Below are 285788 nucleotides of genomic sequence, written 5' to 3' on the forward strand. Positions count from 1 at the left end.
AGCTGAGAAATAGGTGACTCACCAGCTCCCAGGTTGTCTCCTCCCTCCCCCTTATGCTGACAAGACTATACCTAAGCCAGCTCAGACAGAGGGACGGACCTAGGTCACAAAGTGTCCCCACCCAAGAGGCCAGAGAAGAATGGCCTGTCTCAGGCCAAGTCAGGACTTTTACCCATGTCCAGCAGACTACTCATATATTATTTATGTCCCTCTACCTGCAGAAAGGACTAAACAGAATTGTCCTCAAATTTAGAGCTATAATAAATAATAAAGCTCTTATTATAACCCAGGTAAAAGGATAAGAGCAGATAAGAAAAGAGAGAGAGAGAGAGAAAGAAGAGAGAGAGAGAGAGAGAGAGAGAGAGAGAGAGAGAGAGAGAGAGAGTGTGTTTGTGTAGCAATTTTGTTCCAGACACCTGGGCTGGGGCAGATTCCCTAGGATCCCTGAATCATAGGTTGCTAGTATCAGAGGACTTTCAGAGATAAACACACTTCACCTGTGTTTTTATAGCACTGAAATGGGTGAAGTGATTTTGTGGAAGTCACAAAGCTAGTGAGCTGGAAAATTGGGACAGGTTTCTGATGTCCTGGTCTTTTAAAATCCCCTTCCCTTTCTAGGAGGTGGCGAGGGGAGGGGGTGCGGGGGGGGGGACAGCTTTTGAATTTTCCAGGGGATGCAATAGCAGGACAACACTTAAGGCCATGAATAAATGTATGTGGATGTGTATGAGAAGTGTTGGGGGGGCGGTTCTGGGGCTACAATTAGGATTATTAGCATCCCCAGACATTTGAATTAGGGAATGGAGGGTGTAGATATTGGGAGGTACAAGTTGATACTGGGGTCCTACCATTTCCCCATATTCAAAATGTTAATGGTTTAGTCAGCAACCTTTTAGCTTTTATCGACTTTTGATAGAAAAAGAAGGAGGAGAAAAAAAGAAAGAAAGAGAGAGAGAGAAAAGGAATGGGGCCAGGACTGTGGTTCAGTGGTAGAGCATTTGCTTAGCATGTGTGAGGCACTGGGTTTGATCCCCAGCACCATATAAAAATAAAAACAAATAAATAAAGACATTGTGTCCATCTAAAACTAAAAAAAAAAAAAAGAAAGAAAAAAAAAGGAATGAATGAAGGAAGGAAATTCAGTCAGGGATCCTGAGACTTTACCCAAGAGATCTGCAGATTTAAATTAATGGATTTCTGTACTACCAGCTCTTTGAGAAATAGAGTTGTCTCTCTTTTTTTTTTTTTAAATATTCATCACCCTCCTGATCCCAACACTCCCCTTCCCAAAACTCATGAATGTCTGACTCCCTGTGTGAAGGTGTTTCAATTACCTTTGTATAGGCTGAGATGAAAGACTGCCTTGGGGATCAGAGAAAGGATTCTGGGTCTGGTGTCACTCGGTGTGGCTGCAATAAAGAGACTAAATTAGCATCAGACTACTCTTCACTTGCTCTCTAGGTGACCTTTCTAAGGCTACCCGGGAGATCTTGTTTCAGTCTACAAGCTCCTTCTAGGGCAAGGACAGTGGGTGGCCCAGAACAGGATCTGCAAATAGGTAATTATAATGTGCTTTTGATAATAATGAAGATAATATTAGGTATTTTGGGGATATATAAAATATTCAAATGGAGAGCTGTTCTTGAAGATCCTACCAGCTAGCTTCTCTGCACTTGGAGTTATTTTAGCAGAGGGGAGTAAAGTTGCTCAAAGCCTGCCTTCAGGCTGAGTGTAGAAGAAGCTCTTTCGTGAAAGGGAGAACAGAAAGAACATTCCTGCCTGCTGTATTCACACTTGAATTTGTCTGCCTCTCTCATCTGTATATTTTATTTATTTATTTATTCAAGGCTGACGATAGAGCCCAGCCCTCATGCAAGCTACAGAAGAGCTATGCCACTGAACACACCCCCCAACATAATTTTTAATTTTTTAAAATAAATTACTGTCCCGACTTTTTAATATTCATACAAAGATGTATAGAGTTTTAAAATTTGAACATGCTGTATTATGTGTTCTGCAACTTGCTTCTAACAATAAATCATGGATGTCTGCATCAAGATACCTCGATTTTGGTACTGTCGTGAGGCGATCGATGCTTTGTCCTTGTACCTGAGTGATGCTTGGAGCACCAGCTTTTCGCCGCCCTTTCTTCCTCCCCAGCCTTTGTGATTGCCTGGCAGCGTGGGGTGCCCTGCCCAGAGAGGTCCAGGCTGGTGGGCGGGGTCCGGGGCCGCTCGGGACATGCAGATGAGGTGGGCGGGGCCCCATATATATCCGCGGGAAGCGTTGGTAGGGCGAGCCCAACCCCGTCAGACAGTGAGAGCAGACAGCGGAACCTGTTTCCCCGAGCGCAGCGGGTCCTGTGGTCCGGACTGGCCCCTCTGCTGCCCCGGGAGCGGGCCATGCCGCCGCGGGAGCTGAGCGATGCCGAGCCGCCCCCGCTACGGCCCCCGACCCCTCCTCCACGGCGGCGCAGTGCGCCCCCCGAGCTGGGCATCAAGTGCGTGCTGGTGGGCGACGGTGCGGTAGGGAAGAGCAGCCTCATCGTCAGCTACACCTGCAATGGGTACCCAACACGCTACCGGCCCACAGCGCTGGACACCTTCTCCGGTACGTTGAATGGCCCCCGCGGCCGCGTGGCTGAGGTGGGGTTGTGCAGTTGGGGATCTGGGGCCGGCGTCGTTGGGGGAGGGCACCTGAGACCCCGGATAGGGAGCGGAAGCAGGCCCCGAGGTGGCGCTGGTGAGGCCCGGTGGGTCCCAGGACGCTCTGCTAACTCAGGCTTTCCCCGCCCCTGCAGTGCAAGTCTTGGTGGATGGAGCCCCTGTGCGCATTGAGCTCTGGGACACAGCCGGACAGGTGAGAAGCCGGGCGCAGCCTCTGTTGGTTTGGGCTGGGGGCGAGGGGAGTGATGACCTGGAGGCTAGGTTCAACCCCTGATAGGGCAGGAATGGGGAAGGCCTTGAGTCTCCAGACCCAAGTGGAAAGTGGATTCCTGTTCCATGTGGCAAGGAACAGCCCTTCTAACCACCTGGCCTTCCAACCCCAGGAGGACTTTGACCGGCTTCGTTCCCTCTGTTACCCGGATACTGATGTCTTTCTGGCATGCTTCAGCGTGGTGCAGCCCAGCTCCTTCCAAAACATCACGGAGAAATGGCTGCCCGAGATCCGCACTCACAACCCCCAGGCACCCATTCTGCTGGTGGGCACCCAGGCCGACCTGAGGGACGATGTCAATGTACTGATTCAGCTGGACCAAGGGGGCCGGGAAGGCCCAGTACCCCAACCCCAAGCCCAGGGTCTGGCTGAGAAGATCCGGGCCTGCTGCTATCTCGAGTGTTCGGCCTTGACACAGAAGAACTTAAAGGAGGTGTTTGACTCAGCCATTCTCAGTGCTATTGAGCACAAAGCCCGGCTGGAGAAGAAATTGAATGCCAAAGGTGTTCGCACCCTCTCCCGCTGCCGCTGGAAGAAGTTCTTCTGCTTTGTGTGAGCAACTATGGCAGTGTGTAGCAAGTGAGTGGTAGGCAGGAGGCCAGAGACTTCTGGAACCTGGGACAATGGGCCTTTGAATGGGCTACTGGCAGGGCCTGGCCACCCTAAGGGACTCAGTTCCCCATTGAACACTGGGGACATGGGCCTCTAATTGATCACTCTGGTAAGCCCAGGGTAAGCCTAGGGCCTGGAAGAGAAGGAAAGCTTTGAATTGGATTTCTTTGGTCAAGGCTCATAGAGAAAACCCAGCACTTTGATTTTCATGGGATGGTCCTAACAGTGTCAGCCATCTCTTAGCAACATGGGATCCAATTGCCAGTTTCTTATTATGGGCCTACAGGACAGCCCAGCCCAATTAGGACCCCTTGTGGTGATCCTCACCCACTCCTTGCACAAAGGTGAGGAAGAGCCTGGGCAGTAGCTAGGCATCTTGGAGGGCTGGAAGGTGGCTAGCCTTGATTTGGAGAGAAGTTTGGGATGGAGTGGTTAGACAGAGGCCAGCGGGATTGAGAAGAGGGAACGAAAGTGAGGCTTGGACCTGTTTGACTAGAGGCAGAAGGGCTGGGCTGGGAAGGAGGAAGAGAAGGAGAATAGGGGACGGGCAGCTATGGAGCAGGCTGACACCTGGGCTACCCTCAACCCCCAAGGCCAGAGAAGGCGGGGCTGGTCCCTGGGAAGAACTGGGTCTCAAGGCTCCCTAGGTACTGCCCAAACTGGCTGGGCCAGCATTCAGGCAGGAAGTGAGAATCAAGGGCCTAGCAAAGGGAGGGAAAGAAGTTGTAAATTAGAGTCTGAAAGAGGAAAGGGGTTGGGGTCCCTTTTGCCAAGGTCACAGCCTAGAAGGTAGAGCAGTGCAGTTTGCAAATAAAACCTTATGTTTCTGAAGCTGCTGTCTCTGTCATTTCCTGGAACAGTCTGCTGCCCTTTCCAGGTATCTGTAATTTGATTTGGATACCAAAGGACTGAAGCTAGGTTGAAGGGTGGGGGCAGGACCAGATGGGACAGTGTGATGGGAACAGGATTGGGGGGGCCAGGTGTGGGGCTCCCCACTTGGGGCTTGGCCTAGCTGGTTCCCAGGAGAGCTAGCGTGGGAAGCAGCCTGGAAACGGGTTTCCCCAGGTGTCAGCGCCAGACCTGCTTTCCCATGACCTCACCAGGTGGGTGGGGCCCCTCCCCTCTCTCCCTCCTTTCTAGAGCATAGTGCTCAGTGCTGGGGCTTTGGGGTAATCTCAAGCCCTCTAACCTTTCTGTTCTGATTCTTCTAACAGTTTACAAGCCCCAGAGACTCCTCCATTCACATTCTGAGCCCAAAGAGAACCCCCTTATGTGCCTTAAATCTCAATCACTGGCCAAAGTTCTTGGACTTGAGCTGGTTGAACCAATCTTCACTTGGCACATAAGGACCTAGTGAAAGTCAGGGTGCTGGTTGTGAACAATTTAAATAGAGGTTTGTCTCAGAAATCCTGAGTGCATGAGGGTTCATTGGGAGAGATCCAGAGGGTATTTCCTATAATTGGAACTGGGAGAAACTAAAAGGCAACCTGAGGAGAATAAACCAAAACCTTATGTTATCTTAGGAAGACTGAGACCCAGAGAAAAAAACGGTAACTTCTCAAGTGAGTGGTTATAAGAGCACCTGACAAACTCTAGAGTTGGGCATATTGGTAAAGAGGTATTTCTAAGGCACACCTGGGACACCTGCTAGGCAACTACTCAACCATTCACACCCATCCCAGTCCGCTGGGCCCAGCTCCCTCTTCAAGAAGTATAGGGGTGTGTGTTTGTGTGTGTGTGTGTGTGTCCCTCATAGCTGAGGGACAGAAGTCCTAGCCAAGTGAAACCTCAGATAATCCCCAAGTTTAATTTTAGCCAAGACTGTCTGCCTCCTATCCCCCAGAGCATCAGCCACCTCTCCTCCTTTTGTCCTCTTGTCTCCTCATAGTGGAGCTGGTGAGCTACACTATGATAGATTCTCAGGATCTCAAATCCTGGCACACTCCCCTTGAGGGCAGAGACCCAGGTCAAGTTCAGGCTCTGATATCTACCATTACAATAGACAAATCATTTCTCTTTGTTGTACCTCATTACCTTATTTGTAAAATGAAGGACACAGGACTGACTGAAATAAGAAATTTTCCAAACTGTTGTGAGGTATATACAAGGCATAGTGGTGCTCACATATAACCCTGGTGACTTGGAAGACCAGCCTCAACAACTTAGCAAGATCCTGTCTCAAAATATAAAATAAAAAGGGGCTGGGGATGTAACTCAGTGGTAGAAAGCCCCTGGTTCAATTCTCAGTATCCCCTCCACGCCATACATACACAAACTGTTCAGAGGGGCCTTGGAGTTGCATGGGGGGAGGGGAAGGAGAGAAAGCCCAATCAGGTGATATCTGCATCCTCCCAGGGAATAGGGAACAATTTCTTTCCTAATTCTGTCATGGTACCAGCACATCCAATTCATCCACACTGAGTACCTCTTCTCCTGCCAGGTGACTATGCCTGGTCAGGACCTCTATCAGCCTCACCTCTATATTCCTGCCATGGTGGCTCCCGACTCCCATCCACCCCGAGCTGCTGCCTTCTTCTGGCACAACACAACTTACTGGTTCTCATTGTTTACAGTGAACTCCAGTTCCTGATTTCCATATTCAAGACCTCATATCTGACAGCAACCTGTACCAAATAGACTTGTCCCAGTGATCCCCCATTATCTCCTGACTTTGAGTCCAAGTCTTGACTTTTGCTAGATTAACAAAAGGGCCCCTACCACCTCCCAAATCTCCTATTTGTTTAAAAAGTGCCCCTACCACTTTCCAAATCTCCTGTTTGTTCATTTTCCCCCTCTCCCCCCTCTCCTCCCTTCCTCTTTTTTGTTCATTTATTGGTAGTGGGGATTGAACCCAGAGAAATTCTACCTCTGAACTACATCCCAAGCCATTTTTATTTTTTATTTTGAAACAGGGTTTCACTAAGTTGTCCAGGCTGACATCAATCTTGTGATCCTCCTGCCTCAGACTCCTAGGCTGTGATGACAGGCATGTGACACTGTGCTGGTCCTATTTCTCCTCTTACTACATTCTAATACTGCTCTTTTCCAGAAAGGACTCTTACTAGTGTCTGCTCGGCTCCCTTGGCAACTGAGGGTACTTTAAGTTTTATCACTGTCTCAAGCTGCATCTCTCCAGATGTATGCGCATATATAGAGAAAACCCCATTCATGCTCCTTACTTTCCCACAGGATCCCTGGCTCAGGCAGTGTTTGCTGTTAGCTCTTAAGTGCTTAAGAATAAAAAACCAGTCAGAATCTTGGAGGAGACTGAGAGGATCAAGTTCAGCTCTAGGTTTGTTTCACCAAGGCCTAAGAGCAATGACTTGCAGAAAAGGACTCCAAAACTTGGGTCCCAAACCTGTGCAGCATGAGAAGGATTTACCTCTGATTCCAAACCCACTGGCTCTCTCTCTCTCTCTGGTTCTGTTTCTCTATATTATATGGTGTCTTTCTTCTTTTATGGGATAGATTAGTTTCTTTAAATTAATTTAGAGTAACCAGTGCACCCTATCAATGTAAATTGTTTTTAATATCTGTGTAACTTTAGCTGATTTTTAAAATAACATTTATTTTTCCATGATAAATGCCCAGAAAAAAGTAGAAAATTCAAAAAAATAGAAGATTTTTTAAAAATCATAAATTCAATGTCAGCATGAGCAATTTAGGGAGACCCTGTCTCCAAAAAAAAAAAAAAAAAGAAAGAAAAGAAAAGAAAAGGCTGGGGATGTGGCTTGGCAATAGAGTACCCCTAGAGTACCCCTAGAGTACCCCTAGGTTCAATCCCTAGTACTACAAAATCAGTTAATCAGTCTTTTTTTTTTTAAACAGGGATTGAACCCAGTGACACTTAACCACTGAGCCACTTTCCCAGCCCCCTTTTTAAAATATTTTATTTAGATACAGAGTCTCTCTGAGTTACTTACTGCCTTGATAAGTTGCTGAGGCTGGGTTTGAACTTTCGATCCTCCTGCCTCAGCTTTCCGAGCCACTGGAATTACAGGCATACACCACCACATCTAGCTCAATTATGATTATCTCCCAAAGACAATAGTAATATTTTGGTGTACTTCTTTCAAACTTCTATTTATATGTCTTTAAACATTTTTGTGATCGTGCTGTATATTTAATTTTATATTTCTATTTTTTCATTTAGGATTTTTTTTTTTTTTTTGGTACTGGCCACTGACCAGCATCCCCAGCCCTTTTTATTTTTTATTTTGAGACAGAGTCTTGCTAAGTTGCTTAGGGCCTCACTAAATTGCAGAGGCTGGCTTTGAATTTACAATCCTTGTGCCTCAGCTTCCCGAGCCACTGGGATTACAGGTGTGAACCAACACATCCAGACATTTAGGATATTTTTAAGGGGACAAAAATTTATTTGTATTATGTCTCACTGCAGTCATATTCTTTGAATCTCAGTTTCTGCTTAAGAAAGAAGTTATAGCTTTAAGACATTGGGTTTTGGGCTGGGGATGTGGCTCAAGTGGTAGCGCGCTCGTCTGGTATGCGTGCGGCCCAGGTTCGATCCTCAGCACCACATACCAACAAAGATGTTGTGTCCGCCGATTACTAAAAAAATATTAAAAATTCTCTCTCCCTCTATTACTCTCTCTTTAAAAAAAAAAAGACATTGGATTCTTTTCCCCCAGTATTGGGGATTGAACCCAGGAATGCTCTACCACTGAGCTATATCTCCAGCCCTTCGAATTTTTTTATTCTGAGACAGGGTCTTGCTAAGTTGCTAAGGCTGGCCTTAAGTGTGGAATCCTCCTGCCTCAGTCTTCCAAGTTGCTGGATTGTAGGCATTTAGGATTTTAACAGTGTTTTTTCATGTTATCAACTCTAACTATGAGGCTATAACTATGCATATTTGCTTATTGTTTCATCCTAATCTTAAATTTTAAATTTCCATGAACTTTTTTTTCCTATTATAAATGTTCTGTCTTTGGGTTGATGACTGGGTCCCAGTATAATCCCCAGTGGATCTTACAAGGAACTTGGGTTTCTCTCTCTCTCTCTCTCTCTCTCTCTCTCTCTCTCTCTGTGTGTGTGTGTGTGTGTGTGACTGTGGGGGGTGTCTTTTTCTGTTGAAGCATGATTAGCAGATTGTGGGTGTTCAATAAATACTAAATGATGACAAAGTGTGTATATATATTTGTGTTCATGCACCTTTCTTTGTGTCCCTGATTTTGCTTTTGTGTATTTAGAGTGTTGTCTTTGTGCAAAACTCTGAATAATTCCATACATGTGTATATCTATGTAAATGCAGGTGGTTTATCTTTATGCAAAATATACATATGTCTGTGTGTTCATATCAGGCCTGGCTTTAGGACCTGTGCGAGCCCTTTGTTAAAGGGCTGGGGATGTAGCTCAGTGATTGAGTGCTTGCCTAGTTCAATTCCCAGTACTGCAAAAATAAGGTGTGTATTATACACAACTGTATTTGTGAATCTTGGAGTGCACATTGGTCTCTATGCCTGTATGTGACCATCTAAGGTGGGCCTGCTTTCTTGGGGCTGTATGTCTATGTGGCTGCGTATGCTTATGCTCAGTTCCATGTAGGTCTGTTTGGAGGGGGGTTTCTACATTCATTTTTGTGCTAACTGTGCATACTGGGCCAGGACTGGGGTGACCCTGAGTGCATGCACCCCTGAATGAGCTGTGTCCTTGCTTTCCTCACGGGAGCCAAGTGGTGCCCAGGGCTGAGGTGACGCACCCTCCCTGAGCTTCCCATTCTCTTGGGAACCAGCTTGAGAGTGAGTGAGACCGAGAGCAGACTGCGTCAGAAGCACCAGCCCCTTTTGCAACCAGCCCTGGCCCCAGGCGGTAACCACAGCTCTGAGCTCGCACAGGTCAAACCTGCCCACTGTGCCTCTGCTGCCAGGAAACCCCCAGTCCTAGCATGGCTGTGCTGGCAGGGCCCTCTTTGGCGTTGGGCCAGATCCCAGTGAGTGGATCCCAGCTGAGGGGCTGCATGAGTCACACTGTGGTAACAGTGGGGATTGACTTCCTGGGTTTGGGCATTGCTGTTTTCTGCCCCTGTATGCAGCAATGCATAGGCAGTCGTGTCCTTCATTATTGCCTTCTATACTTACAGCTGAACTAAAAGATAGGCCAAATGGCTTTTATTAGCTCTGGTTTTCAAATGAAGGATAGGGCAACAGACCAAGTTGAAGCCTTGGTCCTGAATTCCCTGACCCTGGGTCCAGGCCTCTTCTCAGGGTTCCATTCAGGGGCTGGAGGGTGTTGCTCCCAGAAATGGATCTTTTAGAGTTGGGGAGCTAGATTTCTGGCACAGACCAAGTTGTCATGGGCATGTGGATGTCAGCATTGAGCAAGCCCCTGTGCTGGTGGAACATTCTCAGGACTTTCTTCTCTAACTGGGGCTAAAGGATGGGTCTGTAGCTGGATGACCATGGAATTCATTGTCAGATTGCGTGGGAGCTCTGGTGATAACCTGGGTCCCTCTGTAATCGCCCTTCACTCGTGAGTGCTTCCTTCCTCAGACCTGTATTCTCTGTTGTCATATGCTGCTCCTGCCTGTCTTTCTCTCCAGTCCCCTGCACTAGCCAGCTGACGGCCTCTGTAGGTCTCCTGCCAAGGATTGTGAGATTGCTCTCTTTGAAACAAGGAACTCTTGATTCCTGAGACTGTGTCCATTTCCACCACTGACCCTGGCCAATGGGCCATGTGCTCTGCTGACCCCCTTTCCCATGGGGACTGGGAAAGCCTCCCATTCTGGCCCCATCCCGACTTGCTGGGTGACTTTGGGCAAATTATTGCCTTCCTTCTTGTTTGAGTTTCTCCCAGTCGTGAAGTGGGGCTAATACTCTGCCCCTCCCTGGCTCCCAGGGGACCTGCAGGGATAAGCAAGATAATAACCAGGAACCGATTTGGAGGAAGCTATTGAGTGCCAAGTGAGAGGTATCAGTGCTGGTCTGTGTTTACCTGGGTGTGGACCTTTAGTTCCCAGCCTCCTTGGGCTTGGGACCAGCCCTGACAGCTTCTTGGCTCGTGGCTTCTTTGTCCCACTTCCAGAAAAAGGACAGAAAATCAAAGCCAAACACCCAGTTGTCTGGAGAGGATGAGAACATTAGAGTTTGGGGCGCTGGAATGCTGGCTTCCTGACCTGGCCACATCCCCAATCTCTGGCTGTGTGATCTTGGGCCAGTCACTGCCCGCCTCTGCGCCTCAACTCCTCAGCTCTGACAGCCTCCCCAGTTTTGGACTGAGGGCTCCTTAGAGCCTGGAACTGGAGGCCAGCATCGCTGTTTTGGGATAGAAAGGATCTTGTCATTTAGTCTAGTTTCTTTATATTTTAATCGATTACCATCAACCATTTTTTGGGGCCACAGACTGACCAAGAGTAACCTGGTTAACCCAAGGTCATAAAATGGTTGCAAAAGGCATCATGCAGAAGAGAGCCAGTGGGTCAGAGAAGACCCCTTGGGAAGAGAATCCCCAGTGAGTTATGGGCCAACAGTGTAACCTGTTTACTCCCCCAGAGCTTGGTTCTCCCTCTGCCTTAGGCTTCTCCCACCTTCAACCTAATGCCCAGCCCAGGCCTCTCCTCAACCTCTCCAGGGCAAAGGCTCCTCTAACCTTCCCCACCACACCCAAGACAGCCCCCTCCTGACTCCACTCCCTGTTCCTGCTCCGTTTGGCCTCTCCGCCAACACTGCTCTGTCAACCATCCGTAAGAGTCAGCAACCGTCTTATCCCAGCGAGGCAGGGTTTGAAGCCTCTTTTTTCTAGCCTTTGACCTTTTTCCTTCTGAGTCTCCTGCTGCCCTCTAGCCACTCCTCCTCTGTGACCTCTTCTGTTCTCTTCCCTTGCCTGTCCATCTGTGCACATTTCTCTCTTGCCATCTCTTGTTCACTTCTCTGTTTCACCCTACACCACCTCCTCCCAAGCCCTGGGCTCCACCACCTGCACCAAGTGCAGACCCCTCACCTGTAGTGTGTGAGGGGCCTCAGGGGACGCACCTGCTGCCAGAAGACTCAGAGATACCCATATGGTCCGCATGTGCTTAAACTCCTGGCCCTATTTTATGTTCCTCCTTGTTTTTTTTTTAAATATTTTTCCTATTTTATACCCACATTATCTCATAATTTATAGACCCTGTTAAGCTGTCTTAAGTTCCTCTCCTGTAAGTCAAGCATAAGCAAACAACTAAGTAATGACAGTAAAATCAATGAAACCAGTCTCCATCTGATATCTGGTTCTCCTGAAACTGCCCCTCCTCTACTTGTTCCTGATATATATATATTCTTTTCTTTTCTCTGTTTTTTAGTTGTCAATGGACTTTACTTATTTATATGCGGTGCTGAGAATCCAACCCAGTGCCTCACACATGCTAGGCAAGCTCTCTAACACTGAGCCACAACCCCAGCCCTTGTCCCTGTTTTTGTTGCTGGCATTGCCTCACAGCCAATGAGGACTAGGACTCTGCAGAGCCCAGAGTCACCAAATCTTGCAGTGGCTTCCTTCTCCAGGTTTCCATCTTCTTTTCCAACCCTCCTGTCTCTATACCAGTAAAGAGTTCCTGATTTAATGATTTCTTTCTCCCTTATATATTTATTCTATATGTATATATGTATTGTACATATTTATTTATTTCAGTTGTAGTTGGACACAATAACTTCATTTTATTTATTTATTTTTACGTGGTGCTTGGGATTGAACCCAGGGCCCCACATGTGCTAGGCAAGTGCTCTCAGTGGAGCCCCAGCCCCAGCCCCAGTATTTGTTTTTCTAAACATATTACCCCCCTCCCCTTTAAACTAGAATACAAGGGACCTCTTTATTTCCTTTTCATTCTGATCTCTGGTTCTGGGCACTGTTGATACAACCCCCAGGAGCTGCTGCAGGTGGGAAGGAGAGGCAAGCTCTGGTGAGAGGGATTAGGACCCCCCTGGGCTGAAGCTAGGCTTCCAGGTGAGGCCATTGACCACAATCCCCTCTCTCTTAAAAGTGTCTTCCTAGGCTTTATCCTTTTTGTGGTAGGGTGGGGGACAGAAGTAGTCTTGAGCAATAGGGCAAACCACTCCTCATTCAAGGCTGTTTGTTTAAGTGGGCAGGGATGGGTTTGGGAGGAAAAAAAGCAGTTTTTGTCATTATTTACTTGAACTGTTAGGATATATAAGTTTTGGAGACAAATCCTCAATACAGGGAAGGCAGGGTGGGTTTTAAAGAATAAGATGATGGAGATTCATTCCAAAGTTAAATGCCTAGAGCGCCCAGGTGAGCACTGAACCTGAGAGTAGCAGGCAGGGTGAGAACTGTGAATAGTTTAGTACCTACCTGGCTGAAGAGAACCCCGAACTCATTGCCTGGATTGCTGCAGGAATGTGGGCCCTGGATTGCCAGGTCCTCAAAAATTTTTTTTCAATATTTATTTTTTAGTTATAGGTGGACACAATATATATATAGTATTTGGACACAATATCTTCATTTTATTTATTTATTTTTATGTGATGCTGAGGATCGAACCCAGTGCCCCACACTTGCCAGGCGAGTGCTCTAACGCTGAGCCACAACTTCAGCCCAGGATACAATATCTTTATTTTATTTTTATATCGTGCTGAGGATCGAACACAGTGCCTCATGCAAGCTAAGCAAGCGCTCTACCTCTGAGCCAGAACCCCTGCCCTCAAAGTTTTTTCAACAAGCTAGAAATATAGATTTTTTTCCCTCTGGTATTAGAAATTGAACACAGGAGGCTGGGGTTGTGGCTCAGAGGTAGAGCGCTCGCCTAGCATGCGCAAAGCCCTGGGATCGATCGATCCTCAGCACCACATAAAAATCATTAAATAAAATAAAGGTATTATGTTCAACTACAACTAAAAAATAAAATATTTTAAAAAAAATGTAACACAGGGCCTCACACATGCTAGACAATTACTGAGCTACATCCCAGACCTTTTAATTTTATTCTGAGACAGGTTTTTGCTAAATTGTATAGGCTGGCCTTAAACTTGTGATCCTCTTGCCTCAGCCCCCTGAGTACCTAGGATTATAGGCAAGTAACACTGTACCTGGCTCTAAATGTTTAAAATTTTATGTTTATTTATTTATTATCAGGAATTGAAGTCAGGGGTGCTTAACCACTGAGCCGCATCCCCAGCCCTATTTTGTATTTTATTTAGAGACAGGGTCTCACTGAGTTGCTTAACTCCTGGCCTTTGCTGAGGCTGGCTTTGAACTCTCAGTCCTCTTGCCTCAGCCTCCCGAGCCACTGGGATTACAGGAGTGTACCACCACGCCCAGCTCCTGATTATTTTTTGAGACAAGGTCTTGCTAAGTCTTTAGGACCTTGATAAATTGCTGATGCTGGTTTTGAATTTGCGATCCTCCTGCCTCAGTCTGCTGAGCCACTGAGATTACAGGTGTGCGCCACCATGTCCAGCCTCTAAATTCTAAATTTATTAAACAATGAAGTCTCCTGACTCTTTAAATTAAACCACTGTGTTGTCAGAGCATGGCAGGCACCCAGTGTACAAAGGCTTTGACTTGCCTGTACTGTGTAGTTTCTGTGTCCCTCATTCAAGTTATCTTGGTTAATTGATTTAGTCTTGCCTCCTCCCTCTGTCACTCTCCTGTGTCCTGTGGTGTAAACTCTGGTAATGTGGCTCGCTATCTACTTGTTTTTTCCTTTTTCCATCCTTTGTTGTTGTTGTTGTTGTTGTTGGAGATTGTCACAACACCTTTATTTTATTTATTTATTTATTTATCTTTGCAGTGCTGAGGATCAAACCCAAGGCCTCACTCTCTAGTTTTTTTTTTTTTTAAGAGAGAGAGAGAGAGAGAATTTTCATATTTATTTTTTAGTGGCGGACACAACATCTTTGTTTGTATGTGGTGCTGAGGATTGAACCTGGACTGCATGCATGCCACGCGAGTGCGCTACCACTTGAGCCACATCCCCAGCCCCCACTCTCTAGTTCTTAAAGTCTGGCTTTAATACTCAAGTGCCTGCTCAATACCTAAGAGCCCATCAGTGTGGCCTCTACCCACTAACCTCCTCACTTTCCTTCTGATGGCTTTGGGACACACTGGGAAGCTTGCCACTTCCAAACAAAACAAGACCCATAGCGCTGGGAATGTGGCTCAATAGTAGAAGTCTTGCCTAGGGTGCATGAGGCCCTGGATTCAATTTTCCTGTTACCACACGCAAACACCCCAAAATACCTGTGACTTTTTTTTTTCAGTACTGGGAATTTGAACCCAGAGTCTTATGCATGCTAAGCAAGCACTCTGCCACTGAGATGTATCTCCCACTGTCCATTTATTTGATTGCTATGGTTTTGCTGTGCTTAGATTACCAAACTCACACCCATATGCACCTTATTATCTCATTTTTTTTCAAGTTATTTTTATTGTAGTAAAATATAATAACATAAAATTTACTATCTTAACTATTTTAAGTGTCTAGTTAGGTAGCATTAAGTATATCACCACCATCCATCTCCAGAGAACTTTTTATATTGCAACAGTGAAATCTATCCATGAAACAATCACTTCCCATGCCTCCCCCTGCCCCTGAAACCACCATTCTACTTTCTGTCTCTATGATTTCAACTTGTCTAAGTCAAAATATGTCTAAATATGAGTGGAACCATACAGTATTTATCTTTTTGTGGCTAGTTTATTTCATTTATCATAATATTCTCAAGGTTCATCTGTGTTGTAGCATATATCAGAACTCCCTTCCTTTTTTTAGGCTAAATAATATTCCATTGTATATATTATATGTATTCTATTTTGCTTGTCCGTTCATGACTATAGACACTTGTGTTGCTTCCATATTTTAACTATTGTGAGTAATGCTGTTATGAACATGTGTGTATAAATCTCTTCAAGACCTTTGCTCATCTATTTAATACTCCCTCCATGAAGCCATTTCTCAACCTTCTTAATCTCCATGGCTTTACTAGCCTCTGTTTCTTTTCAACATCTATTTATTGGACACTTAGTATCCACCAGCAGGGTCTGAATTGGGAATACTGAGGTAAAGAAGACCCAGTCCAGGTTTTGAGGAGTCTCACCCAAATGAAAGCAGACACAGTAACATGGCTCATCTATTTTTTTTTTTTTTTTTTTTTGGTACTGGGGATTGAACTCAAGGGCACTTAACTATCGAGCCACATCCCCAGCCCAATTTTGTATTTTATTAGAGACAGGGTCTCACTGAGTTGCCCAGCACCTCACCATTGCTGAGGCTGGCTTTGAACTCATGATCCTACTGTCTCAGTCTCCCCAGTCACTGGACTTACAGGCGTGTGCCACTGTGCCCAGCCTACATGGTTCATCTGTATGCAGCTTGAGCAGGTGGAGAGGACAGCAACGGACTTTCACTGGAGAATCAGGGAAAGGTTTCTGAGCTGGGTCATATATAGAGTAGGAACTTCCCAGGGGCAAAGGGGCATTTGAGATAGAAGGAACTGCTTGTGCAAAAACATGAGCAATGTCATTTGAGTGGGGATGAAGCAGAGGAAGTGATAAGGAGTGGTTTGGGAACCAAATTATCACAGCCTTTGCATCTGTGCTGCCTGCATTCCAGAGTGTAAGCTCCAGGGGAGCAAGACTGTGGCTTGGCCTCCATTGCTTCACACCTGCCACCTGCCTGAGACTGACCTTCCCTTAAACTCTTGTAGGAAGAAATCACACTGGCCAGTAATGCCAAGAGCGCCCCCTAGTGACCTCTGCAAAGCTCCCACCTCCTCCAGCCAGAGCTGACAGATCCAGGCAACCATTATCCCAGCAGCTGTTACTAGGGATAGCACTTTGTGTAGCATCATTCCACTTGATCTCTACCCCTCCCTGAGAGTATGTTCACTTCAGGCCAACAAACACTTATTAAGTTCTTACTCTGGTTTGATCATTGGGTATTCTAGACATTGTTTGAGTCATTAATCACCCTGCTTATAGAGAACCAACAATAATAGGGGCCCAGAGGAGAGATTGAGTCTGGACAGCGGCCTGGAAAAGTATGGGGTTAGGAGAGGAAATACAGCACCCATGAAAATGAACAAAGAGAATGAGCCCCACCCCTGCCATCTACTCAACATTCACTGAATAACTACCATTAACTGAGGTCACAGAGGGTACATGAGGTGCTGGAGATCCAGAGATGACTAAGATGCCATCTGTGACTCCAGGAGCTTACAACCAGCAGGAAGACAGATAGGTAAACAAAAGAAGAGGTGCCCTGTGCTGAGGGTCCTGTTGGCAGATCCAGGAGTGTGGAGCAAAGAGTACCAGCCAGCAGGACCAGTGTGGCAGTGGGAAGTTTTGATCTTAGGCTGGGATGATAAAGGGAAGGTGGTACCTGTGGTCTCACTGAATAGAACAGGTACAATCAAGAGGCATTACCATCGAAAGGTGGCTCATCTGGTGTGCAGGAAGGTTCTGCTTCCTGGTTTGGCTGCTTCTTTAGAGATGTGCACAGTGGTGGAAATTCAGAGTCGAACACCCAGGACTTCACATATGTAGATTCATGTCATGGCACTTCAGTTGCTTACCAATAGCCCCCAACCTCTCCTGGAAGACTATACTCTAGGGAATATTTTTTTGGGTTTGGATCCAGTCCTCCCACACCAACTCCAGGACCTCAGAATTAACCTTCACTGTCAGTTTCCTTGCCTGTAAAATGGGGTAATAGCACCTTCACCACAAGGTTGTGCTGAATTTCATATGAAATGTAAAGCACTTCAGTAGCGCTTCCCGCCTGCTTCTCTCAACAATGTCAAATTTCTAATGATTGTCAGTGCCTGGCATATAGGAGCTCAATGTGATTTATTAAATAAATAAGTTAATTGAAAGTGTGACTTTTTTTCCCTCCCCTACCAGGAGATAGTTTGAGCAAACAGAGAAGTGGATTGGCATGGGGTAACTCAATTAATGGCTCCTGGGCAGCACAGAACTTGGGAAGGGCTGCATTTGCTTCTGTGGATGGACAGGGAGGCAGACCTAAGTCTAATCAGGTGGATGGAAGGATCAGGGTTGAAGCCTGTGCAACCCCTCTCCAAATCCCCCAGTACACAGGGGGTTAAGACTCGCCCCAGCTACCGAGCAGGCCCAGTGAGAAGCTCCAGCAGAAATCATACTACGCAGCAGGGCCTTGGCCTCCAGGTGCCCCCTACTCGCATGGCCCTCCCCCCTCCCCTCTGGTGGTCAAATTTGGCACTTCTCTCCACCCTGGGGCCAGAGCAGTTTCGGGAGAGGTGGGAAAACCTGCTAAACAGGATGGCCAAAGTCTGAACCAGTTGAACTGGGCGGTCACATCTACCCCTAGCAATCTTATCCCTCTCTTGCCCGCAGAACAGAGGCAGAAACTGTGCAAAACAAATGATTTTATTTAAAAATTTTATTTTTTGAGGTGCTGGGGATTGAATCCAGGGTCTCATGCATGCTAGGCAAGCACTCCACCACTGAGCTACACCCCAGCCTCACAAACCATTTTATCACACTGTGAGTGAATTGGATTTGTGGGAAATTGAGGAGGGGTTGGTGGTGTGATGTCAGAGAGCCCTGGGATTAGGGACTGGGGATTCAGGGGCTGGTCAAGGGCAGAGCTCAACCTCAAGGGAAAAGGAAGAAAGAAGGCAAAGGAAGACATACCTTCCATTTGTCTTCACCCCTACCCCTAGGGCATTAAATAAACAAAAAGCTTTTTTAAAATTTCCCCTCCCCAACACTGGGGATAGAATCCAGGGCTTTGTGCATGCTAAGCATTTAGCACACACTCTAGCACTGATCTATGCCTCCAGCCCCCAAAAGCAATACTTTACAACACTAACTACATAGAGAAGTCCTTCCTTCCAGCTCTGGACCGTGTAGTGGAAGGGCAGCTGTGGAAGACACTGGGGCCTCCAGCTTCTGACACCATCCCAGGCACCATGGGGTGGGGGCAGGCAGCTTCAACCAGGACCTAAAACTCCAACTTCCTCTGAACCCCTAGGCAGGGCAGGTCCTTCTATGCACAATACTCCTGGTTCAAGGATTTTTTGCTTCTCTCAGACCCTTGTGTTTTCTCAGAAACAACTAGCCTGAGCCCAGAGGCTTCCAAGACAGCTAAAGCCCTGGCTTCTGAGGCAGAATGTGCCTGGAAAACAGGCAGGAGTCTGGTCCTAAAGTTTTCCCCAGTCCAGGCCTCTGTCTTGGTAAGCAGGAAGCAGGGCTTGGTGAGAGATGGCAAGAGCCCCAGGCTCAGAGGGGTCGGGTGGTATGATTATAGACCAGGTGTTCTGTGTCTTCAGTGGTGGAGACAGTGGAGCTAGCAGGGGTGGGTGGTGGGTGATTCAGGTGGTGATGTCTGCGCAAGTCCTGTCTCTGGTTCTTGAAGCACCAATAACCCAGGATGGCTATCACCATGATGATGCAGGTGACCAGGAGTACAGCAACAGCCACTTCCACAGAGCCTGGGGAAGAAGGAGCAGAAAAGGGGGCTCCCAAGCCTTGCCTGGCTATGACACTTACCCCATTCTACCTAGGGAGTCAAGTCAAATAGATGCCAGGTATGGAAGCACATGGGTACCCAACTCACACCTCCAGCATATAAGCTGAAGGCAGCATCTGGCAGCTCAGATGGGTTCCAATGGGTCTTAGGTTTTGGCTCTAAGTTACTCTACTTACAGATAGCTTGGGAAAAAGACCTGGGACTCTGATTACAGACATCTCCGAATTTCCACACTCCGAATTTCCCTCCCTTGCCCATGATGGGCCTCACTATTTGATCGCAGTAGTCTGTCTCTATAGGTAACCTTAGGATCCTTTTCAACATGGTTTAAGAGTCCACAACCAATCATGTGGAGTTGATCCCTTGAGTTGATATCTATGCATCCACCTTGGCATCAGGACAGACCAGGGCTTACCTACACTGGAGATGGAGCTTTCCCGTCGCAGACCAAACACATCTTTCTCTGCAACATGATGGGGGAGAGAGACCAGTTAGTATTAAGGGCCCTGAGACTCAGCTGCTCCCAGTGCCCCAGCCCCTCTTTGCCATTCTCTCCCATGGCTTGATGGAGGGGTGACCCACTTAGGCCTTGGGACAGAGCTAAGTCTCTTCTTCTTCATCCCACCCAATACATCCCCACCAGCCCCCTCACTGGAGATGCCGTGACAGGACTCGAGACACTGCTGCTCTTCCTCAAAGTTGTTCTTGTTGCCATAACAACCACCATAAGTGAAGCGGGCACAGCGTTCACTGAAAGGGTTGTAGTACCAGCGTGGGATGCTCTCCTGGCAGAGTCCTGTGTCTGGCAGGTCCACACAGTGCCCTGGGGGGTGGGGAGCAGGCAAAGCAGTGAGCACACAGAGAACCCTGCCACCACCCTGCAGGCCCCACGTGGCTTCTGTCCACCACCTCCTGCTTGCCCCATGGGGAGAGCAACTGTGGTTCAGTGAGGATCTGGGAGCCCCAGAAACATCTGGATCTTCTGCAGTTTTGCCAGAGACAAGGAAGGCAAAGCCTGAAAATAAGCTTTGGCATAATGGGAAACTACATGGACTTACACAGTTATTTTTCAATTTCCTGTCACTGTAGTTTGCATTTTTAACAAAGAAAATGGCTCTCAAAGAGGATGGTTCTCAGGGCTGCGGTTGTGGCTCAGAGGTAGAACGTTTGCCTAGCATGCGTGCAGTGCTGGGTTCGATCCTCAGCACCACATATAAATAAAGAAATAAAATAAAGGTATTGTGTCCAACTACAACTGACCCAGTATGTTCATATTGTGCACAACTACAACCAAAAAATATATATATTTTTTAAAAAGATGGTTCTCAGAGTCTGAGCCTTGGCAAGCAATGATGTCCAGCTAACATTCACTAACATTGTTTATTATATTTATCATAATTTTCAACTTGTAGCAAATTATAGTTGCTTTCCATTTACGTGAAATTCCTTTTTAATACACTGAGTTAAAAAAAAAAAGAAACTGATTAAGTGATCTGCATTGGGCATGGCTAACATTACAAAGCTGTTCAGATAATGGGTGATCATTGAGGTGTGGGAAGCATAGTCACAGAAGGGGACCCAGGAGTCAGCCAGAGAACAGGCTGCTCCCCAGGAGAAACCCTCTGCCCTCCAGGGCTTTGGGCCTTAGTCTGGCACATACAATAGGTTCCTCAGGCACTGCCAGGTGGAATGAGGATGGCAGTGCCAGTGTTTGACCTGACCCAGAGGTTCTGGGGAGGATCTCACCTTTGTCACTGAGGAAATGGATACTCTGGAGCTCATCAAAGCCACTGGTGTCTGCAGAGATGAAAAGTCAGGGGCTCAACAAGGGTCTCCCAGGGACACAGGGCAGAGCTGCTGGGACCTCCCTGCCTGCTGCCCACCCCTTTTCCATTCCCCAGGCCTCACATTTTTCACAGGTGGCCTCATCAGAGCCGTCAGGGCAGTCTGGGGTGTCATCACACTCCAGGAAGCTGTCGATGCAGCAGCCATTACTGCAGCGAAATTGGGTGGAGTGGCAGCTGCCAGAACATACTGGGTCAGGGAAGAACGGGGTAGAGGTGAGGTCAGGCTCAGGCAAACAACAGGTGCCAAGGGTCCATGGTCTGCCTGGCCTTCTCCAACATGATATCCTGATGTGTGCCTATTCTCTCTCCACCAACCCGACTCCTCATACATGTAACCTGGGCAGATTCTGACAGGAAGATGTTGGGTTGGAAGGGGTGGGGTGTTCTATGGTCCTTCCATATTATAAGAGGAGGACTGTGTTGGGCAAAGTTGGATTGGTCACGGGTATGGAGGAAGACCTGGCAGGGTGAGGGAGACAGGGAAAGGTTAACAACACCTACCTGGATGGTGCCTTTCCATTGAGGGGCCTGGGGGAAAATGGAGAAGTCAGAGAGGCATGGTCAGGTCCCAGCAGATATGAGATGATTGCAGGTGGGGAACAGGAAACTCCCACAGCCCACTCCCTGACTGGTGAAGAAAGACCACCCACCCTGGGTGAAAAGTCAGTTAAGCCCCAAAGCTGCCTCTCAAAGGCCCACCTTGCACATCCCGGCAGGCTAGCATACACTCTTCTTCCCGAAGGTAGTTGTTCTTGTTGCCTAAGCAACCTCCATAAGTGAATCTCTTGCAGATTTGTTCTGTGGGGTCATAGTACCAGCGGGGGAAGGAACCCCGGCAGCGGCCCACCTTGTTAGATGCAAGGCAATAATCTAGAGGGAGGAGAGCTTGTGAGGGGGAGGCTAAGGGACCCATTAGCAGAGGGCAGAAGGCTCCAGGTGCCACCTGCCCGCCCTTCCCTCACCTTCCGTCTGCTTGGCAGATAGCACAGTGACTGTGACGTTGGCCTTATTCTCTGGTTGTTCTGAGCCAGTCACTGTCAACTGGAACAGGTAGGTGCCTTCCTTGAGTCCCCACAGCTCCACCTGGTCCGGATTGTTCCTCTATACATAGGACTGGTCATCAGGCTTGGACACCCCTTAATACCCTTGGGCTGCCCCAGGAACTCCCAGCCACATACCCACTTCCTAGGGACTTGGTGCTAAATTCGTCCTCACCTTCTCTCCACCTCACACCACCAGGAACCACTGGTTAGCCTGTTACCCTAGGAAGGGGCCCCTAGGAGGCTGATGGGGGAGGAGGTCAGGAAGTCGTCCAGTATCTCACCTCTATCCTGACGTCTGTGCCACCCTGCAGTAGATGCCAATCTATGTTGTCCACATCCTTTAGCACCAGGGGTTCCTGGGGCTGCACCTTCAAGTCTATGCCCACCCAGGCCCTTGGGATCCGGGACCCTGGGGGAAGGTGAAGTAAGATCAACTCTCACTGAATGGACCAGGTATCTCCTGGGGAGGAAGTAGGGCGGTGGCACTATGGGCCATATCTGGATCAACTTGGAACTTAGCAGCTTGTGTGGGACATGGTAAAAGCTAACAAAACCAGTGTCTTGTTCTCTATTCAGGGACATTCTTTATGTGGTAAAACCCACTTTCTGTTTCTTACTGAACAGCCTGTGCTGTCTAACCTCATTTGGGAAGTGTGTATGTACTTGGAGGAATGAGCTTGTTCCTTATAATAAGCAGGTGCTTGTGCTAATTGCTTTAAAGTAACACTTTAAGGTTAAAGTAACACTTTCTTTTAAAGTCAAAAAAGGAAATGTGTAATTAAAATTTATCATGTTTACTCTGCCAGTCTAGACCATGCAAAAGCCTGTCTGGACAGAGGTCTAAAGCAGAGTTCCTGGGAAATAAGGTAGCAGGCCCTGGAACCCCAGGGTGAGTGGCTATGGGAATGAGGTGTCTGTGTCAGCTCTGACAGATTCTACAAGTGGTCCCAGATTCTTAATGACAGTCTGTGCCTATGGCTTCCTCTATCCAGGATCAAAATCCAGGGGACAGAGAAAAGAACAAAGCATGAGTCCCACTCATTAAATGGTGGCTCCCAAAAGATATGTCCACTGCAAACCCCTGAAACCTACAAATGTGACCTTATTTGGGAAAAGGACATTTGCAGAAGCATGTATGTTACAGATTTCCAGATGAGGTCATCCTGGATTAGTTGGCTAGGCCCCAAACCTAATGACAAGTGTCTTTTTTAAAGCATATATCTTTATTTTATTTATTTATTTTTATGTGGTGCTGAGGATCGAACCCAGGGTCTCACACGTGCTAGGCAAGCTCTCTACTGCTGAGCCACAAGCCCAGCCTCTTCCCTCCACAAGTGTCCTTTAAGAAACAGAAGAGAAGACAAAATGAAAGAAGAGGCCATGTCAAGACAAGCAGAGACTGGAGTGAGGCAGTCACAAGCCAAAAGACACACGGAGCCACCACAAGCTGGAAGAGGTGAGGAAGGATTCTCTGCTGAAGTCTTCAGAGACAGTGTGTCTCTGATGACATCTTGATTTTAGACTTTTGACCTCTATAACTGTGAGAGAATAAATTTGTTTTTTTTTAAATCATTTTATTGTTGTTGTTGTATATTTTTTATGTGGTGATGGGGATTGAACCCAGAACCTCATGCATTCATGCATGCTAGGTAAGGGCTTTACCACTAAGCTACATCCACACTCCTAAATTTCTGGGGTTTTTTTTTTAATATTTATTTTTTAGTTGTAGTTGGACACAATATCTTTATTTATTTTTATGTGGTGCTGAGGATTGAACCCAGGGCCTTGCACATGCTAGGCAAGCGCTTTACTGCTGAGCCACAACTCCAGCCCCAAATTTCTGTTGTTTTAAGCCAAACAGTTTATAGTGATTTGTTACAACAGCCCTAGGAAATGAACAAAGTGTCTGGCAGGAATTATAGTCCAGATGGGCAGATAAAATCCAACAACATGAAGCAGTATATGTACAAGACAAGGCAGAGGACACTGTGAGAAGGGAGATAGGCCAGAGGAAGGAAGGCATTCTGGAGAAGGGAAGAAGAATTTTTAAATCTTTTTTTGTTGCTGATGACAATAGAAAACAAGAGTGAGGAGCTAGGAATTTGCAAGGCTGGTTCAATGGGCAATAAGGAAATCAGCCAGGCTGGCACAAACCTCAAAGAGCTGCAGAATGCCAGGCAAGAGTGTTTGTTCACAACAGAAGTAATATTCAAATATTAAACAACTGGTGATACAGGAAGGGGACAGATGTTGGCTGTGAGCAGTGGGGCAAAGTCCTGGAGGCTTTTGCATTACCAGACGCTGACCTCTGAGACTCCCGATGGAGGCCCAGGAGTCCTAAGGGAGGGGCTAGGACTCAGCAGAGAGCTCCTGCTCTGGGCAGTACTTGTTCACACATATGTTTGGAAAGGTTCTGTGCAGCAAGGAGGGTGACAGGTGGACCAGGGCAGTGGTCAGGGCAAGTTCAACAGGAAGGGTCTGAATCACAAAGCAGTCAAGAAAATGGAAAGAAGGATGTAAGAAACTGGTGGGCAGACACTTCAGGCTTCTCACGAAAGGCTCTGAGAACTCAGGAGGAAGAGCCAGGGCACACATGGAAGGGAAACTAGATGTAGAGGGAACCTGTGTGTTCACTCACAGAGAAGCTGAACTTGAGGCAAGAAAGATTCACCAGAAACAGCAGGCAGTGGCAGATATGTGGGGGCTTTCCAGAGGCCAGGGCTGAAGACAGAAAGGAGGTGTATTTACCAACAAAGCTGATGCCTTGCTGGGTACATTGAGAATGTGACTGCCATCACACTGAGTACCTATCTGCATTACCTATATCAGGGGTCAGCACACTGTGGCCTGTGGGCCAAATTCATCCCACCATCTTTTATATTGTGAAATGGATAAAGAAAAAAAGTATATAACATTAAAATTTGTGGGGCTACTGAGATGTAGCTTAGTAGCAGACTGCTTGCTGAGGATGCATGAAACCCTGGGTTAGATTCCTAGCACTGGGGAAAAAAAAGTGTGCCTGTAAATTGGAGCACAACTTTGCCCCTGTCCTTACATATTGTCTAAGGCTGCTTCCACATGACAACAGCAGAGTGGTTACAACAGAGACCTTATTTCACACAAAGCTTAAAATATTTACTATTTAGACCTTTAAAGAAGAAAAGTTTGTTTACTATCATAAAATGTTCTTTCATTTACCTAGAATAATCTCATTATTCCAAATAAAATGAATTCAATATTGGAAAAAAAATGGAGGAGCTGGGGTTGTGGCTCAGTGGTAGAGCACTTGTCTGGCATGTGTGAGGCACTGGGTTCAATTCTCAGCACCACATATAAATAAATGAACAAAGTAAAGGCCCATTTTTTAAAAAATAAAGGAATCTCTTTTTTATTTATTTTTATTTTTTTTTTAAAGAGAGAGTGAGAGAGGAGAGAGAGAGAGAGAAAGAGAGAGAGAGACAGAGACAGAGAGAGAATTTTTAATATTTATTTTTTAGTTCTCGGCGGACACAACATCTTTTGTTGGTATGTGGTGCTGAGGATCAAACCCGGGCCGCACGCATGCCAGGCGAGTGCACTACCGCTTGAGCTACATCCCCAGCCCAGGAATCTCATTTTTTTTAAAAAAAAGAAAAAAAAAAAGGAAGAACTTGTTGACTCCAACCTGAGAGGTTAATAACTGGCCCAAGGTCATGGCTCAGTTTGTTTGTTTTTTTAAGTGAAACCAGGGGTCTTGTGTATGCTAGGCAAGTACTCTATCAATGAGCCACATCCCCAGCACTTCTGGCTCAGTTTTTAAATGGCAAAGCTGGGATTTGAACTAACTCCAGAGCTCATGTCTTCTCTAAAATGTCACGCTATAGGTCATCATCTGCTTAGAGGTGTGATTTTTGTTGTTTTAAAATCCTGAGTTTTTGTTTTGTAGTCTAAATAATACATGTATATTAAATAAAAAATGGAGGTGAAAATTAATTAGCCTCTTTTCCTTAACATCCCAAATTCCTTACACCAAAGGCATCTACCAGTTTGTGTGTAATGAATATAGTATTTTAATTCACAGCTTTCTTTCCTTCTTTCCTAAACCATGCTGCCTTGGGGTTTATTATTATTCCAACAGCATCACAGGATTCAATTAGAGGATGTGTTGACAGACACTGAAATTGTTTCTAATTCTTCATTATTATAAACAATACTACAATGAATAACTGTCTGTCAAGCTGTTGTATACATGTGTAAATCGAGCAGCAAAATGAATTCCTACAAGTACAATTGTGTCAATGATGACAAGCATCTACAGTTCTGATACTGCCCTCCATGGAGGCTCTAAAGAGAGTCACTTCAGGTATAAGAGTGAGTGTGGGGGCTGGGGTAGTGGCTTAGTGGTAGAGTGCTTGCCTAGCATGCATGAGGCACTGGGTTCAATCCTCGGCACCACATAAAAACAAACTAATGTATCCACCTAAAACTAAAGATACATAAATAAATAAATATTAAAAAAAAAAAAAGAGTGAGTGTGTACATGAGCTGGGGTTGTGGCTCAGAGAGCGTTTGCCTAGCATGTGTGAGGCCCTGGGTTTGATTCTCAGCACCGCATATAAATAAATAAAATAAAGGTCCATTGATAACTAAAAAAATATTGAAAGAAAAGAAAATTTAACAACAACAACAAAAAAGAGTGAGTGAGTGCAAAGGAAGAAGAAAAGGTAAAGTCAGGTGTGGTGGAACACACCTGTAATTCCAGGAGGATCACAAGTTTGTGGCCCACCTTAGCAACTTAGCAATAAACTTTTTTTTTTTTTTTTGGAGTGGGGATCTAGCTCACTGGTAAAGTGCCCTTGGGGCCCAATCCCCAGTTTAAAAAATAAAAAAAAGTTTAGGAGATGAGGGCAGCTGGTAGAAGGCCAAGTCACAGGATTCTTCCTTAATGAGGCAGAGAAAGCAGAGCCAATGGGGAAGCTCACAGAATTGGTCACAGAGAAGAGACCCAGGACACATGGAGACAGCAGAGGGATGGAAGGGAAGAGGTTTCACAGGGAAACATGTCAAACATATGGATACCTACAAAACTGAGAAAACATACTGGATTTAAGGAATTTAGAAAAAAGAGAGTAGAAAACTGTCTGGAAGTAACCCTGGCTCAGTGGTGATCAGGAAAAGAGCCTGAGAGATGAAATAAGAGGGCAGTGAACTGGAGGAGCCACCGCCTTGCATTTTGTAGAAAATGAAAGAAAATAGACTACTTAGAAGCCTACCTAGCAGACAAGAGATTATAGGCCTCAAGTCCAGCCCCCTAGGTCAAAGTGGCAAGGAGAGAGATGCCAGACCTTGACTAGAATAGAATAGACCTTGAATAGAATTCCTACCCACAACTTGCTAAGCCCCAGGTCCCAGGACCAAGGGCCGATGCCCTGCCCTACCACTCCCTTGTTCCCATCCCCAAGAGACCAAAGGCTAGACTGGCAATAAAACTAGCCCTCCCCCAGCTGCCAAGCCCCAGGACATCTCCAGGGAAACACAGACTCCACCTCCTAAATCACTCTGCCATAAGAAAGATGGGGGAGGGCAGGAGCAGGGGAGAGGAGGGACAAACTCCCTGGCCTCCAGCTGTAGGAATCTGGACTGGACTGGCCTGGCCACAGGCAGGGAAGAGAAAACAAATCAACCCTTTTCAACAGGATTTCTCTACCAAGTATAAGAATCAAAGATTTAGGACTGGGGATATGACTCAGTGGTAGAGTACTTGCCTGGCGTGTGTGAGAGTCTTGGGTTCAATTCCCAGTACCGGAAAAGAAAAAAAAAAGTTCAGAAGCCCTGACTACCCAGTCTATTTTGGCTGCTTCTGTCTGCTCTAGCCTCCAATTTACCAGCCAGACTTAGCCAACAGTGGAGCCCTTGACATACACAGCTTCCCCCACTTTCCAAGGCAGAACCCTGAAAATAGTCTACAATGTCCTGGGGCTCACTTGTAGTCCAAGTCCTACCAAACTTTTTACATGCCCCAGGAAATCCTCACTCTAGCCTACCTTGTGCCAAGTAGGCCAGTCCTTGGGGGTTTCCAGATGAGAAAGGCTGAGCCCAAGACCAGGTGACCCTTATCCAGTTCACCTTCCTGACCAGACTTCAGAGTATCTGACTCTGACCCTCGATGGGCCTCCTATAGGGCCTATGTCAGAGCAGGAAGAGCACTGACAGTCAATTAGAGTCACTGCCACCTACACTATCTATTGCTTCCTTGTGGAACAGGCTCCAGTTCTGGCCCAGTGGGACCTCAGAGTTCAGCTTAGACCATAGATATTGACCCCCATTTCACAGAATTCCCATCTCACTTCTCCTCAGAGACACAAAAGAGCTACTGGGAGACATGGAAGAGATACTAGCCCTAGAAAAGGCTGGAGAGGAAAGTCCCTTGTCTACTTTCCACACTGAGCTCACCTCTGACTCAGCCCCAGCCAGTCCTGGCCACCGGACTCCCCTGTCTTTGCTTTTGTTATCTGTTGGCTATCTTGGGTCATAATGCTAGGTTTCTACTGGAATGGTGGTCTCATGTGAAAAAAGAGCCCAGGACTTTTGGAGGTCTCCCTGCGTGAGTCCTAAGTTTACAATTTATGGACATTATGGTGGGGTGGGGGCTCAGTTTTCTAATCTAAAAAGCAGTTGACTAACAACAGCATCCTTTTCAGAATGAGGCCTGCAGGATGAACGGCACAGAATTCAGTAATGGTTATCTGTTTATGACCCACTTTTGTCCTGGAGCCCTACCTGGCCAGAGAGCAGGTGAAGAAAATGAGGAGGAAAGGTTCTTGACCAGTCTTGATCTCACTCCCTACTGCTCAGTTGGAGGAAGAAGGAGGAGTTTTGACCCCCATTTTGCCCCTATCCGTGGAAGTAAACAAGGTGAGCAGACAGCTCTGCTACCATTTCCTAAGCAAGGAGAGCCCTGCTTGGTTCACATGGGTGAGTGCACGCACACACACACACACACACACACACACACACACATACACCTGCATGAACAGGTGACATCCTTCCCCTACCAGATATACATACCATTGGGCTGACTCACCCAGCAACCTTCCTCATCCCCCACCCCAGAGCCTCTGGGCTATTGTGCCCCCAACACCACCTCTCTTGGAGTCAATCCCAGACAGGGCTTCTTCCTTAGTCTCTTGGGGTCTGCCTTTCCCCTCCAGATCAACAAAAGGCCAATCTGTTCTCAGGTGTACAGAGATGTCAATCAGCTCAACATCCAGCCAGTGGAGGAGACTAGCCAGGCTCACTTGCCAAGGACTCAAGGTGCCTAGGACAGTGGTTGGCCAGGGTACCTTTCTAGTCACCCGGCTGCATCCAGACACCTAATAATCTGACTCAGCCTATGAGGGTCAGAGGTTGTGAAGCCTGGAGAGTTGTCTCTTCTCTCCCATACACACAGCCCAAGGCCAGGCTTCCCTTGGGTGCCAGATCATCACCTCTGAACATTCTGAATTCAAGAGCCAGAGCCTGGGCTCTGGAATGTCCCCCATCCCCACTCATACCATCTTTCTTTTGTTCACTGGTTATAGTTCCTCCTGGAGGAGTCGGGTGGAATTGGATTTTCCTCCCTAACTTCTTTCTGATGCTTGGTTCCCTCGGGACCATAGTTAGTTCCCTTTTGAGCCTCTCCAGATCCATCCATGCCCGCCATCTCCGCCTCCTCCTTTTTACCTCCAAAGCCCTGGGTCCGAAGCTCGTGGTACGAGTGGTAAACCTCTCTTGTGAGGTAGTTGATGAAGCCCTCTCTGCGCGCGAACTTGCACACAAAGTTGTGCTCGTAGAGGCAATTCATGAGGAAGCAGGCGGTGATGGCGTCCTCGCCGCCGTCGGGCTGCAGTTCCACCAGCGCCAGGTTGCAATTCTGGGTGGTGCAACAGGAGCGCACGCAATCCCAGCCCCGGCGCACGGTGGGGGAACCCAGAAAGGTGGCCCCGTTGCTGACCGAGGCTTCCGTGTCCAGCACGAAGGCTTGAACCCCCGGAGTGAAGAGGTTCAGGCAGGCAGTTCCCGCCGGCAGCTCAGGGGGTGCGGGAGGCAGCCCGGCCTCAGTGATCTGGAGACCCAGCACGCACAGAAGCAACACCTCAAGGACCACAGGGATGCCAGCCTGGGCAAGGCGAGCGCCGGCCATCGTCCTCCCAGGGGCCGTCGCCCTCTTCCCCGGGGTTGGGGGGGGGGAGTCACCTTCACAGTGCGAGCCTCTGGGTTCTGAGGGTACTTGTGACCTGAGAGAAGGGAAGGGACAGAGGAGGCACGCCTGATCAGCCTGGGTGGGAGACTTCGAGGGAGGCGGGCAGGCAGGCAGGAAGTCGGGGTGCGGGGACACGGAACACCCCGCAGTGAAGAGGGGCACGCGGGCCCGACCTCCCACACACACTCTAGTGACCGGGTCGCCCGAAGGACGGACACACAAACTGCTAAGAAGCTCACGTACCCGGACGCACGTACAGGTGCCAAACAAACGGCCAAACATGCTCCGAGCCCGCTCCGCCTCCGCCTCCGCCTCCGCCTCGCGCTCCAGGGCCCCGGTTACCTGGGCAGGTGAGTGGGGTGGGGCCTGGCCTGCCGAGGATCCGGGCCCAGTTTCCTGCGCGGCTCAGACCGCGGCTTCTGCCGGGGTGCCGAGTGCTCTCGGGATCTGCCACCGCCACCCCCTAGTTTCTGGTGAAACTGAGTCAGCGCGGCCGGGGCGGAGCGGACATTAACTCCTGCGTCGCCGGCCCCGCCCACGCCGGTGCACCCCCACCCGCCCGTCCCAGCCGAACTTCCGGCCCCGCCAGCTCCGCCAGCTCCGCGGCCCTGGGACCTCAGCCTCCCCCGGAGCTGCCAGGTTTTCAGAGCTCTTGGAGAGGGGAGCCGCGTCCCCACGAGGTAGCTCTAGGCGACCCCCACAGGGTCCAGCCTCCGGAGGGGCCCAGCGCCCCAGAACTGCATCCCGAACTCCGAAGGCCAACGCAGGTTCGGGACGCTGCGGCAAAGTCGCAAAAGTCGGGCGCTCTGGGACGGCTGCCTCTTGTCTCCCTTTCAGGTCAGAGCCAGCATCACCAGCCCCAGATTGTGAAGCAATTGGGTAGGGACTGGAGAAGAAGTGGGGAAAAGGATGATGCAAACGAATCTTGCGTAGCCAACCCCCTAGGTCATCATTTCCATCTCCTGACAGGAAGAGAACCCAGAAGCTGGGTGGCTGCACCTGTGATAACGGGGATCCGGGGTTTCTGCTCCAGTGTCATCACCCTTGCCAGTTCCTGGCAGTTATCCTTTCTGCCAGAATGAAAAACCAAGGCGATTCCCCTCGTCCAGACTTCTCCGTTTGACCACAGTGGTTCCCTTTAGTTTGAGACCTTTCCTCAACTTGTATTTTTCTTTATGGTCTCTCATCCCTCATCCATGGCTGCTCCCTTATCTGAAGCTCAGATTCCTCTACCCTCCCACAAAGGGGTTGTTCCAGGTCAGCAGCTGACCACTCTTTTCCAGTGAAGTGTCCATGGAAGCTCAAAGGACTCAGTTTACAAGTGTAGGTGATTTAATGTCCTTCACAAAACCGTGGCCTCCTGGAAGCCAAGTTCATTGCCCTTCCTAAGTGAAAAACTCTTAAAAGACCATTCTCTACACAACAGGATTAGTCATATTAATGCTTTCCCCCCAAAAAAAGAGATCACATCTATTCATGATATCTTTAGGAACCCCTGACCCAATGGGAACATTCTTCCCCATTTCTCATACAGAGCAGCTTTACCTAGTAGGACTTGTAGCCAAGGATCATTTTCCTTCATGAACAACAACATTTACCAACTGCCCACATTATGGGCATTGGGGTTGGGAGCTGGGGTATGTCTTCTCTTTGGATTTTCAGGGGTGTTCCATATCCCCTGGCATAGTGGTGGCCATGATGGTAAGTTAGGAAAGAAGCAAATGATTGTGGTGCAGGTACTGGGAAGAAAAGTTTTTGTCAAGATCTGATTCCAGAAGTTTATACGTCAAGGAGAGTATTAATATATAGTGATATTACATTACCAGAAGTTTGTCATTATATCCATTATACACAACATTACAAAAACCTGCATTTATCAAGCACTGGGAATGCTCTAACCCTATTCCTAAGTGCTTCCCACACATTACCCATTAAGATCAAATCAAACCAAGGAAGTCATTACACTTTTTATTCCCATTCTTATGGATGAGTAAATAGGCTCAGATAAGTGAACTAATTTGTCAGATTATCCAGCAGTTAAGTGGCAGAGAAAAGATAGGAGCCCAGGTAAGCCCACCTTACTCCCACACTTTAACATTGGGCTTATGATACTTGCAATTCTACCTTTATCTGAAAAATTTACCCTCACCTCATATTCAATTAGCCTGAAACAAAACATTTTCAAGTGGTAAGCAGCCACCATTTGTGATGTCTGTTGTTATGATTTGTCCCCTCTGAAATTCATGTTGAAATCTGCCATGGTGGCAGTGTTGGGAGATGGAGACTTTAAGAGATGATTAGGTCATTGAGAGGGATTAATGCCTTTCTTAGGGACTGTGTCAATTCTTGATGGACTGGATTAGTTACCATGAGAGCAGGTTGTCAAAAGTGTGAGGCTGTGCTGGGTGTGGTGGCACATGCCTATAATCCCAGTGGCTCTGGAGGCTGAAACAGGAGGATCATGAGTTCAAAGCCAGCCTCAGCAATGGTGAGGCACTAAGCAACTCAGTGACACCCCATCTCTAAATAAAATATAAAATAAAGCTGTGGATGTGGCTCAGTGGTTGAGTGTCTCTGAGTTGAATCCCCAGTAACAACAACATGAAAAAAAAAAAAACTGCCTCTCGTTTTGTGTCTACTGCACATGCCCACCTGCCTTTCTACTTTTCCTCCATTGTTATGATATTGCATAAGCCCCTCACTGGATCTGAGCTCCAGATCTTGGATTTTTAACCTCTGGAACCGTGAACTAAATAAACTCCTTTATAAATTACTTAGTCTCAGGTATTCTGTGAAGTAGCAGAAAATGGACACCTACTGTGTTCTTTCCAGGCACTTGACATGTATGATTCATGCTCTGGCAACACTTACTATTCTTACCATACACAGAAGTTCCATAATTATTGAGGTCCCATAGTGAAGAGCGGGAAATAAGATTACATGTGGTTGAGCAGTGGGCTTCATATTTAGATTTTGATGTTTATTTTACTTGGGGGGGGGGAGCGGATACTGGGGATCTAACCCAGAAGGGTTTTACCACTCATCTACATCCCCAGCCTTCATTTTAAGAAGGCTCTCACTAAATTGCTTAGGGCCTTGCTAAATTGCTGAGGCTGGCCTTGAGTTTGCTATCCTGCTGCCTCAGTTTCCCGAGCCACTGGGATTACAGACATCTACCACTATGCCAGGCTACAATATTGTGTTTAATTCTTTCACCTGCCTCTTACTCTCCTCCTAAGAGGTGGAGTCTATTTCCCTTCTCTTTGACTCACACTGCTTGCTTTGGCCAATAGGACATAGCAGAAATGGTGCCATGTGACTTCTAGACTTCTAGGCTATGGTTTCTAACTTTCCCTCTTAGAGTCAGTAGTGACATTCATAAATTTGAGTACTTTGCAGAAAAGAGAGTCATCTGAAGAGGAAATGGCCATGAGGATGAAGGACTGAAGGAAATGAGAGAAGCCTGACTGGTTCCCAGTGTCATCCTACCCCCAGCCAAGGAGCTGGGTGAAGCTGTCTTGCATCTTCTGCCCCAGTAAGTCCCCTCAGCAGAGACTAGCTGGTCCTGCCAAGCCTTGCCTAAGTTGCAGAATTATGAGCAAGTAAATAGCTGTTTCTGTTTTAACTTTTTGAATATCTGGGTGGTTTAATGCCAATAATAAGGGAAACAGAAGGATAACAATTACAAAATGATTTTTACTGTTAACTATCTAAATAAAAGTCCACTAATTATATTGCAGAAACAATGATTTTTAAAAATATTTATTTTTTAGTTGTACATGGACACAATAGCTTTATTTTATTTGTTTATTTTTATGTGATGTTGAGGATCGAACCCAGGACTTCGCATATGCTAGGTGAGCACTCTACCCCTGAGCCATAACCCCAGAAATAATGATTTTTGTTGAGGAATTTTGAGGGGGAAGTAATGCAATACTTTTGAAGATTAGGCCACTATCAGTTTTATTTAAAGGGGGATAGGATAGACCCTCTCAGATAATGCAGCAGCCCTTAAATGGATATTTTTGAAGAATTCTAATGTTGAAAGTGCCCACGATTTTCTATTGTAGGTACCCTCTAACTAGCTACCAGTGATCTATACCTCCAGGTATTCACACTCTTGTGTAATCTTTTCTCTTTCAGTGTGTCTGGATCTGGTCACTTGCTTCTAATGACTAGAATATAGCCAAAGTTATGGGATGTCACCTCCCTAGATTACAAGAGACTGTAATTCCTTCTTTCTCTCCCTCCCTTTCTCCTTCTCTGGTCTAATGTAATTGACATGCCTCATCCTAAATAGCATTCTAGAGAAGTCCACATGACAAGGAATCCATGTCTTTAGCCAATAGCATCTGGAACTCAAGACCTGCCAACACCCATGTAAGTGAGCTTAGAAGTAGGTCCTCCTTTAGTTGCATCTTAAAATGATTACAGGCCCGGCTGACACCTCGACTGCAGCCTTATGAGAATTCCTGAGCCAGAGGACCCAGCTGAGGTAGCTAATCCCAGAATCTTCACCTACCCAAAAAGTGATATAACAAATGCTTATTGTTTAAAGCTGATATATTTTAGGATGATTTGTTATACAGCAAGAGATAACTGCTGCACTTATTAACTGAAAATAGTATAGAATTTCAAACTATATACAGTTTACTTGACAACCAATATATCCATAAATACCAACCCCCCCACAGTTTTGCATATCCTTTGACATTGTAGTTCCACCTCTATAAATTTCTATTAAGGGAAATAAATCATGAATGTGAGCAAAGAAATTTTACAAGAATGTTCCAAACAGCACTGTTCATAATGGCAAATTAGTAGCAATCTATATGTCTAATAACAGTGATTGAGTGTCTAAATCATCAAGTTGTTCTACAAAAACATGTTGGAATCCATTAGTGAATCTTAAAAACAATAAAGTGGGGCCAGGGATATAGCTCAGTTAGTAGAGTGCTTGCCTCCTGTGCATAAGGCAATGGGTTCAATCCCCAGGTTCAATAAGACCTTGTTTCTAAATAAAATAGAAAAAAGGGCTGGAGATGTGCCCCTGAGTTCAATATAAGTAACTAAATAAAGTGGATTGTCACTAATTCACTTTTTATTTGAAAAAATAAAAATGAAATAGAATTTCTCAGAGGATGATGTACAATCAATCAATAAATACACGAAAAAATGTTCATCATCACTAGCAATTAGAGAAATGCAAATCAAAACCACTCTAAGATTTCATCTCACTCTAGTCAGAATGGCAGCTATTATGCATGCAAACAAAAAAAAAGTATAAAAATAAGTGTTGACGAGGATGTGGGGAAAAGGCACATTCATACATTGCTGGTGGGACTGCAAATTGGTGCAGCCAATATGGAAAGCAGTATGGAGATTTCTTGGAAAATTGGGAATGAAACCACCAATTGACCCAGCTGTCCCTCTCCTCAGTCTATAAACAAAGGACTTAAGAACAGCATACTTCAGGGACACAGCCACATCAATGTTTATAGCAGCACAATTCACAATAGCTAAACTGTGGAACCAACCTAAATGCCCTTCAATAGATGAATGGATTAAAAATGTGGCATATATACACAATGGAATATTACTCAGCAATAAAAGAGAATAAAATCATGGCATTTGCAGGTAAATGGATGGAATTAGAGAAGATAATGCTAAGTGAAGTTAGCCAATCCCCAAAAAACAAATGCTGAATGTTTTCTTTGATATAAGGAGGCTAATTCATAGTGGGATAGGGAATGGGAGCATGGAGGAATAAATGAACTCTAGACAGGGCAGAGGGGTGGAGGAGAAGGAAGGGGACATGAGGTAATTAATGATGGTGGAATGTGATGATCATTACTATCCAAAGTACATATATGAAGACATGAATTGGTGTGAATATATTATGTATACAACCAGAGATAGTTGTGCTCTATAAATTGTGCTCTATATATGTAATAAGAATTGTAATGCATTCTGCTGTCATATATAAATAAAAAAAATTTACATAAAAATAAGTTGGGGGGGGCACTGGACTTGTGGCTCCATGATAGAGCCCTTGCCTCAAATGTGTGAGGCACTGGGTTTGATTCTCAGCACCACACATAACTAAGTAAATAAAATAAAGGTCCATCAACAACTAGTAAAGATATTTTTAGGGCTGGGGATGTGGCTCAAGCGGTAGCGCGCTTGCCTGGCATGCGTGTGGCCCGGGTTCGATCCTCAGCACCACGTACAGAGATGTTGTGTCCACCGAAAAAAACTAAAATAAATAAATAAATTCTCTCTCTATCGCTCTCTCTCTCTCTCCCCCCCCCTTTAAAAAAAGAAAAAAGATATTTTTAAAAATAAATAAATAGGCTGGGCGCTGTGGCATATGTCTGTAATCCCAGTGGCTGGGAAGTCTGAGGCAGGAGGATTGCAAGTTCGAAGCCAGCCTCAGCAACATAGCAAGGTCCTAAGCAACTCAATAAGACCCTGCTCTAAATAAAATATAAAAAAGGGCTGGGGATGTGGCTCAGTGGTTGAGTGCCCCTGAGTTCAATTCCTGATACCCATCTTCTCCAAAAAATAAATAAAAATAAGGATCTCACTAAGTTGCCCAGGCTAGCCTTGAACTTGTGTTCTTCCTGACTCAGCTTCCTAAATTGCTGGGATTATGGGTGTGTACCACTACACCCAACTTCACCATCTCCCTTCTACTATTGGCCTTCACATATACTCTGTCTTCAGCCAGACCCATCTATGTTGACCTCTGTGCCTAGTTAGCTCCTACTAAACCTTCAGAACTCAGTTTGAATGTTTTCATTCATTAGGTCACAGACTCACAGGACTGGACATTCTTACAGTACTTTTTACCCACCCTTTCTTCAAATAGCTAAATAAAGTGGTAGTTTTACTCTCATTGGATTAATCAACTAATGTTTATTTTTACATCAGACCAAACTATAAGTTTTATAAAAGCAGGGTCCCTCTCTCTCGCTCTCTCTTTCTGTCTCTGAGAGACAGCTGTTTGTTACTTTGCCAGGCTAACCTTGAACTCCTGGGCTGAAGTGATCCTCTACCTCAGCCACCCAAGTAGCTGGGGCTGACTACAGTCATGGGCCACTGTGCCTGGCACTCAAGTTTTTCCAAACCTCTTTTAGGAATTGTCGTATGATAGTAGAAGTCAATACAGTGCATGCAGAAACTCAACATCCTAAAGGCAACCATTATAAAATCTGAAAAGAAGTATTTAAACACAAATTGGAATGTTGAACGTGAAGGGGACAAGGAAGTTAGTGTAAGTTAATTTCTCATCCTTCACATTGAAGAGACAAAAGATATGTCTAACTGACAAATGCAAAAAAAAAGATATTCCATAAAGGGAAAATAATGGTGATTGCAGAAGAACTAAAGCCACAAGCTGTTGGTGGAGATGCTGCTGGGGAGAGGAGAAAAACTCATTTTAATTTGTTTGTCCTTCTGAGCATTCACTTCTTTAAGAAAAGTTATAGTGGGGCTGGGGATGTGGCTCAAGCGGTAGCGCGCTTGCCTGGCATGCGTGCGGCCCGGGTTCGATCCTCAGCACCACATACCAACAAAGATGTTGTGTCCGCCGAGAACTAAAAAAAAAAAAAAAAAAAAAAAAAAGTTATAGTATTCTCCTGTAACCAAAGAAAGAAAGAAAGAAAGAAAGAAAGAAAGAAAGAAAGAAAAGAAAATTTAGAAAAGACTAAACAAAGGAACAAACATATCCTCCCTTTAGAATGCAAGCTTATCTAAAGTACTAGTCCTTGACACCTGGGTATTAGTTAAGTCTGCAGGTTTCCTCTGTGTCAGGAAGGAGCTGAATCAGCAGAGGGTCATGTGATGATAAACATGGCTTCCTAAGAAACTGCCTCTGGGGAACAGGCAGGGTAGACTAAGCTTGATAAATTTGCCTTCATAAGCACACAGGCCAGGCTGATAGCAGCTCACATTCAGACATACCCGGACATAAAGGGGCACTGAACATATTAGGTCCTTAGGTAGCCAACTCCCAATTCATCAACCACCTGAGACTTGCCCTTGTGGTGCCAAGCTCTGAGCAGGAAGCCCTGTCAGCCAGGGGCCCTGCTCTTGTTGGAACTGATTATAGCTGCCTGGGGGCCCAGAGTGGAGTTTGTACCAAGAAGGTGGGATGCAGAGGGCTCTCAGGTGGGTGACTCAGGTGTTCAAGAGCTCCCCAAAGGGCACCCCTTGTGTCCCCTCACTTCTCAGGATCCAAGTTCCCTTCTTTCCTCCTCCTGGGGAATGGCAGCCTCTGGATTCTGCCTGTCTATAGTTTATGATACTGTGGGCCTCAGCAGCTACAGAAAGTGAAACTGGGGCACAGCTCTGGAGTGCCACTTACTGGCAGTAAGGAGCCAGGAGACTGGCATTCCCAGCACCAAAGGCCTGTTGATCTTTGACCTTCACCACTCCCAGGGCCCTTGGCTCTCCTCTCTTCTGCCTTCCCGCTGGCCTCTCCCTCTATTCTGTCTCCTCATTTCCCTCTGTGCTCTTGGTCTGACTGGCAGTTTTTCTCAGCTCCTTGCCCAGGTCGGTCCTTCCATGCTGTCTTCAAGCCATGCTTCCTGTACATCTCCCAACCCAGACAAGGAGAACCCAAGTAAGAAGGTCCAGTGGACTTCTGAGAAAAGGAGGAGGACATCATCCTCAGACACAGACCCCTCTAGGATATCCAGGTCCAGGAGACCCAGCCGACTGACAGTGAAATACGACCGGGTGCAGCTCCAGCGCTGGTTGGATATGGAGCAATGGGTGGATGCTCAGGTTCAGGAGCTCTTCCAGGTGAGTAGCACTGGGGAGGACTGAGGAGATAGGGAACCTGGGCCCTGGCCAGGGGACTGAGAGAGCCTGCTCAGAGACCTGGAGAAGAGCTGGAGGGCTGATATGAGATGGTCCAATGGAGAGAGAAATTTTCCTGCAGATAGATGAGAAAAGGTCTTGGCTGTCCCTCTAACACTCATTGCGATCTGGTGTGATTTGGTGCGATCTGGTGTGATCTTCCTAATCTATAAAATGGGTCTTCAATACCTGTTATATTTCTTTGGAACTATTTTTTGAGGCTCAAATGACATATTCAGAGGGAAAATCCTTGGCTAGAATATTTTATTTTTTGTCCTAATTTATTCTTATCCTCAACACACATATGTTTAGTTCTACACTATCTAGATAACACTGTAACTATCAGCCACATGTAGCTGTTAATTTTAAATTAATTAAAATTAAATAAAGTAAAAAATTCAGGTCCCCATTCACACTAGCCACATTGTAAGTGCTAACTAGTTCCTTGTACCATACTGTCCGCACAGATGCAGAATATCTGCATCCTCTTTTTTTTTGGGGGGGGAGGGTTGGACTCAGGGACACTTGACCACTGAGCTACATTCCCAGCCCTATTTTGTATTTTATTTAGAGACAGGGTGTCACTGGGTTGCTTAGTGCCTTGATTTTGCTGAGGCTGGCTTTAAACTCTTAATCCTCCTGCCTCAGCCTCCCGAGCCATGCCCTGGCTATATCTATACCCTCCTAGAATAGACAGAACTGCATTAGAAAATGAGAGTAGCCAGGGGTGGGCGCCAATACCATGACCCCATCTCCCTTTGAACCTGACTCTGATTCCTCTCAATCCCACCCTGGGTAAAGGATGGGTCTAACCCCCAGCACTGGAAGTAGTCGGTCCTTTCTTTTTTCCTTCCTTTCTTTCCTTCCTTCCCTTTCTTCCTTCCCTTCCTCCCCTCCCCTTCCTTCCTTCCTTCCCTCAGGGATACTTAACCACTGAGCTAGTGAGAAAGGGTCTCACTAAGTTGTAAGGCTGGCCTTGAACTTGCAATCTTTCTGCCTCAGGCTCTTGAGTGGCTGGGATTGGAAGGTGTGTGCTACTGCACCTGGCTGTGTCACTTTCTTACTCAGAAATCTTAGCTCCAAATCTGAGTCCCAGAACAGTAACAGCTGCTGCTTCAACAGAATAATATTTGAGCACTTAACTATGTTCTGGGCACAATGGCCAAGCATGCGTTATTTCATTTAATCCTCCTCACAGCTCCATTAGGTTGGCACTCTTTTATAGCTGAGAGAATGGAGGCTTAGAGATGTTGAGTAACTTGTCCAAGGTCACAACACTGGAAAGGACCAGGAGTTGAAACCAGATCTCTGGTTGCAGAACTTGGACACACCTGAAATACTTAAATACACACACACACACACACACACACACACACCAATGTCCCAGCACCACTACAACTGAATTTAAATCTACTAAAGTGTTGTCTATACTCTGGGCAGTTTTCAAAAGCAACACAATTGCTTCTAATGTATGGCTGGGCTGAGAATCATGAGAGAACTGGAGAACCAGGAGTCCTGCTTGTCCATAGGATGTGATGCTTGTTTCTCCTCCTTGATTCAGGCCCTATCTTTTCTTTTGGGGGCAGTAGCCACCTGTGAGTTTTGAATGGGTAAGGGCTGTCAGTGATCCTACTGCTGGGGTGGGGAAGAGTGATGAATGGGGTTCAGTCAGTCTTGAAGCTCACAGGCTCAAGGATCAGTTTGGTCCAGGTGTTGACCATGAACCCTGAAGCATCCTGAGCCCACTCATGATGGGGATATGCCCTAGAACTATAAGCTGGAGAAGCAAATTTTTTTTGGCTTGTTGCTCTGACCTTGCAGGGCCCCTCCGTACCCTTCACTACTTTCAGAACTCTCCACTGGCTCAATTTCAATTTCAGGTTGTTTATTGTGCACTTGCAAGAAAAGTCTCATATTTCAGACACCTCAGGCAAATTCTGTCAGGCAGCAGAGAAAGACAGTAGCCAAAGAACCTTGCTTTGCAGGATGAAGGTGGAGGAGGAGGAATCTACCCAATTATGAGCCCATAACATTAGAAAACAGTACATGTGGGAGGACCACTCCCAGGCAATGACCGGAATAAAATGCTTGGCCTGTGGTTACCATGGCAATTGTCCAAAGGTGCCAGGTGGCAGTTCTTCTCCCAATCCTTGTTCTTTTCAGCAGGAAGCAACTAAGTGCCTGGGGAAGCCCCAGGTGGCTGGACATCTTGGCCAGAGGTTAAGGCAACACAGGCTCCAGATTCACCCTGCTCCAGTTCTGCTTTCATAGAGCCCCTTGCCACCTGCCAAGGTGTAGGGATGAGTCACTTGTTTATTTTAGTGCAACTCAACTTTCCTTTGTTGGAGGGCCCTACCTCTCCCTGGGTGTACAGCCTGGTGGGGTCTTCAGAGGAACCAAGTCTGGAGATACAAACAGAACCAGGACCCTGGAGCTCCTGTTGTCCAGAGCTAGAGTGTGGATTCGGCTTCTGGGCAGGGACTTAAACACACACACATTTTTCCTATTTTAAGGAGACCCTTGCTCAACAACATGCCCTCCTTCTTTTTTTTTTAAATTTTTAGTTGTAGATAGATGTAATACCTTTATTTTATTTATTTATTTTATGTGCTGAGGATCCAACCCAGTGCTTCACATGTGCTAGGCAAGCACTCTACACCCCAGTCCCATGCCTTCCTCTATTTATGATCCCCTGCTTCCTATCTCCACATAGCCAAATGTCTTAAAAAATTCATCTGCACTCACAGCCTTTGCTTACTATTTATTTTTTTGGGGGGTGGGGTGGGGTACTGGGCCCTCTACCACTGAGCTATACCCGCCAGCCCTTTTTGTTTTTTATTTTGAGGCAGGTTCTCACTAAGTTGCTGAGACTGTTTTTGAGCTTGCAATCCTTCTGCTTTAACCTCCCAGATCTCTGGGATTACTGGCTTGTGCCACTTTTTCTGACTTCTTTTATTTTTTTTCCCTTCCCATCACCATTCAATCCACTGAAATCTCCCATAACTTGTTAAGATCTCTTGTGGTTATCATTAATCACTGCTTTGGGGCTAAATCTAATGTACATATCAGTAGGGGACACTGGTGATCACCCCAGGGTTCTGAAATATTCTTTCCACTGAATGTGGTTGTACACAACAGTAATCCTAGCCATTAGCGGCTGAGGCAGGATGATTGCAAGTTCTAGGCCAAGTTCAGCAATTTTGTAAAGCCCTCAGCAACTTAAAAAAACCTTGTCTCAAAATAAAAAATAAAATAAAGAGCTGGGGATGTAGCTCAGTAGTTTCCTATAGATTTTATCATATATTTTTCTCCCTGGTGGCAGGTGTCATTTTGATAACAGTCATTTTGATGTGGTGACATTTTTCACTAACCTATTATATCTTCAACTTCAAAAAAAATATTGCAAATAATGTGTGAAGCAAACATTTATTAGCTCATTTAAGCCTGATTCAATTACTGTGCTCCATGGTGTAGAGATGAATGGTAGAGCATATGCTTAGCAAGCACAAGGCCATGGATTAAATCCCTACCAAAAAAAAAAAAAAATAGACTTGCAGGAAAGAACACCAAACTCTTATGATCCCTTATTATCAACACTAGACTGAAATGGCAATCATATTCAATATATGTATATATGTACATTATATATCAATATGTGTTTGTTGAATAAGCAATGTAATAATGGTTTGAGGGACAAGACTCCAGATTTTTTATAGAGGCAAAGTTTTAACCTTTATAGCTTATCTTTATTATTCTTTCTCTTCCCTTCTTTCCTCTCTGTTTCTTTTTCTGGGCAAGCACTATATCTCTGAGGTATGCTCCAGCCTCACTAATGATTATTGATGACACCAGACATTGTAAATTTTACACTGACGTAAGTGGATTCTTAAAAATCTTCCTTTAAGGGGCTGGGGATGTGGCTCAAGCGGTAGCGCGCTCGCCTGGTGTGCGTGCGGCCCGGGTTCGATCTCAGCACCACATACAAACAAAGATGTTGTGTCCGCCGAGAACTAAGAAAAAATAAATAAATATTAAAATTCTCTCTCTCTCTCACTCTCTCTTTAAAAAAAAATCTTCCTTTAAGGTGTGTGCAGGGCTCATGCCTGTAATCCCAGCCATTTAGGAGGCTGAAGCAGGAGGATCATTAGTTCAAGACCAGTTTAGGCAATTTATTGAGATACAGTCTCAAAATAAAAAAGAAAAGGGGCTGGGGATGTAGCTCAGTGGTAGAATGCCCCTGGGGTTTAATCCCTAGTATTAAAAAACAAACAAAACAAAATAAAAAACAGTTATTTGTGATTCGATTTGATTCATCAGAGGCTTGTTTTTAAGCTCTATTAGAGCTGGTCTAAAAGTAACCTTTAGGGCTGGGACTGTAGCTCAGTTGCAGAGCACTTGCCTAGCATGCGTGAGATACTGGATTCAATCCTCAGCACCCTATAAAAATAAACAAATAAAAATAAAGGCATTCTGTCCATCTACAACTACAAAAAAAAAAAAGAGTAACCTTTAGTCCAGGGAATAACTTAACCCCTCCCCCTAGTAAAGCATGATTCTTTTGAGGTCTCTACTGAATTCTTGCATGATCAAGAATAACTCTTCAGGGCTGGGGATGTGGCTCAAGCGGTAGCGCGCTCGCCTGGCATGCGTGCGGCCCGGGTTCGATCCTCAGCACCACATACAAACAAAGATGTTGTGTCTGCCGAAAACTAAAAAATAGATATTAAAAAAATTCTCTCTCTCTCCTCTGTCACTCTCTCTTTAAAAAAAAAAAAAAAGAATAACTCTTCAGGGACTGGGGTTGTGGCTCAGTGGTAGAGCTCTTGCCTCACATATGTGAGGCACTGTGTTCAATCCTCAGCACCACATAAAAAATAAATAGGATAAAGGTATTGTGTGCATCTACAACTAAAATAATAATTAAAAAAACTGTCCACCCTGGTGGTTGGAATTTGATTTGTCTTCCAGTCCTACCTGAAGTCTGTTCACCTTTGTGTTTTCGGTGCCTCATAGTATCTGGTTTTGTAAAATTTTACTCAGTGAATGTGCATCTTCTTGTTCAACACACTGTAGAGAACCCTCATGCAATTTCTGGAGGTCTCTTTCTGTGTAACTTATTCCTCTCCAGAACTTTGTCCAGCAACTTCTAGCCACTTCAACCTGCCTCTACTCTGATCTCTGTCACATCAATTTAGCAAGACCACTGGGCTCTCCTTGGGATCTTTCTCTCTGTTCCATGGTCTTTCCAGGAAGAAATATGGAACAATTACAGAATTTACTTCTTTTTTCCCTTTCTTTCTGGGATTATAGTCCCAAGCTATCTGTTGTCTGATGTCTGAAAATATTGTTAATATATTTGTCTAGTTTTCTAGTTATTTATGTTGAGAAAAAATCAGGTCCCTGCCATTCCATCCTGACTGTTAGCATAAACATCTGGTTAACTCTTAGCCTTTGGATCTCGGATCAGAGGTCACTTCCTGAACCCCAGGGTTGGCTGGGTTGTCTTCCCATGTGCTATCTCCTCAGGGTGCTTATCTTATGTATTTCTCTCATCTTATGTATTTCTCTCATCTTTATCCTTTAGGAGACAATAAGTTTTGTGTGTGTGTGTGTGTGTGTGTGTGTGCGTGTGTGTGTGTGTGTGTGTGTGTGTGTGTTGCTGGGGATTGAACCCAGGGCCTTGTGCATGCGAGGCCCTTTTTATATTTTATTTAGTGATAGGGTTTCTAAGTTGCTTAGCGCCTTGCTAAGTTGCTGAGGCTAGCTTTGAATTTGTGATCCTTCTGCTTCAGTCTCCTGAGCGGCTGGGATTACGTACATGCGTCACCATGCCCAGCATTATAAGCTTTTTAAGGACAGTATCATGTCTGTCTATTTTGCTAATATGACCCCAGCAATCATCATAATGCTTAGTACGTGTCATGCACTCAATAAATAGGCATAAAATGGATGAATGAATGAATGCTGAATAATATGAGCTAGAGAACAAAGAAGCAAAGGAGGAAAGTCTAGAACCCAGGTGAAAGGGCTAACTTAGGCACTATTTATTTTTAAAAAGGTATGGAAGGACCAGAAGAGTTAACAGTGGTTACCTGTTGGCAGTGGGAAGAGTGAGAAGGTAGGTGAGGTTCTTTTCCTTTTGCTGTCTTTTCTTTCTTTTATCTATCTTATTTATTTAATTAATTTATAAAATTGGCTTTATTGAATTATAATTGATAGCATAAAATGTGCCCTTTTGAAGTATACATTTAGATGAACCACCATAACAGATAAGGAACATCTCTACCTTCCAAAAAGTTCTCCAAATAGCACTTACCTTTAAGCAAATTAAATAACTAATTGCTTATCATACCTGGGTTCCCCATGCTCCCTGGGTACTGAGGATTGAACCCAGGGCCTCAAGCACACAACCTAGGCAAGTGTTCTTACCTTAAACTATATCCCTAGCCCTTCATGCCTGTTTTTACTATGATTCATTGACTGCCATTTATCTATAGGCTCTTTGAAAGCAGTATCTTTTTTTTTTTTTTTGGTACCAGGGAATGAACCCGGGAGTACTTAATCACTGAGTTACATCCTCAGCCCTTTTTATTTATTTTGAGACAGGGTGTTGCTAAGTTGCTAAGGCAGGCCTTGAATTTGAGATCCTCCTGCCTCAGCCTCCTGAATGGATGAGGTTATAGGTGTGTGCCACCAGGCCCAGTTTATCTTTGCTTTATGTTCACTGATGTGCCTAAGTTCACGATGCCAAGTAAACAGTAGCCATTGGACAGATACTTGAATAGTTAAATTCCAAAGGATTAAATAATCAAATGGAAAAGGTAAAATGTTCAAACCTCTAAAAAATGTAAAGGTGATTAGAAAGTATTTATCCAAGTCTGATAAATACTTGCTAAGAACTTTCGAAGCAGAAAGGAAGGGAGGAAGGAAGGGAGGAACCAATACTGGAAAATTCCATTAGATTCAATCATATAAACAAATCCAACTATTATCCTAACTGTCTCCACTGTTACTCATTAAACATAAAATATATTTATTTCCATCATATGTGAAGTACTAGGGTTAATCTAAATTCAATAACTTAAAAAAGAAAAACTATTTCAATTAGTAAGAAAAAATGACTGAGCATGGTCACACATATCTGTAATCCCTGCTACTTGGGAGGATGAAACAGGAGGTTCACAAGTTTGTGCCAGTCTCAGTAACTTAGTAAGGCCCTCAGCAACTTAATGAGACTCTATCTCAAAATTTAAAAAGGGCTGAGAATGTAACTCAGTGGTAAAGTGCCCTTGGGTTAAATCCCTAGGACAAAACAAACAAAATTTTTAAAATGTCTGAGGATATAGCTAAGGGATAAGGAACCCCCCAAAAAGAAAAAATAAAAAGAAGAAAAAAATAAGCAAGAAATAAAACAAAAGAACCCCATACAGACATGGATACGGTCGCTGTTCCTCTAGGGACCATTGGGGGTTCCCAAGACTCCTTCAGGGGTTCCATGATTATTCTCATAACAATACTATAAGATGTTGTTTGCCTTTTTCACTATGTTGAGATTTGCACTGATGATGCAAAAGTATTGCTGGCCCTTAGCGTGAATCAGAAAAATAATACTGGGCTGTGGGTGTAGCTCAGTAGTAGAGTGCATACTACTCATGTGGAAAGCACCATGTTCACTCCCCAGCAGCAACAACAAAAAGTATTATGAGTTTGTATAAGTAATCATGTTCTTTACCACCATGTCATTTTTCACTTAAGAAAGTCCTTGATGGCCAGGCATTGAGGTTCATGTCTGTAATCCCATTGACTGAGGAGGCTGAAGCAGGAGGATTGCAGGTTCAAGGCTAGCTTTGGCAACTTAGTGAGACTGTGTCTCAAAAAATAAAAAGGGCTGGGGATTTGGGGATGTGGCTCAGTGGTTAAGCACCCTTGGGTTCAATCACAATACAAAAAAAGGGAGGAGGAGAAGGAAGAGGGGGAGGGTGAAGGGGAGGGGGAGAGGGAGGGAGAGGGGGTAGGGGGAGGGGGAGGGGGAGGGGGAGGGGGAGGAGGAAAAAGAAAAGAAGAAAAAGTTCTTGATAAAATAGTAAAAAATTAATTTTATTAAATATTGACTCATGTCTTTTTTGTTTGTTTGTTTGTTTGGTACTGGGGATTGAACCCAGGGGTGCTTAACCACTGAATCACATCCCCAGCCCTTTTTTGTATTGTGTTTAGAAACAGGGTATTGCTAAGTTGCTGAGGCTGGCTTTGAACTCCTGATCCTCCTGCCTCAGCCTCCTGAGCTGCTGGGATTACAGGTGTGTGACACTGTACCTGGCTTGTTTTGCTTTTTGGGTTTTTAATTTTTTTTTTTTTAGATTTGATGGACCTTTATTTTTTTTTATTTACATGTGGTGCTGAGAATTGAACGCAGTGTCTCACACGTGCTAGGCAGGCGCTGTACCACTGAGCCACAACCCAGCCCCTTGTTTTGCTTTTATTAGTGCGTTATAGTCATACATAATAGTTGGCTTCATTTTGACATAATCATACATGCATGGAATTTAATTTACTCCATTTCAGTTCCTGGTTCCCCGCTTTCCACTCCTCCTCCTCCTTATTCTCCTTTTACTCTACTGCTCTACCATTTATTTATTTATTTATTGTACTTGGGATGGACCCAGAGGTACTTTTACCACTGAGCTACATCCCCAATTACATTTATGCATGTATGTATGTATGTATGTTATGTATTTGTACTGGGAATTGAACCCAAGGGTGCTTAACCACTGAGGAACACCCCAGCCCCCCTTTTTTGCATAGATCTGATTTGGTATGATCTTTTCTTTTTTTAAAAAAATTATTTATTGATTGATTTTACAGTATAATGCATTTTGACATAGTGCATACAAATGGAGCACAACTTCTCATTCCTCTGGCTGTACATGGTGCAGAGTCACTCCAATAGTGTAATCATACATGTATTTAGGGTAATAATGTCAGTGTCATTCTACTGTCCTTCCCATCCCCACAGTCCCACCCCTCCCCTCACTCCCTTCTATACAAACCAGAGTTCTTTCATTCTTCCCTATCCCCCTGCCCCACTATGGATCTGCTTATCAAAGAAAACATTCAGCTTTTGTTTTGGGGGGAATTGCCCAGGCTTTTTAAAATATTTTATTTAGAGACAGGGTCTTACTAAGTTGGTTAGGGCCTCACTAAGTTGTTGAGGCTGGCTTTGAACTTGCAGTACTCCTGCCATAGCCTCCCGAGCTGCTAGGTTTATTTTTTATTGGGGCAGGGTTTTTCTGAGTTGGTTAGAACCTCACTAAATTGCTGAGGCTGGCCTCAAACTTTCGAATCCTGCCTCAGCCTCCTGAGCCCCTGGGATTACAGGCATGCACCACCATACCTAGCTATTTATTTAATTTTAAATTGGTGCTTTATAGAATACATAAAAGTGGAATTCACTGTGGTATATTTACATATGCACATAGCATAATTTTGTCAAATTCATTCTTAATTTCCTCCCCTTTCCTATCCCTCCTCCTTCCCACTCATTTTTTTTTTTGTCAATGGACTTTATTTTGTTTATTTATATGTGGTACTAAGAATCAAACCCAGTGACTCACACATGCTAGGCAAACACTCTTCCACTGAGCCACAATCCCAGCCCTGTCTCCTCAATCTTGAGCTTATGTCTTCTTTGCTGAGTGCAGTGGCATATACCTGTAACCCCAGAAGCTCAGGAGGCTGAGGCAGAGAATGACAAGTTCAAAGCCAGCCTCAGCAACTTAGTGAGGTCCTAATCAATTTAGTGAGACCATGTATCAAAATTAAACAAGAACAACAACACAAACAACAACAACAACAAACCGGGGAGGCTGGGCATGTGGCTCAGTGGTTAAGTCCCCCTGGGCTCAATCTCCAGAACCAAAAAAAAAAAAAAAAAGACTCAATCCTTAGAACAGTTTTAGGTTAAAAGCAAAATTGAGTGAAAGGTACAGAGTTCATATATGCCCTGTCCCTACACATGAACAGCCTCTCTACTCTCAATGTCCAGCCTCAGAGATGGTACATTTGTTACAGTTGATGAACTTACACTGACCTCATTACCATCCAAAAATCATAATTTACTTTAGGGTTCACTCTTAGTATTGTACATTCTATGGATTTGGCCAAAAATGTATAATGACATATATTCACCAATATCATATCCTACTCAACAGTTTCACTGCTCTAAGAATCCTTTGTGTTCTGCCTCCTCCTTTCCTCCTCCAAACCCTGGCAACTATTGATCTACTGTCTCCATAGATCAGCCTGTTTCAAAATGTCATTCGTTATAGTTGAAATCATACTGTATATAACCTTTTAAAAACATTTATATTGGTGAATTATAATTATACATAATAGTGGAATTCATTATGTCATATTCATACATGTACATTTGGTCAATCTTATTCCCTAGTACCTTCTTCTTCAGAATATAGCCTTTTAAAATTGACTTCTTTAGGGCTGGGGAAGTAGCTCAGTGGTAAAGTGTAACTTGGCATGCACCAAGGCCCTGAGTTCAATCCCCAGCACTGCAAAAAAGGAAAAAGAAAAAAAATAATTATTTAACTTAGCAATATACATTTGAGGTTCTTCCATGTTTTTTCAGGGGTTGATGCTCATTTTGTTTTTATACTGAAAAATATTTCATTGGATGTTCCAAATCTTATGCATTTACCTACTGAAGACCATCATATTTGTGTCCAAATTTTGGCAAATATGAATAAAACTATAATAAACATCTCTTTGTAGGTTTTTGGTTTGTTGTTTTCTTGAGACACAGTCTTGCTGTTGTTATGTTGTCCAGGCTGCCCCAGAACCTGTGATCCCTTGCCTCAACCTTCACTTGCTACAGCATCCAGCTGTGTACAAGTTTTTTTTTTTTTTTTATTACAACCCCCACCTTCACCTGCATTGGGTATTGAGCCCAATGCCACTGAGCTGCATTCCCCAGCCATTTTTATTTTATTTTTACTTGTTAAATTTTTGGTCCTATGGATTGAACCCAGGGGTACTTTACCACTGAGCTATATTCCCCAGTCCTTCTAATTTTAAATTTCAAGATAGGGTCTTATTAAGTTGCTGAGGCTGGCTTTGAATTTGTGATCCTCCTGCCTCAGCCTTCCAAGTAACTGGATTACTGAGCCTGTGTGAATGTTTTTGTATGGATGTGTTTCCATCTCATTGGGTAAATACCAAGGATTGTGTGGCAAGAGTGCATTTAATTTTGTAAGAAACTGCCAAACTTGGGGCTGGGGTTATAGTTCAGTGGTAGAGTGTACGCCTAGCATATGTAAGGCATTAGGTTTTATCCTTAGCACCACATAAAATAAATAAATGAAATAAAGTTAAAAAAAAACTGCCAAACTGTCTTGTAGTGAGCCTATACCATTTTGTATTCCCATCAACAATGAGTAAGAGTTCTTGTTGCTGCACACCCTCACCAGCATTTGGTGTTGGTAAGGCTTTAGATATTTTGCCATTCTAATAGATGCATAGTGCTCTCATTATTTTAATTTGCAATTCCTTAATGACATATGAAGTTGAACATATCCATTCATGTGCTTATTTGTTGTCTGTATAGTTTCTTTGGTGACATATCCATTCAGCCATGTCCCGTCCCTGCCCGCCCCCCCATACTGGGGACTGAACTCAAGCACTTAACCACTGAGGCATATCCTGAGCCCTTTTTATTTTGAAACAGGGTGTCAATAAGTTGCTGAGGCTGGCCTCAAACTTGCAATCCTCCTGTCTCAGTCTTCCAAGTCACTGGGATTGCAGGTGTGTGGCATCTTTGGCCCATTTTTAAATTGCATTGTTTGTCTTCTTACTTTTGAGGTCTCCCCCCCCCCCCCGCCCAGTACTAGGGATTGAACTCAGGGGCACTGAGTTCTTTGTGCATTTGGGATAACAGTGTTTTATCAGATATTTCTTTTGCAAATCTTTTCTCTCAATCTGTAACTTGCTTTCTGGTTCTCTTAAGATTTTTAAATTTTTAACTTTGTATTAATTTTTTCAACAACTATAACTTTTGTATACATATATGTAAATATACATATATTTATATTTAGTTGTTGATGGACCTTTATTTTTTATTTATTTATATGCAGTGCTGAGAATCGAACCCAGTGCCTCACACATACTAGGCAAGCGTTCTACCACTGTGTTACCCCAGCTCTCAGCAACTATAACTATAAAAGAAATATTTTTATTGAGGTAGGTTTCACATAATTCACCCACTTAAAAGTGTGCAATTCAACAGTTTTCGGTATCTTAAAAGATTATTAACCATTACTACAGTCTAATTGTAGAACGTTATTTCTCCCCAAGAAAGACCATAAGCACAGTAGTCACACCCCATTCCCTTCCACTACCATTTCCAGCTCAAGGCAACCACTAATCTACCTCAGTCTCTGTAGATTTGCTTATTCTAGATATTTCATATACATTGAGTCATTGACAATATGTGGCCTTTGTAAGTGGCTTCTTTGACTAACAGGTTTTCAAGGTTAATCCATGTTTAGCATAAACTGTTCCTTCCTTCCTGTTTATTGCTGTGTAGTATTATCTGTCTATGCAAGATTTCATTTTTTTCATTTCATCAGTTGAGGGACACTTGGGTTGTTTTCATTTTTTGACTATTAATGAATAATGCTACTAATGAACATCCATGTGCAATTTTTTTTTTTTTGGTACCGGGAATTGAACTCAGCGGCACTTGACCATGGAGCCACATCCCCAGCCCTATTTTGTATCTAATTTAGAATCAGGGTCTCACTGAGTTGCTTAGCACCTCACCATTGCTGAGGCTGGCTTTGAATTTGCGATCCTCCTGTCTCAGCCTCCCAAGCCACTGGGATTACAAGCGTGCACCACTATGCCCGGCTCATGCCCAAGTTTTTGTGAGACCTGTTTTCATGTCTCTTGGGGGCAGACCTTGGAATGGAATTTCTTGGTCCAATTATAACTCTATATTTATCATTTTAAGGAACTGCCCAACTGTTTTCCGAATTAATTGTACCAAGTTACATTTCTACCAACAATGTATATAAACTTGGCATTAAGTATAGACAGTTTTTAAAGAACCCTAACACTGTTTCAAATAGAACATAGTAGGTATTAAGTAAATATTTGTTGAATGGAAAATGGGTATTCTGTGAGTAAGGTGAGGCTAAATGTAGGAAGTCAGAGATGAGGTTGGAGATGGGTGAGTTCCTGAAAGTAACTTTCTCTCCAGAACTAGCTGACCAGGCCCATCTGAGCACTGTTTTCTTCCCAAATAGGATCAACCAGTCCCTTCTGAGCCTGAGATTGACCTGGAGGCTCTCATGGAACTATCCACAGAGGAGCAGAAGACTCAGTTGGAGGTAGGATGAGACTGGGCCCAGAGGTTGGGGGCCAAAAGCTGGTTTGAGACCAAGGTGGACCCAGGAACCCTGAGTCTGCTTTCTTGGGCTGAGTGGGGAGAACGACTTCAGAGGGGAGAATTATTATTGGGAGATTGAGTGGGACTCACAGGAATGTACTTTGGCTCATGGATTCACTCTCTGCTCTCTTCTACTCAGGCCATTCTCCAAAACTGCCCCCGCCCCACAGAGGTATGGGATATTCTGCTGGTCTAGGGGCAAGAGGGGGATGGGGGTGCAGGGTGGTTGTGGGGAGGTCACTAATGAAGAGGAATGTTTGAAAGGAAAGCTTGGTCCTGCATCCTTCTTTCCTTCCCTGGCTAAGGGAAGCTAGGATCACAGTCAGGGAGAGACTGGGGAGGGCAGTGTGGTGCGTGGGTGTGATTTCATGCCTTAATCTTACTCTTCTTTCTCCTTCAGCCTTTTATCTCTGAGCTTCTCAGTCAACTCAAGAAACTCCGAAGACTCAGCCGGCCTCAGAAATAAACCTGGAGGGATTACCTTAGCAGCTTCAGTACCCTGGACCCTGGCTGAAAGGAATACAGTTCCTTGAGACACAGACAAGGAATATAAAGGACAGGGAGGGACATTGGTACACCCTAGGTTATGTGCAGTCGCAGCTAGGCTGTCTGGGAGCCACTCATTGCTGTTGTCCAGTGCTTTCCATGTCAGCCAAGTGGATAAAATCTTTAGCAGCCCCAGCTAAATGGAGTGTGGAGCATATTTGTGCAGAGGGACCAGGGGAAGGAAAGGGTGAAGTGATTCATTCAAAGACCAATATCCTAAGTCATTAGGCTGTACCTACATACCTGATCCATCCATCCATCCTCCAAATGGGTCTTAAAAACTCAAAGAAAGTCAACAGCTTTGCTTTGGTGAAATCACAATCTAATAAAGCTTGGAGGCCAAGCTGAGGGCAGATGGCTAAGACACATAGTGTCCTGGCATTACAAGGGAGCTCAAATGTCAAAGATTAATTTTGAATCTAGAGAGGAGGTAACAGGAAAACTTAGCTGGATCTGGGGGTATCAGAGAAAGCTCACCCCTCTTCTACTCACAGCTGATGGGGGAGGCTTCAGGTGAGGGTCTTTTCTTGAGTTGATTCTAGTTGGGGGCAGGAAGAGAAAAAGTAGAGGCTATGCAGAACATAAAGAACATAGGTTGAGAGGCCAGGGGCAACTCAGGAGAAGTCATTAGAAAACAGATACTGGGTCTGAATGGCAGGCAGGTTGGGACAGGAGCCCTGGGAGGTGGGGTCCTTTGTAAGTAAGGCAGGTATGTATGCATTGTTCCTCCATACACTGTTTGAGTACTGAGAGAGACTGAGAAATTCAATACAGAGGGGCCTGGAAGTTCAGCCTAGAGCAGGAAACACAGTTTGGTTGAATGAATTTTCATGCTTTCTTCATGAGGCCACCAGGATGGGTGGGACTGTTCCTGCTGGGAGAAGATTACAGGATAGCTCATTTTTTTTTTTTTTTTTCCTTCCACAGAACTGTTCTTATAGTCTGCTCTGCTCTTGCCATCTCTCACAGGGCCTGGGCTCAGGGTCAACTAGGTTCTAGAGATAAGAGATGCTGAGGGTAGGGTAGCTCAGTGGCAGAGCATGTACTTAGCATGGGCAAAGACTAGGTTCAATCCTCAGCATTGCTAGAAAGAGAGAGATATGGGTAGATGCTGAGCCCAGTGAATACATATACTTTATTAGATCTACTATGTGCCAGGTAGGGGAACGGGCCCTGAAGCCAGGCTACAGGACTCACCCTTAGATTCAGTTTGGTCTTTCTAGAACATCATGCCTCTTACTTCTAGTCCAGGCTTCTTGGAGGAGGGACCCTACTTTTTCCCTTTGGCTTTTCCACTCATTGTTTCAAATGGAATCTTTCCTCTTTCCAGGGGACACTGAGGCTCAGGAAGGGGTGTATCCATCATCAATAGACTTGATCTGCTGTCTCATTGATGTCCTCAGGGCATCACTGCCAGCCTGCAGGATGTCTATAGGACCACCTTTCCAGGAGGGTCAGGGTTTCCTCAGTACTGTCCGCCAGTATATGGGGGACGGTAGGCTGATGTCTGGTGTTCTTTAAGCTCAAAGGCATCATGGCCCTCCCTGTGGAGCAAAGGGATGCAGATTAGGGATTGTAGGCAACCCTTGAGCCCTTCCACAGAACATTCTACCTGTACCCACCGGAAGCACCGGGCACAGTAGAGGTCTCCATCACAGCCAGCACATCGCAGGGTGGCATCCTCATTGCAGATGCAGCACCAGGGAAGTTCTTCTTCCTTAGCCTCTGGCCTGGGAGCCATGACTTGGGCCTTCAGGGACCAGAGAGGAATACAGGAAGTAAGATACATGATAGAAGCAATCAGCCAGATAGGAAGGAAGGCTATGGGCTTTTCTCACCTTAGGCTCTGTTCTGCAGGATGGGGCCTGGGGTCGGGAAGCTGGCTCCACAGGGATGTTAAAGCCACTTGCCTCATCCAAGGCAGCTTCTTCAGTGAGCTGTGAACAGGTGAAAGGATACTACTCCCTGCTCCAGGCCCTTCTCCCAGTATTTCTGTGCTGTAGCCTTGGCTTCTCAACTCTTCTTCCTTTACTTCTTGCCTATGGCTGCTGATTCCCCATCTCAGGGGGCTAAGGGGCAAATCTGGGTCACAGGGACACAAGGACCCAAACTTGAACAGGAGCTGCAGAATGGCTACCCCAGAATGGAGGCCAGGTGAATGGGGCCAAGCATCAATGAGGCAGAAACAGGACAGGGGTGGCTGGATGGGTAAGCCAGGCCTACCTGCTGCATGACTCTCTGGATGGCTGTCTCCTCATCCTCCTCATCATCACTGTCTGGGAGGCGGAGGTCCTGAAGGGTCACTTGAATGAGGGAGAGATAGAAATGGGAGGAAGAGTGAGGGTGAGAGATTTCACCTAAACCACTGTCCTCTTCTGGAAATGGTTTATTTCCTAGGGTTTGTTCCAGAGCTGAGGAGCCTCATTAGCTACCCTGTTCAGAACTTGTCCCTCCTTGTCCCAACCCTACAAGGCTGGACCATTAATGAAGCAGCCTTAAGGAGCAGGGCAGGAAAAGAAACCTCAGCACCTGAAAGGACTGAAGGTCCCCCTACCTCCTGATGGCTGCCACTGATTCCTCATCTACTGCTTTGCCCCAGTTCATTCCTCATGGCTCTGGGCAAGGCTCAACAGATCTCTGGGCATAGGGACCTCTAGCACCTGACTTAGCCCTGGGAAGGAGAGCTTGGCCTGAGTGCAGGGGAAGGCTGTGATCAACAGACACTAGTGAGCAGCTGACTCCAGCCTTTACCTTTGTCAGGGTCCTGTCCCCGCAGCACAGCCAGTCGCTTGGCAAGGGCCAGGATCCGTTCCTGCCTTGTATTCTCCTCCCGTAGCTCAACTGCTGCCTCAGCCAGCAGTCTGGTCTTCTCCTTCTCCAAGGACCAGCTGGCCTGCCCCTGGGAATTAGTGTGCTGGCTTCCTGTGCCACCCTGGTTGAGGTCATTCTGGAGAGAGGCAGCTGGAAGAAGTAATGGAGTCAGGGAAGAAGAGGCATTCTAAGATTTCTCCCCCATAAGTCACTGAGCCCATTTCTCAACTTTTTTAAAACTATACATTATCAGCTTTGTGCTCAGCCCTAGCACATGTGACTTATATTACCAATAAGATTAGTATTTCCTCCAATTTTTCAAATGTTAAAAATTAGCAATCTTGGACATATTTTTTCAACCACATCCATCCCCACCCCACTGATATGTATGGGCTGGATGTCCCATGGTTTCAGAATCACTGCCCTAAAGGATTAGGATATGAGGAGGCTAAAGTTCAGCCAGTTTCTGCCATTCAGGGCTGGAATTAGACTTCCCTGGGAGCAGCACACAGAAGGCACGACTGAAGCTGAGATTTTATATATCACTGGGTAGGAAGAACTTTACCAGAGTGGGTGTGGCTCTGACATGATCACCTTTAGCCTAATTTCAGAGCAAGAGGTTTGAAACCAGACAGCTTTGGGTACAAGGCCCATCCCTGCCACTTAAGAGCTATGTGGCCTTGGTCAAGTTCCTTAAGCTCACCATGCCTGAGTTTCCTCATTTATATATGGGCAATAATAGTACATACCTCAAAATTATTGAGGTTGGTCCATGAAATTGTGTCTGTAAGCAAGGTTTCTCAGTCTTAGTTCTATTGACACACTGGACCAGATAATTCTTTGTTGTGGTAGAGAGGCTAACCTATGCATTGCAGGATGTGGCTTATGGCATCCTGGGCTTCTACCCACCAGATGCCAATAATATCCCCCAAGTTGTGATAACCAAAAAGTCTTTAGACATTTTCAAAAGTACCCTGGAGGGTAAAATCATCCATGGTTGAGAACTATTTCTCTGAAGCTTTCAGAAAACACTGTCCAAAAGAATTTTCTATGATGAAAGAAACAGTGTATATTATGTCCCTTATCTATCCCGTAAGGTAGTAGCCATGAGCTCATGTGGGTATTGAACACTTGAAATACGGCTGGTAACACTAAGCAAATGAACTTTAAATTATATTTAATTTTGAATAGCCTCTTCTTTCATATCATCATCATTATAGAGAACACTCACTACACTCAATGAACACTTATATTATGAGCCAGGTACGGTCCCAAGAACTATTGAATTATCTGATTTGCTCCTCCTGACTTCCCTGTAAGGTAGGTTTTTACCATACATACCTCCATTTTACATATGATGAGAGTGAGATTTAGGTCAAATAACTTGCCCAAGATCACACAATTAGTATGTGGTAGAAATGGGGATCACTGTCTGATTCTAAAGCCCATGCACTTAAACACTAGGCCTACACTAGCTCCCTTTGGAGTAAATACTCAATAAATGATAGTTCTTATGATGTTGGTCATTCTTTACTTTATATTCATCTCCAGAGAGTGGATAGCAGAGCCTCTCCCATTTGGGGGAAGAGATGGGGCATGTTCCTGGAGGAGCCAAGTAGAGGGGTTACCTGGACCTTCTTGTTCCCAGCTCTCATCAATAGCCACCTCAGCTGCCAGCTGTGTTAGCAGATCTTGTGTCTGCTGATCCTGTGTCCTGGTGTCTGCTGTCAGATGTTCCTGCCCAGAGGAGGGAACCTCAGTGGGGAGTGGGAGTAAGGTAAAAGCCACATAAAGCCTAGAAGTATCCTGGGTCAGGGGTGGATGCTGAGGAGTTCTCAAAGACCAGGCAAAGGTTTGTCTTAATCAAGTAGGTATGGCAGTCCCCAACAGGACTGTGTCCACTTTTTTCTGACCCACTCAATCTTGCTGCTTGTCCCTTGTTCCTTGGCCTGGCAGCAGGCCTGAGGCTCAGGAGGTAGGGGTGGGAGGCTTTACCAATTCCTGTAAAGTATATGATCATACATGTATCTGAGCTTCTTCTGGATCCTTTCCCTAGGAATCCCTTCCCTCCCAAGCCTTAGCACTCACCAGTCTATGGGTGTGAGAAGGCAGAACCCTGCCCTGAAGGGCAGCAAGCCGAGTCTCCATCTCCTGGACAGAAGGGATAGAACCCTGGGTTTCATCCTTCAGTGCAGCCAGCCGTGCCTCTATCTCTGCCTGTGAGGGTATTGACTCTGCAATTGGCATAGGGGGAGCCAGGTAAGGGCCAGAGGAACCTCAATCTCAGAATCTCTAGACTGTCCTTTTGGCTACCCTGTCTGCCTCCACTCACTTGGCTTGTTCTCCTGACGGAGTCGTGCTAGGCGCTCAGCAATGACTTGGTCTTGTTGGGTCAGTGCCTGGCTCCTGGAAGTGCTGGGTTTTTGCTTGGTTTCCAAGGCTGCCACACGTCTAGCACGATAAGAGATAGAGGTGCTTGAAGGCAGAAGTGAGGACTGAAGGCACCCATTCACTGATTCCCATTCAAATTATTTCTAGGCATCTAGGGAGTCCTGCAGTAGGAAATTTTCTATGGCTCTTGCTGCTGTCACCCTGCAGCCCAGACCTGCTTACCAAATAGAGGGTCTGGTTGAGAGGGCAAGTTCTGCCAAGTGCTCGTACTGGGGAGATGGTGATAAGCTACTTTCTGAGCTCAAGAGGGTGTCCAGGGCTGGGCATGGCGGCACTAGCCAGGTGTGGTGGTGCATGCCTGTTATCCCAGCAGCTTGGGAACTGAGACTGGAGGATTGAGAGTTCAAAGCCAGCCTAAGTGACTTAGTGAGGTAGTTAGCAACTCAGTGAGACCCTATTTCTAAATAAAATATAAAAAAGGGCCAAGGATGTGGCTCAGTGATTAAGCACCCCTGGGTTCTATCCTCAGTACCAAAAAAAAAAAAAAAAAAAAAATTAAAAAAAAAGTTTCAAGAGGGTATCCAGAAGCCTTCAAAGTGGGGATTCTCCTGACCCTGTACTTACTTGAACTAGAGACTAGGAGCAGAGTCCTACCTATGCTCCCTTGTCTTTTCCCTGTCCTCATTTTTTCCTTTAATACTTACTTTTTATAGTTCTGGGGCGGTGACCACTTGGAGACATTGGCAGGAGAACCTCTGTAGAGAAGAAATCTGGTATCAGAAGTCCTGCCATCCCAGTCAGTGTCCCCACCTCCACCCCAAACACTTCCTGGGCTGACCTCTGGCTATACAGCACAAGGTTGCAAGGGCTGTCCAGATGCTCACTGCTGTACTTGGTGGAGCCCTTATCCATACTAGCTTCTTACCTGGTCAGGACCTCGTGGCACTGCTTGCAGACTTTCTGTTGGGTGTTACCAGTCCGAGGTACTACTGCACTGAAGCTGAGGCAGCCGGAACAGAAGGCCCGGCCACAATTCTTACAGCCATACTACAAGAAATATGAAGCAGGAGGATCCACCTGTTATCTACCCCTATGGGCTCCTCCCTGGTACTCTGAGTATACAGAGAGAGGACAGAGAGATTGTGACCAGATATTAGGAGGAGGAAAAGGATTGAGGTCCCTAGGGCTTAGGGAGACTGGGACAGAGGGTAAAGCAATTCCTTGGTTTCCGGTCTCTTATCAAATCACATAAAGCTTCAAACAAAATTCCCATGCTTTCAACCACCTTCAACTGCATGCCATGGGGAGGGGTGTAGAAGGCAAACCCTGTGTTTCAGGTCACTGACTCTTTAACAAAGGAGAATCAGACAGTGCAGGGCTCATGCCTTCTCTGCTCTGGAATAGATAGAGGGAGGTTTAGCTCAGGATGGGATGATAACAATGCCCTCCATTTATTAAGTACTTACTGTGTGCCAGGCAGTAAGCTCAGTACTTAACAAAAGTTACATGATTTGCCCAAACCAAGGTCACCCCATGATAAAAAAGCAGAGCTCAAATTTGAACAGACTCTAAAATCCAGATTCTAAAAAACAGATTCTAAAATGTCCTGCCTCCCTGCATGCCATTAAATTATCACATCTGGTTCAGGCACAGAAAAGTAGTATTTTACCATGATAACCTGGTAGGTCTGTGTTGAGGACAAGAGGGCCTTTGACATGGTGGGCCCTGGGACGATAGGGGAGTGTGATCATCTAACTCAAGAAACAAGGGAACGGCAGGCTGCTGTATGGGGAAGGTTTCAAAGCAGAGAGAATAATGAGCAGGACAACTGTATTAAGCCGCGCGGGGGAGGAACCGAGTGGGAAGGCAACAGTTGGATGTTACACTTATGTTACAGAAAAGTGTAATTTCAAAAAATGACGTTAACAAGCTTTGGGGTGCTCTCACCTTCAGCACCTCACTGGAACCTCGCATCAACCCCGAAAGCGAGGGAGCGCTGGAAAGAACCCACAACACCGAATCTTTGGACCGTAAGTTTCATGCTTTTCCCTTCGCTTCGCGCCCTCCCTAACCCATTAGCCCTCTGGGAGAAGACTCGCCTCCTTCTTGAAGAGGGTGAACTTGACAGCACAGCCATAGCACCTACTCTCCATCGCGGCTCCAGGCGGTGCAGAAAACGGAGGATTGAAGTCAAGCCTTTCAGGACCAAGCCCCTAGGAAGCTCACCCACCCACGTCCTGCCCTACACGCCCACTTGCGCGATCCCGCCTCGGCCTTGGGTTGGGGGAATCCAGACTCACCGCCTGCGCCCGAGCGCGGCACAGGCGGGAGCGGGGGCTGCCGGGAGCCGTAGTTCATTTACGGCTGCGCGGTCCCTCAGAGTCAGTCAAGCCTGACCCGGAACACGACGATTCCCAGGGGGCTAAGCGGCACTAGGCCTGCTCGGAGCCCGCGGTCCCTGCACATGCTTGGGCTCTTGGGAATTGTAGTACGAGCACCGTCAAGGCTGGAACCATGGCGGTGACCAAGGAACTATTACATATGGACTTGTACGCGTTGCTGGGCATTGAGGAGAAGGCGGCAGACAAAGAGGTGAGAATGGTGGTGAGGAAGGCTGATTCTGAGCGACCTGGCAGCCTTTACTGTCCTGGTTCCTTGGCTGGGGCCGGCACCTTCTCTTCAGGTTCGACCGGGCCCTGGGCGGAGAAGGAAGGGAGGCCCGGCGGCCTCAGAATGTAGGCTCCCACACCTTCCTGAACAATTTGAGGGCCTCACAAGTAAGGGGAGTTCTGGGGGCTGTTTAGGAGAGCCCCTGTATGGGAGAGTCCTGGATGAATCTGTGAGCGAAGCCGACCTCCTCTCTGCGCCTGCGCAACCTCCGCCTTGGATTCGGCTTCCGTCTTGTGCTGTCTTTCATTTCAGCGTTACCATTCTTAGCAAGTGATAGTGGCCCCTAAGCAAGAGAATCGGAAGGGTAAGGCAAGTGGCCCAGAGTTCCACCTACCTAGGCGTACATCAACGTGAGGGGTCGCAGGGAACGGGTTCGGTGATGCTCACCTGTCTTCCCACCGACTCGGACGGTCGAGGCAGGAAGGAAGGTTCGAGGCCAGCCTCAGCTATTTAGTGAGACCCTGTCCCAGAATAAAAAAAATAAAAGAGGCTGAATATGTAGCTCAGTGGTAAAGCACCCTTGGGTTCAATCCCCAGTACATTAAAAAGAAGAAAAAAAAAAAAAAAACGATGGTGGATGGTGAGACACTGATCAGTCTGGACAATGGTTTCTGCTATTTCCCCTAGGATCACGGTGGTAGTTGTAATAATATAGATAGAAAAGGCTGATAATTCATGGGATGAATATTATGCCCACCAATGCCCCTGTACTTCTGAGCTGCTCTGCTGAAGGTCTGAGTGAGCTTTCTAGAAGAGGGAGCTTTGGGGCAGAAAAATCGGGGAGACCCAGAAGGTTTTGAGAAGAGATAATGTCAACTTATACAGAATTTCCCCTGCAGCTGAAATCAAAAGTGACCACAGGGACATCTATAAAACACCAAAAATATCTACTACATCTCTCTCATAAGTCTAATATTTCGGTATTAATAATGCCGGGCGTGGTGTCGCAGGCCTGTAATCCCAGCAGTTTGGAAGGCTGAGGCAGGAGAATCGCCAAGTTCAAAGCCAGCCTCAGCAACTGAGTGAGGCCCTGTCTTAAAATAAAAAAAAATGTGGGCTGGAATTGTGGCTCAGTGGTAGAGCGCTTGCCTAGCATGTGTGAGACACTGGGTTCAATTCTCAACACCCCATATAAACAAACAAAATAAAGTCCATTGACAATTTAAAAAGAATTTAATTTTTTTTAAAGGGTTGGGGATATGGCTCAGTGGTTAAGTGCCCCTGGGTTCAATCCCCAGTACCAATCAGTTAATCAATCAGTCAATAAAAAAGAATAAAGATAAACCATGAAAAGTAGGTGGCACACACTTAGAAAAGCCTTACCAATTATTTTCATAGCAGCCAGTTCTCCTTTCCAGTACATATTTCCCTTTGCACTTTGGATACATTGGCTAACTTCATGCTAATGGACATTTTTTGGTAGAAAGCAAGGGAGTCCTAGGCACTGGTGTTCCCTTCTCTTGGTTTAATACCCATCATGTTCTCTAGGGGAACTTGGGAGAACCAAAGGATATTTAAAATATATATATGAGGAAAGCTTCCTAAAGTTGGTTCTTTGACCATTCAGCCTAGGAGGTGTCCCTTCCACCCCTGCCCCAGTACTGGAGATTGAACCCAGGGACATTCTACCACTGAGCTATATTCCCAACCATTCTGTTTTATTACTTATAATTTAAATTTTATTTATGTTTTTGGTACTGTGGATTGAACCTGGGGATGATTTACCACTGAGTTACATCCCAGACCTTTTAATTTTTTTTTCTTTTAATTTTGAGACCAGATCTTGTGAAGTTGCTTAGGAACTTACTGAGTTGTTGAGGCTGGCCTCGAACTTGCAGTCCTTCTGCTTCAGTCTCCTGAGTTGGCTGGGATTATAGGTGTGTGGCACTGGGCCCAGTTTTTTTTTTTTTTAATATTTTCAGTTGTAGATGGATACAATACCTTTATTTATTTATTTATTTTTAATGTGGTGCTCAGGATTGAACCCAGTGCCTTATACATGCTAGGCAAGCACTCTATCACTTAGTCACAATGCCAGCCCTCTTGCCCAGCTTTTTTAAGAAAATTCCATATGTAAGTGAGATCATGCAGTATTTTCTTTTCAGTGTCTGGCTTACATCACTTAGCATAATATCCATGTCATCTTAAGTGACAGAATTTTCCTTCTAAGTTTGAATAATATTCCATTATGTGTACATATATATGTATATATTTAAAAAAAATTATTAGAGGGGCTGGGGTTGTGGCTCAGTGGTAGAGTGCTTGCCTAGCATGTGTGAGACACTGGGTTCGATTCCTAGCACCACATACAAATAAATAAAGGTCCATCAAAAACTAAAAAAAATATTTAAAAAAATTATTAGAGCTTTATAGTTATACATAGTAGTTGGGTTCATCCCAACCAACTTATATATGCATGGAATTTGATTTCAGTTCATGATCCCCTACTTTTCCTCCACTTTTCCCTCCCCTCCTTGTTTTCCTGCCTCTATTAGACTTCCTTTCACTTGTCTATTTATTTATATTTGATTGGTTATTTTTACTTATATAGAAAGGTGAAATTTTCTGTGGTATATTTATATATGCACATAATGTGTTTTTTTAAGAATTCATTCTGTTTTGCCTCCCCTTTCCCATCCTTCCACTCTGCCTCTTGATCTTCCCTTTATGATATTCTGCCCTTCTCTCTTAGCTTATTTCATTTAGTATATTATTCTCCATTTCCATTCATTTACTGGCAAATGCCATAATTTCATTTCTCTTTATGGCTGCATAGAACTCCCTTGGGGGTGTGTGTGTGTGTGTGTGTGTGTGTGTGTGTGTGTGTATAAACACAATTTCTTTATCCATTCATCTGTCAATGGACACTTTGGTTGGTTCTATGTCTTCACTGTTGTTAGTAATGCTGCAACGAACAAGCTAGGAACCTGAATCATGAGCCATTCTTTTTTTTTTTTTTTTTTTTTTTTGATACTGGGTATTGAACACAGGCATGCTTTACTGCCGATCCACATCCCAATCCTTTTTTTATTTTTAATTTGAGACAGGGTCTTGCTGTATTGCTGAGAGCCTTGCTAAATTGCTGAGGCTGGCCTCAAACTTACAATCTTCCTTTCTCAGCCTCCTGAGTCCCTGGGATTACAGGCATGTGCCACTGCCCTGGCTGTGAGTCATTCTTTCTTTCTTTCCTTTTTAAATAGTCTATTTGACTTTTTTTTTTTTTTTAATTCTAATCTATTGGGCCTGTCCAGTCTATTCTCACAGAAAATGAAATGATCTTGGTACTCCCTTAAATCCCTATTCTTCTTTTTTTTTTTTTTTTTTTTTTTTTTTTTTTTTTTTTTTGCAGTACTGGGGATCCAGTACAGGGCCTTGCACATGCAAATGCTTTTCCACTGAATTACATCTCTTGCTTCCCTATTGTACTTTTTTCTTTTCTAAATGGTGGGGAAGGGGAAAGACACACACACACACACACACACACAGAAAAGAGGAAAGCCGGGGTGGGGTGGGGTGGGGTCTGGAGGTCGATATGAAGTGAAGGGATTGGATGGCAGAGCCCCAGTTGTACTTTTAATAAAATAGAATTTCTTACCCTTTCATACATGTTTTTCCTTCTGCCAAGATTGTTCTTCCGCATGCTTACTATGTGTATCCTTCAGAACTCAACTTAAAGGACAATCTCAGAGAGGCTTTGCCTATTGCTAGCTTTCATAGCAGCTGGCTCGCCTCCTTTCCAGCATTTATATTACTTTGCATTCATGTATTGAGCTCTGTGATTATTTGCTTCATGCCTTACTCCCCTCTTTACTCCTACCTCTGTGGAGCAGATCTGATCCATTGATGTCTGATCCATTTGCCTGACCTGCACATTCCCTACCATTTTCCCCTTTGCTCATTGTGTTCCAGGAATATTAGTTCTGTTTTTGATGTTGTTGTTTTTGTTGTTTGTTTGTACTGTGATCCAATTCAGGGGCCTTCTTGGCTTCCTTACTTGGTGAATGGCACATAAAGAGGTCTCAATAAATATTTATTGAGTGAATGAAGGATCAACTACAGACATCAATGCATTTACTTGACTGGAGAATCAGGAGGCCTAGGATAGTCACTGTCTCTCTCAGGGAGGAGTAGGGCAACCTATGGTTTGGGGTCAAAAGTTCCATGTAATGGGAGTCACGCGAGGACTGATAGGGTACCTCTGATGCAACATGACCAGGTGGGCACAAGTTACTACCATACATAATAAGAGACCCTTGCCTGCAACATCATGGGAGGACATGAAGAAGGGATCCTTGGAGGGAACAAGCCAAAATCTACCAAATCGTAAACAACCTGAAGCCAATAGACTGTCCCTTAAAAATGTTGCACCCCAAGCAAAACATAAAAAGAACAAAAAGAAGGAAGAGTACTTAAATGAAGATGTGAATGGTTTCATGGAATACCTAAAACAGAACTCACAGATGGTTCACAATGGGGAGATGATAGCAATGGACAGCCAGGAAGTAAGGAAAGAAATTGCAGTTGCTTTAAAGAAAGACAGTCGACGGGAAGGAAGACGATTAAAAAGACAAGCAGCAAAGAAAAATGCAATGGTATGTTTCCACTGTAGAAAACCTGGCCATGGAGTTGCAGATTGCCCAGCTGCCCTTGAAAATCAAGATATGGGCACTGGAATATGTTATCGATGTGGGTCCACAGAGCATGAAATAACCAAGTGCAAAGCTAAAGTAGACCCAGCTCTTGGTGAATTTCCTTTTGCAAAATGTTTTGTTTGTGGGGAAATGGGGCATCTGTCCTGTTCATGTCCTGATAATCCCAAAGGACTCTATGCTGATGGTGGTGGTTGCAAACTTTGTGGTTCTGTGGAACACTTTAAGAAAGATTGCCCTGAAAGTCAGAATTCAGATCGAATGGTCACAGTTGGTCGCTGGGCAAAAGGGATGAGTGCAGACTATGAAGAAATTTTGGATATGCCAAAACCAAAGAAATCCAAAACAAAAATACCTAAAGTTGTCAATTTTTAATAACGTTCAGTACCGTTGTTAATTACTATCACATTGTTACTTTCCATACCAGGCGTGCTTTACAAGTTAGGCTTCCTTAACCCCAAGAACAGTTTACTTCATTCTGCCCATCAATGAGTACTTCTACCGCTGTTTGGAGAAAGTCACTGAAGAAAAGCACAAGATGATTAAATTGGATTCTCTGAAAGAACTTGTTTTTAAAGGAGAAAACTTAGACAAAACTAAGTTATATAGTTGATTTTATATGTATGTATGTGTATGTATAATATATACATATATATAAAACAAAAGCATACTGCTTTGCATTTGTGAATGAATTTTTGGTCATATTGTTTTCTTGGTGTAAAATATCAATTTATTAGTATACTAGAAATTTTTAAATTGCCATAAAGTCTGTATTTTTAAAATATTGAATAAAAATGCACTTGTTGTTCCCTGAAAAAAAAAAAAAGTTCCATGTAATGCCCATCCATTCAGAATGTGTGACAAAGAACATATCACTCTTAAAATTTTTACTCTCTGGCTCTTTATAGAACAATTTGCTCACTCTAGTTAAAGTTAGGGACAAGTTCAATTCTACCTTTCTGTATGCAGAGCTAGTCCTCTGCAGACCTTTCCCCCTCCTATCAATACAAACCTGGGAGGCCCAGAAAAGGGCTGAACACCACCATCCATATGAGTTTAGAGAATCAGTGATTCCCTACATCCCCCATCTAGCCCTGGACCAGGCAGGTGTTTTCTTGTAGGAAAGCCTTGAGTTAACGACCTTGGTTTGAGGTGGAGGTACTCCTGGGGAGAGAATCCAGTCTTCTGCTAGAACCTGAAGCATTGAACCCCAAGTTCTTATATATTCACAGGGCAAGGCACCAATGGCTGCCAAGTTGAAGACTAGATTGTAAATTAATGACATTGGCAAATCCTCTAGAAAGATTCTGAAGTAATCTCAGGAATTTTATGGGTTACTGTAGTGGGCTTCTAACCCTTTTCCAATTTCTGGTCTTGTCCCTTGATCCTCTATTCACAGAAGCCAAAGTGAGACTTAAAATGGTGATCAGATTTTGTCACCTATGGTCATAACTCCCCAATGGCTTCTCATCAGTCTTAGAATGAAATTTGAAGTCTTTCTCATGACATGAGGCCCTCTTTGCCTGATCTGCACATTCCCTACCATTCTTCCCTTTGCTCATTATGTTCCAAGCATATTAGTTCTGTTTTTTGTGTGTGTGTGTGTTGTTGTTGTTTGTTTGTACTGTGATCGAATTCAGGGGCCTTCTAGGCTGAGCTACATGCCTAGCCCTTTTAAATTTTTTTTTTTTTTTTTTAAGGCAGGGTCTTGTTAAATTGTTAAGGCTGCTCTTGAACTTGCAGTTCTCTTGCCTCAGCCTCTGGAGTTGCTGGGGTTACAGTGGTGTGCCACTGCACCCTGCTGTTATTATTTTTTTTTTTTTTTTAAATCTTGGCAAACATACAGGGTTGGGTTGTGGCTCCGTGGTAGTGCTTGCCTAACACATGTGAGGCACTGAGTTTGATCCTCAGTACCACATAAATAAATAAATAAATAAAATTATTTAAAAAAATTGTGGCAAACATGCATATGTAACATAAAATTTGTCATTTAAATCCTTTTTGAGTAGGATTTTCAATGGTTTAAGAACATTTACATTGTTTTGCAACTGTCAGCACCATCTATCTCCAGAACTTTTCTATCATTTCACCATCATTTCAAACTATACCTTTGTACCAAGTAAACATAACTCCCCATTCCCTCTTCCCCCCAGCCCCTGAAACCACTCTTCTACTTTCTATGAATTTGACTATTCCATGTACTGCTTATATGTGGAATCATATATTTGTCCTTTATTTTCTGGCTTATTTCACTTAATATAGTATTTTCAAGTTTCAATCGTGTTGTAATGTGTCAGAATTTTCTTTCTTTTTTTCTTTTTAGTTGTAGATGGGCATAATACCTTTATTTTGTTTGTTTATTTTATGTGGTGCTGAGGATCAAACCCAGTGCCTCACACATGCTAGGCAAGTGCTCTACTACTGAGCTATAACTGCGGCCTAGAATTTTCTTTCTAAGGCTGAATAATATGCCTTTTTTAAAAAAAATAATATGCCTTTTAAAAATATTTTTATTTTAATTTTTTGTTATTGAGGATTAAACTTAGGCACACTTTACACCTAGCTATATCCTCAGTCCTTTATACATACATACAAATACATGCTTTTATATATATATATATACACACACACACACACACACACACACATATGTGTATATATATATATTTTTTTTTTTTTTGAGACAGGGTTTTGCTAAATTGCTAAAGGTCTTGCTAAATTGCCTAGGGTAGCCTCAGACTTGCAATCTGCCTGACTCAGCCTTCTGAGTTCTTGGGATTACAGGCATGCATCACTGTATCTGGCTAATATTCCATTTTATACATATATTGCATTACCTGTTGATGGATGCTTGGGTTTTTTCACCCTTTGGCTATTGTGAATAATGCTAGTATGAATGCTAGTGTACAAATCTGAGTTCAGTGGCAGAGAGCTTGTATAACACATGAACACATGTGAATCCCTGGGTTAATCCCCAGCAGGTAAAAAAATGGAAAAAATTATTTTTATTTTTTAAATTGTTTATTTTTTTTGTACTGGTTACCCAGGGGTGCTTAACTATTGCCACATCCCCAGCCCTTTTTATATTTTATTTCGAGATAGGGTTTTGCTAAGTTGCTTAGGACCTTGCTATGTTGCTGAGCCTGGCTTTGAACTTGTAGTCCTCCTGCCTCAGCCTCCTGAGTTGCTGGGATTACAGGGTATGCTACTGTGCCCAGCAAGAATTATTTTTACAATATAATTGCTGGACCATATGGTAATTTTGTGCATACTCTTCTGTCTTGCACAGCAGTTATATCATTTCACCTTCCTACCAGCCATGCACAAGGGTTCCAGTTTCTCTCTGTCCTTGACAAAACTTATTTTCTGGTTTGGGGTATTAACCATCCTAATGGGTGTGAAGTGGACCTCCTCTATTTTTTTTGTTTTGTTTCTTTCCAAAATCACCTACAGGTCCTACTTGAAGACCTTTACATTTTCTGATTTTTCTGGTAGAAAATTCTGTCTCTGAGCATTTGAATATTTCACCTTAGTCAGATATCTGTCCAAATACCACCCCCTTTGGAGAGACTTTCCATGATCCATTATTTAAATTAACTTCATTATACAGTAGATGGGGTAGAGAGAGAAGATGGGAGGGGAGAGGAGGGGGGATAGTAGGGGATAGGAAAGGTAGCAGAATACAACAATTACTAATAGGGCATTATGTAAAATTGTGGATGTGTAACTGACGTGATTCTGCAATCTGCATTTGGGGTAAAATTGGGGGTTCATAACCCACTTCAATCTAATGTATGAAATATGATATGTCAAGAGCTTTGTAATGTTGTGAACAACCAATAAAAAAAAAATAAAAAAATAAATTAACTTCATTACACCCTATTTTGCTGTGTATTTCTAGATAGTAGATCTCACTATGCACATTATATTATATACCCATTTGCCTACTATTGTTCTTCCCTTTAGAATGTAAAAAATCTGAGTAGAAAGGAACTTCCTCCTTTTTTGTTTATTGCTGGGTCTCTAGCCCTTTGTACCCAAGTAAACATAACTTGTCCAGCCTGTGACAGATGCTCAACAAATCTTTGTTGAATGATTGGATTAATATTCATTATTATTTTCTTAGGCAGTAATATTTTATGACAAAGTGAAATTACTAGAACAAAAGTAAATATACTTACAAGTTTTTGATTCAGAATACAACCTTTCTTTTTTTTTATTGTTGGTTGTTCAAAACATTACATAGTTCTTGATATATCATATTTCACACTTTGATTCAAGTGGGTTATGAACTCCCATTTTTACCCCGTATACAGATTGCAGAATCACATCAGTTACACTTCCATTGATTTACATATTGCCATACTAGTGTCTGTTGTATTCTGCTGCCTTTCCTATACAAAATACAACCTTTCAAAAGGATTGTACGGCACACTTCTACCAGGTAGGTAGGTAAGAGGTTGCCATCTCTGCTTGCAGCCCTGGCTCTTGACAGCAGCTACACCCTGAACCTTCATGTCAAACTGAACAGTGTTCTCCCTGGTTCTTTTTTATTTCCTTTTCCTTTCTCCCTGTGTGCTTTAGAGGAGGGAAAAATATTTCCTCTCAAAAGAGGTTGCCATCTCTGCTTGCAGCCCTGGCTCTTGACAGCAGCTACACCCTGAACCTTCATGTCAAACTGAACAGTGTTCTCCCTGGTTCTTTTTTTATTTCCTTTTCCTTTCTCCCTGTGTGCTTTAGAGGAGGGGAAAATATTTCCTATCAAAAACATTCTTTTCGTGTGTGGTGCTGAGAATCAAACTAGGGCCTTGTGCATTCCAAGCATTTAGTCTTCCATTGAGCTACACCCCTAGCACATAATCATTTTTATCAAGGACCTTCTGGATGTCAGAGTTGTCACTTCTGTCTGTTTCCAGCTTCTATGTCTTTTGCTCCTCGGTCCTATCATTTTGAAATGTGGATGCTAACATTGGTAAGTCTCCTAGAAGTTCCTAATCAGAAGGTTATTTCTTAGAAACTTGGTGTAGAAAGTAACAGTTTTTATAACTATTCTTAAGTGAGACCAAGAACTGTTACTTGTCACATCTACAATGTTTTGAAAATGGATAGAAACCTCAGCAAGGCTGAGAATTGTACCTTTATAATCACCCTTGTACTCACTTTCAGTTATAGTTAAGAAAGTGAACTTTGGAGTCAGGCTGCCTCCATACTGACTGTAATTTACCTAGTTGGTGACCATGAGTAAATATTTAACTTCTCTGTGCCTTGTTTTCCCCACCTGCAAAATGAGAATGATTGCATTCTCTCCCTGAGTGCATTGTTGTGAAGCTCGGTTTTTGCATGATACCTGGCACAGCGTGTTTACTCTAGGGTAGCTCTTACTGTTTTCATTATCATTGTCAATGCAGGTTTGTTTCTTTATTGCATTATTAGGGATTGAACCATGGGTGCTTTAACACTGAGTTACATCTCCAGTCCTTTTTATTTTTTATTTTGAGAAGGGATCTCCGTAAATTGCTCAGGCTGGCCTTGAATTTGTAATCCTTCTGTTTTAGCCTCCCGAGTAGCTGGGATTACAGACCTGCACCAAGTTTGTCCTCGCAAATTTTTATTTATTTATTTATTTATTTTGTAGTGCTGGGGATCAAACCCAGGGCCTTGTGCATGCAAGGCAAGCACTCTACCAACTGAGCTATATCCCCAACCCCTTGTCTTTGCATTTTAAAATCAAATATAATCCCTCAACTTGTGTCCAAGGTTGCCCTCTACCCTTCTTACTCATTCCATTTCTGACAGTTCAGTGCTGATTCATTCACCTGACAACACAACAAAGTGATTCTTGATTGAGGCAGGGGTCAGGGTTTAAAGGAGGTGGAATAAAATCAAGGGCACTCGAGTTCACTATTTTGCTCCAGTCAACAAATTGATGGAGTCCATCACTATGGACAAGGTTCTTTTTTTCTGGTACTGGGGATTGAACCCAGGGAAGCTTTACCCTTGAGCTATATCCCAAGTCTTTTTTTATGTTTTATTTTGAGACAGGGTTTCTCTAAGTTGCTTAGGGCTTCACAAAGTTGCTAAAACTAGCCTCAAATCTGTGATCCTCTGGACTGGGGTTGTGGCTCAGCGGTAGAGTGCTTGCCTAGCATACATGAGGCACTGGATTCGATCCTTAGCACCATATAAAAATGAAATAAAGATATTGTGTCCACGTACAACTAAAAAATATATATATATTTTTTAAAATCTGTGATCCTCTTTCCCCAGCCTTCCAAGTAACTGTGAATACGAGTGTACACCAATGTGCCCAGCTAGACATGGTTCTTTGTTGGCATGGTGGGATTTGAATGCTGAATACAATGCCACTTCTGCCTTCTGGCAGCTCACACAGTGTAGTAAACAATGAACATGAGGTAGAATGAAAGAGATTCAGTAAAAGTGTACAAGAAAAATGCTATAGGAATAAAGAAGACACAATTCAGATAATTGGCAACATCAGGGAAGGCTTTCCTGAGGGGGGCATTTTTGTGTAAGACTTTGAAAGAGAAAAGAATATATCGTAGCAGATTTTGATGGGATTGTCATGACCATTTACTGTTTTCATTAGTCCAGAGAGGTTATAAAACATGTCTAAGACTATTTAGGGAGTAAGTGTCAGGCCTGGACTAGAGCCCAGGTTTTCCAGCCTACATGTTTCTTTGTGTGTGTGTGTGTGGGGGGATTGAACCCAGGGCCTTGTGCATGCAAGGCAAGCACTCTACCAATTGAGCTATATCTCCAGTCCCCATGTATCTTTCTCTTCTATCTTTAGCAGCTTTGCTCTTCATGTGAAGCCCTTTGAAGGGTAGGTAGCTCACTCAATCTTGGCAGGTGAACTCAGGTGCTTAAAAATGCATTTTGAAGGATTGGGGGATGTGATTCAGTAGTATAATGGCCCTGGGTTCAAAAAAAAAAGGGCAGTCATTCATTCACCTAGGGCCTGACCCACAGTGGGCCTGTTTGTCACCTGGCCTTCAGGTCTTCTTCATATCTCTCTGATGGTAAACTTATCCCTAGCTAAAGCTGTCTGGCTCTAGAATTTTGAAGTTAGTTGGCTGCCTGTTAAATCAAAAGAAATGATTCATTTGTGTTTGTAAGCTGTAAGCTACTCATTACCATTCAAGATAATACCTCACATTTATATGATACCAAAGTGCTTTCACATAAATTATCTTATTTGAAGTGATCTTCAAAACAAGCCTATAAGGTAGGGCAAGGACCATTAGCTCCAATTTATAGATGAGAAAACTAAGACTCAAAGAGTTTAATTGATTTGCCCAACTTAAGATGTCTAGTAAATGCAGAGCCCCTGCCCAAACCTGAATTTTCTACTCCATCTTCATAGTAGTTTCCATGACCCATACTTCAGGAGCAATTAGGGCAACAAGAGATGATCTGTCGGGCCCAGAGAGCCTCACGACTCCATCAGTGACACAGAGATAGGATTCTGTAAGTAAAGCTGCTGGCTTGTTTTAAATCCAGCAGGTGTAAACTGACCTGGAAAGCTTGAGGAAGTATGTTATAATTTGTATTAAAGCTGCAGGATATAGTTTCCATTTTAGCTAACTATGGCAGTATTCAAAATATTTTCTATTTGCATAGCTGCTTTCCTTAGTCTTGCTGTTCCCACACTGTTATTTAATTTTTTCTCTTTTTTTCCTTCTTTTTTTTATGGGGGAGGGGTACCAGGGATTGCACTCAGGGGCACTCAACCACTGAGTCATATTCCCAGCCCTATTTTGTATTTTATTTAGAAACAGGATCTCACTGAGTTGCTTAGTGCCTGGCCTTTGATAAAGCTGGCTTTGAATTCGTGATTCTCCTGCCTTAGCCTCCCGAGCTGCTGGGATTACAGGCATGCACCACTGCGCCTGGCTTTTCATTCTTTTGTTTAACCATTATTGGGGATTGAATTCAGGGGCACTTTATATCACATTTAAAAAATTTTTTTACCTTGAGATAGGGTCTCGATAAGTTGCTGAGGCTGACCTTGAACTTGTGACGCTCCTATCTCAGCTTCCCAAGTTTCTGGGATACCAGTTGTATGTCTCCACAACAAGCTCAACTCAATTCTTTTTCGTTTTCTTTTTAAAATGTTTTTAGTTGTAGATGGATGCAATACCTTTATTTTATTTATTTATTATGTGGTGCTGAGGATTGAATCCAGTGTTGGAAGGAAGGGAGGAAGGGAAGGAAAGAGAGAGAGAGAGAGAGAGAGACAGACAGACAAGAAATACCAGAGAAGAGGGAGTTCGGTTCCTGAGAGAGGGCAAAAACTGAGTACAGAGTTGCTCTGGGGCTAGAACCTAGGTCCTAGGTCTTAGGTCAGGCCATAGGTAAAATTGGGGCAGCCAGACTCAGGCCATGGAACATATCTGGGGGGTGGGAATCTACAACCTGAGTGAAGAAGGTAGGAAAGGGGTTGGGAGACTGAGCCTGAGATGGGTGTACTTAGAGAAAGGGTGGGAAGATAGAGGTGAGGCCTGAGAGAAGGGTGTCATCCGAGAAGGAGAAGGAGAGCTGTGGGCAGTGTTCCAGGCGGGTAGCTGGTTTGAGGAAGTGGGCTGAGAAGAAGGACGACAGGACAGGAGTTGAAGCCCAGGAGGGAGTACTGTAAGAGCTAGAAGGGAGGACGCATAGGGGCCAAGATTTGGGGAGAAGCAAGTCAGTGGATGCCTCTGGTTGTTCCATGTGGCATAGGTCCCTTTTCTGAGTTGGGATCATGAGCCGTGGTTAGCAGTTTGCGGGAGACATTGGTGTAAGGTCTAGCTTTCCCCAGAATCATCTCATTCCACCAATAGGCTTATTTTGAGGTCAGTGAGCTCAAGGGGCTGGTCTAGGGAGTGGCTGGCTCCCTCTCTGCTTGTGCTAAGCCCTAGGAGACCCCCCTCCTCCAATCTCCAGTGCCCAGGTATTTGGGAATTTCCTTGTGATGCTGTCTTAATTGGGCCACATGCTGTAAGGAGTGAAAGTTAGAAATCTTTCAGGCATTTTTCAGTGCCCAGAGTCCTGTGGTTTGCTTCCTGCCTGTGAGCTCAGGCAGTCAATCTCTGGTTTTCTTGCTCATAAGGGAATAAAGAGATGTTTGCTTCCCCGAGGCCTGGGGAGAATGACTGCCCAGACCATGATTACAGGCTGTTTCCTTTGCTGGCAGTGGGTCTGGTAATGGATATTTAGCTGATTCACCCCAGATGGTTTGTTCAATCAGTCCTTATTGTCACATATGTCTGCCTTCATAAAGTGTGTTCTTATCTGAGTCCATCCTACCAGCCTGGCTTTTTCGAACTGGGCCTAATTACTTATATACTTACTTACCTGGCTCCAAGTTGTATTATAAGAAAGGACAGCAGTCTTTTAAGAAATAATCTCTTATTTGTAGGGTACCTTTCTTTTAAGTTAATGATGGCACTATTATATTTATTGGACCCCTCAGCGCCTTGCTTTCTTGGGTGAGTCAGGAATTGCTTCCCTTCAAAAGAGGTAAAACTGGGGCAGGAGGATTGTTAGAATCCTAGCAGGGTGCCTGGGGCAAAACCCAGTGGAGGTGGCAGGCAACCAGCTTGCAGGATTCCCCCCAGTCCTCACCCCACTCTGGTTGCTGAAAGTGATAGAACCAGTTGTGGAGCTTCAGGGGAAGGGTTGGATGGGTGGCTGCTAATTTGTTACTCTTTTTTCTCCTCTGTGATATGGGCTGTTGGGGTATGTTGGGGGCGTGGATAATATTTAGTTACCCCTGTAGTTATCCTTGCAGTCTGCTTGAGTAAGTTCTTCCAGACTTGGTTTTTTGGAAGAGGTGTTTAGCAGGAAGAAGGGAAATTTGCAAAATAGTTGCAAGGTCTCTTAGGGTCAGGACAGCCACTTACTTCCTTCTACTCCTTAGTCGGCATGAAGTAGTTGGCATAATTGAGGTTTTCTAATTGTGTTTTGGTCAAGAACAAATGAATGCTTGCTCCTTTCATTCAACAGATATTTCATGTGTGCCTACTAAGTGCCAGGTGTTATTCAGTGTTCTCTTCTGGGCCCTGGGAGGAGCAAAACTCCTTGTCCCTTAAGCATATTCACTGTATTTGTAAGGGGAACCCTTGTTCCTTCTTACCTGAAAGCTCTAATTTGAGATATAGTTGTGGAGATATATATATATATATATATATATATATATATATATATATATATATGGTATATAGTTGTCTTTATTTTTCAGGCCACACCAGAAATGAAATAGCAGATTAGGAGCAACTTCGAGGGATGTGCTGGATCTGGCACAGTCTAAGAGAGACTGACTAGGGAAGTGATAAGAAAACAATAAAAGGAATAGAATTGGTTTTGGTACTGGGTGTTGAACTCAGGGGTACTCAACCACTGAGCCACATCCCTAGCCCTATTTTGTATTTTATTTAGAGACAGGGTCTCACTGTGTTGCTTAGTGCCTCACAGTTGCCGAGGCTGGCTTTGAACTCGTGATTCTCCTGTCTCAACTTCCCAAGCCGCTGGTATTACAGGCATGCACCACTGCACCTGGCAATTTTTTTTCTTTTTTAAATGTGGTGCTAAGGATTGAATCCAGTGCCTCACACATGCCAGGCAAACATTCTACCACTGAGTTCCAACCCCAGCCCAAAAGGAATAGAATTTAAGATCATTGTCTGGGCTGGGGTTGTAGTTCAGTATAGAGCACTTGCTTAGCACAGGTGAGGCACTGTGTTCCATCCTCAACACCTCATAAAAATAAATAAATAAAGGTATTGTGTCATTGTGCCCATCTACAACTAAAAAAAAAAAAAAAATCATTGCCACCTAGAGAAGCTTAGAAAAAGCCTCATAGTTTGCTCTCAGTAGCACTTGATTGTGTTGTGCCTTAAGTAATTTATGTTCTGGATGATGATCCTGAGGCATTGAAGACAAATTAAACTCAACTAGTGTCCTAGGATGGAAAAAGATAGGTGTAGACAGGCAGATTTTCTATTTAGAAATACATCAAGAGAAAGACCAAGCTTCTGTAAATACCAATTTGAATTCCTTCTGGGGACTTGTTCAGATCTTTGTCATTCTGGGGCTATGCCTTACAGACTGCCTTATCCTCTGAAAAACCTTCGTCTGCACCAAGGTGGTTGTGTGAGAAGTCAGTGAACTGTTACCCAGCTCCTCCTTTTTGTGAAGTCTCAGGAATGCAAGCAGAGAGACCAAGGAACTCGGGGGAAACCTTTCCTGTGGGTAAAGAGGGAAAGGTGCAAGTGTTTAATAAAATCCAGGAGCCTTTGGCAACTTGCTGTGGTTGCTTCAACCCACCTAAATCCCAGCAGCTGTAGGCACAGCTATATAGAGAAGCTTTCAGCCTGAGATTCGTAGGTTTCCACAATCCTATCTTTGTTCTACATTCTACAGTGGTATTTCTTGTTTTCTTCTCCTTCCAACTTTATCATACTTAAGAAAAATTCTGTTTTGTTGCCTCTTGAGCTACTCATGAGGTAGGGTTATTTCATAATAAACAATATTGAGTGGGGCTGGATTTGTGGCTTAGTGACAGAGCACTTGCCTAGCATGTGTGAGGCACTGGGTTTGATCCTCAGCACCACATAAAATAAATAAACAAAATAAAGGTATTGTGTGTTGCGTCACATGACTAAACCCGTCAGGGTCACTCCAAGTGAATTTGGGGAATAAATAAAGACACAGACACAGAATCTACCTTTTCTTTGGGTTTAGTGACCGCTTCTCAGCTGCAGCTCCCACAAGGGGGTCAAGGCAGGCAAGAAAAGAGAGAGGAATGTCAGCTGAACCCTTTTATTGGGGAGAAGCCATTCAAATGAGGCAAGGGGTCAGGTTTCAGGGGATTGAGTCTAGCTGCCTGATGTCTTGCTGTCATCAAGACATATAGGAAGGCTATGCCCATCTCGTGCTATGCGGGGATCATAGGTGTCGCCTCTCAAACAGAGGGGCCATGTGGGTTCAGTCCACCCTGTACGCTCAATGCTTATAGTTCACACACACAACACAGAGCCCATGGCTGGTTTGCCACATTTCCACACTCTCATTGCTCAAAGCTAAGAAGTGCTCAGTTCCTATGTGGCAGCTCCCAACAATTGTGTCCATATACAACTAAAAATATTAAAAATGAATAAATAAACAAACAAGTAATATTGAGATCAGAAGCTTTTTTCAAAGGCCCGCTTTAGAAAAGTTATGTTTACTTGATGAGAAGTTTTTAAGGCAGCAGTCACTCCAAGAGGGCTGGACTAAACTGGGAATCCATTTTATTATGATGCAAAGTACCAAACTCCAGACCAACTGGTTCAAAGTCAAAACTGACTTCCAGGCTCAAACCGAGGAATGGGTCCTACCTAGGGCAGACTTAGCCAAATACAGTAATAATTAATCAAGACAGATATACTTGACTAGTTTTCTTAGACCAGCTGCATTTAGTTCACTCTGGAAGATCTCAGGATACCTATCCTTGTACCTCTTTGAATGAGAATATTTCAGAGACCCTGGGGACCAACCAAGGATTGACTTTAAAGACTGCCCTGTAGCAGACTTGAAATCGGCTGCCCACCTAGAGATTGGGTTTACCGGCACCCACTGTGGACCAGGGTCCATTTCTAGACCCTGTCAGGTTGGCATCCTACCCAGCTGATGTTGTGACTTACCCTACTTCCAGGAGTCAGTGAGGGAGGCATTTGGGAACTATTGAGGACCTCATTTTTTTGTCAGGTGTTTGCATCGACTGTTTTCCTTTAATTCTTCCAACAGCCCTGGATGTGGGGCTTATTTTTCTCACTTTGGAGTTGAAGAATCTGAGGCTGAATGAGATTCAGTAATTTGCTCCCTATTAGTATGTGGAAAATTCTGAAATTAATGATGCATCCATTAGACTCTAGAAACCTCTCTTTTACTGAACCATGCTGTCTCCTAGCTTAGAATAGTAGAAAAATGCAAGAATTCTGATGTTTTTTTTTTCCTATATTACTTAAAAATTCATTGTAGACAGTAAATATCAACTGTTAATAACTGTGTCTTTCAGGGATTTTTGTTTGTTTGTTTGTATTTTCATCTGACAGAAATGAAAGTCCTGGCTTCTTATTTGGCCTTCTCTGATTCCACTCTGGTAGAAGTTTGGGGTGTTTTGTTACAACTTGGGGATAGTGGAAGTTTAGACAACCCTCTACCCCCCATTCAGCCTTTAATGTTATAAATGAAATGGGAGTCAATGTTCTATGGTGTTTGACTGAAAGAGTATGTTTTTTATTTAATGGAATGACTGTGTGGTTTTCCATTAAATGGATTTTTAGTATCATAATTAATTCATTATGTCAGTTTCCTCATTTACAAAATGAAGATAATAATAATTTCTACCTCAAAGGGATTTTAAGTGTTAAATTGGTTAATACTTATAAAGTACTTCAAACAGAATTTGCCATATGGTAAGCATTGCCATAAGTGTAAGCTACTATTTTTGTTTTGGAATTTAAATGATTTCTAACTTTCCTCTATTATGAATAATGTTATACATAAATAGCTGCATTTATAAATATTGTATGAATTTCTAGATATTTCTTTAGAACAGACTCTTAGATGAGGGCTTATTGGGTCAGCAGGTCTGAACTTTTGAAAACCTACTGATATGTTCTGCCAGTTGTATTTTAGAATCCACCATTAAATCATTTTTCATTTTATTAACCATTTATATTCTGTTGTGAACTAGTTGTCTCTTTGTGTTCTTTCTCCTTTTTCTTATAGTTTGTTGTTTTTTCTTAGGTCTCTACATGAGTTCATTTTAGAGTAAGGAAAGTGTTGTCTGTCAGAGTTCATGCAGAAAATTCCCTCAGTGTTTGTTTTCTCCTGCCTTTTAATTTGGTCTGTGATTTTCTTTTCTTTCTTTCTTTCTTTCTTTCTTTTTTTTTTTTTTTTTTTTTTTTTTTGGAGATGAGGTCTCGCTATGTATGTTGCCAAGGCTGGCCTTGAACTCCTGGGCTCAAGTGTTCCTTTTGCCTCATCCTTCAGAGTGCTGGGACTACAGGCTCATGCCATCATATCAAGCTTGTCTGTGATTTTTGACTTACAGAAACTTTTATGTGGTTTCCTTCCCTTGATTTTATTTATGTTTGTCTTTTTGAAAGTACATTAGTCCCATTTTTTATTTTTTTAGTTTTGTTTTTTATATTTTTGTTTTAATATATCTGGAAGTATTTTGGTATATGGTTTGAGATGAAGATCTAACTTTTTCACTTAATGTAATAAATTTGTTTGTATTTATCTGTTCTTTCCTACAAATTAGTAGGAAGTAAATTAGTTTACTTTGAACTAATTTTTTTTTTCAGATATTTATATAGGTACTGGGGATTGAACCCAGGAGTTTCCTGAGCAACATCCCCAGACCCCAGTTCTTTTTATTTTTTATTTTGAGGCAGGGCTTAGGGCCTTGCTTAATTGCTGAGGCTGGTCTTAAATTTGCAGTTCTCAGGCTGTGCCTGGTAATTTTTATTTTATTTTTATATCTTAAGTACCTCTTTTTGTGGTGCTGGGATTAGAACCCAGGGCCTTGTGCCTTTGAGGCAAGCACTCTCCCAACTGAGCTATATCCCCCAGCCCAAGTACCTCTCTTTTAGATGGAGTTTTCTCTGGGTTTCCCAGACTGGTGAAACTCCTGAGCTCAAGCTATCCTCCCACTTCAGGCTCTGGAGTAGGTGGGACTACAGATGCAAGTCACATGCTTGGTTTTCTATTACTGTTTTTTGTTAATTTTTTTTTTTTTTTTACCAAAACATCCTCTGATGAAAACCATTATTTTTATCTCCATGTTTTATTTTTTAAATTTATTTTTTAGTTTTAGGTGGACACAATGTCTTTATTTTATTTATTTAGTTTTAACATTTATTTTTTAGGTGTAGATGAACACAACACAATGCCTTTATTTATTTATTTATTTAGAGAGAGAGAGAGAGAGAGAGAGAATTTTTTTTAAAATATTTATTTTTTAGTTTTCAGCAGACACAGCATCTTTGTTTGTATGTGGTGCTGAGGATCGAACCCGAGTCCCGCCCATGCTAGACGAGTGCTTTACCACTGAGCCACAATCCCAGCCCCTTTATTTTATTTTTATGTGGTGCTGAGGATCAAACCCAGCACCTCACACATGCCAGGCGAGTGTGCTACCACTTGAGCCACATTCCCAGCCCCTTCATGTTTTATTACAGTTATGTCTGCTTTTTCCTGACCTTTTCTGTTCTTAGTACCTTTTCCTTATACAAAACTTTTCTCTGTCTCTTCTGAACTGGTCTGGGGCTTGAGAAATCCAGGTGTTTTTATATTCTGGGTTTTAAATGTTCTTTCTGGCTCTCTGCCTGGAGAACCCCCATCACATTTCTTTTTTGGGGGTAGAGGAGTGGAGGAGAGGTTGTACTGGGGATTGAACCGAGGAGTGCTAACCACTGAACCAATCTCCAGCCCTTTTAATTTTTTATTTTGAGACAGGGCCTCACTAGGTTGCTTAGGGCCTCACTAAGTTGCTGATGCTGGCCTCAAACTTGGGATCGTCCTGATTCTCCTGCCTCAGCCTCCCAAGTTGATGGGATTACTGATATGCACTACCACGCCTGGCTCCACTCATTTTTCAAGACCTAGTTAGATATTGCCTCTTCTGGGAAGCTTTCAAGGATAAATTAGCCATTCCCTTCTCTATTTCCATTATTGTGGACCACTTTTGCTGCATCTCACATACTGGCATCTTCTTTGCTAACCATTGTCTTCCTCTTTGTCATTCTGTTAACATTCCTGATTTTTCTTTGTATCCCCAACCTCACATCAGCCCCTGCATATCTATATGCTTCTTTAATGGGTAGGTCGGATAGATTCAGTACTACAGGGAGAAGCTCCCAGAATCATCTTTATCCCCTTACTCATACCTCCCTAGGAATGAATACCAGCTTGTCTTCACTTTAAGAATTTCATCTCTGTTCCTGCTAATGCCTGGCCAGTTTTGTTTTGTTTTGTTTTGTTTTTTGTTTTTCCCTAAAGAAGCTTCAACACAGAATGTTCAGCCCTTTACATCTTTCAAAGACGGTTTGGAGGGCTGGGGTTGTGGCTCAATGGTAGAGTGTTCGCCTAGCACATGTGAGGCCCTGGGTTCAAACCTTAGCACCACGTAAAAATAAAATTAATAAAATCTAGCTATTGTGCCCAACTACAACAACAACAACAAAATATTAAAAAAAAAAAAAAAAAAAAAAAGATGGTTTGGAGGTGGGTGTAGTGGTGCAAGCCTGTAATCCCAGGGGTTTGGGAGGCTGAGTCAGGGGAATCATGAGTTCAAAGCCAGCCTCAGCAATTTAGTGAGGCCCTAAGCAACTTAATGAGACCCTGTCCCAAGATATAAATTAATTAATTAATTAAATAAATAAATAAATAAAAGGGGGGGGGCTAAGGTTGTGGCCCAGCTTGCCTTCCATACCTGAGGCATTGGGTTCGATCCTCAGCACCACATAAAAATAAAGATATTGTGTCCACCTATAATTAAAAAATAAATATTTTTTTAAAAAAGGGGGTGCTGGGGATGTGGCTTAGTGACTAAATGCCCCTAGGTTCAATCCCTGGCACAAAAAAAAAAAAAAAAAAAAATTGATTTGAAAATTGAGGCATAGGCCATGTCTTGAGGGAATGGGGGTCCAGACAATTGTGTTTGGTTGTGTGGGAGGCTGGAGACAGGGTAGAGTTCACCTAGGTAGGGAGTGAGATAAGCTAGATATAACTGTACTGGCTGACTTAAGTAAAATCTCATGAGACTGTTATAGGCATTTGTCAAAGAAACACATTCTGGAAAGAGAATTGAGAAGGAAGTAAATTAATATGTAGATTAACTTTCCATTGTTACATAATTTTTTGTTTGAACAGTTTTGCTTCTCCATTTAAGTGAAAAACCAATTAATTATCTTATATAGTATCTCTAAAATGAACTTTAAAACACAGAACAATATTTAATATTATTCTTTTTTAAAAATTCTTTGAGATGTTGATGGATCTTTATTTTATTCGTTTATTTATATGTGATGCTGAGAATTGAATCCAGTGCCTCGAACATGATAGGCAAGCGCTCTACCACTGAGCCACAACCCCAGCCCTAATATTATTCTTTTAGAATGAAATTCATATAGCACTTTTTCAAAAACAATAGAAAAGAGAAACAAAGGAGTTATCTTTACCCAACTCACCCTATCCCTTTTTATCTTGCTTTCTTTCTGATCCTTCTCATGCTTCTCTTTCTCTTCTACTTTCCCTCCCAGATTTACAGAAAAAAAGCATATGAACTACTTTATAAGAACCCCATGATACAAAAGAAAAAAAATCTTCCACAAAATTCTCTTATATCCATAGGGCACGCCTGCTTATCCAGGTAATGGGGAAATATTCCCCGGGCAATTTTGCAGACTGAGGCCATAAGATATGGGGGAGACTGCTCCCAAGACTCATGGCCCCTTCTCCCTGTCTCTCCCTTCACTCATCTCATCTTAGAGTGAAGGCAAAGGGGGCCAGAGAAAGGTGGAGGTAAAGAGCCAACAACCCCATCCCTCTCTTATAAGTGTGTGTAGGTGCTTCCATGTGTTGGAGTGATCAAGGGGAAGGGTTAGAGCGGGGCGCTGTGGTCCATGCCTGGAATTCCAGCGACTCTGGAGGTCCAGGCTAGTTGATTTTTTTTTTTCCTCCTTTCTATGTTGGTGATGAAACTAGGATCACGAGTTCAAAGCCAGCCTCAGCAATAGCAAGGTGCTAAGCAACTCAGTAAGACCCTGTCTCTAAATAAAATAAAACATAGGGCTGGGGAGGTGGCTTAGTGGTCAAGTGCTCCTGAGTTCAATCCCTGGTACAAAAAAAAAAAAAAAGAGGAAGGGTTAGAAAGACACCCACCATCCAGTTAACCTAGGAACCTCAAAAAAAAAATGAATTATTTAATAAAAGTTTGGTTTAAAATAAAAAGGAGGGCTGGGTGTGGCTCAGTGGTGGAGTGCTTGCCTGGCATGTATGAGGCACTGGGTTCGACCCTCAGCACTGCATAAAAATAAATAAATTAAATAAAGGTATTGTGTCCATCTACAACTAAAAAATATTTAACAAAAAAGAAAAAAAGGAAATGAAGCTGAGGGAAGCACAGAGCCAAACGAGTGAAAGGGAGAAGAGACAAACGATAAAGATGACATTGCAAAAGTAAGACTATCCTGAAAGCTGTCCTTTTCCCTTCCCTTATTATTGTTTTGTTTGTTTGTTTTTGGTACCAAGGATTGAACCCAGGGGCACTCCATCACTGAGTCACATCCCCAGCCCGATTTTGTATTTTGTCTCAGCCTCACGAGCTGCTGGGATTTCAGGTGTGTGCCACCGTGCCCAGCTCATTGTTTTTTTTTTTTTTTTTGGGGGGGGGTGGGGTGGGGATGCGAGCGGTGGTATACTAGAGATTGAACTTAGGGGTTCTCAACCATGGAGCCACAGACCCAGCCCTATTTTATATTTTATTTAGAGACAGGGTCTCACTGAGTTGCTTAGTACCTCACTGTTGCTGAGGCTGGCTTTGAACTCACAATCCTCCAGCCTCAGTTTCCTGAGCCCGTGGGATTACAGGCATGCTTCCCCATGCCTGGCTTCATTGTTATTTTTTAATCGTGAAAACAGAGCTAATAGGTGAGCAGGTGGGCCAGGTGTGCATAGGTAGGTGATTGGAAAGGTGGGAGGCAGGGAGGGAGGCACATCTGCTTGCTTATGGCTCAAGGCCTGTCCAGGGAGTCATACCTGTCTCTGAGCTCAGTCAGGAGAGCCAAAAGAAAGGCTTGGGTTGTCCTGGCAAGTGAAGGTGTGGGACTGGCCATAGCCCAGCAGGTGGCAGCACACCTACAAAGGTCATGGACTTGGTGCCTGGCTCTGGAGGTGGGAGTTGAGTCAGGCACCTGCCCAGCAGGCTTTCCCTGAAGATGGGCAGATTATGGATGCCTGCTTCTGAAGGTCCTTATTTAGCACACTTGGGTGTAGAAATACTTATTGCCTTCGTCTGTGAAGCCTGGAAAGCCAGTCTGTTTAGCTTTTCCTCCAGGAGTTTGAGCAACAGTTTGTACAGAGCCAAAGTGAGGGGTGGAGGCAATAGGAAGCAGGGACAGAATCTGATTTTTTTTTACTATCCTTTCACTTACAATGACTAGGTAGGTCATGTGTGAAAGAGAATCTTGGGAGTTATGATTCCTTATTTTTATAATATGAGAAATAGTAGGATTTTTTTCTTTTCAATATAGAGAAATACCAATATGAAAACTAAAAGTGGACCATTTTAGATGGTTTTGGTGGCACATGCCTGTAATCCCAGTAGCTGGGGAGGAGGATTGTGAGTTCAAAACCAGCCTCAGCAAAAACGAGGCACTAAGCAACTCAGTGAGACCCTGTCTCTAAATAAAATACAAAACAGGGCTGGTGAAATGGCTCAGTGGTCAAATGCCCTGAGTTCAATCCCTGTTACGATTAAAAAAAAAAAAAAAAAAGGACCATAAATCACCCACTAAGGGTATTGAAAAATGATAAACCTGTTTAAGAAGGTTAAAAGACCTGTTTAAGGTTTGACAGTTTGAACCACAGAAGGGTATAAAATGATAAGTAAATATTTCCTACCCCTCCACCTTCATCCTAGCCAAAGGAGACCACCATTAAGTTCCTTATGATTGCCTTGAGAAAGAAATAAAACAGTACACATGCCCAGATATCTGTAACTTTGTGTCCCATTTGTTTTTAAATTTAAAATCCCAAAGTAATCACACTGTTCTGAACCTTACTTGTTTTACTCATATTATTCTAAAGATCTTTCTTAGCACACAGAGACGTCTGGCTATTGTAATGTTTCTGTGTGTATGCTAGGAATTGAACCCAGGGCCTTGTGAGCACTTAACCACTGAGCCACACACCTCTAGCCTATTTTATTTTGTTAAGACAGGGGCTTGTTAAGTTGCCCAGGTTGACCTCAAACTTGTGCTCCTTCTGCCTCAGCCTCCCCAGTAGCTGGGAGTGCAGGTGTGCCCCACCGTATCCAGCTTATTGTAGTGATTTAAATGGGTCTCCCTGTTGATGAAAATCTGGCTGGTTCCAGTGGGTGCCTAGTATAAACAGTGTCACAGTAAGCTTCTTGTGTATTTGTTTTGACATATCTCTACGAGTCCAAATTCCTAGGACTGGGTCAAAGGGAAAGTACATCTTAAAATTTGGCACAATTTTCCTCCAGAAAGGTTGCCCTAGCTTCCATGCCTACCAAAATTGTGTAGAGAATAGCTGTTTGCAGGTGGTTATATAGAGACCAGAATACTGTGCTTCTGCTCCTTAGGAGACCCTTTGACATAGCAGTGGTGAGATTCAGCACTAAGTGGGAAGTAGGCCTGGCTCCTCTGCTGGCAGCAGTGGCTGGCTCCCTCCATAGCCTTTGCCTCCTCAGTTGCAAATCTCCATGGTGGCTATGAAGAGGGAAGCAGCAGCCTTTCTTTTAGATGGGCATGGGGTTTCTTTTATTGTTTTATCAAGATTTCTCTCTGTCACTGTGAGAGGAGTGGATGACCACATCTTCTGACTCTTCTAGGTGAAGAAGGCATACAGGCAGAAGGCACTATCCTGTCACCCAGACAAAAATCCTGATAATCCCAGAGCAGGTGAGACTCCAGGGGCATGGGAAGGAAAAGACCCAGTTAGTCACTTGGGTGTTGTGCTAAGCTCTGCTTGGGAATGCTCTGAAGTGTAGATGCTCATGGCTTGATCTGGGCTTCACGTTAAGGCATCCAGTTAGTTGCTGATGCACTCACTCTTCCTTGCAGGTCTGCCATCTGCTGATGTCAGTTTTTCTGCCCTCCTGTGGCTAAGAAGTGTTTTTTTTGAGGGAGCATATCATTGCCAAGTCTAACTTTCTTTACTCTGTTTTCTGGGTCCTTATTTAGCTGAACTCTTCCACCAGCTCTCTCAGGCCTTGGAAGTACTGACTGATGCTGCAGCCAGGGTAAGTATCTGTATAGTTGCCATTGGTTAGAGACCGCTGCTGCTTTCAGCCTTGATCCTCTGCCCTTTGCCATGGGGCACAGTCTTTGTCTAAGCCCCAGAGAGCCAGTCTCCTACCTGTTGCCCTGATGACTCTGGGCTAGGAGGCAGGGGCTAGGGAGATTGCTGGGGCTCTGTCCTTTTTTTCTGGCTGACCTACTGCTCTGTGTTCCTTTCTCCTGTCAGGCTGCATATGACAAGGTCAGAAAAGCCAAGAAGCAGGCAGCAGAGAGGACCCAGAAACTCGATGAGAAAAGGAAGAAAGTGAAGCTTGGTAGGTGACTTTGCGGTGCTGGGTGGGCCTGGAACTTCCTTGACCATTTTCATTCACTTTCTTTACTTTTCTTCCTGGAGCTTCACTTCCAGCAATGCAAAGTCTCTTAGTCCAGGTTCTGGGCAAAATTGTTCTGAGAGGTTGGGTCCTAAAGACTCCCTTAGAAATAATAGCAATTACTAAATTTACTATTAAAGTTTAGAAACTTGCTGGAGCTGGGATTTAAACCCATACAGTTATGAGTAAAATCAGTGTTCTTATTTCTCATGGTAAGTTGGGTCTTTTTTTTATTTGTTCCAGTCTCATCTCTGCCCAGAGCTTTCACTCCTGAAATGCTCCCTCAGAAGAATTCTAAGCGGTCCAGGCTAGTTGATTTTTTTTCCCCTTTCTGGGTTGGTGATCAAACTCAGGGCCTCAGGTATGCTAGGCAAGTGCTCTACTGTCTCCCACTCCTGTGCTTGCCACGAGTCAGGGTCACTCCGCGTGAATTGCACTGGCAACAAAAAGACCACACAAACCAGAAATACCTTTTTCGGGGGTCAGGGACGGCTCTGAGACCTCATGTGACAGCTCCCATGCTAAAAGGCAAGGGGAGCAAGGAAGGCAAGAGGCAAGAGAGCGAGCGTACCCCAAAATCCTGTTTTTATTAGGGGAAAGACATTTGATAGAATATTCCACCCAAATAAGGCAACAAACAGGGGGCTGTAGTCCAGTCTCATTGGGTGATACCCAATCCCAGAGCTGCACTTCCTTACCTGCGAAGGTAAGGCCTGCTTGCTTCGCGCTGCATGGGATGCCAGTTCCACACCCCCATTACTCAAGGCTGAGGGGGGCGTGTCAGCTCCTGATCAGAGCCACCCCACACTCGACCACTGAACTAAATCTCTAGCCCTGAGCTTTGTTTTTTGAACAGCTTTTATTTTGAGGTACTCTTTACATATTGCAATATTGATTCAGTTCAACTATATGATTCAATGATTTTTATTAAATTTACCAGATTTTGCCACTATGACTAAAAATCAATTTTAGAACATTTTCATCAACCCAAGAAGATTGGTTCAGACATTTTGTTCACAGTCTTATTCCCTTCTTAGATTTTGCATATTCAGTGTTGTTTTTTTCCCCCTCTGATATTAGTATTGAATTGGGGAGGCACTCTACCACTGAACTATCTTCCATACCTTTTTTATTGTTTGTTTTGAGACAGGGTCTTGCTAAATTGCCCAGGCTAGCCTCTAACTTGTGATCCTCCTGCCTCAAAAGGCATATTCCACTGTTTCCAGCTCCGGGTGCATCCATTTCTCTACCAAAAAAAAAAAAAAAAGATGGAACGAGGCAAGGTGGCACATGCCTGTAATTCCAGCAACTTGAGAGGCTAAGACAGAAGAATCACAAGTTCAAAGCCAGCCTCAGCAATTTAGTGAGGCCCTAAGCAACTTAAAAAATGTCTCAAAAAATGAAAAGGACTGGCGATGTAGCTCAGTGGCAAATCACCCTTGGGTTCAATCCCCAGTGGGAAAAATTTATAAAAATGGGGGGAGTGTATAACTCAGTGGTTGAGTACTTGCCTAGTATATGATTTTGATTTCCCAGAACTGCAAAAATAAAATAAAAAGAGGTCCTATGTAAGTAAGTATGCAAAAAGGAAAGCACTGACTTCTAGACCTGAAAGAATGGTTTGTCATGGCATCTGGCCTGACACAGGACCACAAGCAAGTTTCTCTTGAGAGGCAGGAGGGCTCCAGGATCTGAGGTATCCTCCACCAATCTGCCCATCCCTGGAAGAGCCACTTTACCAGGTCTACAAGTAAGGCTTGGTAAAGGTGATTCAAGCGGGAGGTAAGGGAGACAATGAGAAATTGAATTCAGTGGTGGGAAATGAATCAAAGCCAAGGCAAAGTCCTGGCTATGGTGCCAAACCACAGAAATAGAGGCCAGAAACTTTATCCAAAGGCATCCCTGACTCAAGGTCCTGAGCTGCTGACATAAGTGCCCACCTGTACCCTTTTCACTGCCTGGAGAGGACCAGCTCAATTGATGTAAACTGTTTTAATTCTTCCAGACCGTTGTCACTTGATTGGATCCCATACCCCTTCTGTGCTATGACTTTCTTAGTGGAAAGTAACTTGGGAGCAAATGGGCATGGTAGGAGGGGGCAGGAATTACCGTGTGGTCTTATCAGCCCGAGCTAGGGTGATCTGAGTCAGTGCAGAAACTGCAGACCAGTGATTGGGTCATTCAACCCTTGTGCCTAGACCTGGAGGCTCGGGAGCGGCAGGCCCAGGCCCGGGGGAGTGAGGAGGAGGAAGAGAGCCAGAACACCAGGACGCTAGAGCAAGAGGTAAGCCTGTGGGCCATCTGCTGCAGGAGGAGTGGGGGGAGGAAGGATTTGGATGACTGTTGTGGTAGGGAGGCTTGCTCTTCCCACGTTCTTCTGTGGGAGATGGGTGATTTGTTCCACCCACAGGTTGCTGAGCCCTAGCGTACAGGTGGGACCTTTACAAGGTGAATCAACCTGAAATTGGATCTGCACAGAATTGTCCCCCCTCCGCCCCCTGCTCTGTAGATTGCACGCCTACGAGAAGAGGGTTCCCGACAGCTGGAGGAGCAACAAAAGCTGATCCAGGAGCAGATACGTCAGGACCGTGAGCAGAGGCTGAGAGGTGAGAATACCACCCTCTCCTGTCTCTCCTTAAGGGCAGCTCCCCCTTGCCCAGAGCAAATGGCTGTGGAGGCTTCCACTTCCTGGAACCCATGGCACCATATTCTAACATACCAGTTCTTGGGGAACTTTTTTTACTCCCCTTGGGATCTCCTGCCACATTAGTATTAGTCCCACACAGAGTAGCTCTCTTTTGGAGGAGATCACCAGGGAAGGGCCCTGGGGGACTTTGCTTCAGTGGAACTATGTGGTCTGTGTCTCTGCTTCCTGCCCCCAGCAGGTGCTCCTGACTCTTCATTTGGAAAGAGCTAACAGATGACCCTCGGGAGGTAGCCAAGTAGGCCACCCTGGGGATGGGGTTGGATGATATGCAATGTCCCCACCAGGCCCTCATTAGGTAGGGTAGGGCAGATACTGCCCTTGGTCAGAAGTAACCTTTTTTAGGTCCTCTGGCTTTTGGCTGCCTCCCCTCTGGAAGAACCTCATATTTTATCTTCCTCTTTTCCCAATATTTCTAGGAAAGGTAGAAAGTACTGAATGCAGAGGAACTCCCAAACTAAAGGTGAGCCTGGACGGGATCTGTAGGCTACCCCATAGCACCTAATCCTCACAAGAACAGATGGTTTTATGTGGTTTTAGTGGTCCGTCAGGGATATTTAGTCTCTAAGGTCACCACCACAACTGCCATATCCTTTCCATCCTTCAGCCTCCTGGAAAGCAGGACTGCCCTCAGAGCTTGCCATGGAAGGCAGCTCTCAGGCCTGATGATTGCAGGGTAGAGCATTCCCAGGCCCTCTAAAGAGAGTGACTTACAGGGTGGGAAGCATTGCTAAGGGTGAGCAGGCCACCCTGCCTCTGTTTTCACCAGGAAAACATGTTTTTGGTGGTGCTTAGAAATGAACAAGGCATCTGCTCAGACTGTCCAGCTCAGTTGTGAGTTTGGTTTTGTTCAGCCAAAGATCAATCTTTATTAATCTATCTTTTTAGCTAAAATGGAAGTGCAAGAAGGAGGATGAGTCCCAGGGTGGCTACTCCAAAGATGTCCTCCTGCATCTCTTGCAAAAGGTATACCCTGCTGATTTTCTCCCTTCCTGTCATTCAGCACATAGCTTATCCTGCACCCCAGGATTTTTTATGCCCCTGAACATCTTTGCTTTTTGTTATTCTTATTTCTTGTTTAGGCTGACCATGGGACAGCCTAAAGACTTTTCTCCAATCTATGATCTTCCTATCCCTTGGGTTGCTATGTGCCCACTCCAGCCAGGTCTCTCCTTTATTACCCATCTAGCCCTTACCTTGGAAGCATGGGCTTGGCTGAGTGTGCTGGGAGAGAGGGGGCATTTCTGGCATGAAAACCCTATCTTCATGACTGCCTTCAACTAGCTGAGGCAACTGTGCCATTATTCCAGCCTCTGTCCTTAGTCCTTTGCTCATCTCCTTTGTTGTCCTGCAGTCCTGGAAAAAAAACTTTATTTCTTTCTCATCTCTGATCTCACTTCTCTGGGCCTCTAGCAATAAGAAGTTATCCTCATGCTAACAATGCCCTAGTGGGCTCCAGGGCAGCCCAGGCTGGTCTCTGGCACGTGCTAGGCATGGCCAGCAGCCCAGTCATGCTTACTAGACACTCTTGTCTCCACAGTATGGTGAAGTTCTCAACCTGGTGCTTTCAAGTAAGAAAGCAGGCACTGCCATAGTGGAGTTTGCAACTGTCAAGGCTGCGGTGAGTCCTGCAGGGGACTTGGGGACCATTGGTGTCCCTATCATTCTAGGACAGGGACCCACTTTTATGGGCCCTCCAAGTTGGTAATCCATACTTCCAAGTGACCTCTAGGCCATCCCAGAGCCTAGACCCCCCAAGTCCTAGGGTGAATGCTCTGACTTTTAATTTCATGCCAGCTGGCTGCACACCCTCCACCCTTCACCCTTCCAGGATTTGAGCCCCAGAATTCCTTCCCACTCCTTCTCCTTACTCCCCCAAAGCAGAAGATTGATCCCCACCCTTTTCCCATGAGAAGGGTCAGAGTTTTAGCACACTATCATTTATGGTAGTTGAGGTTGCCATCATTGTTTGTGGGACTAGAATGCTGGTTCTTTCTGGAGAATAGAAAGAACAAGTTAAATGGCTATCTTGATGGATGAGACGAGGACTAGGTCTCTGTTTGGCAGGAGCTGGCTGTCCAGAATGAAGTGGGCCTGGTGGATAACCCTCTGAAGATTTCCTGGTTGGAGGGACAACCCCAGGGCATGGTGGACCCCACTCCTCCAGGACTATCAAAGGTAAAGAGCCAGGCCTCACCCAGCTGGGCCTGATCAGGGCTCAGGGACCTCTTCTTATTTGTGCTCTTCTCAGGACCTTTCCTTCCAAGTTCAGATTGGCAGAATTAAAGTGAGACTGGGAGGTTCAATCTCACTGGAGAGCTGTCACTCCCTGTTGACGCCTTTTCCTCTCTGTGGTGCTGGGGATCAAACCCAGGCCCTTCATATATGTACACTACACTCTACCACTGAGCAACACGCCCAGCCCAACACAGTATCCTTGGATCTTGCTTTCCTTCCACATCTGTCTTCTTCTGGGGCTCTAATCCTCACCCAGAGGGCACACAGGTTGCTTGGTTGTGGTTTGAAGCATTTGGAGTTTAGATGACCCAATGCTACAAGGAAGGGGCTAGTGGCTAGGATAGCTGTGTTCTTCCCCAGCTCGTCTGTTTTCTAAGCATCTTTGACTCCCTAGTCAGGGGCCAACTGTGAAGAAGCAGCGTCTCTCTAAAATAACAGTGGCCCTCTGCAGACCCTGGGGTGCCCCCACTGGTGGTAAAATGTACATCTTCCAACAGATGCTAGTCCAGTGCTGGCGGCTAGACCTCACGGCTCCACGAAGCCTTGTGTTTACCCCACCTCTGTGGCTCTCTTGTTTTCTAACCTAGTTGCAGTGCCTGGGTTTGTAGGCTTTCTAGGCACAACTGCCCCCACATGATGGGACAGATTGTTTTGGGGACAAGGTCTAGCAGCCTGGCTTTTACCTTTTTTGAAGTGATCTTGGTGCTTTTTTGGTGTGTCCATAGCTCCTCAATAGGTTAGCAGGAGTTCTGCTCACTTATTTTTCTCCATTTCTCTCTGAGGGACTAGAAATTTTATGGGTATGTCTTTCAGAATTGGACAGAGGAGGAACATGAAATGGTCTGAGCCTAACTCAAGACCCTGATTTAAAAGAGACCTCATTGGGGCTGAGGTTGTGGCTTAGTGGTATAGTGCTTGCCTAACATGTGTGAGGCCCTGGGTTCGAGTCTCAGCACTGCATATAAATAAATAAAGTAAAGGTCTATTGACAATTAAAAAATATTTAAAAAACAGAGATCTCATTGCCAGGCATAGTGGTACAGTCCTATAATTCCAGCGATTTGAGAGGCTGAAGTAGGAGGATCTCAAGTTGGAGGCCAGTCTCAGCAACTTAGTGAGGCCCGAAGCTACTTAGTGAGAGCCTGTCTCAAATTAAAAAATAAAAAGAGCCAGGGATGTGACTTCGTGGTATAGCACCTCTGGGTTCAATCTCCAATACGAGAGAGAGAGAGAGAGAGAGAGAGAGAGAGAGAGAGGGGGGGGGGGGGAAAGCGAGCACTCATTCCCTGCCTTTAAGTCTCAGCATTTCATAGTCCCAGGTAACTCCATAGATTGTATTAGAAAGAGCTTTATTCTTATCTCTGTTACAGAGGTGCCTTTCAGCTTGGCATCTCTGCACAAAAGGAAGAAAAAAAGGAGGCCCCAGATTTGGGTTATAGAGGCAGTATGTGTCCCAGTTTCTCTCTGCCTCTCTGCCACATTTGGAAAGACCTGCAGATCAGACCACATGGTCTGGGTGCTACTGGACTCAGGCCAGGACACAGGGCAGGGCAGTAGCTCAGCTGATGGCCTTGGCCTGGTTGGTAGCCCCATTGTCAGGTTTGGGCCAGCCAGAGCTCTCAGTCGTGGAGGATCTGGGAGTCCAGTGGTGTCCCTCCGTGGTTTAGTATCCCTCTTCTGGTCCAGCTTTCCTTTTCTAGAAAGGAGATCCGCCACTATTTTTGTAGCATTTCCCAAAGTTTCCCATCACTGATTGTCCTGAAAGTTCCCACAGCACCTCTTTGCAAGCTGCACCTGTGCCTTTGGCTGGCATCTCTTGGAGTACTTCTCTGGGCAGCAGGGATTGCTCTAGGCAGCTGTTTTGGCAGGCTGAATCTCTCATGTTCTTTTATCTGCTAATGATTTGTTTGGCCTTTTTCTCATATTTTGCTCAGTATCTGTACCTACCTTTCCTGCTCTGTAGCCCCTTCTTGCCATTGCAGCCCCTGGATGCATCTCCCTTCCCCGACTCATGCCACTGAGGGTTCTAGGCTACCATTCAGCAAGCAAGTCCAGTGAACCTTGGTCAAGTGATGTTAGGATTCATGCTTTGCTGTCCAGTATGGTAGTCACTAATCAAAGTGGTTGTTGAACATTTGAAATGTGATTAATGCAAATTGAATTTGCAATTTTATTTCAATTGATTTAATTTTAAATAGCTACATATAGTGAGTAGCGACCATATTGGACAAAGGCAAACCTGTCTCCCTTTTTCTCTCAGGTCTCCCCAATTTCCTTTTTAGTCTGGGTTGGATCATTTTTGACTAAACATGTCCTGTGACCTCTCTGTTGATGGTGGCTTCAGAGGAGGCTGGTTCAGGATACTGTCTGTTCTGCCCAGTCTGTGTCCTCCCATACCCTAACTCACCCCTTTGCCACCCTGTCACTTGTCTGTCCTCTGCCTGGTTCCTGTGGTTGCAGGGTGTGGCCTCTCTTTCCTGTCCTCACCAGCTTCCTCTAGGGCTCTTGCTAGAAAGTGACCCTCCAACAATCCCAGCTGGTCTTTGTCCCTCCACTCTGGGGGGACTTGAAGGTATGTTGAAAACCCAGAGGGCAGGCAGAGCCCCAGTTTCCTTTTCTTTAATTCACAACTGTACTGTCCTTCTCTGGGTTCCCAGGCTCTGCCTCCTCCAGTCACCCCAGCTCTGTCTACCCTCACCCCACTCAAAAGCTAGGCTCACTAGGAAATTGCTCCCTCAGCATCTGTAGGACTTCTTCAAGAAGTGAAATCCCCAAATCCACTTTGAAGGAGAAGAAGGGATCACAGAGGTCCAGAGCTGGTGTCTTCTGGAAGGTGGCAGTGTCTGAAAGGTCCTCCTCTGAGGACTGGTGGAAGGTGCTGGCCAGGGACAGCGCTGAGGGCAGGGTGGCCGAGTAGGCAGCAGTGTAGGTAGCTGGGGGCTCCAGGATGTTCGGACAGCTGGAGCTCTCTCGGTAGAGGCGTGGGGGCTTGGGTGGTGCCAGCAGAGTGGCCCGGGGCTGCTCATCCCCCCACAGGGGCAGACGCCGTCCATCTGGCCTCCCTTGAAGTTCCCGGATAACCTCTCTGTTGCTGTACTCCTCATGGTCACCACCCGCAGTGCTGGCCTGGCTAAGCACACTGCCCTGTCGCCGGAGTCGCCTCGGCCGTCCCAGAGTCAGCCGCTTGAAGAAGGAGGCATTGCGGAAGGAACCTTTTCTCCAGGTCTCCATGGGCTCTGGGGGACCAGTAGATAGTCTGGCACCTCAGAAGCCAGCAAACAGGTGTTCAAGAGCAGCTAGTGACCATTTAGTCCCTGCTGGAACAGCGAATGCCAAGAATCAGGGAGTCTGCCCTAGTGGGCTGGAAACAGGCCCTAGCTTTTTGGTCAGCATCTTGGATGGTGAGATGAGACCAGGAAGAGGGCACTTTTTGTCCAGGAAAGCAGAGAGCTGGGAGTTCCTGGTAGCAAGAGTTCCCACAGGGACAGGAGTGGCCTGGTTACTTGATAGGGCAATGGAAAAAAACCCAAAGGAAGAAACAGCACTTACGGAACCAGAGTGAGGGCAGCTCCGGTGGTGGTGGCAGAGATGAATCTTCTCAGCTGGGCGAGGGCAGCTGTGTGCTCCTTCCACAGGAGGCAGATGGGCCTCAACTCATCCTTTCATCGACTCCTGAGGGCTTTTGCGCCCTTCTCTAGGCCAGTGCAGCATTTGCCCTCTCACCAGCAGCTGCGGGACTCTGATTAGTGGCTTGGCTGTTTGTGCCAGTGTGTGGCAGTGGAGATGTGTTTTGTTTTCAGCTGACTCAGTCAGGTGGGAAGCCGGTTTCATGCTCTTAGGTAATTGTAGCATCCGCAGGCAGGGATTGGGGCAGCTGTGACCAACACCCCAGGGCAATGGGAAGCTTAAGATTCTTCTGGGGACTGGTCTGGGGGCAGCCCTGCATTATGTGTCACCATACTGCTTCCTTTCTCATCACAGTTCCATCACCCTGGCCCCAGCTTGCACACCTGGCTCCCCAGCCCCCAATGTGTCTGGGAGGAGCCAAGGGAGGTGGGTGTTAATTGAAAGGCAGGCCCGTGGAACAGCTGCTGGGGAAGGAAGAGAGACCTGTCGACCTGTTGCTGGTGTGGGTGACTCAGCCCTGGGGCCTGGTGACAGGCCCTCATTAGCAGAGCCTGCAGGAATGGGGGGAAGGAAGCAGAGGGTGTGTTAACAGGGAACAGCCCCATGCCTATAAAGGTCTCGGCTCCTCCCAGGGCTGGGCCTGGGGCATGCCAAGGGTGACTCTGGGTTTTCTTGGCAGAGCAACATTAACTTGGGGAGGGGAGCGTTGCCCTTCCCATGGCCTGACATCCTGTCTGGCCGCTTAGTTTCCTACTCCTCCCTCCTGGCAGCAGGAGATCAGTTGAGGGTCAGGGTGTGCTGCTCTCTCCTTCCTCTCCTGTCCTTCCCCTCTAGCCACTGGACCTTATTTGTGACCCCTCTTCTGTGGAGGGGGCTGGGTCAATTGCGACTGCTAGGAATTGTCAGCAGTGCCCCAGGGGTTTGGCTAGGTTGGAGACTCTCCTAGGGCAGTGGGAGGGGGACAGGGCAGAATATTTCTCTGACATGACACCCCTGACTCCACACCAGCTGACCAGGGCCAGGCAGCTTAACTCCAGCCACTCCCTCCTTATCCTCGGGTCACTGACCACCGTACTTTCCTCTTTGTCTATTCCATGTGAGTGCACCAGTGTGGAGAACCCCAGAACAGGGCTCTACAGCTTTCTGGCATGGATAGGACACCTCATTTGCAACCCTTTGTCTCTGTGTTAGTTTAGGTGGGCTTCACACTTGTCTAAGCAGCTAGTGGAGTCTGAATGGTCTCTCAGCTTTGGCTGCACTGAGGGAGGAAATGATCTAATTCTAATTCATATTGCAGACCTTATCAGGACCTGGGGCTGACAGCTCAGGGCTCTGCTATAGCACTGCCTCTCCACCCGCAGCCTCAACCCACTGAGGTGGTTGTTTATTATTCTTTTGGTTATTAAAATATAGCCCTCCTTAATCCCCTGTAGAGTGCTAGCAAAATCATAAAAGCGGGCCACAGGCCCTGCCCTTCAGCCCTGCTGTGTATTTTTAGGCAGCAAATGGTCTCCTTGTGCTCACTTCCATAGTGGGGTTGTTTGAGGCTGTGTGGAGGGCAGGGCTCCCTTCTCCTGTGTCCTCAGCAGGAGCCTACCATAGGGAAGCCAGGCAGCTGGCTGGTGGCAGCTTTGGTCTGTTCTCAGCATAGCCAGGTAGATCCCTGCACTTGGGGCAGCTTCCTTCATTGGAACCTGTGTGAGGCAGAAGCCATGGGGTAGAGGGAAGGAGTGGCAGATAAAGGCTGAGAGGAAATGGAGACAGGGCCTGGTGAGAGAATGGGGAAGTGATTCGCTGGAAAGAGTGCACAGAGCTGACTGCAGATGTGATGGAGCTGGTTAAAGAGAGGCTGGCAGGAGGTAATGGTCTAGATGGGCCAAAAGGGAGCCAGCTGAGAGCCAGTCTAGAGCACAAAGCCAGCAACATTCTGAAGGAACATGGATGAGTAGATATTCCAGAAGGATGTTCCAATGTCCTTCCCTTCTTGACCCTTAAAAGTGCAGCTCTGTCTAGGCCCCTTAAGTCTATAGTCTGTGGGGGCCGTGCCCTGCTGGCCCTGACCACTCCTTGTCTCCTCTGTTCCCCAGGGCTCAGTGCTGTCGGAGAGGGACTACGAGAGCCTTGTCATGATGCGCCTTCGCCAGGCAGCTGAGCGCCAACAGCTGATTGCCCAGATGCAGCAGGAGGAAGAGGGGCAGCCCACATAGCCCCCAGCTCCAAACTTCCCACCCCACAGCCCTTTCCATGTTACATGCACCAATAAACTACATTTTTTTTAAGTCTATCTCTACTCCATGCCTAGGTGTAGGGTACCGGGCTCTACCTCAGATGGCTGCACCCACGCTCAGGCTCCCTTTCTGGGCAGGGATAGATCTGCAGCGACAGTAACTGCATAAGCAAAGTACAGTAGCAACCACTCATCAAAGCCATTTATTGGCTTGGACTAGCTGCGCAGGACCTGTCTGTCCAGGTCCCAGGGCATCCTCCACTGGAATGACCAGCTACAGTGGACACCTGCCCCCAGAACCCAGCCTACTGCAAGGGTCAGGCCTGCAGCCAGAGGACAGCTGGGAGCACTGGGGCAAGGGGCCTGTCCCCCATTGACTGGAACAGGATTTCAGAGGCAGTTCAGTGCTCATGGGTGCGAAACTGGAGAAGGAAACAATTTGGGAAGAGAGGCAGTCAGTAGGACAGTATGGGGGCAGGGCCCATGGTAGACCCTCCAAAGGAGGAGTGCCCCTTCTGCAATCAGGAGAAGGTCACTCCTTGTGCAGGCACCACACCAGTGTCTGGCCCACCCCTGTCATGCTCAACACCCGGAAGCCCTTGCGTTCCAGCTTGTCCAGGACTATGCGAGGAGGGTCGTTGACGTAGTACTCGTAACTGCAAAGAGACCAGAGTGGCAGCATGAGGGAACATAGACAAAGCTCCTACACAAAGCTAGTATCTGCTGAGGGTCAGGCCTGACAAGGAGCTCTCTTCAAAGTGACATTTACTGGCACTTCCTGGCTGCCAGGCTATGTGCACATTCCCATCCCCTCTCCTATGAAGCACTTTACGTGTCTTAAATTTATTCCTCCTAACAACCTAATGAAGGTACTATTATTGTTCTTATTACATGAGAGAAAACCAAAAGGGGCTGACTAGTTTTCCCATTGTCATAGATAGGAGACCCAGTTAGTCTGGCAAAGCCACATGTCCCGAGTGCCCCACTGTTCAGGAAGAGTCACCTGCTCTTTTAGGCCTCACTCCTTGCCCAGCCTGTGGGTTGTTCCTGGTGGTCCTGCGGTCCTGGCTGTGCATGCTACTACCTGACATGGAGAATGCTTGGTTTCCCTTCTTTTAGGTTTAATTGGTGCTGAAAGGCCATGAAGCAGATAAGGGGCTTCAGCCCCATGCTGGGCATCTCCAGGCAAATGCCTCATGGCGAAAGGATGAGGGTGGCTTTCGCATTCCTATCCTGACTGAAGGGGCTGGGATCAGTTCTCTCTCCTTCTTTGAACTGGACTCACTTTGGCAACTTTTTTTAATATTCTTGAGTCTGTGTGGCCAGGGTCCTCCCCTACTCCTGGGTAGGAAGGGTGAGGAGCAGAAAAGTGGTCTAGATGTGGTCTAAAAGTGGTTTAGATATGGAGATAGTGTGAAGGATGCCCAAAAAGTGCCCTGACAGCAGCTAAGCTGAAAGGAGGACCCAGGCATTTCTAGGGCTGAGCTTTGTCACTCACCATTCAGGAACCTTTCTTTCCTGTCTTTGCTTGATGGGATCCAGCTTAGAGCTGAGAGGTCAGGGCGAGGAACAGTCCACTCATTGAGTCCTAGACCCAGAGAATAGACTGCCCTGGGCTTCCATTCAGGATGAACTACCTTATGAAGAAAGGCCAGAGGGAAAGCTTTCTGAGCAAGCCTCTGGGGAACTGTAAAGGAGCTGGGGGGAGAGCTGTGGGCAGGACCAACCCTACAGAGGACAGAGTCCCCCGATGCAGGTAAGAGGGCCCAAGCTGGGCATTGCCTTTGGACTTGGTGGCTGGGCAAAGGGAACAGGGCAGAACTAGGGGATTCCAGGGAGAAGGTACTAAGGGATGTCACTACTTACAAGTTGTTTCCCAGGACACTTCTCTTTGAGGCCCCCAGATGCTGCATCAGCTCTGGATCTGAGTGTTCATCGCCCACCATGGTGGGGCCCACCTCCTGCAAAGTAAGCCACAGTGGCTGCTTGGCTGGCTGCTTTGGCTTCTGGTAGAGGTGGGAGGTATCATTTTCTTCCTTCCCTGCCTGCTGCCCCTGAGCAAGCTTCAGGTAAAAGTGAATGAAGGTGGTAGTGAGGATCCTTGGAGGCTCACTATAAGCTGGGAAGGATGGAGCCCTTCCACACTCAGGCCAACAATGTGGGGCCTCCCTGACCCTTCTAAGTGGAACTGGGCATTGTGTGACTATTAATACCTTATGCCAGGCACCATCTCCCACATTTGTGTGTACTAGAATTACCTGGAGAATGAGAGAAATGAAAACACATGTCCACACAAAAATTTGTACACAGGCAGGTAAACTTCCTGAGTTAAAAAACAAATGTTTTTGAACAAATGTACACAAATATTCAGTGTTAATATCCAAAAAAGGTGGAAACATCCTAAATGTCAGTTAACCTTTGAATAAACAACATGTAGTACAGTCTAACAGTGGAATCTTTCTTGGCAATAAAAAGTAAGAACACACTGATGCCACAATATGGATGAAACTTGAAAACATGTAAGTGAAAGAAGGCAGACCCAGGAGACCACATGGAGTGACAGAAAATAGGTTAGTGCTTACTTAGTGCTGAGAGAGTTGGGAGGAAGGACTGGATACAGGGTTTCTTTGGGGAGAAGGGTGTTAGAAATGAATCAATAAAAATCAATAAAATTGATTATAGTGATGTTTGTGCAACATTGAATATGCTAAAAGAGGCACTGAATTGTACACTTTAAACTAGTTAATTCTTTTTTTTTTTAAGATAGAGTGAGAGGAGAGAGAGAGAGAGAGAGAGAGAGAGAGAGAGAATTTTTTAATATTTATTTTTTAGTTATCGGCGGACACAACATCTTTGTTTGTATGTGGTGCTGAGGATCGAACCCAGGCCGCACGCATGCCAGGCGAGCGCGCTACCGCTTGAGCCACATCCCCAGCCCCAAGTTAATTCTTTTGGTATGTGTATTTAATATCAATAAAGGTATATGTGGGTTTTTCAGATATTTTTTAGTTGTTGATGGATCTTTCTTTATTTGTATGTGGTGCTGAGAATCAAACCCAGTGCCTCGAGCATGCTAGGCAAGAGCGCTACCACTGAGCCACAACCCCCAACTCTTATGTGTTTTTTTAAAATATTTATTATATTTTTAGGTGTAGATTGACACAACACAAGCCTTTATTTTTATGTGGTGCTGAGGATCGAACCTGGGTCCCACCCATGCCAGGCAAGCGCTCTACTGCTGAGCCACAACCCCAGCCCCTATATGTGTGTTTTTGATAGTACTGACTCACATATTAGACAAGAGCTCTAGCATTGAGTTAAAGTTCCAGTCCCCCCAACCTTTTTTTGATGGGGAGAGCTGGGGATTGATTCCAGGTGTGCTCTATCACTGGACCACATTTCCCATACATTAAAAAAATTTTTTTTGTAGTTGTAGATTAGACAGAATGTCTTTATCTTATTTGTTTATTTTTATGTGGTGCCAAGGATCGAACCCAGTGCCTCACATGTGCCTGGCAAGTGCTCTACCACTGAGCCCCAGCACTCCCCAGTGCACATTTTTAATACATTTTATTTTATTTAAAAAATTTAGTTGTAGTTGGACACAATATCTTTATTTTTATTTATTTGTTTTTATATGGTGCTGAGGATCAAATCCGTGGTTCATGAGTGCGAGGCAAACACTCTACCACTGAGCCACAACCCCAGCTCAACATGTTTATTTTTTGAGACAGGGTCTTGCTATAAGTTGCTGAGGCTGGTCTTGAACTCTAAAAAAGACATATGAATAAGAATCATCTGGGCTGGGGATGTGGCTCAAGTGGTAGTGCACTCGCCTGGCATGCATGAGGCCCAGGGTTCAATCCTTAGCACCACATAAAAATAAAGATATTGTGTCCACCTAAAAATAATAATAATAAAGAATCATCTGGGCAGAACATTTCCCCAAACCCACAAAGAAAGACTGAGTTTCAGGTCTGGAAAGGGGACCCAGGAATTCACATTTTAACAACTATGTAGATGATTCAAGAACTGCTGCCCTGGTGCACAGCAAGACCTCTACTGTTAACGCGGTGAACCCACCCTCTCTTTCCTTCATCTCAAGGGAACTGGGTCCCTCTTCTTGATCACCTGAGCCTGGGGAGTGGGAAGGGGGAGAGGGGCATCCTGTCGCCCAGCTGCAGTCCCAGTCATACTACTCTGAAGCTAAAAGGGGGCTTCCAGGATAATCAGCACCTTCTTTTTCAAGCTTAGCAAACTGAACCAAGAGAAGGGGTTATGCCTTCTGGCTCCTGGACAGCCTTCTCCCCAACGCTACCCTAAGTGCACCTCTCCTTCCTTCTTCACAAGCAGGACGTTCTTCTTTCCCTTCAGGGCTTACTCTTCCTAAAAGGGCATAAGGGTGTAGCGTAGGGGCCAGGGACTTAGCATATGGGGTTTAGCGCTTTAGCACGTCCTTTTCTTTCCCAAACCTCCTTCCACGGATTATTCCATTTCGTTTCTGCAAAACGGCCCAGTATAGAGTGTTGGACGCAGCACGTGTGAGGCCAGGGCTACCTGGCACCTCCATGGACAGGGAGGACAAGCCCGCCCTGTCGCGGGGACACAGGCACCCGGGCTCCTCCGCGGCCTTGGCACTCTGAGCTGGTAGAGCTTCCCGCATCTTCCCGCAGAGCCCGCTTCCCCAGTTCCCTCTCCTGGCAATCGCGGGGGCGTGTCGGGCAGGTTATCAAGTTCAGCCCCCGACCGCGCTACTAGGATAGAGGCAGGAAGGGGCAGCCGCGGTCTCTACGGCCGCGAGCCGCCAGACGGTGGGTACTCACCATGCGGATCTGGGTGCTGATGAGCACATAAGGCATGATGCACGCCTCACGACCAGATCCCACTCGCAGCTCTGGACACGGCGCAGAAGCCAGGCTCTTCTTGCGTTGGGACTGCGACCCCGCTGCCCCGAATCCAGTTACTCCGGCTCTGGCCACTGGCGGCGCCAATCCTCTGGTGCCGGGCCAGGGCGGCTGGCCAATCAGGGGCGGGCAGCGGTGACGCGCCCGGCGCTCGGCGGTTCTCCCTGCCCTTGCAATCGGAGCCGGGGACTTCGATCCTGGGTCCCACCAGCTGCTTCCGCCGACCAGTCCGCCCGCGAGGAACCGGGAGCGTGGTGTGGAGCGCTCCCGCGGCTGGGAGGCGGTGGTGTCTGGGCGGACTCTACTGGCTACGGCGGCCGTGGCGTCGAGAGCGCGCGTTGACCCTGCGCCCTCTTCTTACTGCACCTCCTGGTACAGGTTCCAAAGTCCTGCGGGTCCCTGCCTCTTCCTGCGAAGCAAATGGCTCTCCAGCCCAGGCTCAAGCCCTCTCTGTCAGGGACTCTACAACAGCTTTAGTGGACCCCTTTCCCCTCTCCAAGACACGTTCTTCAGAGATTCCATAGACGCGCGGGATGCAGGGGCAGGAGGCTTGTGACTAGCCTAACGTCAAAGCTGAAATACCATTCGGGACACACTGCGCGGTTCTGCCTCCCGGACTATAATTCCCTACGAGTAATTCTGTACAGGAACTGTGGGCTTGGCTGGGTGCCAGTCTGGAGTGACTGGGTGGAATCTGGCTCTCTTTGGGGGAGCTTCACGCACTCCTGCAGAGACGAGGCGCTAGAGCAGGAGAACACAAGGCAACATCTGGGGCAAATGAACAACATCCCCTGCACCAGCTATTGGAGATCAAAGACTTCATAGCCAGGCATCCACGCCCTCATCTGGATGTATCAAAATCTGACAGCTCAACACTCTGCCTTGTTGTGACTGCTTCTCTAAAAAGTAAAGCAAGGACTAGGGATGTGGTTCAAGCGGTAGCGCGCTCGCCTGGCATGCGCGGAGCGCTGGGTTCGACCCTCAGCACCACATAAAAATAAAATAAAGATGTTTTGTCTGGGCTTGGGATGTGGCTCTAGTGGTAGCGCGCTCCCTGGCATGCATGAGGCACTAGGTTCAATCCTCAGCACCACATAAAAGAACATAAAGATATTGTGTCCACCTAAAACTTTTAAAAAATATATTAAAAAAAGATGTTGTGTCCACCGAAAACTAAAAAAAATAATTATTAAAAAATTCTCTCTCTTAAAAAAAAAAGTAAAGCAAAACAATAATACCCTGTAACTTTCCCTCCTGGGCCTTGGAAACATCTGCACTTCATTCAGGGGACATTTATAGGGCATGCTCTCTGTCTCTAGCATTTTGGTAGAAGCGAAGAGAGCTGTAAGGGAGGTAGGAAGTCTTAATCCTAAAGGGTCTTTGCTTAATTGATCTAATTTATTATTCTGCTAACAAGTGTGAGGCCCTGGGTTCAAAACTCGGGCTGAACCAAGAGAAATCTTGGTTTGCGATACTTTATTTTATTTAAATAAAAGCACGCAAAAAAGAAAAAAAAAAATGTAATGATAAAGCCTACTTAGGGCTGGAGATGTAGCTTGCCTCACATGCACAAGGCCCTGGATTTGATTTCCCATAAGGAAAGTAAAATAAAATTGCGGCAGTGGTGGTGGAGTCTGTAATCCCATTGACACCAGAGGCTGAGGCAGTAGGATCCCAATTTTAAGGCCAGCATCAGCAATTTAGCAAGGCCCTAAGCGACTTAGTAAGACCCTGTCTCAAATAAAAAAAAAAAAAAAAAAGAACTGGGATGTAGCTCAGTTGTAGAGTGCTCCTGGGTTCAATCCCCAATACCTACCCACCCCCACCCCACTCCTCACCCCTTCTAAAAAATTCTGTAGTTGCTTGCCACACTTTGGCTAGGGGCTGCACTGCCACCTTGGGCAATTCCGCCAAGGCCACCTTTGATGCCATCTCCAAGACATACAACTATTTGACCTCCCATCTCTCGGAAGAGACTGTGTTTACCAAGTCTCCCTATCAGGAATTCAACTCACCATCTTGAGAAAACTTATACCAGAGTTTGTTCAGAGGACCCAGACTCCAGCTGTGGCTACCACAGAGGGTTTTTATACAAAAATAAATAAAGTGAATGAAACACGTTTTTAAAAAAAATTCTGTAGTCCCTACCCCTGCCCTTTAACTCCTGGACTAACAATTTAGTTAGAGGGTATAGGCATATTCATCCATAAAGGATTTTTAAAAACTGACTGAAGATACTGAGCCTGATGACAGTGCACTCCTATAATCCCAGCTACTCAGGAAAATGAGTCAGTAGGACGGAAAGTTCAAGGCTAACCTTGACAATTTAGTGAGACTCTGTCTCAAACAATAAAAGGCCTTGTGGGGCCTAGGGTTGTAGCTCAGTGGTGAAGCACTTGCCTAATGTGAATGTGAGGCACAGGGTTCAATCCTCAGCACCACATAAAAATAAATAAGTAAAGGTATTGTGTCCCCCTACAACTAAAAGGAATATTAAAAAAAAAAAAAAGGCTCAGGGTGTGGCTCGGTGGTGGAGTGCTGGCCTTCTATGCACGAGGCCCTGAATTCCATCCCAGCACCTAAATAAATAAATAAATAAATAAATTGTGAATATCAAGTGTTGATGATATCTAACAACTAAACTATTTACCTTTGGGATTGCAAATTGGTGTGACTGATACAATCAAATGTGCATCTACTATGATGCAGCCAAACATCTCTTATATAAACCTCAGAAAGTCTCTCCTGCAGCCAGTACACTTACAAGAATATCCACAGCAACACTGTAATTAGCAAAAATCTGGAAACAGCTCTTATTATCTATCACAAGCAGACTATAGTAAAAGCTTTTAGTAGATTCATACAGCAGAGACCTTTTAAATATTTATTTTTTAGTTGTAGTTGGATGTGATACCTTTATTTTATTTACTTATTTTTGTGTGGTGCTGAGGACTGAACCCAGTGCCTCACACGTGCCAGGCAAGCGCTCTACCACTGAGCTCCAGCCTCAGCTCCTCATACAATAGAAACTTTATAGCAATGAAAATGCTGAGTGAAAAAGCAAGTCTTGGAAAAATATAAAATAATTCTAATTAAATAAAGCTCGAAAACATTTTGTTTGTTTTGTGGCACTGGGGATTAAATTAGGGGTGCTTTACATCCATATCCCCCTTTTTTTTTATTTTGAGACAGAGTTCCACTAAGTTGTCCAGGTTGGCCTTGAACTTGCGCTCCAATAAAAACTATCAATCAATTTAAACATGAAAGAACCTTATTTGGGGTCCTAGAAATTGCAATTTGGGAGATACAGGTTCACATATTTCTGATGTTCAAAGGAGACAGGAAGCTCTACTTTCCGTAGAGCTTATGATGACTAAAGACTTTTAAGTCATTACAAGGTAATTGCTTTAGTTAGCTTGTTTTACTGCAATGAAATACCAAATACAATCAACTTATAAAGAGAAAAGTTTTGTTTGGGCTCATGATTATAGAAGTTCTAGTCCAAGATTGGGTGGGTCCTTTGCACTGCATTTTTAGTGAAGGTAGCTCATCATGGTAGAAGTGCATGGTGGAGCAGATAGATGGCTTACATCAGGAACCTGGAAGCAAAGAGAAAAAGATTGGAGTTCCACAATCCCCTTCAAAGGTCCACCCCCAGTGACTTAAGGACCTCCCACTGGGCCCCATCTCCTGAAGGTCCCATTGGGAGTTGGCACTCTCAATAGTACTGACTTGGCAACTATGCCTTTAACACCTGGACCTTTGGGGGATATGCATCCAAACCACGGCAGTAATTAAAATTGTTTCAAGAGAAACTCTCACTGAAGTTGGAAAACAATGTAAATGCTACTTGACATGGACTACGTGACAATAGTAAGTAAAGAAATAAGGGATAAGCCAAATGGAAAAGTCCATAAAGCAACGAGTCCATCATGAATCTCTGGAAACACTGTAATTATCTGGTTGTGCCAGAGGCCTGCAAAGAGTGGGGGCGACCAAGGTTCACATTCCAGGCAGCAGCTGGAGGCCAAAGTTCTGTTCCCTAATGGCCTCCTGACTTCATTTTGAAAAGTTCTATCAATGTTGCTTCCATATGATGTTCCTTTAATTTTCATAAAACATACGTAATCAAGTTATAAACAAGAATAGGGGATTGCTAGGTGAGGTGGCACGTGCCTGGCTCAGGAGGCTGAGGCAGGATAGCAACTCAGACCCTATCTCAAAATAAAAAATAAAGGTCTGGGGTTGTGGTTCAGTGGTAGAGTGCTCACCTAATATGTGTGAGGCCCTGGGTTTGATGCTCAGCACCACATAAAGATAAACAAATAAAGGTATCATGTCTATCTACAACTAAAAAATATTTAAAAATAAATAAATAAAAAGGGCTGGGGATATGGTTCAGTGGTTAAGGACCCCTGGGTTCAATCCACACTACCAAAAAAAAAAAAAAAAAGGTAGGAGAGCATAAGTATAATATAATATTCAGGGAGTCATAACTTCTGCGAGAGAAGGGAAGAGATGGGATGCAGAGGACACACAGGGGCACACCAAAAAGCAGGTACAAGGACTTTTTTTTTTTGGCAGGGGGTAGGTGCTAGTGATTTGAAACTCAGTGGGGCTCTACCACTGAGCTATATCCCAGCCTTTTCAATCTTTTAAAATTTTGAGACAGGGTCTCACTACATTGCTCAGGTTGTCCTGGAACTTGTGATCCACCTGCCTTCCCCACTGCCACACATAAATAGCTGGATTTATAGGCATGTGCCACTGTTCCAGGCCAAAATAAGAATAGTTTTTTTTTTTTTTTTTTTTTTTATGTCCATAGCTGTAGAGATTAGAAACAAGGGATAAGGCCACCATCCCAAAGCACTGAACTGTTGGACTTGTTTGCTCTTTTGGCAGAGCCAGGTAATGAGGCAGATGTTCTGGGCAGAAGGCAGGACAAGAGTTTGGGAGTCACATCAGCTCACTTCTCTCAGTCTGGGATGTGGAGTGCCTGGGAAGACAGGAGGGCAGTCATCTCTCAGGCTTTATTGCATTTGTAAAACTGGTCTGCAGATGCGGCATAAGATAGAGAGCTCCATCCTGAAACACTCCCTGCACTGTGGACCGCCCTGACAGCCTCATGCCTGCCAGATAATATCTTTAATATCCAGGAGGAAATTAAAGATATCTTATCTTAGTTTATCTAACACATCCACCTCCCCAGTAAAGACAGGAGAAATTGTTCTTTTGTAATTGAGCTTTTTTCTCATCTGAGAAAGTATCACCAAAGCAACAGGTGCTTTCCTTTCTTTCTCCAGTCAGCTTTTATGGACGGCTTCTGCATTAGAACTGTGCAAGGCACAAGAAACGTTGAGGTGAATGACACTTGCCCTGGGAGAGTGAGCAGTCTATTGGGTTAGACAGATTAGAAAGCAAATAATCAGTGTTGTGAGGGTAACAGAGTCTCCAGAGCAAAGAAAAATGAAGAGATTAATTCTACCCTGGTGGGAGGTCTGGGAAAGTTTCCCAGAGGAAATGAGTTTTTGTGTCCTTAAAAATAAAGTTAATATCTTTCTTTTTATTATAGAAGCAATGCAGGCTTATTACACAAAAATGAGAAAAAAAAACTGAAAAGGGATATTACATAGTTAATGAAAAGATACTGAAATTAATCTTTAAAATTTAGTAGAAAGTATTGATGAAGTTTTATTCTTTAAACCTCATGGTATTATTCATTACAATGTTCATACACATTAAATATTTTGGTACTTATACATTAAATATTAAGTGTATTCCTTCTGTTTGTTTTGTGGGGCTGGATATTGTGTAATTCAGGACCTCAAGCATGCTAGGCAAGTGTCATACCAGTTATATCCTCAACCCCTATTTTTTTTTTTAATTTTATTTTGTGACAGGGTCTCACTAAGTTGCCCAGGCTGATCTTGGATTTGTGATCCTCCTGCCTCAGCCTCCCAAGTAGTTGGAATTTATAGGAGTTTGCCACCACACCCAGCTAAATATGTTATTGTACATGTAAAGTATTTCATCATTAAAAGATAAATATAGGGTTTAATCAAGGATCTTGGGAGGACTGGTCTAGATATTTGCAGTCACTATACCCTCCAAAATTTTTAATGCATATAAATTTTTAAAATATTGACACATAGTAATTGTACATATTTATGGGGTACAATGTGATGACAAACTAAACTTTGTTAAGAAATTATTTATTATTATTATTATTTTTTTTGTACAGGGGATTGAACTCAGAGGTGCTTAACCACTGACCTACATTCCCAGCCCTTTTCATTTTTATTTTAAACAAGGTCTAACTAAGTTGCTGAGAGTTTCACTAAATTGCTGAGGCTGGCTTTGAACTTGGGATCCTCCTGCCTCAGCCACTAGAGCAGCTGGGATTACAGGAGTGCTCCATCACCACTGGCAAGAAATTCTTGATAACAATAAAACTGAAATCACAGTCCATAAAATCCTTTTTAGTTTCTAAAATTACAAGAAGTTGCAAGAGTAAACATCACAAGAGTAAAATGAACTTATAAAAGAATCCAGGGATGAAAAACTTACCAATATAGAAAAAACAACAAAACTTGAAATGGCATGTGAACAAATTCATAGGTCAACTCAAATTTCAGCCTCACCCAGATGTTTAAAAACAATAATGTTTTGGGCTGGGTTTGTGGCTCAGTGGTAGAGTGCTCCCCTAGCATGGTGAGGCCCTGGGTTCGATCCTCAGCACCACATAAAAATAAATAAATTAACTAAAGATATTGTATCCAACTACAACTAAAAATAAATATTAAAAAAGTAATAAGCATTAAAAAACCCAATGTTTTAGAACAATAATCAGCTGGGTGCTGGGGAGACTGAGGCAGAAGGATAAATTCAAGGCCAGGCTCAGCAACTTAGAATTTGTCTCAAAAATAAAAAATAAAAAGGTCTGAGGATGTGGCTTTTTTTTTATTGGATGTTCACAACATTACAGAGCTCTTGACAAATCATATTTCATACATTAGAATCAAGTGGGTTATGAACTCCCATTTTTACCCCAAATACAGATTGCAGAATCACATCGGTTACACATCACATGTTTACATACTGCCATATTAGTGACTGTTGTATTCTGGACCTTTCCTATCCTCTACTATCCCCCCTTCTCTCCCCTCCCATCTTCTCTCTCTACCCCATCTACTGTAATTCATTTCCCTCCATGTTTGTTATCCCATTCCCCTCATAAACTCTTATATGTAATTTTGTATAACAATGAGGGTCTCCCTCCATTTCCATGTGATTTCCCTTTTTTTCTCCCTTTCCCTCCCGCCTCATGTCTCTGTTTAATGTTAATCTTTTCTTCCTGCTCTTCCTCCCTGTTCTGTTCTTAGTTGCTCTCATTATATCAAAGAAGACATTTGGTATTTGTTTTTTAGGGATTGGCTAGCTTCACCAAGCATAATCTGCTCTAGTGCCATCCATTTCCCTGCAAATTCCGTGATTTTGTCATTTTTTAGTGCTGCGTAATACTCCATGGTGTATAAATGCCACATTTTTTTTATCCATTCATCTATTGAAGGGCATCTGGGTTGATTCCACAGTCTAGCAATTGTGAATTGTGCTGCTATGAACATCGATGTGGCAGTATCCCTGTAGTGTGCTCTTTTAAGGTCTTCAGGAAATAGTCCGAGAAGGGCAATAGCTGGGTCAAATGGTGGTTCCATTCCCAGCTTTCCCAGGAATCTCCATACTGCTTTCCAAATTGGCCGCACCCGTTTGCAGTCCCACCAGCAGTGTACAAGAGTACCCTTTTCCCCACATCCTCGCCAGCACTCATTGTTGTTTGACTTCATCATGGCTGCCAATCTTACTGGGGTGAGGTGGTATCTTAGGGTGGTTTTGATTTGCATTTCCTTGACTGCTAGAGATGGTGAGCATTTTTTCATGTACTTGTTGATTGATTGTATGTCCTCCTCTGTGAAGTGTTTGTTCATGTCCTTGGCCCATTTGTTGATGGGGTTGTTTGTTTTCCTATTGTTTAATTTTTTGAGTTCTTTGTATACTCTGGATATTAGGGCTCTATCTGAAGTGTGAGGAGTAAAAATTTGTTCCCAGGATGTAGGCTCCCTATTTACCTCTCTTATTGTTTCTCTTGCTGAGAAAAAACTTTTCAGTTTAAGAAAGTCCCATTTGTTGATTCTTGTTATTAACTCTTGTGCTATGGGTGTCCTATTAAGGAATTTTGAGCCCGTCCCCACAATCTGTAGATCGGAGCCAACTTTTTCTTCTATCAGATGGAGAGTCTCTGATTTGATATCTAGCTCCTTTATCCACTTTGAGTTGACTTTTGTGCATGGCGAGAGGAGGGGATTCAGTTTCATTTTGTTGCATATGGATTTCCAGTTTTCCCAACACCATTTGTTGAAGATGCTATCCTTCCTCCATTGCATGTTTTTAGCTCCTTTATCAAATATAAGATAGTTGTAGCTTTGTGGATTAGTCTCTGTGTCCTCTATTCTGTACCATTGGTCCACCAGCCTGTTCTGGTACCAGTACCATGCTGTTTTTATTACTATTGCTCTGTAATATAGTTTGAAGTCTGGTATCGCTATACCACCTGATTCACACTTCCTGCTTAGAATTGTTTTTGCTATTCTGGGTCTTTTATTTTTCCATATGAATTTCATTATTGCTTTATCTATTTCTACAAGAAATGCCATTGGGATTTTGATTGGCATTGCATTAAACCTATAGAGAACTTTTGGTAGTATCGCCATTTTGATGATGTTAGTTCTGCCTATCCATGAACAAGGTATATTTTTCCATCTTCTAAGATCCTCTTCTATTTCTTTCTTTAGGGTTCTGTAGTTTTCATTGTATAGGTCTTTCACCTCTTTTGTTAGGTTGATTCCCAAGTATTTTATTTTTTTTGAGGATATTGTGAATGGAGTGTTTTTCCTCATTTCCGTTTCAGAAGTTTTGTCGCTGATATATAGAAATGCCTTTGATTTATGTGTGTTGATTTTATATGAGGATGTGGCTTTTAGGGTAAAGTGCCTCTGGGTTCAATCTCCAGTAACAAAAACCAAACAACAACAACAACCCATTAGATTCTATCATCAGATAAAAGATTCTATCCATTCTGGAAGTGGAAAAAGTTTATAATCCTGTCTCCGTTAATGTAAGAACGACTGTTTTTTGTTTGCTTGTTTTGGTATCAGGGATTGAACTCAGGGGCTCTCGACCATTGAGCCACATAAGCAGTCGTATTTTGTATTTTATTTTGAGACAGAGTCTCATTGAGTTGCTTAGCAACTCATCATTGCTGAGGCTGACTTTGAACTTGCGATCCTCCAGCCTCAGCCTCCAAGCAGCTGGGATTACAGGCGTGCGCTACCGCGTCAGGCAAGAACGACTTTTTAGCGTTGTATATGCAGCTATAATTTGAATTTTGTTTCTTTGTTTTGTCGGTGAGGGTGGAATGCTGGGGCTTTAACCCCAAGCTTTGTGCATGCTAAGCGCAACACCATTGAGCCAGTTCTATGATGTGAATTTAAGCATTAGCTGGCAGAAGCTGGCCCCAGGGACTGGGGGACTTCTCATGGATAACCAGCAGTCTACCTATTCTAACTTGATCTGCCAAAGGCGCTATTGTCTAGAATTTAGTACACGGTCTGAGTAGGAAGCCCATAAACTGTTAAGCCTAAAAGAAAGTAAGTCTGCGCTAAGACACCGTAAAGAAAAGCTGGGGAGTGGCGTTTTCTAGGTAGAGAGGTCGTCTTTTGCAGGTAGAAGCGAAGGTAGAAAGCGTGGCAAATACCGGGAGCAGCAGATAAACTGATGTGATTTGTGGGAAACGAAATCCTAGATGGCCAGACGGTGGGGTTCTGGAAAGAGACCTGGCCCTAAAATCTCCCAGTTTTCTCTGGGGTCTCGGCCCCTTTCCCCGCCCCTCTCCACTCTCTGACCCCGCCCCTCCCCGCTCTCTGACCCCGCCCCTCTGACCGCCACTGGACCTTCGGAGGCGGGTAGGGTCATCGCCGTGCGCCTGTCTGCGGTGAGCTGAGCTGACGGCGCAGTTTAATGACGTCACGATCATTGACAGCGTGAGGCCGCGGCGGCTGCTGCTGCCATGGTGGCTGGAGGCTGGGTAAGGGTCTGAGTTATTTCCTGCCGGGCGCAAGTGGCTTAGGGGACTTGAGGAGGCCAGGGTAACGAGTTTGTCTGCAGTGTGGTGGGCCGAGGTGGGGGTCAAAGACTCAGAAGCCAGACTCTGATCAGGGTCTGGGAGCGTGTTGGAAGGAAGGCTACGGCCAGGCTGGGAGAGGGGCGCGATAGCCAGGGCCAGGGAGTTGGCGGAACCTTAGGGTCGGGATTGTTGTGAGGGTAGTCAGCAGCCTAGAGTTAGGGATATCTGTCGGGTTCGGCTTTGCGGGTGCTGGACCAGGCTCACGAATCTCTTCTTCTCCGCCCGCTCGCTCCCGTGTTTTACGCGGGTTGCAGGTGCAGCATGTCTAGACTGGGGGCCTTGGGTGGCGCCCGCGCGGGGCTGGCACTGTTGCTTGGCTCCGCCGCCGGCCTTGGATTCCTGTGCATCCTTTACAGGCAGCGATGGAAACGGACCCAGCGCCATGGCGGGAGCCAGATCCTGCCCAACTCCGTGGACTGCGCTCAGACTTCAGAGCCTGGACGCCAGGGTAAGGAGCCAGAAACGGAGGTCAGCCTGTTGACTGATAGGCCTAGCTACGAGCTGCCTTTGGCAGAACTTGTGGGACAGGCAGCGGAGGAGGTTGCCTGAGGGTTTAGTTTTTTTGGGAAAACTTGTTGAAAACAAAAGGTATCTCCTTTTCTGTACTCTTTCCTCTATAATTCCAGGAAAGTATATTGTGAAAAGATCATTTAGTTTTCGCTTCTAGTTCTGGCTACAGTAATGCTGTATGTATTAAAGGCACTTTCTTAGTTTTGGGTGAGGTGTGTAATAAGAGTTCAAAACAAGGCAAAAGGAATAACTAATCTTGTAGAAATTAAAAGTCAGAGTTCATATAGTAAATTACATATTAGAACTTGAAGGGAACTTGGAGACTAATTCAAGCTTTTTAGTCTTCTTATGAAGAAATAAAGATTCAGAGAGATTGTGTAACTCCCCAGAGGTTGTCAGAGTATAAGTGGAAAGGTTGGGCCTAGTCACCTGGTCCAGAGTACTTTCCATCATACTATTGCAGCCTGGGCTGGGAGCATGCTCATGCAATTGAAACTGAATATGGCTGGAAGCCAGCAGCTGAAATTTGTAAAACTTTCACCTTCATTCCCTTGAGCAAAGGATATAGGGCTGGTTCAAACTACTCCCCCGATTTGTGTGATGGAGGATCATTTAGATCCTCTCACCTTGTGTTAATTGGAAAAGAATGTTTTCTCTGGCATACAAAATCAGATGGTTTAGAAAGCTGTTTTGGAGGAGTGTTTCAAGAGTTATACCTTATCTGGGTGCAGTGGTGCATAGTGTAATCCCAACAGCTTGGGAGGCTGAGGCAGGAGTTTTTTGATATCAAAGCCAGCCTCATCAATTTAGCAAGGCTTTGTCTCAAAATAAAACATAAAAAGGGCTGGGGGATGTGGCTGGTGGTTAAGCATCCCTGGGTTCAATCCCAAAAAACAAACAAACAAAAAGTTACTACCTTAGATTGCAATTGATTGTTAGCATTTCATAACATAGTGGTAATGTGACATGCTGGGTGCATTTGTCTTTCCTTTGGTTTTCTTAATTTGTTTGTAGTTTCTTAGTGTAGTCTGTCTTACTACTGAGGCTGAGAAAGTGACCACAATCTCAGAGGTATTTCTTGCTCTACATTCTTGAACCCTATGGGGTATGTATTATAGTTTGGTTTACATTGTTACTAGATTTCCTTGAAGAAGGGATTTCAGCTTTCCTATTCTGTGGGTTCTGCCTTCCTCATTTCTTTCCTGTTTAGCCCAATTGACTTAAGTGGCTCTTCAATGGCTAGCATTTCACTGTTGGAATTCACCCAGAGCTCAAGTCAGGGTTGGGTAGTTGGGGCTTGGTAATGGTGTTTTTCTGATGGAGTTTGTATGGGCTTTTTCCAGTGTAACTTTTCTTGGTAACTGACTTCCCCCTTTCTTTTTTTCCTCTCTGACAATACTAAACGAAGAGAAGTGTACTTTACTATTCTTTGTGAAATGAGAGATCAGAATTTGGGTGAGCCCAATGTTAATTTTGCTGTTAGTTGGTATTGATTGCCTGGTATTTGGCACTATAAGGTCAGTTAAAGACCTTTCTTTTACTCTAATAGGGCAGCTGTCGTGCCTCCTAGGTCTTGCATCCTTGTAAGCATTTCACATTATCTGCTGTGCACAGCTTTGCTGAAGGGCCCTGGTGTGGAAGGTTCCTGGAGTACAGGGCGTTTTTTTGTAGAGACTGGGAACTTAGTTTCTTTCTGAATAGTTACTTGGGACTTGTTATTAACACTTAGCTGTGATTGTAAGCTATCTGAGCCTCAAGATCGTCTCTGTATATTGAACTCCAATAAGAAGCAAGTGGTTCAAAATTCCAGGTGTGAGATCTTTTCCTCACCACATCCCATGTGTGTCTGTCTCCTGGTTACCCCCTTCCTTCAGCGATGCTGTTGCGAGCTGTCCCAGGTGAAGCTGGAGATGCTGCGGTGTTACCTAGCCTTCCACAGGAAGGGCAGGAGAAGGTGCTGGACCGCCTGGACTTTGTGCTGACCAGTCTTGTGGCACTACGCCGGGAGGTGGAGGAGTTGAGGAGCAGCCTTCAAGGGCTTGCTGGGGAGATTGTTGGGGAGGTCCGGTGAGTAATACAGCCTCCTCTCTTGCTTTGTTTCTCTTACCCTTCAATTTTTCCTTGCCCCTAAAAATTTTTCAGCTGTAGCATTCTGGCCGTTGCTGGCCATCTTTAAGAAGGAGCCAGTTCTATAGTTTCTAACCTAATTTAGTGGGGAAGCTGTGCATTGGGTTTTTTACCTTGCACAAGCTCGTTGCTTCTGGCTCCTCATGATCCATTGTAGCAGCTGACATTCTTCATTCTGTCCAACCTAGTCTGCCATGTAGGGTGCTGCCTTTCTTGCTCTTAGGGTGGAAACCCAGGATTTTCTCTGCTTTTGGCCATTTAGTGAGGAGGAGTGAGGGAAAAAAGGCTGTATCTAATGGTCCCTCTGAAATGGACCCTGCCTTGCAGATCCCACATGGAGGAGAATCAGAGAGCGGTTAGGCGACGGAGGTTCCCATTTGCCCGGGAGCGGAGTGACTCTACTGGTTCCAGCTCTGTCTACTTCACAGCCTCCTCTGGAGCTGCATTCACAGATGCTGAGAGTGAAGGAGGGTGAGTCTCTCCTGGAGGGAATTGTGGCTGCAACCAGGTGGTTTTGTAAAAGTATTATTTGTCAAAGTAAAATTCAAACCAAGCCACTCTAAATTTTTGGAACAAGGTAAGGGTGTGAATAAATGAAACCAAACAGTTGAAACAAATATCCCATCCAGTTTGTCATTCAGAAGAATGGAAATGTTAACAGTGGTTTTATTTGCATTTGTTATTTTTCTCTGAGTCAATTTATGTTTTACAGTTATATTTTTTATTAACTTGGGCATTTTTCTGTATTATCACAAGAATTTTATAACCGTTGTTTCCTGACTTTGTTCCTTTCCTTGAGTGGCTGAGCAAGTTAAGCAGAGGTCTCTAAGCACAAAGTTTGCACCCTCTCTCTCAGAGATTCCATGAGCCTTGCTCAAGCTCCTTTTCCTCTTCACAGTGGTGAGGTAACTCCTAATTTCTCAGGTCTGACCATAGGCTACACTGTGAAGTGGGATCGCCGCGGTTCATTTGCCCACTTCTAGCCAGGGAAGGCTGGAAGCACAGTGGTAGTTTTGCACAACTTACTCAAGTAACTTGTTTAGTTGTTTGGGATATTTTTTCCTGTCTTTTCCTTTTCTTTTGTGGTGCTGGGGATCAAACTCAGGGCCTCATGTGTGCTAGGTAAACCCCCCTCCACTGAGCTATGTGTGCACCCATTTGAGTTTCTAAGAAAATCATTCTTTTTCCATATCACTGCCATTGGTCACAATGCTGGATTTGATCACTGTTCATGTGCCTTTTGAAATAAGTGAAGTCTTTTAAAATTTTTTGGTGCTAGAGGTTGAATCCAGGCCTCATGAGTGCTACCCCCAGCTAAAACAATTGAAGTCTTAATGCATTAGCTATAGTCCTTCATTCATGATGACTGTTTCCTGGGTTGTCTGATCCCAATTTTCTGAATTCTCAAGGGTAGCAGAAGTGGTTGTTTTCTATTCAATTTACCTAATAGCTCTGGGCTGTGAAATGCTTCCAAAGGCTGTTAAGAGGAGAGAGCAAAAATGAAATGAATATTTGACACATCCAAATGGCAAAGAAAGAGAAGGATGAAGTAGTTGATAGGGGACACTGAGACCTAATGAACATTTCTGTACAACCCAAGGGAGAAGGTCACGTGTGGATGGGTAATTGATGTTTGGATTTTGTAAGAGGGAAGCATGGAAGGAGAAGTCACAACTTTGTCCAAAATCAGGAATCAGGATGTGGAACTCCAGGCCCTTCATGATTAAAAAAAAAAAAAAAAAAGTAATATATATATATATAAACTTCTGGGCTGAGTTAGAGCCAGAGTGGTTTACTAGGGTACATAACTTGTGGGTACTCACTGGAACTTCGAAGGTCACAAGGAGCAAGGCAGGGCTTTCAGCCACCAAAGGGATGGGTGGCTTTCTTAATTATAGTTCCAGCAGGTTGAGCCCCATGACCAGTCCTGTGGCACATGAAAGCCATTAATGGTGCAAGACTCTGGCTTAGCAAGCTGCTATCTGGGGCAGCGGCCATGGTGAATAATTCTTTTTTGTCATGGAAGGTGCCATATAGGTCAAGGGGGAATATTCTGAGAAGAGTCCACAAACTCTGACATGGCTTTTGGCATGTGGGCCTTGGGAAGGAAAGAACTTCTTTGAGGGGTGAAAGAATGAGATCTGATGGGCTACTGTGTTACAATGAAAGTGGTGTTCTTTCTTCCAAATATATAACAACTTTGAGCTTCCAGGAGACAGACTGATTGGCAGAGGCACAATCCCTGTGCAGTTTTGTGAGCTTGTTTCCATGGCATTGTACTACAGTTTGAGTTCCTTTCCTGGCAGAATACAACGTGCCTTAAAACATCAGCTCCTATAGCCAGGCTTTCCAGGTATTCCAGCCAAGCAGGTTGCCGGCAACCTCACCTTCACCTTCACTCCTCCTTGGGCATTTATAACATCATTTATTTGGGTCTTGTCTTCTCTCCCTCTCAGGGTCAGGGGTCCTGCCTAGTCATCTCTGAATGCCCAGGCTCAGCCCCTCTAGTGGGGTTTAGAAATTGAAGGAAACTTAATTGCCAGGAGGGTACATGTGTAACTCAGTACTCTATTTCTGACTAGTGGGCTCTCCTTAAGGAATAGAGGGTAGCTTGGTCTCCTGTCCACTGTGGAAACAACATGTCCAAAGGGCCTTTTCAAAGGTCCTGCTTGTGTCTAGCAACTCAAGCCTGAAGGTATATTAAAGAAAAGGACCACCCATAAGGGCTAGATTGGTAATGCAGCAGGTGTAAGGTGAGGGAATGGTGCAAATGTAGTGTCCCTGCATGTGATAAATCTCAGGCCCTGGAAACCTGTGGGCTGATTTCAGGCAGTGGGGCTTCAGCTTGGTAAGGCTGAACTCCTTGAAGTGGGGTAAGGCACAAAGTCCTCCCCATGCCAGCCTCCTCAGATCCTCCCTGCCTCACAGGACTGTGCCAGCTGTCACTCTTGTGGTGGAAAGCCCCTGCTGACCTTTGCTTCTCCTTGGCTGTGTGAGTTCTGCCTTTAGGCCTCAAGGGGATAGCAGTACTGCAGGCTCTTCCTTCTGGTTAGCTTTAGCAGGGTGAGAACAGTGTTCTCTCCCTGGGTGTGCTGGAGGATGAGACTCCTGTTTTGAATTAAAGTGTCTGAGGCAGTCCTTAGTCTAGCCCAGAATATGGTCTTCCCCTCTCTAGATATAAGCTCTCACTCCAAATAAACCACTTGCTCATTTGCCTTTGAATCTAGCTAGGCAGAGTAGACTCTGGTTTGATTTTCTCTTCCAAGTCAAGTTATTGTCCAAGCATTAGAGCTTAGCTGGGAGTTTCTCTTGGTTGCCCCTCTCTGGTCTTTCAGCACTACCCAGGTTAGTTGTGAAATTGGATATCATTTTTCCTTGTCCCTTTAATTTCTAAAGGTTTTACTGCAAATTGCTAGCAAAAGATACTTGGATAATCTCTTGAAAAGAAAGGGGAGGTTAGGGAGATTTAAAATTCAAGTTCTTATAGTGGATGTTTTTGGGGCCCTTCCCCACCCCCACCCCCAGATAGACTCCTCTATAAAGAGGAAATTTGCATGCTTAGACTAGCACATCAGGTCTGTTTGCTCACTTGGTACCTTCTGGAGCCTGCCTGTACTCTTGTAGTCTGACTTTCTAGATGAGGAAGACTACTTTTGTGTTCAACATTTAACCCGACTTTAGGCTATTTTGTATTTACTTTGTCTCCCTCATCTCTCCTCCTCTAGTTTTGTACCAACCATAGAGAAACTATCCTTACCTTTTACTCCAGGAAGTAGGAAGGTTTACCTGTAAAGGACACTAGGATCTTCCTGTGTTTCAGTATAGAATCTGTTTTCCCTTCACTCAGACTCAAGGGCTCTCTTGTATCTTCTTCTGGCCCCAGGAAGTCCTACCTTCTCCCTTGTCTAGTTCATGTTTGATTTAATTGGCAGTTAGGGAAAACAGCCTAATCAGCTGCTGATGGAGACAGATCCAAGAGAAACTTAGCTGCTTCTTCAGTGGATACATCAGGATTGGAGCTCCCTAGGGTGTAGTTTGCATTTTCTCTCCTTCTTTCAGATGCAAAGTGGCCTCTACCACTCAGCTACTTCCTCAAGTTCCCAAGGACTTTTTCTCTTATTACAGGTTTGGTTGTTGACTTGGGTCAGTGGTACAGGTTTAATTAACAAAGAATATGGGCCAGGTATGGTGGTCCATGCCTGTAATACCAGCTATTCAGAAGGCTACAATAGAAGGATGGCAAGTTCTAGGCCAGCCTGGGCAACTTAGCGAGACTACCATCTCAAAAAAAAAAAAAAAAAAAAAAAAGGGGGTGGGCGTGGGGAGGTGGCCTGGGTATGTAGCTCAGTGGTAGAGCACCACTGGGTTCAATCCCCAGTATAGGGTGGGAGGGGGAAAAACAAGGGTGTGTGACTGCCTGTTGCTTCAGAAGCTGGCACCCACCCATGTTGGTTCTGGAAGGTGCTTTTGACTGATAAAACAAAGATGATTAGCAAATCCTTAGACTGTGATCACTCACCTCAGATCAGGTGTGAGTGTGTAGGTATGTGCATGCTATGTATTTCCCACCTCCCCCCATCCAGTGCTGGGACCAAACCCAGGGCCTCACAAGGTATGGTAGGCAAGTGCTTACCACTGAGCCACACTCCAGTCTGCTGCTTATTTTATTTATTTTTTAATTTTTTTTTTAGTTGTACATGGAAACAATACCTTTGTTTTATTTATCTACCATTATGTGGTGCTGAGGTTTGAACCCAAGGCCTCGTATGTGCTAGGTGAGCGCTCTCTACTGCTGAGCACAACCCCAGCCTCTGCTGCTTATTTTAAAACACTATTTTATTTTATTTTTTTAAAAAGTCAGCCATTCCAGAGGCTGAGGCAGGAAGACTAAAAGTTTGAGGCCAGCCTTGGCATTTTAGCAAGACCCCACCTGGAAATAAAAAGGGCTATAGCTGTAGCTGAGTTGTAGAGAACTCCTGGGTTCAATCCCTAGTACTGCACGTATGCACAAACAAACATGAACACACGTGTGTATGTGTGTTTACTGAAGCACTTTAAAAGAAGAAAAATGACTTTTTGTTTCTAAGAGATTTACTGGCAAGCACTTTTTACATACTTTTCTGAGCTTTTTGTTTCTAAGAGATTTACTGGCAAGCACTTTTTACATACTTTTCTGAGCTTTTTTCCTTTTTGTTTTCTGGCAGATTTGGTGGTCTTCAAAAAGCATTCTGATATTGGCCCTGACCAGCACAGGGCCCCCACTTCAATACTCTAACCCTCCCTGATAATTTTCCTAGTCCACAGTTCCCATAGGAAGCTTTTTCTTGAAGACTAATTCTACCATTAAGGGATGGACATGATTCTTATTTGGTACACTGTACAACAATGCTAGAGCCTCTTTATGGCTGAAGGATTAGACCCTAGGGATTTGAATGGAATAATCAGCTGAGTTGACCCTGTTATTTATATTTCTCTGCCAGTTATACAACAGCCAATGCCGAGTCTGACTATGAGAGAGACTCTGACAAGGAGAGTGAGGATGAAGGGGAAGATGAAGTGAGCTGTGAAACTGTAAAGATGGGAAGAAAGGATTCTCTGGAACTGGAGGTGGAAGCAGCTTCAGGTCCAGCATCTGGTGTCTTAGAGGCTGAAGTCTCTCTGGGTCATGAGGATGTGCTGCCCCTCCTGCAGCAGGCTGACGAGCTACACCAGGGCAACGAGCAGAATAAGCGTGAGGGCTTCCAGCTGCTGCTCAACAACAAGCTCGTGGTGAGGCTCTAACTGCTTGTCTTCTCCCTCCCTTATCTCTTGACCCATAGGGAATGAAGAAAGGCCCATATGGTGACTGACCCTGCAAGATAACATGGGAAGGAACATGGGAATGAGATGGCTAGTTCTGCCTGTGCTCCCCAGGTTGCACATCATTTTCCAAGAAGGCCCAGCCGGGGTACTATCTGCCCCAGAGCTTTCTTCCTGCTGAGGAAGAGAAGTATAGTTCTCTGCCTCCTGTGGATTCAAAATAAGCTCTTTCTCTCTCTGTAGGGGGAAATGGGGAAAGGACTGGAATGGGTACCCCTCCTCTTATTTTCCTTGAGGTAGAACTCATTCTGTCTGCTCTAACTTGAGGTTTCTATCACAAGTAACAAGTGTGTAGAGCACTCAAGCGCTCTTTTCTTGGGCAACTTCACACTTTTTTTCGTGTCAGCAAGACTCCTCTTGCTGTGTCCCTCTGTATCTTCTTGGATTTGACCTTTCCCCTAGCAGTATAAGGCCAGGGTGCCCTTCCCTGTGATTATGCAAGGTATCAGCTAGAGATGCATCATCAGTTCCGAACCTGGGAGGTCTATGGAGTGGGAAGACTGCATGGCAGTTGGCCTCATGTTAGTGACTGTAACACACTATCTTTGAAAATTAAACTGAGGGGCTGGGGATGTGGCTCAAGCGGTAGCACGCTCACCTGGCATGCGTGCGGCCCGGGTTTGATCCTCAGCACCACATACAAACAAAGATGTTGTGTCCACCAAAAACTAAAAAATAAATATATATATTAAAAAAAAAAAAGAAAAGAAAATTAAACTGAGGATGTGGTGTCGCATTCCTGTTTGTTTTACAGTATGGAAGCCGACAGGACTTTCTTTGGCGCCTGGCCCGGGCCTACAGTGACATGTGTGAGCTCACTGAGGAGGTGAATGAGAAGAAGTCATATGCCCTAAATGGTAGGTGCTGAGAGGTTCCTAGTGGGAAAGTGACTGATTGTGGAGGTACAGGTGGTTCATCTACCTGGGACTCAGGGGAACCACCAGGATGTTGGCTATGAGTTGTGGCTTACTCACTAGGGGACAAACTTGGGTTTTGACATACAGCAGTTTACCTCTTTGCATGTCATAGTAATTGACACAGGAGCACATGATTTTTTTTTTTTTTTTTTTTAAAGAGAGAGTGAAAGAGGGGAGAGAGAGAGAGAGAGAGAGAGAGAGAGAGAGAGAGAGAATTTTTTAATATTTATTATTTTTTAGTTCTCGGCGGACACAACATCTTTGTTTGTATGTGGTGCTGAAGATCGAACCCGGGCCGCACGCATGCCAGGCGAGCGCGCTACCACTTGAGCCACATCCCCAGCCCAGGAGCACATGATTTTAAGGGTAGTTGTATCATGTTAGCATTAGTCTTTGTTCTTACTCCTCAAGCATAAGAGAAGCAAAGCCTTTACCTTTTTTTGTGATACTGGGGATTGAACCCAGGGATGCCTACCACTGAGCTACATCCCTAGCCCTTTTCAGTTTTTGAGACAGGGTCTTGCTAAGTCTTGAGCTTGTAGTCCTCCTGCCTCACCCCCCCCCCTTTTTAAATATTCTTTTAGTTGTTGATGGACCTTTATTTTATTTATTTACTTATTATGTGGTGCTAAGAATTGAACCCAGTACCCCACACACACTAGGCAAGTGCTCTACCACTGAGCTACAACCCCAGCCCCTGCTTCAGCCTCTTGAGTTGCTGGGATTATATATGTGTGCCACCATGCCTGGCAAAGCCTCCTTTCTTAACTGGAAAGGAGGTAGAACTCAAGGTTTCTGGTTGCTGTTTAGGAATCTAGTTTTAGTTATACTGTCTATGTGGCAGGTGTTCTGAGAATGTGAGTATATATGGTGAACACTTAAGAAGCAGTTTGGGAGTTTACTGCTAGTGTAGAAATCTGATATGCACTTAGCAAATCTGTTGTCTAAGTATTGTGGAGGATAGGGTACATCAGACCTGTGTCAGACTCAGGGCTTGTCTTTGTTTGTCATGAGGGTGGACTCTTTAAACAAGACTGATGTGAGCTAGGTATGATGGTGCATGCCAATAACCCCAGCTACTTGGGAGGCTGAGGCAGGAGGATCACAAATTTAAGGTCAGTTCAATCAATCAACTTAAGGAGACCCTGTCTCAAAACAGAGTGCTGAGGAGGGTAGGCATGGTGGCACATGCCTGTGATCCCAGCAACTTGGGAGGCTGAGGCAGGAGAGGACGACTGCAAGTTCAAAGCCAGCCTCAGAAACTTAGTGAAGTCCTAAGCAATTTAGCAAAGACCCTGTCTCTAAATAATATATTAAAAAACAGGCTGAGGATGTAGCTGCATGGTAGAGTGCTCCTGGGTTCAATCCCCAATACTGGGCAAAAAAAAAAAAAAAAAAAAGTGAGACTATCCCTAACCCTACCTTGCCACACACCCTATGTCAGGCACCTAAATGGGCTTCCAGGTATATGATCCAGTTCATTATCTAAGGTGACTGACTAATATGGATTTATCATTTTTCCCACTTAAGACAACCCTACAAATGTTACTGAATCTTTTTTCTTTTAATATTTATTTTTTTGTTGTAGTTTGACACAATACCTGTATTTTATTTATTTTTATGTGGTGCTGAGGATTGAACCCAGGGCCTTGCATGTGCTAGACAAGTATTCTCCCATTGAACCATAACCCCAGCCCAAATGTTACTGAACCTTTGAAAATGTGAATCTGACAATACTTCAAGGTCAGCATTCTAAATATTATTAGAATTCTATTGATGGAGAAACTTAGAGTTGATACAGACTCTCAAAGGTCCCTGGAAGTTAAGAGAAGGTGCTTTTACTGTTTGTTTTTTTTTTTTTTTTTTTTTCCTTCAAAAGCATCTGCTGCCCCTCCTAAATTTCATTTGAGGATTCTGATCAGCTTTTGGGCTGATTTTTTTGATGTCTTGGTATCAACAACTTTTTCTTTTCCTCTGATAATTTCTCACACAACCTATCCCCAAATGGGACTTTTTACTTGTTACTATGAAAAGTCTGAATTTTAGAAAGATTCTGGGAGTGGTGGTTCACATCCATCAGCTCAATCATCTTTAGCACCTGTCTCACCCTCCATACCTTTTCCAGAGCTGCTGCCTTCTCTATGAAGTCCTATGAGTTTTTCAACTCAAACTTTAATTTCTTTAGCTTTTTTTAAGCTAACAAATGATATCATGAAAAGGAGATTGGAAAACATTGCTTCTTTCCAATGCTGTATAGAATCAATTTATTGACTTCATCTTTCAAGTCATTTGTACTTCGAAAGTTATGATTTCCATCTAGATTTGGTAGACCTACTTACTGGTGCTGAGCATAAGAGGTCTTCAAAATCTAATAATCACATTTTTAAGTAAAACCAACATAGAATAAATAAGAAAATAACTTTTTTTTTAAGGTACTGAGGATTGAACCTAGGTACTTGTGGATGCTAGGCAAGCACTCTATCACTAAGCACATACCTAGCTCTACTGTTGGTATTCTTACATCATCATGAGCTTCAATAATGGTCTGCCATTTGTGGCCATGAAACATTCTGTCATGGGATCCGTGCCCTAGAAGTTAGGAAGTGTATGTCTGAATATTCTCAGAAATTAGTTTGAATTTTCTATGCAATCTTACCATTTTGCAGATCAACAAGGCTAACTTTAAACATACAACCCTTGAGGTTATTAGATGCAATTTTGTTTCGTTAATAACCATTTTTTGGGGGATGGATACTGGGAATTGAATACAGGGGTGCTCTACCATGGTGCTACATCCCTAGTCCTTTTTATTTACCTTGAGACAGGGCCTCACTAAGTTGCCAATGCTAGCCTTGAACATGCAATCCTCCTGAGTAGCCATTATTTCTTATATTGAACATAGCAGGTATTTTCATATCATACCTATTTTTCTTAGAAAATGGACCAACCACTTTCTTTTCCCATTTTGCTCCATTTTGTAAGATTCCTGTTCTTGTGAACTGCCATTGTGTTTCTTAGAAAGCCGAAGGGCAAACTGTTTCTTATTAGTGCTAACAGCCAGCATGAATCATGAAGACAGGGGGTGAGCAGTGGTCACAGTAGTATCCACAGCCAGCACTTGTTTAGTTTGGTTTTTGTGTTTAGCACTCCTGGACAAGTTTATTTCTACTGGAGGTTAGATGACTATGGAATGTCTTTGAAGGTCTTACTCTGGAATTGTAGTCTTTTAGAATTATCCTTATTGGGTCAAGCCCATTTTGTTCCATTGTCGCAGATGTGGAAGACCTATAAAAACTTAAAATATAGTATATAATGTATAGCTAAACTAAAATAAAATTGTAACAGTGTAATTTACAAACTCTAGATTATGACTTCCAGCTTTTACTTATTTATTTATTTTGGTACCAGGAATTGAACTAAGGGGCACTGGACCACTGAGCTACATCCACAGCATTTGTATTTTATTTAGAGACAGGGTCTCACTGAGTTGCTTACTGCCTTGCTTTTGCTAGCTTTGAACTTGTGATCCTTCTGCCTCAGCCTCCCCAGCTGCTGGGATCACAGGCATGCACCACTGCACTCAGCTTCCAACTTCTTTTAATGTACCTGTGTTGATGTAACTGAAATACTGGCAAAATTGAAAACTTGGGATTTACTGGGTCCCAAGTTATTCTATCTCTAGATGCTAAGAACATAAGAAGGAAGGCATTCTGTGGCTCTTCGGCTATGATTTGTCCATCCCACTATCCAGCTTGGTAAGAATTGGCTGTCACATATTCACTATTATTTTCCTAGTGACACAGTGCTTTAAAGGAGATAGAAACCCTAAAAGGTAATGTCCCTCACTGGTGGGGTCACATTGCCTTTATGTTTGGAAAAGGAGAGTTAAGAGACTTTTATAGCATCAGTTGCCTTAAAAATTACTAAAATAATTACTAAAATATGAGCAAACAGTACAGATTAGCCAACTGACAACCTCAATATATTACTTTTGTTCCATTTTTATCAAAGGAAAAATCCCTTTTTGCAATTTTTTTTTCTAGTGTATGGTTGTAATGATCCTCATCTGGAGGTCTATGGACTCCATCTTCTTTAATACTTTAAGGGACCCTCATTAGAAGCTTTCATGTGTTTGGACTTTGATGTCTTTGTTAGTCTGGTTCCTAGAAAACTTGGTAAAACTATGCAGAAGTTGCTTGACTCCTATAAGAATTGTGGCTTTGGGCTGAGGGTATAGCTCATTGGTGGAGTATTTCCCTAGCATAATAGAAAGTCTTGGGTTCAATCCCCAGCACTAGGGCAGGTGGTGGATCCTTTTGAGGATTTTATCAAATTTTATACATTTGCCACTGATGACAGATATGGGTCACCTCTCCAAGGTGAAGAGGAATCATCCATGAGAACCCATATACAGCTTTTTCACAAACTATTTCCATGTAAGTCCCAATTGTATAAGTATTAGTGAGAGCTAAAGTACTCATTTTTCCCACAGCGCTTCCTGGGGAAGTATACAAGGGAGCCCATGTCAATTCTAGATTTACCTTTATCTTTCAGGAAAGGAAGAAGCAAAGGCTGCTCTGGAGAAGGGGAATGAGAGTGCTGAATGTCACCAGTGGTAATAACACCCTGCAGGGTTCTGACAAGAGCCAGAACAGAGACCTTTCTTTTCTCTGTCCTGGCCAGAGGATCCAGGATGGGGAGCTCTACTCTGCATTTCAACATGCTAACCCTATCCCAGCCAGGGACCATAGATTTTCTTTGGGAGATGCTCTGGGGCTGAGGCAAGTTGGGAGAGCAAGCTTTTTTTCCTGCTGTGGCTAGAAGAAATGGGTATCTTTGTAAGAGTGACCCTAGCCATAAAAACTTGTGGGTTCTTGGCTCCTCAGGGAGACTGGAGCAATTTGCTGCTCCCTTGTCCTACATAAACTCTTCTTTCCTCTAGCTGTGATCCCTGGCTGGTGGTGGACCTTGGCTTCTTTGCATGAGAAAAACTAAGCAAAGCCAAAGAAGCTGAGAGGTCAATTATTAGCTTCCTGGGCTGGGGATGTCACTTAGTGGTAGAGTGCTTACCTAGCATGAGGCCCCAAGTTTGATCCCCAGCACCACAAAACAAAAAGCCCAAAACACATCAGCCCTTTTTGTGAGCAAAACTCTGCCAACTTATTAGTCAAACCTACCCATGTCCAAAGTCCTGATTTTAGCATCTGAGTTTTAGTGAAAATGTTTTTTCCCCCTCTCTCACTATCCCATTGCTTTCTAAGCCTCTGCCCTCAGATTGTGAGCTGAGAGGCTGTGCTTCTCTGTTGCTGAAACCTCCTCTGCAAGGGTTCTTGGAGGCCAGGTAACTCTCCAGGGTGTCATTGCTTTCCTGGTCTAGGATCCCAAGGATGAAAACTGGCTCTGAGGAACAGCTGTTTTGATTAACTATGGATATGAACCTCTGGAAGTGTCTGATACAGATAACCCCAGGTATTTAGTAAATAAAGCAACTAAGGCCTGGTTAGGCACTCAATGCATGTCAATTTTGCTTCTAGAAACAATGCTGGGGTGGATAACGTAGAACCCCCCCCCCCCCTAAGTACTAGGGATTGAACTGAGGGCTGCTCTACCACTGAGCTACAAGTCTAATCTTTGAGAAGGTGTAAAATTGTTGAGGTTGCCCTTCAGCTTTTGGTCTTCCTGCTTCAGCCTCCTGAGTAGCTGGGATAACTGGTGTGCACCATGTACCAGGCTTGGCCTTGTTTTTTTTTTTTTTTTTTAAATATTTACTTTTTAAGTGTAGTTGGAGACTCAATACCTTTATTTATTTATAATGTGGTGCTGAGTATGGAACCCAGGGCCTCGCATGTGTCAAGTGAGCGCTCTACTGGTGAGCCACAACCCTAGCCCCTTGGCCTTGTTTTTGTTGTCTTGATTTTTCTTACAGCGCTGGGCATCAAATCTAGGGTACTGAGCATGCTAGGCAAGTGCTATACTACTGAGGTATATCTCCAGCCCCCATAAAATGTTTATTTGGCAGACAGCAAAAGCTGCTGTCTTTTTGTTCCCTTGGAGGGGAGGATGTAAGGAGCTAAAACGGGTCTTTCTTGGCTTCTGTTGGTTCCCAAGTTAATGAGAGATTCCTATAGTATCCCATCCCAATTTGGCCATGCTGAGAGCATAGTTTCCCAAATTCTGATGATATATCTGTGTACTCCGAAGGCCAAGACCTACCTTTAGTGTTTGCTTAGGAGACAATTAACAAGCTACTTAAGTCATTTAGTTTTCTGCTGACTTATGTGTACTCCCACTTCTCTATTTTTTTGTTTGCAGTGCTGGGGATGGAACTTAGGGTCTTGCACATGCTAGGCAAGTGTTCTACTACACCCCTAGTCTTCTGGTTTTTCAAGTTTTTATGATTAGCTATGTTTGTACTATATGAGGAGATTTTAGAGATGTGTATCGAGACCTTGCCTAAATATGTATATTTACTTTTGGTACTGGGGATTGAACCCAGTGGTGCTCTACCATTGAGCTACATCCCTAACCCTTTTTAAAAAAAAAAATCTTTGTTATTTTTTATGTAGTGCTGAGGATCGAACCCAGTGCCTCACACATGCGAGGCAAGTGCTCTACCATGAACTACAGCCCCAACCCATCCCCAACCCTTTGAGACAGGGTCTTGCTAAGTTGCTGAGGCTGCACTTGAACTTGCAATCCTCCTGCCTCAGCTTAAGTTGCTAGGATTACATGCATGTGACACCACTTCCAGCTTCCCTAAATATTCCTAAATGTGAAGAGATTTAATGTGATGGGCCAAGCTTTTTAATGCCTATAACACACTGGAGAACTATAAGCCTACCACTGTGTATTAAATACTAACTGGAATTGCAGGTCTTGGAGAGGGAATTAATAAAATGAAAATCATACTTTTAGCTCTATTTGAACATGGAGGGATAGAGGATAACACAACTAGGCTATGGGTGGGGCACTGATAGTACCTAGTCCTTGTGTCCTTGAGCTTGCTGCTGCTTCCCCCCTTAGGTATGCAGTGCTTTGTGGTCAGTTGGCTGAGCATGAGGGCATCCAGAGGCGCATCCAGAATGGCTTTAGTTTCAAGGTGAGGATAAGCTTCTTCCCTTAGGCTGGTCTATTCTGGATTGCCTATTCATACCCAGCTCCCTTAGAAGGGCTTTCTTACAACCTCAGTGCCTTGCTGCTATTCTCTTTGATCTGATGTTTTATATTTGTATTTTCCCTTTAGGAGCATGTGGACAAAGCCATTGCTCTCCAGCCAGAAAACCCCATGGCTCACTTTCTTCTTGGCAGGTGGTGCTACCAGGTAAGCTATATGTCAGGGCTGACATAATGGCCCAATGGTCCTAAACGTGCTGACACTGATTTCTACCAGGGTTAGTCCTCAGCTTCATCATCTTGGTCTGGTGGGTTCCATTTCCTCAATGCTCATGTTATTGATGGCTGTTTGGTTTTAGATCAGATTATTCACTACTCTTAAAGGTTTTTCTTAAACCTTTTATTTACATCTTGATCTTTTGATGGCAGGTCTCTCACTTAGGCTGGCTAGAAAAAAAAACTGCTACAGCCTTATTTGAAAGCCCTCTCAGTGCAACTGTGCAGGATGCCCTACAAAGCTTCTTGAAGGTATGAGGGGAGATAGATAGGTAGCAGCCCCAGAGCCAGGGTAACCTTATTTTTCCTAAAGACATTACTGAGACCCTTAATGGGAAGGGTTTCTACAGGGGAAAGTTGCCTGCCTGTTGTATGGGAAAATGAGAATTACCTGGCTAGAACAACTGAATCAGTCTCTTGGTTGGGGCCTGGAAATGTCTACCGAATAAACTTTTGCCTCACTTGAATTTTAGAACTTCTTAATGAAATGCCTTCCCTCTCTAGGTTGAAGAACTACAGCCAGGATTTTCCAAAGCAGGAAGGGTGTATATTTCCAAGGTAAACTCACTCACTTCAACCTAGATGAAAAAACATTTATGTAGATGGTATTTCTAGTGCTGGTGAATCCAGGCACTCTACCACATTCCCAACCCTTCTGGGAACTTTTGAAAGCATAGATATTTTTGCTCTTCCTATCTCCTGGTGGTGTTTGTCAGGTTTTTATTGTTGTCTCTTCTCAGTGCTATAGAGAACTAGGAAAAAACACTGAAGCTAAAAGGTGGATGAAGCTGGCCTTGGAGTTGCCAGATGTTACTAATGAGGTAATACTTTTTAAAGAGTTTTTAAAATACTGAATTCTACCACTGTGTCATCATGTGACCTTTTCAATAAAGAAAATCTTCCCTTGAGGTCTTATTTCCCTGGGATGAGAGTTTATCCTCTACATGGAATCTCTTCTGTGTTCTGTGTACATCTTACCTAGGGGAGGTGAAAGATTTCATAGGCTCCAGGCTATCTGGGAAAGTAGGAGAAAAGACTACAGCTAAGAGCTCAGGAGGGAAGCAAAGGACCCCTCAGGTACTGGTGGTTTGAGAAAAGGTTGGCGCAGATTTTGAGTACTAGATTTGTTCTGTTTGTTTCTCTAGGATTCAGCTTTCCAGAAGGATCTGCAAGAACTGGAAGTAATTTTAGGAGAATAATCACATTTCAATGGCCTTTGTGACTTCAGGAATACTATCTAAGAGGGGGAAAAAAAATCAAGGCTTTCTAAGATCAGAAAACCAAGCAAGACTGGTTTAGGCAGTGTTCTGCCCCCTGGGTCTGACTATTACCCACTACCGTTCCCCAACTTCTTGCCTGCTATCCATCAGTTAATTTATTCTCATGTTTTACCTAATCTAAAATTAGGGAAGAACTTGCACCTTGGGTTTCTGTTGTTCTTCCCCTTAAGGAAATTCTTGAAAAATGAAGACTTAAACTGGCATTTGCCGTAGGGTTAAGTGTGGGTGGATCCCTGAAGGCTGCTAGAGCTGAAAATGAAGTAGCAGCACTGCCAGTGAGATAGATGAACTTTCAAAGAGCTAAAGGAACAAAGAGAACTTGTCACTCTAATGTTTTCACTGATTAATATTCATATTCATAATATTCATTAGCTATATCTATAATCCTAAGATCATACTCTGCTTACCAGGACAAAACAAGGGGCCAGAGCAGTTCAATTATTGCCCCTCTCATCACCTATCATGTGGGCTCTACCTATATTCCTGGGTTAAGGGGCTGGACCACTTGACTTCCAGAGTTCTGGCAGCTTTTAGAATGATAGCAATGGCATTAGGGTTTATTGTACAACAATGATCTGAAGCATTATCTGGAATATATTTTGGCACAAGCTTGAAATAAACCAAAGTTGATAACAATGATGACGATCTTCTGTTTTTTCCTCCTACACATGAAATTATATGCATAGAAAAACAGTGCACTAAATAAGATCTTTGATTAATGTTCTTTACAGTGGAAAAATTTAACTGCATGTAAAACATAGCCAGAGAGCCTGCTTTTTTTTTTTTTTTTAAAGAGAGAGAGAGGAGAGCGAGAGAGAGAGAGAGAGAGAATTTTTAATATTTATTTTTTAGTTCTTGGCGGACACAACATCTTTGTTGGTTTGTGGTGCTGAGGATCGAACCCGGGCCGCACGCATGCCAGGCGAGCACGCTACCGCTTGAGCCACATCCCCAGCCCCAGAGAGCTTGTTTTTATCCTGAACAAGATCGACTGCAACTAAATAAGTGTTCCCTGCCCCTCTTGTTTAGCACAAAGTCCAATTCCAAATAAAGAGTAAGACAATTGTCTAGGTCAGATTCATCGAAGTACCACATAGGGCTGAGGTGCCTTTATGAGAGCCAATATTTCACTGCAGAATCTGTCACTGTCTTTATAAAGACCAACCTAGGTTTATTTTGTGATGTAGAAAAAGAAGATCCGAGATACAGTCAATTCTGAGGATAAGACAACTTTGTTATCTAAAACCCAAAGTTTTTGGATGGTCAGTGAGAATATAGGTGTGTACTGCCATGCCCACTCCCTTAAAGTCAAACAAAACTGCATTAAATTGATCTAAATATTCCCATTTCCCTGCATAAAGCAGGGGACCAACATATGCGGAGGCAGAGATTTTCTGTGTCACATATCCCCAATACTAGCTGAGAGGCCTTTTAAACTTAGAACTGATTAAAACCCATTCCAAGTAGAAGTCTTGACAACAGAAGGATCTCAAACCTCTGAAACATAATAATCTGGGCAAGTGCCAGACCACTACGACCTGAGACTTATGGAATAAAAACAAGACATAGGAATGTCATGATAGTTCAGTCTTGTAATGTTTTCCATTAGATTGAAGGATACAAGGTCAATTACCTGAATGTAGGATTTCCTTTTCAGTTTTTAACACTTAATGCAATAGAAACTGACCAGCACTACTCAGTGCCAGAGTGGTATTATGGAAACCCTATCTTGAAATATTCATCTTGCTCTAGATAACTATCCTATAAACAGTAGTTCAGGGGCTGGGGTTGTAGCTCAGTGGTATAGTGCTTGCCTATTGTGGGTCACTGGGTTCGATCCTCAGCACCACATAAAGATAGACATAGTACCTTTACTTACATACAAACAAAAACAAAAAAACCAATCAGTATACTCTTCAGTGCACACTTGTAATCCTAGCAACTGAAAACACTGATACAGAAAGATCACAAATTTGAGGTCAGACTTGGTACTTTAGCAGACTCACTCAAAATAAAAAGGAATGGAGATATACTTCAGTGGTAGAGCATCCCTTGGATTAGTCCCTAGGACCACAAAAAAACTAAATAGTATATTCATCACAAAAAGTTATTTTATTAATAGCCTCATACTGTATCTGCTTACTTAGTCTTTGAAATGCTTAAGATTCCAGAATTCAGTTAGTCTTAGTGGTAAGTAAAAGACCAAGCAAATAGAAGAATAAGGACTGATAGCCCAGCAGGCCTCATCCAAGAGTCCTTAATCTAAATCAAATTTTTATGAGTTCAGGCATACAACCTTAAAACCTACATTCTAATTAACAGGGGAGTTTTGCTGATAGAGAAAAGATCCTGTGAAGAGAGACACTCCTTTGGCTACAGAGCTCAGACATTTTATTTTATCATTATTTGGAAGTGAAAGAAGAAATCTGATCTTCCCAACTACTTTTCTTGGAGACCTGTTAGCCCTGAGTCCATTCCAAGACACTATGTCAAAGGTATTTTATACCTCTATAAACACCAAAGAAATCACAAAGATTAACATGCTCCAGAAGGAATAAACATTTCAGATCAGTTTGTGAATACTGACCTGTCTCCTATTTACACAATTAGAAAGGCTGATATAATAGCTATTTTCCTGGATGTCGTCCTGGCACTCACAACAAGGAAGAAGCTTGTGAAGAACCCCAGGGAGCAGTCCTCTCCATTAGATTGCAGCACTTAAAAAAAGTTTACCACAGGGGAAAAAATCCAGTAATTCAGTCTTTGGCATCTCCCACACCATCCGCATTGATGGCAAACATAGCTTCAGCTTCAGGAAGACAAGGAGAGTCGTAGATTTTGCAGATTCTTGTTTCCCCTCTTCCTTTCCTCAGGTATAATCTGACCCAAAGATACAGACCAAAGCACCAAGTTATTATAATTACATCCTGACTTTATAATAGAGCTTTTAAAGATATATATGTATACGTGTGTGTATTTCCTACAAGGACATTAGGGATTTTAGTGCATTTCTAACCTGGAGAAATCCATTCTCTCTGACCCCTTTAGTGGAATGCTCATACTGAAAAAAACACTTCAAAATAATCAGGCAGAGGTTCAATACTCATTCTTCAATAACAGAGTTTTAAATTCCTTTATGAACCAAAAGCAAACACCAGTACCAATCAGAGTAAGACAATTAGATTTAGCAAGAGTTCCCAAGTGTTTAATTACACAATGTCAGCTTTAATATGGTTTATTTTATTTTATAAAATATTTATTTCTTTAGTTTTTAGGTGGACACAGTTATCTTTATTTGCTGAGAACCAAACCCAGTGCCTCACATACTCTAGGCGAGTGCACTACCAATTGAGCCACATCCCCAGCCCTTTAATATGGTTTAAATGGAAATGTTTTATTGTCATGTTTAGTTCACAGTTAATAGAACATATATTTAAGCAAGAAGTATTAATGCCATCACCTTACCTGGTGGTTGATGCATGGGCAATGATGTTTCCTCCAATAGGCTTTTTGGGATCCGCAGCAAACATGGCTGCTCCATCCACTTGAGCTACCACTTGGTTGGTGATTACCACCGCTACACCAAACTGATGAGGAAAGGATGTCAGTTTTGTAGCTAGGGACATTCCAAGAACCTTAATGCTGCCACCACTTCCCCCCACAAAGCAAAGAATGACTAAGGTTTCTCTTCATTTTTAAACTAATAACTTGATATTAGGCACTAATGTCCTCACCTCTCAGCAAGGTTCCTGTAAATTTTTGTAGCCCTGCAGCTTACCTCATCAGCAAGTCTTAGAAGCATCCGCAGAAACCTGGCCAAATGCATCTGCCTGGCTGAGAGCTCTCCTCGACCTGAGTAGTCTGTTCTGTAGAGAGCGGTGGCACTGTCTACAATAAGCAGTGCATACCTAAAGGCAACAAGAATTTTCTTTTTTTTTTTCTCTTGGTACGAGGGGTTGAACCCAGAGGCACTCTACTACTGAGTTACACTCCCAGTCTTTTCTATTTTTTTTTTTTTGAGACAAGGTTCTCAATAAGTTGCCAAGGCTAGCCTTAAATTTGAGATCCTCCTGCCTCACTCTCTTCAGTCACTAGCCCAACAAGAACAAGCATTTTCTGAAGACTTTCTAGTCTGTGTCAGTTTCTATTCCTTTATTCAATCTTCTAAAATCTCATATTTTAATTTTCACATAGGTGTTTAGATTATGTTTATTTTTTGTATGTGTATGGTGATAAGAATTAAATCTAGGGTCTCACACATGCTAGGCCAAGTGCTCTACCATTGAATTATACTCCCAGCCCTTGGCTTCATTTTTCATTAGTGACTCGATCACAAAACAAGAGTGTCAAAATAGGCCAGGAGTGACTATGTACACCCGTTATCCCAGCTATTCCAGAGGCTGAGGCAAGAGAATTGCAAAGTTCAAGGCCAGCCTGGGCAACTGAGTGAAACCATGTCTCAAAAAAGGGCTGAGGTATACAACTCAGTGCTTTAAGTGTGTGCCTAGCAGACATGAAGCTCTGGTTCAATCTCCAGTAAAGCCCATGTGCATATACACATGTCATAAGCATAATAACAGAAACTAAAATTCTCCATTTCAAATTCGGGTTACTATGAACAAGATACAAAAAGCTCTGGGAACATATTTGGTATCTTCTAAGCACATACCTAGACTCTACCATCATGGCTGATGCTTGATAAAGGAGCTGAGTCTGGTGGTCTGTGTTGAATCCTCGAGCATATGCTACATTATCCAGGACATCACTGCCAGAGAGACCATATCTAGAAAAGAAAACATTTCAGGCACAGAACTTAGTTGGGTGAGAAATTCGTTTCTAAGATTTAAATTACCAGGATGGGTAGGTAAGAAGTGGTACTGACAGTGCTTTCAAGATCCAAGAATATAAATACCTTTTTTTTCCTTTTTTGGTGGTGCTGAGTATCAAACCCAGGTCCTTGTGTATGCTTGATAAGTGCTCTCCCACTGAGCTACATCCCCAGCACTAAATCCCTTTCTATTATGATATGCAGGCAAACTTCAGAGAAAGATGGCAGCAGCAATTGTTAGAGTAGATGTACCTGGTAAGACTTTAAGATAAATCAAATTTATTCTTTGAGGATTCCAGATCTAGAATGAGAATTCCTAATTACAGGGAAACAATATTCTGCAAAACCCAAGGGCAACAAGCCAAAATAAATATATCAATTTGAATTCACATCAGCTATTGGTATATGAACATTAAGCCTTCTAAAAAAGGGTCCCCAAACTATAAGTTCAAGGAAGGATTTTATTAAACATATTTCATTTCTTCAAAATTCTCATAATAGTTTCTAGTAATAAGAATAAAACAAGTTACAGTTCAGAATGTGATATTTCTGTATGTAGTATAACTGAGTGACATCTGAACTCAATTTATGGCTTAATGATTTTTTTTTCTTTTGTGTCTAAAGAGCAAATAAAATAGCTCCTGTTTTCATAGAATGGACTCACTTCTGCTTCTGCTAACTAAGATATGAATGTTCAAGGTTGCTCAAGAAAGACAATTTCATTCTCATAAATGTTAAGGGTTGGGGATGTGGCTTAATGATGGAGCACTGGTGTAGTAGGAAAGAGGCCCTGGGTTCATCTTCACACCATTAAAAAAAAAAAAAAAAAAAAGTTTTGATTTATCTATCTGAACAGACTTAACCTGCACTCTTTAAAATTTCTTTAGTTAGGGGTCTCCTTGTATTGTCCAGGCTGGCCTCAAATCCTGGGCTCAAGTGATTCTCTCCAGTAGCTGGGACTATAGGCATACATTACCACACCTGGCTTTACCTGTACTTATACAAAAGATTTCCTGCATCTCTCAAATATATGTGATTCTCTCTCTTCAGGATTTCTAAAAATGTGGTTTGAGCTTTTTTATGACACTTGTGAAGAACTACTGTGCCATTCTTTTACTGGAATATAAATTCCTTTAGGGAAAAAACTGGGATGGGATTCACTAATTTCCTAGTATATTTTATATACCTATTAGATTCTGATAAATGTATTGAGCAGCTCAGGAGGCTGAGAGGAGGATGACGAGTTCAAAGCCAGCCTCAGCAAAATCGGGTCACTAAGCAACTCAGTGAGAACTTGTCTCTAAATACAATGGCTGAGTGCCCTTGAGTTCAACCCATAGTACCACTCCCCCAAGATGTTATTGAATGCTTTTATCCACACCCTGAACAATGTGAAAATAATGTATCATCACTTAAAAACAAGTGGTTTTCATGAAGTATAATAGTTATCCCCTTATTTAATTGTTCAAAACAGAATGATCAATTGAATGCAGTGATGCATACCTGTAATCCCAGTGAATTGGAACACAGAAAACAGAAGGATCTCAAGATTGAGGCCAGCTTTGACAGCCTAATGAAACTCTGTCTCAAAATAAAATGGTTGGGGATGTGGGCCCAGGGTTCATTTCTCAGTAAAACACAAGAGACAGGGAGATATGGATGGATGGAGGGATAGTGTTTAAAGAAAATCCAGTGTTCTGTAATTCTTTGAGCTTATTCTACGTTCATGATTCTATCATGGGGATAAGGAGACAGGGATGGGGATAGTATTTTTTCTTTTTTTGAGACATTGGGGATTACATTGCACATGCTAGGCAGGTATTCTACCACTTTGCCTGCATTTTAACTTTATTTTTTTTTGGAGACAGAGTCTCATTAAATTACCCAGGCTGTCCTCAAACTTCGTTATCTCTTGCCTCAGTTTCAGCTGAAATTTCAAGCCTATGCCACTGCACCTGGCTACTATTTGCATTTCTAACAAGTTCCCAGGTGCTAATGTAGCTGTTTTCATGTACATGTGTGCTAATGCACACATTCTGGGAATCCTGTGCCATAGTAACCTGATTGTGGTTTAGTATTCTTCAAAAGTTCATGGCAAATTCTGTTCTGCTGGGAACAGAAATTGGATATTAGTTTAAGGAGGCCTATGACTTTCCAGAACTATCAATTGAAAGCAACATATATACATGGAATTCAATTCTAAAAATTTTCTCACTAGGTAGGTGTGACTAAGATGAATTAATTTCTATTCAAACATATTTTCTCTTCAATGAAAAAAATCATCATAAACATGGCCCTAGGGGCTGGGGATGTGGCTCAAGCAGTAGCGCGCTCGCCTGGCATGCGTGCGGCCCGGGTTCGATCCCCAGCACCACATATAAACAAAGATGTTGTGTCCGCCGAAAACTAAAACAAACAAACAAACAAACAAAAACAAAACAAAACAAAAAACAAACAACATGGCCCTAATTAATAAAGTAATTAATTCATTAATAAATATGAGTGAATAGTTCTAGGGCTATGGGATACAGTGAGTGACCAAAACAAAGTTTCTATCCTCATGGCTATATTTTTCTATATTATCTGAATACTTCCAATATTACTGGAAAAAGTCTTAGTGATTCTATCCAAAAGACTGCTAAACAAGCCTGGGAGAGAAGACAGTTCAGCACATACAGCTTCAGAAAACTAAGGTCAGGTTGCAAAAGAGAATAATTCTTTTTTTCTCATGTAAGCAAAGGTAAAGTGCTACAATTATTGTTTCAACCTAATTTTATGCCTCAGTGGTATATATTCAACGGATTGGATCCCTCTGATTATCAAATAGGAAAGAGAATTTGATTATAATTATAAAACTAGAGAAAATATTCTCAAATTAATCAGGCAGGTTTCAACTTGAATCTGACAACCCAACATGAAGTAAATTCTCTTTGAGTTTCAGTAAAATGTGTGATAAGAACTAAATTATCATATTTAAGCCTAAACAGAAGAAAATAATTTTGAGTTAATTTGAAAGATGTATCAGCTTTACTGCAATATAAGTAATATACCAAAAAGCAAATGTGTTGTAAATACAAAATTCAGCAAGTTTAAGTAAATTTGCAGATTTGTACAACCATCCACACAGTCCAACTGTGGAACATTTATAACCACAAATATCTCTTAAGTCCATCTGCAGTTATTCCAGATTCTTACCCTCAATATACATAATTTTATTGTCTTCATAGATTTTTCCCCTTTGGAAATTTCAAATAAATGGATTGTACAAAAAAAAAAAAAAAAAAGGATTGTACAGTATGTGGTCTTTTATATTTAACTTCCACGAGCATGTTTTTAGGTTCATTCATGTTGTAACATGTATCAGTGTTTAGATATTTTTAAATCACCAAACAATATCTATTGACGGATAAAACATTGTTTATTAATTTACTAGTTGAGACATTTAATAAATTTAACAATAAATGTCATACACAATAGCTCTTGATTTTCTTTACAAGTAAGCACCATTCTAATTTATTCTGTCTCCATGACTTTGATTACTCTAGTACATACTAGTAGAATCACAGTATTTTCCTTTCATGATTGGCTTATTTCACCTATCATAATGTCCATACTGTTTTGTGTGTCAGAATTTTCTTCCTTCCTAAGGCCAAGTAATATTTCATTGTATGTATACATACCACATTTTGCTTATCCATTCATTTGCCAATGAACATTTGGGTTGTTACCACCCTTTGAATGTTGTGTTGTTTTGATTGTGATTGCTGATTAACAGTGTACTGCATTTTCAAGTGCTTCCCTGCTTTAAATTCTTTTGCATATACACTCAGAAGTGGAAATAACTGGATCATATGGCAATTATTCTGTATTTATTTAGGTACCAGGGATTGGATTCAGGGGCATTTGACCATTGAGCCACATCCCCAGAACTATTTTGTATTATTTTTAGATACAGGGTCTCACTGAGTTGCTTAGTGTCTCGCTTTTGCTGAGGCGGGCTTTTAACTTGCCATTCTTCTGTCTCAGCCTCTAAAGCCACTGGGATTACAGGTGTGCGCCACCATACCCAGTTTGTGTTTAATGTTTTTGAATAACCATGTTACTAGTAATTACTAGTACCATGTACAGTAAGTGGCTATTCTTTTTTTGCGCATTGGTATTAAAGGTTTTATTTTTGAACTCTTAATTCAATTCATCCTTGTGCCATGATCACAATTACTTAATTACTTTATAATGAGCTTATATATTTATTTTTGGCAGTTCTGGGGACTGATCTCAAGGCCTTACATATGCTAGGAAAATACTGAGTTATATCCCCAGCCCTTTAAATTTTATTTAGAGACAGGGTCTCAGCTAAATTGACAGTATACTGCATTGGCCTTGAACTGCAATCCTCCTGCCTCAGCTTCCCAAGTAGTTAGGAGTATAGGTATGTTATCACTAATCCCGGTCATAATGAGTTTTAAATTGGGGAGTCTAAGACCTTCAATTTTCTTCTTTCTTTTTCAAGAATATTTTGGTTTTTCTGAGTCTCCTACATTCCCATATCAATTTTATAATTGGTTTGTCAATTTTGGCAAAAAAGCTTGCTGTAATTTTTATGGGAACAGTGTTGAAATCTGTAAGTCATGCTAGGTGTGATGGTACATGCCCATAATCCCAGTTGCTCAGGAGGCTGTGGCACTGAGCAATTCAGTGAGACTCTGTCTCTATTTTATTTATATTTATAAAAAAGGGTGGGGATATATCATTTAGTGGTTAAGCACCCCGGGGTTCAACCCCCCGTACCAAAAAAGAAAAAAAAAAAAATCTGTATATCAATTTAAGGAAGACTGCCATTTAGTCTTTAACCCATGAATGTGGAATTTCATCTTCAAGTTCTGTTAGCAAGGCTTATAGTTTTCAATGTGTCTTACTTTTGTCAGATTTATTCTGAAACATTTTCTTTCTTTTTTGAGACAGGTCTCACAATGTTACCCAGAATGGTCTAGAACTATGGGCTCAAGAGATCCTTCTATCTCGGACTCTCAAGCAGCAGAAAGTACAGGCAAGTGCTACCATACCTGTCCACTGTTTTAATTCTTTTTCATTCTACTGTAACTGTAACTGTTTTGTTTTTTTTTTGTGGTGCTGGGGATTGAACCCAGGGCCTTATGCATGCAAGGCAAGCACTCTACCAACTAAGCTATATCCCCAGCCTCTGAAACTGTTTTTTGTTCTTTGATAATATATAGGAACACAATTAATTTTTGCATATTGACATGGTATCCCACAACCTTGCTGAACTTTTTTTTCCTAGTTCTAGTTTTTGTGTGGATTCCTTAAGATTTTCTACATACAGTCATCATGTCATCAGCAAATAGACAGTTTTACTTTTTCCATTCCAAAACTGGATGCCTTTTATTTCATTTTTTTATCTGACTGCATTGGCGAGGACCTACCTACCACCCTTTTCCTGACATTAAGAGGACAGCATTCAAAATCTCACCGTTAGGTATGATGCCAGTAATAGATTTTTCATAGACATCTATTATAATTTAGATCTGAGATGCCCCACAAAAGCTCATATGTGAGACGATGCAAGAATACACAGACACAGGGCTGGGGATGTGGCTCAAGCGGTAGCGTGCTCGCCTGGCATGCGTGCGGCCCGGGTTCGATCCTCAGCACCACATACCAACAAAGATGTTGTGTCCGCCGAGAACTAAAAAATAAATATTAAAAATTCTCTCTCTCTCCTCTCTCACTCTCTCTTAAAAAAAAAAAAAAAAAAAAAAAAAAAAAAAGAATACACAGACACATCAGATTATGAGCTTTAACCCAATCAGTGTGTCAACCCAGTGATATAGATCAACTGAGTGGTAATTATAGGCAGGTTAGGTGTGGCTGGAGGGATGAGCCAGTGGAAGTGTATTCTGGGGTTCACATTATCCCTGTTGGGTAGAGCACTCTGCTTCCTGATTGCTATGCCCTGAGCTATTTTTATCCTCCACACCCTTCTGCTGTGATGTTCTGCCTAACCTTCTGCCCAGAGTAACTGAAATAGACATCTATGTATGGACTGAGACCTCTGGAACTGTAAACCAGATAAACTTTTTCTCCTCTTATTCTTATTGTTGGGTCTTTTGGCACAGCAACAAAAAAGTTGATGAAAATAACAACCTTCACCAAGGCCTTGAACTCATTATTGACACTGAAAGTACCATCTATTATTGAAAGTGAGAGTGATATTGGTCCCCAAATATTGTTGAATTGTCCATTTTTTTTTCTTTCAATTACTTCAGTTTTTGTTTCACTTATTCTGGTGTTCTGCTGTTAGGTGTGTATATATTTAAGAATTTTTTTATTGCTGGTGAACTGACCTTTTAATTATAAAATGTCCCTCTTTATCAGTATTATTATTTTTTTTGTCTTAAAATTTATTTTGTCTGATATAACTATTCATCCTCCTTATGGTGACTGTTTGCATGTGACATCTTTTTCTATCCTTTTACTTTCAACCTATTTGTCTTTGAATTTGAAGTGTTTCTTTGGAAGTCAGTATGTAGTTTGATTTATTTTTATTTATTATTATTTTTTTAAATTTATTTTTTAGTCATAGTTGGACACAATGCCTTTATTTCACTTATTTATTTTTATGTGGTGCTAAGGAGCGAACCCAGGGTTCTGTGCGTGCCAGGCGAGCACTCTACCGCTGAGCCACAACCCCAGCCCCATAAATTTATTTTTTATCCAGTCTGACAGTGATTAATACATTGACTAAATAATGCCTCCACCCCCTTTTCCTTTTACTACAGAAGACCATTCTTTTGAACCATATACATAATTTGGGATGTGAAGTAACACAAGAGATATTCTTTAGCCAAACTAACACGGGCAATCACCAGTGTTAGTTTTAGTTTTTCTGAGTCTCCTAAATTCCCATATCAATTTTATAACTGGTTTGTCAATTTTGGCAAAAAAGCTTGCTGTAATTTTTATGGGAATACTGTTGAAATCTGTAAGTCATGCTAGGTGTGATGGTATATGCCTATAATCCCAGTTGCTCAGGAGGCTGTGGCCCTGAGCAATTCAGTGAGACTCTGCACAGTGACAAGTGCAGCCATGTATTTTCTAGTTTAATAAGTAACCTACCTCTCAGCCACTGCTAGCAGTCGTTCTGGCCTAAAGGTACCCTCAGTGTCGATGTACATGGCCTTTCCTTCACCTCCACCCCGGTCAATGGGAAGCTAAAGAGGAAAACCAAAAAACAACAGTGGAAATAATTGATATTTCTGATACAGGTGGACCAAGTTCCCCATGACAGGTCTATAATTCCTCCTACTCCCGATAAAGCAGAGAAGAAAAATAAAAACTCTAAAATGTTAAGAGGCAGGAAGAAGTCATTTCTTTGGATGGAAACACAATTGGTATTAGACATGAAGCTCTCATATTATATCTAATAGCACACAAAGCTAGAATCTTGTCAGAGTTAGATTGCTCAGAAATATAGTTCAAAGTAGGTGAAAAAATTTGACTGCACACCAATAGAAGATGTATTAGTTCATTAGTACAAATAATTAGAAGATCATTTACCCATTTAGGTCTAATTAACAAGGGATCCTAATCCAATCCCCAATTAATCTTAGCATCCAGAACAAATTTATACTTCATTTTTTTTTTTTTAATATTTATTTTTTAGTTATCGGCGGACACAACATCTTTGTATGTGGTGCTGAGGATCGAACCCGGGCCACACGCATGCCAGGCGAGCGCGCTACCACTTGAGCCACGTCCCCAGCCCTATACTTCACTTTTTAAAAGAACTTCTTTTTTTGTAGTTGTAGATAGACAGAATGCCTTTGTTTATTTATTTTTTGTGATAATGGGGATCGAACCCAGGGCCTGTACATGTGAGGCAAGCATTCTACTAACTGAACTATATCCCCAGCCCCTATTTGTTTATTTTTATGTGATGCTAAGGATGGAACCCAGTGCTTCACACATGGTAGGCAAGTGCTCTGCCACTGAGCCACAGCCCTAGCCCTATACTTCACTTTATTGAGCAGAGTTCATTTCAAAGGGCTACTGAAGGGGCTTGTCAATGGCCCAGAAGCATCCATAGAAAGTTTAAAATATAAGCAAGAGACACGGTATTTGCTGCAATATATATAGGTGTTAAAAGTGAACAAAGTGAAAAAGGAAAACAATAGTTTGTTATAGAAAGTAGGGAGGAGGGAAGGGAAAAAAAAGAAGAAGAAAAAAAAAAAGCAAAATGCTTAGCATGCATGAAGCCCTGAATTTAATTCCCAGCCTCAAAACCCAAAGAACCTAACACACAAAAAAACTCCAAATCCCCAAACCTCAAAATCATACACACACACCCAATGAATCAAACAAAAGAGGCAAGAAAAGAAAGGAACACAGTATATTATGAAAACAGTCTCATAGGCCACAAGGAAAACTCTTATTTTAGACTACCCATCCCATGTCAGACACCTTTAAGTTAATTCTACAAATTTTAAGTGAATGATGCTTTAAGGATAGTATCCAAACTAGAAATCTATTTTGGACCCAAAATTCCCATTTGGATTCTGAGGAAAATCCTTTAGAACATTTTACATTCAGGGGCTGGCAAATACCCAATGCTAATCTTAGAAAAAACTTTTTTCTTTATGCATTTTTCTATTGACAGGCATCTGGGCTGTATCCATAATTTAGCTATTGTGAATTTTGCTGCTATAAACACTGATATGGCTGGGATTAAATAAAGTCATGTAAATCATTTAAATAGTACTTGATGTACAGAAAAGTACTTTGAAGATATGATTTCCCAAAATTTTAGGGCACTGATTTTGTTGTATACTCTACTGTGGAAGGCTTTGTTAATTTAGAAAGAGAATAATTATATTACTATTTGGAAAGTTGGAAGATAAAAATTTTTTATATCATGTGAATGTATGCAAGGAACAAAAGACATGTATAAAACAAAAGGAGGGCCTTGACAGAGGTTAAAAATGTAGAACCAATGGCCAACAGGATCAAAGTAGAAGCTTTCTGAAGTTTGTGGAGAGGAGGAAATCTGGATACTCTGGGGCTAAGTCTCCAGGATATAGATGAATGATTTTCCCTTTCTCTCACTTTCTGATATTGTGAATGCTATCATAAGAAAATTCTTTTGCAACTGGGTGGACCTCCTTAGACAGAAGGGAGGCCATAGGTAACTAGGCACAGATAGGCAGATTGATAACAAGGAAACAGAGAAGGTGTCAGATATAGTTGAGTCAGTGGTAGCCTGGAGCAGATGCAGATCAACTACAGGCTATGTTCTCCAACTTGCCCTATTAGTGCGACCACAGCCATCTTGTGTTATTGGGCTACAGCACAATCTTTTTAGCTGTTTTTAAATAACTGCTTAGTATCATACTTTAACTCTTCTTCCTATGCATGTTGTTTCTCATTTTTACCATTTTAATGGTAAAAAAATTCTTTGTATATTTCTGTGAAAGAAAATATATACACACACATATAAGAAAGGTAAATGATAAAAAAAAAAAACCTATAAACTATATATATATATTTTGGTACCAGGGATTGAACCCAGATGTGCTTAACCACTGAGTCACATCCTTGGTTCTTTTTAAATTTTTTGTTTTAAGACAGGGCCTCATTATGTTTTGAGGCTGGCCTTGAACTTGCAATCTTCCTGTTTCAGCCTCCCAAACCACTGGGATTACAGGTGTGCTCCACTATGTCTAGTGAGCATATACTTTTAAATTTAATACATATGTTTTTTTTCAGAATTTTAAAAATTGTTTTGTAGTTGTAGATGGACAGAATGCCTGTATTTTATTTGTTTATTTTTATGTGAAGCTAAGGATAGAACCCAGTGCCCCAGACATGTGAAGCAAGTACTCTGCCACTGAGCTACAGCCCCAACCTATCTTTTCAGAATTTTTAAATTAGTCTAGTACTCTGAACAAATATGGAGTGTATTTTTATATTTTAACTGTAGCTCTCAACTTTATATAATTTCAGTGTTAGACATCCAATTCTTAGCAAGTTTTCACTTCATTAAGTTGAGAAAATCTCAACAGTGAGAACAAAGAATGTTTAGATATAAGCAGTAATCTAACATCCTCTCTATACCCTTGGTCCTAGCTCTTAGACTAGTTAAGTGTAATCCTTTCAACTTTTAACAAATTAACATTCTTTTTCTCTGAAAAAAGATCAAAGATCTATAGTTGCTCAGCCACCTGTGAATTTTTAAAAAATATTTTTAGTTGTAGATGGACAAATAGTTTTATTTTATTTATTTTTATGTGGTGCTGAGTACTGAACCCAGTGCCTCATACATTCTAGACAAGTGCTCTACCACTGAGCTGCAGCCCTAGCCCTGAATGTTATATTTATAAAGAGACTACATTTACCTGAGACCTTTGCTTCAGTTTATAGTCAACAGGCAATATATGACAACTTAATAAACATTCCCAGGTTAGGATTTTATTTGTAGAACTTCAGAGCATTAGCATATGTTTAACTGCCATGGCAATGATGAACATTATGTACTGTGTAAATATTTATTCTACATAAATCCCTTTCAAAACAACATGGGGGGGGGGGATTGGAGATGTAGCTCAACAGTAGAGCACTTCTTTAACACAAGGAAGCTCTGGGTTTGATCCCCAGCATGACAAAAATCAAAGCAGTCGTTAACATAGGTAAAACATTTCTATTTAAAAAGGTCACACAGGGCTGGGGATGTGGCTCAAGCGATAGCGCGCTCGCCTGGCATGCGTGCGGCCAGGGTTCGATCCTCAGCACCACGTACAAAGATGTTGTGTCTGCCTAAAACTAAAAAATAAATATTAAAAAAATTCTCTCTCTTTAAAAATAAATAAATAAATAATTAAAAAGGTCACACAAGGGGTTGGGGTTACAGCTCAGCGGTAGAGCACTTGCCTAGAACTTGTGAGGTACTGGGTTTGATCCTCAGCACCACATAAAAAAATAAATAAAGATATTGTGTCCATCTTTAAAAAAAAAAATCTTAAAATAAATAAATAAATAAATAAATGAATAAATAAAAGGCCACACATCATGTTCAATGACCCATGTAAGGTTAAATTCCCTTCCAACCACTATGCTAGGTATCAAACCCAGGGCCTCATATATGCTAGGCAAGTCTTCTACCACTGAGCTACATCCCAAAAGGGTAATACAGTTTTTTTTTTTTTATTTGTTTGTTTCTGGTACTGGGGATTGAGTTCAGAGGCCCTTTACCACTGAGAGCTACATTCTTATCCCTTTTTCCTTAAGCAATATCTTAAATAGTGCTTTTCTACTTTAGCTATCAAATTTCTAATGGTGCTCAAGCAAGTTTCATAGCTTACTACCACTCTCCTCAATATTTTGTTATCTTCAAAGTTCTTTCTTTCTTCTTCAAACTCCTTCTTTCTCAGAATTATTCATGAGGAGGGCCAACAATGACACAGGTGTACTTGATATTGAAATTCTAACTTGGCTGTCTTTGCAAAGAAAAGATCAGTGGAGAGGGCTAGGTTGTATCTCAGTGGTAGAGTGCTTGTCTAGCATGTGTAAGCACTGGATTCGATCCTCAGTACCACAAAAATAAATAAATTGGGGGCTGGGGATATAGCTCACTCAGTAGAATGCTTGCCTCACATGCACAAGGCCCTGGGTTGAATCCCCAGCACCACTAAATAAACAAATAAATAAATAAATGGTACTGTACCTATCTGCAACTTAAAATAAATAAATAAATGGAAGATCAGTGGAGCAATCAAAGAAGCAATAAAATGGTAAGTGAGAAAGGTAAATGATAGAAAAACAAAACTATCAAGCTGGTTTGCTTGATGTTAGATAAACTTATTCATAAAGAAACAGAATATTCTTCTACCTTAACAAACAGCATTCATCATCTCAAGAAAATGGTGGGCCCATGTCAGGGCATGGTGAAGCATGCCTGTAATGCCAATGACATGGGAGGTCAAAGCAGGAGGATCTCAAGTTCAAGGCCAGACTCAGCAACTTAGTGAGACAGACTGTCTCAAAATAAAAAGGACTGGGAATGTAGCTCAGTGGTAAAGTGCTCGAGTTCAATCCTCAGTATTGTAAACAAAATAACAAGAAGTAATTTTTCTTTGAAATATCAAGAATGATGATAAAGTCTCAAAAAATTTTGATGCAAGAATTGGTTCATAAGAATAGTCCAGATTCTATGTACCTGGACTGACCACTCCCAGGAATTATATCCTTAAAGCCAGAGAATGTGAAGATGACCTATTCAGAAAAGAAAAAAGGCACCCACTAAATACTGTTTGACACTAACAAGGAAGTTTGTTAGCTTTCTCTTCTATATTCTACACTCTCTTGTAGATATTTCATTTTCAGAGATTCCACTGTTACTTCTGTATATGACTTGATTCCATATTCATCAATACTGGTAGATAAGATGGGTACAATGGTATGTGCCTGCAATCCCAGTTGCTTAGAAAGCTGAGGTAAAGGATCACTTGAATTCAGGAGTTCAAAGCCTGCCTAGGCATTGTGTTGAAGACCTTGTCTCATATATTAAGAAACCTCTGCTAGATATTTTCACTTGGGTTTTTTTTGGTCACCACAAACCTACTGTCTCTAAACTTGAACTCATATTTCCATAAAACTCTCCAGTTAGATGCTTTTAATAATCTTAGATCAAATATCCTCAGCTCTAATTTTTCAACAGGTTGCTACCAGAATATTTCTGCAAGTTTTATTTTCCTGTTGAAAATTTTGAAATATTCCCTACTCTCTACAGAACCAAGTTTAAACTTCACTGGAAGTTGGTGTTGGTGCTGAGGATTGAACCCAGACCTTACGCATGCTAAGCACATACTCTACCACCAAGCTATGTCCCTAGCCCAATTTTATACTTTGTATCTACACTGAAGACCTTGATTTATGGTATGATCAATCAATATGATCTTGATTTCTTTTCTCCTCCCCTAAGTACTGGGAATTGACTCAGGTGGTACTCAACCACCAATCTATTCCTCCAACCCTCTCATTATATTACCCAGGCTGGCTTTAAGTTGTCATCTGACTGCCTCAGCCTCCCAAGTAGCTGGGATAACAGGCATGTGCCAGCAAGCCCCATTTTGATATATCTTTTTAAGGTTCATATCCTATAATTTTCTGCCTAACTGCTAAACAGGCTATATGTGAACAGATTTATGTATTATCTTCTTATACATTATGTCTCCCCATCGAGTGTGTTGTTTATTCCATTCAATACAGTTAAATTCTTTTAATTTCTTTCTCCTAAATTTTGTATCCTTTAGAACTCTACTCCAATAACCATCTATCCTTCTATCTTTCTTTTTTTGGTACTAGGGATTGAACTCAGGGGCACTTAATCACTGAGCCACATCCCTTGTCCTTTTCATTTTTTTTTTTATGTTGACAGACCTTTTTTTAAATTCATTTATTTATATGCAGTGCTGAGAATTGAACCCAGTGCCTCACCCATGCTAGGCAAGTGCTGTACCACTGAGCCAGAGGAAAAGGGACACTCATCCATCATAATTTAAGAAGGACCAAGTATGAGATAAAGTTTAAGAGAGCATACCTAATTGGAGAAACTCAGTAGATTAGCCAAACAGTACTCCTCCTCATTGTGTTTTTATTTTGATAGGGTCTTGCCAAGTTGCTTAGTCTTGCTACATTGCTGAAGCTGGCTTTGAACTTTTGATCCTCCTGCCTCAGCCTCCTAAGCCATTGGGATTATAGACATGCACCACTTTGTCTGGCTTCCAATATCTTTCTTTATAAAGATACATACTCTGATTACTCTAGAGTAAAGCAATCCTTCCTCTCCTTTAAATAGTTAAGCTATTTCCTCTATCATTTATTTTACAGTATGTCAGCCATGCCCTAGAACTTTGGTTCTATAATCTCCATCCATTCAAATTCTATTGAATGATTACTGAATAACAAATAATGACTTAGCTTCTAGCAACACAGCAGGGAACAAGCCAGTTATAGGATCTACCCTTATGAAGGTTTTAAAGCTCTGAAGTCTAGTTTGATTCCTGTATTTATTACTTAAATGAACGTATTAAGCAATTATTTAACCCAGTGTGTATGTTCCCAAATCTACCCATTAATGAGAGCATAAGTAAAAGAAAACCAGGGAAGATTGTCCAACAGAGGAAATACTGGGCATTATTCTGATGAAGATATCTAAGAGAAATCAAACAGAATGGAAGAAGGAGTCTGAGAGAGGACGGCAACAGATGGTAATCAGATCACATTGTTAGGGATGAGCTATTGAGAGGAAAAGGGACACACATCCATCATAATTTGAAATAAAGATGGGTAAAATTGTAGCTGGATTTGTAGATTTGACGTGAAAAGCAGGTTAGATCACTGGCTCAGAGTGAGGGTTGAAAGAAACATGAAGGTTTGAGGAGAAAGGACCAAGTATGAGATAAAGTTTAGGAGAGCATACCTAACTGGAGAAACTCAGTAGATTAGCCAAACAGTACTGAACGCTAATTTAAAGGTTGTCATCTTGAATTTAAAGCGAAATCAGTCAACTTTATGGTATGATTTTTCTTCAGTATGATCAGTAAATAATTTGGGTTCAAATACCGAGAAACAGGATTCCTCTAAGGTTGGTATCTCTTCAAGTGGATACAAAAGTTGAGGTTATTTCTGAAGGAATTACTTTAATGATCAACCATAATATGCAAACTAATGAAAAAAAGGGCAGGTAAAGCCAGGAGAGGCCTAAGGGATAAGAAAGTATTTGAAATCAGTGATATGGAAGTTTCTATGATGTGGAAGATTTGCAGTAGGAGGCTATCTTCCAACTAGTTACAGGAGTCCTGAGGACAAAGAAAGTCCCTTTATGTCTGTCCTAATAGATGTTTGCAAATACACGAGACAACTAATCCTTGCTGATTTAATTAGCTCACCTGGCATGTTACAGCTAGTGTATGACAGATCTGGGTCTTCCCAGTTCGGAATTCCCCAAACATCTCTGTGATAGATCCAGTTTCAATTCCACCTAAAAGCAACAAGAAGCACTTCTCAGAACAATAAAATGTTGAGACTACAATGAAACATTAGAAATGTTGTTGGAGCTCATCAGAAAGATGTTTTTATAACTTAGAAATTGAAATTTCAATAAGCAGTAACTTGTTAAACTTATTTTGAAATAATTATAGATTTATAGAGTTGCAAAGAAATGTACAGGGAGGTTCTGTGTACTCTTCATCTAGCCTATCAGAAAGTTGACACTGGTATAATCTAGAGTTTGTTCAGATTTCTCCAGTTACACATGCACACACTTACATGATTGTACAGTTCTAGGCAATTTTATCCAATGTGCAGCTTCAAGTAACTACCATTAATAGTTGGGGGTGATGGTGTACAACTGTAGTGTCAGCGACTTAGGAGGCTGAGGTAAGAAAATTTTAAGGTTGAAATTAACTTTAGCAACTTGGTGAGACCCTCTCTCTCAAAAAGAAAAAAAAAAAAGAAAGAAAAAAGGGGGGGTTGCAGAAGGCTAAATGTTTACCTTGGTGGTAGAGCACACCTGGATTCAATTTCTAGTACTGGGGTGGGGTGGGGGTGGAGATGCTACTACTACAACCAGGATACAAAACTGTGTTGTTACAAATCAATAAACAGCTATTTAAAAAGATAGTTTTATGTAGTATCATCTAATATTTACTAAGTGTATCTTATATACCTGACATTGTAGTATATATTTATATGTATTACTCATTTATTTTGAATAACCTATAATGTAAAAAGTCCTTTTATCCTCATTTTGGAGAAAACTGAGGTGTATAGATTTTAAATGATTTTCACCATGTAAATGCTGGGAGGGTGAGTTTGGAGAGAGGATGAACACTCAAATTTGAGCTTTATTCCAGAATCCATGGCATTTTGCACCCAAAGAAGGAAGAAAAGTTGAATGATGAGATAACAGGGAAAGAAGCAAGAACCAAATCTAATTTATAGCAGTTAGATAGCTACGCCTTCAAAAGTTCAAAAACCCTAGTTTTCCTTAAAGTCCTGAAGATTAGTGTGCATTACACTATTAGTATTCAAACAGAGTACTTTGGGAATGGGGGTATAGTTCAATGGTAGAACATACGAGGACCTACGTTCAATTCCCATCATCACCCATGCCTAAGTACAAAGGCGATTTTTAGTCAGCAAACTTTCAACCTTGTGGTAGAGTAGATCATAACTAGTTTTATTCCTTAAGCAGAGGAAGTTTATTGTCTGAATGTAGTATTAAATTTTTTAACTTGAAGATAATTTTAGGGGCTGGAAGTGTAGCTCAATGATAAGAGAGCTTGCCTACACATGGGAAGCACTGGGTTTGATCCTCAGCACTGCATAAAAATACAAACAAAAGATAATTTTAGTATTTTGTAAGTCAAATTCCAACCCCCAAAGTTTTTTTTTTTTTTAATTTTTTATTTGTTGTAATTAGTTATACATGACAGCAAAAGGCATTTCAACTCATTGTATACAAATGGAGCACAACTTCTCATTTTATCTGGCTGAACACCTAGCAGTCTTAATTCTTCAATGTGGATACTTCCCTTAACTCTTAATCATATCTAACATGTAAATCATGCTTAAATATTTCAGTTTTGTTCCTATAACTTGCACACTTTGCTAATCAGTTTACAACATGGGTTAAAGAATTCATATTACCTTGAAGTAGTTTGTCAAGCTCTTTGGAGCCAGTAGTAATCTGTATGATCTCTGACCGCCTTTGATGGAATTCAGTTGCAGTGGTGAAACCCATTGGAACTAATTTAGCTGCCTCAGCCTGAGAAAATTAAGGAATGTTAAATCAACCAAATAATAACCCTTACCTGGAAAGTCTGTGATCAAAGTGCTAGAACTACAAGTCTTCTCTAATATACCAGTGATACCAATGCTGTCTTTCAAAGGTTTCTACTGTCAAATTCAAATGAAATTTTATTTTTAAGTTGTAGATCCTTAGCATCCAGGAATTCACAACATAAAATATCTGAAATCAAATCCCTTTCTATATCATTTTGCATATCTCAATTTACTTATTTTAGATTTACATTTATGTGTTCCAGAAGCAGAGAACTGATATCATTCCTAAAACTAAGATATGACACTGCATAAGTGAAGACCCTGTCAGCTTTTGTTCAGTCATGAAAACTGATGCCCAGAAAGTGACAGCAAATAGACTTTGGGAACCCCTGTTGGCATTTAGTCAAAATCACAGTATGCCTTTATCTTCTTTTCATGGTGCTAGGGATTGAATCCGTGCAGAGTACATGCTAGGTAAGTGTTCTACCACTGAGCCATATCCCCAGCCCAAATCAATCTTTTAACAAAAGTATTAGAAACTCAGAATATTTTTTTAAGTTGTAGATAGACATAATAATTTTATTTTTGAATGTGGTTCTGAGGATCAAACCCACTGCTTCCTGCATGCTAGACAAGAGCTCAACCACTGAGCCACAATCTCAGCCCTCAGAATTCTTTTTATATATACATATATATTTTCATATTTTATTTTTTTAGGTGGGCACGATATCTTTATTTTACATTTATGTGGTGCCGAGGATCGAACCCAGCCTCATGCATGCTAGGCACTGAGCCACAACTCCAGCCCTCAGAATTTACAATTAAGCCACCACTTCAATAAACATTTAATTAAGTAACCCAATAAATGATTTCATACTCACATAGATAGCAACATCTTCACTCTTATCACTTACATTAGGAATTACTTAGGGTTTTTTAGCACTGCAAATTTTACAAATTGAGACTAAATAAATATATAGATTAATATCTTACCAGTGTTTAAAAACATAAAAGCTCTTAGTGTAAGAATATACAATAAGGGTTGGGTTCTGGCTCAATGGTAGAGCACTTGGCTATCACGTGTGAGGCCCTGGGTTTGATCCTTAGCACTACATAAAAAGATAAATAAATAAAATAAAGGTATTGTGTCTACCTACAATTTAACATTATATATATGTGCATATATACACATATTTTTAAAATATACAATAAAATGCAGATGAGGAAGGGTTAGAGTACAATAAAATATCTGGGTTCTGGTCTAAGTTCTGCTATCCTCTGCATGACCTTGACTCAATAATTAAACCTCTGGTTTTAAGCTTCCTTATCTACAAAGCAGGAATATTGACCCTACTTATCATTCTTAGTATTCTTATAAAGGCAAAATGAGAATATATGTAAAAGAGAAGGGATTTCAAAAACTAAAGTGCTGTTAAAAAAGGGATTATTAAATTAACACTTCATATTCAGTTAAGCCAGTAAAATCACTTTTATATTACAGTAAAAAAAATAAACACGATTTGAAATCACATTCTCTGTTATTAAAGATCTCATCTATATAAAAGTTAACTGAAAGATTCTCATTAAAGAAAATATAGAGGCTTCAGAAAATTGAGGCAAAAAAAATGGCTAGGGTATAGTGTTAGTAGTAGGGAACATATTTAGGCTAAGTAAAGCCCTGGGTTTAATTCCTAGGACATGTATTTACCAACACACAAAATTGCTCATATTCTTACCAACCAGAAATAACAATGTAAATATTTTAGTATATTTATCCCCAGTATATGTTCTATACATAAATTTATAAATACATTTGACAAAAAATATCAAATATATATATTTTGTTCACTTTCCTTATATAAAAAACATTTTATTAATAAAAAATATATTACCAGTCATTTCTGGTGGGAGTATAAATTCATAGTTAATTTAGTAGCATTTAAATCTAATTTCATGATATTGAAATTTACACAAGAGGAAAATACCAAGGTAAGCAACTGGACACAGTCTCTTCTGGAAAGGGGACCAGGATCATAGGGGAAGGAGGAGGATGGAAGGAGGAAGACTATCTTTCACTATTTATTTACTCTTTTGTACTATTCCCAATAATGCCTTCCTAGGTCACAAAGCTGAACTTACCAGAATTTTATCAGCTTTGGCTTCACTAATTCCTTTAATATTTATTAATTCCTTCTTTGGTGCATAGGCAACAGCCTCCACAGTATGGAAGCCAGCTTCTTCTAATTTCTTCACATCATTGGCATTTATGCCACATTGCTGCAAATAAAATCATATTTAAGTTTCAGATCTCTCACTTGTTTAATGTGTAACCTATCTAATTCAGAGGATTTTTCCACCCTTGTATCAGGGATAAAACCCAGGGGGGTTTAGCCACAACCCCAGCCCTCAGGGGCTTAACCTCAGGGTCTCACTGAGTAGATTAGTAGTTGCTGAGGTTGGCTTTGAATTCACAATCCTCCTGCCTCAGCTTTCGGAGCTTCTGGGATTACATGTATGCACCATCATGCCCGGCTTAATTCAGAGGTATTTAAAGTAATATAACTTATACAAAAGACCTGAGAAGTGTGACCCACATATGAGCTATCAAATTACAAATTATCAACTTTTTCATAATCAAACCAGTGTTTAAACTAGCACTAGGCAACCATCAAGAACATAAACAAGAATAAATATGGGAGCCATCTGTGGAGGCACACCTGTAATCCTAGCAACTTGGGAGACTGACAAGTTTGAGTTGAGCCTCAGGAAGTTAGAAAGGCCCTAATCAATTTAGAAGACCCTGTCTTGAAATAGAAATATTTCTATCCCTAGGGCCTAGGGATACAGCTCATGGCAGAGCATCCCCCAAAGATTCAATCCCCAGTCTAAAAAAAGAAGAAAAAAGGAATAATGCTAGAAAAGATGTGGGGAAAAGGAAATTTTACATTGTTGGTGGAAATGTAAATTACTATGGCGGTTCCTCAAAAGACTAGGAATGGGCCTGGCATGGTGACACAGGCCTATAATCCCAGCAACTCACAAGACTGAAGCAGGAGAATTGCAAGTTTGAGGCCAGCCTCAGCAATTTAGCAAGACCCTGTCTCAAAAATAAAAAGGGTTGGGATATGATTCAGTGGCTAAGTATACCTGGGTTCAATCCTTAGTTGTCCCCCCCCAAGATGGTAAAAATATTCAGAACAGAATATAAAGCTATAAATCGAGTGCTTGCCTTGCATGCATAAGACCCTGAGTTCAATCCCTAACATCTCTCTCTCTCTCTCTCTCACACACACACACACACACACACACACACACACAAAGAGAGCTATAAAATGAAGTCTTTCTCCTGGCATCTTATCATAAGTACTGCTCTTCGCAAGAGGTAACCTCTATTAGTTTCTTGTGTAATTTTCAGAAGATATTATGCATATGTAAATGAATATTTATTTTTAAATAAATGGGATCATAAAAAAAAGAATGGGCAAAACTAGTTTTGGTTACTAAACATGACTATTTTTTATGCTACTTCTCAAAGTGAACCACCAAAAGGCACTTCTTTCTCCCTATTTACAAAGTTAGGTTTGGTATTATTAGCCACCAAAACTATGGTTTCTGAGAGAACATGAATTAGTGGACAGATATGCATATATGTGGGGTTCAATGAGGCTTTAAGAGAAGGGAAAGATTAGTATTTGCCAACAGAAACCAATACCTACGTGGAAGTATCAGGAAGCTCATGGCACCAAAAATTATGACTCTGAATTCTCAAATGTTTATCAGAAACCAATTTAAGTAACCTCTAGAGTCTTGAAGCTTAGTTGGAGATGGGAGAATTATGCAAAAGGAAATTAAAAAAAAAAAAAAATCAAAAGCTTTCCTTCTCACTTCTTTCAACTCAAATCAATTACAACAGGCCAAAATACTGCAAAGCCCCAGTTCTGGTGCTTGCTATTCTTAGGCAGGGTCACAAATTTTTGAGTTTGGCTCTTATACCTTAACAATCCCACACTTTCTTCCTATCTATGATAGCACAGTAACTTCAGCAGAGATCTGGGTGAACAGAGGGAAGTGGCTCCCTTTTCCTCCCTGCATAACCAGTCCAGGCCACCATAGTTCCTGGACAACATTTTCATACTTAGTGCAAGCATACTTAATCCACCATAGGACCCTAGCCTATTTAAGAAAATCCAGCTCTGAGAAAGAAAAACAATACGAAGAGAAGTGTTGACAAAAGAAAAGACTTGGCCTGATATGTTTAGCAATAATATCAAACCTTTCTACATTATTTTTTTTTCGGGTGAGGGTGGGGGTACTGGGGATTGAACCCAGGAGTACTTAACCACTGAGTCACATCCTCAGCCCCTTTTATTTTTAAATTTTGAGACAGGGTCTCCCTAAATTGCTGGGATTACAGGCATGCTGCTCCACCACACCAGGCTCCACAGGATTCTTGACAACCTCTGAAAACTCTTTGGGTTTTTACCAAGGAATAAACCTACAGTTTATGTAAAGGTTGCTATCCCCCATTAGGTAGAATCTAGTACAGCATCATAATTAAAAAATTAGTAACTATGAACATACCTCTAACCGTGAAACAGGTTGTGGGCCAAAGCTTTCTTCTTCAACTGAAGTATCTGCGTTTGCTTCAAGCTGCATCTGCATAGCCATTACTGAAACAAACAAACAAAAAAACAGATGGCCAACAATATGAACACTAAAGAACTACTATGGGAGTAAGGAAAGAGCCTTAAAGTTAGTTTTGCAACTAATCTCTGAAGAATTACGGTTGGCCCTCCCTATTGGTGTTCTACATTGAGGATTTAACCAACTATGGATTGACTCAGCCTTCTAAGTAGTTGAGATTATAGCTGAGCACCACCACACCACAGGTAAGGCTATCATCATAGTTATATACTCAGCTCAAAAAGAACTGAGAACAAAAAACATCAAATTATCTTTAAGGTATATTAATGAAAGTGTAAAAGTCTTATGTCCACAATAATAAGTGGACTTAAATTTATATAAAAAACTGGGTGCTATAATCCCGGCAATTTGGGAGGCTGAGGCAAGAGGATCGCAAGTTTGAGGCTAGTCTGAGCAACTGAGACCTTATCTCAAAATTAAAAGGGATGGGGATGTAGCTCAGTAGTGATAGGGTGCCCCTGGGTTCAATCACTAGTAGTGGTGGCGGTCACATCAAAAAAATCTAGACAAGGGCTGGGGGATGTAGTTCAGTGGTAGAGAACCTCCAGAGGGAGGAAGAGAAAGAATCTGGACACATAAGAGGACAAATTTAACCCCAAAGATAATAGGAACTCTACTCTTGGAAGACTTGACAGAAGACAGGATGACCATTTGTTATTAACTGGGTTAGGTCCATCTCAGGTGGAAAATAAAAAACTGTGAATTGAATTCCATATCAGAATCACAGGAATACATGTAAGTATTTTCTTTTATTATCTATGAAAAAGATTGCAGAATAATGGGGAAGGATGGTCTGTTTAATAAGTAGTGAGTGCTGTGTTGAGTAGATAGCCTTATAGAATAAAATGAACTTGACACATCTCTCACACAAGGGGAAAAACAGATTTCCAATTTAGATTTTATACTTATGAGGTAAAAGAAAGTTTTCAGAATATAAGAATATTTTCACAACCTTAGGCTAGATAATGATTTCTTGAATTGGGTAAGTAATGCAACAACTAAAAAGGAAAAAGAAGACTACAAAACTGGACTATATTTAAATCAGAACGTCTATTCATCAAAAGAAACCACATAATAGCATGAAAAAAAAATCACAGTAGAAACTATTTACCACATAGATTGATAACCAGAATAAATAGAACTCCTTCAAATCAGTAAAGAAAAAACAGAAAACCCAAGAGAAAAATAGGCAAAAGATTCGAACAAATATTTCACAATAGAAGATACCCAAATGTCCAAGAAACACATGAACAAAAAGCTTAACCTTTTCAGTAATCAGGAAAATTAAAACCACAATGAGATTTTACTTATACCCACCAGAAGAGCGGAAAATTAAAAATACAAATACTGACATTTGACGAGCCTGTGGAAAAACAACATTGTATGCTGTTGATGTATTAAAAAAAAAACAGGCCAAGTTAGTCAATGCTGTTGATGTATTCAAAAAAACAGGCCAAGTTAGTCAATGGTGTTAAAAGTCAAATATAACACAAGGAAGTTCAAGGCAGGCTTCTGGGGTGCTTTTTTTTTTTTTTTTTTGCGCGGGGCTGGGAATTAATCCAGGACTTGAGTACTGCTGGGATGAGCCATCTACCACTGAGCTATATACCCCGAGCCACAGCATTCTATGTCTTGACCTGAGTGGTAATTACATATTCATTTTGTATTAATTCACGGAATTGCGTACACTTATGATTTATACACACACAAACATATCCCTTTAGAAATTTAAAAAACAAAACCCAAACTTCATTCGGGTCATTCCCTAGGCATTACGTGAACCATGAAAGGTTGCCCATATTAGATGATGGGAAACATCATCTAATATGGGCAGTTGTTGGTTGGTATTTTGTAGGCAAAACCAAGTTCCAGGAATTCAGAAACCTTGACTGTAACGTTAATTAGGTCTGACTACCACTCTCTGGATCTAGGCTTGCTCAAAAGTCCATCAGATGAACGCCGGGTTTGAAGCACTAAACACCTGGGACAGATTTTTTTTTTTTTTTTTTTTTTTGTTCTACAACGAGCTCTGAGGGTCAGTTAGGCCCGGGCATGTCCCTCCCCGCCATCTTCGGGTTTCTCAGTTGGCGCGGAAGGGCCCCTAGAGCCGGCAGCGGGAGCACAGGCCCGGTCAGGACGCCGCTAACTATAGGACAAGCCCCGACTCTGGAAAGGAGACCGACTGTGCCGAAAACTCACCTGGGTCTGCAGCGCTGCTAGGTGAGGCGGGGCAAGCGCTCCGACTTCAGTCCACTGGTCTAGCGTGCGCTCCAATTCTCGACACGGTTGTCGGCTTCCTGTGCACAACCCAAGCAAGTTTCAGGACCCAACTACGCGTTTCGGAAGGCGCCTCAGTCACCTCAGCACTGGCTCTCCAGCCGCACTTCGGCCCGCGACTTTCAGAAATCCCGCCAAAGATTCTCGGGCAGGGTCACGTCCGCGTCGACGTGACGTCGCCCCGCCCCTCTCGCACCCACATTTTAGTCTCTTCCACCTTTGGTCGCGAGCATAGAGATGGGCCCAAAGAATTTGAGCGCCAGTGATACTGTGGATACGCTCTTCCCTTTCTCCTAAGGACTGGTTTAAACTTTGCGAGTTGTCGCTTTCTTCCCAGATAGAGGACTACAAGTCCCAAGAAATGGTACGACAGGCCTGGAACTACATCGCCCAGTATGCACCGCTGCGGAAGTTTCAGCTAGCGGCTTTGGAGAAAGGTGTGGCTGTTTTTCCTGCGGCGTCGAAATGTGAATCTTTGATCTTAACTGGCGCTCTGAGCCTCCCAAGTTAAAAAAAAGTTGAGAAAATATAAAACCTACAGATTATTGGCCCCTTTATCTGGTTTTCCGATTCAGTAGGTTTGGGTAAGTCTGATGCTGATCTGGGAACCATGATTTTGGGAATTATTGCATTAGCTCATAGATGTTAGCTTCCTAAGAAACCTTTTTTTTTTTTTTTTTTTTTAAGTTTTACCCTGGGATTGAATCCAGGACCTTGCACGTGCTCTGCTAGTAAGCGATACTCCCAGCCCCCACTTTTCTTTTACTGTCCATTAGAGATACAAAGATAGCTGTGGTTTTACTTGTTTCTTACATATTTTAATCCTATCTGTTTTCAGTTAGATGAGTGTAGGCAGATGGCTTGGTATTCCCTCTAAACTTTTTTTTTTTTTTTGAGGCAGGTTGCTATTGCTGACTGAGACTGGCTTCAAACATGTGATCCTCTTGTCTCAGCCTCCTGAATCACTTTGATATATCTTAAAAGACCTACTAGATATATGGTAAAATACTCTTCAGTTAATAAAGAGACATTACTTAATTTCAAAAGATTTCAAATAATAAACTTATTTTAATAGTGCAGAAACAATCAGCTTTCAAATCAGTAAAACAAAAAATTTTATGAAAATAGCCAACAGTTTGAACAAAGAAAAACACAAATACCTACATAAATATAATTATGTACTTGAAACCCAAGAAAGCAGAGATCATCCTTACAAGTCAAATCATTCTTAGAGTGGGTTGTTGCAGTTACCAAAATGAATAAAACAAACTTCTAATTATTAGACATACAGGAAAAACAAAACTCCAATAAGAAAAAAAAAACTGATAATTTAAAATTTTTTAAAGAAGTTTATGGAAATAGGGAACATCTGTCTTGATTTTTAAGCCAGATGAGTTTTGTTTGACTTTGTTGTTTTTTTCTGTGGGTAGGGATGCTGGGAATTGAACCCAAGGGGGCTTAACCACTGATCCACATCCCACCCTTTTTATTTATTTTGAGACTGAGTCTTTTTAAGTTGCTTAGAGCCAAGCTACAATGTTGGGGCTGGCCAACAATTTGTAATCCTCCTGCCTCAGCCTCCCAAATCACTAGGATTACCAGTATCTGTTACCACACCCAGCATTGTGTTGACTTTTGAAGCTAAAAATCAGGTAATCTTATAATTAAAAGTAAAAAAAAAAACAAAAAAAAAAACAATGAAGAGGAGAGATACACAGACCCACAGGACTTTAACCTTATCTTAAATTAAAAAGCAAAATGTTAACACAAATTTGTTTAAAAATACAAATATTTTAATTTAAAATTCAACACAGAAAATGTAAATTATCATGATTCGGATTTGACTAAAGTGTGGGTGAATATTCTTTCATAGATAATACTGGTCATTTAATAATGGATATGCTAATTTTTGTGTATGAGGACTGTGTGGCTTCAGGAACCAATACTTAAGAGAAAGTTTATTATTACTACCAGAAACTAGAGTTTTGGATATGATAGTTTTAAATCTCATTATTTAATAAAAGAAGATTGAAAATATTGCTGAAAATGCTTCATATACTTAGGCAGAAGGCAAACATTATATCACAAACAAAAACATTAATATATTTATATACATGTACTTGGTCAAAATGAATTAATTTTAATAGACACTATAGAATAAAGGGCAAGGCCCCAAGAAAAGATAGCAACCAGTCCAAGAGTGCTAATGCTTTCTCTTCATATCATTTCTGAAATGGAGAAAAAGGAGGATGAATAGTTTGTAGACAGAAATGTTTATTTTTTGTTGCTGTTGAGATAGGATCTTGCTATGTTGTTCAGGCTGGACTTAAAACTTGTGGGTTCAAGTGATCCTCCCACCTCACCTTCCTGAATAGCTGAGATTACAAAAGCATAGCACCATACCAAGCTATTGACAGACATATTTCCAAATCTAGCAATATCTGCTAGGAAGAAGCCAGACTACCTAATAGCTCTATACATAGGGAACAGCTTAGTTTTATCAGTGGATATTGCCTCTTAAGTTATTTCTTATTGTTATACTAAAGCAGATAGCACAACTTTAGTTAGGGGAAAATTTCCCTAAGTTCCCTATTATACCTTCGGTATAAAGACGAGCATCCTGACAAGGCTATATGAAAGCTTTTATCATTTCTAATTGTACAGATTTAAAAACAGACCATATAAATTTACTATTACATCATCAAAAGGAATTTTACTATGACCTTAAGGCAAAGTTAAATGACAATAGAGACCATGACACAATATCAAGTGAATTCTTGCTTGGTTGTTACAGCTGTGGTCCATGGGTCTAGCAGTAGAAATGGCAGCCCTGAAGTAGATCTTGGTAAATTTGCTTGACAATGTTCTTCAGGTAGTTGTCCTCTAATGGCACTTTATATATAATGGCAGCAATTTCATCTTGGCTAGAAAAAAACAAAAGGTTAATTCATTTTCTGGAAATTTATATTTGTCTTCATTTCGGTGCTACTCATGTTCTTGGATAAAGTTTCTTAGTTTCCCAAGAAGCACAAATAGGCATTTCATTAAATAAGCAGACTGAGAAGTTGAAATGGGATTGTGAAACAAAGCCTGAGAACTAATTCTATATGTAATTGTAAGCTATCCTGATCTAGTTGTTTTCTTTAAATAAAATTCTAAACTATTAGTGTTTGCTGATGGATTTAAATTCTGTCTTCTCCCAGTCTGTCAGCAGTGTGTCTAAAAAAAGTCACAAAATAGATCACAACCTAGTAAGAATAAGACATTTACAGGTCTGCTTCCACAGACGAATTGAGAATAGTATTATGAAAACACAGCTTTTTCAAGTGATTGTTGTTTTTAAGGACAAAAAAATTGTTGACATATGATCTGGGCTAAAACTATGTAGAATTTTTTTTCCTTATAGATTGTTTTAGGTAGGAGGGTTCAAAAGTGAAGAAGTGGTGATACACAACTGTAATTCCAGTGGCTCGGGAGGCTGAGGCAGGAGGATTCAGAGTTCAAAATCAGCCTCAGCAACTTACTGAGGCTCTAAATAAAATACAAAATAGGGCTAGGGATGTGGCTCAGTGGTCAGGTGCCCCTGAGTCCAATACCTGGTACAAAAAAAAAAAAAAAAAAAAGTGGAAGAAGGTACGAATGAATACATTAATGGACTCCAGCATCTACTGGAGATAGTAATTAAGGTCACTGAAATTAAAAGAATAAACCCTCCGAAATGAAATCACAAACAAGTGACATTTAGTTCTCACTACCCATGATGATGACGACTTTGAGAGATAACAAAGGTAAAAAGGTAGCTGGGAGTCTTATCCTGCTGGCCCTTTACTTACCTGGTGTTTCCAAGGTGATTCTGAATGGTGAAAGGTAATGGGACCAATGGATAATGGGCTGAGAGAGACAAAGTTACCGCAAACTTTGCAAATGCTACAGAGCTGGAGAATAAAAGCTTCAATCTGTTAAAAAACAAGACCCACAATTAAAAATATATACTGAAATACATTTTTTTTCCATGTAGACTGGCATATGAAATTTAGGCACACATTATTTCTTGTCCTTATCAAATGGATTTATCTTATCCTTATCAAGTAAAACACCTGGAGCAAGGTATTAAAATGGTTCTTTCACTGTTAGTCAGGAAACACAATAATAAATATTTTATGGTTGGGGATATAGCTCAGTGGCAAAGCACTTGTCTAGCATGTGTGATGCACTTGGGTTCAATCCCTAGTTATATAAAAAACAAACACAATTATTTTAATAAGTTCTTGACTAATTATTTGCTGTTATAGGTTGAAATATATTCCCCAAAATTCATATGCTAAAGTCCTAACCCCTATACCTAAAATGTGATCTTATTTGGAAATCAGGTCATTGCAAATTTAATTAAGATAAGGTTCTATTAGAATAGGTCAGGCCCTAATCTGACTGGTATTGTTATAAAAAGGGGAAATTTGGACACCGAAAGAATACCATGTGAGGATAAAGGCCAGGGATCAGAGTTTGGACATTTAAAAGTCAAGGAATATCAAAAATTGCCAGAAGACCATCAGAAATTGGAAGAAAGGCATGGAAAAGATTCTCTCTCTCAACCCTTAGAAAGAACCTGAGTAATACTCTGATTTTAGACTTCTATCCTCAACTTTGAGATAATAAATTTCTTTCATTTAAGCCATCCAATTTGTAGTACTTTGTAAGAGCTGCCCAGGGAAATAATACACTTACTCAGTATTATTCACATCTATGTCCATTAGATTATAATTTGGTCCCCATTTCTTTAAAAACTCAATCTCTTCTCCAAGGAGTCTGCAATTTTTTACTATTGGTGAGAGTTCTTGAAGCATCTAAAAAAATAGAAAAAAAGATTTCAATGTTCAATGACTGCTACAAAGAACTCAAAAAGTTAAATAATTGAATATATCATTTCAGATTCTATTATATATTTATAATTTCAATTCTGCTTTGTGGGACAGAGTTTGCAAGTTTTCCTTTATATACTTCAATCAAACTTTACCTTGGGTACCTGATGCTGTGTTGTACACTTCTTCTTCCAGGATTCCTGCTCCTCTATGTACTGAAAAATAAGCTTATGAACTAAAAGGGAGGAAGTAGGAGCTTTATCCTCTGGGGAAGAAAAAACCAAAAACAAAAAGGAAGGTATTACTTATTCATATATTTTATGTAAGCTAAAAATACTGTTGTCACATAAGCTAGAAATACCCTCAACCTGTTAGATGTGGAAGTATCCTCTTGATTTTTATTTTCAACATGATTATAAAATAAATGGTGAATATAAAGTATTCCCACAAAAACTCATACAAAATAATATCTGATTAAAACCATGGGTTTCAATGTAACAAACTACTACGTTCAAATCCTAGATTTCTTTATATCTTAAGTGATTTTTAAAAAAAATTTTTTTTAGTTGTAGTTGGAAAAAATATCTTTATTTTATTTATTTTTACATGATTTTTACATGGTGCTGAGGATCGAACCCAGTGCCTTGTATGTGCTAGGTGAGTGCTCTACTGCTGAGCAACAAACCCAGCCCCCATTGTTTTTAGTTGTAGGTGGACACAATACCTTTATTTTATTTATACATTTTTATGTGGTGCTGAGAATTGAACCCAGTGCCTCACAAGCTAGGCAAGCAGAGTACTCTACCACTGAGCTATAGCCCCAACCTCTTATGTAAATTTTTTTTTTTTTTTTTTTTGCTTTTGTGTTTGTGTTCCTGGAGCTGTACCTCTGAAGCTACACCCTTAACCCTTTTTAAAATGTTTATTTTGATGTAAGGTCTAAGTTGCCCAGGCTGGCCTTGAACTTGTGATCTTTCTGCCTCAGCCTCCCTAGCAGCTGGGGATTACAGGCATATACCACTGCACCAAGCAACATTTAATTTTTCTGATCTGTAGTTTCCTACCTCATAGTACTAATGTAAGTAATAAATCTGCCTGAGATGAAATATTCATGATGGTAATTTTCAAACTATGGAAATGCCTATTTATCAATCATTTAAAGATAATGAGAATGTCATTTCTTTTCAGATCCACCCAGGAGCTAGGGTTGTAGCTCAGCGGTAGAGCACTTGCCCAGTAGGGTTTGATTCTCAGTACTGCATATGAGTAAATAAAATAAGGGTCCATCAACAACTAAAAAAAATTTTTAAAAATCCACCCAATATTTAAAACATTACTCAATTTTATACCTAATACATATTTTAAATATAAATTATTAATATTACTATTTAAATTAGTGAAACAGTTACCAAGAAGAATTTGTATCTATAAATTAATAATTTTTTTTTTTTTTTTTTTGGTGCTGGGGTTTGAACCCAGGGCCTTGTGCATGCAAGGCAAGCATTCTACCAACTAAGCTATATCCCCAGCCCAACAAAATTTTTTTTTTTTTTTAAAGAGAGAGTGAGAGGAGAGAGAGAGAGAGAATTTTCAATATTTATTTCTAGTTCTCGGCAGACACAACATCTTTGTTGGTATGTGGTGCTGAGGATCAAACCCGGGCCGCACGCATGCCAGGCGAGCGTGCTACCGCTTGAGCCACATCCCCAGCCCCCAACAAAATTTTTAAGAAGCACAAATGTTTTGAACTTACCATCTAACAAAGACTGAAAATTTAGGTCAGTAATCTTCCTGTGAGCCTTGTCCAAGAAAGGGAGACCAACTAAGATGAACCAGGAAAAGAATAACATTTCTTTTTGTTATCTGATTTTAAGCCACATAAAACTCAGTACTATTCTGGGTAGAAGGGTTTTTTCACAGGGAGTTGAAGGTTTATCTTTGAATCAGATTCTCAAATTATGGTCAAAGTTTGACTGAGATTTTCCTCAACAACATTGGTAGATCTTTGAAGGAAATTTTATGTGTAGAATATACCTCCTCTTTTTGCCCCCTAACTTCTGTGCAAAGATAATTTTTTTTAGGAATCATATAAGGAACATAGCCTCCCCATACCTACTATCCCTGAACAAATACTCTCAAAATGATCAATACTTTTTATATTGCCATGATGATTTTTTTTTTTGGGGGGGGGAGCAGGCGGGTACAGAGGATTAATCCCAGGGTCACTTAACTGCTGAGCAATATCCCCAGCGCTTTTTTAGTTTTTATTTTGAAACAGGGTCTAGTTCAGTTACTTAGGGACTTGCTAAGTTGCTGAGTTTGGCTTTGAACTTGCAATCCTTTTGCCTCAGCTTCCTCCTGAACTGCTAGGATTACAGGAGTGTGCTATAGTGCCCAGTCCCAGCCCTTGTTCAATTTATTGAGAACACAGTCTAGGTAAGTTGCTTAGGGTCTCTAGCTAAGTTGCCAAGTCTGGCTTTGAACTTGTGATCTTCCTGCCTCAGCCTCCCTAGTTTCTGGGATTATAGTTTAACTGTAATGAATTTTTAGATCATCAGGACAACTGCTCATTCCTTCAGACTCTATAGACATATCATCTATCTCACAGATTTTGATTCTTTTTATTTTATTGAATGCTTTGCTAAATATTTTCTATGTGTTAAGTGGATACCATAATGAGAAAAAGTTATAATCACCCACATCTTCAAGAAGCTTTACAAATCAGAAGGACATAAAAACTACAAATTGTGGTAAATGCTATTAAGGAATATTGCAGAGAGCAATGAAAACATAGACTATGAGGGGGAATTGGCAGAGCAGGTAGGTATAAAAGGAGAGTCATGGAAAACTTTCCTGTGAAACTGATAATTGAGCTAAGCTTTTAAGGATTATTAGAAATTTTAGTAGTGAAGAGGAAGAAAAGAGCTTCCAGGAATAAGAAACATCTGTATGAAAGTCTTGAGGTAGGATGGAATGACTGAATATGAAAGATCATGATCATTTAAGGAAATGAAAGAAATCCAATCTGGTCAACATGCAGAATATGTAAAAAAAAGGTATATAAGAAAAAGAAAGAAAAATTCAATTTATGCAAAGGCTTTACAGACTATATAAAATATTTTGATCATTAATTTAACATAACTATATATGCATGATTAGATTTTTCAACAATCACTATAGCTACATGGAGGAGAATGAATTGGCAAGGAAAAAGGGAAAATCCAGAAAGTTCAATTGGAATGTTATCATACTCATCTGGATTAGAGATGACAAATGACAAAAGAGATGGAGAAAAATGGATATTAAGAAATTAAAATCAGAAATCAAAACAAAAGAAACAATCGAAAAAATTGACAAAACTAAAAGCTGGTTCTTTGAAAAAATAAATAAGATTGATAGACCACTAGCCATGCTAACAAAGAGAAGGAGAGAACCCAAATTACTAGCATACGGGATGAAAAAGGCAACATCACAACAGACACTTCAGAAATACAGAAGATAATTAGAAATTATTCTGAAACCCTATACTCTAATAAAATTGAGGTTAGTAGTTGGGCTGGGGATGTGGCTCAAGCGGTAGCGCGCTCGCCTGGGATGCGTGCGGCCCGGGTTCGATCCTCAGCACCACATACCAACAAAGATGTTGTGTCTGCCGAGAACTAAAAAAATATTAAAAAATTCTCTCTCTCTCTCCTCTCACTCTTTCTTTAAAAAAAAAAAAATTGAGGATAGTGAAGGCATCGATAAATTCCTTAAGGCATATGAGCTACCTAGATTGAGTCAGGATGATATAAACAACTTAAACAGACCAATATCAAGTGAGGAAATAGAAGAAACCATCAAAAGACTACCAACCAAGAAAAGCCCAGGACTGGATGGATATACAGCAGAGTTTTACAAGAACTTTAAAGAAGAACTAATACCAATACTCTTCAATCTATTTCAGGAGATAGAAAAAGAGGGAGTACTTCCAAATTCATTCTATGAGGTCAACATCACTCTGCTTCCAAAACCAGATAAAGACACTTCAAAGAAAGAAAACTTCAGACCAATATCCCTAATGAATATAGATGCAAAAATCCTCAATAAAATTCTAGCAAATTGGATACAAAAACATATCAAAAAGGTCGTGCACCATGACCAAGTGGGATTCATCCCCAGGATGTAAGGCTGGTTCGATATATGGAAATCAATAAATGTAATTCACCACATCAGTAAGAACCATATGATCATCTCGATAGATGCTGAAAAAGCATTCAACAAAGTACAGCATCCCTTTATGTTCAAAACACTAGAAAAATTATGGATAACAGGAAATTACCTCAACATGGTAAAAGCTATATACGCTAAGCCTCAGGCCAGCATCATTCTAAATGGAGAAAAATTGAAGGCATTCCCTTTAAAATCTGGAACAAGACAGGGATGCCCTCTCTCACCACTTCTATTCAACATAGTTCTTGAAACACTAGCCAGAGCAATTAGACGAAAGAAATTAAAGGCATAAATATAGGAAAAGAAGAACTTAAATTAGCACTATTTGCCGATGACATGATCCTATACCTAGCAGACCCCAAAAGTTCAACCAAGAAACTTCTAGAACTAGTAAATGAATTCAGCAAAGTGGCAGGATATAAAATCAATACCAATAAATCAAAGGCATTCCTGTATATCAGTGACATTCTCTGAAATGGAAATGAGGACAACTACTCCATTCACAATATCCTCAAAAAAAAATAAAATACCTGGGAATCAACCTAACAAAAGAGGTGAAATATCTATACAATGAAAACTACAGAACCCTCAAGAAAGAAATAGAAGAAGACCTTAGAAGATGGAAGGATTTACCTTGCTCATGGATTGGTAGAATTAATATTATTAAGATGGCCATATTACCAAAAGCACTTTACAGATTCAATGCAATTCCCATCAAAATCCCAATGACGTTCTTTGCAGAAATAGAAAAAGCAATCATGAAAAATAAGAGACTCAGAATAGCTACAGTAATTCTAAGCAGGAAGAATGAAACTGGTGGTATCTCGATTCCAGATTTTAAACTGTACTATAGAGCAATAGTAACAAAAACAGCATGGTACTGGCACCAAAACAGGATGGTAGACCAATGGTACAGAATAGGGACACAGAGACAAATCCACAAAATGACAACTACCTTATATTAGACAAAGGTGCTAAAAACATGAAATGGAGAAAGGATAGCATCTTCAACAAAAGGTGCTGGGAGAACTGGAAATCTATATGCAACAAAATGAAATTGAACCCCTTTCTCTCACCATGCACAAAAGTCAACTCAAAATGGATCAAGGAGCTAGGAATCAGATCAGAGACTCTGCGTCTAATAGAAGATAAAGTTGGCCCTAATTTTCATCACGTGGGGGCGGCCCCAAATTCCTTAATTAGACTATACCTATAGCACAAGAGTTAAAACCAAGAATCAACAAATGGGACGAATTCAAACTAAAAAGTTTTTTTCTCAGCAAGAGAAATAATATGTGAGGTGAATAGGGAGCCTACATCCTGGGAACAAATTTTTACGCCTTAAACATCAGATAGAGCTCTAATCACTAGAGTATACAAAGAACTCAAAAAGTTAAACAACAAAAAAACAAATAACCCAATCAACAAATGGGCCAAGGACTTGAACAGACACTTCTCAGAAGAGGATATACAATCAATCAACAAATACATGAAAAAATGCTCACCATCTCTAGCAATCAGAGAAATGCAAATTAAAACTACTCTAAGATACCATCTCACTCCAATAAGAATGGCAGCCATTATGAAGTCAAACAACAACAAGTGCTGACGAGGATGGGGGGGGGGGGCGGGGAAGGTACACTCATACATTGCTGGTGGGACTGCAAATTGGTGCAGCCAATTTGGAAAGCAGTATGGAAAATCCTTGGAAAGCTGGGAATGGAACCACCATTTGACCCAGCTATTCCTCTTCTTGGTCTATTCCCTGAGGACCTAAAAAGGGCATACTACAGGGACACAGCCACATCAATGTTTATAGCAGCACAATTCACAATAGCTAGAATGTGGAACCAACCTAGATGCCCTTCAATAGATGAATGGATTAAAAAAACGTGGCATTTATACACAATGGAATATTACTCAGCACTAAAAAATAACAAGATCATGGCATTTGCAGGGAAATGGATGGCATTAGAGCAGATTATGCTAAGTGAAGTTAGCCAATCCCTAAAAAACAAATGCTGAATGTCTTCTCTGATATAAGGGGGTGACTCAAAATGGGATAGGGAGGAAGAGCATGAGAAGAAGACTACCACTAAATAGGGAAGAGAGGTAAGGGGGAAAAAAAGGGAGAAGGGGAGTTGCACGGAAGATGGAAAGAGAATCTCATCGTTATACAGAATACATATATGATTTTGTGATAAGAAAAAAAAAGTGTGTCACATTAGATTGGATAGACAGAAATGATGAGAGGGGAGGGGAGGAGTAGGGGGGATAGGAAGGGCAGCAGAATAGACATTATGATTGCTATATGTATATAGGTGACTCTGTGACCAGTGTGATTCTGCAATCTGTACAATTAGAAAAATGAGAAATTATACCCCAATGATTCAAATGTATGAATTGCCAAGATCATTGTAATATCATGAATAGCCAGTAAAAAACATTAAATTAAATTAAAAAAAAAGAAATTAAAATCAGTATGTCTTATTGATGATTTTGGCTATGTGTAATGAGGGAGAAGGAGATGTACGTGATTCCTAAACTTTAAGCCTGGATTTGGACAGAAGGTAATGCTATTCATTCTAAAAATCAGATGCAAAGGCTGGGAGGCTATGAAGATCCTACATTCCAAAATGGTTGTGCTTAAGATGACCAGTTAAAGAGAAAAGACCTAAAGATACTGACAGTAGAACCTGCCTATAATCCCTCTGACTCAGGAGGACCACAAATTTGAGCCTCAGCAAACTTAGCAAGACCCTAAGCCACTTAGTGAGAACCTGTCTCAAAATAAAAAATAAAAAGGGCTGAGGATGTAGCTTAGTGGTAAAGTACCCCTGGGTGTCCAAACACTAAAACAAATGGCAACTTTAACTAGCTATGTTTTTATTTATTTATTGGTGATACTGATGGTTGAATCCAGGACCTCATGTGTACTAGGCAAGTGTTCTACCTGACTTATATCTCCAGCTTTTTATTTTATTCTTTTGAATTGTTTGTTTGTGTAGTACTGGGGATTGAACCCAGGGCCTCTTACATAAGTATTCTATTAATGAACTACATCCCCAGACCTCTGCAGAGGATTATGTTACTTTTACTACTCACCTACTGGTTCTCCAAAGGTGATAATGAGTTCTATGGTGTCATAAACAAAGGTAAATACAGCTTGATCATCAGTCCACTCAATAACATCCCACTCAGACAAACTGGAGAGAAGAAGGGGGGGAAAAAGCCACATCTTTTTAAAAGATAAACTTCTTTATTTTTTGTGTGTGTGCTGGAGATTAACCCCAAGGTTTTATATATGCTAGGCAAATGCTCTACTACTAAGCTATACTTCCATCCCAAAGAGAGAATTTCTAAAACTACTCAAAACAGTATCAATAACAGTTGCTGATGTTTTCCCACTGGATTCAGAGACAACTGATATTTCAGTTCAAATACTGTGAATGTAGGAGGACTGAAAGTTCAAAGCCAGCCTCAGCAAAAGTGAGGTGCTAAGTAACTCAGTGAGACCCTGTCTCTAAATAAAACACAAAATAGGGCTGGGAATGTGACTCAGTGGTCAAGTGCCCCTGAGTTCAATTCCCAGTACCAGAAAAAGAAAAAAAAAAAAAACCTTAAGTTGTAATCAGAGTATCAGAGAAAAAAACAAGTCTATGCAAAGTATTTAAATACTTTAACATTATTCCATACATAGCTCTTCCACCCTGTATATTTTCACTTTAGTAAAAACTCTGACCCTTTTTGAAGCTGCCTTGTGCATACAGGTTAAAAACCTGTAGTAATTGCTGGGCACAGCGGTGTATGCCTGTAGTTGTCCCAGCTACTCAGGAGATAGTCAGCTAGGTTTGCTTGAGCTCAGGAGATCAAAGTCAGTCTAGGAAAAATGGTTAGACCCCATCTCAAAGCTAGAACAAAACAAACCCCTGGGAAAACCTACAACAACACATTCTGAAAACATTTTCAACTGCTCTAGTAGATGAACAACTGCTCTAGACAATGACTAAAACACAGGATAAAATACAAATGTCACCTGCTTTGCCTTACCTCAGCTGATTCAGTAGTTCTTCAGTTCTATTTGTTTGTTTCTGCATAAAGTCTATCTGAGCAAGGGTCTGCTCTTTCTGTACCTCCAGTTCTAAGAGCTTTCTGCAAAACAAAACAAAAAACCCAGGTATTCACAGAAAGATACGGTCTTTGTTACAAGAATTCAAACTATTAACAAAAAGGTTTATGATAAGAAGTCATGGGGCTGGGGCTCAAGCGGTAGCGCGCTTGCCTGGCATGCGTGCGGCCCGGGTTCGATCCTCAGCACCACATACCAACAAAGATGTGTGTCCGCCGAGAACTAAAAAATAAATATTAAAAAAAAATTCTCTCTCCCCCCTCTCTCTCTCTCTCTTAAAAAAAAAAAAGAAGAAGTCATATGCTTGATGGCTCCCAGGTTAAAAAAATATATTTGTTTATTTAAGCATTAATGTAGAAGTAGGCTTACTTAGAAAAGGTACCAATCATTGGCTCTCAAATCAGGATCCATGAAGATATCCTCGGGGTTCCAATGTTCTCTAAAATAATTATTAAAAATTAGAGACAGGGTCTCACTGAGTTGCTTAGTGCCTCGATTTTGCTAAGGCTGACTTTGAACTTAAGATCCTCCTGCCTCAGTTTCCCGAGCAGCTGGGATTACAAGCATGCGCCTACTTTTTCATTTTTGATAACAAAAAAGCATAATGTAGATCATAAGGATATTCACTTTAAAACCATGACATGTAATAACTTTGTTGCCTGCATTTGATTTCAGTTTCTTGCAGCTAAATAGAACTTGACCTTTTGTTAGTCATTTTGTTAGCATTGATTTAATTTCAAACATTACCACCTGTTAATGTTGTCGACTGGACTTTTATTGGTTTTGTCATGTTTTTTTTTTTTTTTTTTAAAGAGAGAGTGAGAGAGGAGAGAGAGAGAGAATTTTTAATATTTATTTTTTAGTTCTTGGCGGACACAACATCTTTGTTGGTATGTGGTGCTGAGGATCCAACCCGGGCCGCACGCATGCCAGGCGAGCCCGCTACCGCTTGAGCCACATCCCCAGCCCGGTTTTGTCATGATTTAATTTCTTTTCGTCTTAAAGTTGAGCAAGATTCACATGCCTAAGAAATATATGCCTCATTTCATACTTACATATACTTATTTAAGTACAAATATAAAAATAGTTTAATTCTTGGTTTATTTTCTTTAAAAGGATCCTGATAGAATTCAAGCTTGAGAAATCCTGCTTTGGATTAATGCCCTATAAATAGTAAGGGCTTTGAAAATACTGATGACTATGATGTGCTTTAGGGTCCAGTTCAGTGCAGCAGAAGCTCTAAGTCACCTTTAGTCAAGACTCATGTTCACAATTCTTGTGACTCTCTGGAAGTAGAAAGTCATTTAGCTTTCTGGAGTTCAGCATTAGATTGTCTAACACTTGGATTAAAGTCTGACCTTTGAAGCTCCTCTTCTTTTGTTTTTAACTGTTGCAGTTCTATGAAAAGAAAACAAAACATAATACCTTAATACCTTCACATAATACCTTCACAAAAATCCTGTTTTGTTGAAAATTCAGACTTAATCTCATTTAAATACATTAACAAACAAACTCAAAAGGGCTTTAAAAAAATTTTTTAAATATCTTTAAATAATTCAAAAAGTTACCTTTCTCTGCAGCTCTCATTTCAGAATCCCATTCTTCCACAGGATTGTCTTTCTCCTCATCTTCCAAATTCTTAGTTTCTAAAAGTAAATAGCATGCATTAGAATAAGTCAATCAAGATAATTTATTAAATATCAGACATGAAAAGAATAGATGGTCACAAAGTGAAGTGTTGCAGGTATTTCACAAATACCATCCATTCTCTGTACTAAACTATAAAGCACTAAACTATAATTATAATTTCATATGAAGACATACACTTATCTGGTGGCAGAGAAATGAGCTCTGAGCCACAAAGCAAGGATCTCTATTAGCATCTTCTATCTTCTCATGGTCCACTATTTATACATATAATTTGCAAGAACATAATAGTTGTTAGGCAACATATATGGGCTAAGTAAAAAATAAATAAACACAAAATTTTTTTTTTTTTTTAACTTGGGAAATTTACTGGGGAAGGGATGGGAGTAAATATGCATTGAGGATGGTCACACAATTTGTTTTAGAAACCTGGGAATCATTCTAAAAACTCTCCTCTCTCACCATTTTTTTTTAAAGGCATGCCTTTTTATTTTATTTATTCGTATGTGGTGCTGAGAATCGAACCCAGTGCCTCATGCATGCCACGCAAGCACGCTACCACTAAGCCACAAACCCCAGCCCCTTTTCCCCATATTAAGTTTATCCAAGTTAAGATCTTACCTCAGAGATATCTTTTTCTTCACCATTACCAGCATCTCTTAAAATAAGCTTCTATTCTTTCTTTCTTTCTTTTTTTTTTTTTTTTTTTGATACTGGGGATTGAACTTAGGGATACTCAAGCACTGAGGCACATCCCCAGCCCTTTTTATATTTTATTTAGAGACAAAGTCTCGCTAAGTTGCTTAGAGCCTTGTTAAGTTGCTGAGGCTGGTGTTGAACCTGCGATCCTCCTGTCTCAGCCTCCCACGCTACTGGGATTATAGCATGTGCCACCACACCTGGCTCTGTTACTAGTCCAATAATGGATTAACTGGTTGTATTTACTCTTGATCTACTCAAATCCAATCTCTAGCCAGTAGCCAGTGCTTAATTAAGACCTGTCAAATGACCGTTCCTTTCTCTTAGAAAAATTCAGAATTCCTTAAGAGGCCCAATTAGAACTGGTCCCTAGTGATATCTATAGCTCTTCTCAGGTTATGTTGCCTTTTGCTCTATTTTAGTTATAGTGGCCTTATTTTCAAACACTTGTAATTGGCACATTTTTTTCCTCATAGGGTTTCTACTTTTGTTATTCATTGAATAGGCTGCTCTTTCTATCTTTTTCACTTTGAGACTCCCATTCATCCTTCATATCTTAGCTTAAATGTCACTTCTTTAGCAGGAAGGCTACCATGACCTTTTGACTATGTCAGATTTCTATTACAGGACCTCAATAGCACCTTGTAACCTTTTCCTCAGAATTTATTATAAAATTATTCACTTAATGACTATATTCTCTTTTGGACTGGAAGCCCCATAAAAGAAGAACTAATGTTTGTGTTTGATCACCAGTGTGTTCTTAGCACTAAGTACTATATATGACACACGGTAGGTACTCAGCAAATTTGCTCAATAAATAATATTCTGTGAAATAGAAAGATAATCAACAAAAGAGTGGGACAGTCTAAGACTATGGAATTCATATATTCATTATCAATTTAATGCAGAACACATGTACAGGCACTTATACTATATATAGCATAGTACTAATAGTACTAAGGACCTGGAGAAAAATAAAAGCTGATTTTGGCTTCCATGTACCTTATAATTAGGAAGATAAACTGAACAAAATAACTACAATACAAGTGACAGCCACAGAAGCTAAAGAGATGGAGAGTATTTCCCTTCATGGAAAACAGGAGAATGTATTAGCCAAAACAAAGTGGCAGGTAGGCATAGTGGTGCATGACTGTAATCCCAGAGGCAGGAAGATTGCAAATTCGAGGCCAGCCTATGAAATTGAGCAAAACCCTTTTTTAAAAGAGTTAAAAAAAAAAAAAAGGGGGGTGGGGTGGGGTGGGGATACTGCTCAGTGGTAGAGTATCCCTGAATTCAATCTCTAGTACCTCAAAAGCCAACCAAAAAAATAAAACAAGATCATACATACAAAAAAATAAGTGGCAGGGGGACTAGAGATACAATTCAGTGGTAGAGTACTTTAGGTCTAGCATGCCCAAAGCCTTGGGCTTGATTCTCCACACCATAAAACGATAACAACAAAAACAGAAAATGGCATAACTACATAGAAATGTATGTAGTTTGGGCTGGAATTCAGAGGACAAGAAACAAGTTTTTGAATTAGATTTTGGAGATGGGAGAAGATTATTTATTCACATAGAGTTTAAGGTGCTTAAGGATATTGTTGCACTGAAGTTCAGTAAGAAGACAGAAATTATATAATCTAAAACTCAAATAGGTTAAAGATGTGCTTAGCCAAAATGACTATAAGGTACTTGAGGGCAAAACCTGTATCATTTCTTTGTTTTTTCCCCTGATGGTAAGCAGAGTATATGGCATGAAGTATGTGCTCAAAAAATATTTGATGAATTTAACTGAATTTGGGAATTAGTTACATAATTATTAAAGCAGATGAAAGCATTAGAGGAGAAAATATAAAAGGAATGACAAAATCTAAATTCCACACAAGGGGTTAGAGAAAAAGAAGCCATCAGAGGAATTAAAAGGAATAGCCCAGAGAAAACAATAGGGTTAAGGTAGTGCAATATCATAGAGGTTAAGATAGATGAAAGATTCAGGAAGAAATGAACAATCAGCAGCAGCAAAAGCTGAAACAAGTCAGATGGTTAAGGGCCAAGAGTAACCAAATTTGATGATTATGTGGAATTTTGAGATCTCTGAGAAAGCAGCTTAAGGAAAGCAAAATTAACAAGTGAAGATTATGAGAAGCCAAACTGAAAGGTTAAGACAATTTTCTTTCTTTTGATGGTACTTGGGATTAAACCCGGGAACACTCTACTACTGAACTACGTCCCTAGCCCTGTTTATTTTGAGGTAGGGTCTTGCTAAATTGCCTAGATTGGCCTCCAACTTGTGATCCTCCTCCAGAGTCACTGATACTACAGATACGTGCCACTGCACCTAGGTAATTTTCTTGTTGTGTATGCTGCTACGGATCAAAGATTGCTAGCAAGTGTTCTACCACTAAGCTACATCCCCACCAATTTTCAAATGAGATGGACTTATCTATTAAAAAATACAAAATTATAGTCTAGATTATTAAGAGTTTTCCACAGGGACTCATCTTGGGTATCTCTTGTTGACTGTGTTACGGATGACCATAGCAAACGAGTTTTAATTTGCTTTAATCTAAGGTTTCAAGGTGCTAATACGTGTCGGTATAATAAGGCAAACCAGGTTGGGGATGTAGCTCAGTTGGTAGAGTGCTTGCCTTGCATGCACAAGGCCCTGGATTTCATCCACAGTGCCACCCACACACACAAAAAAAGACAAACCATCTCTATTGTAGGAAAGCATTAAATATGATTTCGGAAAAGTATTCATTACAATTCTGGGATGACTCTATAGAGTGCTACCACTAAGTTAAACATCCAAACCCCTAGAAAAGTATTTAAAATACTTTACCTATTTCCACTTCAGACAGACAATTATTGATCTTCTTGAGTATGTTATCCATCTCATCTATCCTTATCTGAAGTTTCTCCCTCTCATTCTAAACACAAAATATTATAATTGTAAGGTTAAACTTCCAAACAAAACATTATAAATAGTTTAAGTTGTTGACATAACTGTTACGTCTTGATCATAAATGGGTAAATCTTAAAATGGCCAAACCTTCAATCTGGACTTAAAAATAAATGAAATTTTAAAAGGAGATAAATACAAATTAATTTGTATTCTCTTTTACTTATTTATTTATTTAGCTGCTAGAGATTAAAGTTAAGGTGCTTTGGCACTGAGGTACGTTCCCCAGCCTTTTTTGAGACAGAGTCTAACTTGCTAGCCTCAAACTTGTAATCCTTCTGCCTCAGTCTCCTAAGTAACTGGAATTATAGGCATACCCCATGGAGCTTGGCTGTATTTTCCTTTATTCAAGTATTTGTATATGTGTTTCATGGAATATGGGATATTAATGTTACCTTGAAAAAAAAAAGTTCTTTAAAATTTTTTCTATGGTCAAATAAGGGAAAAACTGATCCATGACATCATTTTTTATTTTTAGACTTTAAAATTTATATTTCTCTAAGATTATATTGTACGCAATATTTTTCATATTTATTTGCCAATGGGAGGATAATCATTTTGAAAATGCTATTTTAAACTTCATGGACACACATATACAACTGGGTACAAAGGTGAAGAAGACAAAACTATAGTCTATATACTATACTTTCCATTTTATAGTCTTTAGCAATGGGAGACCTAAATCCTATATATATTTTATTTCAATGTGTAATAACAATATCTGAGATATAAGCCCATATTAGTAACTACTTTCCAGTTACTGAAGATAACAAGACTTGTCACTTTTGACTGAGCCTGCTCTCTTAAGAACAGTTGTTCTCACTCAAATTTCATTCACATATCTCCTAAGGAACATTCTTCATATTCCACACCACTAGAAAGTACTTTTATTTTTTCCTTTGTGGTACATTGGGTATTGAACCCAGGGGTAATTTACCACAAGCTACATCCCCAGCTCTTTTCTACTTTTTTATTTTGTGACAGGTCTTGCTAAATTGCCAAGGCTAGTCTAGAACTTGTGATCCTCCTGCCTCAGCCTCCCAAACCTCTAGGATTACAGCCATGCACCACCATGCCCAACAAGTAATTTTAATAATTCTTTTTTTTAATGCTGTTAATTGTCTCAAATTACCTGGGCTGACTGCACCAGCTTGCTGTACAGAGTCACTTTTCCTTGGTGAGTGAAGACTTTAGTTACCTTGGTAACACATGATTTTATTTTGTTAACGTAAAATCCAAAGGCCTTCAGCTGTAAGGGAGAGTTAAGGAGTACAATACACTAAAACAAACCAGTCAGAAAAGGTAACTGATCCAGAAGTTCATTCAGCTGCCACATGCTAGGCTTTGCCTGATCTAGATTCTGATTCCTAAAACAGGACACTGATCACTTGGAAATTTAAATCCATATAGCTGCTTAAAAAAGGAACCAAATATTTTAGTTTTGATTGCTGCCTGTAATTTATTTATTCACATTAAAAATCAGAAAATGACAGGTTCACTTTCAACATTAGCATACACATGAAATGGGTCATTTGTTATTTAACCAATTATAGTTGAACTTTTCTTCATTTAAATATAAGTAAGTGAAAGGCAAACAAGGAAACTTCAAATACATTTCACATATTAAATTAATCAATCATAGGTGTGTTTTTTGTTTTTTTTTTTTTTGTACTGAGGCACTTTACCAGTGAGCTACATCCCCAACCTCTTTTTTTAAATCTTAAGACAGGTTCTCACTAAGTTACTTAGGGTCTTGCTAAATTGCTGAGGCTGGCCTTGAACTTTTGATCCTCTTGCCTCAGTCTCCTGAGCCATTGGGTTTATAAGTGTGCACCACTGCATCTAGTGATTATTACATCTAGTGATTATTACGAGTTTGAAAAGATTATACATCGCTGGGCATGGTGACACATGCCTGTAATCCCAGCAACTTGGGAGGCTGAGACAGAAGGATCATGATTTCAAAGCCAGCTACAGCAACTTAGCAAGGCCCTAAGCAATTTACTGAGACCCTGTTTCAAAAAATAAAAAGGGCTGGGAATGTGGCTCAGAGGTAAAGTGCCTCTGGATTCAATCCCCAGTACCCCAAAAGAGAGAAAAGATTACATATTAACAATTACTTGTATATAATTAAACAAGACCTTGGTAGCATATTACATCACCAATTATCAAATAACAATTATTTCACAATAATCATTGTTTAAAGTGTCTGCACTGATTCCCACTTAGAAAGAGACCAGAGTACCTCTTCATCAGAGGAGTGTCTCATTTTTTCCCACAAGTTCCTATTGACATCAGTCAACAGTTTATCTTGGGTCAATGAAGAAACCTTTAGTCTGAAAGACAGAAAAAATCATTAGCACAGGATTCAGAAGTCATTTTAATTGAAATAGCTCAGATCTAGCATGCTTAAATTTAAATCTTTATGTTTATTGCTACATTAAAAAAGGGGGGAAATCACTCAAGAAAAGGGCCAGTCTGATTATTATTCAACACTTGAAGAGCAGTTCAAGAATAAAAATCAGAAAAATTTCACACAAAAATTCTTATTTCAATGTATCAACTTGTTCCCCAGTGAAAACATGTTGCTTATATTCTTAAAGCTTGTCAAAGTATAATTACTATGAAGTTATAGTCACTAAAAGTTCCTACTTCAGCTCAAAGTTATATCTTACTTTTATAGAATAGCATTTATAAAAATAGTAAAGATATTATGTCAGTATATATTGGTTTCTTGTTGGTAGGTGAAGGAAATAAATTTCTATTGAAGTAAGATTTCATATGCAGGCATGTAAGTGCAAAATTAAACAGCAAAGCATATCTAAATTTATTGCCAACTGAGTACAATATCCTATTACATTCTTTAAACATGAATCTAAGAAATTCTTATCATTGGGCTGGGGATGTGGCTCAAGCGGTAGCGCGCTCGCCTGGCATGCATGCGGCCCGGGTTCGATCCTCAGCACCACATACAAACAAAGATGTTGTGTCCACTGAAAACTAAAAAATAAATATTAAAAAATTTTTAAAAAAAGAAGTGTCTTTAAAAAAAAAAAAAAGAAAGAAATTCTTATCATTGGGGCTGAGATTGTGGCTCAGAGGAAAAGTGCTCGTCCAGCACGCATGAAGCACTGGGTTCAATTCTTAGCACCACATAAAAATAAGATAAATATATTGTGTTCACCTACAACTAAAAAATAAATGTTAAAAAAAAAAAAAAAGAGGGGCTGGGGATATAGCTCAGTTGATAGAACACTTGCTTCGCATGCACAAGGCCCTGGGTTCAATCCCCAGCACCACATCAAAAAAAAGAAAGAAATTCTTATGATTTATTCGGTGATGAACCCCAGTACTTAGTATAGTCCCTAGCACACAGTAGGTGCTCAAGAAGTATTTGTTGAATGAACAAAGCAGAATCAGGCAAATTTGATGTACTATCAATGAACAGTATCATAAATTTTTACTTTTAAAACTACATAATTCTTTTTTTTTTTTTTTTTCTGGTACCAGGGATTGAACTATCTCCAGCCCTTTTTTTAAATTTGTATTTATTTAGAGACAGGGTCTCACTGAGTTGCTTAGGGCTTCACTAAGTTGCTGAGACTGGCCTTGAACTTGCAAGCCTCTGCCTCAGACTCCTATGCCACTGGAATTATAGGCATGCACCACTGCGCCTGGCACAAAACTACATAATACCTAAAGATTATTTTATTTCTTTTCTGTTTGTTAGTTTAGATCAATTTGATTGAATAGTCCTTAATAATTATAGCAAACATATATTATTTTGAATTGCCAATTCTAATTTGCCTGAGGAAACCCGGATATATCTAATTTGTAAATCAGTGTGTAAAAAACCAAAGCATGCCGGGCATGGTGGGGCACACCTATAACGCCAGGGACTTGGGAGGCTGAGGCAACTCAGTGAGACCCTCAGCAACTTAGGAAGACCCTGTCTCAAATAAAAAATAAAAAAGGCTGGAATGTAGCTGAGTGGCAAAGTGCCCCTTGGTTCAATCCCCAGAACCAAAAACAAACAAAAAAAGCACTGTAATTTAACTTTATTCTATATACAAATCAAGAACCATTGTGATAAAATTAGAAACCCAAAGGCAAACTTGATTTTTAGGCACTACATATACATCTTCTTTTGAAGATTTCTATTGCAATGAATTCATGATATAATAACCTAATAATTACTGTTTATTTCTATGGAGGACTTACTTTGTGGTAAAAATAGTATGAAAGCATTTCATATACACTATAAATGTTCATTTATATTCATTTTGACCTGCTAAGTAGGTATTATTATCCCTACTTTATGGATGTGGAAATGAAGGTTAAATGAGTTGCCCAAGGTTACACAGCTAGCAATTTAGCCAGGACTGAATTTATTTATTTATTTTTTGGTACCGAGGATTGAACTCAGGGGTACTCAACCACTGAGCCACATCCCCAGCCCTATTTTGTATTTTATTTAGAGACAGGGTCTCATTGAGTTGCTTAGTTGCTGAAGTTGGCTTTGAACTGGCAAATCTCCCGTCTCAGCCTCCCAAGCCGCTTGGATTACAGGCATGCACCACCATGTCTGGCCAGGACTGAATTGTGTTTTAGGTCAAAGCCAAACTTCTGTACCCATGTTAATGCCATTAATTTTTTTCCATGCCACTGTTATTTTAATCAAAACCTTGCCACATATACTACTTGCTTGTTAAACAAAGACAAAACCCATGTAGAAAAAATTAAAACTTTCTTACTCTTCTATCTTTTGGCGAAGAATTTCACAATCCTCTCTATAAATCTGTATCTTGGGTCCATAAACATACTGTCTTAATATCAGGTCTTCTGGAGTAGGCGATGTGTTTGTAGTAAACTGGAAAAAAATAAATAAATAAATCACTTCCTCAGAACTGGTATCCTGAGGATCAAACTGTTATGGGCCAGGCTATATGGGCAATGACCAAACAGATTCCATTTTACCCTGAGACTCCATGTCATGTACGAAATGCTTCTTCCATGTGAACAAGGCACCTCTGTACCTATCAACAGTTGCTTAGCACAGCATATTTGGCAATACAAAATGGCAATTCTTATATAGTGTAAATTGTTCTCTTTTTGATTCCCATTGTTCTTGGACAGTGTTCCATATGTCAGAGAATGATTGTCTAGATGTTAGTAACCATTCTTTAACTTGTAATCAACTAGGGGCCTTTTGACCCACTTCCCCTTCTGTTTATGATTTTAGATCTCATGATGTTTGTTTATGGTCTTGAATCATAGCAATAGCCACAGATGATTAATGTATTGACATGCTTCACTTAGGTGTACTCAAACCCCTGAGGGAGTCAAAGGGTGTAGACTTACAGTCTGCCTCTTGGCCCACCAGCTGGTGAATAAAGGTTTCATCTCCTGCTTTAAGATGGACTTGGTGGGGGCTGCGGTTGTGGCTCAGTGCTTGCCTTGCATGTGTGAAAAACTGGGTTCGATCCTCAGCACCACATAAAAATAAATAACCAAAATAATGGTATTCTGTACATCTACAACTAAAAAAAAAGATCAACCTGGTGACTTATTGAGATCTCACCATAACAAAACCATGTGTGAGAAATAATTTGAATTTCAGAATGCCTATTTGAGTGTGTGGGGGGGGGTTTACTAGGGGTGTAACTCAGGGGCACTTAACCTGAGTCACATCCCCAGCCGTATTTTGTATTTTATTTAGAGACAGGGTCTCACTGAGTTGCTCAGCTTCTTGCTTTTGCTGAGACTGGCTTTGAACTCGCAATCCTCCTGCCTTAGCATCCTGAGCTGCTGGGATTATAAGCCTGCACCACTGTGCCCCGCTTGTTCATTTTCTAATTTCTTAAACTGAGTATTAAAAATTTCTTTTTCCAGGCACAGAGGTGCACAACTGTAATTCCAGTGACTTGGGTGGCTGAGGCAAGGAGGATTACAAGTTCAAGGCCAAACTAGGCAATTTAACAAGAACTTCGGCTACTTAAAAAAAATAAAATGGGCTGCACCATCTCTAGCAATTAAAGAAATGCAAATCAAAACTACACTGAGATTCCATCTCACTCGAGTCAGAACACAAGCAACAATAAATGTTGGTGAGGATGTGGGGGAAAAGGTATGCTCATATATTGCTGATGGGATTGCAAACTGGTGCAACTATTATGGAAAGCAGTGTGGATATTTCTGAGAAAACTTGGAATGGAACAACCATTTGACCTAGTCATCCTACTCTTTTTGATTCCCATTGTTCTTGGACAGTGTTCAAAGTTTACACTCAAAGGACTTAAAAATCAGCATACTGCAATGATGCAGCCACCCCAATATTTATAGCAGCTCAATTCACAATCGCTAAACTATGGAACCAACCTAGGTGTCCTTCAACAGATGAATGGATAAAGAAAACTGTAGTATATATAAAGGAATATTACTCAGCCTTAAAGAAGAATGAAATTATGGCTTTTGTTGGTAAATGGATGGAACTGGAGAATATTAAGCTAAATGAAATAAGCCAGTCTCAAAGAACCAAAGGCCAAATGTTTTTTCCTGATATGCAGGTGCTAATTCACAATAAGATATGTGTGGGGGGTTGGGAGGAATAGAGGTATTTTGGACTAGACAGAGGGAAGTGAAGGGAGGCAGGGCATAGGGGTAGGAATGATAGTAGAATGAATCAGATATTATTACCCTATGTGCATACATGATTACATGACCTGTGTAACTCTAAATCATGTACAACCAGACAAATGAGAAGTTATATACTCCATTTATATATGATGTGTCAAAATTCATTCTACTATCATGTATAGCTAATTAGAATTAAAAAAAATTGCACAGGGAGCAGAAATCCCCACCAGAAACAATCAAAAATCACAAAAAAATTGATCCCTAAAAGATGTTTAAATTCACTTGTCGTAAGTAGAATGCAAATTAAAGTTGTTGAGACACCATTTCTTATTTATCAGATTGGTAAAAATTCAAAAGCTTGATGATCTATTAGTGATGCTATGGGGAAATGGCCTCATATATTGCTGGTAATGCGAAATGCCATCTTTACTTATTTATTTTTAAGTTTTAGGTAGACACAATATCTTTATTTTACATTTATGTGGTGCTGAGGATAGAACCCAGCGCCCTGTACATGCCAGGCGAGTACTCCACCACTGAGCCACAACCCCAGCCCCCCGAAATCTTTATGGAAAGATAACAACATTTTATGTCTATATCCTTTGGAAAAATAAATAAATAAATAAAAAGGGCTTAGGATGTACCTAAGTGGTAAAGTGGTGAATCTCTAGTACCCCCCCCAAACCCCAAAACAACAAAAAATCTTTATTTTTAGATTCTTTTCTATAACAGACAGCCAAGTTTTTAATTTCCTGCTAAGTTAGGCTTTATGTCCAATAGATTTGGCATTAGATATTCTCTGTTATTTGCTTTCTAAACAGTTTTTATTTCTTCTTTGATCAAAGAGTGTTTCATTATTTGCAGTGCTAGGAATCAAACTCAGGGCCTTGTGTATGCCATGCAAGTACTCTACCACTGGGATACACCCCTAATCTAAGTGTGTTTCTTTCCTTTCTTCCCCCGCCCTCCCCACTTTTTTTTTTTTTTTTTTTGGTATTGGGGATTGAACCCAGGAGTACTTTATGAGCCCTTTCTATTTTTCATTTTGAGATAGGGTCTCACTAAGTTGCTGAGGCTGACTTCGAACTTGCGATCCTTTTGCCTCAGTCACTGGGATTACAAGTGTGCACCAGTAATGTGTTTCTTAACTTCTAGGAAGCTGATAATATTTTAGTCCTTTTATTCTAATTTTAATGGATTAAGATCCAACACTGTGGTCTATAAAACCTCCATTGTTTTTAATTTGTTAGATTTCTTTGTGGCTAAGGATACACTGATTTTGTAAATGTTTGCCAGACTTGGGGCCACATCCCCAGCCTTATTTTATATTTTATTTAGAGACAGGGTTTTACTGAGTTGCTTAGCCCCTCACCATTGCTGAGGCTGGCTTTGAACTCGTGATCCTCCTGTCTCAGCCTCCCAAGCCACTGGGATTACAGGCGTGCACCTCCACACTTGATTTAGAAAAACTTTCTTTAAAACAGAATAAAATTAATGCTTCCTTTTTTTCTTTTCAGTAAATACTTGCTTTTATGCAGTTTAGTAAAAAAAAAAGGAAAAAAAAATATATATATTTTTCAAATGATATAATTATTTTGCCAGGAAATTGTACTTACTTTAGCTGGGAGATTGCTCTGCCGGGGTTTTTGTATTAAGATGTGGACCTGAAGAAGTATAAAAAACTCCCTTATTGTTATTCTTCCATCTTTGAGTTTCTGAGAAAAGAAAAAAATTTTCAGGATCACCTCATTTGATTCTACTTTGAAAATATTCATGAAATTATCCATATTAAGCAGGCTATCCACAAGCAGATCTGCGATTATCTAAGATTCTTATTGAATAACCTGAAAGAATTAGAATTTACAGAAACCAAAACATATGTATTGAATCTTCATTTCTATTTGCTATTGTCTGTGTGTTTTTCCCCTCCAAAACTGACAAGTGAAACTTAATTCTCTAAGTTATATGCTAATGATATTTCAAAATGAAGCAGCTGAGAAGTAATAAGGATTAGATAAAGTCATGAGGCTGTGGCCTCCATGAATGCATTAGTAGCTTAATGAGAGGAAAAAAGGAACACATTAGTGAGCTTGCTCTGTCTCGCCATGTAATGTCCTGAACTACCTTAGGACTCTTCAGAGTCCCCACTAGCAAGAAGGCCTTCTTCACTAGATGCTGAGCTGATACCAGGGTCATGCTTTTCCAGGCTTACAGAACCATGAGCTAAACAAACCTCTTTATAAATTACCCAGTCTTGGGTTGGGGATGTAGCTCAGTGGGAGTATGCCTGAGCACAAAAAAAATCTAATAAAATGAAAAATAAACTATCCAGCCTGTAGTATTCAATTATAGCAGCAAAAAGTAGACTAAAAATATTACATGTAATTAACTGCCATGTTGAGACCAGAACAAAGAAAACAAGTCTTCCGTACATTTGAAATCTTAGAATTTTTTTAAAAAGACAAGAAAATCAGTACATTACAAATGAGAAATATTTTTAACATACCTCTCTCAAGCTCTCTTCACAAATAGTGTCTCGGAGAAACCGTGATTCCATTTGATTACTGCGGTATGCTAGAAGTAAAGCAGCTTCATGTGATAAACAGGTCAAATCTAAATTGTGAACTTATTTTTGTTATCTTTTAGATTTGTTTTCATGATCTTGAAGCCATCCATTGTGATGTTTCTGAGAAGGCAGTCATTTAGCATGGCAAATATGTTATAGTTTTGAGGCTCCATTCACTGTTTCCCCAATAGTTATAAGCCTCTGAAGGAAAACTCTATTCCTCTATAGCATAGCAATTCTCGATTCACTAAAATAACTAAGAATTAAAAGTAAACTAAATACTATTTTACTTTTACACTTTATAAACTTTATAATGCTGAAAAGACATATGCAACATTCAAATATTTCCTAAATGAAATAGATTTATAATTAGTCCAGGATGCATTTGACTGTTATTAATTTAGCCTTCATAAAGATCTTACTACTGAAATCCAGGGAGGTCCCATCAGCCTTGATTGAATCCAGAGAGCTGCTGCAACTAGATGGGGTTCTGCTCAGGCTTTTTATCAATACACTGTTAACATTTTTATCTATATACCCTTCATTATGATGATCAAAAATCTGAAATTATGAATTAAGAAACATCATCAGAATAGTTATGACATTATACTTATAATGATTAAGTGATGAACACTAAAACCACTACTTAAAATTTACCTATAATTACCTACATAAAATTACCTATAATTCATATGAAATATCTCAAAAAATAATTAGAATATCAGGCAATCTAGGTCTTTAGTTAAAAGTAATTTAAAAATACATGTAAATAACTTCATGCAGCATATTTCATAAACTGTTTCTTAGATGTTATAGCCAGAGCCTAAAAGCTACTAAATGTCAACCTATCCAATTATTCAACTACTAGCCACAAATAGCCTGGCTATATCATTGCAGAATACCAGACTGGAATATTGACTATGCATATGGCACTGGCCAGAATACAGAAAACTTAGTACTTTCCTTCTCATCTAATAAGACCTACCCTTGACTAACATCAAATAAATTATTTGGTCCTGCTTTTTCATCATTTGACTTCACAGTATCATCTATACCTACTTACTTACATGTTTTTTTGAAGACAATATATTCCTTGCCTAAATATTAGCATGTAAACTTTTATTAGTTGTAGATGGACACAATATCTTTATTTTTTTAATGTGGTGCTGAGGATCGAACCACTGAGCTACAACCCCAGCCCAATAGTTTAAGCTTTTAAATCTTTTCCCCACCTATAAAACTAGATTTGAGTGATAGGTTTTGTTCCCTCTAATTATCCAAATCAATATTTCTCAACTTAAAAGTTTGACCTGGGCATTCTCCTACCCATTAAAGAAATGGACTCTCAGCTTCTACATATCTTCATTATCCAAGAAAATTCAGTCACCCTTTTCTTTTCACAGTTTAAATAGAAATGCTTTTTACTCCCCAAGTATTTATATAACACTAAAGACTTTTCAAATTATATTTGTGCTCCTAAGAGTTTCTCACATACAAAACAACACTGATAAATTACCAGCGGTAACAAAATTCTTAATTATACAGTTTCAACATTGGTTCATTTTACTACTTTCATATTTTGTGCTATTTGTCACTATAAATTATGTTAAAGTCTAGCTGACAGTTAATCTTTAAGATTTTATATAAGAACATTTTTCCAGACCTATAACTAAATACATTTTAAGACTAAAATTAAAACTCAAGAACACCCACAAACTTAAAAAAAGAAATCCAAGTCTTACTGACATTCCTCAGTTCAAGACAGAGCTTACCTCCTGATCTTGAGTAGTATCACTAAGCTCAATATCATATTTTATGATTTTTTTCTCCTTCTGCACATCATTATCTTCTTGCACCCAGGTTCTTTTTTGATTACTGCAGGTTTCTTCCATTTTATTTTCAGATGGTAAAATCTCCTTTTGATACGTCTCAATCAAAGACTTTTCCTCAATTTCTACGCTAATAGTGTCTGAGGAATTAATCTCACCAGGACATATAGGGAGATTTTCCTCATTTATATATTCAGATGGACTTAAGTTCAGGTTAGCTGCAACAGATCCAATGTCTGAATCTTTTCTGGAGACTTGCTGAATTTCTAAGTGATTTATATCAGTTGTGTCTGCTGGAATCTGCTCCAGGTCATCAATACCAGTGACACTACAATTTCTCTTATTTGGCAATCTAGGCAAAAAGATTCCCAAAGAACACCTCCTCATTTTATCTTTAACAACTGTCTTCAATGGTACAGAGGTAGTGTCAGCTCCATTTTGAAAATTTTTATTTTCTTCATCCCAATTATCTTTAGCATTGGTGGAGACAATGTTAATATTATGTATTTCTGTAGGTTGCACTACACTCACATTATCATGTGCCTTACCTCCTAATTTAAGTAATTCTTCTTGAGGAGGTAGTGTAGGAACAGTTTGAGATTCTAAAAACTCTTCAGTTTTTCCATTTAAATTATTCATATTTGGTTTGATACTACTAATACATGGAACATTAGAAGTAATTATATGATCTGATGCATTTCTAGCATTGGTATGAGTCTGAATGATTTGTGTAGCTGAATTTGAGTTACTGTGAAAATCTACAGCTGTATTACATTTTGCTGTTTGATTATTTTCTTGTATTTCTTTTTTACAGGCTATAGCAAACTGTTTCTCATTATTGAGTATTTTAGACTCATTTTCATATGTGAGTGAAGAATTTTCTATAATAAAATTTAAGCTCTTATTTCCACTTTTAGACAGTATTGCTTCAGATTTACAAATAACATTCTGTCTATTTTGAGTTAATGGAAGTTGTTGGGTTGAGAGATGAGGCTGAGAAGCATCACAGATATCATCAACAAAGGCCTCTATTTGATCCTTTGGAAGCTTAAAAGATACACGCTTTGAATTAAGTTTAGTTATTTCCCCCAGATTTTGACTATATACTAAAGTTTGATTAGCTGATAGATTTTGAGGCTTCTTGATCAGATCTTCATCTTTGAGCAGGGTCATGGAACAGTTTAACTGTCCTCTGGAATCAGTCCAAATAGTTTCTTTCTTCTCTAGCAAAGAAGCAGAGAAAGGCAGTCCCTTAGAGTCCAAGTAATATTTACTGGCTAAATCATCTGCATAAGCAAGATCATTTTGCACTGGGCAACTGTTGGCTTTCTCTTTATTGAGTAAGAATGTAATATTAGAGGAAATATCTTTAGGTAAACAGGCAGACTTATCGAGGGACCCACAAATAGCAGCTATAGGACTACTTATAAAATCCACATTTCTTCTGTCTGTACTATTTAAGTGACAGCTTTCAATTTCGGCCTTTTCCAATGTACAGGCCTGATCTACAATGTTCTCCATGACCTCCTCATCCATAGCTGCTCTACAGAATTTGATTTCCATTTCACTATGATTCCCAGAAAATGTATTAGTAGGATTAAAGGGTATCGTATGATGTTTTTTTTGCTTAGGGTGAAGAACAATTTTGTTTTCTATAGCTAACACTTGTGTATTAGTGGTTTCTTGAACATAATTATCATCCTTAGGAATTCCAAATTTAGGGTACTCTTGAAGCATTTTCTCTGTGGCCTGACAATCAATGAAAACAGTATGGGACTTGGTGACTTCTAGGTCATTATAATTATCTACAAACATTACAGTTTTGTCCACAGGCCTAGTAATTTCATCAGGTAAGACAGTTTTACAATCTGAGACCGTTGGGTGACTTGCAGTGATCTCCATGTCATCATGCCCACATGAATACAAAATAGTTTTAGATGTTCCTGTCAAAGGCACCAAATTAAAGTCTTCTTTGTCTTCCAGAGCACTTTTATTACTCTTTTCCACCATGCAACTCTGGGTAATATTCACCTCATTTTTATCATTTTCTGAAAATGCAATGGTCTTGTCATTTTTGAGCATAAGGCTTTTTCTTCTCTGACTTTTACCTGATAAATATTCATTCACAAATCCAGCCTTTTCCACATTGTTGATATTTTCCCGAGTGTTTAATTTAGATACTTCCATGCTATCATCAGCTTTAACTGCTACACCTTTCTCTATAGGACCAACATTAGACCATTTCTTCAGTCCTGTTAGCTGACTGCCTTTTGCTGTTGGATTATCACTTTCATTGTTTTCCAAAAAGAAAACCTTGTCTTCTTCACCAGAAGATGCCACTTCTGATTTTTGTAGGCTTTTCCTTTTAGCTAATTCAAAGGTAGATGTGTCTGGAAGTCCAGTTCTCTCCTGTGCTTGGTAGTCAATGAAAACAGTGTGAGATTTTGTCATTTCTAGTTCATCATGATTATCTATAAACATTACAGTTTTATCCACTGGCCCACTAGTTTTTTCACTTGCTAAGTGAGTTTTACATCCTAAGACAGTTGTGTGACTTCCAGTGATTTCCATGTCATCCTGGCCACAAGCATACAAAATAGTTTTAGAAGTTCCTGCCAAATGGGAGTCATTTTTGTCTAATAAAGGTCTATGGTTTAATTCTACTGTGTAACTCTTGGTGATATCCATATCATTCTCGTCACCCTCTGAAAATACAATAGTCTTATCAATTTTTAGTCCACCAAAACTTTTCCTTTCATGAATACTGACATTTTGCTTTTCCATCAGAAATCCAGGTTTTTGTACGGCTTTGTCATCTAATACATTCCTCTTGTTAGATATAAATAAACCAGTTTTTTCTACAGGACTTTTATCACATTTTTCAACTTCTGTAGCAACTTGTCTGTTTACTGTTGTGAGCCGGCCGGCTCTGTATTTTAAATTAGTCTCACTAAGTTCTTGTACTTCAGAAGGGCCAAATCCAGTGACAACAGTGTGGCTCTTGGTTAGATCCATAGTTTGGTCCCCTTCTGCACAAACAGTCATCTTCTCATGAGAACAGTTAGGTGTGGGATGATCTAAATTTTTCTTCGGTGACTCAGGAAGTTTAGAATTCTGGCCTAGTATAGAATTCACTAGATGACTCTTCTCAGAAATATCATAATTTTTCACAACAGATTGTTCTTCTGTTGCAAATAATGGCTTTGAGGTAGAAGACAAAGATTGCTCACTTAAAACTGTATGTCTGTTATTTCCTAGTAGTACTTGTTTATCAAGAACTGCACCAGAGTAGACTATATAATGGTTTATTGCTGTGTTCTGATTATAATCAGTTGATGGAAGAGGATCTTTATTAAGACGGGGCAAAAAGTTCACACTTCGATGTTTTTCTTTGCTCTGGATGTCAGTTACGATGTTTTTAGATATGTTTGGTTGTGGGGATGGTGTAATATTTTTTATCTTTTTTTCCCATTCATCCAAAGGGCTTTTACTTTGAGAATGAGATTTACTAGTATTGTTTGTTATTAGAGTATAAGATGCAAGAGGAGCATGACTTCCTAAATTACTTGTGTGACTTTCAGTCAAATCCACAACTTTACCTGCTAAAAGTTCAGTCTTTTTGTCAGTTAATGAAATAGATACAGGCTCTTTTGAGCTCTGTTGTAATCTTTCCTTAAATCTATGAGCAACTGAGCTACAACTTAAATTCATTTTCTCATCTTCTGACCCAATTATAGGATTTTGGAACATCATTTTTTTCTCAGATATTGATGCAGCTGCTACCTGAACATCTGACTCCTCTTGTTTAAAAATCTGATTATCTATTGCAACTGTGTGACTCTTGGTAATGTCCATGCTATCTTCTCCTGAATAAATAGTTTTCTCTATGAGAAAAGGGATACCATCTGGACTGGGACACATTTTAGAATTACCATCATGCTTCAGCAAATTTTCCTCCTCTCTCAAACTTGACAGACACTTGGTTAGTTCCATGGCATCATTACAACTAGAATAAAAAACTGTCTTATAACCTTGAATATCTGGAGTATAACATATAGAGTCCGGAGTCGCTGTCAATGTTCTGGTATCTTGATTAGAAGTCTGTGTGACTGTTTGAGTTTCTGACTCTATGATATGACTTCTGGTAATATGTATTTTGTCTTGAGGGTTTAAGGAAGAGTCTTGAACACTAGCATTAATTTTATTTTGAAAGAATGTTTCCTTTCCTGGAACTTTAGTTTCACAAACTGTTTTAACATCCAGCTTGACATTCTGAGTTTGATTTTCTTTTTCAGACAAATTATCTGCTGAGGGTAAAATCTGTACAGTGCGATTAACTGTCAAGTCCATACAGTCATCATGGTAAATTGTAATATCACCTTCAAATTCCCTTAAGTTGGCCTCACCAGTGGTGGGAACCAGAGTCTCAATATTCGCTGTATGACACTGGGTAAAATTCATATCCTCATCTTGTTCTTGGAATATTCTAGTCATATTATTACTATTTTCATCAACATTAAAAGCTACTTGCATTTGATGTGTAGAAGAGGCAGTATTTGATTCTTTGGAATAAATAAGTATCTCAGAATTTTCTTTATCAGGCCCTGTAGAAGGAGAAGCACTATATTTTCCTCTTTTCAATCTTTTTATAAAATCACTGGAATTTTTTTTTTTTTCTGAAGAAGTGTTTTGGTCCATTGATAATTTTTCATTTTTTATTCTTGAATCCTTAGCATTGTGCTTTAAGTTTGTCAGAAAGGATCTGGTTTCTATCTTGGTGGACTTTTCACTTTTGGTACGATCTAAAAGGCCTTTGGAAATCATCACAGTATGACTTGCTGTAAGGTCCATCTGGTTTTCATCTGAAAAGATGACTGTCTGGTCACCTGCATGTTTCCTTTCATGGTTGTGTTCTGTAAATGGAAACTATAAAAAAATAAAAAAATAAGACCAAACCAAAATAAAATTTTATAAAAGTAATTTATAACATGTTCTATATAAACAATTCTCAGTGATGGTTTCATGACACTGGTGTACTTATCAATGGTGTGGTATGTTGCACAACATTTGCTATTAAATTTTTTTCTAAAATCTGAATAATTTACATTTTAGTGTTTCAGAAAATTAAAAATTCAAAGTTAGCTGGGCAAAGTGACACACACCTATAATCCTGGTGACTCAGGAGGCTGAGGGAGGAGGAGTTCAAGTTTGAGACCAGCCTCAGCAACTTAGCAAGGCCCTAAATAACTTAGCAAGATTGTCTCAAAACAAAAACTTTAAAAAAAGGGGAATGGGGATGTAGCATAGTGGGAAAGTCACACTGGGTGGTTAACTACCTAGTACCTGGATGAAATACCTAGTACCCCACCCCCCAAATTTTTTTTTAAGGTTAATTACACAACCTTTAAAATGACTGAAAATTGGCTCACGCCTGTAATCCCAGCAGCTCTGAGACAGTTTAAAGCTAGCCTCAGCAACTTAACGAGGACATAAGCAACTCAGTGAGATCCTGTTTCAAAATAATAAAGGGCTGGGGATGTGGCTCAGTGCCCCTGGGTTCAATCCCTAGTATCAAAAAAAAAAAAAAGGCAATGATTTAACTATTTTTATTAATGCCAAGATGGGAAGTTTTCCCAGTCTATGTTTTCATCTTGTTAAGTCATCCCTCAATCATTCCATTACCATTATTTGTTTGTGTGTATGTTTTAACTATGGAGATTAAAATATGACATTACTTGGATGAATTCCTACCTCTCTTTGTTGCATCTGGATCTGAATGGGAGCACAAAGCAAGGTGTTCATTCCTATTGAGAAAAAAGAAAACATTATAGTCAGAAAAAATATATTATTAACAGCAGACATATTTTCCTTTTCTTAGCTCCTTCATTAGTGACAAGTATTTATCAATTATAAGCTCTTCATAAAGACTTATAAATTAAATTCCATTATGACTTTTGTCTTTTTTTATGGCAGTGCTATAAACTGAAGGTTTCATATATGCTAGGCAAGTGCTCTACTATTGAGTTATACTTGTGGCTCCTAATTGTTTTCTTTTTTGACAAATACAGAATTATTGTATTCTTTGAACAAAATGTTTTTAGAATGTGGTGATGACTTTACTAAAAGGTGGAAAACTTAAAACTATTACTTTTTTACTTCTCTGTTAAAAGAAACAGATTACTGAGAAAGGGTAAGATTTAAAGGGTCTTTTATTCAATGTTAAGGCATTGAAATGTTCTCATGACAGATATCCATTTGATAAAAGAAATTTATTATAAAATAAAACACATTTTATAAAATATACATTTTAGAAAAGTAACAAAAAAATATAAGGAAGAGTCAAGAGAAAATGAATCACTGAGAAAACTACTGCAAATAATTCAGATATAACAAGTAAGTGTTTATGTTAGGGTAAAAGTGAAAATGGGAAAGAAAAATTAGACTCAAGACATTTAGAACTGAAATATAAAGATTTAGGTATCAAACTGGACTCTGGAAATAAATACTGAAGAAGATGTTATACTACACTAAAAAATACATTTATGCATCATGTATGTTTATGGAAACCTTTAGTGCACATGATGAAGTAATTATAGGCCTTTTAGTAAAAGCCTTATTTCTATCAGGACTCCATTCATTTATTCAACAATTATTGATTTAGACCTACCATGTGCAAAAAAACTCTCAATTATCTGTAAGGCACAAAGGAGAACAAGAAAAAATGTCTATACTTGAAGAGCTAGTAGTTTTTTTTTTCTAAGTATGTTTTTAGTTATTGATGGACCTTTATATTTTTTATTTATTTATATGTAGTGTTGAGAATTGAACCCAGTGCCTCACACATGCTAGGTAAGTGCTCTACCACTGAGCTACAATCCCAGCCCAAAGAGCTAGTAGTTTAATATCTGAAAATCCACGATAAATACCTAAAATACAATGTGATAAATTCTAAAAAGGACTGAAAAATAAAAGCAGAGAACTTAGTGGCTCACGCCATGATTTTGTTTAAAAAGGCTTGATTTGAGCCAGTACTACTGGAAATATAGTGCCAGTCTATGAACTCTTATTACCAATTCATGATGAGATAAGGAGCTTACAGCAAATGCAAGCCATATTAGAATTCCTTCATCAAGAAGTTCCTACAACTAGACACAGTGGCCCATGCCTGTAAACCCAGGGTTCAGGAGGTTGAGGCAGGAGGATCCCAAGTTCAAAGCCAATCTCAGCAACTAGTGAAGCCCTAAACAACTTAGGGAGACCTTATCTCAAAATAAAAAAACAAAAAGGACTGGGGATGTAGCTCAGTGGTTAAGCAACCCTGGGTCAATCCCTGGTACAAAAAAGCCTTACTAAGAAAAAAATGTTTAGCTGAACTAAACAGTGACTTAATACCACATATAATTTACATTGTGGTACAAATTCCTTTTCTGTTGTAGACAATTTGTAGACTGGCTACTTTGAATATCACTGAGGTTAAGCTACGTGAAAAGCTAAGTGAAAAATTAAGAAGACTGATAGGTAAATCAGAGTAGGAATAGCACTTAGATAGAGGAAACAGCATTTTTTAAGTGCATAGGGGACGGAAAAAAAGTCCATATACGGAACTGCAAATAATCCATCAATGGGCTAGAGCACAAGTTACCTACAAAGGGAGGACATAAGGTTGGAAAAGAAGACAAGACAAATTATAAAGGACTTTCTAAGGGCTGGGGATATAGCCCAGTTGGTAGAGTGCTTGTTTCAAGGCTCTGGGCTCAATTCCCAACACCACAAACAAACAAAAAAGGACTTTCTAAGTCAGGGCTAAGGATATGGGTTTTATCTTGTAAGTAAAAAAGTTATCATTGAACCGTTTTAAGCTGTAAGTTAACTTAATATTTAGAAGTATGGAGATGCCTATAATTACACATGCCTATAATTACAGCTATGTGGGAGGCTGAAGCAAGAGGATCAAAAGTTCAAGGTCAGCCTGGGCAATTTAGCAAGACCCTATCTCAAAATAAATTTTATAAAGGGCTAGATAGGGCTGGGGTTGTGGCTCAGTGATAGAGCACTTGCATGCAGCTAGCACGCATGAGGCATTGGGTTTGATCCCCAGCACCACATAAAAAAACTAAATAAACAAAATAAAGGTATTGTGTCCATCTACAACTAAAAAAAGGGGGGGGGGGCTGGGGGGGGATGTAGCTCAGAGGTAAAATGCTCCTGGGTTCAATGCCATGTCATGGGAATGTGGCCCCTGCAGGGCAGGAAGGTGGTTAAATATAATATTAAATATAATAGTTAAATATAATGTTATAGAAAATAACAAAGACTTAAATTAAAGAAAAATAAGAGAAAAGTGCCAGATTGGCAAGATACTTAGGAGGCAGAACTTACAGAAAGTAGGGACTCTACTGAATATGGGAAATGAAGGAAGAGTTCAGAATGATTCCTAACTTCAGTGAATGGCTGAGTGAGCAGGAGTTCAGGAAAGGAAAAACAGGAGGAATAGCATGTTTGAGAGAAATCATAGCATATTTATGAAATTTTAAATTAAAAAAATCTGTGAAAAGAACAAAGTTCTCCTTATATTTTTTCCATGTTTCTTGTAGATATTACTTACCAAGAAATTTGGATTAAGAGAAAGGTAAATTACAAGAAAAGTATTCTGGTCATACTCACCAGCAATCTCACAATAATTATCTTCTGAATTCTTATTCCTAAAAATCAAAAGGCATTTTTGTAATCTATTCCCCAAACAATTACCAAGAATCCAAACAGTTAAAAGATTAGGCAAGGTGAAGGGTTTTCATAGGGTAACCAGCAGAAAATTACAGATCCTTTAAAAAATGACTTATCTAATAGAGGCTGAAAAAATTACAAGATAATTAAAGGACTTAATGGTTTGGTAAATGGTCTTACTGGTTTGTTGAATCAAGAATACTGTTAAAATATGCTTAATACATACTGCTTGCTTATTTAAAAATACAGAATGATCTGTAAAGCAATTCATTTTCTAAAACTTTAGCCTTAAAAATAAATTAATAAAAGGAAACAACCCAAGAGTTTGCCAATATGAAGTTGACTAAATGTTGGTTCAGACACACAATGGATTATAATACACTGAGTTTTTCTTTCTATTTTCAAATTTGCATCACAAATTTTTATTCCTGATGCAGGAGAAATTCCTTCCATTCCCAAAATGAATTGCATGCTGCCCTGGTGAGACTTAGAAAACTTTTAGATTTTTATGCAACAAAATTGAAATAACAAACTATTACGTGGTTCCATTTTTGTCTTTTAAAAAGCTAAAAATAAACATGTACTTTGAAATAATATAGAAAATTTCTCCAAGGACACACAAAATAATAACAGTAGTTATCTGTGGGGAGTAGATCAGCAAAAGATAATAAATTTTACTTGTCACTTTTTGCTCTTTTGTACCTTCTGAAACTGTGAATATTATTACTTCCATTTCTTTAAAAGTTAATAAATTATAAAACCAGTATGAATTCTCTAACAAGGTTTTCTTCTCTCTAGGCAAACAATCTTAGGAGTTTCTTCCAGAGATATTTTATGAATGTGTAAATAATACATGTTCATTGTATATATGTACACACATGAATTAATATATACACATACAAGCTTTTCTTCATCCGTCTTTTATACAAGTGGTGATATACTATGTACTGTTTCATATGTTGTTTTCTCTCTTGAATAATAGGACTTGGATATTTTTCTATTTACTATACAATCTTCTTTTCTCTACCTGCACAATAATCAGTTTGTGGGAGGCGGGTGTACGCTTGGAATTGAACCTAGAGGCCCTCTATCACTGAACCACGTCTCCAGCCCTTTTATGTTATTTTGAGACAGGGTCTCCCTAAGTTGCTGAGGCTGGCCTTGAACTGCAGTCTTCTTGCCTTAGCTTCAGAGCTGCTGGAATTACACCAGCTGCTGGAATTACTTGCACCACCATGCTTGGCCACATTAATCAATTATATGGAAAATGTGCAGTTTATTTAAACATTCCTTACTGATGGATCTTTAGGATCTTTCTCATCTTTTGTTGTTACAATAAATGCTGCAGTATATAACCCTATTTATTCCTCATTTTAAATATTTATAACTATATTGATGACATAAATTTCCAAACACGAAATTACCAAGAAAATGGCATGTGCACTTAAAATTTTGATTGATATTAACAAATTGCCTTTATAATTTATACTCTCACTAGCAATGATTTTTTTTTAACCTACATCCTTAACTAATTTGAAAAAAAAGAAATATTTCAATACAGTCTTCATTTGTATGTGTCTTATAAGTAAATAAGCATCTTTTCATTTGTGCCAAATTAAATTTTGGAGCATTTCAGATTTTCAGATTGCAGATACTCAACCAGCAATCTCTTATGCAAATATTCCCAAATCTGAAATACTTATGGCTCCAAGTATTTTGGACAACACATACTCAACTTGTATTCCTACCACAACAAGAAAGACTAACTTAATGAAAAAAAATCTAAGACTTATTATTTAATGTTTGTACTAGCTAATTAAATTAAGGGTTTATATATATAAAAGTATAGTGTTTCATACTATATTAAAACTAAGTTGTTACACCAAACATCTTTATCAGATACAGCAATGCATATATTAAACTCTGCAAAGTATTTTATTTTTTAATTAACCTTAAGTATTCCACAAAAGGGATAAAAAATAAAAAGCAAAAGAATATTAAGGGACTTCATTTAATAGAAATAAACAACTTTTTAAATGTAATCATAAATGTCTTACTTACTGAATACATAGAACATTTTCTCCTGCTTCTGTTTCTAAAAATAAAATAAAATTAAAGTTGTCCAAGGATATACAATAAAACATTAGAAAACTTACATAAGGATTTTTTTTTGGTATCAGGAATTGAACCAAGGGGCACTTAACCACCAAACAACATATATTTTATTTAGAGACAGGGTCTTGCTGAGTGGCTTGTGGCCTCACTAAGTAGCTGAGGCTGGCTTTGAATTTGCGATCCTCCTGCCTCAGCCTTCGTGCACCACCAAGCCCAGCTTACATAAGGATATTAACAATAATTTAAAAAGAAGTTACTATCTACCCTACATTCTGTCCTATGACTCAAAGTACAATTTTTTTTTTTTTTTTTTTTTTTACAGAGAGAGAGAGAGAGAATTTTTTTTTTTAATATTTATTTTTTAGTTTTTGGCGGACACAACATCTTTGTTTGTATGTGGTGCTGAGGATCGAACCTGGACCACACGCATGCCAGGCAAGCGCACTACCGCTTGAGCCACATCCCCAGCCCACAATTTTTTTTTTAATGTTTATTTTGTTTATTTATATGTGGTGCTGAGGATTGAACCCAGGGCCTCACACCTGCTAGGTGAGTGTTCTACCACTGAGCCACAACCCCAGCCCTATACTTTGTTTTTTTTTTTTTTTTGAGGCAGAGCATAAAGTATTGCTAATATAAAGTATTGCTACATTCCCCGAGCTTTACTGTGAACTCCGAATCCTTCTGTTTCAGTTTCACAACTGGAATTATAGGTGGGTGCCACCATTCCCAGATTTGAGCTGTATTTTTTAAACAATAATATATTATTATTGATTATCTGGTTAGATAGTCATAGTGAAATTTTAAAGAAAACAGATTAGCAGAGACTGCAATAATATATTTACCTATAATTTCTGACTTTCTCACTGTTTTCATATGAGACACTGTTTGGAAGACCCTAGAAGAGAAAATAAAAATTACTAAAAATCTTTGATTTTTAATTAAATCTATTGGTGTTCATTTATAGTTTGTTTTGAGATAGGTAAAGATAATATTTTTTGTGACTGATCCAGGGTTTTACAAATGGTAGAAAAGCATTTTACCACACAGCTATACACCCACCCCAAAAACAATACTTTGAAAAAAAGATAAAGAATACTTTGATTTGGACTTCTCTTTGCTATACCATATACTATTAATATTTCAAATGCCAAAATTAGCTTACGAGGGCTGGGGTTGTGGCTCAGTGGTAGAGAGCCTGCCTAGCATGTGTGAGGACCTGGGTTCGATCCTCAGCACCATATAAAAATAATAAAGATATTGTGTCCAACTAAAAAATAAATATTAAAAAAATTAGCTTACAACATTAAATCATGCTTTTTTGTGTGTGTACTAGGACTTGAACCCAGGGGTACTTAACTACTGAGCCACAACCCCAGCCCTTTTTCAAAAAGTTTTTTTTTTTTTTAAAAAGACGGACATAATATCTTTATTTATTTTTTATGTGATGCTGAGGATCTTACCCAGTGTCTCACGTGTGCCAAGCAAAGGCTCTACCATTGAGCTATATATAACCCCGGGTCCTTTATTTTTATTGAGACAAGGTCTCACTAAGCTGGTTGGGGTTAACTAAATTGCTAAGGCTGGATTTTAACTTGCAATCCTCCAGCCTCAGCCTCCTGAGCTGTTGAGATAATAGGCATATAGCACTGTATGGCAAAATTATGGTTTTTTAAAAATGAACTCTCACCTAATCATTATTTGATCCCTCTCAGTAACCTAAAATACTCATTTTATTTAACAAACATTTAATAAGTACTCACTACGTGCCTGGCACTATACTACAGTCTGGGATACAACACATGATCTAATCCTTGGCCCCAAATAACTTCCATCATAGGTAGAGAGTAAGAACAATGATTATAAACATTATTTAGCTGAATTTTGTTAACAGTTCTAATAAGGAAGCATAGACTCAGGAGGAAGGGATACCTTTACATTGGCATAATTAAGAATGACCTTCATGGAACATTTGATATCTGTCTGATAGAAGCTGGCCGGTTCATTCTAATGCTAATTCCGCTAATATAAAATATTGTTCATTATATAGAAACTATTCTTTTTTTTTGGAGGTGCTGGGAATTGAAATCAGGGCTTTGTGTGTGTGAGGTAAGCACTCTACCAACTGAGCTATATCCCCAGTCCAGAAGCTATTCTTAATTAGAAATATAATTTTATTTCAATTAGAAAAATGCAATGCACAGGGGCTAGAGTTGTAGCTCAGTGATAGAGTGCTTGCCTAGCATGTGTGAGGCACTAGGTTCAATCCTCAACACCACATAAAAATAAATTAAAAATGTGTCCATCTATAACAACAAAAATATTAAAAATAAATGCAATACACAGGTTGGATACAGACTTTATGTCAGGCACTGTGTTATGTTCTTTTTTTTTTTTTTCTTTTCTCACAGGTACCAGGGATTAAACTCAGGAACATTCAACCCCTAAGCCACATCCCTAGACCTATTTTATATTTTATTTAGAGACAGGGTCAAAATGAGCTGCTTAGCACCTCACTTTTGCTGAGGCTAGCTTTGAGCTCATGATCCACCTGCCTCAGCCTCCTGAGCCACTGGGATTATAGGTGTGTGCCACCACGTTCTTTATAAGCATTTTTTGTTGTTGTTATTGTTTTTATGGAACCAGGAACTGAACCTAGTTAAGGCTTTACGCATGCTAGGCAAACACTCTGCTACTGAGCTACGTCTCCAGCTCTACATGTTTTTTTCTTTTTGCAGTATTGGGGATTGAGCCCAGGACCTCATGCATGTTCAGCAGGCACTCTACCACTGAGCTATATCTCCTGCCCTTCACATGCATTTTTAATGTTTATAAAGATTACCACTTTATTTTATAGATGTAGATACTAAAGATCATAAAGTTTAAGCAGCTCCTAAAGCCATATAACTGTTAAGTGGAAGACCCAAAATGCAAGCCCAAATATGACTTCAACATCTGAGCTCATATTTACAAAGCTGTATTTGATACAATTTTTGTTCAAGACATATAAATGAATTTTAATTTTTTTAATATTTATTTATTATTATTTTTTAATATTTATTTGTTAGCTTTCGGCGGACACAACATCTTTGTTTGTATGTGGTGCTGAGGATCGAACCCGGGCCGCTCACATGCCAGGCGAGAGCGCTACCACTTGAGCCACATCCCCAGCCCGTGAATTTTAATTTATATGTCTTATATCAACCTGACATCTGACTATAGATCTAACAATGCAGATTTAGTACATTAATAAGGTGGAATATACACTGAAAGAAATTTGCAAAATAATGAAAACACAAAATTCTTCTACATTATCTTCATCAATTGCTTCCTTATCTTTACAGTTGTCTCATTCGTGCCAAATTTGAAATCTTTTTCACCCCCAGTACTAGAGATTGAAACCAGGGCCTTGTACGTGCTAGGCAAGTGCTCTATCCTGAGCTAACTTCCAACCCAAAAGTATTTTTAAAAATAAATCCACCTTTACCAAAATTTCCCTGGACATTCAATATAATTTTCATAGAAATAATTATCTTTCCAGGCATGGTGGAGCACTCCTATATTCCCAGTGGCTTGGGAGGCTGAGACAGGAGGATTGCAAGTTCAAAGCCAGCCTCAGCAACTGAGCGAGGTCCTAAAGCAACTCAGTGAGACCCTGTCTCTTAATGAAATACAAAAAAAGGCTGGGGATTTTTCTCAGTGGTTAAGCACTCCTGGATACACTCTGCAGTACACAAAATAATAATAATAATAATTAGCTTGTCATTGAGCTCATTTCAGTGGTTTATGTGATATTAAACAACATCATCAACAAACAATTTATCAAAAAATATGGCAAATTTAAAGATTTTTATTTTTTATGGTGCTGGGGATTGAACCCAGAGCCTTGTGCATATGAGGCAAGCACCCTACCAACTGAGCTATATCCCCAGCCCAAATTTAAAAATCTTAATTAGCTTCATTCGCAATTCTATAATCAGGCAACATTTCATTTCATAAAATAGAATAAGTATTCCAATGGGCAGAGTAGAGAGAAAGGGGCTGCAGAAAGCAGAAACAAAGAACAAAAAGTGGATCAGTTATTTCAAAATTACTTTCCTTATAACAAGGCTAAGACAGAAAGACAGAACACAGAAATATAACTGCTTAGTTAATATCAGACTACTTCAAGTTATTTTGGGGACGGGTAAGGATAAAAGCAGAAAGAATTTCATCATTATGCTGACTGAAACTGGCCTGATTGGGAAACTGGACTTTCTGCCTCTCCTGATTTCTTGGAAAGTCAGGTAACAACTTGTTTTTTTAGTTTGGCAATATAAAAATTTAATGAGTAATTCCATTTTGATTTTTAGATTTATCAGTTGTCTAGGATGTTTAGTCCAAAACAACAGTTTCTGCTATGGTTTGAGTATGGTTTATCTTCACCAAAATTCATGCTAAGGCTTGGTCTTCAGTGTAATGGTATTGAGAGATGTCAGGACCTTTAAAGTAAGAAAGACATGGAGCTCCACCCTCACAAAGGGATTAATGTAGTTTCCTTGATAGTGGGTTAGTTATAATCAGAGCAGGTTCTTAAGAAGTGAACTGGCACTTTCTGTATGTCTCTTACACCTGAAGTCTCTTCTGCCATGAGACCCTCACCAAAAGAGAAGGAGATACCAATGCTATGCTCTTAGACTTCGACAACTATGAGTCAAAGCAAACCTCTTTATTAATTACCCAGTCGCAAGTAGACAGCCTCCTATAATTTTTACAACTCAACTTTCAGGATCTGAAATTCATCCACATGTCAGAGTGTTCATGTACTCTAAGAAACTTTCATGAGGTAATGGGAAATATATGTTAATTCTAACAATTAAATTAGGAGAGAATTACATCGTTTAGTAATACTTTTGACACTTTCTGTTTTAACATATACTATCTGATTTTGACCATGCAAAAACACTGAGATATGTAAGGGCTATTACTTCCATCCTAAAAAGAAGGAAACTGGGGTTATTTAGTAAGGAAACCAGAACTTGTTCCAAGTTTTCTGGTTTTGAGTCTGAATTCTAATATCCCAGAGCTATTTTATAAAAGTATGGTGACTGGATTATTTCCACAGAAAGAGTGGAACTTGTTTAACAACATTTAGCAAAGGCAAATGGAAACATCAGAAAAAGCAATGAGCCAGGAATCAATAAATAAATTATACAGTATTCTTAATCATAGCTCTGACACTACCAATATTATCTTGGGAGTATCAAATCACATCTGTGGCTTTAATTATCTCATTTATAAAATGAAAAATTTGACTGTTTTCTAAGGTTCCTGACACCAAGATGAAATCATTTTTGTCAGACTGAGACAAAACAATCTGGGAAAAGGGAAAGAACTCAATCCAGACTATCTCAGGTAAGTACCACCTCAAGGACTTTCTAAAAACCCCACAAGAAATTCCTTGTATTTCTACATGTACCCCATGTTCACACTAACATTAAGACTGAAATAATTCATATAAGAGGCTCTCAATGGAAATACTTTCCCAGAAATAGCACATAGCACCTCCACTAGTTAGCTGACACCAATTCTTGCCTTAAAGCTGAGTATGGTAGTGCAGTGGTGCATGCCAATAATCCCAGTGACTGGGAAGTAGAGGCAAGAGGACTACAAGTTCCAGGTCAGCAATCAGTGAGGCCCTAAGCAACTTAGACCCTGTGTCTAAAAAATAAAAGGGATGGGGATGTAGGTAAATGGTAAAGTTCCTCTGGGTTCAAGCCCCAGTACAATCAAACGAACAAAACTATTAGAAATGCAGAGTGAGATACAGAATGAGACGGACTTCCTCTCTCATAATTCATGCAAGAGTAAAGGAATCAAATCTATGTAAGATTATAGAGGACCCAATAACAATTTGTAATGTGAATATAATTTTATATATCAAACTGTGCACATTGAAAACACAAAATATACTGATTTTTCAAGTACCTATGGTTCGTTTACAAAGATTTATTATATACAAGAAAACAAAAAAATTGGGGGCGGGGTATGGGTACTGGGGACTGAACCCAGGAAAGCTTTACCACTGAATTACATCCCCAGCCCCTTTAAAAAAAAAAAAAAAACAACTTTATATTTATTTATTTTTATGTGGTGATGAGGGTCGAACCAGAACCTTATATATGCTAAGTGAGCACTCTATGGTGAGCCACAACCCCAGCCCCTCCCCAATCCTTCTGTATTTTGAGACAAGGTCTTGCTTAGTTGCTAGGGTTGGTCTCAAGCCCGAAATCCTCAGCCTTCTGAGTCACTGGGATTACAAGCATACATCATTGCACCTGGAATTTCTATAGAAATTCTCTAAAGAGAATCCTTTCAAAAGAATTTCTGTAGAAATAAAAATAATACAGATTAACATTCTCTGCCTATAAAAGAAACTAAAATTGAATGACAAAATACCCCTAATGCCTAAAAAATTTTTCAGTTCTAAATTAAACAACTTTGGGGAATTGGGAATGTAGCTCTCAGTGGTACAGCACTTGCCTAGCATGTGTGAGGCCTTAGGTTCAATCCACAGTAATATAAAAAACCTAAAAAATAAAATAAAAAGAACATCTTTGATTTCTTTTGAATCAAACAGGAAAGATGAATACACTGTTGAACATCAAGAAAATGATAATGAGAACACTATGTATAAGAATTACAGTGGCCTGTGGATATAGCTCTGTGGTAGAGCACTTGCCTTAGGTTCAATCCCTAGCAAGGCAAAAAAAAAAAAAAAAAAGAGTAAAATAATAGAATAAAAGATATTGGTTTCCATATATTAATTTTGTATCCTGCTACTTATCAATAGTAACTTTCAGTTGATATTCTTGGATTTTCCTAATAAAAAATCATTTAATCTACAAAAGGCAATAGGTTTACCCTAATATTTCTAATATTTAAAATCCCAACTACTTTCTCTAGTATTTTTGGTTAGGACCTTCAATATGTTAAATAACAGTAGTAAAAGTGGATATCATTGTTTCTCAATGTTTCTCTTTTAAATATAATGCCAGTAAGAATCTTTTAAGTAACCATTCTCTAATACATAATAAAAACCATAGATTATCCAAATCATTCTAACATTTTCAATTTGACCCACAAAAAAAGCATTACCTATAACATTTGAATTATTTCTTTCAACTTACTTTATAGTATCTGCAAAGCTGACTCTTCGAGAGCTTTTCTTATTTCTTAAAGTATTGGATTCCTAAAAGGAAAGAAAATATGGTGTGGTTATTAATGAAACCACTGTGAATTAGGAGTCCAAAGCACCAAAGACAGGGATCAAGTCTTATTCTGAATTTGATATGTGGTTACCCAAATTATCTCAATGTAGAAACACTTAATGTACATGAATATGGTCTTCAATGTGAGTTAATTTTTTAATTTTTAAGCATACCGACACAACATACAATAAAAAAGACTGGAGACAAAACAATTGCTATGTTACTTATTATGGTAATTTAAAAAAATTTTAATAGTATTAGGGGGTTGAACCCAGTGGCACTCTACCACTGAGCTATATCTCCAGTCCTTTTTATTTATTTATTTTCAATTTTCAGATTGGGTCTTGCTAAATTGTAAAGGCTGCTCTTAAGTTGGGATCCCCTTGCCTAAACCTCTGGGGTAGTTGGGATTACAGGCATGAAACACCATGCCTAAATAAATTTTCATAAATTTGCTGGGCATGATGGTGCCTGTTAACCCAGCGACTTGGGAAGCTGAGGCAGGAGGGTCACAAGTTCAAGGTCAGTCTCAGCAATTTGGCATACTGTTTCAAAAATAAAATAAAGGGTTGGGGTTTTAGCTCAGTGATAGAGTGTGTACCTAGCACGTGTGAGGTAGAGGGTTTGGTCCTCAGCACCACATAAAAATAAATAAATAAAATAAAGGTATTGTGCCATCTACAACTACAAGTATTAAAAAAAATACATGTAACATAAAATTTATCATCTTAACGATTTTAAAGTATACAGTTTAATACTGTTGTGTATACATCCACCCTGTTATATAACCAATCTCAAGATTTCTTTTCATCTTGCAGAACAGAAACTATAACATTTAACATTAAAAAAAAACCTCCCCATTCTCTTCTACCTCTAATTCCTAGCAATCACCATTCTATTTTTAGTATCTATGAATCTGATTATAGTAGATACCTCATTAAAATCATAACATGAAATTTTTCTTTTTGTATTGGGCATGGTGGCACATGCCTGTAATCCCAGTGACTTGGAAGGCTAAGACAGGAGGATCACAGGCTCAAAGCCATCCTCCAACTCAGTGAGACCCTGAGCAACTTAATGAGATCCTATTTCAACATTAAAAAGTAAAAAGGATTAGGGATGTGGCTCATTGTTAAACATCCCTGGGTAAAATCCCCAGTACAAAAAAAAAAAAAAAACCTTTTGTTCATGCATGGTATGTCAGAATTTCCTTTTTTTTTTTTTTTTTTTTTTCAAGTCCTGGGGATAGAATGTAGGGGCACTTTACCAATAAGCTATGAACTACATCCACAGGTTCTTGCACTAAGTTGCCCAGGTTAACCTTGAACCTGTAGAACCTGTAATCTTGGTACTTCAGCCTCCTGAGTCACTGGAATCACAGGCACCACCTGGCTTTCCTTTTTTAAATAATTTCATTGTATGGAAATACCACATTTTGTTTACCCAATTATCCACGTACTGACATCTGGTTTGCTTCTGCTTTCTGGCTACTGTGAATAATGTTACTGTAAACATAGGTACTCAAATCTCTCTCCAAGATGTTACTTTTGTTTCTTGTTGGATTATATGGTAATTCTAATTTGAATTTATTGAGGAATTACCATACTGTTTTTCACAGCAAATATCATTTTAATTCCCATCAACAATAGACATAGGTGCGTTTTTCTATATCATTGCTGATACTTGTTATTTTTTATTTTTCAACAGCCATCCTAAGACTGTAAGGTGGTATTGTGGTTTATTTATTGTGGTTTTGATTTGCATTTCCCTAATAATCAATAATGTTGAACATCTTTTCATTTTAATATACTATTTTTCTTTCCTACCTTCCTTCTTAACAAGAATAAACATTTTTCACATAGACCCCAAACAAAAAACAAAAGACAAATTCACAGAGAATTTCACCAGATTAATTGTGGATACCTGAGTATAAGCCTTATTATAATAAATAATAAGGAAGGGTATCATCCCCTTTGCAACAAGGAGTCTATATACTTAAGACCCTAGCAAACACCACAGATAAAACATTTACCTCTTTGGATCTTGTATTCCTCATCTATAAAATGCAGGAACTAAATTCAAGATTACTGATAAGATCCTGTCGGTTTTAAAGCTGCATAAGTCTGACATTTACTCATTCAATTTTTTAAAAATGTGCGCGCGCGCGCGCGCGCGCACACACACACGATTCTGTACTACTGATGGAAAAATAGAGATAAATAAAATGGATACAATTCCATGGGGGATTAGACTAATGACAACAAATTCACACAAATAAAATTCAAAGAGTGCAAAGTGTTATAAAGGAAAATTACATATAAAAATCTAATTTAGTGGGGCTGGGGTTGTGACTCAAAGTTGTAAAGTGCTCGCCTAGTACATACAAGGCCCTGGGTTCGATCCTCAGCACCACGTATAAATAAAGATATTGTGTCCAATAAATATGTAAAAATCAGGGAAGTTTTCTTTAAGAAAGTACATTTAACTTGAGACCTGAAGGATTAGTTAGAAGTTAGCCAGATGAAGAAGTTGATAAAGGACAGAGACTCAGGAGGTTGAGACAGGAGGACTGCAAGTTCAAGGCCAGCCTTAGCAACTTAGTGAGACCCTATCTCAAAATTAAAATAAATAAAAAAGAGTGCAGTAAGGGGAAAGGATTCTATGCAGAATGTGTGCAGAGACCCTGAAGCAAGAAAAGCATTTAAGAAATAGAATTAGAGAAGCCAATGCAAAGTGAGCACTTGGAATTATGTAGCCTGGAATTCTCAATTTAGAATAGACAGAAGTAAAAAATTATAATAATAAAATGTTGATGATCTTCTATGAGAAGATAAATCTTAAAGGAAAAATAGGAATTAATTAAATAAAGAAGGGGGATATAGCTAGGCATGTGGTCCACTTCTGTTATCCCAGTAACTTGGGAGGCTGAGGCAAGAGGAAGACAAGTTCGAAGCCAGCCTCAGCAACTTATTGAGGCCCTAAGCAACTTAGTAAAATCCTGTCTCAAAAAAAATAAAGGGCAGGTGGGGGGGCGGGCAGAGAAGAGGCAGCTCAGAGGTAAAGCACACCTGGATTCAACCCCTAGTACCCTACTTTCACCAAAGAGAAAAGAGTATTTATGATAAGTAAGCATTATTAAATGTTAATTCTAGAATCTAGGTGATGAATATACAGTAAAATTCTTTGCTTTTTGGTATGTTTGAAAAAATATTTTTGTTCAAATCTTGGCAGAAAAAGGAATGAAGGACCAGCCATGCAGACAAAGGGAATAGCATACATAAATACTTGCAGATGTAATAACTTATTTTTTGTTTAGGGAATAATAAGCAATTCTGAGTGGTAAGGTAAACATGTGAAAGTAACAAGAAAAAAGTCTGGAAAAGTAAATAGGTCTAAGAATCACAAATGCCAGTATATCATGTATTTTTTTTTTTTATTTTTATTTTTTGCAATCCTACAGATAGAACCCAGGGCCTTATGCACGCTAGATGTGTTCTACCACTGAGCTATATCCCCAGCCAGCAAGTGTTGCATTTTAACCTGAAGGTCATGGAATGCTTGTCTTTTTTACACATTCAAATAGGAATCATTCATGATGTTCTCTCTTTTTTTTTTAAATTTGTTTTAATTAGTTACACATGACAGTACAATGACCTTGACATATCATACATTTGAATCAGATGGGATGATGTTCTCTTTTCATATAGCAAATAAAATTCCTGATTAAGCTACAGGTGACACACCTGTAATCCCAGCGGCTCAGGAGGCTGAGGTAGGAGGATCGTGAGTTCAAAGCCAGTCTCAGCAAAAGTGAGGTGTAATAAGCAACTCAGTGAGACCCTGTCTCTAAATAAAATAGGACTTGGAATGTGGCTCAGTGGCTGAGTGCTCCTGGGTTCAATGCCCCCCGCCCCCACACACACACAAAAATCATAGAAGGCCAAATGTGGTGGCACATGCCTGTAATCCTAGCTGCTTGGGAGGCTGACACAGAAGGATCACAAGTTTGAAGTAATCCTGGGCAACTAAAGGAGATCCTGTCTCAAAATTTTTTAAAAAAATAAATAAATTTTAAAAAGGGCTGGGGCTGTAGCTCAGTAACAGAGTCATGTTTAAGACCCAGTACTTGGGATAGGGGAGAATCACTGAAAAGAGAAATCTATAAATCAATTGCCTAGAGACTTACCTGAACTATTTCATTCCCATTTCTGAGGTCCTGAAGAGGACTCCTTGGGGGTTTCAAAATCTAGAGGTAATAATTACAATTATTCAAGAAAATCTGGCATATCTGTTAATAATCACTTTATTTCAATTTATAGCAAGAATAGAAAACCAAAATTTCCATTAAAATATATGAAATCCTTCAAAGTCATATTGCTTAGAGTTATGTGGCAGATTAAAATATTAGGCATTTGTTCATTTCTCCTTGCCTACTCTCCCTAATTATTTTGCCTACTCTCATCCCACATGGTCTGTGTGAAGTTCCACACCAACTCCAGGGTATATATAACTCATAGCCTTGTCTAGAAAAACACAATAATTGTTTGATAGAGGTGAGGGGCATGACCCATGCCTTTAATCCTAGTTACTCAGGAGGCTGAGACAGCAGTATGGATAGCTCAAGGTCAGCCTCCACAATTTAATAAGATCCTATTTCAAAATTTAAAAAGGGGCTGGGGCAGAATGTGAACCCGGGAGTAGGGAGAGCTAGATGTATCACAGTCATCATAGAGAGAGGATCTGGCTGCTATCAGAGATTACCCAGAGGAAGCAGTCAGAATAGAAAATGAAAAAGGAAATCCTAGAAGGTTCCATTGTTGAACTCTCTCATCCATAAGTTATGCCTACAGCCATCCCTATCTTTGGATTTTTCAGTTTCATAAAATGATATATATTATATACCTAAATCAGTTTGGGTTAGATTTTTGTGTCTTGCAATAGCTTTGTATATCAGGTTAAATATAATTTTAAACAGCTTTATTGAGGTATAATTTAGGCATTAAATTATAATAAAATTTATAAAATATGAATTTTGGTTCACAGATTTTTTTTTTGGGGGGGGGGGGTACTGGGGGATTGAACCCAGGGGTACTTAACCACTTAGCAAAATCCCTAGCCCTTATTTATTTATTTATTTATACTACCAGGGATTGAACTCAGAAATATTCGACCACTGAGTCACATCCCCAGCCCTATTTTGTGTTTTATTTAGAGACAGGGTCTCACTGAGTTGCTTAGCATCTCACCATTGCTGAGGCTGGCTTTGAACTCCCTATTCTCCTATCTCAGCCTCTTGAGCCACTGGGATTATAGGCGTGTACCACTGCACCCGACTGGTTTACAGATTTTTGTATTTGGGTTAAATATTTGAGTCTTGGCAGGGCACAGTGGAACACACTTATAATCCCAGTGACTCAGAAAATTGAGGCAAGAGGATCAAGGTTCCAGGCCAGCCTGGGCAACTTAGTGAGACCCTGTCTCAAAATAAAATCTAAAAAGAGATGGGGATGTAGCTCAGTGTTAGAGCACTCCTGGGTTCAAATCCTAGTATCAAATGAATAATTTTTTTGAGTCTTTATCCATAGGAAGCTAATGGAAGTGGGAAGGTGAGGCCACAGTAAAAATTATTGTAGTATATCATTATTGTTTAATAAAAGGTAACAATAATTGTTTCTTACTGAGGAATGCCGTCTTCTAACAGGTCTCTCTCTATTGTCACTGAGAAAGGGAAAAAAAGTTATGTATACATAGGTAAAAGAATGAATTTCCAAAAGTCATCATCACATCACCCTTTACATACTTTAAAACTGGCCATTGCTTTCTTTCGCTCTGGCCAGCAAAATTTTATACTTGTATTACAGTATAAGACCAAGTATTTAGTAATTCAGTGTTTTAAAATATATATTGTATACTACAAGACTATCTCTTGAATAATAACCAGTACAACATAATTTACTATAACTACAGAGGTACAATTAAAAGATAAATGGGGGGTTGGAGTTATGCCTCAATTATGCCTAGCATGTGTGAGGCACTGAGTTCGGTCCTCAGCACCACATAAAAATAAAGTAAAGGTACATTGACAACTAAAAAATAAAAATTAAAAAAGATAAATGGGCTACAAATCAAAAGATTCTCTGCCTCTGATTCTTACTACTGTGATTTATATACCAGGTTTTGAAAACCCAAATATCATGAGGCCAAACATAATTTGTTAGGTATAAGAAAATGCGTATTGTAGAGACTACAATGAATTAGAAAATTTCTGCTTGGTCTAAAGGTCACAGCCATTACTTTGCTAGCTGCTCCAAGCAAGACTATGATCCCAGTGTTGTCACATTTGATTTTTCAAGAAAAGCTAAAAATCCAATTATTCTATGAAACCATGAGATTTTGCAATTTTGGCAACTAATCAAAAAAATTTTTTTTTAAATTTGTAGGCCAGTAAAATGTTTGTAGGCTACAAACAGGTCACCAATTTGTGATGCCAACTTTAGATAATTCATTTAATCTTCCTGAGCCTCAGTTTTCTCACTCAAAAAAACAAGAGATGATAGGTGGTATCTAAAGTCCCTCAGTTTTGACTCTGATGAATTTATATTATCACTTTATTATATTTTCTTGTTTTCCCTGAAACACAAAGGAAAAATATTTCTGAAGTTCATTAACAGATCTTACTAGTTGGAAAAGTATCATTCTCTAATAGAATACAACATTTTTAGATACACGGAATCATGAACTTACTTTTCTTCATTAGTCTCTGAAGACACCCCATCCATATCTTTTTTTCCTGAAATAAATACACAGTATTAGAAAAGGTACATAAGAAGGAAGAAAAATTACAATCTATGAGGAAATAAGAACACTGTTGAGATTTTAGGGTTACTTTCTAAGAAGACCAAAAATAGAAGGAAAAATATATGAGCTCTAAAATATGAGATACTTCAAGGAGTTCAAACTACTGCATTTTAATTAACACTCCCAGAAAATTCTTATATTCAAGATAAAATCTGTACTAATATTGATGAGAATGATATGAACTTTACTGGTTAAAATAAAAACTTGTCCATTAGATAGCTAAAACAGACACCGATTGCTGCTTTTTAAACCAGCAGCTTTCTGCATTCCAAACTCCTCCTTCCCAAAAGCAACCACTTTCACTTTGTACATATTTTTATATGTGCCTTGTTGGTCTAGATAAATTGTTTATATTGCTAAATTTTTATTTGTCTAGTTTTAGCATTAAACCATGGGAAATGAAAATTAAGCACCCTTTCTTGCAACTGCCTCCATTTCTCTACACACTCATGCACAAATAGATAAATACAGTACAAGAAAGTAAAGATTGCATGCCAATCTCACTATCATAAATAAGAAAATTCTAAATAAATTATTAGGAAAAAGAATATTGTATCGTAGTCATGTTTGCTTTATTCCAGAAACACAAAACTGGTTTAACTCTGGAAAATAAACCTTGAAATTTTATCATACTAAGAGATTAAAAATGAAAATCATATAATAACAGATGAAAAAAAAAGTATGAACTTTAACATCCTTTCTTGTTCTTCAAAAAAAAAAAAAAACAAACCCTTACCAAGCTAGAGGCAGAGTCTGAATTAACAGTATCTATTTAAAAAAACAATAGTAAACATCAACTTAATGGTTGAACTTCTGTAAGATCAAACAAGTGCAACAGCCATTTCTATTTAATTCATCCAGTCTTAGTAGTTCTATTTTCAGTACATTTTTTCAATCCATTCATTTCTATTTTCAGTTCGACAGCATAGTTCAATCTACTATGAACTCTTACATAAAATACCATAATATGTACCTCCCTGGTATCTTTGCTTTCACTCTTATCCCGCTACAATTTTCTTTCTAAACAGCAGTTAGTTATCTCCTCAGTCTTTCAGTGGCTTTCCATTGTGCTGAGAATAAACATTTTACTAAGACCTATGGAGTTCTACCAGATCTAGTCCCTGCTTGCCTTAGGCTTTATATTTCATCTCTTACCAGTCTCCTCTCTGACTATACTATTCCCCTAGCCTTTCTTTCAATCCCTAAACACACAGAACTCTTCCCTAAATCCATGTGTTTATATTTGCTGTTCTCTCTTGGTAAGAAAGACAAGAGGAGGCCAGGGTTATAGCTCTGTGGCAGAGCACTTGCCTAGCACATGTGAGGCACTGGGTTCAATCCTCAGCGCCACAGAAAAATAGATAAAGGTGTTGTGTTTATCCTCTTGGTAACATTATGTATACCTCCTTTTGAGTGTCTCTTTCATAAATTAAAAGTACGCTTTATAGGGCTGTGGATGTAGTTCAGTGGTAGTATCTGCCTTCCACGCTTGAGGCCCTAAGTTCAACTCCTAGTACCACAAATACATACATACATAAATAAATGTCTGTTATTTCTATTAGCTCCACAAACTACCCTTGCTCCAACAGTAAATTATGAGAATAGAGCTGATGAATCTTATGTTCACTATTACAGCTAGCAGTGCTTTGTAAATAGAAGAAGCTCAATAAATACTTGCTGAATGAGTAATGAAGAAACAATTATTTGGGGCTGGGTAATTAGCTCAGCAGTAGAACAAGGTTTAATTCCCAAAACCACAATTAAAAATAAAATTGACTTTATGATTACCAACCAGCATATTTTTATCTTCTTTGGGAATATTTTCAAACTCAGTATACATATTCAAACTCCAGATAAAAATACTAAATACTTATCAGCTCAAGGTCACCTAAACATCAAAATGACTGTTTGAAATAGTCATTGAGCACAACTCCTGTTGAACCTAGAGATTGGTTAGTACTTGATTATCTGATGAGATTCAAAGTTTACTGACGTCCCATCTTAATATTTAACTGTTTAAGTTTTACCCTCAACGGAAATAGGAGACCCCAGAGTATCATATTAAGTCTCACACAGAAAAAAATAAATAAATAAATAAGTCTCACTTATAAAACACAGTCCAGCTGAACTATTAATTACGTAGTAATTTTTACTGATTAGCCCCAAAACTGTGCATCTGGCATCCAGGGTGCTGGCAGCATACGCACAGAGGTATTTGTTTATTTTTAATTTGAAACACCCCATTTTCAACATCTGACAGGCACCATGTGAATCATTAGCTCAAAACAGTACCCATTCATATTTAATAATATATCACTGTGAAGCTAGATTTTTGGCAATTGATATAAATAAAATCAAGGGTTTTTTTTTGTTTGTTTATTTATATCAAAGTGGCTCAGGAAATGAGTGGCTATGTACAATCTGATTCCAAGGTTTGAGATTTTGTACAGTATCTAAGAGGTACACATATCTAATTTTTAATATTTTGTTTAGTTGTAAATGGACACAATACCTTTATTTCATTTATTTATTTGTATGTGGTGCTGAGGATTGAACCCAATCCTTCACATGTGAGGTAAGCGCTCTACTGCTGAGCCCCAGGCCCATCCCCAGCCCCAGCCCTAGTAACCATGATTATTTAAAAAAAAAATGTGTTCTTTTCCTTCAATTTATGTGTATTTTTTCAAATGGCTATGAATTGTTAGAACATATATATTCATTAAGCTGTTTGTATTTAACTACTGAAATAAAATTACCAGGTTTTTGTGTTTGTTTGTTTGCCTAAGGATGTCACCTGAACGAAGAAAGCTTCCTAACCTGTAGTAGAAATAATCCAGGGGACTGTAAACCATTGCCACTAGACCAAATCAGCCCTTGAGCTAAAAGCAGTTTTCACATTTTTAATGAGGCATAGAAAACAAAGCTAATTTTTTAATGAGGTATAGAAAACGAAGACAACAACAAAACAAAGAATGTAACAGAGACCATGCCAGTGACTATGTAGCCCGCAAAGCCTGAAATATTTACTATCTGGCTCTCTGTCTACTCCTGAATTTACACCACCAATACCTAGAGTAAATATTTTCCAGTGTCCAGTGTTATAGACCAGTGCTGTCCAATATAGGAGTTATTTACATTTACATTAATTAAAATAAAATTCAGGTCTTTGATCACAACAGCCACATTTCAAGTGTTCAATAGCCACAGAAGTTAATGGATACTGTGTTGGACAGTACAGATATAAGTATTACCACTGTGAAAGTTCTACTGGAGAGCACCATCCTACTATCAATATCTAGAGTATCTTCAAGTTTATTAGTATTCAACACATCATTAAAGACTATCATTCCATTTTTACTCAATTTACATGTATCTGTTACCCTATGAACATTTCCAGTCATTTAAAGGGTCAAAAATTGTATTGCTTTGAACCTAACCTTTAATTTTCAAAATCTTACAATATTAATTCTCCATCTCTGTAAATCATTCCTCCAAGTTCCACTTCAAATGCCATTTTCTCCATGAAATCCACTTTAATTCTCCATTGTCAAAAGCATCAAATCAGTTCTCCTTTCTGTTTATCATATCTCTTTGGAATGTCTTATAATTCCTTACATTCTGTCTTGTATCACAGTTATTTTGTATGTACTAATTATTTCCCTTTCTGGGACTTAGGGACTCCCAGCCCTAGCACAAGACAAGGAACCCAATAAATATGAGAAATTCAGTTGATCCAATTCAACTGATTTGAAAAGTTACTTCGGTCTTCACCATATCCCGAGTTACCTTGTGCTTTGGTCTTCATCCGCACCACCCTTCATCTCTGTTAACGCCTAATAAGCCCATCTTTAAAATTCCAAACAGCAGCATTTTTCTTCCCAAACTCTAATATTTAAACAAACAGCAAGAAAAAGGAGCTTTGACCCTGAAGCGGTCAGAAGAAGATTAAAAAAAAAAAAGTGGGGGATGCTTAAATTGACTTTGTTAACAGTATCTGCAGAAAACCGAAAACCGGTTTTGTGCTGCTAGCTAACCAATGAGAGCCGAAAACTTAAATATCATTCATTGTTATAGCAAAGAAAAGCTTAAGTCAGAAATACAAACAACCAAAAAGAAAAATAAAAGGTGTGGGCGGGCCAGGACGCCGCGAGCTCGACGAGCGATCCCAAGCGGTCCGAGAGCACAGGTGTGGGTGCCAAAGCGCTAGGGAGGAGAGGAGGAACAAAGTGCAGGCCCGGGTGAGAAAAGAGCCCAGCGCCCGCCGCATTCGGAGGCCGCGGGACTGACCCAGCATCCTCCACCTCCCATGCCGGACCTCCAAAGTGCTCAGACAAAACCCACATCCTCTCAGGAGCTCAGAATGATAGAGGGTCATTCTCCTTACCTGCCACAGCCCACCAGCTTAACTTGTTTGGGGTCCGCGCGCTCTTCAGCAAAGACGTCACCTCACAACGCCCAGCCAAACTCAGCGAAGTATTCAAATCTAACCGCCTAGCTCATGCGCACGCGCAAAGCCGCTCTACGTGTCGACTCCGCCCCTCAGATTTCGGAACAACGCCGCTCCTAACATGCTTTCAATTAAACTTCTTTGCCAACCACTGTGCCAATTTAACTTCTTAAAATGCATCTCATTTTCTACTGAAAATGATGTCCCTTTCCCAGCGAAGGCTTTCCAACATCATGAACGCGGCCATCTTCTTTCGATTGTCCGTTATAGAAGTGAGCGACGTTGGCTTCCGTACAAAATGGCGACTTCCATATCGTTGCGTCACATCCCCCTAGTATCACTCCCTATACTTACCAGGAAGAAGTAGATTTCTGGGACGAGGTGGCCGAGTGGTTAAGGCGATGGACTGCTAATCCATTGTGCTCTGCACGCGTGGGTTCGAATCCCATCCTCGTCGAGACTATTAGTTTTCTCCCGCAGGTTTGCACTCGTAATGAAAATTCTTTTACAGAACGGAAATAGTTGAATAGTCTGGCTATGATTTACTAGTCAACTTAGTGTGGCGCTCTGAATCTCAGGATTGGGATTTTTTTTTTCCCCAAAGAATTTGAAATATAGCTTCTAAAGCATTCTTACCTCACAGAAGAAGAAAAGAGAGGGAAAGAAACTTTCAGAAAATGTGCTGGATTTAATTTCTTATGAAGTACCAAAAAAAAAAAAGTGGATTAAATTTCTTATGAAGTAAAAAAACAATAGAATTCCATGATAATTTCCTTCTCATCTGTTCTATTGCCTGTCTGACCCAACGTAAAGTAATTCAGCTCCTAAGTGAAAGGTTTGGATTATTATGGACTGTTATCCTGGGATTTTTAATACCTGTCCTGATTAGGAAATACCAGGTTTCAATACAAAAGCTACCGTGAGACTGGGTGATCAGAATTCCCTTCAGTTTCCAGCAGAGTGCAGGTACTCAAGAAATGTACACTTTGGGAAATACTTTTTTAAATGTTGATGACATGTGAAACTTTGTTAATATCTGGAAGCCAGATTGAAGAACAGGAATATGTCGACCTTCCTGGAGGAGCCGAAGGGGTTAAACCCTCTCCTGGATTTCACAGGAGAGGAGGAACAACAGGGAGCAGGAAAAGAATAGATTCCCTTTTAGGAAGGTCGTCAGGCAGATTCATTCACTTACATTTGATAGCCTTTGTTTATACAGTCCTCATTTACAGGTACTATACCTTCATGAATTACATCACTTCAACTCACCATAGCCTTGTGATTGCCATAGATACTTTAATTACTCCATTTTACAGATGAAGGCACTGAAAGATTAACTTGCTCAAAGTTACACAACTTTTAAATTGCAGAAAGGGCAGTATAACCCAATCTGTGGGCTTCTTCATGACTCTTAACCATCATCCTATATGGTGCAGGCTTCATAAACAGCAATTATTAATCTTTGGAGGTAATGGTTTACAGGTTTTCACCCACAGGTGTCTGCACAGCACAGTATTCCAGAACCCAACATCTGACAGATGCTTCAGCAAGGTTTACAGCCCTGAGGATTGGAAGGCAGTGTTGTTTCTATGCTGGGTTCTACTGACTCCTTCCGTTTAGATCTACATTTCCTTGGGAATGTTGATACCTCCATAGGCTAAAGGTTTTAGGTCACCTGTCTTCAGCTTTGCTCCTCAATCCATTCTCTCTACCAGCTGCTAAGTAAGGTTTCTACTCATATCCCACATATATCCAAGGAGTCCATGGATAGTATTGAGTATTATTTGCTTGGGAAAAAATATTTCATCCTTATTTTTATAGTTTTTAATTGAAAGCAGGGACTGCGGTTGTAGCTCAGTGGTAGATCACTTAGGGGCTGGGATTGTGGCTCAGCGGTAGAACATTTGCCTAGCATATGTGAAGCCCTGGGTTTGAATCTCAGCACCATATAAAAATAAAAAAATAAAGATATTGTGTTCAGGGCCTGGGATTGTGGCTCAGCAGTAGAGCACTTGCCTAGCATGAGTGAGGCCCTGGGTTCCATCCTCAGCACCACATAAAAATAAATAAATAAAACAAAGATATTGTGTCCAACTACAACTAAAAAATAAATATTAAAAAAATATATTGTGTCCATCTACAACTAAAATATATATTTAAAAAAAGATAACCAACAAAATACAGCTAACTCTACCCATGACTTTATCACCGAAAGAAATCAGATTTTTTTTTTTAAACAGAGAGAGAGAGAGAAGAGAATTTTATTTTTAATATTTATTTTTTAGTTCTCGGCGGACACAACATCTTTGTTGGTATGTGGTGCTGAGGATCGAACCTGGGCCGCACGCACTCCAGGCAAGCACACTACCAGTTGAGCCACATCCCCAGCCCGAAATCAGATATTTTTATATAACATTACTGTTTCTGCTGTGGACTTGAATGTGGCCCCCAAAAGTCCATGTGTTGGAAATTTGGTCCCTAATGCAGCAGTGTTGAGAGGTGGGAACTTTGGGAAGTAAGGCAGAGCCACATAAATGGGTTAACCCACTCATGGATTAATAGGTTATCATGGGAATAGTTTTTTGTAAAAATGAGTTCCTTGGTTAACTTACTCTGTCTGACCATGTGATACCCTTCACCATATTATGATGCAGCAAGAAGACCTTCACCAGATGCTGAACAGATGCTAATACTATTCTCTTGGATTTCCAGCCTCTAGAAGTGTGAGCCAAATAAACCTGTATTCTTTGTAAATTACCTAGTTTCAGGTATTTCATTATAGCAACAGAAAATAGACTAAGACACTCACTGTTCATCATTACTTTAAAAGTATGATAACTATTAGAACTACCATTATATATTATAATGTTATGCATTAATAAAGAAGTACAATTTTTTTTTAATTTTTGCAATATATAACAATATGTATATTCCAACATATTTGGTTGTCTTTGTATTCCAACACACTTAACTTTATACATTATAAAACAATTTTCTGAGAAGAGATTCACAGTCTTCACTGGACTGCCAAAGGGCTCTAGGTCACAAAAAAAAAAGGATTAGGAGCTTATGCACAACATTTCTGAATGGCCCTGGAGACACTAATCTTACCTTTTACTTTCTCTTTCCCACATCTTGGCAGATGCTGTCCCCGCCCCTGTCCCTGGAACAGGCCTCTGCCCCCACTCTATTCTGTCACTATCTGTCTGGCTTCTGCTCCTCCTTCAGATCAGGTCATCCCCGTCAACAAGCCTCCCCTAGCCTTGCAACTGACAGCTCCCTCTAGTTCTTTTAACTAGTCCCTCCCCTCCACCTTCAACCAGCTCTCTCCTGCTTCAGTTCCTTTGCGCCCCTCCTAGATGCTCTTAAACCCTTCTGGGTTTTCCCAAGCACTTGCCAGGCAGTCTTTAAATTGCCCATTAGTGCTGCAAGCTCTTTACAAACCATCAGAGCTGCATCATTTTCCTGAACTTTGCCAGCTTCTTGCAATGAAAACTTCCTTGGGAAAATTGGTAATGTCTATTCGATGTGTCCAGTTTCAACATGGTGGGTGAATTATTTATTCAAAGGAAAATCTTCCACTGCAGAAGTTCTGAAACTACAATGTGCCAACAGAGCCTGGAGGGGAGGGGGAGGGAAAAAAATGTAAATTGGAATCTCGCTTTTCTTTCCCTCAGTTCTTCCTTCCATAGCTGTCCACTTGGGTTTCTTTCATACAAAATTATAGTAAAACTTGCCACAAACATAACAGTTTTTTGCACTTCTGTTGATCTATTAAAACTGTGTTAATGTTCCTTTGTTCTAACAGAGTAAAAAGAATCAACAACATCCCAAATTATTTAAAAGTCCAGGAAAATATTTGAATTAGTAATGGAAAAATAAATTTAAAGCAGCTAGGGTGATAAAAAGAGTTAGATACGCCATCTACTGGAGAAGCTGTAACTGCACCATTCAAACAAGATGGTTCTAAAGAGGAATGGTTACAATGTTTGGAAAGATCTGCACTATCCTCCAAGAGGTAGTAGACCTCGATTCAGAAAAACCATTCTCCATCAACACCAGCGTTCTTCCTCACAAGTACAATCCTGGGCTGGGGATGTGGCTCAAGCGGTAGCGCGCTCGCCTGGCATACGTGCGGCCAGGGTTTGATCCTCAGCACCACATACAAACAAAGATGTGTCCGCCGAAAACTAAAAAATAAATATTAAAAAATTCTCTCTCTCTCTCTCTTAAAAAAAAAAAAACAAGTACAATCCTAAACTGTTTCATGAACGACTACGCAAAAGAACTATATCAAATTACCAAGATATTCCAGCTCTTTTAACTGCTTGGTGCTAGGAAATGGGTCTTCCTTCATTCTTTGGGTCCAACTTCAGGAAGACTCATTCTCTGTTGAAAATGAGATTTTCTGGGAAGAATTATTCAGTGTTAAGTTGTTGATGGTCCATAGTCCAGGCAGGTACTTGTCAGAAGCCCTTACATGACATAACTCTGAAGGAAGCATTTGAAATCAGTGCTTTGGCAGTGTGTGCCTGCAGTTTATTTCTTGCCTCTCATAAGAAAAATCCAGACCTCTATGTCCAATACTTGCAAAGATTGATTTTTAGAGGGATTTAATGACAGGAGTGAGTTTAATCTGCTCTCCACCATAAAGAAATGTCCACTGGAAAACCATCTCTGGGAAAACAGCCTTGAAAAGACCTGAGGAGGCTCAAGAGTGGGTCCATACAGTCTTCTTTGGGTCTGCAATATCAACCCACAACATTTTTCTTTGTTCAGGTCATTTTCTGAGATGCATGCTATCATGTGAAATCATCTACTGTGCTGTTAGAGCTTCTGGGGAATCTACTGAGTTAAAAACAAATAACTTTCATACTAAAGATTGGTAGAGCAAAACTTGAACCCAATTTATAGGAACCTTCCTTAGGAAAACCAAGATGAATGAATAAATCCCAAGAGACCAGGGGAAATGTGGAATGCTGAGGTAGCAATGGATAGTTAGCAAACAACAACCATTTATATCTTTCCTTCTCATCAAATTGAGTAAATGATCTCATCCACAACTAAAAATTTCAGAATGAAGTAAAATGAGTTAAATTCAACTCCAAATGAATCAAGTTGTAGGATGGGGATATGGCTTATCTGGTACAGTTCTTGCTTAACATGCACAAGGCCCTGGGTTCAATCCCCAGTACCACCAGCAGGGGGAAAAATCTAGAATCAAGTTAATGGAGACATAAGGTTAATAAAGACCACTGTGGAATACTAAGCTTTTTAAATTTCTTTTTGTACTAAATAAAAGGTCATTAGTCATTGACTCTGAGTAAGAAGGTAAGTTCAAGGCCTGTATCAGCGTCTTTCTCAATTGTCTACTTTCTGTTATTAGCTAATAATAGCTATAGACTTAAAATTCTGATTTTAAAACTGAATAACACTGAAATTTGATATATGAAAAAATGTGAGGTTTTTGTTGTTGTATTTAAGTTTTTTAAAAATTCAAATAGCTGAGCTGGGATTGTGGCTCAGTGGTAGAGGGCTTCCCTAGCATGGATAGGACCCAGGTTCGATCCTCAGCACCACATAAAAATAAAGGCATTGTGTTGTATCCATCTACACCAAAAAAAAAAAAAAAAATTATATTTAAAAAAAATTCAAATAGCTCTTTGATGATGATTTCTAAGTACTCACCAAAAGAATCACTCTAATAAAGTCTCCTCTTAATGACTATATGTAATCATTTTGGGTATAAACTTAGCAAGTAACAGAGGCAGTCTTTATTTGAGCTCATTTTCTTTTTTCCTATTGTTGTAGAGACAAACGAGGCAAGGCATGGAAGACAGCAGGAAACAGTTTTATTTGGCTGCAGCCAGGTTCAGAGGGTACAGCCTTTGCTGTAATCAATCAATCCCCTGAACCCTGAGTTCAGGGAGTTTCAGAGTTTTATGCCCACTGTTTAAGGGGGGAGTTCACAGCTCAGAAGTTCACAGTCTGCAGAAGTTCACATAAAAGCAGCTTTTTCTTTCACTGTTCTGGGCAAGTTAACTCTTCAAGGACAACACCTGAGAAGGGGAGAGCTTCTTCTCCCCTTTCTATCCTCCCCCTGCCAGCTGTTACCATGAAGCCCAATTGTAACTTAAAAATGTAGACATTTCTGTGAAGCCCAGCCCAAGGCCAGAGGCCTTGTTCACACATTTCTTCAAAGTACTATACTGGATACATTTGTGAAAATAGTAAGGGGGTGTCCAGCACCTGGAGTGCTGGTATCTTCTCAGCCAGTGGCCAAGTAAACTGGGTGACATGAAAATAGGAAGTTTATCTTCGTTGGACTCTTTTGCAGAGACTTTTGCTAACAGTCCCCAAATCAGCCATGGTGAAGAGGGCTTTTCTGTGGAGAAAGGGAGTGCCCACTTCACTATTAACAAAAATTTATTATCTCACAGTTCTGAAAGCTAGAAATCAGAGATCAAAGTGTCAGCAAGATTTGTTCCTTTACAGGGCTGTGAAGAAGAATCTGATCCACATCTCTTCCCTAGGTTCTGGTAATTTGCTGGCAATATGTAACATTCCTTGGCTTAGAAAATTCTCATTACTTACAATTTTGCTTCAATTCTATTTCTGGAAAATTTATTAATGTTTTTAAATTGAAAAACTTCAGGGGCTGGGGTTGTAGCTCAATGGTAGAGCGCTTGCCTAGTACATGTGAGGCACTGGGTTCGATCCTCAGCACCATATAAAAATAAATAAAGATATTGTGTCCATCTACAACTTAAAAAAAGAAATTTAAATGCAGTACTGGGGGTTGAACCCAGGGGTGCTCTACCTATAAGCTACATACCCAGCCTTTTTATTTTGAGATCTGGTATAGTTAAGTTTCTGAGGATGGCCTTGGACTTGGGATTCTTCTGCCTCAGTCTCCCAAGTAGATGTGGTTACAGGCATGCACCACATGCCTGGATATTTCTGGAAAATTCAACATTTGGGATGAGATATAAAGCTTTTTGTTTAAAGTTCTTAACTTTTGGAATCTCAATATTTGGAATATTGGAAAACTTGTAACAAAAAAGAACCAGAACAATTGTATCATTTATTATTTACCTGAATTACTGAAGTTTTTTAAGAACCTTGTGTCAAAATGCCATGGTAATGAAGTGTCAGAAAATACAAGGCACAAGACTATCTTTGTGTCTGAGAGCATACCAGACCTAGGATACAAAACCATGAACTGCTTTTAGATCCTTCAGTTCTATGATAAAGGAGGAACATGTGAATCTAATGCACACTGAAGTAGCTAGTCACTGTTGCAAATTACTATGTATTATGCATCATGATAGTTTCCAAAATACAGAGCTATATGGTGTTCTTTTCTAGTTTTCTCTTTCTATCCCCGGTGAAATTGACATCACTAGGCACTTGATTTATTTTGAAAGGTGTTATACAATAATATAATCTACATGTAATATATTGTATATATACAGTTTACAAGTGACAATAATAAAACCAAAGCCACATATACATGACTCAGTTTAAGAAACAAAATGTTACCACTATCTTGGAAGCTTCTAATGTGACCCTCCCTTCTGGCACTCTCTCACCAAAGACATAATTGCTTTCCTGAATTTTATATTAACAATTTTCTTGCTTTTCTTATTAAATATGCATGTACATATCCCTACAATGTTTGTCTTACCTATTTTTAAATTTTATATAAATGGAGTCATGTACAGCTTCTGTGACTTCTTTCACTCAACACTTTTTTGCTGTGCTGGAAATCATTGAACAGTCTTATCCATATAATTCATTCATTTTCACTGTTGCATAATGTTCAATTGTTGGAATAAACCATTGGGTATCAACTCTTCTACTTATGAATGCTTTAGTTGTTTCTTTTTTTAAAAATATTTATTTATTTATTTTTTATTCTCGGCAGACACAACATCTTTGTTTGTATGTGGTGCTGAGGATTGAACCCGGGCCGCTCGCATGCCAGACGAGCCTGCTACCACTTGAGCCACATCCCTAGCCCTAGTTGTTTCTTTTTGACACAAGAATATTGTTGTGTGAAAGTTCTTGTATATGTCTTTTGGAGTACATGTACATGTGTTTCTCTAAGTATATAGCTAGAAGTGGAATCCTTGATATTGTGCATGTTCAACTTTGCTCAGCGATTTTTTTCCTTAATCCAGGGTCTTGCTATGTTGCCCAGGCTGACTTTGAACTCCTGGGATCAAGCAATTCTCCCCCCTCAGCCTCCCAAACAGCCAGGACTACAGGCATGCACCACTACTCCCAACTACTAGGCAATTCTTAAATGTTTTGATGTGGTTAATGACTGATAAAAAATTTTGTGAAAGCATGGATAAGCTTCAGATGAAGGGAAAAGAATAAATGGGTAATTTGGAGGGAAAGAAAACAATAATCAAAATTAAAGACAATAATGCCTACATGTGCAAGGCAAGTGCTCTTAGCAGAATGCCTTTGTTGATGATTCCTCTTACTGCAGTAAACTTACTCATCTAAAACATGGTCAACTTCCTTATGTTGCTCTGTTTCCATTGTGGGTTTTCAATAATCCCATGTTCTAGAAAATCCCAAGTGTCAGCAGGATTGGTCCCAAGAACAAGTGATTCAAAGCCAAAGAGGCTCTGAAAAAAACTAACTCAGACAAGTCTAGGTTTTCCATTAAGAAATATAACCATTCAGGGCAGGGAGGTAGCTCAGTGGTAAAGTATGCCTAGCATGTGAGATCCTGAGTTCAATAGTACAGCAAAAGCAAAATAAAGATCCTATAAACTTACTAGGAAACCCATGGCTGTAATGCAGTGCTCAAATCAAAGTTAACCTAAAAAATGCAGTTGATTGACCAACTGTTTTAGTCACAACAGTCAATTAATTACCTCTGCCTTTTATACTTCAAATAAATTGGTAGAATCTTTTGGAAGGCAGTTTGTTGTTATCTGTCAATATTTAAAGCTTGGATCCCCAAATTACATGCAAAAAAAATGTTTTGCTGAAATACTGACACTAGTATGAAAGGATAAAGATTAGAATGCTCACGACAGTTTGAGAGTAATCAAATACTGCAAACACCTAAAGTTCCACCAACAGAGGAGGGAAGAATTAAATTATGGCACATCTCACAATGAAACACAATACAATTATTTTTAAAAAGTCCTAAACAGGAGGATCACAAATTCAATGCCAGCTGCAGCAACTTAGTGACACCCTGACTAAAAATAAAAAATAAATAAAAGTAAGGGCTGGGGCTGAGGCTCAGTGATAGTGCTTTTGCCTGGCATGTGTGAGAGGCACTGGATTCGATTCTCAGCACCGAATATAAATAAATACAATAAAGCTCTATCAACAACTAAAAAAAAATTGAAAAAAAATAAAAATGAAAATAGAAAGGACCAGGGATGTGGCTCAATGTTAAGTGCCCCTGAGGAGGAGGAGGAGGAGGAAGAGGAGCAAGAGGAGGAAGAGCAAGAGGAGCAAGAGGAGGAGGAGAAAGCAAGGGAAGAGGAAGAGGAAGAGGAGGAGGAGGAGGAGGAGGAGGAAGAGGAAGAGGAAGAGGAAGAGGAAGAGGAAGAGGAAGAAGAAGGTGGTCATCCGTCCTAGAGAAAAGCAAATCACAGAACAATTTCTATAGCATGATCCCATTTTTATTTAAAAAATACATGTAGGGCTGGGGATGTGGCTCAAGTGGTAGCGCGCTCGTCTGGCATGCGTGTGGCCCCGGTTCGATCCTCAGCACCACATACCAACAAAGATGTTGTGTCCGCCGAGAACTAAAAAAAAAAGTAAATATTAAAAATTCTCTCTCTCTCTCCCTCTATTACTCTCTCTTAAAAAAAATAAAAAAAAAATAAAAAATACATGTAGATTTGTGTGGCTAGGAATAGAAAACAGGAAGACCACTAGTTATTAATAGTAGTTACCTCAGGGAGTGGGCTATAATAAGAATTACTTTTTTTTTTTTTTTTTTGGTTCCAGGGATTGAATTTAGGGGCACTCAACCACTTAGTCACATCCCCAGCCTTTTTTTTTTTTTTTTTTTGTATTTTACTTAGAGATAGGATCTCACTGAGTTGCTTAGAGCCTCACTGTTGCAGAGGCTGGTTTAGAACTCATGATCCTCCTGCCTCAGCCTCCTGATGACTGGGATTACAGTGTGCACCACCATGCCTGGAAGGAATTAAATTTTCTTTGAAAGGATAACAATTAACAAGGGGAAAAAACACATCCAAGAACTTTGATCTATAGAAACGAACAACTAGATTGAACCTGAATTCCTTAAAGGAAATAATTTGGTTTTGTTTGTTCTTTTGAAGTGCTGGGGAATAAACCCAGGCCTCATATGTGGTAGGCAAGTACTCAACCAGTGAACTATACTTCCTTTATAGGGAAGTATCTTTTCCACAGGTCTGTATAAATATTCTAGCACCTAGTGAGGCATAGTGGCACACACCTGTAATTCCAGCTACTAGGAAATCTGAAGCAGGAGGAGGATGGCAAGTTCAAGGCCAGCTTTTGAAATTTAGCTAGACCCTGTCTCAAAATAAAATTTTTTATTTTTTATTTTATTTTATTTATTTATTTTTTTTTTTTTTTAAAGAGAGAGTGAGAGGGAGAGAGAGAAAGAGAGAGAGAGAATTTTTTTTTCTTAATATTTATTTTTTAGTTCTCGGCGGACACAACATCTTTGTTGGTATGTGGTGCTGAGAATCGAACCCGGGCCGCACGCATTCGAGGCGAGCGCGCTGCCGCTTGAGCCACATCCCCAGCCCAAAATAAAATTTTTTAAATAATATTTTTTAGTTGTTGATGTACCAATACCTTTCTGTTACTTTTATTTATCTTTACGCAGTGCTGAGGATCAAACTCAGTGCCTCACATGTGCCAGGCCAAGTGCTGAGCTATAATCCCCGCCTCTCAAAATAAATTTTTTTTTAACATTTAAATTTTTTTTTTTTTTAGGTGTAGATGGACACAACACAATGCCTTTATTTGTATGTGGTGCTGAGGATCGAACATGAGTCCTGCCCGTGCTAGGTGAGTGCTCTAACACACACATACACACACACACACTCTCTCTCTCTCTCTCTCTCTCTCCATTTTTTAGGTGTCTGTAGACTAGTGGAATTCATTGTAATGGACTCAATTCATTTTGTGTAGACTTTTTTTTTTTTTAATTCTAGGGATTGAACCCGGGGATTCTCTGCCACTGAACCACATCCTCAGTTCTTTTTAGTTTGATACAGAGTCTCCTAAGGCTAGCCTCTGTTAAGAGCCATCCATGGGCTATGTGTGGACTACATTGGCATCTCAGCCTAGTGAATATAAACAGCTGGTGTTTGGGAACTTCCCTTGGCAGTCCCACAGGGTGAGATCACCCAAATACACGTGAATTTCTATTCCATTCTGCCTGGTTCCACACAGCACTGGAGTTGGGGTGATAACCTATCTGCTATAACCATCCAGGCACACAGCCTTCAGAGATGGGTGTGATCTGCCAAGATGCCAATCTACCTGCTGACTGCAAGACACCATGAAGCAAGACTCCACCCTTGCAACCTTATCTCTGCCTTTGATGTATCTCCTTAAATAAACCATTTTCTAATTGTCCAACTCCAGCTTCTGTGTGGGCTTAACATATCAGGTGCTTCATCCTTTAAAACTATTTTTTTCTGACTCTGTGTCTTTGTTCTTCACTAATTATTCTAGACTTTATTTTTTCTCTGGTGGCTTACACCCTCCACGGGCAGGAAAAAGGACCCCTTAGCAAGGCACTGGCCACTTCACCATAGGCCTCAAACTTGAGATCCTCCTGTCTCAGCCTCCCCAGTTGCTGGGATTACAGGTGTGTGCCACCACACCCAGTGTAGAGACTCTCTGAAGCAATGCTGTGTTATATAACTTAGTGCAATGAAAGAATGTTCTATATCTGTGCTATTCAATATGTGGTAGCTACTAAACCAACAGGCTTTGAACACTGGAAATGTGGCTTATTGCAACAAAGAACTGCATTTTAAATTCTAGTTAAATTTAAACCAATACATAGGGTTAAAACTGACTTAACTATTAAGAATAGAATAAACAGTGCTAGAGAGAACGAAATACAAAACTGAAGAGCTAAGATGGCAATTGGGCAAAAGCTAATGCTCCCATTGAGAATCTTGGAAGGAACCATGCTAGATAATGAGGTAGCCTCTACCTCCCTCCTTCTGACACACAGATCATGTTAATAACTATTTACTGGTCTTACCCATGTTGTGCTGTACACTTACTGTATATTACCCAAGAGCATGAACACATTTTTTCTTTTATTTCTATTTGCATTTATTTTATGCTTTATGTATTCCCATAAGTTTTCAATTTCTTCTAGGATCTTTTTCTTTTATGCAACCTCATCCTCTGGTTTAGGAATAATTTGTTTCTTTTCAGTAACGTTCATGTCAATGAGAGGGGAAGCTCATGTATGAGTTAATCCAACCATGAACTCTGTAAGAGGCTGAGGCAGGAGGATCCCAAGTTTGAGGTCAGTGTCAGCAACTTAGTGAGACTTTGTCTCAAAAAACAATATAATATAAAAAGAGCTGGTCATGGTGGCACATGCCTGTACTCCAGCAGCTGGGAGGCTGAGACAGGAGGATTACAAGTTCAAAGCCAGCCTCAGCAATGGCGAGGCTCTAAGGAACTCAAGACCCTGTCTCTAAATAAAATATAAAATAGGGCTGAGGATGTGGCTCAGTGGTCAAGTGCCCCTGAGTTCAATCCCCAGTACCAAAACAAAACAAAACAAAAACTGCTGAGGAGGACCCAAGAGCAGCTTCAGGACATTTTTTGCCTTTGGGTCCTAGAGTCTTGCTTGCTGTCACTGACTATTGAAAGCTTTGCATGGATTGTATATCACAAGGGATTCTGAACTTCAAGACATATAACAGCCTAGGGGATGTGGGCTGCTCAGCAGCACATCTTGGGTGTCTTGTTCACCTGGATGCAGCATCTATGTATCTTATTCACATTATATACAGAGCCTAATGTAAACCTAGCACATAGTTGTCACTCAAATATCTGAATGAGTTTTATTGAGCCTCTGATTCCTGCCCTCAGTAGCCTAGAGCTACTGGGTTACAGAGGGTCTTAGTGATAAGGAGAGTTGACTGGCTCATGGAATAAAGACAAGGTTTTTCATGAAGTTGAGCAAATACTCAGATTCATGAGGATCCTGAATCACCTGGAATGTTTAATGCCTTGCAGTTCAGAATCCGTTGTGATATACAAGCCATGATTAGGTTTCTTGGATATTTTTTTTTTAAACTGGGAATTGAACACAGTTTGTTCTACCAGTGAGCTATATCCCCAGTCCTTTTTTTTTTTTTTTTCTTTTGAACCTAGGCTGGCCTTGAACTTGTGATCTTTTGCTTCAGGCTTGTAATCAAGTCACTGTGATTATAGGTGTGCATGACCACACCTGGCTTCTCCTTTTTTTTTTTTTTTTTTTTTTTGGTACCAGGAACTGAATCCAGGGGTGCTTAACCACTGAGCCACATCCCTAACCCTTTTTATATATATTTATTAGGTCTCGCTAAGTTACTTGCAATTCTCCTGCCTCAACCTCCCAAGCCACTGGGATTATAGGCATGTGCCACCACACCTGGCCTCTCCTCTCTTCTTTATCTTAGGAATATACCTTTATCTCTTGAATGGAGAAAATAATATATTCTCTCATATTGCTCCTTTAACTGGAATTCTTCTCCTATGTCTCTATTATGCAAATTCAACTCACTGTTAAATGCCTCTTCCTCTGAGAAATCTGTGCTGTTAACAGACAGAATTATCTCATATCTCTATTGGTTCCCTTTGTACACTTCATCATACATGTTCAACTAGGGCATGGACCAGGCATTCACCTCTGTATTACAGCATTAAAAAGGTTTGGCATATAATGGGTAGTTAACAATCAGTATGGATTAATGTTAAGAATATAAACACAGTTGTTTTTCCCTACCCACATTATCACTGCTCAATAAGTTTGTCAAAGGCTATGGAAGTATTAATGACACTGTGTCATTCACCCCATGATGCCTGAAAACAAAAATCATGGTTCTCCTTATGTGTACAAAACAAACAAAACAACAAAAGCTTGTAATTCCAACTACTCAGGAAATTGAGGCAGGAGGACTGCAAATTCAAGGTCAGCCTCAGCAATTTGGTGAGACCCTTTCTCAAATAAAATAAAAAGGGCTAGAGATGTAGCTCAGTAGTAGAGAACCCCTGGGTTCAATCCCCAGTACCATCAAAACAAAACAAAACAAACAAAAAACCCAACAACATGTACATGTACAGCATAAGGAACAGAAAAGAGAAAACTTCTGTTTGGACAGAAGAATCAAAAGGTTATCCAGACAAGCCAGATATGGTGGCACATACCTGTAATTCCAGAGGCTCAGGAAGCTAAGGCAGGAGGATTGAAGATTCAAAGCCAGCCTCAGCAACTTAGTGAGGCTGTAAGCAACCTAGTAAGACACTGTCTCAAAATTAAAAATAAAAAATAAAAAGTGGTGGGGATGTGGCTTCATGGTTAAGTACCATTGGGTCCAATCCCTGGTAAAATAAATAAGTAAGTAAATAAATAAAGTAAGTAAGTAAGTATTGTCCAGTCAGAAATTTAGGGTAAGAAACAAACATTAAGAATGTCCTGCTGGGCTGGGGATGTGGCTCAAGCAGTAGCACGCTCGCCTGTCATGTGTGCGGCCCAGGTTCGATCCTCAGCACCACATACAAACAAAGATGTTGTGCCCGCTGATAACTAAAAAATAAATATTAAAAATTAAAAAAAAAAAAAAAAGAATGTCCTGCTGGGGATATAGCTCAGTTGGTAGAGTGCTTGCCTTGCATGCACAAAGCCCTGGGTTCAATTCCCCAGCACCAAACACACACAAAAAAAGTTGAGAAAATCATTCGGGGTTGGGGGTTGTAACTCAGTGGAAGAGCGCTTGCCTAGCATGTGTGAGGCATTGGGTTTTTTTTTTTTTTTTTAAAGAGAGAGTGAGAGAGGGGAGAGAGAGAGAGAGAGAGAGAGAGAGAATTTTTAAAATTTATTTTTTAGTTCTCGGCGGACACAACATCTTTGTTGGTATGTGGTGCTGAGGATTGAACCCGGGCCGCACGCATGCCAGGCGAGCACGCTACCGCTTGAGCCACATCCCCAGCCCGAGGCATTGGGTTTGATTCTCAGCACCACATACAAATAAATAAAATAAAGGTCCATCAACAACTAAAAAATATTAAAAAAAAAAATAAATGCCCTGGCTGGGCGCGGTGATGCATGCCTGTAATCCCAGCGGCGTGGAAGGCAGAGACAAGAGAATCACGAGTTAAAACCAGCCTCAGCAAAGGCAAGGTGCTAAGCAACTCAGTGAGACCCTGTTTCTAAATAAAATACAAAAATAGGGTTGGGGATGTGGCTCAGGTCGAGTGCCCCTGAGTTCAATCCCCAGTACCAAAAAAAAAAAAAAAAAAAAAAAAAAGGTCTTTGGATGTGGGTATAGGTCAGTGTTAGTAATGTGCTTAGCATGCATGAGACCCTGGGTTTAATCTAACATGCACACTCACAGAATATAGAAAAGGGCATTTATGAGAAGCCCACAACTAACATTATACACAATAGTGAAAGACTAAAAACTTTCCCCTAATATCAGAAACAAAACAATGATGCCTAGTTTTACCCTACCACCTCTACTAAAAAATGTACTGGAAGTTGTATTCAGAGCAATTAGGCAAGAAAAAGAAATAAAAGGTATCCAAATGGGAAAGAAAGAAATAAAATATCTCTATTCACAGATGACATTATTTTACACACACACACACAATGGAATATTATTCCACCATAAAAAAAGGAATGGAGTTCTAATATATGCTACAAATTAATCTTGAAAACATTATGCTGAAGCAAAAGACAGACACAAAAGGCTACATATTATATGATGCCATTTATATGAAATGTCCCCAACAGACAAATCCATAAATGCAGACAGATTAATAGTTACTACTCCTAGTAACCAGGGGGTAGAGGTAAAGGAATAGGAATGACTGCTTAATAAAGTACAGGTTTCCTTTTCGAGGTGAGGAAAATGTTTTGGAAGAAGTGATGGATGTATATCATCATGGATATACTAAATGCCACTAATGTACACCTTTTTTTAAATATTTATTTTTTAGTTGTAGGTACACACAATATCTTTGTTTTTATATGGTGCTGAGGTTTGAACCCAGTGCCTCATGTGTGCGAGCACTCTACCACTGAGCCACAACCTCAGCCAGCTAATGTACATCTTAAAGCAGTTAATTTTATGTGAAGTTTACTGATTTAAAAAAAAAAAAAAAAAAAAAAAAAAGAAGCAATAGAAAATCAGTTACACAAGGTGTTAGAAAAAAGGATATATTTACAAACCAAAAAGCTCCCAGATTCTAGCTGGGGAGAAGAAAGGAGGTAGTATGTATGAACATGTCCCTTACAGCCCAAACTCAATCCTATGGAAACCCTGAGTGCCAGCTCATAGGGTCAGCCCCTGCCCCATGGCTCATCCCTGTTCCACCCCAAGAAGCAATCCCTCCATTGGTTACTGCCTTCAGTTTTCTTGCCAGTCATCCTGAGCCCAGGGAGGCAAAGGTGAAACATACTCAAAATCCGGTCCTTTATAGCGGAGGGCATGCAGGAACATTACAAGGTCTTGGGGTAAGGGATCCTGTCGCACCAGCCGGCATTCTGCACAGAGTGGGTCTATCTCTTGATTCATAACATCTGTTTCAGCTGCCTTTCCTTGTGCCAAGTCCACTGTGTCCATATCCTGAGGGACTGCTTCAACTATTCCATCCACCTTCTGGGGAGGTATGGCCAACTCTTCTAGGCCGTCCTTGGCCAACTCTGAGGAGGGGGCTGTAGAGTCTGTGAGTCCTGGGGGCATGTCACCATCACAGAGACCTAGTACATCCAGGCTCTGTTTGGCTTCGTGCTCTGCCACCAAGTCCCGGAGCAGTTCCTCATCTGTCTTGGGAATATGGCCACCCCTTCCTCGAGAGGGGCCCCAGGCCACTGAATTGTAGATGGGGTCATTGAGAATGGGGTGACCCAGGAATTGAAGATGGACTCGGATCTGGTGGGTACGGCCTGTAAGTGGCCGGCATCGTACCACACTGGAGCGGCCATTGTAGCTCAGCCTCTGGAACACAGTCTCACAGGGCTTGCCCTGGGGATCTACACGGCACACCCCTACCTTGTAAGATACCACTAAGATGGGTTCTTTGCAGGTCACCTCCTCGGCAGGGAACTCCCCTTCCACACGGCACACATACTCTTTTTCTAGCTAGGAAGAGGAGGAAAGAAGGAGAAAATCATCATAAAGTCTATAAACTTAAGGAGTCTAAACCATCTGTGGAGTGATAGGAATACACCAGTGTCAGAAAGAAGAGGATTCAAAACCCAGCTCTACCACTTACCAATTTCATGATCCTGGGTATATTATTTTAATCTCTTTCAGTCCCAATAACTCATCTAGAAAATGTGAGATTAAAAAAAAAAAACTTATTCCTCACCAGGCATGGTGGCACATGCCTATAAACCCAGTGGCTCAGGAGGCTGAGGCAGGAGGATCACGAGTTCAAAGCCAGCCTCAGCAAATTAGTGAGGCCATAAACAACTCAGTGAGACCCCGTCTCTAGATAAAATACAAAAAAAGGGCTGGGGATGTGGCTCAGTGGTTAAGCACCCCTGAGTTCAATCCCCAATACCAAAAAAACAAAACAAAAACCAAACATATTCCTCACAGGGCTGTCATAAGCATTCAGTAAATTGGGCTTTAATGTGGTTGATACTAAGCCTGGCATGCATTCAATAAATGAATGCACAGTATGCACTTAAAATGATCCAGATCCAGATGCAGAATTCCAACTCTGCATCCAAAAGTATAATCATTAGTAGTAAACTTCTACACAAACCTCTTCTATCTTCAACCAGAGTTTTCCCACCAAACAGGCTTTCTTTTCTTTGTTCTTTCTTTCTTTCTTTTTTTTGGGGGGGTGTGTGTGCTGGGGATCAAACCCAGAGCCTGAGGTAAGGTGGTCAAGCCCATGCAATGGGTGTAGGTCTTTCAGTTGGTGCTCCTTGCCCAGGATGAATATGTCTGTGTTGTATTGGAAGCAGCCAAGGGATGGACAGGAATGGAGAAAGACAAATGCTTTACCGTTGAGCTAAATCCCTAGCCCTTCTAAAATCTTAAAAACCTTCCCTCGTCTCTCAGCACTCTAAAACTTCAAAACAGCAAATTACCAAGAAAGACAGTTTATGAGTATAAGCTGGACACAGTGTGGCACACCTATATCCCAGTGACTGGGAACTTGAGGCAGGAGGATCCCAAATTTGAGGCCAGACTCAGCAACTTAGTGAGACTCTGTCTCAAATTTTTAAAAACTAAATAAAAAGGGCTAGGATGGAAAGAACTCAGTGGTATAGAACTCAGTCATATAGTACCCTAAATTCAATTGCATTAAAAATAAAAGGAAAAAAAAAGATAGTGTATACCATCTCTAAAGATATTTTGAAACATACAGGGTAATCTGTCTTTGACACCTTAGGTGATGACTTTCAAGTAGGAAGCTTGGCCAGATAAACAAGAAGCCCATTTCAGATATAGAATTCTGTGACACCCTGTCTACACAGAGCACTCATGAGCCCAGGAAGTGACCTACAGGAGAGAAAGGCCTGGTTTACCTGCCGGTCCCGAACCTGCTCATGAATTCTTTCAGAGACAACTGCTGTCTTAGCAAACATGAGCACTCCTGAGGTAAGGCGGTCAAGCCGATGCAATGGGTGTAGCTCCTTCAGTTGGTGCTCCTTGCCCAGGATGAAGATGACTGTGTTGTGTCGGAAGCGGCCACAGGGATGGACAGGAATGGAGGAAGGCTTGTCTACAACCACCACATCTTCATTTTCAGCTAGCAGGCGAACAGGCTCTGCAGTGACTGGTGGCTCATGCCTGTGCACTGTGTTCCGCAAGAAATCATTATCCTGTCAAAAACACAGGTAACCTGTCAGCTTGGAACCAGCTGCCTGTCATCAGTCAACATCACACCTCATTCTCCTTTTTTCCTTATTGACATAGAAGGGTCACAGTATATGCTTAAGCAGAAAAAGAAAAGTGTATAGTATTATCTCATTTTGTAAAAATACATACACACACAGAGATAGCAGGCATTGAAAAAGTATGCAAAAAGTTAATGATTATCTCTAAGAGGTGAGATTACGGATGTCTTGGTTTTGCTTATTTGTTTATTCTCTACCTTAAAGTTACATTATAAAAGCAATTTTTTAAGTGAAGTTAAAACCTCCTTGAATCATCACTTCTTGTGACCTTGAACAAACAATATCAAGTTGTTAAATCCACAGATATGGGATCTACACTTGGATTTGCCATAGGCTCTCTACAAGTTCTTGGAGAAGTCAATTTCTCTAGAACTCAGTTTCCTTATCTGTAAAATATGAGGGTTAGACCAGAACTATACTTTTCATAATTGGGACAGGAGAGGAAATCCCTAAGTTTTGAAATTGCCTTGTGTTACTAACAGAGGTGTCTGGTACCTCTTGATGTGACAGAATTTTAAAGGGGTCAAAGCACCTGTATAGACAATTCTGGTCTCTATCCCTGACATCCCACAATGTATTACATGTCAGGCTCTATGATAAATAGTTTAAACAGTAGTCATGAGAACACAAACTTTGGAAGTGGCCCTGTTGCTTTACCTTTCCTCAGTTTTCTTAAAAACAAAATTGGGTGGCAATACCTACTGCACAAAGCTGTGATTAGAATTCAATGTTATATTACGTAAAATGCTTAACTTTGTGCCCAACACCCAGGAGACATAAATGATAGCCTCTATTATCACTATTTGTACAGAGACCTAAGATGCAGGGTAGAAAGTGGGTAGTGCCCTTGGCACAAGACAACATACAAAAAGGAACTATGATAATTCCAACTTATGTTCCTTAGAAACAAGGAAGCCACCTTGATGGGGAGGATAAACAGGTTGAGTTCTGAAGCACAAACAGGCTATCTACTTGGGGAGACAGGAAGCAGAGGCTAAAAAGGAGTGTTCCAAGTGAAAAGGAAAACGCTTCTGAATTACCATAATTTAACTCCCACACCTATATACCAAGTCTGAAAAACAAAACCCAAAATCCTGATCCTTTCCTCTCCCGCCTTCTAGCCAGCCCCATCAGGACTGCACCTTGAGCACAATGCTGAGGTCCTGTACTGGCTCCTCGTTGAGATGCAGGCGGCCTGCCCGGATCGCGGCTTCATAGTAGGCGAGCGGCTGGGCTCGGAACTCGGTGCTGAAGACATGCATCAAGCTGTGACCCACCCAGCGGCCTTTGCAATAGGTTCGAAAGTCAAAGTAATAGGGCCGCACCTTGCGCAGGCCGCCCTCGAAGTAGTAGCTGGTCTCTGCAAAGTGCTCATCGCTGAAGCTGACCCCAGTCCGCCGTTTCTTTGGGGGCGGCACTACGCGCTCTCGGGTTGCGCCCCGCCGCTTCTTCCGCTTGCCTGGATCTGGGGCTAGGGCCGAAGGTTCCTCTCTGTCTCCTGGAGTCTGCTCCACGATGCCCGCGGCTGGCTCCACTACTGGGCCCCCGGGCTCTGGGCGCCCTGGAAGCGGCTCAACCCTAGCGTCGCTACCAGCGTCTCCGTTTTGCTGAGTCGGAGCCCTCAGCCCGTCTGCTGCCTCAGCTCGGGTGGACAGTGTTCCCGCCATCGGACCCCTATAGCTACCCCAGGTCCAAGCTAGGCTGAGGAGCCGGAGGTCAAAGCGCCACTGCACCACAAGCCCTAGCCACCCGCGGCGACCCAGCCACATAACCCTTCAGCCGCCGCTCCAGGGTCGCTGTCTGAAGACGTCACTCGGCATCAGCCAATCAGAGAGGCCCAGTGCCGAGGCGGGGTCTGCGGTTGAGTGAGTTAATTCAACAAATTGAATTAAGTTGGAAGAGTTGACCTAAGTGGCGAATTGTGAGGTTGCGAGAATGTCTTACCAAAAGCGGTCATAACTTCTCCGACGAGGAAAATCTGGCGTTATTTCATAAAGAAAATATTTGGGATTGCTCTGTATAAAAGCCGTCGCAGGAGTCGTTCGTGTACGTTGCGTGTAGACGACTGCTCAAAATTCCTTGGATCTGGAGAAACGCTTGAAAGGAGCTTGATTTTAAATAAAAACCAAACAAAAAGTATCACCAGAATGAAGACTGCCAACTTCTGTGAATATACTAAAAATCATATAAACCTTAAGATGATTGAATATTATAATATGTGACATATCTCAATAAATTCCTCCCTCACAACACATACAAATGTCTTCCACACTTGTCCGTCTTTCTGACAGCATGAGAAAGACTCAGAATTTCCCACTTGCCTCCAATATGCTCCCATACTGATCCACTTGCCCATTAAAGCTGCAAGTGGTAGCTCTTAAGGTTCATTACCGGGAACGCATCACCATTCTTCGGGGGAATCACGAGAGCGGGCAGATTACACAAGTTTATGGTTTCTATGATGAGTGTTGAAGAAAATATGGAAATGCAAATGTTTGGAAATATTACAACTCTTTTTGACTATCTTCCTCTCACTGCCTTGGTGGATGGGCAGATCTTCTGTCTACATGGTGGCCTCTCACCATCCATAGACACACTGGATCATATCAGAGCATTTGATCGTCTACAAGAAGTTCCCCATGAGGGTCCAATGTGTGACTTGCTGTGGTCAGATCCAGATAATCGTGGTAGTTGGGGTATATCTCCTCGAGGAGTTGGTTACACATTTGGACAAGATATTTCTGAGACATTTAATCATACCAATGGCCTCACGTTTGCGTCTAGAGCTCACCAGCTGGTGATGGAGGGATATAACTGGTGCCATGATCGGAATGTAGTAACAATTTTCAGTGCTCCAAACTATTGTTATCGTTCCGGTAACCAAGCTGCAATCATGGAACTTGATGATACTCTAAAATATTCTTTCTTTTTTTTATAGAGAGAATTTTAATATTTATTTTTTAGTTTTCGGCGGACACAACATCTTTGTTTGTATGTGGTGCTGAGGATCGAACCTGGGCCGCACGCATGCCAGGCGAGTACGCTACCGCTTGAGCCACATCCCCAGCCCCTAAAATATTCTTTCTTGCAGTTTGATCCAGTACCTCGTAGAGGCGAACCACATGTTACTAGTCATACCCCAGACTGCTTCCTGTAATGAAATTTTAAACTTGTACAGTATTGCCATGAACCATATATTGACCTAATGGAAATGGGAAGAGCAACAGTAACTCCAAAGTGTCAAAAATAGTCAACATTCAAAAAACTTGTTTTCACATGGACCAAAAGATGTGCCATATAAAAATACAAAGCTTTTTTTTTTTAATTTATTTTTTAGGTGTAGATGGGCACAACATAATGCCTCTATTTTTATGTGGTGCTGAGGATCGAACCCAGGTCCTGCCCGTGCCAGGCGAGTGCTCTACCGCTGAGCCACAATCCCAGCCCACAAAGCCTCTTGTCATCAACAGCCGGGACCACTTTAGAATGCGGCAGTTCATTGCATGCTGAAGTTGGTCAAGAAACCAGTTTCTGGCATAGCGCTATTTGTAGTTACTTTTGCTTTCTCTGAGAGACTGCAGATAATAAGATGTAAACATTAACACCTCGTGAGTACAATTTAACTTCCATTTAGCTATAGCTTTACTCAGCATGGCTGTAGATAAGGATAGCAGCAAACAATCATTGGAGCTTAATGAACATTTTTAAAAATAACTACCAAGGCCTCCCCTCTACTTGTGAGTTTTGAAATTGTTTTGTTTATTTTCAGGGAAACCGTTTAATTTAATTGTATGATTTGTCTGCACTCAGTTTATTCCCTTCTCAAATCTCAGCCCCATGTTGTTCTTTGTTATTGTCAGAACCTGGGTGAGTTGTTTTGAACAGAACTGTTTTTCCCCCTTCTGTAAGACGATGTTTCTGCACAAGAGCACTGCAGTGTTTTTCATAATAAACTTGTGAACTAAGAACTGAGAAAGTAAAAAAAAAAAAAAAAAAAAAAAAAGCTGCAAGTGGATCAGAAAATGTATTGCCAGAGTTTATAAATGCCAAATGCTGAAACCAACACTGGTTAACTTCATTAGAGAGGGTTATTGAAAAGATATTGGTGCCTCACACAATTTGCAAATGTTCTGGAGAACAGGATCAGCAAAAAGGGCCAAATCAAAGGAAGCAAAGTTCTCTGAAAATCAGCCATCTGTTGCCAAAGAAGAAACGTAGTTGAGATGCTATAGCTACCCTGTTGTGCCAAAGTACTCCTTGCCTTGCAGCCCTACTCCTTAGAAATCTCCAAGTCTCCCTGCAACATTGTGTCCCTCTTACAAGGTTCAAAGTCCTGCAAGGGAGCTTTTCATTAGCCAACCCTAGGTCACAGTTCTGAGTCTTCACTTCTAGGGTGCCTAGAAATAGAAAATTCTGACCTTTAATTTCCAGAGTGGGATTCCTCCAAATAGGCATTCAGAGGCTATGATACCAAAAAAAAGGTACAAATGTCCAGTCTAAGTCAGGAAAATGAGCATTAACCTTCACTGGGCCTTTATGATACAAATGCTAATGTTGATTTAGGGCATTCTTATCATATGCGTTAGCACTCTGAGGAGTAAGAGTAATCTTTTTTGCTAAATTATTTCTGTTAAATCATCAGTCTCATCAAACTGAGGGACTGCAGATTACTCTTACTCTAGAGCAGCAGGAGGTATCCACTGCTATTAGAAATTCCTATGCTAAAAAGCCAGATTCCCAACTCCCTCCTCAAATAAGAGGTTGCATTTTCCATTGATTGTGGGTATGTTAGAACAAAACTGCTTCAAAGTGAAGTCACCATCTCTCAAGTATTAAGAAATTATTAGGGGCTGGGGTTGTGGCTCAGTGGTAATGCACTTGCCTAGCATGCATGAGGCACTGGGTTCCGTCCCCAGCACCATAAAAAAAAAAAAAAAAAAAAAAAAAAAAAAAAAAAAAAAACCAACTATCTATCTATATCTATATCTATTTAATATATATATATATATATATATATATATATATATATATAATTATTGTGTCCATATACAACTAAAAATAATTTTTTTTTAAAGAGAGAGTGAGAGGGAAGAGAGAGAGAGAGAGAGAATTTTTTTTTTAATATTTATTATTTTTTAGTTCTCGGCGGACACAACATCTTTGTTGGTATGTGGTGCTGAGGATCGAACCCGGGCCGCACACATGCCAGGCAAGCGCGCTACCGCTTGAGCCACATCCCCAGCCCCCTAAAAATAATTTTTTAAAGAAATTATTAAAAAGTCCACAATGAGGGTAGGTGCTGCAGTCTGGCTGGGCACAAATCACCGAGCTGCCACAAAGCACCTGTATATTCAAACAGGAAACTTTATTGCGCGAACTCCACCAGTACTCCCCCGGAACTCTCCCAGCCGCCCCCCCCCCCCATCCCCGAGAACTCAACGGGAACTTCAAAGTAAAGGTCTATATACAATTGAATACACAGCTTAACATAACCATCATCATCTCAATGGCTCGCTGGCGTCACCTCTCAACCACTCCCTTCCAGCAAAATGCTATGCGTCATCCCAACTCGGCTGTGGCCCTCAACAGGTAGGGTCTGAGAACAAGAAGGTGTTCTTAGCTAAACTTTCTGCTTTATAGAGTTTTTTTTTTTAACTTAAAAAAAGTATACATATACACTGAGGATTGAACCGATGGGCACTCCACCACTGTGCTACATCCCCGATAATTTTTATTTTTTATTTTGAGACAGGTCTCAGTAAGTTGCTTAGGGCCTCACTAAGTTGCTGAGGCTGGCTTTGAACTTGTGATCTTCCTGCCTCAACCTCCCAAGTCACTGGGATTACAAGTATGCACCACCATGCCTGGCTCCCCAGGACTTTTTGTATTTTATTTTGAGATAGGGTCTTCCTTAATTGACAAAGCTGCTCTTGAACTTGCAATCTTCCTGCTTCAGCTTCTCAAGTAGCTAGAATTACAGGCATGTGCCACTGCACCCAGTAAGCAACTGATTTTGTTGCTATCTAGGACCATGCTTCTGTTAGTAAGTCCCTAATGAATTTCACTTTTTGCAATCTTGGATCTCTCTGCCTTTCTTCAATCTCATGGCATGTTGGGCATGGTCTTCATTTACTGGGACCAGATTGTTTTGGAACAGAGTTGAGAGAATCAAATAAGTTAGTTCAAGTAAAACTTAGAATAGTGCTTGGCAAAACTATGGAGATAGAAAATAAAAATCTTATCCCCCAACTCTTTCTGACCTATAGAATGAGAATTTGTATTTCAATTTCATTCCAGGGAGTTTGCATATTAAAGCTTGAGAAGCACTGGCATAGACGATGTACATTAAACATTTGTTGTACTCTATGAACATCCAACATCTTCTAAACATCTGTGTGTGTGTGTGTGTGTGTGTGTGTGTGTGTGTGTGTGTTGGGAATTTCACACAATTCTACCTCCAAGAAGTGGAATCCAGAAACTGGCCTTCCCAGCTTCCCTTGAAGCTTGGGCATAGAAATTTGACCTGGGCTCTCCATTCATTATGCAGAAGCTTTGGTTCAGATGCACACAGTGGTAGAAAGAGGCTTGTGGTGGAACCAATGTCTGAGAAGTTAGCTGAGGAGGCATCTAATTTGAGGAATATTGTGAGCAATGCTATTAATAATTACTCAGAGGCAGATTGTCTTTAAATGCAAGTATATATTCAATCACACCAATCATCAAATATAAACAATTAATGCAAAAGTGTTGGGTGTGCTGGAGCACCCCAACTAGCATTCAATGCACACTAATTAAACACTATAAGCAAATTACACAATCCTAGGGCAAATACCTCTAATGCTACGTGACTTCTCTTAGCCAAAGAGCAGATATTGTCCTTGTCTTGTGGTTCTCTCCAGCTGATGGCTGGACATCAGGGAATGATGGAGTTAGTCCAGGGACGGACAGCAAAGCAGCCAGTCTCACCTATGTCCTTGGAGCAAAACTCTTCAATGTGGCAGGACCAGCAATTTAAATATAGTTCCAAGTTAGTGGTGCACATTGGTGATTGGTTACTGCCATATTCAGATACTGCCATGTTCATGCCTCTTTTTCCAGGAATAATCACGGTCAAAATCTTGTCAATGATTTGGCCCTTGTTTTCTAACCTTCTCACTTTCCTTTTCTTTTCATAGTCTTTTTTAAGAATGGTTATAAATGTGAGCCAGGTATGGTGGCTCATGCCTGTAATCCCAGTATCTGGAAAAGCTGAGGCAGGGGGACGGTGAGTTCAAAGGCAGCCTTAGTAACTTTGCAAGGCCCTAAGGAACTCAGGAAAACTCTGTCTCTAAATAAAATATTACACGGGGCTGGGGATGTGGCTCAGTGGTTGAGCAACCCTGAGTTCAATCCCAGGTACAAAAAAAAAAAAGTATTTATAAATGTGAACAGTAGAGTGCCTTGTCTTGTGGTGGTAGTTTCATATGGTGGTAGTTGTCACTACCATAGCCACACTGATGGGATTTGGTCACCTCTAGAGAACGTTGTCAGTCAAGTTACTGCTACTAATGGCTGATACCTTTCATCACACTTTCCTTGGGAAGACAATAACAGTCTTGAAAATTGAGGACTGGGAAGAAATTTATAACTCAATAAATATGATGATATCCCTTGAAGGGTATCCAAGGTCATCTTTTATTTGTGGTGCTAGGGAATCAAACCCAGAGCCTAAACAAATGTTCTGCAACTGAGCTACACACCCAGCCCTCAAACAGTTTCTGGCACAACACATTCTTATGCACTGTGGCCACCCTTCTGTCATACCTTCTTATAGCTTTGCTGTTTTTGTAAATTTGTCCGCTTCCAAGGCCATCCCCCTCTACAAGCTGTGAGGATCTCTGGGACCCACACCAAATCTTATGTACGGGTCTTGAATTCATGCTTAACACAAGCCTAGAACACAGAAGGAGCTTGGCATCTACTGACTAAATGAATGAGGGAAAACCTCACATTCGGTGAATAGGGCATGGGTCTCCTGTGACAGTAAAAAGCCACCAATGTGCTTTAACTTGAGCAGCAAAGGGATGAAGGAGATAAACGCCAGCCCGGAAAATTGCTCAGGGGACAAGAAAAGTCAAAGGTATTGAAAACTGGGCTACTGTAACCCAGCAGGGGATAAGAAGGTGATGCTGGAATCTCCAACTCCGCAAGAAATCGACCCCACACTTGGGCAGGAATTGGCGAGGAGGCGGGGCTCCCGACACGTGACTCCTCTGTTTCCTGGCAACCACAGCCCCGCCCACCTCTTCCCCGCCTTCTGCTCCTGGCTTCCTCACAAGCTCCCCTAGACCAATCGACTCACACAACGTCGCCAGGTCGGATGATAATTGGAGGACTGCTGGGCTCCGTCACTTGGAGACTCCGCCCCTCCCTGTTTCTTCCTGCTTACCAGCGAGAGACCTGAGCCGAGCGATCCCAGGTTGCTGGGTAGGTGATTGCGGCAGGTGAGGAGGGCTTGGGGTGTCCAACATTTTGTATTCCCTGTTCTGAACTGACCGCAGAAAACCAGAGGGTGTCGAGGACCTGATTTGTCGTCACTCCCAGCCAGTCCTTGAAGCCAGAGCGACTGAGGCCTAGAGTCTGGATTCAGGGTTTCCTGAGCGGGTCCAGACACCTGTGGCCAGGGTCTGGAGGTGCTCCAGTGAGAGCTAAGTTTTGGTTGGGTGTGTTCAGAGGCGAGTAGGTTCCTCATTTCATCTGGGACACCGTGGCATATCTGTCTCTTTTACCTTGGGCCTTTTCTATGACTGCTGGGCTCTGTCGCTTGGAATTTTTCAGACCTTGCGCTGAGCAACCTTCCTTCCTTATCGCAAAGACTTTTTTTTTTTTTTTTTTTTTTTTTTAATGTACTGATTTTGCAGTACTGAGGCTGGTCTTCCCACATGCTAGTCAAACGCTCTACTCCTGAACTCCTGAACTACATATCCAACCCTTTTGGGGCTTTCTATCCAACTGCCTGGGCCACCTGAGTAGCTGGGATTTCAGGCGTGCGCCACCACACCAGACTCTATAAGACCCTTCAGGGAAGGTGTTAATCTGAACTATAAACATAGCTGATTATGCAAGCTCCCAGGTTCTTTAAGTAGTCTTTCCCATCTGTCCTTGCTTGGGCTGCTTTCAGCGTCCCAGACAGGCAGAATATTGGGTACTGGGTAAAAATATGGATTTTGGAGCAGCACCAGTGGGGTCTCCAGTCAAAGATTCATCATGTATTAGTAATGTGCCCTTAAGCAGCTATCCTTTTGAACCTGTTTCTCCATCTATAAAATGATGAAAATGCCTATTTTTCAATGTTTCTATTAAATGCTAACTACCCCGATCTGAGCATTACACGTTGTTTATATGTAGTGAACACTATACCCCATAAATATACACAATCAAAATGGTTATTTAGCTGGGTATAGTGACACACACCTGTGTGTCATCCCAGCGACTTGGGAGACTGAAACAGGAGACAGGAGATTTGCAAGTTTGAGACCAGCTTCAGCAATTTAGCAAGGCTCTAAGCAACTTGGTGAGTCTTTGTCTCAAAATTAAAAAAATAGAAAAGTGGCTCAGTGGATAAGTACCTCTGGTTTCAAACCCTGGTACCAAAAAAAAAAAAAAAAAAAAAAAAAGCCTAATAATTTAAAAGTGAAAAAGATAAATTATGAATTATAGACCAGCTGCTACATGTAAAGACCAATGGCCCTTGTACTATGAGGGTACCCTCTGACAGACAGTCATGCAGCACTTTTACTCTCTTCATGTCTATGGGACTGTGCAAGTGCTTGTCTGGGTTCTGTTGAAAACAGAATTTAATTGGCTAAGGATAGAGCAGTTACATTTTGGAGATCTTCAGAAAAAAGCACGGCTTTTTGTTCACACTGGAAGCATCCTAGAAATTCCTGTGCATGTGAAAGAGAGAGAGGGAGAATATATAATATAAGCCAGGGGTGGTGGCCCACACTTGAAATCCCAGCTACTTGGGATACTTAGGCAGGAAGATTGTGAGTTAGAAGCCAACCTGGGCAACTTACTGTGACCCCATCTCAAAAACAAAACAAAACACACACGCAATGTAAAATTTTAACCATTTTTGTGTGTACTGCTCAGTGGCATTTATATCATTATATAGCTATAACCATTATTCAGCTACAGAACTCTCCAAATAAAAACTGTATCCTTAAGAAATAACTTCCCAAGGCTGGGGTTGTAGCTCAGTGGTAAGTGCTCGCCTAGCATGGGTAAGGCACTGGGTTTGATCCTCAACACCACATAAAAATAAATAAATAAAAATAAAGGCATTGTGTCTACCTACAACTAAAAAAAAAGAAAAAATAGCTTTACATTTTCCCTTCTCTGCAGCCCCTGATGACTACCAGTCTATTTTCTGCTTATCAGCTCATATGAGTAGAATCATATAGTATATATCCTTTTGTGTCTGGGCTTATGGAAAGTCCCTTTTTATTTATTTATTGTGGTGCTGGAGCCTTGTGCATTCGAGGTAAGCACTCTACTAACTGAGCTATATCCCTAGCACCTTCCCCCCCTTTATTTTTGTTTATTTATTTTTAATTTTATTTTTGGTACCGGGAATTGAACCCAGAGACACTTAACGAAGTCCCATCCCAAGTCATTTTTATTTTGAGACAAGATTTTTTTGTTAATATATTTTATTTTGTCAATGGACGTTTATTTTTAAATTTATTTATATGTAGTGCTGAGAATGCAACCCAGTGCCTCATACATGCTAGGCAAGTGCTCTACCCCTGAGCCACAACACCAACCGAGACAGGATCTTGTTAAAGGGCCTCACTAGGTTGCTAAGGCTATTCTTAAACTTGCAATCCTCCTGCCTCAGCCTCCTCCCAAGTTGCTGGGATGGAAATTTCATGAAGACAAACTTCATTTTGAATAACTTGATGAATGCAGAGCTAGAAAGGAACTCAGTTGCCCTTTTGACATCTTTGTACCTAATATGAATTTGATGGAAGATATTTTATTTTTTTTGTTAAAAGAAACGTCTTAAAATCCTATTACCTTCATTAATGGACAAATAAATATGTGAGTGCCACACATTTATACTGTATTCTTAAAACTAGTTCTTACTTACTTGATCTTCTGTTTTCCAGCTTAAATCCCAAATGAAAATGTTTGAGAGTGTTGACTCTACAGCTACAAGATCTGGCAGAGATCTCTGGGCCGAAATCTGTTCCTGTCTGCCAAATCCTGATGAAGATGTTGCCAACAATGCCTTCTCGGACTCCTTTGTGAATTCTTACCCTACAGGTGAAGGCCAGAGGGAGGCAGAAAACTTTGCAGTCCAGCCAGCTATAAAGCCCTGGGCTCCCTTGCAGGATTCAGAAGTATATTTAGCATCTCTAGGTAAGTTAGCTTGCTGGCGTACACTCTTTTTAAAATCAGAAGCTGGTGGTTTTAGAGGAGCATGTTGAAGTTCTCTTGAATCAAACTTGGTTTCCTGTTCTCTTTTTTTTTTAAGTCTTTGATACATGTATCTGTTAGATGTAATTCTAGGGGTGTTTCAGTTTTGTTATAGGAAAGGATCATCCTCACTTTTCTTGCACATCCCTTGAAGCAATTTTTGTCACCTCCTACCTTTAACCATTTCATCTAAATTCTGTACTTTGGGATTTTATTTATTCATTTGGCCGTATGGAGGATTGAACCTAGGGGTGCTATACTACTGAACTAAATCCCTAGACCTTTTTATTTTTTATTTTGAAACAGGGTCTTGCTAAATTGCCCAGACTAGCCTCAAACTTGTGATCCTCTTGCCCTAGCCTTCCAGGTTGGATTACAAGCATGCACCACTGCACCTGACTTAAATTCTGTTTTATTTCTTGGCATTCTGTAGAACCCTCTTGCTTACTATTATTGGCCTGCCCATATATTCAGGTAACTTAAAAGTGTTAAACTATGCCATCCTGATAGAAATGCTAATGACCCCAAAGCTACATGGAGATTTCTAATGGTAGAGCTGGAAAAATTGTTATATTATATAGATTGATTGTTGGAAATGAGAAGGCGTGTTGACATAAATTCATTTTATCTCTTATTAGCTATTTTATTTTTCTATATATCTTTATTTTATTTATTTGTTTTTTAAGTGGTGCTGAGGATCGAACCCAGCGCCTCACACATGTAAGGCAAACACTACCAATTGAGCTACAACCCCCAGCCCCAGCCATTTTATTTAAAAAAAAATGTTTCTTGTATACATTTTCAGTTCCGTGTCCTGTGGCCATAATGTAAGTATCTAGAGAGATTCCAAACATAGGAATGAAATTCAGATTGTTCCATGCTAGGAGAAAGAGAAATGTCAGCCTAATTTATTTTTTAACTGATACATAAAAGCATAAAAACTGTACATGTTGCCTGGCATGGTGGTACGTGTTGTAATTCCAGCTACATGGGAAGCTGAGGCAAGATGATTACAAATTTGAGGCCAGCCTCAGCAACTTAGTGAGACCTTGTCTCAAAATAAAATTTTCAAAAACAGGCTGGGGCTATAGCTCAGTGGTAAAGTGCCCCAGGTTTCAATCCTAGTTTTAAAATATAAAAAATAAATTAGGTCTGGGATTGTGGCTCAGTGGTACAGCGCTTGCCTAGCATGTGTGAGGCCCTAGGTTTGATTCTCCAGATTACATATAAATAAATACAATAAAGGTTTATTGACAACTTAAAAAAAAAAAGAAAAAAGATTTTAAAAGTAAATAAATTAAGGGCTGGGGTTGTGGCTCAGTGGTAGAGCGCTTGCCTCACACATGTGGGGCACTGGGTTCGAACCTCAGTACCACATAAAAAAATAAATAAATAAACAAAATGAAGGTATTGTGACCATCTACAACTAGAAAAATATTTTTTTAATCATTTAATTAAAACTACACACATTAATTGGGTACCATGTAATGTGTGTGCATGTTTTTTTTTTAAATTTATATTTTAGTTGTCGTTGGACACAATACCTTTATTTAATTTGTTTTTATGTGGTGCTAAGGATCAAACCCAGGTTCTTGTACATGCTAGGCAAGTGCTCTACCGCTGAGCCACAACCCAGCCCCCATGTAATGTTTTGATACATGTATATGTTATGTAATATTTAAGTCAAGGTAAGAATATCTGTTCTCCTCAAGCATTTATCATTTGTTTATGGTGAAAACTCTCAAAATAATTTCTTCTTATGGTATTCTTTTGTTGCTGGAACATCTATCACAAGACCAAATCTTCGAACTCATAATTTGAGGAAGGAAAGGCAAGCCAGGGAGAAGGAGCTTTTAATGAAGGACGGAGAGAAGAAGCAGAGCTTATATGATTGCTAAGGAATACCTTGGGAGAACAAAAAGAATTTCATTAATGGCATAATGGAGGGAAAAAAATAGGAGTAAAACAGTTGGAATGATAGAGAATAAGAAAGATGAGGGAGTAATGTGAAATTTGGTGGGAAGTCACCAAAGAGAATAATGATGCTTGCAGCCATGTCTGAAGGGGTTGAAAGTTCTGCTTTCAGTAGCCAGAGCTCCTGCTTAATAATGATAAGGAGAAACAACAACAGTCTGAGAAAGCTAAAGAACCAGATCCATTGGCTTGTTAGTACCATGTGACTGGGGTTATTAGAATACATATATTCTAATATATGCCTCATGGAGATGGTGATGATTTTGATTGGCGAAGACTGACTTGGAAAGTTACAACTCCACTATTGTCATGTATGTAAGAAAGAAAAAAAAAAGTTACAACTCTACTACACTTTTCTAAAATCAGTTAAGAAACTAACTGGTAATTAAAATTTCCTTCTCTGGAGAAAATGGGAGCCATTTATGTTTCCTAGGAAAGGGGCTGGGTGACAATGGCAGGCAGGTTTGGAGTATGTAAACATGTCTGTTTCTGCCTGCCCTGTTGAAATCATACCTCCTCAGGAACTCAGCACACTCAGAGAGGGGAAAGCCTTTTGTAGCCCAAAGTATATTTTTCACCATGACAACCAAGGCCAGACAATATGAAGATTGTTTCTATTGCCAGATAAACATGTATCAAAGAGAATCCACTGGTAAGAGCAATAATTAAAAATGTAACCAGTTAAACATGAGGTATGCATAACCCCTTTTATATCCTTAAGGAAAAAATAAAACCCTTCACTTTTATTTACTATTTTATTTTTGAAACTTTCTTTTTTCCTTCACATTTTAATATTTATAAACTGTAGGTTTTTTTATACAGCTGAACTCTTACAGGAACACAAGTGCTTATTGTTTTATCAGTGGATGTTAGCTGATAGGACTTGTTTAGAAATGAAAACAGGATTGCATTGCATATCATATAAGTTTCTGTTGATTCTAGGCTTAATGTCCATTATCCCCTCCATACACACAAAAAAGCCATTATTTACCCATGCAGAATCATGCACTGCTTAATCATAACTGCTTAACAGAGATGCATTCTGAGAAATGTGTTGTTAGGTAATTTCAGAATTGTGTGGACATCATAGAGTATACACACTCCAACTAAGATAGCTATGTTATCAGTAGGTGACATAATCTTATGGAATCACCATTGTAGATGTGGTCTGCTCTTGACCAAAGCATCTTTTCTTTGGGGAGGGGATACCGGTGATTGAACTCTGCACTCAACCACTGGCCCACATCCCCAGCCCTATTTTCTATTTTATTTAAAGACAGGATCTCCCTGAGTTGCTTGGTGCCTTACCATTGCTGAGGCTGGCTTTGAATTCATGATCCTCCTATCTCAGCCTCCCAAGCTTCTGGGATAATAGGTATGCACCACCAAGCCCACAGACCAAAGCATCTTTATGTAGCACATGCCCATATTATAGTTGAAGAAAAGACTAAATTAAGGAAAAAGGTAAATGGTGGTATTCTTTCTTGTGTTCTTCAAAAGGGAAAATCTGTTCAACAGTTATACTTAAAATGCAAAGAAGAGTAATTAAACATCTATCATCAGGAAGCCATATGGACTACTCTCGGAGGGATTACAAGATGTTTGTTTTTATTAGGCTCCAACATCCAGACCACAAACTGAGCAACTTTTTAAAATGTTGGGAGATTCTTTTTCTTTAATCAAGAATTTAATCACATAGAGATCTTAAAGGTCTCTTACCATTGAATTCTCATCGAGTCAATTTTAGTGTCTAATGAACCATTGGATCTCTCATCATTTTCTCTAATTCTTTCTCATGAGGTTTGGAAAACCATTCATGTCACTGTAACAAGAAGAAAAACCATTTACTCCTCAGAGACATTATTTTCAAGGAGTTGGAAAACAGACGATAGTATATACATGTCATACCAGGAAAAACAAGCATTCCTTAGAGAGATACCTGCTGGGCTTCTGTGATTTCAAAGAAAACATGCCATTGATTTATTTATGAGAACCCATGACTTTTCTGTTTTCTTGAGTTAAACATTTATTTGATACAATGCAGGATGAGGACATTATGAAGGAAAAAGAAGTATGTTCAGTTACTTTTTATGTGACCTTTAAAAATTATCTCTTGTACAGGAAATGTGAATATTTTCATCAGTGAGAGACTTGGTAAATTGGCATTTTTCATTGGTAAATTGGGATTTCATTTCACACTCACTTTCTTTGTTAAGCTCTGTTTTCTCTTCTCTTTAGAGAAGAAACTTCGAAGAATCAAAGGTTTAAATGAGGAAGTCACTTCCAAGGACATGCTTCGAACCCTGGCCCAAGCCAAGAAGGAATGCTGGGATCGGTTCCTCCAGGAGAAGTTAGCATCTGAGTTCTTTGTAGATGGACTTGATTCCGATGAGAGGTAAATTGATTTCCAGTCCAATTCCAGTCTGTTTACTGAGAGCACTTCTTCTCTAAAGAATTCAGAGATAGTGACATCTGAGTCCTGATATTTTTACTTCCTTTTTTTTTTTTTTTTTTAAGAGAGAGAGAGAGAGAATTTCAATATTTATTTATTTTTTTAGTTTTCAGCGGACACAACATCTTTGTTTGTATGTGGTGCTGGGGATCCAACCCGGGCCACATGCATGCCAGGCGAGCACGCTACCGCTTGAGCCACATCCCCAGCCCCAACATTAGTTCTTTTTTTTTTTTTTTTTAAATTTGAGCCTCAGCAACTTAGGAAGACCCTTTTTATTTATTTTTATTTATTTATTTTGAGAGAGAGAGAGAGAGAGAGAGAGAGAGAGAGAGAGTGTTAATATTTATTTTTCAGTTCTCGGCGGACACTTCTTTGTTTGTATGTGGTGCTGAGGATCGAACCCGGGCCACATGCATGCCAGGCGAGTACGCTACCGCTTGAGCCACATCCCCAGCCCCAACATTAGTTCTTTTGAGCTAAAATCAGCCAATACCCCGACTACAAGTTAGTCACAGATTGAATAGAGTAGAGGATAACACCTCATATTGTAGCTACTCAATAAATTTGTGTAGACCAAATGAATAAATTTATTAAGCAGCTACTGTATGATGGCACTATGCTTGGTGTTATGAGAGGGTTGTATAAGAAGTTTTAGCCTTTTAGCAATATTTTTGTTTTTGTTTTTGAGTTTTAAGTCCTCAGATAGAGACAGACAACAAATATATATAAAGATTACCTAACAACAAGAGGCAGCATAAGAGAAGAGCTAGATGAGTGGAAGTGATAGAATGTACTTTGGAGTTAAGAGATCGTTGAGCTCCTCCTGGCTCTGGTGTTTGTACCAGGGAGGAAGGGAGGGCCTGAATGATAACCTGTGGTGATTTGGATATTGGCATTGTGCCACAATAAGTTGTTTGGTACTTAACACTTGGGAATTTGACTGTCCCATTTAACTAATTGTACGTTCTGGAATAAATAACCTGTGTGTGCTTCAGTTTCCCAATCTGTACAGTGGGATTGATAGCTTTTATCTCATAAGGTTGTTATGAGAGTTAAATGAGTTACTCTGTGTAAAGGCCTTAGAACACTGCCTGGCACATGTTAAGCACAATATAAATGTTAGCTATTGTTAATGTTATCTTCCCTAGCAGAATTTTAAAGTTTGGTAAGAATTTATTCAAAATAAAAAGTAATGGAGGGAGCTCATTAGTACATATAATTTTTATGTTTTATCAATTAAAATAAGAAATTTAATTAAAAAATGCATTGGGGAATGAAAAATTGAATTTTAACCAAAGGTTTATGCTTTTATCAGTTAAAAAAGGAATTTAATTAAAAAAATTCACGGAAGAGTGAAAACTTTAATTATAACCAAAGGTGTTAGGGAAATATGACTTAACCTAAGTTTGCAAGATATCATTAATATTGATATTGAGAGTCCCATCATATCAGATGAAGATGCTGCTGCTAAAATCAAGGACAGTGTGTGAATAAACTTCATAGTTGTATTTTACTTTTTAATTTGCAAAAGCACTTTCACTTATATTATCTCAAATATTGGATCAGCATGCCCCCAAATCCTTCAGAAATTAGCATGGCCTCTAAGGTCAGGCCAACTACCTTCTGAAGGCTCATAAAATAAAATAAAGTTTGTTCTTTTCTCTCTGAAGGCTCAACCTAATTGAGCTATAAACTGCCTCAAACATAGGTGATTTGAGGATGTATAGATTCTGACCTATTAACAATTTGGTGTTTGCTTATAGTCTCTCTCCTCTTGCATATCTTCCTACAATCCACTTTTGAGGAAAAAAAAAAAAAGACAAAACTTTCTTCTGTATAATTCTCCAGAAAGAATGATGTTTCTTTGAAATCAGAGTAGCACATTTTTGTGTATTTATCCATGCTTAACATAATGGGGCTCTCCCTTTTCTATAGAAATAATTTGAATAATTCTGTGAAAGGATAGTTGATGAAAATTAATATCCCTATCACACCTGATTCCCCTGAGCCATGAGCATGAGAGTCAGTCAGCCGCTTGCTTCACTCTCTGATGATTAGATCTGATCCCCATGCCTACAACGGTGGGAACTCTTCTTTCTATCATCCTTCAGGACAAGCACCATTTGTTTTCAAACTTCAAAGTTTATGTTTTAAGTAGAGGTCATTTTTCAGTGGACTCATGTGGGTCTTTGCATTTGTGAGGGCCAAGTAGATGATGCTCCTCCTTGTGTGCTTTTGTCAAAGAAGTAATGGCTAAGAAATCCAGCTGTCCAAAGCACCATTCCCCCATACACTGACAAATGTCTAAAATCTGCTGTTATGGCATTGGGCTATTAAAGAGCATAGAATGAGGTTTACATTATTTCTTATCATTTATATTTTTCTGTAAATGTCTAATAATTGTAAGGTGTAGGAGCCTGGGTACTTAGGGAAGGTGGGAGGGTGGCTGTGAGCCTGACAATCATCCTCTCTCTACATAGGCAAACACAAAGAGCCTTCTGGCATAATGGCCATTCTTTTGTGGGGAACATTTGCAGCTCAGATGTTTCTATCTTGGGGACTTGCTATGGGATGAAATAAACAACACACACACACATATAGGAAATATTGCACTTGCTACAAATATAAGCACTATGTATATAAAATTGAGCCTCAGATGCCTCAGGTATGAGAGATTTAAAGAAGCTCACTTTTCTGCCTCGCTAATAATTTCATATTTATTTGAGTGTTTCCTCTCCTTGACAATTTCTCTCCTCTTCAGTTTTGAGGAAAAAAGGATAAGACTGAGGCATAAGCTCTTCAGCTATTCTCATCAAGCCTTCAGAGGCTCTGCCTTTGAAGGGGGCCTGGTGCTGCTTATAGCCAAAGTGCCCACTAGGGGGTAAATTATGCCGTGGAGCTGCCAGGATGCACAGCTGTCAGAGGAGCATCGCTGTTCTCCCGTGTTAGCAGTGAAAAACAATTGCAGGAAGGAATTGGTGGTGGGAGGGAAGGCAATATTTGAGTAACTGAGCTAATCATTAAGTGATTAATCATTGAGGTCTGATAAAGCCACCCTTTTCTTTTGCTCTTTTGTAGCACCTTGGAACATTTCAAGAGGTGGCTCCAGCCAGATAAAGTAGCCATCAGCACAGAGGAGGTCCAGTATCTGATCCCTCCAGAGTCGCAGGTTGAGAAGCCAGAGGTGGCCGGGGACAAGCCAGGGACAGCAGAACAATAAATTACATACACACAAGCTGAGCAGCTGTCTCAGGTTCAGAGGGAACAGCAGAGAGCTCAGTGGCAATGGCAGTAAGGAGAAATCCAGGGAGGGTAAAAGCCCAAACCTCCACTCCACAAAGCAAACAGCTGCAGGCCCCTGAGGACTTGCTTGGGGCTGGCATGTGTGACTGTCTTGGATGAAGTGACTGACCCAGTGAGTGCTGGATCAGAATACTGCTTTCCTCTGTGTCTCAGTTTGACTGAGCTCTGTTGCTGGTTAAAATTCTGATGAGGATCTAGTGAAGGACTGGGTGTAAAAGTACTTGGAGACACTGATGCCCTTGTGTATTATGTTAAGTGAGCCACATTTTTTCTTGCCTCTTCTATATCCCAAGTATTCCCTTGGTGAATTGTCAGGGGTGAGTGGGGCTAATGAGAGTGAAGTCAGCTGCCTTGAATCCAAGCCCATGTGGAGCTTCCATAACAAATATGTAGGAAATAGAGGGACTCTGAAAAAAGAGGCTGGGCTTTTCCTTTGTCTGATTTTTGCCTTGTGGAGAAAATGGGTGAAAGAAGTGTGAAAATGTGGGTGTTTATATCTGTGTATATACATATTTTTATTTCATGCATGTCTTCTTCCCCAACTTCTTCCTGTGCCAGTTTCCAAATTAGATTTGTAAATATGGTTTAGTGCTTGACACTACTCCTGAATAGTTCCAGACTTTTTCCTTGTCACAGTTTTCCTGGCTGAGCCTGCACTTTCTTCCTTGTTTATCATACTCTTATTCATATAAACATACAAAATATCTGTTGTCCATATAAAACTTTTCTCATCAGAATAACTGTGTGTGGTGTTGGTGATTGGATTCCTCCCAGAGAGATGTTCCCAGGCAGTGGGAGGTAAAGATAAATGCATGCCAGTGAGGGGATCTGGTAACCTTTGCCTGTCTCCTGTTTTTAACAGAAGCCTCCCGAGGGTGATTCTGAAGCCATGGCCCCAGTGGAGCTTCTTCTGGGTAATAGTTTCTAAATCCCTAATGATGAGCAGAGAGGCTATAAAAATCTTCATTTCCAAATCAAGTATTTGCCTTACCCAGAAGGAATGGGGCTAACCAAGTGATTCCATATATTTGCTTAATGATATAATCCCCAAATATACATTTTTTTCATTGACTAATGGTATTAGCTTTATTCCTACTGATTGTGTGTGTGTGTGTGTTAATAGGGGTTGAACCAGGGTACTCTACCACTGAACTACATCCCCAGCTCTTTTTATTTTATTTATTTATTTACTTATTTGCGGTACCGGGGATTGAACCCAGGACCTTGTGCATTCGAAGCAAGCACTCTGCCAACTGAGCTATATCTCCAGTCCCCTTTTTATTTTTTGAGAGAGGGTTTTGCTAAGTTGCAGAAACTAACCTCAAACTTGAAATCCTCCTGCCTGAGCCTTCTGAGTAGCTGCAATTACAAGTGTATACCACCATGCCCAGTGATTTATGGGTACTTTGAGAAAACAGAACACTGACTATCATCTGGCCTCGGACCAAGCTTGGAGCTGCCATCTCTGCCTGGGATTCAGATACCATCAGACCTCACACTTCTTCTAGGACTATCTGATGACTTTCAGCTGGGTGAATAGATAAAAAAAAAAAAAAAAAAAAAAAAAAAAGACTTGAGATTTTTCTTCACTCTACATGATAAATTTTTTTTTTCTTCCTCAGTAACAATAATTTAAGGAAAAGTAACAATGAGAATCCTAAATACTCTTCATAGGACAGCTGGTCCTAGGGTGGTATGAGAATGTTTCTAAACCAGAAAATAGTGTTTTTATTATTCAAGCAAGAATCTAGCTTTTTCTTTTCCCTATCTCCCATTTTTTGTCTCAGAAAAAGACACTTTAGTAGAAAAGTTAGGGTATTGATCTAGAGGAAAACCTGGTGGAGGTTTGGGAGGAAGACCCTAGTTCTCTAGCCACCTTCTTGATTTTCTCTTTGAGGAGATCTTCACTGAAAAGGATCCAATGAGTTGTAACTATTGTTACAGTTGGTTTTGAGGTGACAGCTTAAGTGACGATCCTAAAAAGGTGAAACCCCATTTTCCAAAACCAAAGTTGATATTAGCTCCCAAAGCTAACTTATTAATATAGATTAAACTTAGGCTATTAAAGTGGTACTAAATTTGAAACCAAGAGTCTTGGATGCTATCTTTGCTTTGTGGCTTAGTTGTGGTCATAAATAAGTCAAATGACCTCTTTGTGTTCCAGTTCCCTTAGTAATTGGACTAACCATAGGAAAAATTGTATTGGCCTAAAATGCTGATCTGTTTCCTTTGGCCTTTTAAACTCCAAGGAACACCGGTGAGGATTTCTCAAATCAGATTTATAAGTTAGGAGAGCCTTATCGCCCAAAACTTTCTTTTTCACTTCTGTCTTTAGTAAAACTGACAGAACAAATGAAGCAATATTTAATCCTAAACTATAGAGCCAATGAAGGGTAATTACCAACAGAAGCAAAGCAGCAATGACCTGATACACCCAGAGAAGCTTGGGTTGGAGCCAGGGAGATAAGCTAAGTGAGTGTCACTGTTCTTTCTGGCACATGCTCTCAATCACCCAGTGCTTGGCAAGGTCAGTGGAGGAATGGCACAGGCTTATATCCAATACCTTCTCCAGAAATAGGCCCTGGACGTAGGAACAGCAAGTAAACATCCCACAGCTGTTGCTGAGGTGTATCCCTCCTAGACAGGCCTATCCACCAGGATGATTGCTGGAAGAGGGAAGAATCCTGGAGCCACTCCCTGGCCCTATTTTGGAGTGAGTCCTCCAGGCTCAGAACAGCCCAGTCCACAAAACAGCCAATATTTTCTTGAAAAATTGAAAACTATGCCAACCAGCTTGGGCCCTGTTTCACATTACAAGATTCAAGATGTAGCAACTATAGGTTTCTGGGGCTATTGGAGCCTCAGAGTGTTTTGAGCCTTGGAGCAGTTTTTTTGGATACTGGGGATTGAACCCAGGGATGCTTTACTATAGTGCCGCAGTCTGGCTGGGCACAAAATCACGAGCCACCACAGCCTTGTAGATTCAAACAGCAATTCTTTATTCCCGAACTCACACCGGCACTCTACAAGCACATTCTAGGGAAAATCCACACTTCCACTGGGCTCTGCATCCCAAAATACTCTCTGAATCCCACGAGAACTCAACAGGAACTCAAGGAGCAGGCGGGCGCCTGAGGCAGCAGGATATGCCCTATTCCCAGCAGGGTCCACCTTAAACCTGGAACCACCCTAAACCCGGATCTGCCCTAACCCCCCCCCCCATCCGCCCTAAACCCGGATCCGCCCTGGTCCTTGAGCAAGGTCACCTTTCATGCAATGTCACTGCAAATGACCTGGGTCCAAGGCAAGCCCATTTCCACAATGGAGAATCCTCCCTCTAAGCAACATGGGGTAGGCTGACAAGGAAATTGCCATGCGTCATTCTTACTTAGCTATGGCTCTCAGCACTACAGAACTACATCGCAGCCCTTTTTTATTTATTTTTTTTATTTTAAGACAAGTTCTCACCAAGTTGCTTAGGGCCTCACTAAGTTGCTGGGGCTGACCTCAAACTTGTGATCCTCCTGCCTTAGCCTCCCAAATTGCTGGGATTACAAGTGCACACCACTGTGCCTGGCACAGAGTGGATTATTTAAGGCATCTAAACAATCTTAGTTAAGCCCTTGCCATACTCCAGGCACTGTGCATGGTGCTGAATTAAAAAAACAACAAAAAAAACAACCCTGCCTTCCTACGAAGAATGATAGAGGGGCAGATAGGGCCTACATGACTGACACTGAGGAAATATAAGTGTAATGTGCTCTGAGAGCACCTGGGATGGAGAGGTGAGAGCTGGAGGCCAGTAAGGGTGGCGGGTAGAAAAGAGACAGTGTTAGGGAAGCTGAATGCAGAAAAACAGGTAGAAGCAGGAAGAAATAGAGGAATAAGAGTATGGGGATAAAAGAGAGTTCAAGAAGAGGAAAACAGCAGGTACAGAGGTCTAAGAGCAAAAGAGTTTGAAGGATCAAAAGTAGTTCAGTGTAGCTAAGAGCATAGAGAACAAAGGAGGAAGTGCTGGGTGTGGCGGTGCTCACCTGTCCTCCCAGCCATCCCAGTGGCTGGAGAGGCTGAGGTAGGAGGATCAGGAGGATGGAAAGCTCCAAGCCAGCCGTCCCAACTTAGTGAGACCCTGTTTAGAAATTAAAAAAAAAATGCTGGGGATCTGGCTCAGTGGTTAAGAGCCCATAGGTTCAATCCCTGGGGGTGCGGGGGGGGGGGGGAGGGAGAGAGAGAGAGAGATGGGAAGTAAAAAGAGGTGAGGTGGGAAATTAATAAGTTCACCTAGGATGGACTTTATAACCATGGTAAGGAGTTGGGAATTCATTATGGGAGAACAAGGAGTGTTAGGTTTAGATATGAGGTGTCCCCCCAAAAGCTCATGTGTAAAACAATGCAAGAAAGTTTAGAGGTGAAATGATTGGGTAATGAGAGCCTTAACCTAATCAGTGCATTAATCTACTTGAGTGAATTAGGTGGGTTGATGGGGCATGTCTTTGGGGTATATATTTTTTCCCCTGGTGTGTGTGTATATATTTTTTCCCCTGGTGAGCCAAGCTTGATCTCTTTCAGCTTTCAGCTTCCTGATTACCATGCCATACCACCACACTCTTCTGCCATGATGTTTTGCCTCAGTTGGGCCCAGAGCAATGGAGCCAACCACCTATGGACTGAGACCTTTGAAACCATGAGTGCCAAATAAACTTTTCCTCTAAAAATTGTTCTTGTCAGGTTCTATGGTCACAGCAATGAAAAAACTGACTGAAACGAGGAGCTAATGGGCCATTTTAAAAGGGTCAATGACAAGATCAAACTTAAATCTATAAAGATAGTTAATGGCTATTATGTGTTTGACCTGATTAAATTAATTTGGGGCGTACAAACTATTCACACTTGGCTACATGAAGTGTATGTATGATATGTCTACGTGAAGTGATGCAATTCAAGGGCTCATGGTTTTTCTTTGGTTTTATTTTCTATCTTGATTTAAGTTATTATTATTTTTACTGTCATGTAACAAATAGAATCCTGTATGGCAGATTGTATTTTCTGATGATGGCCATGTCAATATCTCACATCCCACAGAATTCATGTTACAGTGTGATGTGGATACTCCTCCACTGAAATGTTGGGTCAAGATTCCCTCCCTTTGAATCAGTCAGACCCAAGTAATTACCTTGATAATAGAGTGTAGCATAAATAATGTGGCTTCTGAGGCTATATTATAAAAGATTCGCACCTCTCCTCTTTCTGTCTCTTCATTCAAATGACTTCAGCCTCCCAGCTTTTAAGCCTGCTGGGTTAACATCAGTAGGTGGAATGAGAGACAAGTGGCCTCTGCAAAGCACTTCAGATTCATGAGCAAAATAAATGTCATGGCTTAAGCTATTAATTTTGGGTTTGATTTGTTATTCAACAGTAGATAACTGATAACCATGATGTAAGTTTCAGATTTTATGTAGCTAATTTTAAGTATCTTTTTGTGCAGTCCCCTTTTGTTTCTGATGGCTATAGAATTTTAATACCTGTGCTGGCTGCAGTATAGAGAGAAGCAACATCAGATGCAGGCATCAGTTATGAAGGTGGTTACAGCTATCTTAAGAAAGAGATGATAGTGACTTGAAGACTTCTGTGTCCACTTAGGATATAGAATGCTACAGGAAAAAAATGTCACTCACACTCTAACAATGAGAGAAACAGCCAGATAATCTATCTAATCATAGTTTTCCTTGAGCCCACCAGAACCCGAGGTCACAGGCAACCAAGTAAAACCTCTCCAAGGAGAGAGACGAACAGCCCGAGGTCACAGACAACCAAGTAAAACCTCTTCAAGAATAGAGACGGAAACATGAACTGCTTTAACTTTGGCAAAGATATGGTTCTCATCCAAGTGGGTTAAAAGACATTAAAAAGTGTTAACAAAAATATAAAGGATACACGTGAGCTATCTTGTCAATTTAGAATAGTTGGAGAGTATTCCAGACATGGAGGAGTCTGTGCTCACAAGCAGTCTTATTTCTGCAGGCTTCCCCTGGGAATCATGAGAGAAAGTGGGGACAGGACAGGAGATAGGAGAGAGCTTTCCTCCTGGTTGGTACAGGTGTGCAGGGTGCCTGCTGGGAGAAGGCAAAAAGTCTAAGGTACTTCCCTATTCTTCCTCCCCTGTGAACAAAAGCCTTCAGGCACTGGGGAAGAGGCAAAAAATTTTCCCTTTAAGAGGAGGAATAAAACGAGCTGCTGCTAGTGAAGATCCAAACCTTCTCACCCTTCTTGAATGCAGGCAAAGATCCATTGATTCTGTGGGAAGAATAGAGGCAAAATGCTTTACCACAGGAATAAGGGCAGGAAATTACCTTAGGCTAAAATTCAAGCAAGGGTCTGCTCAGCTGGGAGAGAAGCAAGAGAGTTTGGCCCACCCCAAATTAATTATAGATATATGGCAGAGTTTGGCTGTCATGGAGAGGAGGAGCAGAGACACTGAGAAAGCCCCAATTTCTGAAGCTCAGAAGCATAGGACCTTCTTAAGACTGAAGCTGAGCCAGGCATGGTAGCACATGCCTGTAATCCCAGAAAACTTGGGCAGAAGGTTTACAAGTTCAAGATCAGTCTCAGCAACTTATTGAGACTCTGTCTCAAAATAGAAAGGAAAAAAAATGGGGGGAGGGGGATGTAGCTCAGTGGTAAAGTGCCCCTGAGTTCAATCCTCAGTATCAAAAAAAAGACCAAAGCCAAGCCAAGTTAGGAGAATCACTCGAATCACCCCTACCCTGCTCTTCCCTGAGCCTAGCACCAAATAATAAGCAAGAACAGTCTCTTGCTGCTGGAAGGCCGTGTGCTGGGGATTGCTGTGAGGGTAGAGCAGGAACACTGACAAATTCCTGACACTCCTGCCCTACCCTAAAGGGCCCACCACTTAAGGAATTTGAAGCCTGGGTACACGAAAGTAATGAGAGCAACAACAAAACCCAAACCCTGCCTGTCTCTTAAGAAGATGGACTCAAACCCACACACACCCCAGACCAGTAGACTGATGGAAGAGGCATGTCCATTTCTAGGCATAAATACTATTTACCTCAGTCTCTGATGTTCTATACACTATGGACATTTCTAAAAAATTACCAAACACACAAAAAGACAAGACAAAATTTTAATCCATTGTCAGAAGATAAATCAACCGACGACACAGATATTGAACTAGCAGACACAGACTTTAAAATAATGATGACCAATATGACAAAGGGTCTAGTGGGAAAATGTGGGCAACTTGCATGAACAGATGAGGAATTTCAGCAGGGGCAGGGAAACTATAAGAAAGCCAAATGGAAATGCTTCAAATAAAATACATGGGGCTGGGATCGTGGCTGAGTGGTAGAGCATGTGTGAGACACTGGGTTCGATTTTCAGCACCACATACCAATAATTAAATAAAATTTAAAAATTCATCAACAACGAATAAAAATGTTTATAAAAAATGTCAGTCCCTGAAGAGAGGGAGAATAGGGTTGAAGAAATATTTGAAGAGATGATGGCTACATGAATGAAGGAAGGTGGCTAGTGACCAGAGCGAAGTAGATATGAGAAGCATTTGAATGAAGAACCATTGGGACTTGGTAACTGAGCAAAGTACAAGAAAATGGGAAGAATGAAATATGGAAATATGGAACTTGGGAGTCTGTCTTGAGAGCTCTGGACTCTCACAAGGTGGTTTGGGTGGTTGGCAAGTGGTGATACAAGGACTGAAGAGGGCTAACTCCAAGTGTGCTCTCTATTGCACCACACTGCCTCCTACAGGCCAGATTGGAACAACAGCAATCAGTGTGCTCTCTATTGCTGCACCACACTGCCTCCTTCAGGCCCGACTGGAGCAACAGCAAGCGCCAGCTTCTCTATTTCCTCCAGTCCCTGCATGAAGCTTTAGTGTACTGTTCCATGAATCAATGCGTGGCTGAGAGATTCTCATCCCTCCTGTTCTGCCCACCTCCTCTATCCCAAGTGCTATGTATCATACTTTGTTCTGAAGCAAAGGTTTTGTCTTCCCAAATTGACTCTCTTCTTCCTTCATGCTGACCTAATCCACTTTTAAAGAATTCATTCTTTAACAGATACAAAAAGTAGAGAAGGGTGGGGTGGGTGGGAGAGATCATGTGCACATGCATGTGTACACAGGAAGGGAGGAGGGTTTCAAAGAGTTTATACGCATTCTAAAGATCAGGTAATCTCTAAGGTTATTTTTTATTCTTTAATCATATGTCCTTTTTGGATGAAATTATCAAATGGTTACCCAGCGGAATGCCAAGGTACAGAGTGGTCTTTGTCATAGTGTCTGATCAAGTCGTGAGATCTGGGAGACAGAACAGAGGGTATAGGCTGGCCACAGCAGAGTAGACTCACAATGTGTCCAACAACCATCCCACGAGTACACTTATATATTAATAAACTGACATGATGATTTTTTTTCCTTCCCTCTCCCCATTCTTTCCTTCTTTCCTCTGTCCAGCTCAACATTTTTATCAAAGATTTGATGAGTAGAAGTCATCCTTACCGAAAATGAGAGGATAGGTAATTGAATAACAAAATCTGAATTCTAGCATTTTTCTATGGACTGGAGCAATGGGACAAAGTGTGAAACCCAATACGAATAAATGCAATATTCTTCATTTAGGAACAAACTTAACTTCAGAAAATAAGACAAATAACTGTGTGTTACTTTGTTCTACTGATAGAAGCCAGACTCAATCTAGACTAAACCATAAAAGGACATTGATTGGGAGGGTCAAAAAAGTAACTAGCCTCAGGGTCCTCAGGATCCAAGAACTCTAACCCTATCTTCATTCTTCTTTTCACTCTTAACTCTTCTCTGGGTTGGTAGAGCACAAATAGCTCCAAGCTCGCATCATCCCAGTTAATAACTGTGGAGGAAAGAGCATGTTTTCCAACTTCATATAATAAATCCCAGGGAAGGACTTTAATGCACCTGACCTGGCTCACATGCTCATCACTAGAGCTTTGACTATGACATGGGGAAGAACTATGCCTAGGGATAGAGCATATTGTGATTAATGATCCTGCCAAAACTACCTTAAAATGGGAAGTGGAGGAGCATTACTGTTACCTGAATAAAGGGAAAAGGGATAGGCACAGTGGCAGATGCCTGGAATCCCAGCAATGTGGGAGGCTGAGGCAGGAGGAGCACAAGTTTGAAGCTAGCTTCAGCAACTTAGCAAAGCCCTAAACAACTTAGCAAGACCCTGTCACAAAATAAAATATAAAAAGAGCTGAGGACCCCTGGGTTCAATCCCGTGTGTGTGTGTGTGTGTGTGTGTGTGTATGTGTGTGTGTGTATATATATATATATATATATATATATATATATATATATATAGCAAAAGGAGGTGCTAAGAAGCCCAAACAACACTTGTTCAGTGTCTTCACAGTCCAATTGAGTCAGCGGTGTTATGTGACTGCCAAAAAAAGTTACATTGCTAAGAATCAAGAATAGAAATGTAGGGGCTGGGGTTGTATGTAGCTCAGTGGTAGAGCACTTTCCTAGCACATGTGAGACAATGGGTTTGATCCTCAGCACCAAATAAAATAAAGGTATTATGTTCATTTACAACTAAATTTTTAAAAAAAGGAATTAAAATGTACCTGGGGCCACGTGGGAGGCCATCCTCACACCTGATTTGAGTTATCCCCTGGCTGGGTGAGAGGCACTTAGACACAGCTGTGTTAGAGCCTTCCCCACCCTTTTCCAGGTCTGAGGGCTTGTCTGTGCAGAGTGTGCCTGGCCACTGCCCTGAAGACCCAATTGTCGCCCCTGATCTTGGGATGTTGCCCCCCTTAACCTTCATTGGATGGGATTTTCCCTTGAGTTTTTTTGTTCCCCAATAAAAGCCCACTCCCTGGCGTGTTCTCCCTCACTCACTAGTCTCTTCTGTAAACCTTGCTATGGCATTAGGTGGCTGGAGGATGGAGCTAGGAGAAGCTATCCCGGAGCTGGTATTAAAGTTTTAATTTAAAACTCCCTAGCAATTACTTATGAATCGAATCTTCTTTCATGAAGCCAGTGCTGGTCACGTGGCAGAGAGCCATAGTAAGGTAAAAATACATTCTGTACTGGTCACACTACTCTGAAAGCATCATCTAGGCACCATATTGTAAGAACATTGACAAGGACAGTCCTCCCTGGAGGTAAGGAGGCTCAGAAGATCAAGTAATTCAAGGACAAGGCAGCTGGGTGTTGTGGTACTACATACCTGTAATCCCAGCAGTTCTGGAGGCTGAGCAGGAAGATTACATGTTCAAAGTCAGCTTTAACAAATTGATGAGAAAACTTTTTTTTTTTTTTTTTTTTTTTGTGATACTGGGGATTGAACCCGGGCCTTGGGCATATGAGGCAAGGGCTTTACCAACTGAGCTATATCCCCCCACACACACACACACAAAAAAAAAAGGAAGACAAGGCAATTAAATTGTTCTGCCCGGAAAGGGGAAGATATAATAGTGAGATAGCTGGGTTTAGAGTATTTAGAGGAGTCTTGGGTGGAACGCTGAGACCCCAAAGTACAAAGGACAAACTAGGACCAGTGGGGGGAAGTTTCTGGGGGACCAATTACATTCAGTATTAAGAACTATTAGCTGTTCAACAATGGACAGGGATGCCTTGTAAAACAGGGAGTTTCTCATCACTGGAGGTGTTTAAGCAGGTGTCAGAGAAGTTTTAAAGGGAATCCCTGCATTCTGTAGAAGGTTGGGTCAGTTTACCCCTAAGGTTCTTTCCAGTTAAGAAAGCCTATGGTTGTCCACTGGAAATCTATGAGGTGTTGCTACTAGTAAGCCAGCCCTGGCCTCCCAGTGTTTAGGAGGGAGAGGTGAGCTCTCCTCTCCTCTTCCTAGATGATAATGACCCCTTCCCACAAACATGTGATCATGTATAAATCAACAGACAGATGCAGAGCCTTCCAACAATACTTATGGGCTGGGAAGATCCAAAAAAGTTTGCTCTTGTGCCATTTTATGGTCTCTAAATGCATATATGAGACAATAAATTGAATGGAAGCAGTTTATTTTATAGGGTGAACAGGAATGAGGGAGCAAGGAAAATGAGACAAGGAAGTTTGTGAATCAAGTGGGTAGATAGGAGTCAGTCCCGCTGAACTCACTCTGAGGCTCCATAAAGGTTGCAACTCAGAATTTCCCCAATGAGCAGTGGAGAAATCTGGATGTAATTTCCTTGAAGCCCATCTTTTATTGATTTGCCCATTAGGGATGTTAAACCCCTGCCACTTCCAGGCTGCCCTAAAAGGGCTGGGGAAAAAAGACCGCAAATAGCCAGGCACTGTGGCACACACTTGTAATCCCAGCTACTTGGGAGACTAAGGTAGGAGGATCACAAGTTCAGGACCAGCCTCAGCAACTTAGCAAGACCCTGTCTTGAATAAGAAGTGATAAGGGCCGGGGTTATAGCTTTGTGGTAGAGCATATCTGGGTCAGTCTTTAGTACCACACACATACACACAAACATACACACACAAAAGGAGGGACTCAATAGACTGGGATTATGGCTCAATGGTAGAGCGCTTGCCTGGCATGTGTGAGGCACTGGGTTCGATCCTCAGCACCACATATAAATAAACAAAGTAAAAAATCCATTGGCAACTAAAACATATTAAAAAAATAAAAAGGAGGGACTCGGAAGAGAAGAAGAGAGGTAGGAAGCTGTTTCACGAGTGTGTACCTCCATAGCTGCAGTTGGATGCAGAGGTGAGCTTCAGGGATGTGGGAGTATCAACAGCCTCAGTTCCTTTCCCACCCAGTCTGGGACCCACCTTCTGGGACGGTTGATTTTCACATTCCAGCCTCTGTTGCCCAGTGGGTAGTGTGGTTGTCCTATGTTGGCTTGTTCAGCTGAGCCTACTCCGGGTGCCTACCCACAGCTCTCTTGCATAGGAGGGCCCTGCTCCTTGACTAGGCTCTCTGGGTTGAGGGCACCAGGGAAGTGGGTAGTCCAGGAAGGCACTTGTTCAACTCAATGCCTACATGTGACCTTGGAACATGGTAATTTTAGGGACACTGACTCCATTGTCCCTTCTATGCTATAGTCAAGATGAAAAAACAGGTCAAAAACTGGATGGGCCCCAATGGCCTAATTATTTTCTAAGAAGAAAATGCTAAGAACAATCAAGAATTCAAAGACCCTGAGAGACCTCATTCAAATCTTAGAGACATTTCAAGGATGAAAAATCATAGCATTAATTTTGGAGGCAGAATTCATAGCCAGACCCTGAAGACCAATCCAATTAGCCTACCACACCATTACACTTCTCTGGACTGCTTTGGTCAGAGCTCTAAACTTTCTTCCTCCTTTCCTCTCTCCTTCTAATCCCACACTCCTGTCTGGTACTCACTATCTGTCTAGCTGTATCTTCCTTCCTTTCATGGTCAGGGACTTCCTCACTTCTGAAGTTCACATTCATTACTCTATAAATTTGCCTCTTTTTAGCCATCCCTATTCAGCATTTTGATGCCCATTTCACCTCCTGGGCAAGATGAGACTGAGAGTTAGTATTCAAAATGAATTTGAGGTAAAATGGAATCAAGGATATGTGTGTGTGTGTGTGGGGGGTGTGGGTGTGTGTGAGCGCACGCATGTGTATTAAGAAGGGGTTCAGTTTTACTGTTGCTAGCTTAAGGAACATATCCTCTTAGTGTGGCAAATGTCCAGCCAGAGGAAGAGCCTGAGCAGTAAATCATCTCGGACGCCACTGAGGCTTCAGAGAGGATAAGATAAACAGAAACCTATTGAACAAAGTCATTTACTGGGATGGGAGCAAGGGCCTCATTTTTTACCATCATTTTTCCACATGCCCATTTTGCCTCTGAGGAAAGGTGAGGCTGAGAGCAGGAATTTACAATGAATTTTGGGTGAAATGGAATCAAGGTTCTCCCTAGGGCAGGGAGACTATGTGTGCAGTGTGTGTGTGTGTGTGTGTGTGTGTGTGTGTGTGTGTTCGTGGCTTCCCTCCTACCCCCTGATCTCTGCCTCTCCCTGCTTCCTCCCTGGCCCCATCTCCATTATTCTTTCAGTCTGGGGCTCTCTCTCCCTAGGTTGTCATGGGTTCTCTGGGCCTCCCTTTGTCTCTTTTTCTTATTTCCATCTCAGACTGTTCTGTTTTATTCATCCCTCAGTCCTGCATGGCTCAGGCTCTGCCACCACCTCACTTTCTTGCATATTTCTATTCTCTGTGCCTCTAAGTACACTTGTTTCTCTTTGACTCTGTCCGTGAGTATGCCTCTGACTGGATCTGTCTATTTGTCTGTCTCTGAATGTCTCTGTATTCCCAGAGGCTCTGTGAATCCAGAGCCCCCGCAGGAGTGGGTTTTCTGAGAAAGGAGCCTGGGACAACCACCAATGTGCTGAGTAGTGGTGGCTAAGGACATTTCCAGCCCAGCAGTTGTCATGGTAACAGCCAGGGCGGGCCAGGCAGGGGATGTATGCAACCACGTGGGCTTGACCTTTCTGTGGGTGTCAGGTTTGAGCGGGAGCTGGGGAAAAACACCAACAACTGCTTCCCTTTGGCCCTGCCTAGTAGGGCTTCTGGGTGTGGCTGAAAGGAGGGAGGGAGGAACTGAGAACTTGCACAGTTGGCGAGAGAGTGAAGACAGAGGCAGGTTTAGCCATAGCCACCAAGGGAAAGAATGGGCAAAGAGGAGGCAGGAGCTCAGGCGTGCACGCTCACACACAGCTTACACACAGCTCACACACATACATATGCTCCCAGGGTCTCACCGACACTTTCCCGCTGTGAACTGACCTGTGGAGGGCAGGGGACATCATTCCTGGAGGCTCAGCTCTCGCCTTACCAGCTGCAGCTCTGGTAAGTGGGTATTAAAGGTCAGTTCCTCACACTCAGAGCCCCCCCCAGACCCTTTCAGATCAAATGTCACTTTTTTCATATTGCAAAAGCTTTATTGCTCTAAGGAAAATAGGCTAAAATTAAAAAGAGCCATATATATATATATATATATATATATATATATATATATATTTTTTTTTTTTTTTTTTAAAGGGAATCTTATGAATGCAAAAGTCCACTCAAAATAAAATGCATTCCAATTCTCTCCCCACATCCTCCCATTCTGAAGAAGGTTTCTCCCAGTTGCTTCTTTTGGTGCCAAGTCAGGGGAGAAGAGCAAGCCAGGGCCCAGTGTCACCTTCTCTGACAAGGGCACAAGACAGGAAGCCTAATTGGTTGTTAGCTGAATGTGATGGGGCTTTGGACTCCCAGTCCCTCCTCCAGACTCACCAATGAGGGACTCATTCTCTCCACTCCTCTTTTCTTTTTTCTCTTTCTCTTTGGGGCCAACATTCTGGCGTGAGGAAAAAATGCCCATAGGTGTACTGTGACTGTTTGAGGGAGAAGTGAGGGGTTCAGGGCAACCTCAGGCTAGCTCCATGGAGAACACAGTTCACCTGTGGATCTCATTTTCAGACTGTCAATCACAGTTATGCAAGAGATATCAAGCTTTCTGGGTCACACTGCTATAGAAAACAAGACCACAGACTCAGAATACAAAATAAGGTCTGTGGTTTACTGAAAATCTGTGAATCTGTGGTTCAGGAAAGACATGAAGGGAGCACTCACCAGTACAGAGGTGGGTGACAACATCCTGGCACAACAAGATTTCTTTTATACAGGAGAGCAACCCAAAATCCCCTTGGGGAACTGCCTTTATGCAACTCAATGGGAGGAAATCATTGGCAGGAGAGGGAACAGCAAAGCCTGTGATCCTAAGTTAGCACACTTCAAAAAGTAATTTAAGGGGCTGAGGGTGTAGCTCAGTGATAGAGAACTTGCTAAGCATGTACACACACTGGGCCCCATCCCTAGCAACACCCCCCCCACACACACACACACACAGAGAAAGAGAGAGAGAGAGAGAGAGAGAGAGAGAGAGAGAGAGAGCGCAAACTGAGAACTGCTTGCATAGATTTGAAAGTGGTCCCAGATTGCCAGATTGCTGACAATCCAGCCTTCTTGAGACTCTAGGTATTCTTTCTGAATCACAGGCTATGTATTGGGTCTCTCTGGGAGTTGATGAAGATCACTCCGAAGTTTTCTTCCCTCGGTTCTAAAAACCTTTAGGTACATGTGCCCACCAAAGAAGTGTTCAGAGGATAGGAGGCTACTGGTGACCTGCTACTCCACACACAAGGCCTGGGCTCCTTCTGGACCTTCTCCCTGGGTCTCAGGACATTGTATTATACCATTCATCTTCCCTCACTGCAGTCACTTCCTTGCAGTTGACTCAGAAGCAGACTTGAGCTCAGTGCTTTTCCCTGTTTTATTCTAAGTCCTGTCCTCTCCCCCAGCTCAGCTCCTTGATTCATCTCTGATTGTTTCCTCCAGCTCAGTACCTGGGGCTGGATAGCTCCCCAGAGGGATTTTTTTTTTTTTTTTTTTTTTTTTTTTTTGGTACTGGGAACACAGGGGCACTCTACCACTGATCTACATCCCCAGTCATTTAAAAAAAATTATATATATATATATATATATATATATATATATATATATATATATATATATTTTTAAATGATGAGATAGGGTCTCATTAAATTGTTGAGACTGGGGATCAAACTTGCAGTCCTCCTGCCTCAACCTTCCAAGTTGCTGGAATTATAGGCGTGCATCACTGTGTCCTGCCTCCCCAGGGATTTTCCATAAAGTTGAGGAGTAGCTGCCTGGCACTGAAAGTAGGGCAAACCAGAAATGTGGGTTATCCTGACAATTGCTCCTGCCAGGACTTGACCTCTAATGCCTTTGTTAGAATCCACCCTTCTCTATGTATGGTTTGGGCCCAGTGCATCACATATGCTGGCTGCTTATTGAGTTAGGATAAGCCACCCACTATTTCTTTTCTTTCCTTTTTTAAAATATTTTTTAGTTGTTGATGGACCTTTATTTGTATGTGGTGCTGAGAATCGAACCCAGTGCCTCACGCATGCTAGGCAAGTGTGATACCACTGAGCCACAACCCCAGTGCCAGGCCATCCACTATTTCATGCCTATGTCTTTGCTTATTCTATCCCCATCTTCCCCATTCTTTGCTTTCTTTCTTTCTTTTTTGTACTGGGAATTGAACCCGGAGTGCTTTATCACTGAGCCATTCTTTGTGTGTGTGTGTGTATTTTTTTTAATCCTAAAACAGAGTCTAACTGAGCTGCTAGGCTGGCCTCGAACTTGTGATTCTCCTGCCTCAGCTTCCCGACTCATTGGGATTACAGGCAAGCATCACCATGCCCAACTGATTCTATTCCCTTTGCCCTAAACACTTTTCCTGGTGAATTCCTCTTCTACTTTAAGCATTAATGCAAATGCCACCCTACAAATGAAGCTTCCTTCAGTCTACCCTAGGAAACTCTGTAGTCCCATAGGACTTTTCCTTTTTCTTCTAATAGGACTTTTTCTTATCACTATCATAGCAGTCTTTATTTGCACATCTGCCTCCCCACTGGAGTGTGTGCCATCCAGAAGGGATTAGGTCAAAAACCTCCAGAACTCCACTCAATGTTGCTCACTGAGTATTTGATGATGCTACTGGCCCTCACCAAGAGAGGCCCTTGGATCTGAGTTATGAGCCAAAGAGACTCCCAGGCTCCCCAGAGAAAACTGGCATACCAGCATGGCAGTGAGGAATGGGAGGCATGTGTCGTGTGCCCTTTCTTTGCCAGATCACAGCCCATCCTACAGTCCCACCCAGTGCCAAGCTGATTGGAAGACAGGGGACAGACTATACACTTCTAAAAAAAACCACTGGCATCCCACCTGTGACAGAGGATGGAACAGCAACACTTGCCTGGCTTCTGCATGACCCAGCCCTTGGGCAGCCATCTTCTGTAGTTGTTCCCTCATTCCACAGCTTTTCCATCGCCCCTCCCTGCACTGAGGAGAGTCCTGAAGAGCAGGCTCAGAGTGGGAAGAGAAGGCTGAGGGCATCCTTCCTGTCTTCCCTCCCTCCCCTCCTCCTGGCCCGCCGCAGCTGTGCTGCATGATGTGGAACTGAGCACAGTCTTAATTACTGCTCAGCCCTGCTCATTAGTGCCTCTGGAAGCCAGAGAAGCCTGAGTTAAGAAGCTTCCATCGCTGCGGAGACCAGGGCCACAAGCCTCCTGGGTCCGCTAGCTGTACGTCTGGTGGTTTGGGTCTGTGTGACTTGGGGGTCCCTTTTTGGCCACCACAGGGAAACGTCCCTCCCTGAGATGGGGCAGGGGCTTGAGCTGGAGGGAAAGAGGGAAGGCTAGGCCCCCTCGTGTGCTGTCACTTGTTTGCACAGAGCATCTCAGGGACAGCATATGGTGGAACATTTGAAACTCCACTGTGATCAGAGAAAGATGAACGAATGATTAAATAAACCAAATGCAGCAAAAACCAGCACACTGACAACTTACCTGCCTTTGGAGGAATTTAAGCAATGAGACTGGTGTTGCTGTTCAGCACACTTTCTCCCCCTATAGTGAAATGGAATAAGGAGCCGCGAAGCACCTGACGACCGAACAAAAGGAAGCTACGTGGAGGAGGGGAGAGAGGTGCACCCTAGAAATTATACACTCATAGGTCTGATTTCAATATCTAGCAAAACTCCTTCAAAATATCAACTTGTAAACACCCTAGAAGATCAAATGAGATATTGCACATGAAAGCACTTTTTGAACTATAAAGGGCTTTGGAAATAGAAGGTGTTATTCCGTAATATTTCTGCTCAGTGTGGACTATAAAACAGATGCTACAGGGAGGCTGAAGATTTATGATAATGGCTCATCACCCACAAGGTACTCACACAATTTGAGCTGTTTCATTTAATTAGTCATTGCCTCTCCTGTAGTCTACAGCACAAGCCTTCTAAGTGGCTTCCCACCTCCGCTTTCTCCCAGGCTCCACTCATCCTACATGGCACTGCTGGGTTAATCTTCTTGATGCACAGCTTTGAACACATACCTGTAGTTTCTCTTGCTGACTGCATGGAGCCTGGAGTGCTTTGCTTAGCAGATAAGATCCCCCATGATCTGGTCCCACAAGACTTCCACAGCCTTATTTCCCTCCTTCCATCAGACAGAAATGGGTTCAGGAAGATCAAATCCACAAGACCACACAGATACCAAGTCAAGCCCTCACACCCAGATGCCTGATTCCAAGACCATCGCACTTGCTAACCTACTTTTACATTTTTATTTAAAAAAAAAACAAAAAACAAAACAAAAAAAAAAAAACTGAATCTTGGGCTGGGGTTGTGGCTCAGAGGTAGAGCACTTGCCTAGCATGGGCCAGGCCCTGGGTTGGATCCCCAACATCACATAAAAATAAAGACATTAAAAAAAAAAGACTGAATCTGTTTCCCCACCTCAAAAAAAAAAAATTCATGTGTTGAAATACTAATTCCAATGTGATGGTATTTAGAGCTAAATGAGAGTGGAGTGGAGCCCTTACCAATGGCATTAGTGCCCTTATAAGAAGAGGGTGGAATGCTGGGTGTAGATTACAGTGCACACCTGTAACCTCAGAGGCACAGGAGAATCACAAGTTCAAGGCCAGCTTCAGCAACTTAGCAAGGCCCAAAGCAATTTAGTAAGACCCTGTCTCAAAGCGCGAGCGCACACACACACACACACACACACACACACACACACGGCTGGGAATGTGGCTCAGCAGCTAAGCATTCCTGGGTTCAATCCCTGGTACAAAAAAAAAAAAAAAAAAAAAAAAGGCTGGAGAGCCAGAGTTCTCCCTCCACTGTGTAAGGATACAATGAGAAACTGACAGTCTGAAACAGGAAGAGAGCCTTCCCTAGAACTTGAACCCACTGCACCCCTAATCTAGGTCTTCCACCTTCCAGAACTGTGAGAAATAAATGCTTATTCTTTAAGCCATTCAGTTTATGGTATTATGATAGAAGATGGCTATGGATGCAGCAAAGATCCTCCAGAGATCTTTTCTCTTATGGGGGGAAATTTCTTAAGGACAAATTCCTAGGAGTGGGATTTCTTGGTCTAAAGATATTAATTTTTTTTCCCAGACGGGGATCAAACCCAGGGGCACTCACCACTGAGTTACATTTTCAGCCCTTTTCATTTTCTTTTTTGAGACTGTGTCTCACTAAGTTGTCAAAGCTGGCCTCAAACTTGTGTTCGTCCTGTGTCAGCCTCCCAAGTAGCTGAGATTACAGACTTGTGCTATCACACCAGACTAATACATTAATGTTTCTAAAGGTTATGTGAATTGACACAATGCTTCACAAAAGGGCTGGGTTGGTTAATATTTGAGCCAGTGATGTATATAGATACATGTTTCACCAGACCCTCTTCTCCACTGGGGTTTACCTTTGAACAAATTGCTAATTCAATAAGGATTTTCTCTGTTTTCATTCAGATTTCTCTGACGATTGAGGTGGAATATTTTTACTGCCTAAGTATACTCTTGTGTGAATATACTCTTGTGTGCCTTATATGAATTTTGTGCTTATATTTCTAATAACAATTGTAAGTATTCATGTTTCAGAAGCTTCAATTTTAAGAAAAGAAAAGGCAATCTTGAAGAACTGACCCACTAGACTCTGAAATCACAGCAGAGATCCCTGTCTGACAAAGTCATATATAAAAACTCTATCTCAAGGTAAGTCTTTAAAAAGGACAAGGTCAGCTGGGGGTGTAGCTCAGTGGTAGAGTGTTAGCCTAGTGTGTGTAACTTCCTGGGTTCAATCCCCACCACTGCAAGAAATAAAACAAGAAAAAATCAGGTCAACTAACTTAAAATACTAGTCTAGGCTTAAAGGAAAAACTTTGAAGGAAAGCACCATCCTAGAATCAGACAATACATTTTCTGATCCTGTCAATATTTCCTAACATTAGCATTTGTTACTTAACTTCATAGTTGTTTCAGTGACTACATAATTGTACTGAAATAGCAATGCTTTATTTTTTTATTGTGTTTAAAAATATTTTACTTATTTCTATCTTATCTATTTATTTAATGGTATTGAGAATTGAACCCAGGGGTGCTCTACCACAAAGCTACATCCCCAGACTTTTTTATTTATTGAGACAGGTCTGCTAAGTTGTCAAGGGTGGACTCTAACTTATCATCCTCCTGCCTCAGCCTCCGGAGTAGCTAGGTTTGCAGATGTGTATCACCATGCTTGGAAATATTTTACTTTTTGGTACTGGGGATTGAACCCAGGAGTGCTTAACCCCTGAGCCACATCCCCAGCCCTTTTTATTTTTTATTTTGAGACAAGGTCTCACTAAATTGCTTAGGACCTCACTAAATTGCTGAGGCTGGCTTTGAACTTGTGATCCTTCTGTCTCAGCCTCCTGAGTCGCTGGGATTACAGGAGTGCACTGTCATGTGTAGCTCAATAGTTTATTTTTTGACTAAATAATATATGCTTTACAAAAGCCAAAAAATATAAAAGGATGGAAGTTGAATACAATGTCTCCGGCTTTTTAATTTTTTAGTTGTAGATGGATACAATACCTTTATTTTGTTTATTTTTATGTGGTTCCAGGGAATGAACCCAGTGCTTCATGCATGCCAGACAAGTGCTCTACCACTGAACCACGACCCTAGCCCTCTCTGGCTTTTCTTGTCTTTCAGTTACCTTATTTCCCTTCCTGGAGACAGATGCTATTACCAATTCCTTTTGTGTCTTTCCAGGGATGTTCTATGTATATATAATCCTTCATAGTAGAAATGATAGCACATAATATATCCTGATCCATACTTTGCTGTTTTGGAGAACATTTCCATTAGTACATAGAAAGCTTAAATACATTTTTAAAAACTAGTGCTGGATGGTGAGTTGTGGCGCGTGGTGAGCGTGGGATTCCGGGTGGAGGCTGAAAGGAGCAGATTTGGGGTTTGTGGGGGAATTGAGAGCCAGTGCCATGGTGGAGGAGAGACGTATGATTTTGGATTTAGAAATTCGAGAAGCCTGAGTGGCGACTTTTTAGGTTGCCGGCACGAAATGGAACCCGTAGATGGCTGACTCTGGTTGAGTTCCACCCTCTTAATTCCTAATGGGATCTCTTTCCTGATACAGACCAAAAAAAGAAGGAATAGTGGTCGTGCGAAAAAGGGCCGCGGGCATGTGCAGCCTATTCATTGCACGAACTGTGCCAGGTGCGTGCCCAAGGACAAGGCCATTAAGAAGTTCGTCATTCGAAACATCGTGGAGGCCGCAGCCGTCAGGGACATTTCCGAAGCAAGTGTTTTGGACGCTTATGTGCTTCCCAAGCTGTATGTGAAGCTGCATTACTGTGTGAGTTGTGCCATTCACAGCAAGGTAGTCAGGAATCGATCTCGTGAAGCCCGGAAGGACCGGACACCCCCACCTCGGTTTAGACCTGCTGGTGCTGCCCCACGACCTCCACCAAAGCCCATGTAAGAAACTGCATCCTTAATGAGTGAAGAAAATCTATCTTCTGGAAAAAAATAAAATGGAAATTGTAATTCAAAAAAAAAACAAAAAAAAAACTGTAGTGCTGTATGAGTGTGTTCTATTCTAGGAAAACTCAATGAACAAAAATGAAGTCCACATGAACAAAACAAATTTTCAAAAAGAAATTTATTTCACAGAGTATTTCTGTAGACATTCTCTAAATATTAAGCCATATTCACATATTGCAGTTAGAATTCACTGTACTGAAATTATGCTTATATATTTATAACAGAAATATTCTATGAAAAGCAAAGGCCATTTAAGCTGGAAATTATTTATTAAGCAAGTTGACTGGTAAAGATTATGCTTCAGTCAAAATGATGTATCCCAGACTGGGTGCAGTGGCGCATGCCTATAATCCCAGCGGCTTGGGAGGCTGATATAGGAAGATCGAGGGTTCAAAGTCAGCCTCAGCAAGGGCAATGCACTAAGCAACACAGTGTGTTCCTGTCTCTAAATAAAATACTAAATGGGTCTGGGGATGTGGCTCAGTGGTTGAGTGTCCCTGAGTTCAATCTCCAGTACAAAAAAAAAAAAAAAAAAAAAAAAAAAAAGGATGTATCCCAGCTTGGTAAGTATCTATATGCTTGAAAAAGTTTATCCTGTGTAATTCTTGAATTTTTAAAAAGCCACAAATGTAATAATTCTGCCAGTTCAGTTTGCATTTTGTTTAACAAGCATCAGAAGTGTGAAGTCTAAAGGAAAGTACTTCCAATGTTAGTTGTTTGAAATACATAGCCCAGGGGCATCTGGATCACTGGGTAGAACCTAACCTACCAAGATTGTGCTTCCTAACTTGGCAAAAGATGTGTGTTTCTGCAGAGGTGCACCTTTAACTCTAAATTACAACAAAAGGCATAACCTTCAAGTATCCTCCATGTCTTTCGATCACTGACCCCAGGAAAAGCATCTATGAGTTTATTGAATACAGCTCTGAGCTTTCAGCCTATGCCATTCTTAGGGGTATGAGTGTCACTCCTTTATTACTGTTGTGTAAAGAAGAAGCTTCCTTTCTTTGTCCCCAAATTATTTGGGGGCAATAAATGCTACTATTGTGAAATAAGTCATTGTTCACCCCCTCTGCACTTTGGATGATCTTTAAATTCTAATCTCATTTCTCCTTGGAAGTATCTTTTCAAACTTGAGGTCTTTGACCCTCTCATGCCTTTTAACGACAGAGTTGCAATGTATCATTAAAGCCTTTTTAGTTGGTCATGTGTTACTCATGACTCACTCTCATCTCCTCCAATGCTCAAAAGTTAGTACCTTCAGCCAGGCACAATGGCGCATGCCTGTAATCCCAGCAGCTCAGGAGGCTGAGGCAGGGGGATCGAAAGTTCAAAGCCAGCCTCATAAAAAAAGTGAGGTGCTAAGCAACTCAGTGAGACCTTGTCTCTAAATAAAATACAAAGTAGGGCTGGGGATGTGGCTCAGTGGTCAAGTGCTCCTGAGTTAAATCTCCAGCACCAAAAAAAAAAAAAAAAAAGTTAATACCTTCTACCCAGACTACTCTATGGAAAGTGGAGACATCCCCTCCTCTGGCACTCTCTTAGTCTTCTTATTCTGATCCTTTTTTTCATATTATTTGGCACCTTCTAACATAAAATATGCTTTTGATTTATTATACATATTTTTATTGTACACATACACACACACTACTAGAATATAAGATCTTTGTTAATTTGCTAATAATTTCCCAAGTTTCTAGGTTATAGCAGGATTATGAGGGTCAAGTAAGTGCCTGTACATAGCCTGCAGTAGGCAGCACCTGGTACAGAGTCTATGATGAACTAATAGCAATTCCCTTCTTCATCTGAATGTCAATCAACAAAACATAAATTATGACAGATAATGGAATATTAGAAACCATTAAAATGATAATTACAAAGAATGAGCAGTATGGAAAACATGTAATAACTAACATTAAGTGCAAAAAGGCAGGCTACAAAATTGCCTATAATTAAAACTGGATAAAAATAACTCAATAATGCTATACAAAATGTGGGAGACAAGATGGCGGGCTCAGAGTGAGGAGCTGTTAAGCAGGGATGAAAACTGGTGCACCCAGAAGTAGATTCTAAGAACAGTTTCTCTTCAAAACAGCTTTCTTTTTCTATACTGCTTGATAAGTATCTTGCTATATTAAATGGCAGTAAAATGGGTGATATCAAAGAGAATTATCTTGAAACACTTCTTTATGATTCAAAATAAAACTTTTTTTTTCCCCCAGTGGTGGGGATTCAACCCAGGGATGCCATACCACTGAGCTACACCCCCAGCACTTTTTATTTTTATTTATTTATGTATTTTGTCGTTGCTTTTTGAAACAAGCTCTTACTGAATTACTCCAACTTCTAATCCTCCTCCTCAGCCTCCCAAGTAATTAGGATTACAGGTGTGTGTGTTAGCTTTTCCTTGCTGGGACCAAAATGCTGATATAAACATCTTACAGGAGGAAAGATTTATTTCACTTCATGGTCCAGAGGTTTTAGCCCATGTTTGATTGACTCCATTACTCTGGACCTAAGGCGAGACAGGACATCATGGCAGAAGAGAAGAGTATGGCTACTCAGTTCATGGCAGCTGGAAAGGAGAGAGAGAAAAAGAGAGAGAATCAGGAACAAGATATATTCCCCCCCAAGGCATGCCCCAGTGATCTACCTGCATATAATTCCACCATTTCCCAGTAGTCCATTCAAATTATTAATCCATCAAATAGATTCTTCAAATGATGAGGTTAGAGTCTTCATGATCCAATCATTTTCTAAAAGCCCCATCTCTGGGTATTGCTGCACTGGGGACCAAGCTTCTATACATGAGCTTAAGGAGTACATTTCAGATCCAAACTATAACAGGTGTATGCCTCCATGTCTGGACAAAACAAAGCTTGCTTTATACTGTGACTGTAATAATTCTGCATGTTCTCTTCCAGATTACTATCATTGCAAAGTACAGCTTGCTTTGACATCTGATGGCAAGGTAACAACATGTCACTACCCTTCTGTGGACATTTCCCTTAACATGGAACTTATCCCTTAACCAAATCCTGTGCATCATAATAAAGAAATACATTATCAAGTGTTGTAAAACAGATCAGGGGCTGGGGGTGTGGCTCAAGCGGTAACACACTCGCCTGGCATGTGCGGGGCGCTAGGTTTGATCCTCAACACCACATAAAAATAAAAAAAATAAAGATATTGTGTCCACCTAAAAAAATAAAAAATAAATATTAAAATAAAACAGATCAAAGGAAAAGGCAAGCACTTTGAGCAATGACTCATGATTGGACAATTTAGCAAATACTCTTCACTATTAAGCTCCATTGGTGTCCTCCTGGACAGTATCACAGACATCATAGGAAACCAGATCCTCCAAAAGACAGATGATATTGAGGTTCTTGAGGAATCAAAGAGAAATATTATCTTGTGCCTTCCTTGCCACTGAAGAAATTGCTATCTGGTGTATTCACTAATATGTCAAACTGTAAAATAAAAATAATAAAATGTGGACATTTTTGTATAGACTTAAAAAAAATCTATACAAAAATTAAGCCCATTCTTAGGTTAGTCTGATGGGAATGAGGATTGATTTACCTAAATGCTTCTTCAATTTTTGTAATTCTTTTTTTTTTTTTTTTGGTCACATTGTATTTTGATACAATTTCAAACTTACAGAAAAGTTGCACAGTTTGAGACAGATTAATCAAGTTTGCCCCATATTTTTTTTTCTTTCTTTCTCTTTTCTTCATTTTTCAGGCCTCTTACATCTGAAAACACTGACAAACCACCCACCCAGTCATCTTGCCAGTGGACAGCCTCTTTTAAAACATCTGGAGAGGGGAAGTATTACATTGTGCCCTGTGTAGTGAAGGGGTTGAAATGGAGCCACTCTGAGGGGCAGCTGCTTCTACCTTTGGACTGAAATCCTGCATGCATAAGTCCACTGAACTGTCCACGGCTCTGCAAGCCTGTCCCCCTGAGTTGAGTTTCCCTGGGGAACAAACTCAAGGGAAGGCACTTAACTGCCTCCTGGTTCCCCATCCCAAGTCTGTTTAAAATGATCTTTTAAATTGCTGAGTTCTGAGGTGGTTAAACGATAGTCTATTGTGGGAACTCCTAGGCTTGGAGCCACCATTATACAAGGATTGTTTGTGGAGATGCTTTATTTATTGGGAGGGGAACAGGTCTGTGCTGGGGCTCTGGGTAGTGACTATTACAGTAGCAGCCAGCTAGGAGGATGAAAGAAGTTTCCCATTAGCTTGTGAGCAAGGCCTGCAGGCATACGACCAACTCATACACCGCCACCCCAAGGCCACACACACAATCACCAGTGTAACAGCTCTCTCACTCTTCCCTCGCCCTTCTGAGATAGCAGACAACTGGGTTACTTCTCTACTCTTATCTGGGGCTGACCAGGACAAACCCTGAGGACAGAACAGATTCTACATGTTGCAGCCTATGGGAAGGAATTAGGAATTTCAAGTCATCCTCCTCCACCACTGGCCTTGAGACCCAGCTATGGTCTCAATCAAGCCCCAGGGTTAGAGATGACCTTGCCCTTGCTACTCTTCCCACTGGACTCCCCTTCCTCCCAGGGTGTTATTTCTTAACTTTGTGATTTGTAGGAGTAAAAATCTTTATAAAAATGAGATAGTGAGCCAGGCATGGTGGGGCACACCGTAATCCCAGCAGTTTGGGAGGCTGACACAGGTGGATTGTGGGTTCAAAGCCAGCCTCAGCAAGAGCGAGGTGCTAAGGAACTCAGTGACACCTTGTCTCTAAATAAAATACAAAATAGGGCTGAGTTCAATTCCCTGTACCAAAAAAAAAAAAAAAAAAGAAAAGAAAGAAATGGTGAAGCTGGGCACAGTGACCCATGCCTGTAATTCCAGTGGCTCAGGAGGCTAAGGCAAGAGGAATGAAAGTTCAAAGCTAGCTTCCACAATTTAGCAAGGCCCTAAGCAACTCAGCGAGACCCTATCTCTAAATAAAATTTAAAAAGACTGGGGATATGGTTCAGTGGTTAAGCACCCCTGAGTTCAATCCCTAGTACCCTCCCCCCCCAAAAAAAGAAAAAGAGATGATGACTTTTACCTTGAGAGGTGGCACTGAGGAAGAAAAGACACCTTCATGTGAAACAAAGTACAAAACTACCCACAACAAAGGGAGACAAGTCTGAATCTCACCTATAGGAGCCAAAGTTTTACCTCTATTTATATTTTAGATGTACCCTGTGTTTAAAGCCATAAGCTGCTCAATCAATACTGACTGCTGAGGCTTATTTCTGTTGAAAAGGTTGTTTCTCATTTTTACCTATCAGATTAACAAAATTACTGAAGATAGGCCACTGTGGAATGGAAGGAAAGTCCCTCTCATGAACTAGCAGCAGTGGGGTAAATGGGTACAATCTTGATACTTAGGTATAACAGTTAAGAATATTCAGAGGGGGCTGGGGATGTGGCTCAAGCGGTAGCGCGCTCGCCTGGCATGCGTGCGGCCCGGGTTCGATCCTCAGCACCACATACCAACAAAGATGTTGTGTCCGCCGAGAACTAAAAAATAAATATTAAAAATTCTCTCTCTCTCTCTCTCTGTCTCTCTCCTCTCTCACTCTCTCTTAAAAAAAAAAGAATATTCAGGGAGCTGGGACGGTAGTTCAGTGGTAGAGTGCTTGCCTATCATGTGTGAAGCACTATGTTCCATCCTCAGCACTGCATATAAATAAATTAATTAAATAAAGGTCCATCAACAACTAAAAATTTAAAAAAAAATATTCAGGACTCTTGCTTTGATTAAACAGTTTCCCTTGTAGGAGTCTGTTAGAAATATCCAAAAAGCCAGATGTGGTAGCATGTGCCTGTAATCCCACAGACTCAGGAGGCTAAACCAGCCAGCCTGGGAAACTTAACAAAATTCTATCTCAAAATAAAAACAAAAAGGGACTGGGAGTGTAGTTCAGTGGTAGAGTACTCCCGTGTCTAATCCCAGTACCACCAAAAAAGAAAAAGAAAGAAAGAGAGAAAGAGAGAGAAAGAAAGAAAGAAGAGGAAAAAGAGAAATATTCATAATGATAAAAGCATTCATCATAGCATTATTTGTAATAGAAAAGTACATGGAGGGGCTGGGGTTGCGGCTCAGTGGTAGAGCACTCATCTGGCATGTGTGAAGCACTGGGTTCAATCCTCAGCACCACATAAAAATAAAAATAAATAAATAAAATAAAAGTATTGTGTCCATCTACAATTTTAAAATATTAAAGAAAAGAAAAGTACATGGAGATGATCTGACTAGAAATAACTGGGTATGGTGGCGGCTGCCTATAATCCTACCTATTGGGATGCTGAGACAGGAGGCTCTCAAGTTTCAGGCCAGCCTGGAAAACTTAGTGAGACCCTGCTTCAAAAAGAGAGAGAGGGGCTGGGGTTGTAGCTCAGTGGTACAGTGCTTGCCTAGCATGTGTGAGGCATTGGGTTCGATTCTCATCACTGTATATAAATAAACAAATAAAATAAAGGTCCATCAACAACTAAAAACAATTAAATAAAAAAAGAGAGAGAGAAAAGAATGTCTAGAATTAGGAAATTAGTTAAAGAAATTGTAGAATTGTAATGTGACTGTGCTGGAGGATACCATGTAATTGTCAAAAGTAATGATGATGGAGATTGTTAAATACCAACATGGGAATATTTTATGGGGTTAAGCAAAAAAACAGCAAGTAGAAACATTCTTTTCAATGATCTAAAACAGAGTCTAATATATATTAGGCAATAAATAATCAATTGTTCAGTTGAAGGAGTATGAACCCAGCTTATTTTTTAAAAATACCACTGCATACAGACTTATAAACGAGTCTCCTATTTTCATGTACCTAGAAAAAGTTCTAGAAGGGCAGTGGCCATGGTGCTTACCTCTGGGGCATGAATAGTTCTCACTTTCCCTGGTTCTGTTCTACACAGCACACACTGTGTGAGGGGAGGCTGTACCAGGCAGCTCACAAGAGGTGTTGGAGGATCTTGTGTTCTGCTCTTTCACTGGGAAAGCAAAGTAAAGCCCAAACCTCCCCAACCACCAATCAGGTTACTTGCAGGGTCAGAGAAAGCCAAGAGCAAGATGTGCAATTCTTGAGGACACTGTTTGATTAATACCTAAGAAAAGATACCACAACATGAGCTCCCAAGGACCTGGGCCTTGGGCAGAAGGCCAGACCTTGGTGGTTTCTAAGGCCTAGAGAATGCAGGCCAGTCCTTTGGGTATAGACCGAGGAGTGGGATAGCTGGGTCAAATGGTGGTTCCATTCCAAATTTTCCAAGGAATCTCCATACTGATTTCCATATTGGCTACACCATTTTGCAGTCCCACCAAATGGTCTATACCATTTAAAAACAGCATACTACAGGGACACAGCCACATTAATGTTTATTGCAGCA

General features: G+C 41.1%; 14 protein-coding genes and 1 pseudogene across 20 annotated transcripts; 8 read left to right on the top strand and 7 right to left on the bottom strand.

Annotated features, from left to right (window-relative positions):
* The first annotated feature begins 2248 nt into the window (after positions 1–2248).
* On the top strand, positions 2249–4374 carry RHOV (ras homolog family member V). The gene is made up of 3 exons (XM_081292395.1): positions 2249–2610; positions 2801–2859; positions 3050–4374. Exons 1-3 carry the CDS (start codon positions 2403–2405, stop codon positions 3491–3493), a joined length of 711 nt encoding a protein of 236 aa, XP_081148521.1. The 5' UTR covers positions 2249–2402; the 3' UTR covers positions 3494–4374.
* Positions 4375–18046: 13672 nt separating this feature from the next.
* On the bottom strand, positions 18047–30701 carry SPINT1 (serine peptidase inhibitor, Kunitz type 1). Of its 2 annotated transcripts, none has more exons than XM_081288828.1 (11): positions 30463–30701; positions 29601–30154; positions 22181–22308; positions 21819–21957; positions 21556–21726; positions 21358–21384; positions 20918–21043; positions 20756–20806; positions 19662–19832; positions 19425–19472; positions 18047–18971 (listed from the first exon to the last, which is right to left on the bottom strand). In XM_081288828.1, the coding sequence occupies exons 2-11, from the start codon at positions 30058–30060 to the stop codon at positions 18760–18762; spliced, it is 1533 nt and encodes a 510-aa protein (XP_081144954.1). In that variant the 5' UTR covers positions 30061–30154; positions 30463–30701; the 3' UTR covers positions 18047–18759. The 2 variants fall into 2 exon arrangements, with proteins under 2 accessions (XP_081144954.1, XP_081144953.1); XM_081288827.1 differs by having other exon boundaries at positions 30364–30566.
* A 7935-nt stretch (positions 30702–38636) lies between these two features.
* Positions 38637–53966, top strand: PPP1R14D (protein phosphatase 1 regulatory inhibitor subunit 14D). The gene is made up of 5 exons (XM_081292995.1): positions 38637–38928; positions 52299–52382; positions 52581–52613; positions 52842–53581; positions 53619–53966. The coding sequence occupies exons 1-4, from the start codon at positions 38689–38691 to the stop codon at positions 52905–52907; spliced, it is 423 nt and encodes a 140-aa protein (XP_081149121.1). The 5' UTR covers positions 38637–38688; the 3' UTR covers positions 52908–53581; positions 53619–53966.
* Positions 53967–54103: 137 nt separating this feature from the next.
* Positions 54104–60518, bottom strand: ZFYVE19 (zinc finger FYVE-type containing 19). Of its 2 annotated transcripts, XM_081292990.1 has the most exons (12): positions 60289–60518; positions 60137–60185; positions 59115–59236; positions 58894–58944; positions 58131–58249; positions 57887–58032; positions 57427–57535; positions 55739–55948; positions 55211–55290; positions 54826–54924; positions 54610–54737; positions 54104–54531 (listed from the first exon to the last, which is right to left on the bottom strand). In XM_081292990.1, the coding sequence occupies exons 1-12, from the start codon at positions 60324–60326 to the stop codon at positions 54453–54455; spliced, it is 1230 nt and encodes a 409-aa protein (XP_081149116.1). In that variant the 5' UTR covers positions 60327–60518; the 3' UTR covers positions 54104–54452. The 2 variants fall into 2 exon arrangements, with proteins under 2 accessions (XP_081149116.1, XP_081149117.1); XM_081292991.1 differs by lacking the exon at positions 60137–60185.
* A 107-nt stretch (positions 60519–60625) lies between these two features.
* On the top strand, positions 60626–97762 carry DNAJC17 (DnaJ heat shock protein family (Hsp40) member C17). 2 transcript variants are annotated; one of them, XM_081292993.1, is made up of 11 exons: positions 60626–60781; positions 86135–86204; positions 86487–86545; positions 86770–86857; positions 89113–89198; positions 89424–89520; positions 90038–90081; positions 90507–90584; positions 91159–91239; positions 91686–91796; positions 96781–97563. In XM_081292993.1, exons 1-11 carry the CDS (start codon positions 60704–60706, stop codon positions 96856–96858), a joined length of 870 nt encoding a protein of 289 aa, XP_081149119.1. In that variant the 5' UTR covers positions 60626–60703; the 3' UTR covers positions 96859–97563. The 2 variants fall into 2 exon arrangements, with proteins under 2 accessions (XP_081149119.1, XP_081149118.1); XM_081292992.1 differs by lacking the exon at positions 96781–97563 and adding an exon at positions 97571–97762 and having other exon boundaries at positions 60628–60781.
* Positions 65040–66334, top strand: LOC308647639 (zinc finger CCHC domain-containing protein 9-like). The gene has a single exon (XM_081291959.1). The coding sequence runs from the start codon at positions 65068–65070 to the stop codon at positions 65881–65883; it is 816 nt and encodes a 271-aa protein (XP_081148085.1). The 5' UTR covers positions 65040–65067; the 3' UTR covers positions 65884–66334.
* On the bottom strand, positions 93137–96797 carry LOC308648368 (uncharacterized protein C15orf62, mitochondrial). The gene is made up of 2 exons (XM_081292994.1): positions 95406–96797; positions 93137–95170 (listed from the first exon to the last, which is right to left on the bottom strand). Exon 2 carries the CDS (start codon positions 95085–95087, stop codon positions 94560–94562), a length of 528 nt encoding a protein of 175 aa, XP_081149120.1. The 5' UTR covers positions 95088–95170; positions 95406–96797; the 3' UTR covers positions 93137–94559.
* A 123-nt stretch (positions 97763–97885) lies between the features above and the next one.
* On the bottom strand, positions 97886–102696 carry GCHFR (GTP cyclohydrolase I feedback regulator). The gene is made up of 3 exons (XM_081292996.1): positions 102534–102696; positions 99577–99671; positions 97886–98366 (listed from the first exon to the last, which is right to left on the bottom strand). The coding sequence occupies exons 1-3, from the start codon at positions 102567–102569 to the stop codon at positions 98243–98245; spliced, it is 255 nt and encodes an 84-aa protein (XP_081149122.1). The 5' UTR covers positions 102570–102696; the 3' UTR covers positions 97886–98242.
* Positions 102697–112633: 9937 nt separating this feature from the next.
* RMDN3 (regulator of microtubule dynamics 3) lies at positions 112634–141218 on the top strand. 2 transcript variants are annotated; one of them, XM_081289372.1, is made up of 13 exons: positions 112634–112755; positions 113109–113302; positions 115239–115431; positions 115819–115962; positions 120972–121260; positions 122105–122207; positions 126822–126882; positions 129291–129366; positions 129511–129588; positions 129810–129908; positions 130161–130214; positions 130397–130477; positions 130802–131575. In XM_081289372.1, the coding sequence occupies exons 2-13, from the start codon at positions 113116–113118 to the stop codon at positions 130853–130855; spliced, it is 1419 nt and encodes a 472-aa protein (XP_081145498.1). In that variant the 5' UTR covers positions 112634–112755; positions 113109–113115; the 3' UTR covers positions 130856–131575. The 2 variants fall into 2 exon arrangements, with proteins under 2 accessions (XP_081145498.1, XP_081145499.1); XM_081289373.1 differs by lacking the exons at positions 130397–130477; positions 130802–131575 and adding an exon at positions 140727–141218.
* On the bottom strand, positions 132823–160319 carry RAD51 (RAD51 recombinase). Its single transcript, XM_081289374.1, has 10 exons — positions 159525–160319; positions 157203–157291; positions 154761–154898; positions 152487–152604; positions 150725–150816; positions 142899–142993; positions 135606–135719; positions 134715–134844; positions 134402–134523; positions 132823–133816 (listed from the first exon to the last, which is right to left on the bottom strand). The coding sequence occupies exons 2-10, from the start codon at positions 157287–157289 to the stop codon at positions 133693–133695; spliced, it is 1020 nt and encodes a 339-aa protein (XP_081145500.1). The 5' UTR covers positions 157290–157291; positions 159525–160319; the 3' UTR covers positions 132823–133692.
* A 440-nt stretch (positions 160320–160759) lies between these two features.
* KNL1 (kinetochore scaffold 1) lies at positions 160760–218809 on the bottom strand. Its single transcript, XM_081289414.1, has 26 exons — positions 218475–218809; positions 213977–214022; positions 212911–212950; positions 211419–211478; positions 207152–207213; positions 200828–200880; positions 199929–199962; positions 197808–197845; positions 194895–194947; positions 189087–194069; positions 187737–187875; positions 187255–187322; positions 186365–186463; positions 182867–182982; positions 180358–180448; positions 179245–179361; positions 177993–178080; positions 174371–174448; positions 174161–174200; positions 172724–172825; positions 171779–171879; positions 166215–166283; positions 164617–164726; positions 164328–164446; positions 163436–163558; positions 160760–162526 (listed from the first exon to the last, which is right to left on the bottom strand). The coding sequence occupies exons 2-26, from the start codon at positions 214009–214011 to the stop codon at positions 162412–162414; spliced, it is 6933 nt and encodes a 2310-aa protein (XP_081145540.1). The 5' UTR covers positions 214012–214022; positions 218475–218809; the 3' UTR covers positions 160760–162411.
* Positions 218810–234633: 15824 nt separating this feature from the next.
* RPUSD2 (RNA pseudouridine synthase domain containing 2) lies at positions 234634–239462 on the bottom strand. The gene is made up of 3 exons (XM_081288808.1): positions 238821–239462; positions 237307–237603; positions 234634–235903 (listed from the first exon to the last, which is right to left on the bottom strand). The coding sequence occupies exons 1-3, from the start codon at positions 239445–239447 to the stop codon at positions 235169–235171; spliced, it is 1659 nt and encodes a 552-aa protein (XP_081144934.1). The 5' UTR covers positions 239448–239462; the 3' UTR covers positions 234634–235168.
* A 475-nt stretch (positions 239463–239937) lies between these two features.
* LOC308648207 (serine/threonine-protein phosphatase 2A catalytic subunit alpha isoform-like) lies at positions 239938–240616 on the top strand (annotated as a pseudogene). The gene is made up of 2 exons: positions 239938–239952; positions 240040–240616. The product of its transcript is annotated as a serine/threonine-protein phosphatase 2A catalytic subunit alpha isoform-like (transcript).
* Positions 240617–246027: 5411 nt separating this feature from the next.
* On the top strand, positions 246028–257579 carry CCDC32 (coiled-coil domain containing 32). 2 transcript variants are annotated; one of them, XM_081290821.1, is made up of 4 exons: positions 246028–246161; positions 248832–249084; positions 253354–253510; positions 256649–257579. In XM_081290821.1, the coding sequence occupies exons 2-4, from the start codon at positions 248844–248846 to the stop codon at positions 256788–256790; spliced, it is 540 nt and encodes a 179-aa protein (XP_081146947.1). In that variant the 5' UTR covers positions 246028–246161; positions 248832–248843; the 3' UTR covers positions 256791–257579. The 2 variants fall into 2 exon arrangements, with proteins under 2 accessions (XP_081146947.1, XP_081146946.1); XM_081290820.1 differs by having other exon boundaries at positions 246039–246144.
* Positions 257580–277915: 20336 nt separating this feature from the next.
* On the top strand, positions 277916–278367 carry LOC308648208 (small ribosomal subunit protein eS26-like; the record flags this gene model as incomplete). Its single annotated transcript, XM_081292875.1, has 1 exon — positions 277916–278367. A coding segment is annotated over one exon (393 nt), but the record flags the coding sequence as incomplete, so codon positions are not given.
* Positions 278368–285788: the final 7421 nt, after the last annotated feature.

This window comes from Spermophilus citellus, assembly GCF_964194105.1.
Source record: "Spermophilus citellus genome assembly, chromosome: 4".
NCBI classification, from domain to species: domain Eukaryota; kingdom Metazoa; phylum Chordata; class Mammalia; order Rodentia; family Sciuridae; genus Spermophilus; species Spermophilus citellus.

What these genes read in the sequence shown, in the direction of transcription:
- RHOV (XM_081292395.1), top strand. Translation starts at nt 2,403, where the DNA reads ATGCCGCCGCGGGAGCTGAGCGATGCCGAGCCGCCCCCGCTACGGCCC. An exon ending in AGCGCTGGACACCTTCTCCG is followed by an intron (nt 2,611 to 2,800) that starts GTACGTTGAATG and finishes CCGCCCCTGCAG; the next exon opens with TGCAAGTCTTGGTGGATGGA. An exon ending in TCTGGGACACAGCCGGACAG is followed by an intron (nt 2,860 to 3,049) that starts GTGAGAAGCCGG and finishes TTCCAACCCCAG; the next exon opens with GAGGACTTTGACCGGCTTCG.
- SPINT1 (XM_081288828.1), bottom strand. Translation starts at nt 30,060, where the DNA reads ATGGCCGGCGCTCGCCTTGCCCAGGCTGGCATCCCTGTGGTCCTTGAG. An exon ending in GCACAGACGTCAGGATAGAG is followed by an intron (nt 21,958 to 22,180) that starts GTGAGATACTGG and finishes TCCTATGTATAG; the next exon opens with AGGAACAATCCGGACCAGGT. An exon ending in TGAGGCCACCTGTGAAAAAT is followed by an intron (nt 20,807 to 20,917) that starts GTGAGGCCTGGG and finishes TCATCTCTGCAG; the next exon opens with ACACCAGTGGCTTTGATGAG.
- PPP1R14D (XM_081292995.1), top strand. Translation starts at nt 38,689, where the DNA reads ATGCTGTCTTCAAGCCATGCTTCCTGTACATCTCCCAACCCAGACAAG. An exon ending in AGGTTCAGGAGCTCTTCCAG is followed by an intron (nt 38,929 to 52,298) that starts GTGAGTAGCACT and finishes CTTCCCAAATAG; the next exon opens with GATCAACCAGTCCCTTCTGA. An exon ending in AGCAGAAGACTCAGTTGGAG is followed by an intron (nt 52,383 to 52,580) that starts GTAGGATGAGAC and finishes TCTTCTACTCAG; the next exon opens with GCCATTCTCCAAAACTGCCC.
- ZFYVE19 (XM_081292990.1), bottom strand. Translation starts at nt 60,326, where the DNA reads ATGGCTGTGCTGTCAAGTTCACCCTCTTCAAGAAGGAG. An exon ending in CCTGCAGAACAGAGCCTAAG is followed by an intron (nt 54,738 to 54,825) that starts GTGAGAAAAGCC and finishes TGGTCCCTGAAG; the next exon opens with GCCCAAGTCATGGCTCCCAG. An exon ending in TACTGTGCCCGGTGCTTCCG is followed by an intron (nt 54,532 to 54,609) that starts GTGGGTACAGGT and finishes TTTGCTCCACAG; the next exon opens with GGAGGGCCATGATGCCTTTG.
- DNAJC17 (XM_081292992.1), top strand. Translation starts at nt 60,704, where the DNA reads ATGGCGGTGACCAAGGAACTATTACATATGGACTTGTACGCGTTGCTG. An exon ending in AAGGAAGAAAGTGAAGCTTG is followed by an intron (nt 86,858 to 89,112) that starts GTAGGTGACTTT and finishes CCTTGTGCCTAG; the next exon opens with ACCTGGAGGCTCGGGAGCGG. An exon ending in CCGTGAGCAGAGGCTGAGAG is followed by an intron (nt 89,521 to 90,037) that starts GTGAGAATACCA and finishes CAATATTTCTAG; the next exon opens with GAAAGGTAGAAAGTACTGAA.
- LOC308647639 (XM_081291959.1), top strand. Translation starts at nt 65,068, where the DNA reads ATGACCAGGTGGGCACAAGTTACTACCATACATAATAAGAGACCCTTG.
- LOC308648368 (XM_081292994.1), bottom strand. Translation starts at nt 95,087, where the DNA reads ATGGAGACCTGGAGAAAAGGTTCCTTCCGCAATGCCTCCTTCTTCAAG.
- GCHFR (XM_081292996.1), bottom strand. Translation starts at nt 102,569, where the DNA reads ATGCCTTATGTGCTCATCAGCACCCAGATCCGCATG. An exon ending in TCAGCACCCAGATCCGCATG is followed by an intron (nt 99,672 to 102,533) that starts GTGAGTACCCAC and finishes CTTACTTTGCAG; the next exon opens with GAGGTGGGCCCCACCATGGT. An exon ending in AGTGTCCTGGGAAACAACTT is followed by an intron (nt 98,367 to 99,576) that starts GTAAGTAGTGAC and finishes GTCTCTTTGCAG; the next exon opens with TTACGAGTACTACGTCAACG.
- RMDN3 (XM_081289372.1), top strand. Translation starts at nt 113,116, where the DNA reads ATGTCTAGACTGGGGGCCTTGGGTGGCGCCCGCGCGGGGCTGGCACTG. An exon ending in TTGGCAGGTGGTGCTACCAG is followed by an intron (nt 129,589 to 129,809) that starts GTAAGCTATATG and finishes TTTTGATGGCAG; the next exon opens with GTCTCTCACTTAGGCTGGCT. An exon ending in TGCCAGATGTTACTAATGAG is followed by an intron (nt 130,478 to 130,801) that starts GTAATACTTTTT and finishes TTGTTTCTCTAG; the next exon opens with GATTCAGCTTTCCAGAAGGA.
- RAD51 (XM_081289374.1), bottom strand. Translation starts at nt 157,289, where the DNA reads ATGGCTATGCAGATGCAGCTTGAAGCAAACGCAGATACTTCAGTTGAA. An exon ending in CCAAAGCTGATAAAATTCTG is followed by an intron (nt 152,605 to 154,760) that starts GTAAGTTCAGCT and finishes TAATTTTCTCAG; the next exon opens with GCTGAGGCAGCTAAATTAGT. An exon ending in CTGCTAGCAGTGGCTGAGAG is followed by an intron (nt 135,720 to 142,898) that starts GTAGGTTACTTA and finishes TTTCTTTTCTAG; the next exon opens with ATATGGTCTCTCTGGCAGTG.
- KNL1 (XM_081289414.1), bottom strand. Translation starts at nt 214,011, where the DNA reads ATGGATGGGGTGTCTTCAGAGACTAATGAAGAAAA. An exon ending in GAAAATGTTCTATGTATTCA is followed by an intron (nt 197,846 to 199,928) that starts GTAAGTAAGACA and finishes TTTGATTTTTAG; the next exon opens with GAATAAGAATTCAGAAGATA. An exon ending in TTTTCAGTCTTTGTTAGATG is followed by an intron (nt 164,727 to 166,214) that starts GTAAGTTCAAAA and finishes TTTCTTCCCCAG; the next exon opens with AGGATAAAGCTCCTACTTCC.
- RPUSD2 (XM_081288808.1), bottom strand. Translation starts at nt 239,447, where the DNA reads ATGTGGCTGGGTCGCCGCGGGTGGCTAGGGCTTGTGGTGCAGTGGCGC. An exon ending in ACCTCAGCATTGTGCTCAAG is followed by an intron (nt 237,604 to 238,820) that starts GTGCAGTCCTGA and finishes TGTTTTTGACAG; the next exon opens with GATAATGATTTCTTGCGGAA. An exon ending in AGCAGGTTCGGGACCGGCAG is followed by an intron (nt 235,904 to 237,306) that starts GTAAACCAGGCC and finishes TCCTCTTCCTAG; the next exon opens with CTAGAAAAAGAGTATGTGTG.
- CCDC32 (XM_081290821.1), top strand. Translation starts at nt 248,844, where the DNA reads ATGAAAATGTTTGAGAGTGTTGACTCTACAGCTACAAGATCTGGCAGA. An exon ending in AGTATATTTAGCATCTCTAG is followed by an intron (nt 249,085 to 253,353) that starts GTAAGTTAGCTT and finishes TCTTCTCTTTAG; the next exon opens with AGAAGAAACTTCGAAGAATC. An exon ending in GGACTTGATTCCGATGAGAG is followed by an intron (nt 253,511 to 256,648) that starts GTAAATTGATTT and finishes GCTCTTTTGTAG; the next exon opens with CACCTTGGAACATTTCAAGA.